General features: G+C 38.5%; 1 protein-coding gene and 1 pseudogene across 3 annotated transcripts; both read right to left on the bottom strand.

Annotated features, from left to right (window-relative positions):
- Window positions 1-12,133: 12,133 nt before the first annotated feature.
- Window positions 12,134-12,914, bottom strand: LOC124961281 (tropomyosin alpha-3 chain-like; annotated as a pseudogene).
- A 78,978-nt stretch (window positions 12,915-91,892) lies between these two features.
- On the bottom strand, window positions 91,893-230,065 carry Nrp1 (neuropilin 1). 3 transcript variants are annotated; one of them, XM_047520421.1, is made up of 17 exons: window positions 229,715-230,065; window positions 226,037-226,211; window positions 172,956-173,137; window positions 166,095-166,322; window positions 160,098-160,253; window positions 157,690-157,856; window positions 132,625-132,780; window positions 129,042-129,186; window positions 121,954-122,285; window positions 116,197-116,341; window positions 113,042-113,146; window positions 108,535-108,594; window positions 102,928-103,065; window positions 98,281-98,552; window positions 97,688-97,784; window positions 95,564-95,614; window positions 91,893-93,378 (listed from the first exon to the last, which is right to left on the bottom strand). In XM_047520421.1, exons 1-17 carry the CDS (start codon window positions 229,785-229,787, stop codon window positions 93,089-93,091), a joined length of 2,772 nt encoding a protein of 923 aa, XP_047376377.1. In that variant the 5' UTR covers window positions 229,788-230,065; the 3' UTR covers window positions 91,893-93,088. The 3 variants fall into 3 exon arrangements, with proteins under 3 accessions (XP_047376377.1, XP_047376378.1, XP_047376379.1); XM_047520422.1 differs by having other exon boundaries at window positions 113,063-113,146; XM_047520423.1 differs by lacking the exon at window positions 95,564-95,614.
- Between the last annotated feature and the right edge of the window lie 58,293 nt (window positions 230,066-288,358).

The raw sequence follows: 288,358 nt of genomic DNA, 5'->3' as shown, positions 1-288,358 counted from the left end.
GAATCTGCGGTAAGAACGTTGTCCTACTTAGAAGGAACACACCTATTTCCTGGGGACAAAGTTATACTCATCCTTAGCAATGCTTTGTTTTTAATGTCATGGGCACTGTAAATCATGCTTTTATCATCAGCTACTGAAAAGCATAGAATCTCCCTTACAACTGAACAGTTGTAAGTGAAGAATTAATTATGAAATGTCTATCGTCATAATTCTTAGTTCCATTTAGGTCACTTTCCTTGTTTTCTTTCTTCTATTCTTCATTCTTTTAATTTACCTTACCCTGTATTTTGGATTTTCTTTACATTCTTACTGAAATAAGGTAGATCATAAATACGTAACAGAAGAAAAATTACATTTCTTATAGTTGACCTCTTCTGCTCTGGAACCCCTGTGAGTGTGAAAAAACAAGCATCTCATTTAAAGGTAGTTCAGCCTCCTTTAGTAAGAAACAGTCTTTCTATGCAGATATTTGGTGTTTCAAAGTACGGAATTACTCTGAGAGCTGTTTCTCTCACTTTAATTTCTCACTCCCTCCTTCTTTCTTTCTCTCATATTTCTTCAAATATTGTCTAGGGGCAGGGAGAAGGCCCTTAGGGAGGGAGAAATAGATTTTACTTTTGTTTTAGTATGCATCTGTGTGTCTGTCTGTCTGCCTGTCTGTCTCTCTCTCTCTCTCTGTATGTGTAAAGGGCACAGAGAAAATGGGTTCAAATAGTAGTACATTAAGTTGGAACTGCCTGTGATTGAACCAGGAGGCAGTTAATTGGCAGTCTGAACTTAAAGCTCAACAAATTCTGGTCAGGTATTTTTAGACCTTATTACTTTGCCTAGGGAGCTAATATGACCTAGGTAGTTTCACCAGTGGGACAAATAGGCAGCCATCTTTATAATGCCATAGTCCACCCTGAGGAATCCCAGCATCCCTCTGGCTTTCAAATGGATCTCTATTTCCCTATCTACTTAGTTCTCATTTTCAAGTCACTCATTTGTATATCAAAGTTTAAGCACAAATATGTCCATGGAAGATGTTTCAAAAATAAAAACACATACATTAATGAGTCATACCAACAAGCTAAAAATTCCCTGAGAAAACTGACCTCAGTGGCTGGCACTCACTGCAGGCTCTTGTGTGTGAAAGTGTCAGGGTAGGTCTGGATGAGGGAGGGCTTTGTTGGTGAGGTGAGGAAGCAGCGTTCCTCCATAGCCAGATGTCAGAACTATTCATTTGAGAAAGGCATTTTGAGAAAACGAGGAAAGATGTGAAAGGAAAAGGCAAGAGATGCCAGTTTTGCTGAGGATGATGACTGATCTTGGGGCTTGCCTTTTGGATGAAATAGGAAGGTTTTTTGGCAAGAAGGTGTTTTCCCTGAGATGAAGAGAAGAGGGACTGCTGCACCTGAGAGATACGTTACTGTATGAATGCAAACTCTTGGATGCATCCGAGTTCCACCAGTTTCCTAAAGGAATGACATTAGCTTTCAATGTCAGCTGCAGTCTTCGCAGGCCTTAGGAGTGGAATTGATGTGAGGTGCTCTGCAGAAGCAGGACTGAATGCTTCTGCTCTTTTGGCAAGTTGTTTTCATCAAGTCACAGTAAGTATCATGTCTGGAGCCATCATACAAGACATTCTGTAAGGAACTTGCTCATTATTTACTGAGCATGTCAAAATGTTGGCTGCCTTCAGGGCTCTCAGGGGAACACATATTTGCCAGAATACCTCCATGATAAACACAAGCAAAATCCAAATTTACTCCTCATTTTCAGGACTTTCAGTGAGAACACATATTCTGTTTGCTCCCTCTCTTGCTAAGGCTTCTGAGTACAGAGAAAATATCACCAAAAAAAAAAAAAAAAAAAAAAAAAAAAAAAAAAAAAAAAAAACCAAAACTGCAATACTGCAATATCAGGGGATCTTAGCCAGGGTGATTGTGCATTGCACCTAAAGGTCCTAAAAAGGATCTCCTCTCTTTGTGTTTTCAGTTTGGGACTTCATCCTCCACAGATTTTACTAATAGGAAGACCAGTATCTTCCTCTTGAGATTTACTCCTGTGAAGCTGAACTGTTCAAAATCTGAGGGTTTTGGAGAGACTGCCTTTGAATCTCATTGCCACAGAGAGCTTCTGTGGAAGGCTTGGGCTCTGCAGGCTGACAGGTGAGGCTGGTCTATTTTGCAATACTGTTCTGGTGGCCCAGATCCCTATAGATGTTGTGCTAGACCTCCCATAATCTTCTCCTTTCAGAAACATGATTCTATTCTTCTCAAAGTTAGAGTAGGCCTTCCTTACACTTGGGTTCTCTAGGTTGTCATTCTTTCTGTTGAACTCACTTAGGAGCCAACTCCCAGGGATCTAACTGCTGCAGAAACACAGAATGGGAATGAATTGAGCATCTTTCCTTTGCATCCTGGACACATGATCCTCTTTTCCTTTACCAAGTAATCACCCTCAAGGCCTTATTTAGGCAAAAAAGTTCAACGCTCTGAGGAAGCAACTGTTTCAGAGACAGACATAATCACTACTTCTTGGGGCAACTTACTGAATAGTTGGGATTAGGGAGGTAGAGTGAGAAGAGAAATGGGTATAGGGTGGAGTAACCTGAGGGTCAACATGAAATGGATGGGTAGGGGAAGAGGGACTTTCAAATAGAACTGAAATGGAGTTGAGGAGAAAGTCAAAGGAAGTAGGAGGTCAAAAGAAATAGGAGAAAAATTTAGAGAATATGGGCTAACTAAAGAGAATATATGCTTTAAAAAGGAAGATTGGTCAACATTGATAAACACTACAAAGGGATTAAGACAAATAAACACCCAATGCATTTAATAGTAAGAGGTCTCTGATGGAAACTGGTGAGATTGATCTCTCAGGAGTAGTGTAAATGGAGTCAATGGGAAGAGAGGAAGTAGATACAAAGGGATGATATTCCTCAGGTTTTCTGTGGAAGAGAGAATAGAAATGAAATGATAGATGGAAAAGGACACTATGTTAAGGAGAGTTTTTGTTGCTGGTTTGTTAAAATGGGCTCATCTTTGGTGTTTTCAATGCTGATGATGAGAATCAGTTAAGTATAAATATGGTAGATGCAGGAGAGAGAAGAATCAACAACAGGGTCCTCATCTGAGAAGGGCTTTTGGGGTTGGGAATAGGGTGTGAGTTGGGGATGAGGTTTATGAAGAAGGAAGAGTGATTTTGAAGCAGGAAGGAAGGGGAAACAAATGGATGCTGTGCAGCTAAGTTTGCGCATTGGATATGTGGAAGCCAAGGAAGTTTCAACACATCAGCAGATAGGAGAAAAGGTACTGTGCTGAGAGCGAGGGCTCGGAGGAAGGTGGGCCAAGGGCCTGGGCTTCATTTATGGTACTAAGAAGGCTACTTCAGACCCAGCAGAGGCCTGTTGTTGACCTTTCTCCATCCAGTTCAAGTCTCCTCAGAATGTGAGATGGTTTATTCTGGGACTTAGCTTTAAATCCACGAGACAAATTCCAAATCTCATGTTTATTCTCTGACTCTCCCCTATCACCCACACATTTGGATTTTGGTTTTTTCTTTAGTTAGTGAATTCAGTTTAAAATCTGTTTATTAGACATATACAATAACCCGGGATTTGGGGCTACAAAAAGGAGTAAATAATTATTCTTGGGAATCTTCTCATCTGTTGACTTTATAAAATGGGTCTCAAAGGGATACTAGCCTTTTAGAATTGAATTTTAGATTATTGCTTTGAATATCTAGTCCATGATTTCTTTTAGCAAGCAAAAAAGACAATTAATTACATTTTAGAAATATTATGCTTTGCTAAGATGATAAAATTTCATCAGAATTACTTAAATGATTTTATATAATCGTATGGAACCTCCTGGCTATGTAGTAGTTTAGTTTTCAAAATGCTTTATTTTTATGTTATAATAAACCAAGCATTTATAATAAAGAGAACACTTTCAGGTCTACTATTTTAATGTATTAGCATATATCATTTAGTAAACATGGCAATAATTCTTAAAATTAATGCTTAGTACCTCACATTAACAAAGATCTAACATTTGTTTTGTACCCCAAATGTGCCAGGCACCATATGATTTTATTTAAACATTACAAAAACCCTACGATGCTGGTATTATCCCCATTCCTCAAACAACAAAGTAGAGGCTCAGGTTTTAACTAAAGCTATTTAGCCAGGGACTATCTGGAGTTCAAACTTACACTGCTGATGCTATGCTACAGCTCCTTTACTTTCTGTCGTGCAATACTTTTTTAGGAAGATATTAAAATAGCCTCTTGCATCTTTGCAGCTACCCTGTGAAGTAGGTAAGAACACCAAACGGTTGAAAGATTCATTCTGGGCAGAGGCCAAGGTAGTAATAACTCAACTCTAGGATTCTGGCTTCTAGTCTGTTTGCTCCCCCATTGTGACTCCGTACTGAATGTCACCCTCTTCCCACCAAACGTTTACCTAATAGTGACCTATGGAAGTGTCTACCGCACTCTCTAGGAAGGCTTCACGGGTCTGGTTTCAGGGAGCAAGTGAGACCCTGGGAGAATCTGGCTCACTGGCCTGTTAGGTTTTTAGCATCTGGATTCCTGCAGCATTTCTGTGCTTTCCAGGCATTAATATTCAAGCTTCCTTCGTTCCTTACAAAACAGACAGGTGAGTCAAGGGAAAAAAACAAATGAGAGATGTTTGTTAAGGACTGGGGAAATATTGACAGATTGTGGCAAATTTCAGAGTCACAGAAGTGATGAATGATCTGGAAGGACAGATTCATGAAGGGAAAATGTAAAAGCAGAAACAGCAACAATACCAGCAATAAACACAGACCAATAAGACAAACCTCAACAATGTATTTCTTGGCCAACACTGGGAGTAAATGTGGTCCTTTCTGAGGTCTAATGCCAGCATATTTGAATCCCAATATAGAAGACTAAGCTGTAAAACAAATTAATAATGAAATGATATTTAGGCTGAGCATTAGAAGAAGCTTACCTGAAAAACCTGAGGGAATAGACCAATCTTCTTATGAACTGATGTGAAAACGCAAAATGGGTTATATCCCCCCATAGGAGGCTTTTCATATCACAGCAAATTATTAACTGGTGTTCCACTACTTTGAAATGGGTAAGAATTCTGACAACAACTGAACTGAGCTGAGCTGAAAAATAGAGAAGGTCCTAGCCCTCCTCGCCTATAGTTCTTTGATTTCCTCTCCTTACGTATCCAGGGTCTTCAACCTGTCCTCTCATGGTCCCCAGGTTGAGACTGTCTCTTGGATTACTCAGTGCTCTTTTTTTAATACAAGAGTCTCTCATGTTTCCTCTAACTTTCTTTTATAATGAAAGTAACCTCATTCCCTGCTATTTTAGTAATTTATTAATTATCTAGTGTATTGGTCTGATTTCCATCACCATGATAAAATAACTAAGAAAAGAAACTTACAAGGAGGAAAGTTTTGTTTTGGCTCAAGGTTTTAGAGGTTTCAATCCGTGGTCTCTCACCCTGTTGCTTTGGGTCTCTGGTGGCAAAAGCATCAATAGAGGGAGCACATGGCAGAGGAATCTGTTCATCTCATGTGGGAAGCAAAGAGAGATAGAAAAAGGGTTCTAATATGTCTTTCAGGAGCATGCTCCCAATGATCTAACTTCTTCCCACTAGGTCCCACCTCTTAAAGATTCCACCACTTCCAGTAGCACCACAGACTGGTGACCAAGTCTTTAATATATAGGTGCTGGGGAACATTCAAGATCCAAATGGTAGTATCTAGGAATATTTTCATTCTAAATAAGAATTATTTTGTTCTGTCCCCTTAGAAAAGGCATCAAAGCCTTAAGCCAGAAAAACAGTTTGAAAAGGAAAGCTATCTTGATTTTTCTCACACTGATTTCCTAAACGCAAATCCCAGCCTCTGAGGTTCTGTTTACTTAATTAGTATCACAAACAAAATAGACTGTAGGATATTTATAATTCCCTAAGATACAAAACTTTCAATATACTCTTAAAACTGTAGGAGCAAATCTTTGTTAACAAGTAATTTATTTGCCAAACAGCTCATTTTAAATGTATGTTTCACATAATTTTCTTCCAGGAACCAGACTCATTCCAATCATTTCGTGCATTTAAAAAAATAATACTGCATTTAGAAAAAGATGCATAATTCAGTATTTTTATTAGTTCAGATATTACCCCCACATCACCATCTGTTTAAATTATGATTTGCAGTACATAGAATAAACATTACTATGGAAACAAATGTTGCATTGGGACAAAATATAAATTTGAGGAAAAGATCTCTATATGGTATACTTTTGGGTCTTTTGTGTTTTTCTATTTTTGTTTGTTGTTGTTGGTGGTGGTTTTTTGTTTGTTTGTTTTATGTTGCCCATAAACATATGTTGGTCATTATGTTGTTCAGGCTGGTCTCAAACTCATGAGCTCAAATGATCCTCCTACTCTAGCCTCTGGCATAGCTGGGACTACAGGTGTATGCCACCACACTTGGGTGGCCCTCTGGTTTTAAATAAGAGAAACCAACCTGACTTCAGTCAGAGAGGAATTGATGGAATGATGTTGAGGATGATGTTGACGAGCTCTTGTAATCCATGCAAAGATGCAGGAAGAAAATAGGTGGGAGCCAAGAGAAGCTGAGCAGCTGGAATCACAGTCTAGGCTATGCTTGGCACACGCTAGGTGGGCTGCTGCTGGATGCTGCTGCTGGCCCAGCACTGCTGACCACTGGAACCAAGCCAGAGACATTTCACCTGCCAGTCTGTGCTTCTTTGGACCACTCTGGTCACTGGTTTCAGTTTAAAATCCAACTCTCTGAGTCCAGGCCACATGCTAATACCTGTAGCTAGGAAGTAGAGAAGGGGGACATCTGCCTCTTCCAGCTCCACTAGAGGGAATGGAGCTTATCTCCCACCAAGTCCTACCTGGGAAATTCCTCAAACACAAAAAGGGGTCCTCTAAATGCTGGATATCTATTTAACTCAGCTGTCACTGTGACAATCAGCTTGATGGAGGAAAGATTTATTTTAGCTTACAGTTTTGGAGGTTTCAGTCCATGTTGGCTCATGGATTTTGGGCCTGTGGTGAGGTAGCACATAATGGTGGCGAGCACAAGGTAGAGCAAAGCTGCTCACCTCATAGCAAACAAGGAGCAAAGAGAGAGGAAGAGGCTGTATCTCATAATCCCCTTCAAGTGCCCGCTCCCAATGACTTAGGAACCCCCACTAGGTCTCACCTCTTAAAAATCCCTTTACTTCCCAAGAGTGTTAGAGGCTAGCAACCAGACCTTTAGTATATGGGCCTTTGGGGGACACTTCCAAACCATAGCAACATCCAAAAAACTTCTGCTATTGAAACACAGAGACTTAAATCAAATTCAAGTTGCAAACTCAACATCTTCAAAAGTTAAATTCCTAAGGAAGTACAACCAAATTTTGGCTTATTTTATTAACCCATGTTGCAACTTTATTATATGAAGATGAGCCTGATCATGTCCTCTTTGGATACCACTGGAACTTACTGTGCTTTCCCAAGGAGGCAATTTCATTACATACAAGGCACATATAAAATGAGACTTGTAATCAGGAAAATCACAGTCAGACTATTCTAAAGAGTAAGATTAATTCTGGCATTAAATTTTTTTCTCTGCAAAATTATACAAAATGTCAAATAATAATATACAGGATGAAGCAATGTCTAGGTTTGAAATATATCCATAGCACTTACATATATATATGCTATATATTATAATTATATATTAAACACAACGTATGATCATCTACAATACACATATTATATATATAGCAGAGTGGAGCATATAGTTTCATTTCTCCTTTTGCTTAATTTCTTCCTTTACCTCATAATTTTTCTGCTCACTTTGAAACTCATTAAATTTTAGTATAACAAGACAAGTTTTATTCCTTATTAAATAGGCAATTCACAGAGTATTATTAAGGTAAAATTTTAAATGATTTATTTGGAGTGTCTTTTTGCTACCATGTCCCATGTTTCTCTCAGCATAGTGGGGACACGGAAAGTTGACTGGAGATCATGCTGAGCTGTTATTCATTTTCATTTCCCTATTTTATTTTTGTAAGTCTATTTCATTGGCTAATTGAAGACTTTAGATACATTTAATTAAGTCACAATGAGTAGTTGGTGTAAGAACAATAGGAAGGAAAAGGGGAAGGTTGAAAAAGTTTGTAAGAAAGAGCAGAGATATAGAAGAAAGGGTAGGAAAATGGAGTGAATGAAAGAGTAGTCTCAGCAAAGTAGCTGATAAACAAAGTCAGGTGTTGAGGAAGAAAATCTTGCTTTCCAGTTCAGCTGTGCTCCACAGGAAGCTACTCTTTCATCTGGACATAACCTCTTTGCATAGGTAAAATGTCTATTAAAGATTTAGAAATAAACATGTACCTATTACTTCATTATGAGAAGGGTGTCATTCTCTCCTGTTGGGGGGGGGGGGGTCTGTACCTATAAATGTGTGTAAGGAGCAGATCTGAAGCCTGCTTTATAACAGATCTGCTTTACAGTGAAGTATGTCATCTTGAGTTCTATCCAACATCAAATTCCACAGAGCTTGAGAAGTCAATACAATGGAGAATCTGGCATCTCTAGGTGTGGCTGCATCTGCTTATGCATTTGGATTTCCTTCACATGTAAGTTGTGGGAGGTGTTGTTATGCAACACTCACCATTATGGGTTGTGAAGTCTGAGAAACTCAGGTATCAGAAAGCCACAGCCCTGCCATGTCCTAGATATGCATCCAGGAGAGAATTACCTAATCTCTTGCTACCTGCTGGGTGCTCATGCACTGTGCATGGAGAAACCATGATACTTACCTCACAAAGTTGTTAGAAAGATTATGTGAGCAAAACCTTTTAAGATGTTGCCTGGTGCTCAATTCACAATAGCTAGATTGTGGAACCAACCTAGATTCCCTTCGACAGATGAATGGATAAAGAAAATGTGGTATATATTGTATATATACACAATAGAATATTATTCAGCCATAAAAAGGAACAATATTATGGCATTTTCAGATAAATGGATGGAATTGGAGAATATCATGCTAAGTGAAATAAGCCAAGTCCCAAAAACCAAAGGTCGAACATTTTCCCTGATAAATAGAAGATGATACATAATGGGGGTGGTGGTTGGAGAGGGGGTAAGAGAAGAATGGAGGAACTTTAGATTATGTAGAGGGAAATGAGATGGGGGAGGAGTGGAGTATGAAAGATGGTGAAATGACAGACATCATTACCCTATGCACATGTATGATTACACAAATGGTATGAATCTACATCATGCACAATCATAGAAACAAAAAGGTATACCCCATTAATGTACAATGAATCAAAATGCAGTCTGTATAAATAAAAAACAATGACAAAAAAAATGCTGCCTGGCATGCAGTAATTATTGTATCAGAATATAACTCATATGCTTTATAGTTTTAGAAAAACTTTCACATATATTTCCCCATTTGATCCTCAAAGGTGTATTTAGTATTACTGTTATTTAGTTTTTACCAGTATGTTGTCACAGTATATTTAGTATTAATAGTATTATACATTTTATAAAAAAGTTATTTAGGCTCACATATGTTGAAATAATTTGTTGAAATCCCTCAGCTAGTAATGGGAAGGACTGAACTGGCATTGGCTTGGGTCACATGTGTCAATCAATTTTTAATTTTAGTCTCTTGACCTGTCTGAAAAAATCTTTCATCTTAACCCATTTATGTACAAAGGGCCTAAGATATGTCATATTTTCTCTGGTATGGTAGATTAGTTTCACTATTTTGGTATCTCAATTATGATTTCACATTTCATGTCAATTTACACTATGACTTTTGAATTAAAGCAGAGCTTTAGATCTTGTGATTCAATAATGGAGAAACTGAAGATATGATCATTTTATATTTAAAAAAATACTATGTTGATGTAAAGTGCAATAAATTGTGCACGTAGTAAGTATAACACTTAATAACTTTTGACTTAAGTGTATTCTCACAAGACTGTCAATACAGCCAAGACAAGGAACATTTTCCTCATTTCCAAAAGTTTCTTGTTGCCCCTTTCCCTCCTCTCATCCCATATCCAGGAAATGAGTTATTTGTTTCATATCACTACAGGTACATTTGTGGTTTGTGGAGTTTTATTTTAATGAATCATACACAATGTACTCTTTTCTGCCTGGTTTCTTTTGCTCAGCATAATTGTTTTCAGCTCCATCCCTATTGTCACTTGTACATTCCTTTTTATTGTTTATCCATTAGCTTATTGATGGACATTGGATCCTTTCAGTTATTACAAATAAAACTACTATGAACAGTCATCTACAAATCATTGTGTTAGGTAGGTGTATTAATGCAAGAAACTATTGAGCTGATTTTCAAAGTGGTTTCACCATTTTACATTCATGCCAGTGGTGTGTGATAGTTTTAGTTTCTTCACATTTATGATCACTTCCACTTCGTAGGTCAGGTTTTTAATATTAGCCATCCCAGTGGATGGTAGTGGCATCTCATTGTAGTTTTGATTTGTATTCATTGATGATTAGTCACAGTCCTTTCATGTACCTAAATGCTACCTGTATATCTTCTTTGGTGAGGTGTCTGTTGAAATCATTTCTTTTTTAAATTGGGTCATTTGTCTTATTGAATTACAAATATTCTTTCTATATTCTAGATCTTCTTTCTTTATTCATATTTTAATTGCTACATAATAATTGTACATATTCACAGGGCACAATGTGATATTTTAGTACATAGATAGAATACTTAAGGATCCAATTAGGATAATAGCATTTCCATCTCCTTAAATATTATCATTTCAATGTTTTGGGAAGAATCAAACTCTTATTCATTTATTATTGGAGGAACTGTTTATTTCAAAAAGTCACTCATCAATATTCAGTATTGATTAAAACAGTTGTGCTACTGGTTTCTCTTTCTCCCAACTGTCTCCAAAGAGTCCACAAAAACAAAGAATACATTTGGAGCTAATAAACTGTAGGATGTACAGCTAAGAGACCTCACAGAAACCTCACCTAAAAGTGGGAACTGGGTGGGGAAAGAAACTGAAAGATCAGCACACTGCCAGCCCAGAGGACTGAGAACTCTCACAGCCAGAAGGGGTGGTCAGGGACCCTCGACCTCAAAGAAGAAAAGCTTCAAAATAGGCTAAAATATAAAAAAATTTGTGCATAGCTATTCAAGATTTCTCCAGCACTGACTGAGACAAAGCACAGTGAGGTGATACTTTTAAAGACAGCAGCTTCAGACCCAGCAAGGGTGATGAATGAGTTTTCTACAGCTCCAGCAAAAACATAATTTTCTTTCTTTCAAGAAGGCAGGAGAGCAATTAAGCCATCTCCTCAAGATTAAGGGGTCCACAACCATTCTATGAACAGTTGGGAAGGCGGTAAGAGATGGGACAAAAATTTGGTCTCAAGGCTGAGGATATGGTATAGAGCACTTCCTTAATATGTAGGAAGCCCTGGGTTCCATTCCTAGCACCATGAAAAACAAACAAACAAGCAAAGTCAGGTCTCAGTCTCTTAATTTGGGCATTTCTGATGAAAAAAGTAAAACATAAAATAGTTGTCCAAAGATAACTTAGAACTAAAAGAAAAAAACAAACCAACCCCGAAAAGCATGGGTTTTGTTTTTTGGCTAACTCCTCTTGGAATTGCCTTTCTCGTTTGGCTGGTTCTTCATACAGAGCAGTGAGGTTTCCCACAGTGGAGCCTTTCCCTGGGCTCTGGTTGTGTCTTTTTTCCTCCTCTAGTGGAGAAGGCAATATAGATGAAGCTGAAAAGTTAACTTCCAAAAGTGGAAAAGGAGTTCGATTACAGCTTCAGAGCTGTGGGATTATTTGGAATGTTTCACTAATGGTTACCATAACAACAAAAAGTAATTACAAAATGGGAACATCACAACATGCTTTTAAAGACACTTCAGATTTTGCTCACATTCCCTTAAATGTTGTTGCCAAAGCTGCTCAACCTTTAGCCTAGCTGGAATCTCTGGAAAGAGGCAGAGATAATTTGGTGAAAAGGAGGGAAGCGATAGAGGGAGTGTTCAAAGGAGAAAGCAGCCTTCGGGTTAAAGATCAGTCCTCAGTTTCAAGGTCATCTTGAGGCTGAGGTTGACTGGTTTCTGGTGGAGTCAGGATCAGAGGAAGGAGCAGCAGCAGGGCAGAATCGGGGGCTGTACATCTCATCCGGGTCAAGCAGGGTCTGGTCCAGAGTCCTTGGAGTACTGAGATGCATTTCAGCTTATCTTCCAAATCATCAATTGTCTTTTCCAGTTTGGCTACTGATCTCTCAGCAAACTCAGCATGGGTCTTGGCCTCCTTGAATCTATCAGTAAGAATCTCCCTCTCTTCCTCTTATTTGTCTTTTTTCTGGGAATACTTTTCTTCACCAGCTCTCTGGCACTTTGGGTTCTGGTCCATCAGTTGACGTTCACCCATCTTTTGGCAACAGGACTCAGCCAGCTCAGCTTGTTCCTCTGAGCACTCCAAGTCTCCTTCAGTAAATGCTAACTTACCAGCCTCCTCCTCCCATTTCCTGTCCACTTATTGTGGGAGGTGCTTAGCTTCTTTGAACTAGACTTGTTGCATCTTTTCTTCATCTTCTAGGTTTGCACTGGCCTCCATAGCTCTCTCACTGTTATCCTGTCCCCGCAGCTTTTGCAGGGCAACGGCCAGAAGCTCCTGAGCAGGGTCCAGCTCCTCTTCAACTAGTTGGATCCTACAGTTTAAGGAGGCCACTGCAGCCTCAGCATGTCCACAGGCCTGCCTTGTGCCCTCTGCTTCCTGCTGGATGAGTTCTGCTCTCTCCTCTGCATCACTGACTGCAGAACCTGGATCTTGCACTTCTCTGCCTTGATGGTGGTGATCCCAGTCATGACACCCACCCAGCTGCTTCTGGGACTCTGGCTTCTGCTTCTCTAGTTATTTTTGAAATGTATAATAAATTGCAGTATAGTATAGTTACCCCTTCCCTTCCTAGTCGCTAGTCATTTCTATTCTACTTTCTATGTCTGTGTGAATATCTTTTTTAGCTTCCATTAGTGACTGAGAACATGGTATTTATCTTTCTATACCTGACTTATTTCACTTAATGTAGTATCTTCCACTTCCATCCATGTGGCTATAAGTGATATTATTTATTTCGTTTTTATGGCTAAATAATATTCCACTGTTGTATACATACCACATTTTTTAAAAATCAACTTATCTGTTCATGAATACCTAGATGGATTCCATTTCTCAGTTATTTTGAATAGTGATACAATAAACTTGGGAATACAGCTATCTCTTTGACTTACACTGAGTTTATTTCCTTTGGACATATACCCCATAGTGAGATGTTAGATCATAAGGTAGTTCTATTTTTAGTTTGTTGAGGAACCTATAAATTGATTTCCATAGTGGTTATACTAATTTAAATTCCTACACACAGTGTATAAATTTCCCCTTTCTCCCTGTTCTTGCCAGTATTTGTTGCTTTTATATATTTGATAATAACCATTCTACCTGTGGTGAGATATTTCATTGTGGTTTTAATTTGCATTTCTATGATGACTTGTGATTTTTGAACATTCTTTTTATATACTTTTTGGCTATTTATATGTTTTTAGATACAAATATTTTATTGGATTAGTTTTACAAGTTTTTTTCCCCATAGGTGGCTTTTCATTTTGTGACAATAATGAATAGGTATTTTCCTTCAGAGTTTTTTCACCCTTGGATACCCCTTCCTTTGTTTTGAATCTCATTGCCAACTGCTTGCCTGAAATATCACACATTGCTAAGTTTTTTGTTTGTTTGTTTTTGTACCAGGGATTAACCTCAGGGACACTTAAGCACTAAGACACATTCTCAGTCTTTTTTTGTATCTTATTTAGAGACAGGGTCTCACTGAATTGCTCAGGGCCTTGCTAACTTGCTGAGGCTGGCTTTGAACTAGTGATCTTCCTGCCTCAGCCTGCTGAGCCCCTGGGATTACAGGCATGTGCCACCTCTCCTCGCTCAGGCACATTGCTGAGTTTTGTAGCCCTCCTCTGCTCCCTACTTGGGATCTTCTTTCAGTCCTTGTTTGGTGGTCTCCTGTTTCTTTGTAACCACATCTTTGATACCTCATGTCCATTTGTAAGAACAGAGATGATTTCTGGCTGAGTGGCAACATTAGTGATGCCTTTTTGGAGTTTTGCATCCTGTTTTTTGCATGCGGTTTTGGAGTTTTGCATAGACTTCAGTGAAATAAATGCATTCTTAAGAACCCTAAGCATACTCTATCAAAATACTATCTAGGGGACAAAATGAGATACTGCTTATTTTGTTGTGTTGATGAAGAATGTAGTCAAACAACCACACACAAGAGTAAGAGTTTCTCTATAATTTTAAACATTTTATTTAAAAAATTTTATCTTTTGATTGACACATCATGTTTGTACATATTTACAAGGTATAGTGTGATATTTTGATTCATGTATATATTGCATATGTTGGGCAATGATCAACTCATGATAATTAGTGTAACCAGCACTTAAATTTTTTTTTTAGCACTTAAATTTTAATCATCATGATGAATGCATTAGAACAAATCCTTGTTCTAATGTTACTTTGATATGTATATACATATGTATGTGTATATATGTATTGCATTATTTTTATTTTATATATATATATATGTAATTCATTATTTTTATTGTATTTATCCTGCTGCATCACAGGACACCAGACCTTATTCCTCCTATCAGTTGCCTTGTACCTGTTGACCAACCTCTAGGATTTTAATGTTCAAGAAATAATCTAATCAGCTGACAACAGATTTCAGAAGACCAACAATGTCCCCTGACTCCATGATATAAACAGAGGCCCTGTTAGTGTGACCATAAAAGGTATACATGATGTTGTTAGATACAAAGTCCTACTATATTTAGTTCAGAAAACTTTCAGAAAGGGTTGACATCACCATTCAATAGTTCATGCTATTTCCCTCTAACTTGGGACTCTTCATTCATCCATTCAGAATACATATGAATTTCTATGATCTATGCACCTTCCAAGCACTCTATTTTCCTTCTGAGTTCACACAATTATTAAAGGGAAATTGTTTATAGTGGTTAAAAGTTTTAACCTGCCGGTTATTCAGTGTCAAATTTTCAGACTATGGAATCTCAAATGGTGAGAATACGTTTCAGATTGGGGTAAGTGGAATTAACTAAATCAGTTAATTCTTAGGACCATCTTTTTCCCATGTTCAGAAATTTCTTGGAGTTCACCTCGCAAGCCTGCCCTCTCACTCCTGCCCTTTTGAATGGTTAATTCCAAATGCAGCAGTTGCCTCTTCAGGATAGATTCTTGGCAATCCCCACCTCTCCTTTTTGCCTCAGCAATAGGAAAATTCCAAGGATCGACTCCTTTGTTGCCCCTGTAGCCTGTCCTGGTAATCACCACGCCTGGAAGGCACTTAGCCAGCCCGAGCAGGGACAAGTTCCTTGTTGTTTCTGAGAGGATCTCTTCTTGGGACAGTCATCTATGCTTTCCTTGAGTCATGGGCCGACATGCTGGTATTTGCCTTTCTTTTTGTACAGAGTTCAATAGTCCATTGTTCTTGCCATCTGGACGCTGCTCACTAAGAAATCATGGAACAAACAAGATTTCTATTTTTAATTTCTTAGATTTTTAAAAAGGGGCCTGGGGTATATGAAGCTCAGTGGTATAGTGTGTGTTTAGCATGTGTTACACTCTGGGATCATTCTCTAGCACTGGAAAAAAAAAGGAAAGAGAAAAGAAAGAAAAAGTAAAAAAGGCACATAATGGCATTTTTAAAAACCAGGTCTAAGTTTATTTTTTAAAACAGAAATTGTTCCTGTTGCTTCCAACCCTCCTTCCTAGATACCTATTACATGGTAGAATCAAGGGGAATTCTATCTTATCTCATTCTATAGAAATTAGCTGTTTTTTGTCACAATGTGGGCTCTGCTTTTTGTGGTGAATATTAGTTTCTAAAACAGATCTTTGTAAGAAATGAGTAACTGAATAGAGAGAGAAACCTAAATAAAAAGCTAGTGTTGGACTTCCTGAAGGGAGAAAGATTTAACATGAGAGGGTGTGAATCATAGGGAAGGCTGATAATAAAACCAGGAGTCTGCAGGAAATAGTCCTGGAAGATTTTGAAGGTAAATTCCAATTAGAGGATAAAAGAAAAAGAAACCTATTGCTAAAACAAGGTTGTGTGATGATATTTGCAGCTGGGAACATGATTAGAATGTAGAGGTGATAATAAAACACAAGTGGGGAAGGGAAACTTTAAAGAACCAAATGAATAAAGAGGTAAGGTAAAATATTTTAAATCATGTTTAATGAGCTTGAGATAGAACAAGCCAAAAAGCTGAACCGAAATGCACTGAGAAAAAAATTAAAAAGAGCTTGAATATCTTCTTCCCTATAATGAAGTGGGGGATGGAAAGGGAAAAGAGGATCTTACTCCACAAAGGGCTGCCGTCAGGGGAAGTCAAGGCACAGCATCCTGTAGCAGGGAGATGGAAGAGAATGGGGTGCTTCCCCTCTTGCCTCACCACCCCCCATTTTGTTGTAGCCGATTATACACATATAAGTGCCTCAGGTCATTTTCAGCACCAGTCAACTGACATTCTGACTCATGTCACTGTGCACTGTGCTGTAGCTGGCAGACCAGAGTGCAGATTAACATCGTGACACACTGCTGATCGATTGCCTACTCATTTAGTACTTAATCACACTTGGCAGCATATGCTACTTCATTTTCAAGGTTAACAGGTTTGGTTTCACCAGCAAGGTTGTAAGCACTGTGAGGACCAGGATTCTAGTCCATTCCTCTTTGATTTTCTCACAGTGCCCAACCAATAGCCATAAAAATAGAAAGCAGCAATAAACATAGGTAGGATGGTGAACCCTGTTCCATAGCTGTGAAGGGCTTGGAAAAGTCTTTTAAAAATGCCATCTAGCTTGGGGGCTATCTCCAGCAATTCTTCAGTCCTCAGGCTCACCCTAATGGTCTTACATGTCCAGGGGCTGAACGGGGAGAAGCCGATGCACTGTGAACTCCCATGATTGCAGATGGTAGTTGCATCTCACCAGCATTTGAGTTGTCATTATTTTTCTTTGTGATCGACTGAGAGGCTGTTTGTTCACTTCCCCATAGTTGTGTACAGTCAGTTGTGCCTCAGTGTTGATGGACTCAATGTTGCAGAGGAAGTGATAGGGGAAGGGTGTGAGTCACGGCTTGATGGGGGGGTGGTTCCCCGGAGCTGGTTATGCAACTCACATCTCTATGTCTGGACCCTTCATAGACGAGTTTTTATCACATGCAGTGTTTTGGATTCAGATACATGTTCTTTTGGAGCTAGCAGCTCTTCTTCCCTGTGACTGGGATTAGTTTTCTCTCACAGATTGGCATTTCAAGTCAGGTTTGGTTCTTTATGAGCCTTGCTCAACCTTTTCTGTTTTTTTTTTTTTTCCATTTATTTTAAACATTTTAATATGAGTGCCTCTCATGCCTTTTATAAGCTCAGTGCCTCTTCAAAGATGATGCTGGACATGCTACCATTGCTCTATGAGCCAGAGTTGATATGGATGTTACCATCTCTGTGGTTATTTTATTTATTTTTTTGTCTTTCTTGTCTTGAGTCTTACTCCTTCAGTCTTCTCAATTCTGGAGTCTTCCAACCACAGCACAACCTTGAGTGATTACTGGGTTATCAGAGAGAAAAGTAGATAGGAAGGAGGTTTGTGTTAATTTGGGCTGAACTCAGAAGGTTGGATAGGATTCAGATAGGTAGAAAGGAAGAGAATATGAAGACACTTTTTAAAGGGTCGGTTGTGAACTCAAGAGACTGTATGGTGAGAAGAATGGAAAATCGACCTGCATCTGGGCCATGGAGAAGCTGGATGCCAGGTCTAGTGTGGAGACGTTCTTGTTGTTCTAATGACTTGGTGAAGGTGTAAGCCGGGTGAGGTTATGCTTTGTGTAGGGGGCATGAAAATGAATTGGTGTGGAATTTGTTTCTTTAAATCCGACATCACACAGATAAGATGTCCACAAAATAGTCAATCTACAGGAGATTCTTTTTCTAGCTCAAATTCTGACCTGATTTGAAAAATTGGACAAGTTTTGCTGTGTTTTCATTCAAAGTCTGAAACAATGTGCATTTGAAAGCTCCAACTTTACATTTCCTCTGTGATACTAAAAGACTATTGCCCTGTTATTAATATTTGATTTATTTATACATGTGTGTGTGTGTCATAAGGTCCCTGTTGCCTGACTCTAGGTGTTTGTGGGATTCTCTCCACTTGAGCGTGAGCTAGTATCACAACTTTTGCCAAATAGAATATGGCAATAACTATAGTATGTCAGTCTAAAAGACTGTGTTTTCCATTTGGGTTGCCTTCTCTCACATTCTCACATTCTCTCTTGAATCCTCACTTTGCAGAAAACAACCTACTATGTTGTAAAGAAATTGGAAAGGACCACATGAAAAAAATTGGTATCTCCAAACAAAAGTCAGTGGGGACTTCAAGCCTGCCAGTAACCACATAAGTGAAACAGGAAGTAGGTGTTGTAGCTTGAACCTTGAGATGATGTAGTCTCAGCCAACACCTGGGCAACCTTGGGAAGCGTCTGGAGCCTGAGGCCCAACTAAGTTATGATCCACAGAAACTACGAGATAATAAATGCTTACTGTTTGAAATAGCTAAGTTTTGGGGTAATTTATTTTACATTAACAGGTAACTAACACATCCATTAATAATGTTTGTAGTATAAATATGGCATATTTATGTGATAGAATATAGGTCAGTCAGAATAATGAAATAGAACATTTAATAACATGAAAAAATATTCACAATATATTGTTATTTGATAGTAGCAGATTGTTATTACATAGTTTATATTATATGGTCTGATATGTATGTGTATGTATACATTTTGGTATTATATTCACCAATGTGTATTAAATATGGAATATGGTATTTATAGTTCAGATATTTATTATTTTACAACTTTTCTACAATGAATATATATGACCTTTAAAACCAGAGAAAGTGGGTCGGTGATATAGCTCAGTGGTGGTGGCCTGCTTGCTTAACATGCATGAGGTCCTGGGTTCAATCTCCAGCACTGCAAAACACACACACACACACACACACACACACACACACCAAAAACATCCTATGGGGAGTAAAACAACGCATCCAATCTGAACACATAGGACAGACCTTAAGCTTGCTCCTGGTACTAATATAGTTGGAGATACTAGGACATTTAGGGGTAGGTTTCTAACCAACTGAAGGCAAGCTGATGGCTAGCACCACATTAAACTCAAAATTCAACACCGCAGATGGGTAACTTGTTTATAATAAATATTCATTATTTTTTGGAATCAAAGAATTCCTTCTTCCATAGGTAACATTCATAACGTAAGAATTGTCCTTGAAGCTCTATTTACATTGGTTACTGTCCCAAGGATCAGACACTGTACTATCTGCCTGGAGAATTGGTGTGGCTGGTAAGGATAGTACTCAGATCCTAGCTGCTCAACCAATAAGATCCAGAGACTGTCTGGAAAGATTCAGTGCTTAGGTGTTCAGGAGTTGATTTTGAAAATGCTTTACAAACTTGACAGAGTCTTAACATTTTCCATACAATGCCCATACTAATTTTCTCAAAGTAGTACAACACTAGAATCCACTGTTGTAGTGGAGCTGAAATCTGTGTGACAGTTGAATACCTGTCAGGGGAAAGAGAAATGACCCCCTAGTTTGCTTCTGAGTATGGTTATAAATCGCTGTAGGAGTTCTTCAAATTTGGGGAAGTTGGCTTCTGGAAACAGATATTATGGTAATTTGGTTCAAAGAAAAAAGAAAAATCATTGAGAAATTTAGAATTTTCTTTAATTTTGCATTTGTTAAAATTAAATGTAGGTGTACTTTAGAAGTGATGGGGTCTTATCCTCATCCTTAAGGGGGGAAAAAACCCCCCAACCAAACAGTATTCTTTGTGTTTTATTTTAATTTTTCCGAAAACACTAAGCAGGGTCCCCTACAAACAGTGATAGTCTGGTAGGATAGCAGAGAACTTAGACTTTGATATCAGACAGCCTGAGAATATTCCTAAATTTACCAATCAGTAAGTCTGTGACCTTCAAGTCTTCACTTTCCCTTGTTCGTATTAAAAGCACTGCTTCACATTATGTTGGAAGGATTGATTGAGCTCATGTTCTTAGAACTGTGTTGGCTAAGAAGTGAAGGAAATGGAGACTTACAAAACCCTCAGGGGAAAGGGAGCTGAATCCGACCTGGCACAATCTCCCTTATCTGCCCCCAATCCCCTGGCCCACCGAAAGTGAGCCCACCAAAAGTAACTGAGCAACTCCTCAGATGACCTGGGCCTGCTAAACCCTATAAAACTCAGACCCATGTTATGGCCCGTCATCATTTTCCCTCTTGAAAATGTGCCTCTCTGCTGCTTCATAAAGCATCGCTGATCCGTTGAGGTCTGCTTCCATTTCTTTTTCTTTTTGTATTCTCTTTCATTTGCTTTCAAGAAGTAAGTCCTCAATAAACACTAACTACTTTGGAGACTTTGCAATACATTCTTCCAAAGAAGGTCTTAGTTTTAATGAGTAGTTTAATCAAAGAGAAGTGTTTTGTAGAAATAGAGGATTTAAGACAGTCCCAGATTGCTGAATGGTATATGATGCATTGACAGAGAAAGCCAAGTGTAATGCAGCCTTACTGGGTAGAAAGCCCAAATTCTAGAGTTTTTTGGAAATGGGAAGCAGGGCCCTTAAAGCTCATTATCATGGATCTGAGTGGTTTTTACAATTCCCAGGAAGATTCAGAGGATGGGATGACTATTAATGTACCTGACCCCAGACGACCCTGACCCAGGAAGTTCATAACAGCCTTGCAGTCGGATCAGGTCAGAAGGTCATTTTTTTTTTTTTAGAGAATAGGGAAGGCACTAATGTGGGAACTGGTTAGAAGAGCATCTGGTCATTGCTATTCTTAATTCTTCTGGAAGGGAAGAGCAGAACAATTGAATTACTTTAATGAGGGTTGCAAGTTTCAGAAGTTAAACCAACTTCTGCATCTGCAAACCCATGTAGAATACCCAGGAGGTAGAGAAGGAAGTCTGGAAGACAGACGGAAGAGAACTGACTTCTTGGCTTTATGTCCAGTCATTTTTGTCCTCTTGTACTCTTTCAAATCTTCTTTCCAGTTTCCTTCTGGGACTTTATATAAATTTGGCATTGGGATATGTCCTTACCAATGGGCCAAAGGACACCAGTTGCACCAGATACAGACTCTGTACCACATGCCTCCTAGTTATCACCTCAATTAATCTTCCCAATAACTGTGTAAGGAAGACACTTGAACCTGCATTTAAGAGATGACAAACTGGAGGCTCAGAGAGGGTAAGCTCTTGGCTTAAAGTCACATAGTTCGGGTGCTCATGGTTGAAGTTTAAATACAAGTATGCTAGAGTTCAATGCTTAGCCATGTTCCTCTATTTATTCCAGGGTCTCAGAGGACAAAAGGGAAAAAGTTTATATAAGAGGAACTTATTTGTACAGGATGTGACTAAAATTTTGTTTTATTGCCCTTATTTCTAAAGCTGGGTCAGTTCACAGAGTGTTCCAATTGCAGATAACTGGGTTCTCTGTTTCTGAATGGAGAACAATTAGAGTAGCTTCAAAACCACCTGAAATGTAAGGGACTTTAGGGATGGAACCTTGAAATGTTTTGTGGTTACTAGTCAGTGTAGTAGATAAACCAGTGGAACCCATTAGGAGGGAGAAATGAGAGTGTCCAAAATATAACTTTTGAGAGCTAGGAAGGTCTAGGAAGGCAGTATACCTAGTTCTCTTAGGGATGTAATCAATCTTTTTTTTTTTTCTTAATGAAGGCAAGTCAACTACCTTTAAAAAATATCATTGTATTTTTTATTCCTTTATTTTATTCATTTATTTTTATGTGGTGCTGAGGATCAAACCCAGTGCCTCACATACCAGACAAGCACTCTACCACTGAGTTACAACCACAGCTATCAATTTGTTCTTAACTACAACACAGTTGTATTAAGCTTACAAACATGTGCATATGTTCATATTTTTCAAAAAAATTTTCTTTGTTGTTTTTGTTAGTTCGGTTTTGTTTTGGTGCTGGGGATAGAACCCAGGGCATAGGGCATGCTAAGCACGTGCTCTATCACTGAGCCACATCCCCAATTCTGTATATGAACAGTTCAGAAGAAGTTAAATTTGCTCAACTGTAGCCAGGTGCTCCAATCTACAGATGGGCCAATTTCTGTGTGGGAACGAAACAGTTATGTAGAAATTGCTGTAATTTAGCTCACTCACTACACAGACAGAGACTGCCTATATTAAGTTAGGGGTTCAATTTTCTTCTCTATTTTATTTCTATATTTACTTTATCTCTTCCAACTATGTGTAACCAAAAGATTAGAAAGGACGAATAGAAGGGAGGAAGGAAAAAAGAAAAGAAGGAAGGAAAGTAAAACAGAAAAGAAAGATATTTTCCCTCTTCTATGTAGTGTGTTTTATCAGCATAACCTCAGTTTGAGATCCCTTGGGAAATGCACTTCAAGACAGGCAGAATGATGTCCTTCCTTCCATAACATAATTTTCTGGCTGCCAGGGGAAAAGTACATATTGTACCCCAAACAACAACCAACACTGAGCAGATAATAAGTACTCCCTAAGGGTACTTGCTTCAGCTTTCTTAAGAAAGGGTTGTTGAAACGATTTCGAAGGCACTATTAACTCTGTATTTTAAAAGAGACAAAATGAATTCCTGTGCTGACTTACTGGAACGGCTGGACTGCTTTCTGCAGAAAGGGTCTCCCTTTCTATTGGGCGCAAATGCTGTAAAAGCATGGGAACAGGCTGAGCCGGGACAGATCACATCTGGGCTAAGATTAACCTTCGTGGAAGAAGAAGTCTGCAGAGAGATTCAAATTTCTTTATTGGTCTTCCTCCCAAGATGTGCTTGTCAAGTGGAAAAATTCTGTGATCTCCCCAGCAACATGTGTGAAAACCACATGTTTTGCTGCAATACCACTATACCCAGTTCTTATCTGGAAGCTTATAAGAAATTCATGCAATTTTCATAGAAGCACCTTGATTCAATGCAGGGGTAGCCTTTCCCAATACTCAGAACACATGAATCAGCTGTGACCCAATCCCTCAAGTGGCTTCCAGACAAAAACTCAAGTTTCCCTTTATTTTATTTCTTTTTAAGAAGCACCTAGACCTACATCCTAAGGTTTTTTCAAGCCATGACCCTGAGTGGTTTTGCCTTCTCATGCCTCCCTTAATGAAAACCTTTTTGGAGGACTCATCTTGAACTGTGGCAGGCATTGCTAACACTTCTCATCAACTCTGCCAGGGACTTCTGAAAAAACAAACAAACAACAACAACAACAAAAACAAAAACCCCACAACCAGAAGTGGTTGGCACTATTTTTATCAAAGACAAATAGAAAATAATAATTTCTTTCAGGATACACATCCTCTAAGAAGAGAAAAAGAAATTTCTCATTTTGATAGAAAAAGGAAGTGTCAGTTGAGATTCTTCTTCATTTTTACATTAGTTCCTTTCCTCCAACCACAGGGGTACAGAGACTCCTACACTTGAAAGGGGTCTCTCAAGGTTGTCCAGTTCTCTCCCCATAGCTTTAATTCCAGCAGATAAGAATCTATCTAATTTCTAAACCTGCCAAGAATGGAGATTGCCCCAGCTCCCTGAGTGCCTCATTCCAGGGTTTAACAGCACTCACTGTCAGGAAATGTTTCCTGGTGCCTAACACAAGCCCCCAGTGGTGTTGGCAATTTGTGTCTATTTTCTCTTGACACATCCTTACGGAGGCAGAGTCCATCTCTTCAAAGTCGCCTGTGTGTCAAGGTCCTTCACAAACTTGGAGACTCAGAGTCAATCACTTCTCACACTTCCCATTTCCAGAGCAAAACCAGAAATTTTCTTTCTTTAACTTCTCTCTTTGCATCCTAGGTCTAACATGGTTTTGGCTTGTCTCTGAACACATCCACATTCTAGTTCTGCCTCTTTACTTCTGAAGAGAGCAGGTCTTAATGGGAAGGTTGCCTTGAGGTCCCCTAGGCTGCAATTTTCAGATTTATAGTTCAGGTCCAGAAATAGCTCAGTTAACTCAGGGTCACAGAAAAAATTTTGGACTTACTCCTAAAAATAGTACTAAGAAATATTTTTCAGTGTTGTGCACCTCTGGGAAATTAGCTAAAACTTCTCTTGCAAAATGTATTAAAAAACAACTAGAGGCCTGAATCATCTATTTTCTGGTCTATATTATGATTAGATTTTTAAAGATGAAAAATAGTTATGGTTACAATTAGTATCAAATTAAAAAATCATCAGTAGCATCATATCTTGTTCTGTTAATGTTAATATGAGAAACAAAATTTATTACTCTGAAATATTAAAATTCCACATGAAAGTGTCCCCCACGTGGATTGATGAGTTGATTCAAACTGAAGGAAGGAAATCACATTGTTGCTAAAGACTCTCCTGAAGTTCAGTGGGGCCTTCCAAGGTCTATTCCAATGAATTTTTCATTGATGACTAGTGAAAGCCCAGTGGTCACCCACCATGCACATAGCTATATTCCGGAGATGTGCTGGATCCTTTACCCAATTTTTGAAATATGTCTGCATTTTATATTCTATGAAATTTTGTTCTGCATGTACAGAACAACTGCTTGGCATTTACTTTTCATACATGAGGTATAAATTACTGCCATGCTGAAAAGACCCTTTAGGCACAAAGTCAGTTTGGGTTCTTGGTTGGACACCCCCGCTTTAGTGAGGTGTGAGACCATTCCAGATTTTTCAAGCATCTTAAATAAAGGAAATTCCAGCTGGCCATGTGAAATCCTTTGGTGGAGAAAAGGAAATGGTTCAAGCTGGTGACTTGTTCTGATACAGGGCTTGTAAATTCAGAAGAAAAAAATGAGAAGGATCATGGTTGTAAAGAAAAGTGGTAATTAAGCAATGAGTCACAGCATACTCAAAATATTCTTTTTTTGAGGAGGAAGTTAACTTATATGACAGCACTAAAGGTTGTTAGGTCCCTGTTTTGCTGTTTTTAAAGTCAATATTAGTTGCATTTTTAGAAAATTTACTTCCATGGAATAGAAACCTTAAGATGTGCTCTAATTAATTTTCATAAATGAGATCTTATGGGGCAAGGGGTTTATTGGAAAACTTATTGCTACTTACGAATTCATAAAAATGAAAGGGATTTAAGAGAGTTCTCTAAGGTCACAGATGACTCACTGGTGGGGTGATTAATTCACACCCACATGGGAGTCAGGGCACTAAACTCCTATACCTCTTCTAAAACATACGATCCAGGAGCCCTCTGTAGACCACAGGCTCATGAGACTTTTCTGATGCCTTTCGTTCTCCACTGTCATGTGGGATGTTTTCCATCCAAGAAGATAACATTATAGAATATAAGGACTGAATGAATCTTAGAGAGAGTTGATTCCAGCCTTTTTCTTTCTGAAGATAAGGTACATAAGGCCTCTGCAAGGTTATCCAAAATCAGGCATACTTGCTTAAGAGCCACACAGTAACCGCAACACAAGTCCAGTGACTCTTCCACTGTACTACCCAAAAGTTATAAAGAATACGATTTCAATGACAGTGTCACAAGAGTTAAACTCAAAGTGCACTGAGGCCAGGACAACTCTTTCCTTCTTACGCTTGACATTTCTGATTCCTATTTTGGGACTTACTTTCAAAACTTTTAAAAATATAAAACCCAGGACTTTGCACATATTCGATAAACACTCTACCACTGAACTAAATCCCTAGCCTGGGGCTTAATGTTAAAAGTGTTCATGCTTTATGTAGGTACCATGTGTTTCTTCTGGTAAACTCGAAGTAATTTTTATGGTATATTTGGAGAAAGATTTCATCTACCAGCATAAAACAATATAATAAACTTCCAGTCAACCCTTTCCCCCTGTCCCCAACAAAGGCATTCCAAACAGCACATTGTGGGCAACTGACTGCAGAGAACAAGCACCATGTGAAAAAGTAATTACTGCCTTGCCTAAGGAATGAAACCGATTCTATCAGCATGTCTAGGCTTTTGCAGATAACAAGTGAGCAAAGCCATGGCTTACTGAGAACACTGTCTTTTTTTCACCTTTTGAAAATTCATTCTTTTCTAATGATTAGGTATGGAAAAAAGTGAGTTAAGTACTGCTTGACAGTTTGCTCAATAGAAACTCAGTAGTATCACATCTCATCGTCTTCTTTGATATAGAACCGGCCATCTGTATCGACGACTTCTCTCTCTTTAATAAGTTGTAAATTGAGCAACATAATTTTTACCATGTCCAAGACTAGTCAGCCAAAAGACCATGTTCAGAAATTGGCTGACTGTATGTAATAACTTGTCTGTCGTCACTTTCTTCCATTACTGTCCTGTGGTTTGTTTTTGTAGACTTTAAGGACCTATTTGCCTAGTGATTCACTTAATTCGGATATATGCTACATGATATTCTGTGCTTGTGTTTGACCAACATGTCACATTCCACCACTGTATGGAGATGATCACCGAGCATGTAAAAGGCTCTGCTTGGGGGCTGACCAAAGCTCCTTCCGTAAGACTTCTCTTTTCAAAATTGTCAAGGCTGATCAAATCTCTTAGCTTCTGTCTATGGTGCCATTATTTCATGGCAATAGCCTAATTTTGAATGGCATGCTCAGTCTTCTTTTACTTGTGAATATATCTGAAATGAGCACTCCCTAAAATAAAAAGTCCAGCTAAAGAATGGCCTTTCCTTTTGTTTCTTCATTTAGAGCACTTCGAATTGGAATAGACAATCTTTTAAAGAGAGAGACTTTTTGCTAGTGGAAATATTATAAAGAGAATGGATTTCTATGTTAGCTGGAAGATTGGAACAGGTGCTTTCTAAAACTCCTTCTGAAGCTAAGATTTGTTGAACCTTTTCTCAAATGCTTCTCTCAATGAAGGGGAGCCAGAGGAAGCTTAAGAAATACAAATGGAAAAGATTTTGTTCTGTGATTATCATTATTAGTTTTACTCGAAAAGAAAACAAATGTTCTTTATGGGTTTTTGTTGAAAGACTCAAAAGGGATCAATGTTTTATTTTAAAACAAAAGAAGAGTAGTTTAGTTTGTTTGATGTGTGGGGAATCATATTAAAGTGGGGCAGATACTGCAGATTCCTGGGTAGCAGTAGCCTGAGACTGTTTTTATCATTTCAGTTAGGAAGCAGGTGCCACTGTATTACTAGTAAATTTAAGACAAAAGTAGAATGTGTCAGCTACACAGATCATCTCCCCATATTTTTATGAGGAAACTTGTTTTTTCTGAAGTCTGAAAAAAACAGCAAATCATTGCATCTCCTAGTTGTGGTGGTAAACAACTTGGTTGTTGATAGGTAGAGCGTATCTGTGGGCTTATAATGCAAGTCAACCATGCAGGGAGGAGGGAAAGAGAGGAAACAGTTTCATTTCCCATGAACTTTCCTGACCTGAATTAAGGTAGGAACCGAGGAAAACACCTGTAAAAATATCAGCACACAAACTTCAGAAAGACCAGCAGTTTGTGGTCTAAACACTTTCTGGTTATTATACAATGTGAGGTCAAAATCTTCAATAGTGAATTACAGCTCTAGAATTTTAGATAGTTTCTGCATATGACAATAGAAAAAGAACAATATCCACTATTTCTCACACCAATTTAATAAAGCAGCATGACATCTACCTGCCTGAATACCAAAGACATTGGCAACTTGATGGGAAGGAAAAATCCAAATATTCATTCTCACAGAATCATTATTTCATTGACTAGATTAGTATCAGATACCTTCAGTATAATTGCAGTACAAATTTGAATGTATCAAAAACTCAAAATATCAGCTCTAAGATTTACTGTGAGCAGTTATAAATACAGAGAGTAATAAAGCAATTTTGAGGAACTATTATCCTAAATTCTGTGATCCACATGAATATAAATTATGAACATTAAATAACTAAAATGATTTATGTATTTGCCTGCAATCATATAGAAAAGGGTGGGACACAAGCTTAGACATTCTAGAAAAAAACGTAAGATTTCATGACTTTCCTTTATTTATGTGATGATATGGTGCAACTATGAGCCAGTCCTCAGTGTTCTCAGTTTTCTGATCTCTAAGATGGTGGCATGGTGGCACCAAGGTCTGTCCTACCTTAATTTGGAGGCTCAGAAGGCCCAGAGGAAACCATGCTTGTGAAAGTGTTAGTCAATCATTTGCATTTTTGCATGTGGCTTGCAAGAAAGTTATGAGGAGTGAGTGAGTGAATGTTAAAGTAAATTACCAAGAATACTGGTGCTTGGAAAGCTTTTGTGTGGATAGAGCCGCCACTTTTTCTTGTGTGTCCCAACTCTCCCTAACCTCAGAGACCTGCAGAATGCCCTATGTCCATTGAGCCATGGCCAGCCCTACGGTGAGCAATCCTATCAAATACAAACATCCGGAGGGTTTCAACTCTCAAGTGTCTTACAGAAAATAGAGCCAGGAGCTCCATCTGGCACTCCATTTGCTAAATGTCCCATTGATGTCAAATACCAGGAAATGTGGCTGTTTAAAATCCCAGGGAATAAGATTTCCACTCAGCAGCTTTCTAATGGACACATACCACATTCTGTGAAGCAAAAGCCCTCTGCTGAGCGGTCTGGTCACAGGCCCTTGCTCACAAGCTCTCTGGGCCTCTGCTGTGATGTGCAAAGACGTGCAAGATGAGGAAAATGAATCTAGCCTTTGTGGCTTATTAATATGTCGAGTGCCAATAGAGGGCAGTGTTGCATATCTGCAAAAACTCACACCACAGCCTAAGACCACCGAAGCACCTTCTTCCACTCTCAGACATCAGTTTAATAATGAACAGGAGCAATTAAAGCAGCTCCCCCGTGGAACACATGGCTTCTGGTCAAAGCTCATTATTGCTTCATCACTACTTTGATATTTGCAAAGGGCTTCATAATCATTTTTAGTCATTATTCCTCCCCAGTACTTTTCTGCTATACGCCAGATCCATTAGCCTCATTTTTCAGAAGACTGAGATACAGCAAGGTTAACTGAATGGCTTTAGGTCATTCAGCCTAGAGCCAGAGTTAGAAAGAAAACATCAGAGTTCCCACATTCTATGCTGGAACCTTGAATGAAAATCATCAGCCTTTGTTTGCTGTTCATTCCTTAGGGATGATCAACTTGGGGGTTAACTAGGATTCCTGCCCCTACCATTGCTTAACTGCTATTTATCCCAGTGAAAGTTGATAAGTCATAACCAAACCAGTTAATTAGGTCCATTCTGCTGCTCAAGGAAAAAGACATGGAAAATCTGGTCAAATGGTGAAAATGATTCAAGTGCTTTGGGGTATTGGTGTTTCATCCTTCAGTGTTCCCTCTCTACTATTCGATAACTGAGAACACATTGCCAAGAGTCTGGGAGCTGTCAGATCGCTCTCTTTCACTCTTCTGCCATTGACCCCTGACTCTCACAGAATCTCATTTTGCATCCCACATTCTGAAGGCATTGAATCATTTTTTTTGTCTAAGCACATATTGGCTTCAGTGTCACCTAACTACTGAGACTGGCTGCCTCATTTGAGACCTGGTGACATGTTCTATTATATAATATGTTGGCAGATGAGGAACACTCAAATCCTTCCTGTTATGTATTGAGCGTCATCTCTAAAGTGGAGACTATTTCTTACTAAATGACACTGATAAATTGATAAATGAAACCAACTGACAATAGCCCCATAACAATGTGGTATCTCTTATTGCCAATTTATTTCTAAAACACCATTAGGCAAAAGAAGGCTTTGTGGCCCAGGAAGGGTGCCTTTGCATTTTTGGGGCACTTTAAAAAAAAATGGTACTTGGGGATTGAACTCACAGGAGTTTAAGTTATTTCCTTAGTACTTTTTTTTTTTTTTTTTTTTTTTTTTAGAAATAATCTTGCTAAGTTGCTAAGGTTGGCCTTGAACTTGCAGTCCTCCTGCCTCATCCTCCCTAGGGGCTGAGATTATAGCTGTATGCCACCATGCCTGACTCTTCACGTATTTTGGAATGACAAATTAAGATGATAAGGATTTGTGGTCAGGCCTTGATGGTAAATGTGCCCTTGTTTCTTGATGCAATGTGGTCTGGCAGAGCATAAGGGTCAGGTTCAGTTGCATAGCACATTGGGCAGCTGAAGTATCTGGTTTGGGGTTGTGAAATTCATCTAGGGTGGCATCTCTCTGTCTGGCACCTCACTCACCCACCTAGAAAAAACTGTTGGTCCCTAGATAGGCACGTGTTACTTTCGGTCTTAGTAAGCCCTGTGCCAGTCTTGGGGCAGTCGGAAAGGGTGGAGGAGAGCATGGTGTTTTGATGGCTCTGACCTTGTCTCAAGTGACACACCCAAGTCTGAAGGGTTTGTGCCCACATCCTTTCCACTGCAGCAGGGTAGCTGGTGGCGGGTCGCCTTCACAAGAACTGGTATGTGTGGTTGCTTTTGCCAGTTAGAATACGGATCTTCATATAAATGATCTTGATCTTGATATAAATGGGTTATATGCTTATTGTCCCAACTACATTGTAAATCAATCTGAGATATTCAGAGACCACTATAAAACCATTTGGTCCAAAGTTTGTTCAAGTTTTTGTGATCCAATATGGCACCTTGGTATCCAGCTGCCTTTTTCTTGGTGGGTTGTGATACTGAGGATTTAACCTATGGCCACTCTACCACTGCGTTACAACCCCAGCACTTTTTACTGTATTTTGAGACAGTGTCTCACTAATTTCTGATGCTGGCCTAGAATTTATAATCCCCTTACTTCATGCTGTGATTACAAGAATGTGCCACGTTGCCTAGCTGACACATTTTGTAACTTTTTGAGTTATCGAGTAGATGGCGTGAATGAACACTCATATTTTAGTGTGCCTCAGAATTGCCTGGGATATTGATTAAATATGGATTCTGGACCCCTCTACTGCATCAGAGATTCAAGGTGGGTTTCCATGGGCCATTCTTTATGGAACACTGTGGAGACATATAGGAGTCTGTTATTTCTTAGCAGCATGGACTTCAGTCAGTGCTCTTTCCGTTTTTTAACATCTAGTCTAGTTTTGGCCATTGACAGTTATGCTCCTGAGAATGTAGCTTAACTTTACCAAGTAGGAATAACTGCCCATCTCATTTGCTTTATACTCCCTACTGTTACTCTGTCTCTCCAGGTTCATCAAAACTCTCTCCTTCTTTGCTTTCTTTCAGGACATAGAAATATACATTGTGTTTAACTGTTTGCATTTTGTTGTTGTTGTTGTTCTGAAGTGGAGAATAAATGTGAATTCATACCAACTTCAAAGATCATTGTGCCTTAACTTGCTATCACTGCCATAGGATTAGACAAAGGTGAAACTTGTCTTGTTGATGAAGATGTTACATAGTATCCATAAATTCTGGTGCATCTTTAGGGCCTAATTACATTATTCATGCAATGGAACATGTTTGTAATTGGTGTTTAAGTACAAATGCATGCACATTTTAAGGCCAACATAGTGCTACTCAAATATACTTTATTTCTATACCACGACAGATTTTCCACAATTTTTAAAGTTGATGACAGCAGTGAGAAGAAAATTCACTGTGTAGTTTTCTGTTGTGCCTACAATCTGAGTTATTTATGTTTAAAATTACATATTTCAAAATATTTCAACACTGCCCAAATACTTCATAAAGACCCAGTATTCCTTTTCTTTAAGAAGTTCTGATTTTGTTTATTGAAAAAACAAAATTATAATCAAGGAGCATTGAAGAGAAAATAATTCACTATTCAAAAACATCAGCTGATCTTATTCTTTTCCATTTTCTTTCTGTGTTTGTCCATATACTTGCAATTCAAGGAGGTTTGTTTTCTAACGTTAGCTCAGCCATTAGTATGATCCTGAGAAAGGATTTTAACTTTAATAAGTATGAATAAGTATGTTACTCATTCATGTCATTGGGTAGTTATGGGGATCCAAAGATAATACAGGTGAAAATACTTTGCATACCATAAAGAGACTTACATGCAGAAAGGATTGTCATTTTGATCTAAAGCTCTTATTATGTGACCATGTCTTTTGTCTCTCCAAAAGCTGTTGACATCTGTTTTTAGAGAGTGACAAATACAAATAAAAGGAAGAGAGATAAAAGAATCTGCAAAGATTTCAGCGTGTTTGACCCAAAGTTGAAAAGCTAGTTACTCAATATTTTCAAATATGCAAAGTCCTCTGATAAAGTGAGAGTGGGAACCAGCTGTTATCCTTCTCTCCAGATGTAAATAAAAAAGTTATGGCTTTCAATTGAAGAGGGAATTTAAGTTATTCTAAAATCAATTTCCTGAGCATGGGGACTGCTATTAATGAGAAGGGGCTAGGTAGAATAGGCTACCCTGCTTTTGAACTTGAAGAATGTTACATTTGTCTTTTGTCACATACAGGTATAAAGTAAGCTGCTGAACTCTGTGGCTCAGGAGTCCAAACAGAGCATATGGGGAATGGCTTATCACTGTTCCACAGTGACTGGTACTTCAGTTGGGAAGACCAAAAGGCTGAGGGTCACTTACATACAGGGATTTGAATCACATGTAGGTTTCTTCACTGATGTATCAAATGCCTAAGGTCATATTGGACCTCTCTCTCTATGTGTATCATATCTAACTGCTTGAGTCTTCTACAACATGGCCATCTCAGGGTAGCTGGTGACATCTTCCATTATTACCCAGGGCCCTGAGAGTAACTATGAAAGTTGCATGGATTTTTAAACATTTATTTATAAAAGTCATAAGACTACCTTTTTTGTCTTATTTTCTAACAGATTTATTGAGGTACAATGGTCATACAAAAAAACTATACATATTAATGTAAGTGATGAGTTTGAGCCGATACGAACATCTGTGATACCTTTGTCATAGTTAAGGCTATAAACATATTTAGCATCTCCCTCATGAGATCTACCCTCTTCACAAATTTTGAAATGTACCATATCATACTATTCACTATACGGGACATGTTGTGCAACAGATCTCTAGAACTTATTCATCTAGAATAACTAAAACTTTATACCCATTTCCCCCATCTCCAATTCCTGGAAAGTGCTATCATATTCTCTGTTTCGGTGGGGTTGACTTTGTTAGATACCTCAGATAAGTGGAACCATGCAGTATTTGTCCTTCCTTGACTGACTGACTTTACTTAGCATAATATCCTCTAGGTTCAACCAAATTGTTGCAAATGGAAGAATTTCCTTCTTCTCAAAAACTGAATCATATTCCACTGTGTATATATATAACATATATATACACATATCATACTTATATAAATATACCATATTTTCTTCATTCATTTCTGTCAAGGGACCCTGGGGTTGTTTCCACACCTTAGTTATTGTGAATAATGCTAAAACGAACATTGGGAGTGCAGATATCTCTTCGAGATCCTGATTTCAATTATTTTGGATATATACCATGAAGTGGGATTACTGGATCATATGTCAGTTTAATTAAAAATTTTTTTGAAGAAACTTCATACTGTTCTCCATAGTGTCTATATGACTTTATATTCTCATAACCAGTGGACAAGTGTTCTAATTTTTCCACATACATACAAATGGCTAACAGGTATATGACAAAATGCTGATCATCATTCATTATTCAGGAAATGCAAATCAAAAGTATCATGAGATATCATCTTATACCACTTAGGGTAGCTACTATAAAAAAATAACAAGTGTTGGCCAAATGGACTGACATTTATAACTTAGTTTTGGAATCACAGAGTACCACTTCTAAAATAGAATAGAGGAAACAATTACAAATTCATCCACTGTTAAGAGAAGAGATGAAGACCTTATCTCTCAATGTAAGTTAAACGACTTGGAAGCCCATGTTTGGAAACCACCATAAAATCAAACTGTAACTCACTTATTTATTTAACCAATTGGCATTTATTAAGCTAGAAAAAGTAAGAAAAACGGCAGCATGTCTTACCTGCCTTGAAGAGTTCGTGGTAGTGATAGAGAAGTTAGCCCAGATTTAAGGTGATATCTTTGGGGAGGGATTTTGTGAAGCCCATTCAGGTTTTCTGCCACTAAGATCCTTCTTTGAAGGACTAAGAAAAAAATTCTAGTCCTTCTGAATCCAACTAACCCAGCTAGCAACAAGTAGTTTTCAATTTGTTTTTATTTCTACCCCTTGGCCTGTGTTTTCTGAATTGTGGGCACTGGGATTCCTAATCTTTGGCAGTGAGTTCCATTCTAAATGTAAACAGATGGAGAAAGTGTCAGCATGACGGAGTGTAATACATTCTATTGCAATAACATGCTGATGCTGGTTGGGCAAATGTGGCTGCATTAAACAACTGTGTTTGCTGAACCCTTTCCATAAGGGCCCAGAAGTTTCACATGGGGGAGATGCACAGCTAATGCCTCTCCCAGGGTCCACCCAGAAGAGTCTGGGCAGCACCAATTCAGTTCAGCAGACCATTAGAGCAGCAGCCTGTTTGATTATGAGCTTTCAGGGGAATGTACCAGGTTGGCCATAGTGACTTGTAATCATTTATTTCATGTTCTCCAGCTTTTGAATTTGTTTTTGCAAGGCAGGGCAGACAATATAATTAAGAAACCTCAAAACCAACCTCCTTTGCTACCACCGAAAATAACTTCATGCCTGAAATAGGTCCCATTGCCAGGTTGACCACATTTGACTCAGAATCAGTCTGCTGTTTGCTCTGCCCTTCCCCAGCCTGCCTCCCTTGGCACAGAAAAAGGCTGAATAAGCTCAGTCTACCTTCCAGCCCAGTAGCAGGGTTTTCTTTACTTTGCTTTTCTTGGTCAGGGTAGAGGAGGTAGCAATCCATTGCTGACACAGGAGGAGTGCCCACAGAATCACTTATTCAAATGTATCTCTCCTTCCATCCTGAACAAAACCATCAATTCTATTTTGATAGCTTGTGACACTGACTCTAGAAGATTCAGTAAAACTTAAATGTTTTCTGGTTCAGTGTACTGACTTAAGAATAATAATGACCATAATAATCAGCATTTATTGGACAATCAGTATGTGCCACCCACTTTGCTGATCTTTTTTCTTATAATATCTCGTGAAGTCCCTACTTAACAAGGGACAAAGAATCTGTTACTGTTATTATTCCCATATCATTGATAAGGAAACTGAGGCCTCTAGGACTTAAGCAGTTTGTGCACAGCAAGGAAATATCAGAGCCAAGATTTGAACCTAAGTCTGTCTTATTCTAAAACTCTTAAACACTGTGTGTTTATACCATGCGTGAAATGCAGGATCCTGGGAATTTGGGATGCCTATATGTTTTCAATTACATTACACTTATAATATATTTTAGTGGTGGAATCTGGAGTAGGGGGAGGAAAAAAATCTCTTTCTTAGGAAGAACCCCCAGGACACTGAGAAGATACAAATATAGAATGTAGGGGGATATTAAGCATAAGCCTATACATTAAGGATTTATTGCATACCTACTATGCATGGAGAATTATACTAGGGGTGTGGGGCCAGCCTAGTCAACCTGCAGCTCAACGTCCTTCATATGCTCTTCTTTGCTGACTTTGGGTTAATGCCAAGAAATACAGAAGGGATTTCCAAGCTGAGGCAGAGTTGCCGATCCTAAGTTCACCTTGTTCCTTGGCTTTCTGTCCACTGCATTACCCTGCCATTTCCCAGAGACATTGCCTCATCCTTGGCGCCTAGGCCTGATATTGCTTTGTCAAAAAACAAACAAACAAAAAACCCAAAACAAAACAAAAATCTAATGATAATTGCACCAACAATAATAGCTTGTATTATTAGCACCCACCAAATGCCAGGCACTGTTTTAAAGTCTTCATATATATATCTAACCTTCTTAATAATTCTGGAAGGGTTTAGAGACATGGTTAGTTCTTTAATTGGTTGAGATTGGTATCGCAGATCATTTCCAGCACTATTTTATGTCCCTAAAACAGCAAGGTGAGTTTGGAGGAATTACTGACACTGAGGTCGGGGTTCTGTATAGGACCAGCAAGGAGTGAGCAGGACAAGATGACAACCTCTAGGCAGCCTCAGGAAGAGCAATGTGGGTGTCTTCCACTCTGGAAAATCTAACCACTCATGTAGGTCAATCACACTGTGTAGAAATGACAGCACTCTGGGGATCTGCACTGAACCTCCCAGACCAGCTTCACTATCAATCACCTTGATGTAGCCCCTGAAGTCCCAGAAGACCCAAAAATGTCATTTGTGTTTGACTGTAGCATGGACACCCAGTGGAAGAAAATATGATGGAAAAGCAAGACCCCAGGGTCCAAGGAAGCAAACATCTTCAGCAAAGCAGCTCCAGAGGTTTAGAAAACCACGAGAGCCCCTCATATGAGTAGTGGGAGCTTTGCTGGTGACCCAGTGGACATAGAGCAGCTGGACTCCCTGGATGTTGTCATCCTGGGCTTGTCCCTGATGGACGGGAAGTACTTTCCTCAGAGTGAGCACTTAGTGCTGGCTGAGAGAATCGATGGGAGAGAGGGGGCTTGAAGGTGCCAGAGGAATCATAAATATTTTATACTGTCGAATCAAATGGAAAAGGCAAAGCTATTTCTTTTTCAAATGGAAGTGGCAGAGACTTCAAGATTCCATTCAAGATTAATAGGCGCACTGCCCAGTATTCAGAGCTTGGAGACAAAACAAAAAGGACCAGTTGAAGTTGTGAAGAACAGAATTGGAAGGAATTCCAGGGCCGGAGAGGGACCTTAAGTCATGAACCCCTTAAGGATGGCTGATCTGCAAATGTGTCTCCCTTTATACATTCCTGGAAAGAGTGTAAACTGGAGCATTGTTTTCAATACATTCTTATGGGTTTGGCTTGAACAATAAAATCAGAATGTACATGTGCAATCCTGGGGATGGAAGAAATATCAGGGTTGGCCTTGTTCTTCCCTTGCCATCACGCCTTGAATCATTCCAGAGTGCTGAGCATCTAGGCTATTTGCAGAGACTGACGGGGACAGATATCTCACCTCTTGCTTTGGGAATTTCTTTCATGTTTAATAGACCCTGAAGGCAAATGGAAGGTGATTTTCAAAGCCATTCCCTTTGATTGACCTAGTTCCAAAAATGGATGTCTCTACCCCTGTTTCCTGCTCATTTCTGTGGAAAGAGTATGCAGTGATGCTTCTCTACAGAGCTGAGAGCCTATTTCTCTCTTTGAGATCTGAGACATTCTTAGGAAGTCAGCTCAGAATTTATAGTCAGGGCAAGAGGTAGATCAGCCAGTTCTTTTGGAGGGGGAGTAGAAGAGAGTATAGCTGACCATTTGGGGATTTTCCCTGGCCCCAGAGAGGCTTCCAGGAAGCAGTGCCACTCTCTTCAGGCTTTTTAAGGCACAGATCTAGGTTGGTCACATCCTGTGTGGGTCCTGCCCCGGGCTGCATGAGGAATAAAAGATAAGCTCACATTTCCTGCCTGCTAGGGACACACAGTCTTTCAATTTTGGTTTCTTGCTGTCATGGCTCTCAGTTATACCCAGGTCTCTGCTGAGCTCACACTAACGCCCTGAAGGGAGTCAGGCAACCTGGGTGAACCTATGCAGATCCAGAAAGCCGGAGCATCAGTTGGATGGCTCTTGACCTCAGGAAACACATAATCTAGTTTGGTAGTGAGGAGGAGAAGTAATTAGCAAAGCAGAGCAAGACAGAATGTTTCTTCTAATCCCTTATAACCATAGCCAACCTGTGACCAGCTGCTGACACACTCATCCCTTAAGCCACCCTTAGCCAGGGTGTGAGAACTTTCTCTTTGCCATTCATCCTCATTTCTAACCACATGTCCCACTGGTCTGTCTGCAAGAGAAATGGAAGGCACTATTCTGATGCCTTAGAATGTGCTGCATTCTGGAACTTCCTGTCCCCTACGCCTCTCCACACTGCACCTGTGGGGCCCAAAGTTACTCCATTGCCCACAGCACCTCCACAGCAGTGTTTCCTCTCGGCTGTCACTGAGTGCATGTCATCCTCTGAGTAGCCCAGTTGGGCACCAGGCTTTAAGACAGCATTGTTCTTTCCTTCAAGGTCAACGAATCCAGAAAATTCTTACCATGCATCACTCCCTTGAAAACAAAACAAGACAATACCCCTCCCCCACAAACCTCAAATTCATACTCCACCCTAGCCAAAAAAATGAACCTTGAGAGTTAGGAAATTAGAGAAGCAATGTTAACTCATTCTTGGAGTGCTGCCTTAATTTTTTATTTTAAAGTAAATGGAAGATTCAGGAGTAGGAGCGTCCCCCACCAAAAAAAAAAAAAAAAAAGAACATCACCAGGTTCCCCAAGATTAACATTTCCTTTGCTTTTGTACCCCTCTGCCTTTCACTTGCCCTGCCAGCAACTCTGTGCCAGGAATCCAATGGGCATTCCCAACACCCTGATGTGTGGCACTTAATTTATGAGTTTCCATGCGCATCAGAGTGGTGATTGAGTTTGAGGTTTCTCTTGAAGCCTTGGGTCACCTTCCCAGGTGAGGTCAGCCAGGCCACACACAGGTAGCCCGGAGTGGTCAACAAACCATAGACCACTGTCAGGGACATGAATGCGTCCTGCCCTTGTGATGATTTATTTCCTCCTTCTGTCCTTTTTATGCCACCTTCCCCTTTTTTCTCCTGCTTGCTCAATGTTTCCTCCCTGGGTTTTTGGAATTAGAAGACATGTTTTTCTCTCACTCACTGTGACCCCTTGAGACTCACTGTCTTCATGTATAGAAACAGGCGGTTGGTCTATAGTTTAGGAAGATGTCACGGGGACTGATCTAGTTGAAATGATGACCACGGGCCTGCAGTCTTCTCCAGACGCTTTTGCCGGCCCACCCAGGGCATCTTTTAATAAGGTTCCCGAGGGCCTGCTGGGCTCCACAATGTCAAACTCTCATGGAAGTCAGCTCTGTTAGTCAGCAGACTCCCTTATCAGCACAAGAACCCCTCCTGGATGCTCAAAGCCACAGATTATACCAAACCCTATATATTTTTTTTTTGTCCCCTGTACATACATACATACAATGAAGTTTAATTTGTAAATTAAGCACAGTAGGAGATTACCAACCATAAATGCTAATAAAATAGAACACTTGTAATAATATATGGTACTAAAAATTATGTGAATGTGTGCTATCTCTCTTTCAAAATATCCTAATATACCTTTTCACTGATAACAAGCACTTTATAGCTTCTCTTTGGCACTTCCAAATTGCCAACATCAGTATGCCTATGCTTTGGTGCCATTATTAAGTAAAATTAGAGTTACTGGAACATAAGCAGTACAACACTGTGACAGTTAAACTGATAACTGAGAAATCTACTGAGTGACTAACAGGAGGGTAGTGCATACTGTGTAGAGATGCTGGACTAGACATTTCACATTCCAGGCAGAACCAAGCAAGACAGCACAAGATTTCATAATTTCATAATGCTACTCAGAATAGCACTCAATTTAAACCTAATATTTTTTTTTCTGGAATATTCCTTTTTCAGATTGTGGTTAATGGCAAGTAAATGAAACTGCAGTGAAATTGTGAACAAGGTGGTGGCAATGGCGGGGGCAGGGCAGGGACTGTTGCATGTTTTTTTTTCCTCTCCTGCCCGCATTTGGCACTGTGGCCACAGGAGGAAAGCAGTTGCTAACTCCATGCCAAGCTTCCAAGGCAGTGTTTCCTCTCAGGCTGTCACTGAGTGCATGTCACCCTCTGAGAGGCACATTTCTGCCAATGCAGGGTGTGACCTTGGCCAGCTCCCCCAGTGCTCTAGCATCTGAATCAAGCCAAACGGGAGCCATAAAAGGGACTGCAGAGGCCAATGAAGTCATGTCTGAAAATGTTTGTGAGATCTTTGGATTTTCAAAGCATTTTTCTTTCTAGAATGAGGCTCTCTTTTTTAAAAAAGTAAAATAAAATGCCATTTGTGGGGTGAATTTTAATACACAGTGTACAATAATCCCATCATCATGCTGTGGTTGAGCCCACAATCCTGAGGCAGGGCCAAAATGTAACAATTTAAATTATTTATCAACGTTTTTTTCTCTCATCCCCGCATGGATGTTGAAATAGTTCTCTAATACATTTTTAAAAATATGCTCTAGGTTCATGACCTCAGCTTCAGGGAATCATTACATCTCATCAGTTGACAGCGCCAGTAATCAGCTCCAAAGAGCATGTGTGCTTCAAAAGGACTGACTCAGATCAGCCTCAGAGGATTCTTCTGTGGGGTGCAGGTCTGGGTTCAAGCCAAGTTTTCCAACACTGGGCAAGGTTCAGGGATTGTTTAGGGGCTGGGATTATGGTGTGGTTCTTGCAATTAATCTCTTCCACAAAAGATACAGGAAGTTAATGTGGATTCCCTAGAAGCTGCTGAGGTTTAAGATTCTTAATTTTAGTGAGAATTTAAAATGAAAGGCCCATCAGGAACATTTGCCATCAGATATGTGACCTAATCATATCGATTTTCTTATGTCCGCAAGACTGGGATCCCTAGAAACACTGATGAATTTTCCAAATTATTCATAAGGCTTGTAAATTTGTCCCAGCTAAGAATGGGCCCTTAGAATATTGCTCCATTAGGAGGAAATATAAAGATACTGACAACCACAAGCTGAGCCTCTTCAGAGGCTGCAGGATTATAGCACATAGTAGGAATTCTTTATACTGAGCCCTCAGATCAAAAGGGCTACTAGCTTGAAGTTTACGAAATTGTCAGTAGCCAACCATTTCTTATCTATAAAAAAGGCTGTTTCATATGGTGAACTCTTCAGATGTGATTGTGATCTTTTTATTTCACAATAGAAGAAAGACCCTGTGTGGACTTTGGAATAAACTCCTATGTGTCTTCCCAGGTCCAGTCTGATTCAGAGCATCTTAAGCCTCTGTGAAGCTCCTCCTGATTTCCCACTACTCCAATCAGAGTTAGTCTCCTTTATCCTAGGGTTTTGCTGATATCTCCGTAACAATATTTATGAAACAATAGACATTTATTTCACAGCTATTTGTGTTTATGAAGACCCTTTGAGGATGCAAGCCACCATATACACTGTTGTAACTTCTAACTGCTTTTCACTTAGTAGGTGCTGTTCATTTCCTTGTGCTCTTCATTACTCCCTAAATCTAGCAAAATTGACTACAACAAGTGACTGCTCCAGAATTTGTAATGAAGCTATAGTTTTTGCTCCACGGGACTTTTTAATGGTGATAATTTTTTATACTGGGATTTGATAAACTTGTTGTCTTTTTAATCTTATGAACTCAGTAGCATTCCCATGTTGTATACAACCACATGGCCCTTGCATTGATGTGAATTCAAAGAATATATTAGATCAAAGATGACCGTTTTTCTCATCACTTTCCTCTGTTCAAACATGAATACACTACCAGTGAAACTCCACATCATGTATAACCACAAGAATAGGACCCTAATTAGAATACGTTATACTCTATGTACGTGTGATATGTCAAAATACACTCTGCTGTCACATATATCTAAAAAAACCAAATAAAACAAAAAGGAAAACAAAACAAAACAAAACACAAAGATGACCAGTTTTCTCAGTCTCACACTATACTGATCTGCAGTTCATCTTGCTGTGTCCCCCACTGAGGGTAGTGGTGTGGGGTCACATGGGGCATGGAGGGTATTCATGACCCAACCATGTTCAGCTAAACCGCATGTGTGCATGCTGGATATGGTGGGAAATTGAGGAGCCCTGAAGCATCAAATTCAACATGTGTCAAATGGAATGCATCATCACTTCATCCTCCATCCTGTTTTCCTTCTGTCAACCTGTTCCCATTCTTGTGTGTGTAGCCACAGTGAGGAGTTCTGATGTTGCTCACATACCCAAGTCAGAAGCCCTAGAGACCAAATCCACCTCCCACCCTTCACCAGCCCCCTCATCAGAATCATCATCTCACTGTTTCTCTGTTCTGTCTCCTTTCATCATTACCACCACTGCCTGGTGTTCAAGTAATTCACCTTTCTTTCCCTGGCTTGCCTACTGACTTTTCTACTTTCTCTCTTGCCTTCTTTGTTTTCTCTACCAAAATAAGTTTTAGAAACTTCACTTTTGATCACGCTAGTCCTTTGCTGAAATTCCTCCATGCAGGTCATTGTAAGCCTTCCTGACTCAGGGTGCCTTGTGTTCTAGAAACCTGACTGGCTGTTCCCCGCCTATACAGTTATAATGAACTATCTTCCCAATTCCTCTTCCTCTGTTTTTGTCTTTGCTGCTTTCTTTGAATGATAAACTCACACCTTCACATTACCTGGGCAACCCTGGATCAACTCAAGGATCACCTCCACCATTCACTCAGTTAGGCTGGGTTTGATGTCCCTCCCTGGTTCCCATAATGCCCTCAACTTACCTTTAGCAGGCTAATGGGGGATTTCAGTCCAGCAGCAACTCATCTTGGCTGATGATTCAATGTATTTCCTGTGCTACTGCCTTTGCTTTGCTTATGTGATGCTGCATGATTCGCAGATTCTTGTTCTGGGTCTATTTAATAATTTGCTTTCCTTGGATAGGACAGTGATTAATAATAAAGATCAAGCTGCAGTTCTTGATATGGTAATCCTGCACCTTGAATATTTCTGTACATGACCTGTTACCATGGGCACTAATTTATGAATGACAGAGTTCAGGCACTGTGCCTTTTAGTTAAATTTAAAAAATCTACCACCATGGTCCTTTCCTCTTGAAAGTAAAATACAAAGGGAGGGAAAAGATGACATGCTGGTCATTGAGGGCAAATCACCTGAGATTTCAGAGTGGAAATCTAGTGACCAAAGAAGGAAAGAAATAAACTCTCCAGTTGTTAGATTGACCTGGTCACTTCCTTCCTAATTAGAGGCAGTGGGTCAAAGAAGTCCTACTTGAGTTTTAAGCAAGAAAATAAAATCCCAGGCCTGGGGCTTATACCTGAAAGTTGGCAGAGGCTGTGACTCACCCTTACTCTTGCAAGCCTAGTCATTTCAAGGCACAGTCATGCCAATGCAACACCCAGTAATAGTTTCCAGTAGACAAGCATCAATAAACAAGAGATAACCAGTCATCTCTAGATTCTGCATGGAGCCTCTGCTCTGAGGCTCAGCCAGCACAAGGGCACTGGAGGTGACACAGCAGTCACCTTCATTTTCAGTGTGCACATGCCCTGTGGCTCAGCTACTGCTGAAGCTGCTTCTTGGCACTGAGCTAAACTTGGGGGCTTTTACAGAGTGTGAATTTCAGAGTTTAAAGACTATTACATAATTGAAACAACATTTTTTAAAAACCATGTAACTTGGCTCTATTGGGTGCAGCTAAAATTAGAGGGCACTATTCAAGTGAGATATAAACTATGGAAACCCTCAGAAGAATAGCAGACAGCAGAGACAGCTAGGCTCGGCCCAAACTGGCCAGTATTCTCAAAAGTTGTATCCAGAGGTGGCAGCAGCCAGGCAGGCCTTTGAAAGTCCTGGCTTAGAACTTGGCACGGCCACTGTGGAGATCGTTCATGCTGCAAATTCAGCCATTGACGCAAGGGCAGAGCCGAAAGGCAGGGGGAGTGGGTGTCTTACTGCTAATTGATTTAGTCTAAGCTCAAGTCTAGCCTTCTTTGGCAGACACAACCGTTACTATTAAGACAGACTGAAACTAATCAAAGCTATTTACGTGGATGTGCCAAGCCGTGGAGACGATGCAATTATGTGCACAGACCCATGTTGATGAGTCGTCTGTGGCAAACTCCGCTGCACAAGAGGGGGTCATGTAGTAGCAAAATGGGAGTGTTTCGAAGAGAAAGCCTGCTAATGTAAAATGAAGAGCTGACTCAGATACAACATGACAGGAGACAGGTGTGTGCTCCGGGTGCAGCCTCTCCATGGAAACTGGAGCTCAGCAGGCTAACTAAGCAATCTGCAGCTCACTCACAGCGGCTTCAACCCAAACAGACACAACCTCCTCTACCTTCCATTGAGTAATCCATCAGAATTTTACAATAAGAATGCCTGCTTCTTATTCATTCTTTTACTTGAATGATGCAGTGATATGACCAAGGAGCGGAGTGGGGCAACTGGGGAGGTGAGGTACACACAGATTAGTTAGAAGCCAGTAAGGGAGATTAGCCTATTTCTGATTTATCCTTTTTATTTTTTTGCAATGTTTACATAAAGCTTTGCATTGATAGTAATTCTAACAGAAATCCTGGAGGTGACTTTTTCTCCTGTGCTCTTTTGCAGATGGGAGAACTATATAAATAAAAGAAGCTAAGGGAGTTGCTTTAGGTTACAGAGCTAGCATAGGAAGGAGACCTACTCAACTGAAGTCCCAAGTCTCCAAACCTAGTGTCTTTCCTTAAAAAAATGTACTATCTTTCTTTTGAAAATCATGCAGATCATAAGGAGAAAAATATGCTTCCCATGATTAGTTGAGCCCTGTGTGCCTGCTACATGTCACCTCTGGTTCTCTATGTATTTGGTCAGAATGTTTGTTCTCCTGCAACCAGGGATCCCAGGGTCCTCAGGAAGAAGCTGTGAAGGGGATTTTGAGATGGATTGCCAGGTTCCTGGTCACTGGGGAGAGACTTGAATCAAGTGAGGAATGTGGCTCTATTCGATCCTGAACCAACATGGGGATGGGGGTGGGATGCACGTGCCACCAAGCAAAAAGAAGTGTACAGAACTGGGAGGAGCTAAAGTTAGGAATTCTCTTGACCTCCTCCATAGGTCAGCTCCTCAGGAGCCTGGGGAAATTCTTTGATACTATGGAGAAAAATGAGTAAAGCTCTTTTGTGGACAGCAAGATCTAACATTGCTCAGAAGCCAGAGAGTTGGGGGCAATCCATAGATGCTGAGAACAAAATTGCATTCAGCTACCCTTAGTGATGACTTGCTATGATCAGACAGAAGACATAAACACACAACAGGTGTCAGGAGCCAGGGGATGCAAACCCCCCCACACACATCCCAAGTCCACAAATCCAGTCTAATCAGGGAGATGAGTTTGTAACCCTGGACTTTGTCCACACACAACTCCCATGAAGACCTCAGGGAGAATCTCTGGGGCTGGACCTCAGGGTGCACACTGGGTTAGATCCCATGTCATCCTGATGTGTGCACTTGGGGTTGGGGAATGCTAGAAGTGCATACAGACTGTGAGGGGAGAATAAGGAGCAGCTGGCCCATGCAGAGGGCAGGAAGGAAAAGTGGGGAGAACCAGGAGAGTTAAGTGATGAATCCATTCATTCAGCATATTTTACCAGGAGTCTATCATGTGCCAGCTATTCTTCTGTGTGCTGGAACTATCGCAGTAAACAAAACAAATTAAAAAAAAAATCACTGTTCTGATGTGGGTCTTGATCTACTTGAAGAGCATCCAAACTGGTGGAGAAATGAGGGAGGGGAGGGGCCTCCTATTCTCAGAGGGAATTTGAGGAAACTGAAACTTTGCCACTTACAAAGTGGCGGACCTAAGATGCAAACACAGGCTGTCCCAACTCCACCAAGTGCTGCCATCTACACACAGAAGGCTCTCCTTTAGTTGGTCCCAAAGCCTTGTCAAGGAAACTGCGTGGATGTTGGCACTAGAAATTAATGTTGCTGTGATTGTATATATGGTCCCTCAGTCATTTTCCTTTCTTCTCCTGAGTTTCTGGGGAGACAAGGGTTACACATGCATCCGTCTTTGGTCAGCAGTTTTAGTATCAACTTCCAGGTCTATTGGATAGAGATATTCATCTACACAAATAGCATAACTCCCTTAAGGAATCCAGGACATTTTAGAAACTGCAATCAAATTTGTAAAATAAGGCAAAGCAAAGCATAACAAAACATCAGCAAAAGAGTTATTTAACCATTTTTTTGTTGTTGTTACACAAAGCTATAATTAAGAACGAGAATTTAGCAAATATACATGGCAAGGGAAGAAAGTTTATTGACATATTATTTTCAGGACAAACAATAATAGCAAACTGGGACATTTCAGGGGTTTTTATGTAGATGGTATTCCCAAACCAAGACAGAAATTCCTGTATTAACAGAAAATCACTACTCAGCTAGAGGAGTAAAGCATGGAATAAATTGTCATTTTCTTGCAACTTCTTCTTCCTTTCAATTTCATGCTCGTTACAGGAAAGAATGTACTTTGTTAAGGAAATTCATCAACAGCTTGGTTTTCAGAGGAAAATTGCTATATATATATATATATATATATTTATATATATATATATACACACACACCCATGGTTACTTTCATTTAAAGAGAAAGAAAACAAACCCCAAATGCTTGGAGTGACAACAACGGTTGGTTTTACTTCACAGCTGATATAAAATTTATCCTTTCATATGTAGAGTATGCAAAACAGTGCTGTGCATTACTTCCTTTTTAGTGAATGGGCAAGTCCAGGACTCTCCTCTGAACACTGCACTCGGCTTGACCTCCCAGCTCCCATGATCTTGATCTTGACCTCCACTTCAGTATAGCATCCCATGGTCCCAACCTGGATCTTGCCATCATCCACAATGTATTCTGCAGCCCATATTTTAACCTCCTTAGCCTCTTGATTCTTCTTCCTCTTCCTCCCAAGACTGTTTCTCTGCATATTCAGCAGAAGCTCCAGTCTTTGGACTCCTCATTTCTTCCCCAACCTGTCCCCTTTCCCCCACATCCTTGTTCAGCAGAGCCATTCTTCAACTGCCACTCAAACTCTCTCTCTCCTTGCACTGCTGTTTCCTGTCCTTAGATACATTTTCCTTCACTCGCTTCTTCACCGATCTGAATGCTCTTCAAGGAGATCAGGATCCATCATCTTCATAAAAACAGGGATTTTAAAATCTTATTTGTTCACTGTCACAGTCCTGGCACACAGGAGACCCTTGAGGCTCACTAAACATCTGAATGAATGAATGAATGAATCAGTTACGTAACTCTCCTGGTTCTCCCCACTCTTCCCTCCTTCCCTCTGCATGGGCCAGCTGCTCCTTATTCTCCCCTCACAGTCTGTATGCACTTCTAGCATTCCCCAACCCCAAGTGCACACATCAGGATGACATGGGATCTAACCCAGTGTGCACCCTGAGGTCCAGCCCAAGAGATTCTCCTTGACGTCTTCATGAGAGTCATGTGTGGGCAAAGCCCAGGGTTACAAGCTCATCTCCCTGATTAGACTGAACTTGTGGACATGAAACATGAGTGTGGGAGTTCACATCCCCTGGCTCCTGACAACTATTGTGTAAGTGTTTTCTGAATCAAGTGCAGGAATGACTCCAGCATTTTGAACAGGTCATATACTCTGTGTGTGAGTGTGTATATCTGAGGAATAAGCTATTAGAACTCTCAGTCCTTCATTTCCTTTGTCACTCCAAGACTCTAGTAGCTTTTCTATGGGAAAGCATAGTAGTCAGTATGTGGAAGGTCACATCTGAAATCCCACTGGACTTGAAGTCCTAATATGATCCCATAGCTGTGTGCCTGGGCCCTGAGCAATACTGGGCCTAAAGCATAGCGCAAGCCATCACTGATTCATTTTCCTCTTCATGTTGGTTTGCTAAAGAACCTGGACTGTTCAAGAATCTTTGTTCACGTGCTTTTCACAGATGCTGTTAATCTGCTCAGCAATGCAGTCATAGTAAAAGGGCCAGCAGCTGTAGGGAGATTGCAGCCCTGGAGGGGTACTACCTAAAACCACCACCTTATCCCCACATATTATGTTAGGCCACCTGGACCACTGAAAGTGGGTAATGGTTTTACTTAGTCCTAAGGATGTAGAGAAGCCACAGTGCCAGGCCTGGTTCCCTGCTTAAAAAAAAAAAAAGGTCTTGTCAACAGGGGCTGATCCTTCAGAGGGAGCTTCAAGGACAAGGATGGGTGAAAAGAGGTTTCACACATCGACAAAGCCTTTACAATCCCCAGTACTATTAGGAACTAGTGAAAGATGAAGGAAGCTGAAAATGAGAAACTGGTTTTTGGCACTTCTGAGTCTCCCCAGCTGAGCACAGTCACCCAAAGCCTTTATCACTTCTCCAAGGTTAGCAGAGTGTTGGAGCCAACAGGGAGGGAGGGAGCTGCTGATGGAGGAGTAGAAGAGGGGAAGGAAGGGAAGAGAGCTAAGCAGAAGGAAGGGGCTGGGAGGGGACTGACAAAACCCAGGCAAGTCTGCTCCCAGGGGCTGAGGCTCTGGAAAACAAATTTGGAAACATTATCCCACAAGATCTCCATTGAAGACATTAAGCTCAGAGGCCCAAAGGGACCCATTGAAGAGAGGAGGCCAGAGCCAGGGATCTCAGAGGCTCAGCCTGTTTTAGTGAAATCAAAACAGTGTGAGCCAAACAGCTCATGAAGAGATAAGGGATTAGACCCAGCTCAAAACCATGTAAAGATGAGGGAATCTCTAACATTCTTGAGTTCCCCATAGAAAAGGGGCTTGTTCAACTCAAGAATGAACTGTAAAAAGCTGGATTCTACTCTGGGGTCTCTGATGAAGCATAAAAATCGAAAAAACAAAAAAAATTCTCCCACAGGTCATTTGGGGGAAATGACATGTGATCCCATTCCAGGGTTGGTAACGAAGAGCAGAGCCCATAGACCCATCTTTGTGGAATGGCAGGGAATTATGAGTTCAGAGGATTTGGAATCCACTGACGAGAGGAGTTCTTATTAAAATTCAAAAAGTAAACATGAACCAGGGACATTTTTATTGTTGTTGTCCCTTTGTGGTAAAGCATTTGCATCTTGGATTGGATTCCAATTGTTCCATGGGAAACTGTCATTCAGTCTTAAAAATAAAATAATTTTTCTCTCTAATTAAGCAAAGAAGACTTTAGGCAGTTATGAGTAGTAGAGGTGAGGGATGCCACCGGTAAGGAAGTGTGGTAGATGTGGGATAGGTCCCTTGGTGTTAGGGGGATGCATGGGTCAGGTATCAGGTCATAGGCACTGATATTTATGCTGAACATATTTTATGCTGAACACTCAAAACTTCACTTCCTGGAACCCAGCAGTTCACACCAAGATTCCCCATTCAGGGCATCATGAACAAAATCTGAGCTCTGCAGAAGGATTTCTCCAATTATTCCAGATGTATTTCAGGTCTAGGAAGTGAATTTTAATACTAGGCAGAGGGTAAGGCCTTTGGGACCTCTTAGAATTCTGAAATGCTAAAAGAGACCCCCTGAAACTCATCATCCACCTCCCTCAGCACTGATGCATATTTATATTTAGAAAGGAGCAAGTGTTCTCTGCATTTGTGTTCCCAGTGTTAGGAATGAGCCTATAGGATGTTATATTATTATTGGGGGAATTTGGTGCCCTATGACCCTTCAGAACCAGGAAAGTTGGAAGGTACTTGTCAATGAAGAACTCAAGAAATGATCACTAGGCTTAGATCATTAGCCCTGGGATATAGTGGTCAAGGGAAGATGCTGCCCTGAACCTCTAATCCTTTTAGCTCTCTGTCAGCAGAACCCATAGGAGTCAGAGATCTGGTCCCTTTAAACTGGTTATGGAATGGCCACATTGTCAATAAGGTCTACTCCAAAAGGTCCATGAGGTTTCAGTTTTACCCCACAAGGTTGCCCCTGGAATGAAGCTTGGAAATTCAGTTTGGTGACTGATGCTGGTTTTCTCCCTTTCCTCTTGTCCTAGACTAATGCTGCCATGTCATTGAAGTGTTGAGGAGGGATAACAATGGTGAATTCTGATCTTCTTTGTGCTTACACAGAATATTCAAAGTTTCTAAGTATTGTCCTTCTGATTATACTTATCTATTGATGTGAAGATAACAAAACAGAAAATCAAGTTTGTGACAACTGTTAGTGTTACTCAAGACAACTTAGAAATTAAACAAAAGGATTTGAAAATTGGGAACAAATTAGAAAAAAAAATCAGCTGAGCAATTCTAGATGCTGTGAGAATACAAATGTTAATTTTTAATGGTTTCATGCATAGGAATGTATTTCTAGCTGTTGAACAGCTTGATTGATGGAAGACTTGTCATGGTGTGGCAATTGGGATACTTGTCACCTGCCATTCTGTGGTCCAGCTATCCCTAGGGTCTCAGGGAAGGAGAGTATATGGAGAAGGCATCCCCAGTTCTTAAAATGCCTCAGATTGGAAGTGACGCAGATCATTTCCACTCATATGAATATTCTGGTTCCTTATTGATGCTTAAAAAATCACCTCAAATGTAGTGGCTTACAAAAATAACAACATTTGTTTTGCTCATGGATTTACAATCTGGCAGGCTTAGTAGAGACGGCTTACTTCAGTTCCATGTGGTATCTCATGGGCCAGTTCTTTGGCTAGGGATTGCAGTTGTTGGACAGTTCAGCTCTCCATGTCAGAGGTTAGGGTTGCTGGTGTGTCAGCTGTGACTGTACATAGAACATCTATACTTGGATTTTCCATGAGGCTGTTGGGTTGCCACATGACATAGTGGCTAGGGTCCCAGGATGACTATCCCAAGAAGAAAGGTTGGAAGTTATATCCCAACTTGGGCTGATGAGCACCACAAACCCACCCAGATTAAAGGGAGAGAATATAGACTTACCTGGTTGTCTTGAGCTGATTTACTGTGCAGCAGTATCTGTGGTGAGAACTAATCAAATGAGGAGAACTAGATGCAAGATAAGGTAGAATATATAGCCCGAGCTGGACTATGACTTCAAAGTGACAATGATGGTAGGAAAGACTATTTGGTTGTAACTAATGACCTCTGCCACATGCAGTAAGGAGCTTTTACATTTAATGAATGGGACCCTTGTAATGCTCACTGGTCAAATGGAGACATCTGCAAAGACATTTTGTAGGGTGTTGGCAGAGAAAGCAGCACCATGCTGTGAGCGCTTGAGTGTCTGCTTGACGGAAAATGGGACCATGTGGTTCCCAGATGGCATCCCAACACTCTTCACATTTAACACATTCCAGTGGATCCTGGCCAGGCCAAACAGGCCTTGGGTTCAGTGTGACAGCTTCAGAAACATAGCAAGGTGGACACTGGATCACAGGTTCTGCCCTCACCAGCTATATTACCTCTGCATATCCTCAGGCTCTCTCATCCTTTGAGCTTCTCTGACTTCTGTGAAAGGAAAGCATTGCCATGGTGAAAGTTAACAGATTTAACAAATTTAATGAACATCTACTATGTGCTAGACACTGTGCTGAGCTCTGGAGGAATACTGAACTAGACCAACAGAAGGGCAAGGCTATCACATGGCAGGATTTGTGCCTGGTTTTACCTACAGCTCAGCATGACTATGCTGCAGTGCATACAGACAAGGTGAACGAGGAACAAAGAGCATAGGGACTCCCAAAGCATGCTGGTGGCTGCGTCAATTAACCTAATTAAACTGCCTAACTGGTTAACTACATGCTCCCCATGTCAGACATGTAAATCAGTGATGGAAGATGAAATGATAGGGATATTCTTGCCGTATACTTATCCAGGGGCAATTAATCATAACAGCCTGGAATGGCATTTGTGTCTTGGAATATGGAGGCAGCTGAAGGAATTATGTATGTACTGCTGCAACTAATTTGCATTTAATTGTAATCGGCATTCACTTAGGGTCCTGGCAGCTGAGCTGCACTGTGTGTCAGCCAGACACTTCAGCAGATCATGAAGTTACCCCGTGAGTGTTTCAGGGACGCTGACTGCATTTGTAACAAGTGGCATTTGGCATACAAGAAGTGTCTTTCCTCAGAAAAGAGACAAACCATGAAAGAAATGTCAAAATCAGGAATGGAGAAAATCGCTGGGTGCCTTTGGCAAGATTTCTCCCCACCCACCCTTGAAAAAAAAAATTCCCAGACCCTCTTTTATCCTTCCTTTCAGCTGTAGCAGTAGAACTAAAGCATGTTTTTCTAAATTGGCAGAGAATGAGTGGTATTTGAACAAAGAACACATCAAATGTGGGACAACTTCATAGGAAGAGCTTAACAGAAAGAATAAAGAATATAGAAGCCCCAACCCTTGCTGGTTTTGATGGCTGTCAAAGGAGAAGACTTCATTGGTCATTTGGGGAGATTAATCCTTGTTTTTTAAGAAGTTGGAAGCCACCCTTTAGGATACACCTCATTCGAGTACATAAGTTGTGACCACTGAATGAAAAGACTTAAAACATATTCAGGGCTTCTGCATTCATTTGCAGCTTATTCCTTTGGAAGTGCTTACCTTGGGTGGCTCTAGACACAAGCTGCTACAATGTTAATCAAAACATGCTTGGAATTCCTCTGAATAGACTAAGGCATATTTTTTTGAGTACCTTAGTTCTAAAATAATTTAACATCCAATCTGGAGAATAAGGTAGATATGTAAGCTGAATCTAATATAAATGTGCCCATGTGTTTGCTTTTGTAATCACAAAGGAAGTGTGCCATAATGCAATCAGAATGGTTTTCTTATGTGCATTTTAAACTGACTCAGAAGTCATTTCTTAGAATGCTGTTCAATTGTTAGAAAAACATTGGCATTGTTGGAAGATGTCTGTGACTGTTATGATGTCCCCCAAAACTCATGTGTGGGACAATGCAAGAAGGCTTAGAGGTGAAATGCTTGGGTTATGACAGCCTTAATCCAACCAGCAAATTAATCCCCTGACAGGGATTAACTGAGTAGTAACTGAAGGTAGGTATGGTGTGCCTGGAAGAGGTGAGTAAGTGGGGGCCTTTGGGGTATATATTTTTTTATCTGGAAAGTGGAATCTCTCTGCTTCCTGGAAAAGTCCTGAGATGTTTTCTTTTACCACACTTTTCTGCCATGATGTTCTGCCTCACCTCTTCGGCCATGATGTTCTATCTGACCTCAAACCCTGAGGAATGGAGCCAGCTCTCTATGGACTGAGGCCCCTGAAACTATTGGCCCCAAAATAAACCTTTCCTCCTCTATTGTTCTTGTCAGGTCTTTTAGTAACAGCAGTGAAAAGACTGACTAAAACAGTGACCTAACGCTTGTTTTTATGGTCATGGAATTGTTTCTTTATATGTCTTCATTAACAACCCTGGTAAACACTTGTTCCCAAAACATCCTTTGAAAAATGTTAGACTGCAGTAACCACAGTGAAAGAGACATGCAGGAACACTAAGGAAGATAGTAGGGACTTTTGGTAAGACGCATACACTGACCTCATATATCTCTTTTTTCCATCCCAATGGGCCAGCCTAGGAATAAAGATGAAACAAATTCTCAAAGGCAGTAGAAGACAATGGTAGGCAAGGAATTACAAAAATTTCCCAGGAAATGAGAAGCCTGTGGACATCAAAATGATTTAGGAAAATGGAGGGAACTAAACCTAGATATCTGAGAAGAGAGAGTATGAAGGGTGAGCAAATTTACCCCTTGATATCCAGGGAGGCTCAGAACCTGAAGGTCCAAGATATGACTTTGAAACATGTTTTTAGATGAGGTGCTAAATAAGGAAGCCAGTGGAAAAATCTACCTGAAGAAAGGATAGGTTTCCAGGTGAGATTTCTTCATGCTCCTTTCTTATCAGGAACTAGAATTCCATTTGTCAGGAGAATTGAACCTGAAATGGCTATTATGAAAAACAAAAGAAAACAAATTAAACAAAAACCAGAAAATTAAAAATACTGGTGAGAATGCAAGAGTTGCAATGCTTTGCAACCCCTGTGCATTTCTGGTGGGAATGCCAAACAGTGCAGTCACTGTGGAAAACATGATGGCAGTTCTTGCAAAAAATTAAATGTGGAATAAATATATGATCTAGAAACTCCACTTCTGGGTATATACCATTGTGTTAGTCAGCTTTTCATCTCTGTGGCCAAAACACCTGACAAGAACAATTTAGAGGAGGAAAAGTTTTTTTTGAGTTCATGGTTTCAGAGGGTCAATTCATGGTTAGCCAACTCCAGTGCTCTGGGCCCAAGGAGGAGAACATCATAGTGGAAGGGTGTGACAGAGGAAAGCAGCTCAGCTCATGGCAGCTGGGAAGGGGAGAGAGAGAGAGAGAGAGAGAGAGAGAGAGAGAGAGAGAGAGAGAGAGAGAGAGAGAGAGAGAGAGATAGCCGACCTAAGACAAAGTAAGAACAAGAATTAAGGGATGAAATATAATCCCCAAAGTCATGCCCCCAGAGATCTACTTCCTCCAGTCATACCGCTCCATAGTTTCCACCCAGTAATCCATTCAGGTTACTAATCTATCAAATGGATTAATCCACTGATTAGGCTACAGTTTTTGTAATCTAATCATTTCACCCCTGAACATTCCTGCATTAACTAACATGAGCTTTTGGGGGACACTCACATCCAAATCATGACATCCTGCCTTTGACCCCCAAAATATTATGTCTATCTCAAAATGCAATATTCATTTAGGACATCTCAAAGAGTCCCTATAATCTTAACAGTTCCACCATTGTACAAAAGTCCAAGTTCAAATTCTCCTCCAGGACTCAAGGTAAAGTCTTGACTGTGAGTCCTAATAAAAATCAAAACAAGTCACATATGTCCAATATATAATGGCACAGGATAAACATTCCCATTACAAAGGATTAGGGAAATAGAAAGAAGGGATGGGACCAAAACAAGACAAAAACCCAGCTAGACAAATAAGACATGTAGCTCCATGTCCAACATCTGGAGGTAAGGTAGTGAGATATGATCTCCAAGGGACTCAAGCAGCCCCACCCCTTTGGCCTTGCTAATTGCAACCCACATGGCCTCTCTCTTAGACTAGGTATGTTTGTAACTAGCATCTTTCCTCATCAGAAATTCCATATTACTTGCATTTTTTAGTCCCTGGGATCTCCATTCCAGCTTCAGCTTTGTTGTCTCAGTTTCACGCAGTGCCCTTTTAGTCACAACCTGCAGGGATTACACTTTGTCTGGTCTCCCAGGCTTCCTGTGAAATCTCAGTGGAAACCTCAGTGATTCCTTAATTCCAGCATCCTGAATTCCTGCAGAATAAGTACCATGTGGATGATACCAAGCTTAAGAAGTAGCTGAAGCTCCTTGGACAATGTCTAAAGTGTCTTCTGTGTGCCTGGGAAGCTAAGTGTGATGGTTTGACATATTTGACTCCATGGAAATGTTATGGGCCAGACTATATGCTCAATGACTAAACAGACTCCATTTTACCTTGGACTCCATGTTATATAGGAAATACTTCTCCCATGGGAACATCCTGCCTCTGTACCCATCAATCAGTTGCTTAGCATGATATGTTTGGCAACACAAAATGGCAATTCTTATATAATGAAAAATCGTTCTTTTTGATGCTTATTTTTCTTCAACAATAAACTCCATAAGTTTACAGGAGTTTATACCATAAGTCACTACATCAATCATAAGTGTCTGTTGCTGTGATTCAAAACTACAAACTAACATCATGAGATCTAACATAATTAGCAGAAGGGGGAAGTGGGTCAAAATGACCTTACTTAGGTACAAATTAAAGAATGGTTACTAACATCTAGATAACATCTAGATAATCACTGTTGACATGTACTTTTGTACAATGGTGGAACTGTTAAGATTATAGGGACTCTTTGAGATGTCCTAAATGAATATTGCATTTTGAGATAGACATAATATTTTGGGGGTCAAAGGCAGGATGTCATGATTTGGATGTGAGTGTCCCCCAAAAGCTCATGTTAGTTAATGCAGGAATGTTCAGGGGTGAAATGATTAGATTACAAAAACTGTAGCCTAATCAGTGGATTAACCATTTGATAGATTAGTAACCTGAATGGATTACTGGGTGGAAACTATGGAGCGGTATGACTGGAGGAAGTAGATCTCTGGGGGCATGACTTTGGGGATTATATTTCATCCCTTAATTCTTGTTCTTACTTTGTCTTAGGCCGCCTAAGTGATGTCAACAGTGATTATCTAGATGTTAGTAACCATTCTTTAATTTGTACCTAAGTAAGGTCATTTTGACCCACTTCCCCCTTCTGCTAATTATGTTAGATCTCATGATGTTAGTTTGTAGTTTTGAATCACAGCAACAGACACTTATGATTGATGTAGTGACTTATGGTATAAACTCCTGTAAACTTATGGTCAAGGGCTGTTCTCCCAATAGCCATTTTTTGGGTATTGTGTGAGACAGTCATTCAGTTAGCTAATAAAGACTCTCAAATTTGGACTTCTCAGTGGTGATCAGTCTGTTCTTAAGTTGCATCCTATAACACTAAGAACTATGAAATGAATCCTGGAGAAAACTTCATAGGCCTCCCTCTATGATCAGTGTGCCTCAAGTTCCTTTAAACAAGTTTTAACTTTTATACATTTGAACCTGCAAAGGGTGAGGTCTTGCTGATTCCTGAGATGACTTCAAGGTATCTTTCCTGTTGTTTAATGTGCACAGTACTTAGCTTCTTTTCAGTAGCAGTGATCTCCTCAGCAACTACATCTTCCACAGTCCCAATTTTACATATGCTTATTCTTCCACCAAACTAGAAATTTTTCAAATCTTAACTCTGATTTTTTGCTCTAGATTCTCACAGTAAAACTGGTTAAAAGCCACCAGCCACACCCATGCCACTACACTACCTGAATTCTGTACTGTCTTGAAATTTCCTCTACCAGATTAATTACTTCATTGATTTTGAATTCAACCTCATACAAAGTCTCAGGACATGGGTATCATGTAAAAAAGTTTTTGTTTTTTGTTTTTTTTTGCTAGAATATAACACGGTTGACCTCTAGTCCAGATCACAATAGAGTTCTTTTTGTCCCCTGAAACCTCATTATCATATAGTATTTACTGACCACATTCTTATTGACATTTTGGTATTCTGAGTTCTCATGAGAATAACCCATGAAACTTGGCTTACACATTTCAAAGTTTCTCCAGTCTGAATCTCCATGCTTTTCCAAACTCCACATGTAAACCAGCTCCAAAGACTTCTGAATCACATTGTCATTTGAGTTACAGTAAAGACCTCACTCATGGTACTAATTTTTGTGTTAGTCTGGTTTTTTTTTTTTTTTTTTTTGTCACTGTGACAAAAAGCCAGACAAGAACAATTTAAAGGAGAAAATGTTTATTTGGGACTCATGATTTTAGAGGTTTAGTCCATGGTGAGCCAACTCCAGTGATATGGGCTTAAGGTGAAGCAGAACATCATGGTGGAAGGGTATAGCAGAGGAATGCTGCTCAGTTCATGGAAGCCAGGAAGGGAAGGGAGGGAAAAGAGAGAAAAAGGAGTGGTGGTGACAAGGAATGAAGTACAATCGTCAAAGTAATGCCCTTAGGGACCTACGTCCTTCCACCATTTCTCATCTGCCTATAGTTACCATGCAATAATCCATGCAAATCATTAAGTATCAAATGGATTAATCTGCTGATTAGGTTACAACTTCATAATCTAGCCATACAGTCATTCCATCTTTGAACATTTCTGAATTAACTAGCATGAGCTTTGGGGGATATCTCATATCCAAACTGTAACAATGCTACAAAATTAGAAGCAGAGACTTGAACAGGTATTATACAACAATATTTATGGCAGCATTATTCACAATAGCCAAAAGGTAGAAATAACTCATATGTCCATTGATGGATGAATGGACAAATAAAATGTGCTATAATGCATCCTGTGAAATATGAAGTTTGGATACATGCTACATGTATGAACCTTGAAAACATTATGCTAGATGAAATAAGCCAGACCCAAAGAAATATTGTATGATTTTGTTGATATGACGTACCTAGTGTAGTCAAGTTTACAGAGACAGAAAGTAGAATGGTGGTTTACATGAGCAGGGAAAAGGAGAAATGAAGAATTATTGTTTAATGGGCACAAAGTTTCAGTAGACTATTGATGAAAAAGTTTGGGAATAGTCGGGAATGGTGATTGTACAACATTGAAGATGTACTTAATATCATTGAATTATACACTTAAAACTATCAAAAGGACAAAGTTTATGTTATGTGTATTTCACCAACTCTTCAAAAAAAGAAGTGGGAAAGGAAAATAATGAGAGAACAAGAAAGCAACTAAATGGATTAAAAGTAGAACACCACTCTTCCAACATTCCATTAGAAAAACTGGAGAAGAAGGAAATATCTCAGATTCGGGGGAGATGATAAAAAGGACAAATGGAGAATAGGAAATGAAGAAGTATAAAGCTTTAGATTCATGATGAAGTTCAAGATTTGACCAACAGGAGTTCCAGAAACAAAAAGTTCAAGTTCTGACCAACAGGAGTTCCCAAAAGGAAAAATAAGAAGATAGAGAACCAGACTGTATAGAATTATCAAAGGATTGATACAAGAAAATTTCCCAGAGTTGAAGGACAAAAGTGTACACATTGAAAGGGTCCATGACATGCTCAGAACAATATACCAAAGGTTGAGGAAAGGCCCACACATGGGCATAACATCATGAGACTTGTGATAACAAAATGACCCTAAAAGGTTCCAAAAAATCAGGTCACATATAAAGGATTGAGAATGAGAATAGCATTGGATTTCTCAATATCAGTACCATAAGCCAGGAGAAAATGGACCAATGTCTTCAACATGCCAAAGGGAAATGATTTCCACTTAAAATTCTATCCTCACAAACGATCAATAAGAATATGCTGGTAATCTTGTTGCAGCCTGCATTGAATTCATGTAGGATTATTGGTTCCCTAAGGTCCTGCTCTGTAGGCAGTCAGAATAAGAAAGAATCTCTGCTATCAAAACCTTGTTTAAAAGCATTTTCAGTTTGTTCTTTAGTACAGATCTTGGGGAGGCCTTCTCATAGCAGAGAAGGAATTCAGTCTACTAGCTCAACTTCCTTTTGCCATTACCCTGTTTGTGAGCCCTTGCATCCTAGATTCTGTGACCTCTTGATTCTTGATTTCCTCTCTCATTTGGCAGGTTCACATTTCACAACAGTTTTAGGGAAATTGAAATATCTACATACCTGCGTATCAGCAAATGTCTTCATTCTGCACTCAAGTGTGACAGTAAATAATCTAAGACATAGAGAGGAACCTATAGATACTCCTTTCTTTTCCTTTGCTGATTAAAAATTACTCTACAAGAATATTTTGTGGCCTGACACCCCCCATCTCACTAGTCGATGTGTGGTGAGATCCTACTCATTACAGGGAACATCCCTGAAGTCTGGAAGTGATGGGAGGGGCAGACTTTCAGGGAGTCTGATCAGGTGAAGGCCGTGGTGTGGGTTCTACAGTTCTTCCTGCCTCAGGTTGTTCATAACCTTTGGGAGTGGTTGCGGCAGCAGCAGTAGGTGGAGATGCAGCAGGTGGCCTGAGCACCAGGCTCTGAGGTGAGCTGTCGGTTGAGAGCCTGGGAGATAAAGAGTGAATGGGGGAGTGGGGACGGCAAAAACTGGGGTGGTACATCAGGTATATTTCTCTTCCTATTCCCAACCAGATGCACCCTCTGAGAGGTAACCACTATGCACAGCTTTGCTTGTAAACATCTGTGACTCTGATGATTGCTCAAAGAAGCATATGCCATCTTTTTTTCTTTTTTGGTTTAAACACAGTCCAACAAAATCTCTCTCAGTGAAGGACAAACAGCCTTGATAGATGGGTTTATTGGAAGAGTATAAATACCTTGAATGCCTTTTTTTTGTTTACCTCTTGTTTTAGTCATTTTTTTTTTTTTTTTTTTTTTGCTGCTGTGACTTAAAGGATCTGACCAGCACAATTATAGAGGAGGAAAGGTTTATTTGAGGGCTCATGGTTTCAGAGGTCTTAGTCCACAGAAGGCAGGCTCCATTCCTTGGGGTTTGAGGTGAGGCAGGACATCATGGTGGAAGTGCATGGCAGAGGGAAGCAGGTGGCATCATCAGGAAGTGGAGAGAGAGAGTCAGTCTCCACTCTCCCCATACAAAATATATACCCCAAAGCCATGCCCCATTCCAATCTCCTCCAGCCACACCCTACCACTTCAATTAATCATATCAGGGATTAATTAACTGATTGGATTAAGACTCTTACAACCCAATCATTTCTCCTCTGAACCTTCCTGCATTGTCTCACATGTGAGCTTTTGGAGGACATCTCACATCCAAACCATAACCCCTCTGTACCTGGCAGTTGGTAAAATTTAGTTGAATGGAAAAGTGAATGACTGTTGAGCATCAAAACATTCCCATCACTGCAAAAAACAAACATAAAACAAACAACAACAACAACAACAAATTCTCATGAATTTATTAGATCAGGAGACCATACAGAAAAAAAGATACATCTCACCATGTCAATCAGTCATTCTTCAAACTTTCACATCCACAAGCATTATGCAGGGGAACTTGTGAAAACCGCACATCCCAGTTTCCCATGCTAAGTTTCCAATTCAGTTGATTTGGGGTGGAGATAAGAATTTGCATTTTTAAAGAAACTATCTCAGGTGTTTCTGGTGCAGGTGGCTGTGTTTCACATTAAGAGGAACGCTGCTGGCAGGTCTGGTGACTTGTGGCAAGTTACCTGATGGATCTGAACAGTAGCAAATGGCCATGTTTTATGTTTACTTGTAGCAAGGGCCACACCTAGGGGTTCACAGCTGCAGATACCACACCTTCCTTCCTTAGTTGTACCATTTTGAAGTGGAACTTTCTACAGAAAAAGGAACTTGATCACTACAGTAACAAACAACCTATAAACATGTAGAGCGAGTTATCCAAACAGTATTGGCTGAGAAGGGCCAAAGTCCCATTTCACTCCCAAATAGCCCTCATTTCCTAGAATTTCACTCCAAAAGCATTTGCTAGGCACAAACTTTGTGCCTGGTTCTGGAGACAAAAGATGTTTAAGTCAGGAAAGTTTTAGAATCTTAGTGTCTGTCTGTACCTCCTTTAGGTAAAAGGTAGCCCTGGTGTCTGTGGATCCAGCAGTGAGATCAGTGAGGCTGAAGCAAGCGACAGGGAGTAGATAAAGGTGGGTAGAAGGTAACAACCTGCAAAAATCACTTTTGTTCATGACATCAGTGAAACTGTGCTGAGAAACCATGTTTTTAAAAAGACCCAATGTAGTGGAAAGCTTTCTGTTTGATTTGATTCCATGGGAATTAATATCCCACGTTTGCCTGGAGGATCTGAGACTCCTGGGTCAATCTGACATAGGGAAGTGGCCTTGGTTTCCAAACCAGGCGATAAGGGGTTTGTACACAGCATTCCACAGTTGGCTTAAACATTGCAGTTTCCAAGGAAACAGAACCCTGAGTCCATTCCTTAGACCTGCTAGTAATCAGACCATGATGTTTCTAACAGTATCTAAAAAATAAAAATAAAAAAAGAAATAGGCTTCTGATGGGACATGATCAAGGCCACATAAACAGCCCGTCCCCCAAGGCCATACCACAGCTTCAAAATGATGGGCAACCTTTGTCCTTTTGAGTGATTACTGCTTTCTTACCTAATGGCAAGTTCTTTCCCAATGACTCCCTCAGCTCCATTTCAGTCTTCCTCCACTAGAATAATGATTACCATGTACCCAATTCTTCAGCTGCCTCTGCTTAATGGCAGCATCCCTGATCTCTCTTAAAAATCATTCTGCACAAGCCCAAATTCTGTAACGACTCCCCCAACTCTCTCTCAGTGAGATGTCCCACAATACCTGTGGTGCCATCACCCTTGGTGTAGCAAGTTAATAAATCTAATCATGGGGGACACAAATGGCTAAATGGGGTCCTTCCCCTTCTGGTTAAAGTTTTACAGTTAAATCTTTGAAAGGATTAATAGTAAAAGACCCTGGTTTATAGTATCTGCCAGTGTCTGTGGTGGAAATACTCCCATTCTGTTTGACTTCAAGCTTCTAGCATGACTTCACTGAACACCGAGCTGGAAATAGATGCACACAATCAACTTTTGGAAGTTGACTTGAGTTGGCTGCAACACATCACTGCCCTTTCCTTAGTCATCTTCCTCAAATAAGAACATTTTTTTTCATTGATTTTTTTTCCAGAATTTTCTTTTTCCACGGAGTAGTTCATGATTTTTTTTTCATCCTGAATTTGTGCAAAGAATTGGGTAACTAGCTGATTTATAAGCAAGTTCTGTGGAATGTGATGACAGAGAGAGAAACTTTCACAGAGACACTTCATATGAAAACTGTCAAATGGCAAACAGCCCAGAGTTTCAGAGACCAATAAATGCCCATAGTTAATGTCACTTACTTCATGGGAAGTGGCTTCATGACTGGGCAGAGGCCTCATGGCTTCATCCTAGAGAAGAGAAACACCCTCTCTCAGATATCAACACCAGCAAATCTTGCTTTGGTCTGGACTTAATCTATAAAGCCTTCAGAAAGACCTAACTTTTCTATTTTATAAAGAAAATTATCTTTGTAGGAATACTCCTGAAGTAATTATAGATAATGGTCCAGGATCTGGCAGCTACAAGTTCAGACTCTTGGCTGAGAAATGAATTCCCTATCTGCTACTACAAGACCTCATTATGTGCTGTGCTCACGCATTGATAATGAAAAGACTTAAAATGTGTTTGATAGCAAAGACTCTCCTTCCTTAGCCTGACTAGCCTTTAGAGTAGGGCCCTAGGGAACGGACAACTGAACTCAATGCAAATTTCAAACGAGATTACCAGTGGCTTCTTATCATCCCCTTGGAACTTTGGGAATGTGGAAACTGTGAAAGACAACAGACAGCATGAAAACACCATAGTTAAAGGTGTGTGTGTGTGTGTGTGTGTGTGTGTGTGTGTGTGTATGGTGGGGGTTTTTCAGTTTGATGGAGAAAGAGAAAATGGCTTAGGGAAGTCTAAGATGGTTGCTCTTATTTTTCTATAAAGGCTTAAGCTCCTTTGACAAGAATATAAGGAAAATGAATTTCACTTTGAGTATTCTAATCAACAAGTATATGTACTTTATTTCTTGTGCTGTAGAGACTAAAATGAAACCCACTGTCTACTGAGGGAGACAGGTCTGAGAGCAAGTCATTTGCTTTTTGATGCAGACTTAATCCTTAGACATTTTACCCAAAACTGAATATCCTGGGTTCTCTTAGCACTTGGCTTGGGGGCCATGTTTAAAGCAGTGAAAGCACTGGCTAGAGATTGGAGCCTGGGTGTTAGGAGATGCCAGGATGTTCATCCCCATTTCTCTCTGTTTCAGTTGGTGGCCCAGAGGTCTTAGCTTGCATGGACAAGATCTGGCTAGGGAGCTTGACTTTTAGACTCTAAATTATCTTTGGTCTTCCAAACCTGTGACAGCTTCCCACGTCTAACTAAAATCTGAAATATTCCATTGTCACTTTTTGGCTTATCAATACTTTCATCAAGTCTCTCAATACTTTGGTAATTAGCTTGTTGCATTAAATTCCTCCTGTTGAAGTAGATGGAGAGGACTTTATTTTATTGGCTATAGGTTAACTAATATAGAAAGTAAACAAATAGTTACAAAGTTAATGTGATACTGCTGTAAACAGAGTTTGTCCCTAGCCCTCTGTGTACATAGATGGCAGCTCTCTCTCTCTCAATTATGGGGACATGGAAGTCCCACATGGAATGGAAATTTGGGTGGGAAATTCCAAGGCAATCAACTAAGGAGGGAGAACCAGAGGAGAGAAAGTACTCTAGGCATTTGACAAAAGTATAGCACTTTGACAGAATATGGAGTTTCAGGCAAGAGTCAAATACTCAAGAAAACATTGACTAATAGGTCAAGCACAAAACAAGTACATTCCTCAGGGCTGATATTCAGATTCTGGTTTCTTTGATGGCAGATGTCACTTACAACTGCCACAGAAGCCCCAGGTTCCTCAGGACATAGAGGACTGGAGGAGACACCTGGTAATAACTGGAAAAATTAAGACTGTGTCCTTTACCAAGGGAAGTCATTGTTTGTATTATCAGCTTCCACTGGGGAAACTTTAAACCATGTATTTACATATGATACCTGTTACCTAAGGTCTCTAAACTGCAAGATTCTCTATTGTTGAAAATCAGACAGTCACATTCTGGAGATTCACTTATTGTTTGCCTCCTTTCTTCTGGGAGTGGTGGTGATTGGAGAATTCTGGAGTCACTGATAAACCAACTAGAACCAGGGTGTGGAAATCACCCAGAGAATAACAGTTTAATCTTTTTCTTTGAAAGAATATTATTTATTTTAAAAATTTAATTAACACATAGTAATCATACATATTTTGGGGTTAGGTACAGGGTGACATTTGAATACATGTACACAATATGCAATTATCAGATCAAAGTAATTGGCATCTCTGTCACCTCAGACATTCATAATTTCTTTGTGTTGAGAACATTGAAAAATCCTCTCTCCTAGCTAGTTAATAATTTTCTTTTGATATGTTACAAATGGTATATAAAACTTAAACGTTACTCCCTTCCTAAAATACATACATTTACAAAGCAATGGTGTCTGCTAGGGTGTCACAGCTTCCAGTTCGGGAAATGGGAGTTGAAGAGTGCTTCAATACCTTTCCGATTAAAGCAGAGTGACTTACTTGTCTTCATGGATTGTATTTACACCTCTGTGTTTTAGTGCATCTTTGTTTAGCAGCACAGACTGGCACATTTTCAAGGATATTTCCTATCCACTTACCACTCAATGCTTCCACATTAACCTGTGGGACAGCTGAATAGAGAACTCAGTTACTTGCTCTAGCATCTCCAATAGACTTATTAAGACCAGGAATGGAAGCCTGGGTTCTATGTTTGGCAGAGGCACTTCCTGCCATTCCATGGTCCTTGTGGGAAAGCTGCTCTTGGGCAAGTTTATGAGCTCCAGAACTTCAGAGCCAACATTCCATTACAAACACTGCCTGGTGGGTCCTGGTGACATTTATCTCTTAAGCTACATTTAGGGGACAAGATTCAAGGAGAGATGTTCAACCCATGACAATGCCTATAGGGCTTTTATTTATTTTTTTCACTGCCAACTGCTTGACCCTAGAGAGAAATGCCCTTCTGACCCCTACTGGTTAAGATGGGGCATAAGCCAGGTAGAGAATTCTTTGAGAGCTGATGTCAGAGCACTCTCCAATCATGATTGGATAAGAAGGTTAAACACGGGGAACATTGACTCAATACTGATTAAACAGGCTGGAAAGACAAAAACAAATAATCAGCCCGTATGTAGCAATAATGGGACAACAAAGCAAATATTAAGGCAGAGACTTGCTATCAATATTTAACTAGAGGATTAATGTACAGAGGATGCACTTTGGAGAATATAAAGGTGACCAGAGAGGCGGAAATGGCTCAATTAGGATACACGGGAACAGTCGGGGAGGATAAAAGCTTGGGTCTGTATCGTGGAGCCTAGAATTATGAACACACAACAGAGGGAATCATGATAATTAAGCAAGGAGATGATGATGAGCGATAATGTCAAACTCATTAGCACAGACAAAAAGAAAGGGATGGGGAGCAAGTGGTAATTCTGATCAAGAAGCTTGCTTGACAGTCTTCTACATCTGAATCCTTCATATCAATATTGCTCTAAGGCATTTTAATTATTGATCCTTTATTTGTTCAATTAGGCCAAAGGGTCTCAAGGATCACTTCCTCACCTTCTGGGACCATGTTTCCAATCAGAAATGATGGAAATGATGTTCTTGTCGTTCATTGATACAGTCACATATACTTCTTAGTCTCTTACTATCTAACCTTCTCTCAGAATGGGGATGATATCAAAGTACTGCAAACAAACAAATTTTCTAGGGACAAATAGGTTTGGGGGATTCTAAATTCACATGTACTTCAGCATATCCAAGCAACTTTAGAGTGATTCTTCAAGAAAGACGCAGTGGTATATAGCATTTCTCAAAAGCATTAGTCTATAGAATGTGTTTAATAGAAATACTTTAAATAACCAAGATTCCTTAGAAGACTCTTGATAAAGTTTAGTAAATTTCAGTTCCTGGGTTTCTTCTGCAATAGTTTGCCCATCCTTGCTTTGTGTTCAGGAGGAGATGGCTGCCAGTTGGTTTTCTGAGAATCTTTGTATGATGAAAAATCCCTGCAGGATCATCTAGAGACTCAATCCTCCCATGTGGTAAGTGACTACACACTCCTGAGTCTTCTCTAATAGCTGTGATCCCTCTGGTGCATTTTTATCCTGACATATTAGAACAGTATGCAGACACATTGGCACTGAATAAATAAAAATCATTATTCCCCAACAGGAAATGACAGAGTTTCAACCCCATTGGGAATGTGTTATATTCTGTCACTATTTTTTGAAGAGCTAATGAAACGTGAACCAAGATTCCAGCAACTTCAACAATCACATCTGTGTGATTTAATATTGCAAGATCCCTAGTTTTCCTTCTGGTCCCCACTGAAATCTTGTTCCCCACTTGATTCTGTGTCTCATTTATAACTCCTCCTTGAGCTGTGCAGAAACAGCAAAGATTAGTCTTTGAAACAGGGTTTAGTGAAAAAGGGGGTTTAAACAAGTGGGAGTGAATTTCAGGGGTCAGGTTTCTCTGGAAGGAGCTGTTCTTCTTTCCTGCCTGGGCCGCTGTGTCTGGGTGAACTTGATCAGGTGGTTACCATCTTTCTGCTTTCTCTCTCCAAAAGGGATCATAGCACCACACCAGGTTGCTAGAAAATGAGTTTGAAAAGTAAGTTGAAGCCACAAGAATTGAGGTCATAAAATAATTGAAAACTGACAGCCACAAACATTAATAGGGTTCGTTTTTTTTTTTTAGCTTAGCACATTGATTTTTTTTAAAAAAAATGTTCTTTTTAGATATACGTAACAGTAGAGTGTATTTTGACGTATTATACATACATGGAGTATAACTTATTCTAATTAGGATACTATTCCTTGTGGTTGTACACGATGTGGAGTTTCACGGGTCCTATATTCATACATGAATGCAGGAAAGTTATGTCCAGTTCATTCTACTGTCTTTCCTATTCCCATCCCCTCCCTTCCCTTCCTTCCTCTTTGTCTAATCCAATGGACTTCTATTCTTCCCTCCCAAACCCTTATTATGTGTCAGCATCCACATATCAGAGAAGACCATTAAACCTTTGGATTTTGGGGATTGGCTTATTTCACTTAGCACGATAGTCTCTAGTTCCATCCATTTATCTGCAAATGCCATAATTTCATTCTTCTTCATGGCTGAGTAATATTCCATTGTGTGTGTGTGTGTGTGTGTGTGTGTGTGTATATATATATATATATATATATATATATATATATATATATATACCACATTTTTCTTTATCCATTCATCTGTTGAAAGGCCTCTGGGTTGGTTCCACAGCTTAGCACATTGATTCTTTCCCTAATGGTAAGAGACATGAGCACAGGTCAAATCCTTTTACAATAAACTGTAGGGCAATGCACCTTTTCAGATGAAAATTAATGGATAGCATGGCTACGAGTCAAGCTGAGTCAAGTTATACTGAGATTCAAACAGGCGACAGTCTGATCATGGTTATGGGGAGAGGGTTCTCCGCTGTTTCCTTTATATTTTCCTTGTGTCTGAGTAGTTGTTTGCTTGACCCTAGCTTGAGAGCAGGGGTCAGGGAGGCTTGAGAAGGAGGCTTCCCTGCTAGGGAGAACAGAAACAGGTAAAAATTCATTCAGGGAAAAGACAGAAGAAGCTAATAAAGGATATCAGCTGAAGACCTGAGACCTTGTCTTGCCTTAAATAAGCATGAAGCAAGGACAAGAGAAAGAAAGCTGAATTGCTGAGTACCAACAATTAGGAGTTTTTAGTTTGGGGCCTGGAAGGTCAAGAATAGGTGTAACAGCCTCCAGTCTGGCTGGGTAGGAGAGGTATACACCATCATCTCAGACTCAGACTCCTTTTCTCTGATCCTGTCTGTTACACATACTTGCCTGGCCACCTTTGTCACATTCCCTCAGTGTGGGCCTCAGTTTCATACTTTGCAAGTAGTGATGATAATGATACCTAATTCATTAACATAGGATTAAGTGAGGTATGTGCAGGCAGGAAGTGATTAAAATGGTAGCAGGCACATGGCAAGTTCTTAAAAATCAACTACATTATCAATAATTAATAAATATCAACAATTATCAGGGGTTTGAATTGGGAAGGAGGAAAGTGTGAAAAATGCAAGAGAAAATCATCTAAGTGTCTTCTCAGCAAACTAGCATCAGTGTTATATGAAGCTTGATTTTTTTTTTTTTTTTTTTTGAGGGGAGAAACCCACTGAGATGTCCCCAGTGTTGGAAGTGGCTGTTTATGGATGTTTAACGCATGTGTCATATTCAATTCTATTTTAGGTCACTTGAAAATGTGCAGCTTTGAATAGCTCCTTGGTCAGCTCCCTACAAACCCATTCCCCAACATACATACTTTACTACGTAACTTGAAGTAACTGCTGTAAGCAATAACCCGTGTGCACAGTTGCATGGGGGAAAAGGTACCGTGTTCCCTATTTTGGTTGATATTGCCTATACAGCAAGGTGTGGTGTGATGTGGCAAGAATAAATCAGACTGGGACACGAAGCTCCAGAGGAATTCAGTAGAAGTGACATTGAATCGTAGGGAGAAGAATCTCAGGAAAAAGCAGGGAAGAAGAGGGGTGGATGATGCTGGGAATTCCACTGTATGTGGGATGGGGGTTCTTGGAGCTTTTGTTAATGTGATACCCAAGGAGGGAAGACCCCTTACAGGTGAAGATGTGGCTGTTCCAAGTCCTAGTTTCTTCCTGGGAACTGTGTTTCTATCTTTCAGCCCGTCCCGAGGCTGGGTTTCCTCATTGGCTACCTTACTGCGTGGGAACGCTGACCTCTTGGTCCACTTGCTCTTTCAAATACTCCTTGTTCTCTGATCTCCTGGTCACATGGTCCACACACTGCCAGCACTGACCCCTGCTCCTCAATTCATTTTGTCACATCGATGCCCTCCTGAGTGCTACGCCCACGTACTCACTGCGGCTAGACCTTACTTTCTTTGGGTTATTCATTCACACAGTTTTTGAGGACCTACCATGTGCCAGGTGCTGGGGACGCAGTGAAGAACACAAAGATGGAATCACTGCTCTCATGACTTAGTGGGGGAGGTGGAAATGAACAGTTACTCAGATGAATGTATAATTGAAACTAACCAGTACAATGTGGGTCAAGAACAGGGACTTCAAAAAAGAATAATAGAGGACCAAATTTAGATAGGGGATCAGGGAAGGCCTCTAGAAGAACATGATATTTAAATTGGGACCTGAGGCAACTAGGTAAACAGAACATGCTGAAGAGAGCTTTCTGAGAAAAGGAAGCACACATAGTGCTTTCTGAGGCCTGAATTGTTTGACTAAGAGAAATAAGCCAAGCACAGACAAATGTTGCATAGGCAGAACCTAGGAAAGCTGATTTCCTAGAGTTGAGAGTAGCGTAGTGGTTCCAGAGGTGGGAAGGATAGGACAGGGGGAGGAATGGGGAGGCTGGTCAGCTGTTAGGGGCTGGGGGTGTAGCTCAGTGGTAGAGCACACACAGCAGGTTGTGGGTTCAATCCACAACACAAGAAAAAGAAGGAGGAGAGGGCAAGAAAAAAGGAAGTTACAGTTAGGTAGGAGGAATAAATTCTGGTATTCTATGGCACACCTGGGTGATTGAAGCTAACAATAGCATAGAGTATGTTTCTAAAAAGGAGTTTGAATGTGCTCACTATAAAAAAATGACAAATATTTAAGGTGATGGAGTTAAGCTCATTTCCCTGGATTGATGATACATGATATATACATGTATCAAAATATCATATTGTACCCCATAAATATGTACAAATTTATGTAAAATGTGACAATCAAAAATAAATTTTATATATATAAAGAAAGATCAATGTAGCTGGATCTCAGTGAGCAAGAGGTAAGAATGACAGGAGATGAAACTAAAGAGATGGGAAATCTCTATTATTGTATTGATATAGCTATATCATTGTGTCTATAAGAACTCAAGTCATGCAGAACTTATTGACCATATCCTCTGTTTACCCTTGCCTGGGCAACAAACTACCTCAAAACCCAAACTTAGTGGTGTAACACAAGAATGACACGTTCTTGACTGGATCTTCTGCTGCATTTGGAGCTGTCGAGATCATTTGTGGGGCTTCTTTTATCTGAGAGATCAGCTGGGTCTGTCATGTCCTAGGTGGTCTCTTGTATTCCTGGGTCCTGTCTACATAGCTTCTTACCATTCATTAGTCTTTCTGGAGATTCTAGTGCTAATAAGGCTGCTATTTTTCAGTCAAATTGATAAGTCAAGGTGAAAATGAAATATTATTTTATTGTGATCTCAAATTCAGTATGTCCAAAATTGACCTCTTTTTTCTCTTGCTCCAAATTAACTAACTACTAACTCTATGTGTGCCCCTATCAAACTACTACTGAATTAATCCTTCTAATCAATCTAAGTGATTTTTCTGCCCAAATTTCAAATGTATCTTCATTGGAATAGATAAAAGCAAATTAAGGAGTAAAGAATGTGTTCAAGATCAGCTCATTTAACTCTGTTCTTATATTGAGGAAGAGTTTTGGAACCTGGAAAGATTATGTGACTGGCCCCACATAAAACACACAGAAGAGTCAGAATAGAATTCATTGTGCAACTTTTTAAGTGTTTTAGGCATATTTCTGGTTTATTCTTCACAACCAATCTTTGATTTATATAGTATTATTTTCATTCTTATAATGAGTTAGCTGAGGCTCAATAAAGTTAAGTAATTTGAACTTTACATAGTGAGTGAACAATGATATTGGTATTTTCTTCTATTGTTGCTTATGTTTCAAATTTTCCTCATCTTGTCACTCATATTTCCATATAAATCTACAAGTCTCTTAAGGGCATGATCTGGATCTTATGTACATTTTTTCTATGATGTAAAACCTTTTGCGGATTTCTGATTAATGAATATGTATGGGAGAATGGATGGAAGGAAGGAAAGAAGGAATGAGGAGGGAAAAAGAGAAAAGAGGAATTCAATAAATAGGTCTCCAGAGGCAATGCCTTTGTCCTCTCCACTATACTGAACAGCATCTGGAATATTACTGATCACAACAAATGCAAATTATAGGCCTACATTGAATTATCTCAATGAATTTCTGTTCTCATTCTCCTTTTATATGCGGAAGTATGAACATACTGATTTAAAATAGTCTGGGTTCGTTTACAAGTGACCATGAGTTATGAAGAGTTAATGCAAAGTTTAATACAGAAATTTGTCTTCATGCTCAGATGGAAGTGAATGAACTTGAAAATAAGATTTGTGCAATGCAGATCATTCAGGAGACCTAAAGCTAACTAGGTAGGGAAATTGACTGAATTTGTTCAAGGGTTGCTTATACAAATATTAGAATTTTGCAGTGTTTTATCTCATCTAACATCATTTATTTATTCCAGAAGTTAAATGGAATCACTTGAATTTCTTTGAGAGGTATAGAACTCTAGTCTATTTAAATAATAGATCATTGGACTTGTACCTCTTTTCTCTTACGGTGTGTTCCCAACTTATTGCTAAGAATGGGTTGGAGGGACTTAATGGCAGCGTTTGACTTGTGCTTTGCACAGCATGCTCTCTGGAACTCAGAGTAAGGGCCTGAAGTGCCTGTGACAGATGACAGATCAGCTGATCAGCATTAGGAGGTACACGTACCTTCTGATTCCCTAACAAGACTACAGATGTCAATCTGTGGATTTTTATTTCATAAACATTTGCTCCGTCTCCCTGTCCCCTGGGACTGAGAAATGGCTTCCCACGAAAGCAGGCACATTACATGTTGGCATAGCCCTGTGCTGGAGCTATTCCTCAGATGGCTTCAGCTAACTTCAAAGGAAATTCAGTGTTACGGGAAAATTGGACTTAATAATAATAATATTAACATTTCCTTTTAAAAAGTTCGTTTTCCAAGGTGCTTATCTGCAAAGTGCTTTGCATATTATGTATTCCCATAAGTAAAAAGTGTGTAAGTGCAGAAACTTACAAGGAGGAGTTAGAAACCAGAATGTTTTTGTGGGCTACCATTGGCAGATGAAAGGATAAATAATGATATTTTCAGGATGATGTTGGAAGCCCAAAATTCTGTCAGGAATTTGATAACAGAGATGAGGTAATGGGGAGTGAGGTTGGCTGACTGGTGCCCTTTTTAACCTGGAAAGAGTCTACAGGGGCACCAGCTATAGGTTTTCAAGTGTATACTGATGGAGAACTGGTGTCATGTTTCTGGACTCTCAGTAGAGGAAGACAGGGCTGAGCCTGACCTACTGACTTAAACACTTCTTTCCAGAGTGGGTTGCTTCAAGGTAGTTTCTAAAACAGAGAGGCTATTGAAGTTTTGGGTGTTTTTGCACTGGGGCATTTTTATAAGCAGTTGTTGCCTTCTTGTGATGGACATAGGTCAATAGCTTTAGTTGGCCAAAGATAATCATCTAGACTTCACTTCATACCTTAAATTCTGTGGGTTAATCTATTTTCCAATCATTTATTCTCCATCCATATGTCATCTCACTGAGTTTTCTTTGTGCCAGGCCATTCATATACTGTTACTTACCATGTGATTCCACCATGGACTGACAACTTACTGATTCGAAAAAAGTCATCTTTCTAGTGTGACCCATTTCCGAAATGAATAGCTCAGTAATTTGGCTTTGATTGTCATGCATCCTTCCGTTCGGTGAAATCTCTTCCTTTTCTTTTCATTTTGTCCTATTATCCAGGTTCCCTTGCTCCAACATGCCTCTGCTTTCTTCCCTTTCCAGAATATCATATCAAGCCAAAGTTCCACACTAATCTTTGTGGGTAGAACCAGGATAATGAGATGAACCAATGCCGCCAATGTTCTGAGTAGCTAATGCCTTATCTTAATAATGCAGATGCTTCAAGAGGAGAGCTGACATGTGGAATTTAAATTTATTTTAAAAGTTTAAAATATTTTAAAAATAAAGTTGATTTATTTAGAAAGTAATAAATATTTGCTTAAATTTTAGTTTAAAACTCTCTTATTTTAAAATTTCTCATGCCTCTAGGCACGAGGAATTTTAGGCAGACTGGGAAACCTATACCAGTGGATTTCAATACCATGGGAATATATAGAACCCAGAGACCTATCTTCCATATCCAGTACAGGGGAATTTCAATCCTGTCATTCCATGCTCCCTAAATCTTTTTCCTTTCCTCACTCATTGTGAGATATTTAACATTGATCTTTCAATGGATTTATGTTTTTATGAAGTTGACTTCAGCTGCTTGTCATCAAGAAAAAATGCTAGAGGCAAGGAATTACAAAGCTAGTGGCTGCCTGGTTTAAAATGAAGGGGAAAGCAAAAATATGTAGTGAAACAAGCACACACAAAACTATTCAATCAATTTCCTTGACACATCTGTTTTTTCCATCAGTTTGATAACAGTTTCTTGTGTTACTCTGAAATTTTTTAAAGTACAGAAAAACACACGTAAAAAAATCCCATCAATATATCTATTATTAAAGCAGTTGAAGTATAATATAGATTGAAAATGGATGGATAAATTATTTTTATGTAAGTGGGATTACATTATAGAGGCATTTTTAATAAAAAACAATTTTACTTAATGATAATAAGAAAACTACTGGCGATCCAAGATGGCGGCCTAGAGGGAGACTGCACCTCCGGTCGCTCCACAACCCAGGAGTTAAGAAGGGGAGGCATTGAGAGACTCGGACTGAAGTGGAGCCACGGGTGAGTCTGCCCACTGGGTAAAGCTCGGCCCGGGTGGCAGGCCCAGATAGAGGTGGCTTATCGGAGCCGGGCAGGGCAGCTAGAGTCATCCACAGGCAGTCCTGCGCACTCCGGCGGTGGGCCCCGCCCACACAGCCAGCTTCTCCAGGTTCTCGGAACGGAACTGGCCCCCTAGTGAGAGCCTGTCTGAACAGAGCACGCTCCGAGTCCCGGAGCCCCTGCAGTGCAGTGTACTCCTGCAAAGAACCAGCGGAGAGCCTCGATCTGCAGTCAGCCTCAGGGATAAGAGCAGAGCAGCCGGAGACCTCTTCAGGCGGCTCTGCCCACTCCGGCTGCGGGCTCTCTTCACGGGGCGATCCAAGATGGCGGCCTAGAGGGAGACTGCACCTCCGGTCGCTCCACAACCCAGGAGTTAAGAAGGGGAGGCATTGAGAGACTCGGACTGAAGTGGAGCCATGGGTGAGTCTGCCCACTGGGTAAAGCTCGGCCCGGGTGGCAGGCCCAGATAGAGGTGGCTTATCGGAGCCGGGCAGGGCAGCTAGAGTCATCCACAGGCAGTCCTGCGCACTCCGGCGGTGGGCCCCGCCCACACAGCCAGCTTCTCCAGGTTCTCGGAACGGAACTGGCCCCCTAGTGAGAGCCTGTCTGAACAGAGCACGCTCCGAGTCCCGGAGCCCCTGCAGTGCAGTGTACTCCTGCAAAGAACCAGCGGAGAGCCTCGATCTGCAGTCAGCCTCAGGGATAAGGGCAGAGTAGCCGGAGACCTCTTCAGGCGGCTCTGCCCACTCCGGCTGCGGGCTCTCTTCACGGGGCGATCCAAGATGGCGGCCTAGAGGGAGACTGCACCTCCGGTCGCTCCACAACCCAGGAGTTAAGAAGGGGAGGCATTGAGAGACTCGGACTGAAGTGGAGCCACGGGTGAGTCTGCCCACTGGGTAAAGCTCGGCCCGGGTGGCAGGCCCAGATAGAGGTGGCTTATCGGAGCCGGGCAGGGCAGCTAGAGTCATCCACAGGCAGTCCTGCGCACTCCGGCAGTGGGCCCCGCCCACACAGCCAGCTTCTCCAGGTTCTCGGAACGGAACTGGCCCGCTAGTGAGAGCCTGTCGGAACAGAGCACGCTCCGAGTCCCGGAGCCCCTGCAGTGCAGTGTACTCCTGCAAAGAACCAGCGGAGAGCCTCGATCTGCAGTCAGCCTCAGGGATAAGGGCAGGGCAGCCGGAGACCTCTTCAGGCGGCTCTGCCCACTCCGGCTGCGGGCTCTCTTCACGGGGCGATCCAAGATGGCGGCCTAGAGGGAGACTGCACCTCCGGTCGCTCCACAACCCAGGAGTTAAGAAGGGGAGGCATTGAGAGACTCGGACTGAAGTGGAGCCACGGGTGAGTCTGCCCACTGGGTAAAGCTCAGCCCGGGTGGCAGGCCCAGATAGAGGTGGCTTAGCAGAGCCGGGCAGGGCAGCTTGAGTCTTCCCAAGGTAGTCTTCCACACTCCGGCAGTGGGCTCTTCCCACACGGCCAGCTACACGGTGCAGGCCCACAGTGAGAGCATTTCCGCACAGAGCCAGTTCCAAAACGTGGAACCAGTAGGGGGCTAGGGGCAGTATTCTTCGAATGAGCTGCTTTATCAGATTCCTCCAAGACATCAGGCTACTGAAGGCTGGGAGGTGATACACTGGAAATCTACTGGGACACTATAAGCCAATAGTGGAAAACTGCAACATCTCAGGGTCCCACTGACAACTGACCATTATGAGAAAACAAGGGAAGAAAATGTCCCAAACAAACCTAGATACTACATCAATAAAACCCAATGACAGCACAGCAGAAGAAATGTCAGAAAGGGAGTTCAGAATGTACGTAATTAAAACGATCAGGGAAGCTAATGAGGAGATGAAAGAGCAAATGCAGGCATTGAAGGAGGAGATGAAAGAGCAAATGCAGGCATTAAATGATCGCACCAATCAACAGTTAAAAGACCAAATACGGGAAGCAAGAGATCATTTCAATAAAGAGTTAGAGATACTGAAAAAAAACCAAACTGAAATCCTTGAAATGAAGGAAACAATAAACCAAGTTAAAAACTCCATAGAAAGCATAACCAATAGGATAGAACACCTGGAAGACAGAACCTCAGACATTGAAGACAAAATATTTAACCTTGAAAACAAAGTGGAACAAACAGAGAAGATGGTAAGAAATCATGAACAGAATCTCCAAGAACTATGGGATATCATGAAAAGGCCAAATTTGAGAATTATTGGGATTGAGGAAGGCTTAGAGAAACAAACCAAAGGAATGAACAATCTATTCAATGAAATAATAACAGAAAATTTCCCAAATCTGAAGAACGAAATGGAAAACCAAGTACAAGAGGCTTATAGAACTCCAAACATACAAAATTACAACAGACCCACACCAAGGCACATTATTATGAAAATACCTAACATACAAAATAAAGACAGAATTTTAAAGGCCGCGAGAGAAAAGAATCAAATTACATTCAGAGGGAAACCAATAAGAATATCAGCAGATTTTTCAATCCAGACCCTAAAAGCTAGAAGGGCCTGGAACAACATATACCAAGCCCTGAAAGAAAATGGATGCCAACCAAGAATCTTATACCCAGCAAAACTTACCTTCAAATTTGACGATGAAATAAGATCCTTCCATGATAAACAAAAGCTAAAGGAATTTACAAAAAGAAAGCCAGCATTACAGAACATTCTCAGCAAAATATTCCATGAGGAAGAGATGAAAAACAACGATGCAAATCAGCAACAGGAGGCGCTAGCCTAAAGGAATAGCCAAATAAAGGAGAAACCAAATCATGTCAAAAACAAATATGAGTCAATTGACTGGGAATACAAATCATATCACAATAATAACCCTGAATGTTAATGGCCTGAATTCATCAATCAAAAGACACAGACTGGCAGATTGGATTAAAAAGAAAAATCCAACAATATGCTGCCTGCAAGAGACACATCTCATAGAAAAAGACACCCATAGACTAAAGGTGAAAGGATGGGGAAAAACATACCATGCACACGGACACAGCAAAAAAGCTGGAGTATCCATCCTCATCTCAGATAATGTGGACTTCAAACCAAAACTAGTCAGAAGGGATAAAGAAGGACATTACATGCTGCTTAAGGGAAGCATAAATCAGCAAGACATAACAATCATAAATATCTATGCCCCGAACATTGGCTCATCCACGTACGTCAAACAAATCCTTCTCAATTCCAGAAATCAAATAGACCACAACACAATAATACTAGGCGATTTTAACACACCTCTCTCATCACTGGATAGATCGTCCAAACAAAAATTGAATAAAGAAACTATAGATCTCAACAACACAATCAGCAATTTAGACTTAACGGACATATATAGAATATACCATCCAACAAAGAATGAATACACTTTCTTCTCAGCAGCACATGGATCCTTCTCTAAAATAGACCATATTTTATGCCACAAAGCTACTGTTAGTAAATACAAGAAGATAGAGATACTACCTTGTACTCTATCAGATCATAATGGATTGAAATTAGAAATAAATGACAGAATAAAAAACAGAAACTTCTCCAATACCTGGAGACTAAATAATACACTATTATATGATGAATGGATAACAGAAGACATCAGGAGGGAAATAAAAAAATTCTTAGAAGTAAACGAGAACAAAGACACATCATATCAAAATCTCTGGGACACTATGAAAGCAGTACTTAGAGGAAGATTTATTTCATGGGGTGCATTCAAAAAAAGAAGTAGAAATCAACAAATAAACGAGTTAACACTACAGCTCAAAGCACTAGAAAAAGAAGAGCAGACCAATACCAAAAGTAGTAGAAGACAGGAAATAGTTAAAATCAGAGCCGAAATCAACGAAATCGAAACAAAAGAAACAATCGGAAAAATTAATAAAATAAATAGTTGGTTCTTTGAAAAAATAAATAAAATTGATAAACCCTTAGCCACACTAACAAAGAGAAAGAGGGAGAAAACTCAAATTACTAAAATTCGGAATGAACAAAGAAACATCACAACAGACACGAGTGAAATACAAAACATAATTAGAAGCTATTTCGAAAATCTATACTCCAACAAAACAGAAAACCTTGAAGACATCAACAGGTTTCTAGAGACATATGAACTACCTAAACTGAACGAGGAGGACATACACAACTTAAATAAACCAATTTCAAGCAATGAAATAGAAGAGGTCATCAAAAGCCTACCAACAAAGAAAAGTCCAGGACCAGATGGGTTCTCAGCCGAGTTCTATAAAACCTTTAAAGAAGAGCTCATTCCAATACTCCTCAAACTATTCCATGAGATAGAAGAGGAGGGAACCCTACCAAACTCGTTCTATGAAGCCAATATCACCCTGATACCTAAACCAGACAGAGACACATCAAGGAAAGAAAATTTCAGACCAATATCCTTAATGAACATCGATGCAAAAATTCTCAACAAAATTTTAGCAAATCGCATACAAATATATATTAAAAAGATAGTGCACCACGATCAAGTGGGTTTTATCCCAGGGATGCAAGGTTGGTTCAACATTCGGAAATCAATAAATGTCATTCACCATATCAACAGACTTAAAGTTAAGAATCACATGATTATTTCAATAGATGCAGAAAAAGCATTTGATAAAATACAGCATCCCTTCATGCTCAAAACACTAGAAAAAATTGGGGTAATGGGAACATTCCTAAACATTATAAAGGCCATCTACGCTAAGCCCATGGCTAATATCATTCTAAATGGTGAAAAACTGAAAGCGTTCCCCCTAAAAACTGGAACAAGGCAGGGATGCCCTCTTTCACCGCTTCTATTCAACATCGTCCTTGAGACTCTAGCCAGAGCAATTAGACAAACCAAAGAAATTAAAGGGATACGAATAGGAAAAGAAGAACTCAAACTATCCCTGTTCGCTGATGACATGATTATATATTTAGAGGAACCTGGAAATTCCACCAGAAAACTTTTAGAACTCATAAGTGAATTCAGTAAAGTAGCAGGTTACAAGATCAATGCTCATAAATCCAATGCATTTTTATACATAAGTGATGAATCTTCAGAAAGAGAAATTAGGAAAACTACTCCATTCACAATAGCATCGAAAAAAATAAAATACTTGGGAATCAATCTCACAAAAGAGGTGAAAGACCTCTACAATGAGAACTACAGAACACTAAAGAAAGAAATTCAAGAAAACCTTAGAAGATGGAAAGATCTCCCATGTTCCTGGATAGGCAGAATTAATATCGTCAAAATGGCTATACTACCTAAAGTTCTATACAGATTCAATGCAATTCCAATTAAAATCCCAATGATGTACCTCGCAGAAATAGAGCAAGCAATTATGAAATTCATCTGGAAGAATAAAAAACCTAGAATAGCTAAAGCAATCCTCAGTAGCAAGAGCGAAGCAGGGGGTATTGCAATACCAGATCTTCAACTCTACTACAAAGCAATAGTAACAAAAACAGCATGGTATTGGTACCAAAATAGACAGGTAGATCAATGGTACAGAATAGAGGACATGGACACAAACCCAAATAAATACAATTTTCTCATACTAGACAAAGGTTCCAACAATATGCAATGGAGAAAAGATAGCCTCTTCAACAAATGGTGCTGGGAAAACTGGAAAACTATATGCAATAGAATGAAACTAAACCCCTATCTCTCTCCCTACACAAAACTCAACTCAAAATGGATCAAGGACCTCGGAATCAGACCAGAGACCCTGCATCTTATAGAAGAAAAAGTAGGTCCAAATCTTCAACTTGTTGGCTCAGGATCAGATTTCCTTAACAGGACTCCCATAGCACAAGAAATAAAAGCAAGAATAAACAACTGGGATAGATTCAAACTAAAAAGCTTTCTCTCAGCAAAGGAAACTATCAGAAATGTGAAGAGAGAGCCTACAGAGTGGGAGAATATCTTTGCCAACCATACCTCAGATAGAGCGCTAATTTCCAGAATCTATAAAGAACTCAAAAAACTCTACACGAAGAATACAAATAATCCAATCAACAAATGGGCTAAGGAAATGAACAGACACTTCACAGAAGAAGATGTACAAGTAATCACCAGATATATGAAAAAATGTTCAACATCCCTAGTAATAAGGGAAATGCAAATCAAAACTACCCTAAGATTTCATCTCACCCCAATTAGAATGGCGATTATCAAGAATACAAGCAACAATAGGTGTTGGCGAGGATGTGGTGAAAAAGGAACACTCATACATTGCTGGTGGGGTTGCAAATTAGTGCAACCACTCTGGAAAGCAGTGTGGAGATTCCTCAGAAAGCTTGGAATGGAAACACCATTTGACCCAGCTATCCCACTCCTTGGCCTATACCCAAAGGACTTAAAATCAGCATACTACAGAGATACAGCCACATCAATGTTCATTGCTGCTCAATTCACCATAGCCAGATTGTGGAACCAACCTAGATGCCCTTCAGTTGATGAATGGATAAAGAAACTGTGGCATATTTATACAATGGAATATTACTCCGCAATGAAGAATGATAAAATTATGGCATTTGTAGGCAAATGGTCGAAATTGGAGAATATCATGCTAAGTGAGATAAGCCAATCTCAAAAAACTAAAGGACGAATGATCTCGCTGATAAGCGGATGAGGACATATAATGGGGGGTGGGAGGGGCTAGCATTAGGTTTAGGGTTAGGTTTAGAGTTAGGCTAAGGAGAGCAGTAAGAATGAAGGAAAGAAGGACTGTGTAGAGGGAAAAGAGGGGTGGGAGGGGTGGGAGGGGTGGGAGGAGTGGGGGGGAGGGGAAAAATATAATAAACATCATTACCCTATGTAAACGTAAAAAAAATAAAATAAAAAAAAATTAAAAAAAAAAAAAAAAAAAAAATAAGAAAACTACTAAAGTAAGATGAAGGAAATGTTGAACTTCAAAAATTTTTCTTTACTATTGACAGTATTAGTTACTAAAAGATCACTTTATGTCCAACAAAGGAGATTAGGAAAAATTTTTGTGTTCAAATTTTTAAGGAGAAACAGGTGTTCTAATTAAAAATAATACAGACTAAGTCCCTGCTCTGTAGTAAGAGGACATCAAAAGAAGAGGACATCAGCACTCTCACTTTCTCTCACCTCATTTTCCTCACATCTGATAAATATATTTAGACATACTATTATTTTTTCATTAGTTAAACTTCTCACGTTCACGTTGTGTAATGCAAATTTGGTTCTCTGGGAGCTTAGTATTCATCCTTTTATCATATGCTTCATTCTTGGCTTCCTTATTTTCAGTTCATCTCTGAATCATTTGAATTTGATCATCAAGTAGTTCTTTCAAGAGTAGTTCTTGAGTATTGTACCTCATGATTTTTTTCCTTACTTTTTAATAATGTCTGCCTGATTTCTTTGTTTTTTTAATAACATCCTAGGTTGGCAGAGTTTTCTTGGTATCAGATTCTATTTCCCTTGGAACTTTATAGATTTGATTCCACTGTTTTGAATGGCATCATTTTGGGGAATATTCAGGTTAGGCTGACTTTTTCCCCCCCTCTTCTTAATAATTTGCCTTAATTGCTTGGACGCCTGAAACATTCTTTAGTACTCTAGTGAGTTTAGTAGCCTAACTCACATATAGCTCAGTGCTGAATACTTTCCTGAAACACAGTATTTTTTTCAATCATTAGATTCAGTATAATATTTGTCTTAAGGAAATTTTCTTGCATTACATCTCTCAATATGTCTTCTTTCCTTAGATGAATTCTTTAATTCAAAGACAAATAGTATCTTTATGTTATGTCAATTTGCTTTTTTTTACATTAGTGTTGGACTGGGGAGATAGCTCAGTTGGTAGAGTGCTTGCCTTGCAAGCACAAGACTCTGGGTTCAATCCCCGGCATCGCCAAAAAAAAAAAGTCAAGCTCATTTACATTAGTGTTAATAAAAAATGCTTTAATATCTTTTTCTTCATTATCTTCATTGTTATAATTATCTCAAGCCTTTCCTCTTATATCAGTAATTCTATTTTCAATCCTATTTTGCTTGCTCTTAAGGTTGTTCATTAAAACTAATAGTAATAATGTTATTCTGTTTCTCAAGTTTATCTTATCTGTAAGCCACATTTTGTCATATCCTGTTATTTTACTGTCTAATTATAAGTTTTAGTTTATTATATTCATACTTTCTATACATCAAGTATTTGTGAGTAAATCTCATTTGTTTCTTGATTTATGTCTTCTTCTTGATTATGTTATTTGTATTTCTCCCAATATTTTTGTCTTTGCTATTACTTGTTTGCCTGTAGCCAAGATACTTTTTAAAATTTGTTTATGCTTGGATATACAGGAGTTATTCTTGACTCTTTTCCCTCTGTATTTGATTTATAGTGTATGAAATGAGAAACAAAGGTCATCTTAGTTTGTGTGCAGTCTTTGTTAAACTATCTCAATTCTCTTCTTCTAGAATTTTGTTAAATGCCCTAAATTAGATATCTAAATGGGTATTAGATGTGATATGGGTTTGGACACAAAGGACAAAACAACAGTGACTTATAGGACATAGAAGTTTATATTTCCTGTATTAGAGTGTCTGCACATCAACACAGGTCGACAGCACAGAGGGTGGCAGCTTCTTGGTGTCAAAGACCCCTGATTCCTCTGTCTGGTTGCTTATCAAGCTTTCTATGCATTAGAGTCATGTTCAGTTTCTAGCAATTGCACACCAGTCAGTGCAAAGGGAAAATGATAAGAAAGGGCAAGATCTATTTTGTTTTGTCTTTTAAAGACTTGAACCTGAATTCCAAGCACCGCTTCTATCAAATGACGGCTAGAACACAGTGATGTAGTCTCAGTTAGTAACTTGGGGACTTGGAATTGTAGACTTTAGTCTGGGAAGTAGTGTGTGCAGGTGAAATTTGGGGGATTCAATCATTGAATAGATTGGAGAGCCAGACAGCTATACCTCACCAGGTTTCCCTTAACCTAACTGTGGGGTGTAGCTCTTTTCCAGGGTAGGGGAAATCTTGAGCTCAAATTGGGCTTCAGATTAGAGTCTCCCATTCAGAGAGCTTTATGGGGACTTCCTGCCATCTCATCAGTTTTCCCAGTCATTTTTCATATCTCGATCGGAAAAGGAATGAGGGCATGCTTTTGTTTAGTGTGACTCAATGAGAGGTTTCTTTGACCCACTGGTATGTGTCCGGCTAAGGGGTAGAATCCGATTACAACTAGGCTGTGCTGCACCTCCCTGCTTGCCCTGCACCCTTCTGTTCCTTTGGTTTTAGATTTTGAAGTTTAATGAAGTAGATTGTAGCCATTATCTTTTTTGGTTCTTTTTTGGTGATTATTTTTGCTGTTCTAATCACAATTTTATAATTATCAGGAGAGAGAAAATGTGTGATGTAGCGTTTTTTTAAAATTATTGTTTCTCCTTTTATCTTTTGCCATTTGTAACCCCCCTTTCACCATTTCAAGTCTCTCTCTTGTCTTAATTTTCTCCCTTGCACTTATGTGGAAGAGTTTTAATTCGGTATTTTAACTTGAAATTTTCATGGTCTGTTTCACCCATTTTCTATGAGTATTTTCTTAATTTTTCCATTCAGCTGTTGAACTTTATTTCTTAGTTCTATGAAAAATTGATTTTATTATTTATTGTTATTATTAGTAGTGATAGTATTTTGTGGTGCTGGAGTTGCCAGGGTCTCTAGCATGATAGTCGAATGCACTCCTGATGAGCTACACTCTCCAGCCCCACAATTTTATTATTTTGAAAATATCATTTTTGTCAATAAAATAAAATCTTGGAAGGAAAAATGTTGGTTCATGCTTCATCCATCTTTTGAAATCAGAAGCAAAATCAAAGCTCAGTGTTTGGAGACCTTTCAGGAATCCTGTAACCACTCAGCAAGAGGTCTGCTTCCCTGAATGATCCTGAGGGTGACCTAGCTGTGTTCCACATATCTGCCCCTAAAGTTGGCATCCCAGAGTGTTAACTTTATGTGTCATTTCCTCCAAGATATACAGAAAGCTCATTTTTCTGTAGTTGTTGGGAGACAGACTGCAATGAGGCCACAGTGATCTTGTACTTGGTAAGTCCTGTGTGGTAAGGATGTTGCTCATGGATAGAGATAGGAAAGGAGGATTTTAGGCAGGAGGATTGCTTGCCTGTGTGGGAGAGACAAGAATTAGCAGAGGTGTCATCCTGTCATAGGAAATTCCAGAACAAGCAGGGCATGAAAGACATTTTTTAAGAACAAACCCCCATCAATTTAACCTCTAAGTTCTTGTTCCAGAAAAAGAATTTTCTGGTAGGTTAAACCTGCCTCCCAAATTTGTCTCCTGATTTCCCATTTCCATTGAGGAGCTCTTATTTTGACTGCTCGCCATGAGTTCCTTTATTCAGTAAATATTTATTTAGCAACTACCAGGTGCCAACAGCACCATTTATTCTATATTCTGGATACTGCATTGAATACTTCAGTGAACTAAACAGATGCAAATCACTGGCTCATGGAATTTGCATTCTATTAATGTAGATCATAAAAAGTAAGTATATAGTATACTAAGAGATGACAAGCTTTTTTGTGTGTATTTTTTTGGGAGTACTAGGAATAGAATTGAGGGGCACTTGACCACTGAGTCACATTCCCAGACTCCAAGATGACAAGTTTTAAGAAAACAAATAAAACAAGGAGTGGACAGAGATAGGGCTGTGGATATTACCTGACATTTAAAATTATGTTTTGGCAAATATATGGCCAAACATCTTTCTCCTGTCTCCCACTTGAATAACTGAGATGAATGGAGACTTTAAAAATTACTAAGTATTATTAAAATTACCAAATACGAAATGACTCAATATCATGGGAAGTTCAAGTAGAAATAGAAAAGCATATATGAGAAGGGTAAAAAGTGTAAAAGTTTGCTTCCAAGATTCAGAGCCTGCCCCATTTCATATACTGACTTCTAGGGTAACATGTCTCTGAATCAAAAGTGCTAAAGTAATCCCACAGACCCTTAGCCTGGGTTCCTCACTTCTTGTCTCCTGACCTGCTTGCAGATGGAGGATGTCCTCTCACGATCCAACATTCAGGAGTCTCATCTTTGAAGAACCATGGCATCTCATTTGACATCTCATTTGACTGTTTCCCCTAAATTATGACTGGTTTCCAATCTGAGAGGTGTGTTACTTCCCCACATGACAGGCATAGCAAATAATCTCATCTACCTTCCCCAGAAGAAGTGTGACTTTGCCTTTGCAAGTTGTGGCAGAGACACTCACCTCTCAGAATATATAGGTGCTCCTCACTTTTCTCAGAGCCCTTGAAATTTGATAGGATCCGTGTCAACTTCAGGCTGCAGGATCTAAGCGATGCATCTAGGGGATGATTAGTAACCTTATCCTCTCCCTTGCACAGAGACCAGAAACCACATGATCTGGTTGGTAGAACAGCAAGAAGTTATCTGTTTGGGTCCTTAAATCACTGCTTGAACTGGAAATTCCTGCAGTGCTACTGGACCCACATTAGAATTTGTGTGAGAAAAAAAATTACATCTTTGATTTTCACCTTTGTTGAGAATCTTTGTGGGTTTATATTTTACTCCAGTTGTAATAGCAATCATTAAGAATACAAATAACAATAAATGCTGGTGAGGATGTGGGAAAAAAAGAAATTCTTATACAGTTTAGGTAGGATTGTAAATTAGTACAACCACTATGGAAATCAGTAGGGAAGCTCCTCAAAAATCTAAAACTGGAACTACCATATGATCCAGATGAACCACTGCTTGGTATTTATACAAAAGAATTAAAGACAGCATGTTGGATTTATAGGCATTCTCATGTTTTTAGCAGCACAATTCACTATAGCCAAATTATGAAATCAGTATAGGTGTCTGTCAACAAATGAATGGATAAAGAAAATGTGGTCTGTATAGAACAATGGAATTTTATTCATCTATAAAGAACAAAATTATGTTATTTGCAGAAAAACAGTTGGAACTGGGTATCATCATGTTAAGAGATTTAAACCAGGCTCAGAAAAATAAGTGTCACATGTTTTCTTTCATAAGTGAAAGTTATAGGGAACATAGGGAGACCATTAGGATGGAAAAAGGAGATCAGATGAAGGGAGAGGGAGGGCAAGGGGATTAAAATAGATCAAATTATGTTGTATGCATGTATAAATATGCCACGATGAAATCCATTTGGTATAATTAATATGCATCAATGATGAAATTTAAAAATACACTTTTATGGGTTAATCCACTAATATTTGGGGGTTTATTTCCTCCATCCTAATCTAATTAATATCAATTCAAGTGAGATCAAAGTACAAAATATTCCAAAGCATTCCTGCGATTGATCTGTGAAAAGAAGACTATTCTTGCACACTACTGTGGCAGCATGGAGGAGCTGTTAGGATGATCAGCTTTTTGTAGTAGACAGACCTGGGTTTGAATCTTGGAAATGACCCTTTTTAACAGGTTATGTGACAGTAGTTTCATTTCTTAGCCTCTCCAAACCTCAGTTTTTGTTTCCTCAAACCATAAGGTAGCTCTAAGGATTCATTGAGGCACCTAGTAAAATCTGGTATGCAGTAAGGTTTGTAAAATGCCTAATGGTCATGATGTGTTGAGGAGTTAAGAAATACATGCAGAATAGGTTCAACAATGTACTTGCTGATTAGTTGAGATGCACATATCTAATGTAGTGGTTCTGTGAATTCACATATTAATGTAGGAATCAGAGAAGAGGCCAAACTGGTGCCACTCCATGAACCTCTCCAATCACAAATCTCTAATACATAAAGGAAATTAATGATTTGTCATTTATAACTATAGGTAGAGACTCGCTTATCTGAAATGCTCGGGGCTAGAAGTGTTTCAGATTTCAAAGTTTTTCATATTTTGGAATACTAAACTTTGGATCTGGAATGCCCCCCAATGGACCATATGTGGAAGACTTGATCCCCAGCTATTAGGAGGTGGTGGAACCCTTAGGAGGTAGGGCATAGTGTAAAGGGAATATTAAGTCAGCCCTTTCTGTCCTTCTCTTAGCTTCCTGGCTGCCATGAGGTGAACAGCCCTCTTTCATCACATCCTTCCTCCATGATGCACTGTACTGTCATAGGCCCAAGGCAACAGGGCCAAGTGACCATGGACAGAACACTCTGAAATTGCCAGCCAAAATAAACCTTTCCTTCTTTTAAGTTGATTTGTCTTGGATATTTGTTACAGTGATAGAAAGCTGATTAATATGAATACCTTGGTGATGGGACTGAAATATAAACACAAAGTTCATTTATGTTTCACATACACCTTATACACAGAGCCTGAAGGTAGTATTTTTATGGCTCCTGTGTTTTGACTGTGACCCATCACCTGAGGTGTGGCTTCAACTTGAAACCTCATGTTGGCACTGAAAATTTTTTGTATTCTAAAGCATTATATATTTTTGTATTAAGGATGCTTAACCTGTAATAGGAATTTGGGTGACTTAAATATAGAGGAAATTAAAAGTTAACCTGAGAAAAATTATCTATAAGACTCTCAAAGTTAGATTCTTTTAACAGGAGCATGTGAATCACATCAGAAGAATTGCACAAGATCTGAGGATAATGATTTGAGTCTGCTTTAAATATATCCTCAAAGTCAAGACACAATTTAATCAACGTTGAAAAATGTTGGAAGTTGGCAGAATTAGAGCAATGACAGATCTAATAGGGGTTTCCTGACAGGATTACATCAAGATCATTAGCCCTGACAGCATCACATCTCTTAAAGATGATGATGGGGCCTTGGAGAAAGGGCATGGAATTGGCTCATGTCAAAAAAAAAAACGGTAGGTGGGGATGCCCAACCACTGATCAGAGCCTTACAAGATACAGAACCTACTCTCTGTCCTCCTGAGTCACTGTCTCATGCAAGATGCCAAAGGTAGGATTCAGTGGCACCATCACAGGACAGTGTGTCCATTTCGGATCCAACATTCTGCCAGAGCAAGCTATATCTCATCTGTGATAATAAAACAGTAACAAGATTAGGTTTCTTGCTATGAATATTATCCACCTGTTGAGTTTCTACATCAAAATAGGTACCACTGCATTAAGATGCAGAGGTGACACACTCTCCATGTAAAGTTGCTATTTAACCACAAAGTTCTATTTGATCCTTTCTCACTTATTTGCATGGACCCAAAGGAAGGAGATGACAAATCCGGAAGTAGGGATCAGGATTTGGGTCTTCATACAATGGTAAACTATGTGGTATTGAGCCTTCTTCTTTGCACTAGGAGGATTTGGCTCATCACAAATTGGTGTTTGCCTTCATTCCCAACCACACTATGATGACTAACAAAGGGTTGTCTCTGCTTCTAGAACTCTTCAGGATTTTTAATCTAGTAAAATACTGCATCAATATCTCTTTCCTCTCAGAAAAGTCCAAGTTCAAGCCCCTCACAAACCATTAGGCAGACTGATCACAATGCTTCTGGGTTAAGTAAGATTTAAAATTTACTAGTTTTACTTTCTGTTTTCTACATTGCTCTTTGTTCAGACTCTCCCAAAAAGTTCTTTGTGAAGCCTGCAGAGACATCTCCCTTTTCTCTGAATGTTCAGAAACCACCACCAGAAGCAACATGCACCTTGTTCAGTGTAGCAGCAGACTGTGTGGGGATTTCTGACATCTGAGTGTGAATGCAGGCCACCTGGTGACCTCATTAAACTTGGATTTGGTCATTGCACAATATACATGTGTCAAAATATCACATTGGACTCCATAAATGTGTACAATTATTATGCGTCCATCAAAAATAAAAATAAAAGGGAAAAATGGACTCAGTCTAGGGTACTGCCTGAGATTCTGCCTCTCTAACGGACTTCTAGGTGCTGCTGCTGCTGCCTCATGGGACACACTTTGAGTAGCAGGGCCCTGGTGAACACCTTGCAAGCTACTGCCAGGCCATGAATTGGTGGGAGAAATGGAAGGGGAGATGAGATCAAATACATCCTGGATTCATCACCTAGACTCTCTTTAGATTCTTCACTTATAAGGTGGAATCAATAAAATTATAAAATTTATATCACAGAGATGCTGTGTAATTAGCTAATGCTCTCGAAAAACAAGGACAATGCCATCACCCTAGAAAATTCCAGTACTCCTACCCTAAAATGATAGGGTCAGTTCATAGGGTTTTTATTGCTGACTGAGAAGTTACGTATATGTGATAATGTGATGTCCTCTTCTATATTGTCTTGAAGTGTTTCAAAACAGGCAGTTATCATGGTTCTCACGTGCTTCTGGATGCTAAGTTTCATGCAATGTAAGGGTCCCTTCATTCCAATTTTTCAACCCCCAAGTTGCAATTCTGCTTAAGATCCCTTGGTGGATATAGTTTAGGGAAAAGAACTACTTCTTGGCAGAAAAGATTTTTAATGCAACATATACAGTTATAATTTCCATTGGGATGTTGAAACATTACAGAATGGAATAATTAAGGCATGACTATTTGATTTGCACAAAGATGCAGTGCAATTCAGTCCCAGTAGCAATGAGTTATCAGGAAAGACAGGAGACAGGACAATAAATAATTTTCATGTTTTAAGTTAAATGTACAAATCCTCATAGTGTGAACAATTCCTGAGTTTGAGAAGTATTATACAGTGACTTACCTTGTTAAACCTAAGAAAAGCTTGGCTTAGCAGTTAACTAGGGATAAGGAATGAAAAGCATCCATGTTTAAACTCAGACAATGAAACAGAGAATATTAGTTCATGGTCCTCAGCATTTTTCAGAAAGTATGCCTGGATTAATTTTTATAGATTCCTTGAAGGTCATTATGTTTTCTGGAAATATCTATGAATGTAAGTAAGATTTAAGTTCAGTGAAGTGATGACCTTGCTTTATCTCTATCCTTGACTTTTCTCAAAGCAAAAAGACCTAAAAATCTTCTCAATAGGGAATATTTTCTATTCTTGGTTAAATCTTAGGAGATGCCAGAAGTGTCCAGAGAAAAGTAGAAAGTGGAGGAATTACTGATTCAGTAGGAGGAGCAGTTCAGAGCAGTCTACTCCCCATGGAGTCCCTGTGTTTTCTGGACTGTTTTTCTGCAACCAGAGGAGGGTAGAGAAAGAATTATTGGTCTGTGGAAAGTAGGGTTTGGGCTGGGCCAATTTTGCTGTAACAAATTTCCTAAAGGGTCCTACTCCACCTGCTCTGGATCAACATTTCTGCTGTCTTTGTTTTTGTTATTATTTTTCAGCTTATTTTGGTCCCAGATGGATTAGACATTTTCTCAAGAATTACCAAGTAGCCAATTGTAATGATAGTCTCAATTTTTCCCTTTACCTAAATTCAGCACAGGTGCATGCATAAACAGAATTATCATTTATATTCTATAAGACCAAAACTTACCAGCAGTTATTTGGGAATGTCATAAAACAAACGTTACCAAGTGGAATATAAAGCATTGGACACACAGTGTGGGAGTGAAAATTTCCACTTAGAAGGCCAAATTCTGAATCCCTTGCCTTCACAGGGTCCAATTTGGTTTCATATTCTACTTTCAGGAAATGTCTTCTTAATCTTTGCTCATTATGAGGATACTTTAGAAAGGGAACTTAAAAAGATCTTCAAAGTTATTGGATGGTGGGATGACACCAACTTCTTTAACAAGAACAGAGCTAATATAATAAAAGCCATCAGGTTTGGGATATTTTATGAAAATGTTTAATTCAACTGTTTCTTTGGAATGTAGTAGTCATAGTTTGGAATTTAAGTTACAGTTCAGTTTTATGTGGTTTTTATGCTACTCAGAGTCTTAGAATACAAATGTCATTTAAAGTTAAGGCTTTGCTGTTCATTTTGAAACAACAATTTACAAGTGTCATATTGTCATAGAAAATAAAAATTTCTGTAAAAAAAATTTGCACAAAATTTTATGATGGTACAAAACATGAAGCAATAATATACCAGTAAAATGAAAACATTTTACTACAGAAAGTTTTATAGATCTCAATAAAGAAAAAATATGTTATTTTACACCTTTAAAAATTACGAAACAATCTAAAACAATATAAACTGAACATTTTGTAACACTGCCTTTACAAATTAATAACTTTATAAACATATAATTTTTAAATATATTTATCAGTGCAAGATACTTTAAAATTTAAAGTTGCAGTATCATTTTTCCTTGGCTAAGGACAACTTTTAAGTCTGTTGCCTTAAAACACAAAATCAAGTCTTACTTAATGCTTTTCTCCTGGTATGATTATAACAACTGAATGAATGCCTCTGGGAACAAAACGCTATTCTTCTTTCTCCATGATCGATACTTTCCTGGAACCAAAAGGCATTCTCAATCCCATTAAACCAAGATGAATGGGACTCTGGCGTCCATGATGCAAATGTGACTCCCAACAAATGTATTTGAATGAGCCCTGCAGTAATGCAGGAAAGGAAAAAGATCTAAAAATTCTTACCCACAACATGGTGTGACAAAAACACACCAAAACAACCGAAGCGTCTTTCCGTTCATTAACATGCTGCCTGTGAGATATTTATTTCTTTGTGTTCTTAGGGACTTAGATCTTGCCAGCCCCAGGCAGGCTTTTTCTTTATGAGCTGCTGGAAGTTTCTAGAAGCATTCATTCAAGTCTATTTTTTTTAGAGTTGCCGATTGGGTTTTTTTCAAACATTTTTTTTGATTGTAGGTTTTCCCCACCCCCCTTATCTTAAAATACTCTGCCCCTGGGCATCAAGATTTATAGTTTCTTTCTTAAATTAACTTCTCCTTTCCACTTCCCTTGACTGACTCACTATCAAAACACGAAGGTTCACATGGATCATTTTTGCATATTCGGATGTAAAAATTTCATGTTTTTTTTAGATATTTGGAAGATTTTATTTCGGTCCTTCCTTTGGCTCTCATTTGAAAGCCAATTAGTATTACTTCTTCCCTCAACTTATTACTCTTTTCCATTAAACACAAACACTTCTATCAAACCTCATTCTGATCAGAATAGACAGACAAATGGCTTAAGGAAAAAGGATACTGTCACTTTAACCAGTTAACGAGAAAACCAAAGTTAGACTTTGGAGGGCAAAGTTAGGAATTTCCCTTATTTATTTATTTTTAAACATAAAGTCTAGTAAAACTGTTTGCCATTACCAGCAGGTTAAAGCTGCAAGTTTCTTTTCTGGATAATGGCAAATGCTTAAATTCTAGGAGAGAAAAAAAGACAGAGGAGAAAAAGAGCAAAGAGTTTACATTTGAAAATACATTCCATATGAAAGAACAATAAGAGAGAATATTGCAGCTTTATACAAAAGGGTCAAGAGACATGAAATTGAACTACAGACAAAGCAGAACAATTAAGCCACGTTGCCAAATCTTCAGAGCCCTTGCCTTCCCGGGGGGCTGACGTCTCACACTAAAATATACTTTCTTCTTGGTCAGTGGGCCACCAGGTTTGATTAAAGAGTAGGGCTTTCACCAGTGAGAAACAGAGTGGGTCGTTAATGTAACACAATGAACCAGTACAAACAGAAAGGCACTTGAGAGGACATAGACTAGCCAGTGCCAAGGATTTTTGTTGCAGTTGTCAGCAGTACACTCAGTTGCCAGCAGTGTTTGGTGATGGCACGGTTTCCTGTATGGAATTCACGAGCACGAGACTTAGTACAACACTGGAAAACATCAAGAAAATTTGACGGTATTGCTTCGTAAACAGAGCTGACACACTATATTGGTACTGAGGCTACAGTACTTTCAAAAGAAAACATCCTAATCCTTCTTTGCCTATGCACGACGTGGGCAATTATACACAAGAACAACTTCAGGAGTCCACCGGAATGCGGTTATGCTAATATATTCTGGACACTGGGGTACAGGTAGCATGTCCGTCAAAAGGGCCCCACTGAATACACTTGGTGCCAGCATCTTGGATTTTGCACAGTTTCCAAAAAGAATCCATCAAAGGAAGAGGAGAGAGAGAAGGGAGAAGGGGGAGTGGAAATGAATCATTAAGTCAATCATACTTGGTCTCAACACCAGCATCTGATTATTCAAATTAAACCAACAGAAGAAAGCTGACTGTACATGATTCCGATCGTTAACACAGCTCACTTGTTCATGTCTGTCGGCCATACTCATTGAAGCTCCTGAGAAAAGCCTGGCTCAGTGTCATCAACGCACTTCCCAGCCTGTACAGTGAAAGCAGATCAACAGTTCCCCAGCACGCTCAAAGTAAGTCTTTCCCTTCGATTCTCTGACTTGTCTTTTCACCTCCGTCCGCCTTCATGCCTCTGAATAAGTACTCTGTGTATTCAGTTTGTCTTTTTTCAACTTCACACCGTCCACGAGTTCAAAGTTATAGTTCTCCAGGGCTGACAAGTTTCTTTCTGACATCCCATTGTGCCAACAAGCACAGTACAGCACGACCCCACAGACAGCCCCCAAGAGGACCCCCAGGGCACTCATGGCTATGATGGTGATGAGGATGGGATCCAAGGTCTTCAGCACATTGCCCGGCTTCCTGGAGATGTTCTTGTCTCCTTCTCCCTCGTGTTCGTATCCTGGGGTGCTGCCTGTGGATAAAACAAAATTGGCTTCATGAGCACTGTGGATGGACCAGATGAGAGCAGACAGAAAAATCCAGAAAAAGAAATGAGTAAATTCCAGGCTTCAGTTTTGCCTGTCACCTTTGACTGGTTTTGGGGAGTGAGGTGTGGGAGGTGAGGGTGCTGGAATTTAGGCAGAGAGCTTAGCAACGTGGAAACAGCTATTCCTGTATCAATAGTGAGGTTTATGTTCTAATCTAATTCAGATTTCATGCAGTGGCCATTTACACTACATTGTAATATATGTTTATCATCCCAGGCCATTCAACTTTGCAAAATACACAGTCACATATTTGTTTAGTATCTGGGGGTGGGGGTGGGGTGGGGGGTTAAACATTTCCTGTGCATGTGCCTGACCACAAACCAGGCACAAGGATACCTTCAGCACTTTCTAGGGCCATTCCTGAGTTAGGCTCAGTTTACCCACGTGCTTATGCTCCCACCTGGGAAATTGGCAAATCAAACAAGTTTTCCTCAAGTCTATGGTAGTTTCACTGAAGAAAAACAGATCTTTCAGAACAAGAATGCTTATATAAAAGGGTTTTGTGGTTCAAATCGAGAAACTGTGTCTGTGTCATGCTGAATTGAAGACATTTAATAATCAGCATCTCCACAACCCTGGTAGGTTCGCTGGAGACCGTCACACCACTCTGCAGCGGAGTCACTGGGGACATGTTTTCTTTAGAGTGGAACAGGAGAAATTATTAACATGGGAGCTTTGAGCCTAATTACCTGCTACTAGAACAGGACTAAAATGTTAATGTGCAACATGCGTGGTGTTTACTTAATGATGTTCTCATCAACAAAGATTCCAATCAACGAAAACTAAAAATATGAGATGCAAGTCCCTAACCAGGGGAAAACAAGCCTTGGGGGCATATTAATATTCTCTCCCTTGATGAAATATTGTTTTGAAACAACATCTAATAAAGTTTACATCTCTGTGTGGACTTGGTAATGTGTTAATATTTTCAACAGCATAGAGTCATGTTTATTTGTCTCAAGTCCACGTCTGGCTATCTAGGACCATGTTTCTAATGGCAACAGCTGGTGATGAACGCTGATGTTCTGGGTGCAGTGCTGCCTGTAGCAGCTGTGAGTAATGTTGGGGCAAGTGTTCAACAACCCACAGTGCCAGCCAGGCGGTGCAGAAACTTCTGGGAATACAATAACAACAGGCAAAGCCTAACTCTGATCAAATGTCTTGTGTTTGATCACAAAGCAGTGGTAAATGAAACACATTTTAGAGTTAATAAGACTAAAGTCCAAGGCTACCATCTAATTAGCTGCATCACTTAAGTTCTAGTCTCATCTATAAAATGCAGATAAACACACTCAGTGAAGTTACTGTGAGGTTTAAATTGGATAATGTATGTGAAGTGCTTGGAACATAGTGGTTCTTCAATAAATCCTTATCAACACTGCCATCATCATCATCAAACCAGGTTCCAGTATAGAAATATGGGAAAAGATGGATCAAAGACTTCAGATTATCCTAGAAACTGGGTTCCAAGGTCTTTATTTGTTTATTTATTTTTTGGTACCAGAGATTGAACTCAGGCGGACTTAACCACTGAGCCACATCCCCAGCCCTTTTATCTTTTATTTTGAGACAGGGTCTCGCTAAGTTGCTTAGGGCCTTGCTAAATTGCTGAGGTTGTCTTTGAACTTGCAATCCTCTTGCCTCAGCCTGCTGAGCTGCTAGGATTATAGGTATGTGCAGCTGCATCTCACCATGACTGTAGACTCTAAAGGATTTTACCTGTATATGAACTAAACACAAAAATTTGAGTTGGTTTCAAATTATTGTATGAAAATAGTCTTCACTAGTTTTCTGTCTTCATGATTATAAAATGACAGCATTTCACTTGATTTTCTTTCAATAATAAAGCTCAGGCAGGCAAAGGCCAGAGTGAGCAGCACTTATATAAGCCAAGCTCTCATGGAGGCTCTCAAAGTCCTATGGGCAGCTTAAGAAAGGGCACTCTGTGACAGCGATCCAATCTGCCATCTCAGTGCCTCAGGCATACATCTTCATTTTACTTGAACTGCTTTGATATGTTAGTGTATTATAGTTCCAGAAAAGTTTCTTCACAGACAAAATGAAAGCCATAGGAAGTTTAAAAATAATTTGTCCACAAAACATACTTACCCGTTTCATCAATTTTAATTTCTGTGTTCTTTTTATCCAGGTCTGTTGGTTCTGATAAGTCAAACAAAATTGAAAAGATACTTGAACTGCCAACAAAATAGAATACACACAAACAGCACAGACCCACAAAATTGCACATGGGCACACACCTCTGCTAGGCTTCCTATGGAGTTTTTAGTACAATCCAAATCTACCAAATAACACTCTTGAGCAATACAGAGTCATGTGAAATGACTGTGAAGTTGGGGACATAGGGTGTATCACCCTCTTTGAAATCCTGTCAACGTGGCTGTCATTAGAGTGTGTTGTTTTAGAAGAGAAGGTTGGAGAGACATGGTTTGGGCATCTGGAATGTGAGAAAATCTGGTTCTGGGGAAGAACCGTGGGGTCCTGTAGTTTGTAGATGACTGCTTCCTAAGTTTGGTGTGTGTTAGTTTGGCTTCACAAATAGCAAAATACTGTATCATGTGTATTATCAAAAATATATAAAATAAAATAGAATTCTCTGGAAGAAGTGGAGTCCCACTATCTTTCATTGTCCTGAATATAGGGGAGGTTAGAGTTTTGAGCATTTTGTTCATTGCTATAGAATACTGTCTAGAATTCAGAATACTGTCTAGCACATAATAGGGGCTTTAGTAAAGTTTTGTTGTATGATTGAATGAATGATTAATAAATAGTTGATACTGTAATATCACCTGTGGCTAGATGTTCAAGAATATGTGTTTGAAGAATAATTATATAATTGTCTTTGACATGTAAATAAAGTGCTCCAATGGAACTCTTTCACTTTCTGAGAATAACAGCTGCTGGTACCTACAGCTAAGTAGATAAATCACATGAAAAGAAAAAGGCTCACAGAATTGTCCTAATCTACACTAACTGTAGCATATATATATTGGCATATAGTATGTGGTCAGGTAAAGCTTGGTGAGCTGAACTGACTGTGTTTCTTTGTTTTAGTTTGTGGAATTTGCTCTCAAATCCCTAAAACATCACCATCATCGCTCTCAACTTGGAATGGGAAAACAATGATATTACATGCACTGTATATTTACGTGAAATATAAATTTTAATTGCAGTAGACTTGGACATGGATGATTTGTAAAACTGTTGCATCTGAAATAGTATGCTGTAGAATTTTTGCAAAGATTTTCTAGGGCATATGGCATTAAATAGATTTCCTTACATACAATGAAAAACAGACTTTTATTCACTCTTCTTTTTTTTTTCCAATTTCTTCAATTGACCCTATCAAATTATTGCTACTTTAGGGATTACACATATTCAATATATTGTATAATAAAAGCTTTGTAGTTGCTGAAATGACCAAAAATCCATTACAGTCAACAGGCCTCCTTTGTCTTAAATTTGCCCAATAGGCTTATTCCATTTTCTTATAATTAACGTCCTATTATATAATGATATATAACAAAAGTTTAAGTGTAGCAAATGGAGCTTAAGACTAATTACTGTGCTATTACATAGCCATTAGTGATGCTATTTGTAATTATATATCAAGAACTAGGGAATATGAATTGGTTTTCTGTGTCAGATTTTTATGCATATAGTACCAGACCCATGAAGACCAACACTGAGATAGTAGGCAGTCCCTGAATTGCATTTATCCTTCAAGTCATTTCAACTTTCTTTAAAGAGTCAGAAACATCTTATTTACAAAAAAGCAAAGAACATTGGTTTCTATGATTCATTAACAACATAATCTTAATTAAATTCACTGTGATCAAAATTTTCAAAAGCCTGCTGTTTTGTTTATACACTCAGATATTTGGAATTATCCAGATGTCTGAGCTTTCCACTTTTCATCAAAATGTTTGGGTATGCCATATATAGTTTGTAAGCTGAGTCTTTCTGCTGTGATAAAATCTTTGGAATCCACATTATTGATCAAATTTTGGAGGCACCAGTCAGACATTCTAAATGAACCAGGTTAGGTGAGGGGGTAGCTTATGGGAGAATGGCCCAAATTTAAACCCATTGCACCAGAATATGCTTTTCATATGATATGCCTACAGACAACACCGAAATTTTGGTTCTAAATGAGCAAGACAAAGACTATCAATGGCAAGTGCTTCATTGTTTCTACATCAAATCCATACTTACTTGCACAGTCCTCTTGTGAAATGTGGTTATTAATGCTAATGTCATCCACTGCAATCCCGCCGAGGTTTCCTTTTCCGATTTCACCCTCAAAAATCACCTAACAAAATGAGATCATTTTCACAGCATTTGAATGCTCATCCCAAATAGCAGTGTTTACAAATGCTTGTTCAGCTGAAGCAATGGCACATAAATTAAATTCATGAGATTTCGCATAAGCACACACTTTGCTCATCAATCCATATCAACTGCCTGGTGATGGCAGGAAACTTCTCCTTACATTCTCTTTCTATAATACGAACTTTAAAATGAGGGAAAAACAACAAATAAAAGGAATGATATCTTGCAACCACTCAGAAATAGATAACAAAGAAGCCTTTCCCCTTCTTTCTCAGCAAATTGCTTCTCTTCCTGCAATCTAGGAGACTGTGAAATGTACTACGGAGATGATTATCCCTGCAGCAATAGCTCAGGTTTGGGAAACACATAAAATTATTTTTTGGAAGAATTCCTGCATCTCATTTGCATAACCTTCCAAATATTATCCCAGCTTTCTGAACCTACTGCCCTCTCCAGCCTAGGAAAGGGGGTCATACCTGATAGAGTTTCAGAGACTTGTGGAGCAAGACACGTCCTTCCTTCCAGTGGTCTCCTTGGTGCCCGATGGCCGTCCAGACTAGTTGATCATACTCCTCTGGCTTCTGGTAACGCAGTTTGACCCTCAGGGTGCCCACATGGGAACCAGACATGTGATACCAGAAGGTCATGCAGTGGGCAGAGTTCTGGGAATAGACCACGGGGCTCACCAGGCGGGCCACTTTGCCCTTTTGATGTTCATCAGCTTGGGAATAGATGAAGTTGCCATCTCCTGCTGTGACAAAGAACTGTGTTAGGGAGTGTGGCTGAAGTGTGTGCTCCTTTGTTTCTTTCCTTTCCAGATCCACCAATCAACATTTCTCTTCTGAGCTGAGCATGAAGAACCCAGATATTCAGTAGAAAGGAAATGCCCAGGAAGGGTACAGGGTTCCTGTTCTAAACTTCTGCATGTTGACATTCGATTGGGGGAAGGCTGAAAAGCCATACTGATTTGAATACTACCTGTCTGGAATACATTGTCAGATAGACACAGGTATGATGCAAGTTGACCTTGGTACCATTGCAGGCAGATTGGAAGCACATTGTACCCAGACTGCATAAAAAATGTCTTACTAAGAAAATCTATTTTGATGTGACATTAAGATCACTTCAGCAGCAACCAGGTGGACACAGACATTAAATGGAGTTGTTTGGATGTCTTCATATTCATCATCTGAGCAGCAGGACTTCCGGTTGGTTGATGGTGCTTTGGTCACAATTGTTGCTTGATGATAATAAAACTGTGGTTTTTGCAAATAATCTAGCAATTCTTTTTGTTTATTCTTTTTAAACTTGATTTTATCTTAGTTTATGTTAATGTGTCTATGAATTCCTTAAACACACTCTGAGAGCCTGATCGTCAACTCTGAGTCCAGCTTCTCTTTGATGTACTTCGTTCAAGGAGAAGCAAGGTTGCATTTTTGAGGCTCATTAGAATGTGCCATTTTGGCAACGTCGACACTTGCAGAGTGGTGAGGACTGACTCTTGGCTTTGCTGTTAATTACCCCCAGTGGGAACATTTCCTCCTGCCACCACCTGGTCTAAACACACAACTCATGTTTCACTGTTTGCTCTGCAAATAGAAACCACCGACTCTTATGCCTCACCTGATGTAAGTGTGAATGTGATGCTCTACCTTGGTGGACAGCAGGATGTTTTGTTTGCTGCCCAGGAGGCTTATGTGTTTGCAAGGTACTTATTCACTGTGCATATGTGGGCACATCCTTGTGTCTGATGGCCTGTATCAACAGTGTCTGGGTGGAAGTGGAGGGTAGTGGACAGCTTTCTTTACCTGGTTGCCTGAATAAGATCCCCACCCTGCCTCCCAACACTCTGATTAAAACTAAATGGATGAAAGAAGGGTGTAAAAAAGTCAAAACTCTAGCAGTATGTATGATACTACAGTGTATCTCTCTCACTCTGTCCTTGTGAAGTTTCCCCTGTGTTCAAGCAGATTCATTTATTTCTGGGATTTGTTTTGCCCCACTATTTTACCAAACCACGGTCACCTTCCTATATGATAGTGCTGTGACAGATTGGTCCACCCAGATGGATAGGGAAAAAATACACCCACCCTGCCTCTGCTCCCCTAACCTATGGAAAAAGACTGAAGCTGGCAATGCTCCAGAGAAGAAACACATTTATTAAGCCCATTTATGAGCTTCTTTTCTGATGTTTATTTAGGCTAGTTGGAGAACAGGTGGTAGAAAGAGGGAGAGAGCTGGTCATTGGTGGAGAGAGGAAGGCTGTCTGAAAGTGCCTCACAGCTCTGCTCTACTGCCATTGAGGTCTTTTTAAAATGTCACTCCTCTGCTTAAAATTCCTCAGTGGCTCTCTCCTGCCTTCTGCCCATTCAAACTTCGTCACAGCACTTGCTCTGCCACAGATCTAACTGCTGCACATGAAGCATCTGTCCAAGCCACTCCAACTTGTAACTCATTACAATAGGCCTAGCCTAGCCAGTCTTAAGACAGGACCTCTTCCTCTGACCCCTTTCACATTATCTTCTACCATGGTTGCTCATCTCTGCTACTGGACACCTTCACTCAGCTGCACTGTAATGGTTCCTCTCATGCAACCAGACTGTGAGCTCCTCAAGGGTAGGAATGCCTTTCTGTATACAACAGTCCCTCAGAATCAGCAGTGGGGTACGAGGACTCAAGTCCCTTGTACAAAATGGTGCAGTGCAATCTGCCTTCTTCATCCATGAGTTTCACATTCATAGATTCAACTAACCTCAGATAAAAAATATTTGAAAAGAAAACTGCATCGTAATTGAACTGGTATAGACTCCCCTGCCCCTTGTCATTGTTTCCTAAACAGTATGGGATAAAAATTATTCACATAGAATTCACTTTATGGTAGGTATTATAAGTAACTCAGAGATGATCTAAAGTATACAGGAGGATATTGTTAGGTTTTGTGCAAATACTATATGTCATTTTATGTAAAGGACTTGAACATCCATAGATTTTGATACCTATGGGGGTCCTGGAACCAATTCCATGTGAATATGGAGGGATCTAGGACTATATTTGCATATAATCTACACACAGCCCAACACAGATTCTGCCATGTAAAAGAATTACCCATAAAGCATTTGTTCAATGAATGAGGCAAAGAGGCTAGACTTCAGGCACCTTCTATAAAGAAGTACATAGTTTTATTCTTATAATATCAAACATAAAAGAACAAGTGGAATTCCTTTAAATACAAAATTGGACATTTTAACTAAATAGTAGTGGTAGTAATAATAATACTAATACCCTTACAGTCTGATTTGCAAAGTTCCAAATAGTATTATTAAAAATTGCTATATCCTACTCAACGTCCATTGTGAGTGCATGTGAGCTATTTGTACGGCTCTTTTTATCTAGATTTTTTTTTCTTGTTAACAAGTTCCTGCCTTTCAGACATCAGGCTCACCCATCTCTCTCAGACAATTGTATTTCTCATGCTGTGGGAGGCTCTTTCTAGTCAGGGCAGACCTGGCACAACAGCCAAGTAAATCTGGGTGGCTGGGAGAACAAAGGAGCCAAATCCTTCTGAATCACACTTCTCAGTTGTCAATCTAAGACAAGCCCTCCTTCTCTGATACTCCAACACATAAAGCGCTGATATTTTCCCTTTCAGGGGTTTTATCACAGCTCTGGGTCGGGAACTCTGTCTTCATTTTCTCAATTAGCACTTTACTTTTGCAAGCCTTTTAGCTTTTGTCTCTGGCTAACATAGCTTTTAACCTCCTTTGAATGTCAGATCCTACTGAGCCATTTTGCTTCACTTTGCATCAATTTTTCCACCATTACTGCCTTCATTTCAGCTAATTGCATTTAGTTAATTTGATGCCATTTATATGTACAGTGCCATTTACAGTCAAAGTATTTTAAGTTTTCTAAAACTGCTTGTCTTAAGATTCAATGGAAAGTGTCTCAGAATTGAAGGAGTCCAATTTTATCCAATTTCCTTGTCATTCTCATTAGGCAAGGAGGTAGCCGTGGTGGAAGGAGGCCTATTCAACCTACTTAATGGTTATGTTCACTGAGAAAAAAGTGAACAACGAAATGGGAAAGGCATGGAGAGTCCTCTGCCCAGTCATCAGCCCACAGACCCAGCCATCCACAGCACCAGTCTGGGGAGAACTTAATGAGATTTCTCAGCATCACCAAATACCCCTCTGGGAGACCTTATGGGAAGTCAAAACTTGAGTAAGCAGTCTTCTGAACCACTGAGTGGAGTAGGAGTTTTGGGTTGAGTGTTGTGAGTGCATTTATGTAAGAGTGGTTGTGTGTGTGACCAAGAAAAGTGTGAGACTTTTTGGCAGGACCCTACTGGTTCTTTATATGGTACCTCAAAGTTGGGTGATGAAATGATTAGGAGGGAAACAGGATGGGGGTGGAAAAAAAGAGTTCACTGGAGCAGCTGCCAGCTCTCTTTGCTTTCTAATTCCTTCCTCACCAATTAATCTTAGGAGAAAAACATGGCAGGAGGTGGGATGGATTGCGAGTTGGGATGTAGTGAAGTTCCTACGTGGCAGGAGGAAATGGGCTAGACTTAAAAGTCTTCCCCAAAAGAATAAGAATCTCACCCACTTGATAAGCATTGGGCTTACTTCTTGTTTCTTTAGTTGTAAAATCAACGAGAACACATAATGCCTTGACATAAAGTAATCCAGAGTTGGGGATGACAGAGATAAATAATCCAGAGTCAGGGATGATAGAGATAAAATAAGATTCTTGTGATTATTGTTGAAGTAGAGTTATGCTCATATAGTGTTCACTATTTCATTTTCCGCTGTTGAATATGTTTAAAATTGTTTCAGGAAAAAGTTTGGAAAAAGTATAACATGAGAATGAATTCATTCATCCTTGGTCAGTTCGTTGCTCTTAAAGGAGGTCAATCATTGGCCAAATTCAGTCATATTCCCTCTATTTGCCCAAAGCTCATCTCTACTAGAGAATGACACCTTGTTTATTCAGAAAATGAGCAAATTATTATAGTATTTTCTATTGTCCCTAAATTCACAAGTAACAGAAACCCTCCCCAGTTGTACCTTCTCATATCAAAAAGGATTTGCCACACCCTTAGGCCACAGTGCCCTCCCCTTTACCTGTATGATCCTGAATGGGTCCTGTTTTGCTGGTGAGGACACTCCATTTGAGTTGCACGTGATTATCATGTTCCCAGTGACAGAATGTCTTGTGAGAGCCCCAGCCAAACTCACAGTTAAAACCATATGTTGAAAACTCTTCAGTGGGTGGGAAAGAAAAATAGAGAGAAGCAGAGAAAGACAAATTTAATCATTCAGGGTCAGAAAGACCTTTAATATGGTCACAAACAGCATGATTTTTATAACTTTATGTCAGTTCAAAAATTCTGTGAAAGCCACAAAATCCAGGATTACCAAGAAACCAATTGATGTATGGAGATGTCAAAATGTTTGCAAAATCACATTTAGTATTACTATTATTTTGTATCCAGCTTTAAAAAGATTATGGACTGCCTGTCAAATTGGGTTTACATAAAACTTCCAGGAAGGCTACTTTCCAAGGCACGTATATTACATTTGCAGAGTTCTTCTTATTTCCACAATATTTAACATGAAAGATACCCTCTTCTTGAGGATGAGTCATATAAATTGATATCCATCAATGAAAGGAATGTTATTAGAGATTGACTCCAAAGTCTCAAAAACCTAAAGATGAGGGTTGAATGAATACCTCATTCTGGGGTTTTCTCTGTTCTTACCCCACCAGCTGATGTTTCAGGTCTTTAGTGTCAGTCAGGGTAGAAATCTTTGTAGCATTTTCTTAAGATTATATTTTTTCCCTAGCTTTCCATCGGGTCAATTAATTTAAGAATAAGTTTCTGCTTTTTTAGTGAATTTCTAAATTTGCATATAAATTGTTCGTTCCACTTAAAACCCCAATGCAAGGTCATACAAAGCCAAAGCACATTAAAATAGCCACCGATTTTAATTTTTTAATCTTCAAAATGCTTCCTTTGGAAGCTGAAAAGAAAGCATGAATAGATTCAGAGGAATGATTCAACTCATGGGTTCTACAAGGTGCTGATTATGGTTGTGTGCTAAAACTCATAGCCTTATTTTTTTTACTCTACCTCTTTTTTGAAAGGAGCTAGACATTTTAAAAATGGAAAACATGAAATCATTGATACTTGATATTTGTTTTGGTAAAAAGTAAGCTAGCAATAAGAATAATTCTAAAGATGAAATTCTCCTGCTTCTGTCTGTCCCACACCGCCCCGCAGATGAAGAGAAAATATACAAAAGGGATGTTTTCTCCAAGGAAGGAGGCCCTTTGTGTCTCCTTGAGTTCAGGCAAGCCACAAGATGGCAGCATTGAAACGAATAGAAAGACGAGGGCGTCTAGCCAATTGAACTTAAGCCTCAAAAGAACTGCTATGTACAATAATGGAAATCTGGTATTAGTGCTGCCTTAGGGTCAGGCTGAGACCAGATCTCATTTTGAGCTTTTCTTTAACTTGCCCAAGTGTTTAACACAAGGTTTCTTGCTTTCCCCTGTGTCTGATCTCCACTGCCCCTTCCACCGCTTTAACAATGGCCAGAGGAATTTTAATGGAAAGATTCATTGAATAGATAAGAATGATTTACTCCACATTTTTCAAGGCTAATGTCAAAGTTTGGAAGGAACTCACTATATGAATAGTCAAAACTGAGCAGGATGAATTCTCCCAATAATAATGTGACCTCCCAAAGGGTGGACAGGGCCAGTTTGGAAAAGTGAAGCAAGTCATGAGATGTATTTAATGTGAGCATGTTCAGTTAGTGCAAAATGGCTGTGTTTTGCAGCTATAGTGTCATTGGAGAGGTGTATTTCATGTCGAGTCTACCATAACCATGAACAGGACTTTTTAAAAATATTTTTTAGCAATTTTCTTCTTTAATTTTTTTTTTTACTCTTGTCAGTTTTGTCTTTTTAATTTGTCTTTTATTTATACAGACTGCATTTTGATTCATTGTACACAAATGGGGTACAACTTTTTGTTTCTATGGTTGTGCACAATGCAGATTCATACCATTCAAGTGATCATACATGTACATAATAGGGTGATGAGATTACGTAGAGGGAAATGAGAGGGGAGGGGGTGGGGCATGAAACAGTACTTCTTAAGGGATGAGAAACTCTCCTCCAAATTGACCACAGTTTGGTGCTACAAGATTGAATTATGCAGAAGAAATAGTCACCTAAACAGTGAACCCATGGTTGAGCAACTTTGGATGTCAACATTCATGCCCCTGGAATGTACTGTTGCATAATCTCAAGTTAGAAAATGTTAATAATGGAAAATGTTACTGTGAGTGTGGTTTGAATTCTTCTCCTGAAATGTATTTTACAACACACATACACACAGGAGGCCAGAAAATCATTATAGCATGCACATTTCTGATTTTATCTGTCCTGTTAATAAATTAAATTTATAGTATAGTTCAGAGAACCACATCATCCATTATTTTGACTATTAATATTCTAATGACATGAAGTAGATGAACTTGGATATTCTTGTAATGATCAGAGAAGGGGACAGCTTTGCTGGAAAGATGTTTCTGGCATTTCTCATCACTACAGTGAAGGGCATTCCACCTTTACCTTCCAAAGGCCTTTCCGATCCTGTGAATTTTACTAGGGGAACTGCTCTGACTTTTTCTACTTTGCTGGTCTTATGTCTTCTTGCCTTGCTCATATAACTGATGAACATCTTGTTTATTAAAAAGAAATGCTATTAAATCAATGCATTTTGGGGGAGAAGGCTTTGGAGTATGTAGCTCAATGCTGACAATTCAGGCCAGAATAGAAAGGCAATTAAACACACAAAACACCCATAAACATTTATAGGTAGGAAAAAGAAAGCCAGAAAGGGAGAAAGAGAAAAGGCCAGAAGGAGAAAGAAAAGGGCAGAGGAAGGACAAGAATAAAGGCAAATGGACAAAGGAAATAAATATATAGGACCATTGACCTTTAAGTTTTCAAAATATTACCCAGGCCCTATAACCGCACACAATTCTCATTAAATTCAATGGGAATAATCTGGTTAAATCCCTTCTTGACTCTTAAAAATAGCAGGAAACAATATTCTGAACTTAAAACAAATTTATAGCCTCTGTAAGCACCAGCTGCGCTTGTTGAACCTATCTTGCCGGCAGATGAATCATTAGCACCATATATGCACAAGGATTTAATTTTTAAATCTGGTATTCAAAGCCTCTATTGAGTATGTTCACTGCTTGCACATAGACTGGTCTTTCAGCCCAAATAAGTACAGGTGCCAAGGCCCATGTAATCATAAGTTACAAACACACGGGGGGCTTCAGGGATGTCTGAAGAACTCTGATGGGAAGAGCCTTCCCCAGAGAGAGCAGGATTAAAAATGCAGGTTCTCATCATTTTCTGGAGGAACATTAATAGGTTTTTATGCATCTGACCAGTACCCAGATGGTATATGCATATTGTGTACCCACTGAATTTATTTTATTGATAAGAATCCTCAAAATGAATCTTAAGACTTAATCTGAGTCTATAATGGCTCCAGCAAAATTGAATTATGATGAAAGTTTAGCAGTCTGATCTGCAGCTGCTTGTGAAGATGTCTGAAGAATCTGAAGCCTGCAGAGCAGTGTGAATCAAGGTATTGGTTAGAGGAGCCCAGTCATTGGATGAATACCCCAGAGTTAGCCAGCGGCAGAGGGGACCCCAATGCAAAACCTGCTTAGGTCCTTGTGAGGTTTTCTAAGAACACGCTTACCAGAAGATGACTATCCTCCAAAGAGGATTGAACAGTCCATTACCCACCAAGGAAGACTTGGAGACAAGATTCATAACACAGACAACATAAAAACAGGAAGCCAAGTCCTTCTGTAAAGGACTGCGGGTTGACTGAAATTCCAACCTTTTCCAACCACCCTATCAGCAAGTGGCATGGTTTGAACTATCTTGTTCAAATGGTAGTAGCAATGGGTCTCACTGGTTTGTGCTGCCCTCTGACCACAGCAGACCCCATATGAGGGGTCCACCTGGCCCCCTCAGTGAAGCCATCCCATGAATGACCTTGAGGTCATGCATAAATCAAGTGGGTTACCCAAATCATTCCTGCTCTGATAATGGAGATCTTCCACATTTAGAGAGAATTTCCAGTTTCAGAATTCGATTTACTTTTCCATTTTCTCCACAGCTGTTGCTCACTTTCATTTTTAAAAACGATCCCTACCGTTTTTAACAGTTAAGAAGAGAGATGAGATAAAACAAATGAGTTGGCAACTTCATAGTGGCTTTAATTACTTCTCTGGGAAGAGAAGAAACTATAACAACAACTAAAATGTGTGTGACATTATCAGAACTCCATTTATTCACCTCACTCCTCTTCCTGATTGCAGAGGGTCATACCTAGAGAGGCACCTGGCAGTCACTATCACTTCTCCACAGCAAACCATGCTGAGGGCAGAGAACCCTCTAAAGGTAGGAAGCCAGGAAGAAGCAGTACTTCCCTCCACTTCCTCTATCAGGGGTGGCTGCGCAAGCCCCAAAAGCCACATTTTATAATTTGGAAAGACCTGGGTAAGACTATGAATTTTCAGAATTTAGGTGCTTATTCTTCTGTTAAACCTTTTAGTGTCTGGGGAAGTGTGAACTGTGTGGCAAGAGGAATTTTGTCAACCTGAGCATACCAAGGGAAATCTGGGATTAAGTTCAACGGAAAAAGAAGTTTGTTTTGCAGTTGAATCAGGCCAAGAGTGACAGCGTCCTTTAAGGAAGCATACTAATTAGAGCGGCCCTTTCTACTTTCTGCCTCGCTGGGGAGTGTCGTACTGTTGAGGAAACATTAATACACACCACACGCCCCATTAATAAATGACTGTGGAGGCCAAGGCTGACTGAGCTTCAATAAAGGAAATGGAAGAAGCTGGAAAACTGACCTGTTCACCTTACTCTAATGATTAACTTTAAAGTATTTAAAACCTCTGATTGCTTATACCGACTGTTTCCCTTCGTGAGTGCCTGTGGGGAAGAATGTCACAGAATACTAACAAAAAAACAAAAGAGACTGCGAGGGAGGCCACGGAGGCACTGTGGCACCGGGGTTGGCCTCTGATAAACAGCACCACCAGGGCTTTAAAACTCACTAGCCCTCTCTATTAATAAAAGGATGAGGGGACTGTTCCCGAGGGTGCTCCTCTCCCCATGAAAGATCGTAAACCGCGGTTTCCTGAGCCCCGTTGCGTGGCACGCCCACTGCAAACGCTGTTGTATGACTGCCAACTCCGTGGCCAGCAGAACTGACAAACTTTGCGCGTCTCGGTTTTGCAGAATTGTGATGAAAATAAATAGTCAGGCTGCTGCTTGTGAGAGTTCTTTCTCCTGTAAGTTTGCAAACACAGTCCATGTCCTAGATGTGCTGTGTTTAAACAAAGTATGTTACTCAGTTCCTTCGGTTGAGAGCTGGGATTGTCACCATTTGGCAATTACTGATGGAGAAGGAAATCTCACTCCCTGCTGCATATACATGTGGATGAAAGGAAAGCAATATTTATGGCTCATGCTTGGAGACCAGATGCTGCGTGGCATCTCTCCTTCTAGGACTTTCAGGGAAACCAAAACCACAAAGCACAGTGATGCACTATTTTGGGGGGACACTGGAAGGGGCACCCGGAATCTACCACACTTTATCTTTTATTTGGTACCTGATTGTATTGTGCTGTCTATGACTGTAGGCTTTTCTGTGGTCAACACGGTGGTACCACCTGAAAAACAAAAGCAATAACATTCAAAAATAAGAAAATGCAAGATAATTTCCAGCTATGTATGGTTACATCAATCAGAGGTAAACATTTTCTACCTTCTTTAAGGTAACAGTTCCAGCTGTAACAATTATTTCACGAAATTTTGCCCACCATAATCAAATGCAAATAGATTACTTTTCACCTAACACATTTGTGTTTTAAAATATTATGCTAAATCAGTAAATAAACATTATTTAGATTTATGGTGTACAACATGATGTTTATATATATATATATATATATATATATATATATATACACACACACACACACACATTGTAGTAAAAGCTAAATCAAGTTAATTAACATATGCATTACCTCACATGCCTATTTTTTGAGGTGAGAACGCATAAAATCTATTCTCTTAGCAAATTTCAAGTATGCAATATATTCTAAATTATTATAATGTCATAAAGCGTGAGTTTAAGACTTTGTTTCAATGACATGCACTGAATCCCAGACTAAGTGCAACAAACAATTGCAACAGTGAAAGGCAAGAACTCCAAATATCCTCAATGACTTGAGTATTAAACTTGACCTAGACCTCTAAGTTTCAAATGGTTTCCAAGGTTTCAGATGTGTGCCTTTAGGGGTGTTGCGAGGCTAGTCTCCACAATCTATTTAGAACCCAGAGGTTTAAAGTGGATGGTAGTTGTTTCTCTTCCCCCACCCCTTTCTCTTTCTCTCTTTTTTTCTTTGCTGCTGTAGCTGTTTATTTTTCTCAAGGACAAATATTCCACCCAGTATGTGGTTTGGAGAAACGGCAGGAGGCAGTGAGAAAAGGAGAAGGGGATATGTGTTTCTTCATAATCTCAAGGAACTGGAAGCTTGAACAAATAGTACCCAGAGCATTGTAAACTCTTAATGAGTTTGGATTTCTTTGGAATTCCTGGTCAGGTGACAGGCTACCACCTTATGGAGACTTAGCCATATCTCTGCCTCTAATGTGTCTCAGCTCTCCCATTTTCCACACACCATCAAACTTCTGTTATAAAGTAGTGTTCTTAAACTTGTTCAACCTTAAGAATGACCTTGATTGCTTGTTGCCATTGCAGTTTCCTCTCCACCCATCCTTTCCAGACATAAGTAGGAATCAGACTCTCTAGGGGTAAGCCCTAGAAGTTTGTCTATTTCAAAGATTCTCAGATGGGTCTTATAATCCATTAAATTTGGGAAATGGTTGTTTGCTTTTGATCACTTAGGTGCTTAAGAAGGTTGTTTTTCCTTAAGTGTATCTGCCATGCAGATTATGGTTGGAGGAAATCTATCTATTATTCCAAAAGATAAAGTACTGGGCCAAATCAGGGTAAGAGAATGGGGACGGGCCAAAGACCTATGGGAAATTTCAGAGACAGTTTTAAGGTGCTGTAAGTACGAATCTTCCAATAGTATTAGATTTGTGATGATCTTTATTCAGGCCACGTTTATCCTGCAGATCCCACAGATCAGAAATCACATTATATGCAGATATCATGAATTGCAGAGATGTAAAATTTGTGCTCTTGGAATGGTCTAAGATTTCTAAGTTAATCAATTGCAGCACCAAATTCTCTCAGTAAAGATACTGCATCAATGGTCACATGTGTGTGTGGCCTCAGTAAGGCAGGCACTAGGAAAAAAGAGTTATATATATTATGGGTTAAGAAGGTGAGTCTATAATGGCAGAATTGGAGAGAGGCCAGAACACATTAGCATTCTGTTCCCAGTGGTCTTAGAGGAGAAAGATTCAAGGTGAAAATTCACTTTTTATGTCCGATATGCATTATCAATTTTGCTATAGGTTGGGAGCCAAATTCCACTGATGGGTACACAGCTCCAATGTGAAATTTGGCCTCCTGGTGCCTTTGAAGCCAACTGTATTATCTAATGACTTCAAAGGCATTTGCAAATGAGTAACTTCAGGGGTGAATTTTCACCTTAGTGAGCAAGCATGGTAAAACAAATGCTCTCTTCATTTCTACATACTGGGTCAGTTCACCCAAAATTCAGTGTTGTTAATAAGTAATGAGCATTTTTTCCAGAGTATTTCTCCCTCTTTACACAAATAGGTCACCCTAGGAGCAGAAATTAAATAGACACCATCTGTGTTAAGAAACTGAACACCATCAAAGAAAGCATTGGTCCCAATTTCCTCATACCTATCAGGGTTAAAGTGAGAATGCTCTTGGTTTGGTTTTATTACAGGGAACATCCAAAGTTTATAGCCCTGATAATTAGCAAAAGGGATGCGGAATGACATGTGAGCAGAAAAGGCGCAGTTTTAGATGTAAAAAGGTGCTTGGGTTAGGCGATGATTTTGCTCCTTGCAAGCAATTTCATAGGCACACAACCTTTTCAAAAAAGAATAGCACATAGTTTCATAAAGCAAAATATATTTTTAAAAATGGAAAAACTGACCTTGATGTAAGAAATGAATATGAAGCATGAGAATATCTTTTAAAATCACTTCTTGATGAGGATGTGGGTGGGTATTATCAGCACTATCAGAGGTTCTTAATGTATGCATGTATACAATTGCATACATGCGTTTATAGAATTGTTGTTGAAACAAATATACTGACATGAGAAAACTCTGCCCCCCTCTATGGCAAAATGTAAAAAGAAATTAGGATTAATTTTTTCTCTCTCTACTCATGAAACAATCTTAAACATTGTAGGTAAAGCAAAACCTTGTACTTTTAAAGGGTTGTCAGTGTTTCCACTATAAATGACCCATTTTCTGTGGTTTGTGAGTCCCCGCCATACACAATTTGCTCCAGGCTAACATACTTGCCCTATTTCATTCAAAGACTTCAGCTTCAATTGATTCAGTCATGAACTAATGCAAAAAATGAGAAGGTTGTTTGTTCTGATACAAGGACTAAATCTAAGGCTTTGTTTCTAATCAATATTAACGGACCACTTTAGGGTTTATGAAGGAAAGAACCCCTCCACAAGAGGACAATTGAAAAGGGTATATCGTGATACTGGGATCATTCCTTTTTATGAGAAATTTCACTACGGATGTGTGATAGGGTCTTCATAATCCTGAGGTTTGTGGCAGTGTTTACAGGCAACCCTGGGAAGTTTCCACAGGAACTGGCTCATGGAATGGTACCGTTTTTTATATTAGCCATAGGGTTTTCAACTTGAACTTGACATCTTACATAGAAAATGCCTCTGCATTAATTAATTTTCATGGCTTGTGGTTACTTATATATAAGATTTACATTCAAAAGCTCATAGCGATGTAATGCTTATTGGTTATGTGAATGTAAGTGATAATCCTTGAAATCTGGGGAGCAATGGCTTCAGGAGATGGGATTAAAATTTAAACCCAGTTCATAGGACACTAAATTTATGGGTTAGATTTTTTTAACCCTTTATTCCATTATAGGGTACAGAGTCCTCTCACTCCTGAGAGAAGAGTTTCTGTAAGTAATTGGAAATGATGAGACATTCCCGAAATTTTGCATTATTGTATTAGCCAGTAGTCTTGTTCTTTTTATAAAGTTACATGGTAACAACTTCAGTTTTGACTGTGTAAATTAATTATGTTGGCTATCTGAGTTCTTTTTGGGCAAAAATATAGACTTGCATTGAAAGGCTCAAGCTTAATCTAGCACGGAGTCAGAGGCTCTATGAAACTGCAGTTTTGACCCAGGTAGCAGTAAAGGTCCCATGATACCTTTTGCAACAATTGAGTGCAAATTCTAGCTCCCTGGCCAATTTCCAAACCCTGTTTCTCCACTTGCCTAGTATTTCCTCAGTCATTCCAAGTGAAAGAGAAGGTCACTTTCTAGCTTTTAGGGTTGTAGTGGATTGGGGGTAATACTAGATTAATTATGAGGCATTTGGCACAGACCATCTCTGAAATATTTGCCTAGTGGGTGGTGATGTGAAATAACAATTAATTCTGCCTTTGTAAATTTTCATGTAAAATGATTTACAGAATCCTAACTTAAAAGCTGCACTTCAAATCTGTCTAATTGAATCAATCAGTTAGAGAAAGGCTCCACTCAAAAATTTTTTGTCCTTATTAGGAAAAGAAAATGAACATTTTGAAGTGTCTAGTTATGAATGGGTGGTGTGTGATGTTATGGCAGGAGGGAGTGCTGAAGATGAGTATCCATTTAGCACATTCAGTCTTGGAGAAATTCTTATTTAATTCAGATAATCCTAGCCTTTGGCTCTGAAAAGGGCTATACCTGTTGTTTCAAATGGCTGTGGTTGTTAACAGTTTGGTTACTTGGAACTGTGTGGAAATGAGGATGCTGTGGTCAGGCTGCCTCTACTCCTAGGGAAGTCTTGCCATCACCCTCATGCCCACCACCATGAGGTGTTTGGAGAACACACACAGACATTAGCCCGGCTCAACCACAATATGAACTGAAATGGCACAGCAATGGGATGAGGATGGTTTCTGCACCTGTGAGCTGGAAGTCATCACCTGTTCCACTGTGGCAGTTGGCCTGGTCATCATCACATTCATCCACTGGGTTGCCATTGGGAGTGGTTGGTCCAGCTGTAGGTGCTGAAACGAGATTCAAGGATTACTGTCTCACACCTCTGAAATGTATTCTCAAGGCTTGGGCTGTTGAATCTGCTAAAGCTTTTGCAGAAAACTTCAATCTGCAGTAAGAAGGCCCAGGACATGCTTTGTCTCTCTTTCAGGAGGCTAAATGCACTTTGATTTTGGAGAATGCACTGGAGTTGCTTGATATTTGATTCATACCTGCTGAGTGGAGCTGGCTGCCTTAGCATTTTATGTATTGTTAGCTATATAAACATCCTCTTTCAGAAAAGCTCTTGAATTCTCACTGGCCTGGAGTGGAGAACTTTTATGATAGAGATTTTGCTTGAACTGTTTTCATTTTATTTTCAAGGTGCTAGAGAATTCACTAGTCATTAATTCTTTTGTATCCTTAGGATTGACCAAGTTTGTTAAGTTTATGATTTTTCCTCAAAAGGGAGCATCAATATTCACACTTAGAATCACATTGTTCTTTTTTAAGAGAGTTATTCCATTTCTAAGTAGCTTCTCGACCTGTGAGCCCTCTTGCCAGAGCAGGTGTGTGAGAGGAGATGTCTCAGATATCCTGAGGTCATGTTACCTGGACTCCCAAGGGACTGCATTCCACTGTTGGCAGGTATTCCCATATCTTTGAATTTGTAGTTGAAAGGTAGCCAACATTAATCAAAGACTGCTTTTGAAGTCCTTTAAATTTAGTTCAGTCTACTTTTTTTTTTCAGCCTGTTACTCATTTTTGCAATCTGTTTAATATTTTACAGTTTTCAGCATTGCATTTCACTTTATGAGACTTGAGATAAGGTACAGTTCCCTTGATGTTTGAAAACCACATAAGATGCTGAGAGTTGGGGGCCTCTTCTCTTACAGCTTCTGGCCACTAGAAAGGTGCCAGTAACTGCTGCTTTCTCAGTAAAAATTTGACCTTGTTTGTTTTTGTGCTTAAGTACCGAGCAGAGTTACCACAAATGCAAAAACATAGCTAAGTTTCAACTTCTTCAGCTTCCCAAATACATACACTAATGATAACTCAGAAACCGTCATGTACAGATAACATACATGCCATTTAGACATGCAATGCAGACTTTGTAAAATGCACAGACATGAATCCTGGGCTCTATTGCCACAACTGAATCAGCAGAACCCTTTCTGGAAATCCACATAATTGTTTTCCCTAAGCTGTCCTTGATAATATGTTACTTTGAGTATTTTAAACTATCTATTCATTTTACTGCTTTTTGTGCATTCCTAATGCTATTTAAAAAAAAGAAGTTCCATGTTGAAAGTGATTCAGGATAGCACCTAGATTCAATTGCAAAATGTAGGAAGAGAATGATTTTCGTGACCCAATTTTCCTACTTGAAAATATTTTACCTTCTGTGGTTCTCTGTTTTGTCAATGTAAGTGTAACTCAAAATAGGATGGACACTCATGGAAGACTGGATCCTACCTCATCTTCTCTCTGCATCCCATAGAACAAGATGCAAAGTAGATATTTAATAAGTTTAAGGGGTACGAATTATAGTTCCTTTCACCATTTGTGTTAAAAAACTTTCCCCAGATGTTGGTTTCTCATATGAATTGAGGAGACTTCCTCGTTTTTGTGAGTACTTGGAAACATCTGCAGGCAAATCCCTTCATCAACGATTTCTAGTTCACTCACTACTGAGTTGACACTGGCAAACTGCCACAAGGCTCAGGGTTTTCAACCATCCATTCATTCCACCTCCTAAATCAGTGTTGCCTTCCAGAATCCAGGCTAAAAACCCACCTGGTAGCACCAGCTTCCCTTTTCCAGATGAACACATTTCTCATATACTGAATGAATGTGTCTATACTAAGGTCTATTTGTCCATCTCTTTTTTCTCTTGGTATCTTTGCCAAAGCCTTGGCACATGGTCATTCTTTGTTTACACTGATAATGATTGGATAAATCAGAGGTCTGGGACATGGCTACAGATAAAGAAACAGTCACCCAGTAGAAGAGTGGGAGATAATAACCTACCTTTAAATAAACACATAGAAAAGTAGCTATTTAATTATTTAGTAGCATAGTGAATGATAGCTTAAGATCCTGTAGTGCAGAAGAAAAGTTTCATGGCATTTAATGTGCTCAGGAATGTAATTACATTTGGTTAGCTCAAAACACAAATAATTTTGAAACCCAAACAAGGTGATATTAAAGAGCACCCTTTGAAACAACTATGAGCATATGCTCAATTGATTAACATCTGGGTACCAACAATAGTCATTCTTCGAGCTAACCTGGAGAAAAACCTCTATGGGGATAGGCAAGCCGGTGTAAGGTTACTCATTTATGCCCAAATCTAAGGCAGATGGGAATTCTAATGCACAAAAGCAGTAAATGATATAATAACCAACTCAAAACATCTATCCATTCATTATATGTTAAAAGAGAGTGCAGGCCTGAGGTCAGTATATGCACTGGATTTGTCCTTGCAGCAGACTAAGAAATTCATCAAAGATAAGTTTTGATATCTTACTTGTCAAATGCTGCTTCCTGCTAGTGTGTGACAGTAGTCAATATCACAGACAGAAACTTAGATCTGATAAAGACCTCTAAACAATATTAAAAAGTCAAAGGACTTGGTGGGTTAAGGAAAGGGGAAATGGAAGAGAAACCGCTTAATGGGTAAAATGTTTACTTTGTAGTAATGGAAATGTTTTGGAATCTGAAAGACATGGTAGTTTTACAATTAACTTACGAAGGTTATAAGTGTCATGGGGTTGCTCACTTTAAAATGGTGAATTTTATGTTATGCAAATTTCACCTCAAAAATTATTTTTATAAAGTCAGGAGATACAATTCTATAGAATCTGAGGAGAGCTAAGTAACATAAAATGAGGATTCTGGAGGTACTGCTTAGTGGTATGTGCTAGAATGTTGGGCCTCATTGACTGACAGGCAAGGAGATGGAGGATCACCTGGGAGAAAAGGTGGCAGTTTTGCAACTGTACCATCAGAGGCAGAAATGCATGAAGAAGGAAATTTAAAAAAGGAGAAAACTAGGAGAGACTCTGAAGATTGTAATTACCTTCCACTTCACAGCCCAGTAGCTCCATTCTTAGCCCTAGTCCACCATGAGTGGCTCTCTCGGGATAGATTCTGATGAATCGTGTGGAAAGAGGTGGAAAAGTCCGTAGCTCAGGTGTGTCATAGTTGTTGTTGCCCTCAAAAGACTGTGAAGCATAAACAACCAGGTATTAAAAAAAAAAAATAAGACCTCCCTTTTTGTTGTTTTTTACCCTCTGTTGGAGAGTGAAAAACTTTTCCTCTATGTTTTGAGGGTTCAGTAACTGAGTCTATGAAATAAACTAACAGTAGAAAGATTGAGAAAAGATGTATAAATTTATTACATGTACAGAGGTAAAACATGCTAGAAAAGTGACCATCTTTCTCAGTAAGATCTAGAAGTTTATATATCCTCTCCATAGGTGTGAGAGGAGTAGTGTAGGAAACTTAGGGGTAAGTAAATGACTCTTGGGAAAGATTAATGGGTTCTTGGAAGAATAGCTGATAATATGTCTGTCTGGGTGAGGTATTAACCTCTGTTTTCTTATGTAATCGACCTTAATCTTCTCTGGTGAATGAAATTCCGGGGACAGGATTCATGGCAGTTGAGTTCCTTTGGCGGATATCTCTCTAGGCAGATAGGGGAAGTACAGAGAAATTCCTTCCTTGCATTTTCTGTGCCCCAAGTCCCCTTATTTTGAAGTCCAAAGGGGTATATTTGGGGGTGGCATTTCTGAACTCTTTCACCTCCTTTAGTACTCTTCATAGAGCAGAGAAATAGGTCTCGTTCCACCACTTTGAAAATGGTGGACATTTCTTTCATAAATGAGAAAGGAAAAAACAAACCTTCTCTAATAAGTGACAGATGTCATTTCCCAGGAACCTCATAGTACATACTGAGGCACTGAGGTTACAACAGAAACTGAGCATTTAATCAGACATATTTCTGAATGATATGCTGACATGCCTTGGAGAGGTGACACTTTTATCATTTTCTTGAGGTGGAGGAAGATAACTCAGGAAGAGAACTAGCTATTTTCAGTCTGTAACAGATAACCACATTTTAAAGAAATATTACAGTTATATTCACTTAAATGAGAGGATCCTAGTTTTGGTAAAACTTCATTCTCTGGAAGAAGAAGAATTAAATTCTTGAAGTAGGAGATATTTTCTTTTTCGAGTGTTGGGGACAGAACCCAGGGACTTGTCACATGTCAGGTACTCCCTCTACCACTGAGATATACCCCTAGTATAGAGATAGTCAATTTATGGAGTGCAACGGCTGCTTATTAAGAACATGGATTATTTCAATCCACTGAAATTCTTAAGCACCACCTGTTGGAGTCATATATAGATAAAAGACCTCATCCTAGGAAAGTAACAAGGGTCCTGACAACTCAGGAATGCTCTGATTCCTGGTTGAATTGCGGTATGCATTGGCACCTCTTTTGAAAAGCATGCATGCCTAGCATGATGTCGCTGTGACCTTTTTCAGGAGCTAGGCCACCATTGCCAGTGCTATTGCTGGGTTAATATATTTCCCTTGTTACAACAATAGGAAGGTCAAAATCACTGGGTGGAAACATAAGAAACTGGAGTGAAGATTAGGCCCAGTTTCTTTTTCAAGAAATGAAGAAACCTCCAAAAAGCCTTTGCTTCCCTAAATCACTCTTGATTCTGTCGAAAATGGAAGAAGGGGAGAAAGATTAGAGAAATAAAATTCTTATTGTGATGTTTATTGGTGTAATGCACTAAGTGCTTAAAAATTATTAACCTACTTAATCCTCAAAACAACTCCAGGAGGTAAATTCTATTACTGTTCATCTTTCACAGATGAGGAAACTGACCACAAAGTGAGCAAGGAATTTGCCCCAGCCATATAAACAGTAAGTGGCAAAGGTAAGATTCAAACCCAGTCAATCTTAATTGGGATTAAGATGCCCCTGCTCTTAGAAATCACATTGTCTAGACTTGTTTATTTATTTATTTATCTATTTATTTTTTAAAGAGAGTATCTTGCTATGTTGCCCAGGCTGGTCTTGAACTTATGGACTCAAGTGATTCTCAGCTCAGCTTCCCATGTAGCTGGGATTATAGGCACAGGTCACCACAGTTGACTTTTTTTTTTTTTTTAGATTCTAATGTAATGTCAATTTTATTGGTATAATTTTTAGATTACATATTATAGTTAATCTATAAGGAGCTACTAATTTGTTAGCTCAGTTGAAGGATCAAAGATGACTATTCCGAGATATTTAAAGGCTATTAATATATTCCTCCCTTTTAAATTACATATACAATGTGTGGTACTGGATTTTTTTCATTTATTTCAACCACAGCAACATATCAGGAAAAATTAAAAAAAAACTGATGTTTTAGTCTGCATTTTAATAGTTGAGAACACTGAGGTCCCAAAAAAATGCCCATGCCTAAGGAAAGAGTTTCATTAATTTGTACTTCGCTGATGCAAATTGGCTACTAGAACTGGTAGCTCAGATAGAGTGGTTGGCCAGCCAGACCATGCCAGGCATGAGTGGGAACCAGGCCCAATAGTTGGTCAATACATCACAGAGCTGTCAAGGATGTGATCTTTTAGTGGTGGAAATGCTATGACAAGAGAGTGGAAGCATGTATGAGGTGACAGACGGGATGGCCTGTAACGTGACCAGGGTGTTTCTGAGTTCTAGAAGTAAACAGATTGGTCTTTTCCAACTCAGAAAACCCAGTAGGAATCTGAAAATGCTAACATAGAGCTGCCTCTCACAATTAGTTTTCTTCTTCCTTTTTTTTTTTTTTTTTTTTTTTGAAGAGTGAATTCACTATCAGGGTCCTGCACTCCTGATACAACTGCAATTGCTGCCAGTAATTGAAAATCTGACATATATTTTGTTAGACCCAATTATGTTGTTGTCAGTAAGATACTAATTGTAATGAAAATACCATTGCACACGTGCAAATTCTGTCTAAGTTAAGATAGCTCCAAAGATCACAGGAGAAAAGCATTGGTATCTCTGGAATCCCAGGCTCCTCTCTTAATTTTAACTTGAGCATGGAATTGACACACTGTAAATATATTATAAAAGCTGTCAGTAGTGTGCTGAGAAGAATATTCACAACTCAAACCCATATGGACCTGGACTAATTTTGATAGCAGAAACTTGCTTATGAATTACCATTGTGTTCTGCAACTAATTATATTTTAGAAGACAAGGGCTTCGTTTGGCTCTATCTGTTCCTGAAAGGTCTAGTTAATTGAAAGGCTCAATATATTCTCCATCATGCACTGTTTGTGGGTAGGAGTAAGGAGAGGGCAAGAGGGTATACCTATCAAAGCACTGTTTCATTTCATGAAACAGTGCTCATTTTACTTTTACATAAAAGGTACTTGGCATCCCAAGCAGGTAGCCTTCATTTGTACGATAAAATATGTTTTAAATATCTTTATATAATTAAAACTATGTGCTGCTCTAAAATTGAAGGTTCTATCAGTTTCCTTTTTCATCTTAAGAGATTTTATTTGAAGGACATGTTAGGAACCATGGGTTAGTCTCTACATAAACAATTTACAAGCTTTCATGGTTTTAAATATCATAGGAAGATGATAATGATGGATATTTTAGGAATAAAACCCAACACATTCAACCAATCTTGAGTTGAGCATTTTGTTAAAGTTGAAACACATGCGTGGGTTTCTTGTGGAATTCTATACTCAGTTTACTACAATAGAGTGATAGCTTTAGGCTCAATTGCAGACGTGTGGATTAGATAACAAAGAAGGGAAGCATATGATGTATCCTATCAAAAGCATATGGTGATTTGTTTTCTGTCTCTCTCAGAACTCTAGTGTTGAAGAACGTGTCACAACAGCACACTCTGCCATTGACAGCAGCCCCAGGAAGTTGCTGATCTGCAGCATATTCACACTCTCTGATGAAATCACAAAGCTCCCTGCTCTTCAGAAAAGACCAGCTTATAAGAATCTCCAGTTCTGATGTTTATTTTACTTTTTCAGTCACCAGGATGAGAGAGGTGGACATAAAGGGTAAAGTGAATGGACACAAAAAAGAGGGTAGCCTCACAAAGGTAAATATAACACTGAAAATTTTTAAAAACCACAAGTTAACCCAGGGAGAGATGAGGGAGAATTTCTTACACTTCTGAGAGTATCAGCTCTGTCGGTGGCCAGCTGCTCAGATGCTGACCTGCAGTCTGTGGGGGGACAGGGAGGTCTTCTCAGAGCCCCCACATCTGGAGGGAGTGGGAGCTAACAGCACTAGTTGGGGTTATATTTCCTGCCGGCAATGCCTGTGGCCTGAATCACTATACTAAGCCATATTCCCACACTTGCTTGGAGTGGAAGCAGGGATAAAGCAAGGATAACATTCCCTCCAATAAGCTAAATTTTCTTCTTTCACGAAGGTCCTGGGTAAAGCAGGGATGGAAAGACTGAGGCCAAAAGGCCAATTGTGTTGGTGTGAGAAGTATCATCAGCTGAATGCAATTCTCATATTGAATCCAGAAACCAAATTACTGATTGTCTGTGGGTTGATCCTTGTTTTAATCCTAAACCCATTTCCTGGCCACCCTGCAAACTCCTGGGGATCTTTCCAAGTTGATGTTGTGTACTCAGAAAATGCAAATGTAACCATCAGCCTAAGTAAAAGTTGATTACTTAGGCATATCTGTTCAGTTAAAGCATTAGGCCACTTTTTTTTTGAATATTGGAATATTTTTATCTTGAGATTCCCTTCTGTTTTCACTGGATTATCAAGAGTAAACTGCATTTTAAAAGGTTCCAAGTGCATAAAAATATATGCTTAAGCATTATTTGCAGCAGCTCAAAGATGGAAGCAACCCATGTGTCCATCCACTGATCAATGGATAAACTAAATTGATTTACACGTCCAATGGAATATTATTTAGCTTTCAAAAGGAATGAAATTCTGACACATGCTGCAGCATGGGTAGAAGCTGGGGGACAGAGTGCTAAGTGAAATAAGCCAGTCACAAAGGGACAAATACTGCATGATTCTAATATGATAATCTAGGCTCCTAGAGTAGTCAAATTCATAAAGACAGAAAGTAGGATGGTGCTTGCCAATAATTGCAATAATTGCAGGAAATGGGGGAGTTGTTATTTAGTGGGTGCAGAATTTCAATTTTGCAAGATGAGCAAGTTCTAGAGACTGACTCACAACAATATGAGTTTATTTGACACTATTGAACTGTATGCTTAAAAAGATTAAGATGGTAAATTTTATATTATGTGTGTTTTATCACAACTGAAAATGTAAAAATAGCGACTGGGTGTGCAGTTTAGTGGTAGACTGCTTGCTTAGCTTGCCCAAAGCCCTGAGTTTGACCCCCAGCACTGTAAAAATAAATTAATAATTACAAAACCGAACACTTCATTCAGGGGTCGATGAGAGAAGAGGAAAAGACACCCAATAGACAAAATGGAGTCTCTAGAGGGGATGTGAGTTTGCATGGGATGGCTGTTGTCAGCTCCCACTCCACTCCTATCCTCTCCCATCTTTGTTGAGCTGAGATCTTCCCGGCAAAGAGGGAAAGGGAAGTTTTTTTTTTTTTTTTTTTCTTTTCCATCTTTACCTCAGACATCACTTTCATCCCTATAGTCTCGTTTTCCCTAGAATTGGGGTCCTAACTGACAAAATTAAAATGTGCCCTTCTTCAGGAAAATGCCAGAGGTCCTTGATTTAAATCAGGGGTGTGAGGAAGTACTTGCACCCTGGGAGCTGCTCCCTCCGCTGGACCTCACCTTGGGCTTGCGCTTGCTGTCGTCCATGATCATTTTCCAGTCAGAGCCGTTGTTGCTGTACCCGATCTTGAACTTCCTCATGAACACCTTGTTCTCTCGGTGCTTCCCACCCTGAATGATGATGCCCCTCACGATCTTCTCCTCCCCCAGGTCCACCTGCAACCACTCATTGGTATACGAGTGGGGTGCAGGTGGCAGTGCCCAACCAGAGCGACTGGTTACCAGGCGGATGTTTTCAGGCATCCAGTTTCGCTCCCCTTGATTGGATGCTGTAATCTGGGAGTCAGAGATGAGTCCAGACACCATGCCCAGCATGCCAGAGCAAGGATAATCTAGGAGGTAGGAGGAAACAGAGAATGTAAAATTATTTTCTGGGAAAATATTTTCTAGAAAGAAAATGCAGGCATTTGAATAAAGACAGTGTTATACAAATTCATATAATTTCAGCCTTTGAATTGTTTTACATTAAACCACAGCCTTCCCTCCTTTAAACCTTTCTCCTACTTTTTTAGAATTTCCCCTTCTACATTCATATCCCAGTAAAGAAAAATTTTAGTAAGACACATACTCCCTCCCCTTGCTTATTTTTAGTTCTGCTACATTTATTGAGAAATTCTTGAGGGTTCAGTCCCCTTAGTATTCAGAAGTTATTCCCAGATCAAGGACAGGTGCTACCCAAAAGAAATTCCACGTTTACCATCAGTTGGAGATACGTAAAGAAGTAAAACCAATGTTGAGAAAGTTGCTAAAACAAAGAGAAGAAGCTGATAAGAAGGTGAAGACACAGAGTTTGACTGAGCTTACAGGGAGAAGAGGGGAGCTCTGGGGAGGAGGCATTTGGGATGAGTGTTGAAGGATAGTAATCCTCTTCCCCCTGGTCATCCCTATTTTTAATTGTGTTGGGAACTTTCCACATGAAAGTTTCCTTGTCATCTCAAATATGCCATGTGCAGACTAAACCAGTCCTTTCCTTTGACACCGAATCCCTTTAACCGAATCCTGAGTTTTAATTGGTGGCATCACCAATTACCTAGTTCCTGCCTGGTCATCTTGTCTTTTCCTATTTTCCATTTCGGTTTTGCTGTCAAATCCTCTCAAGATTTCATTAACAAAACAAAACAAAACAAAACAAAACGAGGTTGCCTCTTGCAGTTTTCAATTCTTTGGGCGTCACCCTGCTCTGAGTACCCATAGCTAGGGGGCTAAAGGATAGAGTGGTTGGCCTCCTACACCCAAGTTCTACATCTAGACTACACTAACTTCTAAATATAAAATTTCACGAGATGTTGATTTTGCCATGTCATTTTCTTGCCCCCAAATCTCCTGCTATCCACTAGAATAAACCCGGCACAAAAGGACAAGTTCTGCATAATTCCAACTGATAGGGGGTTTCTAGAATAGTCATATTCATAGAGACAGCAAGTAGAATGACCATTGAAAGGACTTGGGTGGAGAGAGAAAATGGGAGTCAGTGTTTAATGGGTAGAATTTTAATTTAGGATGATTAAAAAGTTCTGAAAATGGGTAGCGGTGATAGCTGTGCAATAATACCATTGTACTTACTGCAGCTGAGCTGCACATTTAAAAATGGTTAAAGTGGTAAACTGTATGTCATATATTTTACCATGATAATAAAGAGAGATCTTTAAAATATATTCCATGGCTCTCCATTATTTCTAGGAAAATATAAAAAAAATCTCTATCTGGGTTTCAAGACCCTCATTTTGGTTTTACCTCATTTTATCTATTTTTATCCAATTACTAACAACATATTCCAGTTAATTCTCTTCTCATGTACCACAGATACAATCCCATCACTGCCTTTGCTCAGAGTGTTCCTCTCCTCCTCTTGACAGAGGTTATATTCTGCCCAGACCTTAAAATCCAGCTTAGACTTATCATGGAAATTTCTCAAGATACTCTAGTCTTCATTCTGAGGCTTCTCTCCTCAGAAAAACGGTGGCAGGTGTGGAAAGTAGCACAGAACCTAGCACGGAACTGTATTTGTTTATCTACAGCAAGACTTTAAGGTCCTCAAAGGTAACAAACAACATCATAGACCCTGTCACATCTTCTACAGAAACTCAAGTGACTTTTGAGCATAGAGCATCAGTTATTGATTAATTGATTGGTGGCTTAATAACCAAGTGTCCAATGCTTCAGTTATTCTCCTTTTAAAATCATACATCTCAATCAAGGACCTGCCTAGGGATGATAATCTATTTTTCTTTGAAACAACTCAATTCCCCATGCTACAGTAAAAATTTAGTCTAAAAATAAAACCATCCTAAGCAAGAGGCATGCTTCTAATGAAATTAAACTACACTCATGTTATCAGCTGACCCTTAAGAATTAATTACTCAGATACTTTCCACATGAGTTGGACAGTTCAGATCAAGCCAATTCTTCAGTGCCTGCTTGTCTAGGAATTATGCATGTAATTTTCAACCAGGCATGCTAGCTAGGCCTTCTACCTCACATTCTTACAAGGCCGCTCCTCATTTACCCCTTTTTCTTGAGCCAATTGAGATGAAGTATTTCCTGTCCTTAGGGAAAGCTTTCTTTCATTCATTCTCTCCACTAAGAATTCCCCCATTATTTTGCCATTTCCACTATCTGATCTGCATAAAAATAATGACTCATTTTCGAATGCCACATCATTTATTCAACATTTTGAATCTCTGCAACTGGTCATGGTTTTCCTTTTCTGGGATTCTTCACAATGTTGATGATCGTATTCAGTTCTTTAAATTGCTGCTTTTTGCCTCCTCAGATTTTAATTTCTTTGAGGGCATGAATCAAGTCTTTTTTTTTTTTCCTTTGACTCTTTGTGCCCTGATTTATACAATGTTGTCCTCAGCAAATATTTGTTGAATGAATCGACTTATTAATACAATAAAAGACAGCTGTCATTTTCTCAAGTACCCTTTCCTATAATTCGGCCACAGTATTTGCTCCAGGCTGGGATCTGGAAACCAAGAAAAAAACTCCATAGGGATTAAAAAAAGATTTACAAAAGCTATGTTACTGAGGGACTATGAAACTATAGTGTTAAAAATAGAAGTCACATATTTTGGCCACTGTGGTCACACCTGCCTGATTCAAAACCAGCTCTTATAAAGTCAATGTTCAGTTGGTAATGGGGACCAGATGTTACCATTTGGACAAAAACATAATTAACTTGACTATTGTAAGGAGAGCAGAACCTTCACCAGATCAATGCCCTTTCTCTAATGCTGAGTGGGCTTGGCAGAGTTTATATCTCCACAAACCTAGTTCTACTGAGCCACCTTCAGCTAACATAACATTCATAGTGCAAAATTGACCTGTCATTTCTTCCTTATGTCCACCTCATCCAAAACAACCATGAAGGGCCACCTTAATTTGCCTTTGACCACAAACTATGTAACTTACTTTTAATAATTAGGAGAAAAATTATGTTAACTATTCATTCAAGGCTTGACTGAAATGATAGTTTCAAACCGCATCCTTCCATACAGGCTGGTTCAGATGTAGTTGAGCGTAAGTATACAAACCCTTTGGAAGTACTGTTGCTAGATTTAGCAAACAAATAACAAAAGAAGAAATAGAATGCCCAGCTAAATTAGAATTTCATAGAAATAATGATTTTTTTTAAGTTTATCTTATGCAATATTGAGGATATACTTATACCAAAAATTCATTACTTATCTGCACTGAACACACCCCATTTTACCCAGCAACCCTGCTGGGAAAGCTCAAAATCAATCCTGGATGAAAGGGAGAAATGAATTTTATAGTAGGGGATTGAGGTGGATATATGCAGTGATTTTTTTTTACAGTAAGATCTCTGTACTTAGCTTTAATGGAAAAACTGAGACATCTTGGTAAATCAAATATCCATTTAACCAGTTTTCAAAGACTGAGAAAGTAATAACTGCATTTGATGGGAGGCCCTAAATGATAATAAGTTACTCTTTCCTCAGTGACACAGGAAGTGTCTCTGGGAGCTGTGACATTTGAGATGGTCATTGTGAATTTAGATTGACTTCAAAGCACAGGAATATGTGCTGAAGCTTCGGTTAACAGACTTCTGATTAACAAGCACAAGAGAACAAAAGTTTAGGGTGTGTTCTCATATATAAAGCAGTGACCCTCCAACATTATCTTCATCAATTTCCTCCTTTGCCAAAATGATGAAGCCCACATTGTCCAAATAATGATACTGTTCCTTTATTAATCACCTATAAATCAGGATGGTTTGCTCCAATCTCATTTTCTTTGCCTATCTACGTGGTGACACATCATTTTATTACTCTGGATTTTCCAAGGATTACTATATCTCTAAAAAATAATTTCTGGATCCAAATATTAGATTAAAAGTTGGGGATCCTAAGGCTTTGGATGTCAAGTGATGTGTTCACAGAGTAATTTTTAACATAGTAGTTTTTTTTTTTTTTTAATCCAGACTGTTAGGATCTGCCTACTCCATAGGACAGGGTAAAAATTTGAGGCCACTTACTTGTTAGAAGGCATGGATAGAACTGCATATTCATTAAAAAATAACCATAGAGTGCTTATTGTGTTACAGGTACACAGGACACAATGGAAAATATGATAAACAAGGCCCTGCTCTCATGGATCTTCTACTCTAGCAGGGATATTTCAGTTCTCTCTTTCATTAATCTCCATGCTGAGGGGACCAGGGCCTCAGCAAGAAGAAAATTCTCTGTTCTGGTAACTAAGAGGAAAACATGGAGACCATCTTATTAGAAGGTCTCTATCCTGGATCTTATTCTAGTTTCAATTCATGGAATACCACATCCTGCTTTAAATTATAGGGTACCATTTAGTGAGTGCTCTCTCTAAGCCAGGTATATTGCAAATATGCTTTCATTTAATTCTCATTACAGCTACATTAAAGATAATCTTATAGACCAGAAAATGGACATCAGAGAAACAAGATGTCTTGCCCATGGTCAGACATTTGCTAAGTGGACAATCCTGAGTCAAGCCTAGATATGATTATATACCATGTGATCATCACTATAACATTCTGACCTCTCAAAAAACCTTTCCAGATCAGTTATTTTGAGATTATAGCTATCTTACTAGAGAGAAAATATTTAAATTACACTAGGGATCATGTTTAAGAGACTATGAGCCTAAATGCAGTACTTTATTTGCAAAACAAAATTAGCTATTTACAATAATTATAAAATAGACTATGTTTAGACATATTAGAATATCTATTTTAGACATCTACTTTTAAATAAAAAGGTCGTTTAACCATAAAATCCAATAAATTATTTGCCTTCTTTGCTCACATTCCTAGGATTTCCTCTTGGGAAAGTCTTGATGAAAATTAGAAAGGACAATTTGGGTTCAAATAAATATTTTATATAACAAAAAGAATGTGACATAAATCTTTAAAAGGTTGGAAATTCATAGTTCAGACCAACATACTGGAGTCTTTATGAAGTTTACTTCATTTATTAACTACAATGATATAAGGTTGGAGAAATGGGCCAGAAATTTCTACCCAGACCTCAAGTGGCCTTGAGCCTACAAATTTATGGGTAGTCTCTCAAATTTGTAATGCTCTGAAATGATGTAGAACTTTCTGACATTTAACTGCTGATTAAAAATAAAGCCAAGGTTATGTCTAATTTTCAGTGTTCTTTTTTTCCCCAAACCCCTCTCCACCCAATTCCTGCTTCCAAGGTCTTGAACTTTCTAATTCTTAGATCCTAAGACAATAAACAAGTCTGCCTCTGAGATGGAAATAAATAAAAATTTGGTATTTAGTCAGATGTGGTTTTTACTCTGCAAAATGTACTCTACTTTCCAAAATGAGTAAATGTAGTTTCACCCCCTTTATTAGCTCATCTTCAAATTGCTTGTACTTTCATGGAAAGTTCTCCAGGTGACTTTTTTTTTCCTTCAAAAGTTAGTAATTTTCTTCTCTAAAAAGAATCATATTAAGAGAATAAATATAAAAATGAAATAAAAAGTTAAATACTCTAAATATGTACACTCACATAATATTAAAAGATAATTCACAGAAGTTTGGAAGTTATTCTGTTTTAATTACTTTTAAGTGGATCATTTACTGATCTGTTTTTAAACTTTGAAGCTTACTATGAAGATTACATTTGTATTGGTTTTTGGATTGCCATTGCTTTTTTAATGAAAGCTTTGTAATGTATTTACTTAAGCAGTAAGGAATTCCAACATGACTGTTATCTACATCAAAATACAGAATAATTGTACAATGAGATCAATGGACAAACCCTTGCAGCACTGATGGAAACACAGAGAGAATCCCAGTCAGACCACTCTGTCCTGACCTGACCCACTTCTTTGCATCACTTGATCTCTTGCACTTCACCTTCTTCATCTCTCAGATGGGAATAATCCACCTATTTATTCCACATTTAACAGGTACTCTTAAGGTCATATTGATATTTGAAGAAAAAAAATCAAAATAAAAACCAAAATATTTATGAGTTGATATCCAATTTTAGTATCTTAGTGTATTTGTTCAACAAAAAAATAAGAGAACTGTCTGGATAGTTAATGATTACATGGAGAAATTATCATCAGTTATATTCCTTAATTGAGGCTTATCAGTATCAATTAAATTCCTAGGCCATCTCTAGGTTTCAAAATTAAAAAGCTAAAGTCAGTGGAGAACATTTCCTGGAACAGTTATTTGCTATAGATCTACTAAGTACCCATTGATGAGGGGCACACCTAGGACGCAGAAATGAAAGGCAAGCAGCTTGTCTTCATGGAGCACACGGCCTAGTGAAAAAGGTACCAGTAAACAAATCTCTGCCATATGCCAGGCTGTGCTAAATGCTTCATGTCTATTATCACAAGTAGCCTGCATGGTGTTCAAGTTCTGCAACTAGTTTTCAAGTGAGATTACTTAGGCTCTGAAATATAATGATATTGTCCTAAGAAACAGAATAGTGAATAGTAAGGATCCAAAGTGTATGCTCTTAACTACTAAATAAAAGTGACCACCTTAATACCAAATTATTCTCCTTGCATGTAAAGGTTTGCACCTATCAAAACCAGGCAATCTTCAAGCTGGAGCTTACCTGTTATCTTGCAGCCATATACTTCAAATCTCATAGATATGCCAGTTTCCCAAGTCATGGGTTTGATTCGGACAAATCGAGTTATCAGTGGTTTGGGGAAAACTCCAAGGGCAACATCTGTGGGGTTGGTGTTTCCCTGAAAGATCTATATGGGAGAAGAAAGTGTCCTTTATCACAGAAATTTTATATTCAGAACAAATAAAAAAATGTTTTCACAAATGCCTGTAAAAATTATTTACAATTTCAGCATTATCTATCAAGTTGAAGTGGTGCTAATAACTTGTCATGTTATTTTTCCAAATCATGGTAATCAGAAAGAATCATGTCAAACATAAAATGTTTTTCAAATTATCTATTCAATTTTTGGAGAGGCTACAGCCTCTAAAAGTACTTATAAGGATGATATTTATTAAAAGACACATGCTTTTATCTTAAAAAGTGGGAAATTATTAACTTTGTCAGAGGACTGCTGAATACTGCAGACAGTTTGTGGGACCCTCTCACTATGTTCCTTTCCCAGGGATTCCCCAGAAAGAATGCTTTTTGAGTTCAATGTAGAGCATGGCTTTGGAAGTTCTAGGTTATATAAGTCAGGTACCATTCTCCTTTTTGACTCTGTTCCTTGATGAAAGAGTTTACCCCAAACATGAATTAATGACTTTAATTCTTTTGGATTTTTGGTAAAATTAAGTTTTAGTGGCCAAAGTCAAAACTGAGTTACAAATGCTTTTTTAACTAAAAGTCAGCCTTTTCGGGGTTTCTACTTCTAGTTTTGAAAATGAATCATTTTAGGTGGGTACAGTGGTGCATGCCTATAGTCCCTGTGACTCAGAAGGCTGCAGCAGGAGGATCAAAAGTTCAAAGCCAGCCTCATCAACTTAGCCAGGCCCTAAGCAACTTAGCAAGACCCTCTCTCAAGACAAAAATATAAAAAGGGCTGGGGGTGAGGCTCAGTTGTTAAGTGCACCTGCGTTTAATCTTTGGTACAAAAGAAGAAGGAGGAGGAGAAGGAAGTAGAGAAAGAGGAGGAGGAGGATGGGAAAGAGTCATTTTAGTCTAAGAAAGATGAGTTACGTGACTGCAGATGTAAAGAGTATCAGGCAAGAACCAATTTCCCGCACGTATCATTGGGTCTTTCTGCCTGGCCATGAGGCTGTGACAGCATTTTCCAAAAGATCTCTGAGGAATGAGACTATTTGCCTCATGGAACATTTTGGAACTGGACTGGTCTTGGGCATAAATGAAAGTCTCCAATTCCTGGGATTTTAATGTTAGTGCTGTGCTTTGTGTAGGGTAGCGCTGTGCTCCTCTGCACAACCTCTGTGGCATCACTAGAGCATTACTGGGCCCACCACAGGTGTGCACATGCACTCAAGTTTTCCAGATAAGTATGTGGAGAAGAACCATGATCTCTCAAAGTTTGTTCTTCCCCACCAGGAGAAAGAGCTTGCAAAAGTTGGGCTGGTGTTTTTGCCTCATTTTAGTTTAAGGGGCTTGCCTAACCGAAGGTAGTCAAATGTGTTACCGAGTTGGTTGTTTGCATGAGCCTCTCCAGAGACAATTTAACCTCAGAATTTATCCTAGCCTGCGATGGCCTTTAGATTTCTGTCCTATTGCAGAAATCTACTCTGGAAAAAGTATGTTTGGGAGTATTTCTGTGGGACAGAATATAATGGGTAGCTGCTGGAAGGGGAAGAGCTCCCAAAGTTGCTGTTCTCCTTACAAGGTCAATGAGCCCCCTGCCAGAGAGACCAGAAGTTGGTTGGAGGTGCTGAGTGAACACCAAGGGGGTTCACATTTTGCTCACACTGAGGGAGTTTCACGTGGCTTGAGGCAAACCCCATAAGCACACACATTCTGTGCAGCTGGGAGAGGCCTGCCGGACTTGTTACTGGGCGAAAGCCGATCTTGATGAGGTGCAGCCAATGCTCCGTGAGAACATAAGAAAGGTTGTAGAAGGCTTGGACTGAAAAGCCCCAAAGTACAGAAAAAAGGAAAGGTAGCAATAATTTGAGTCCAGTTGGATGTTTTTGTTTCATTTAGATTCAATCAAACTACTCAGCCAGGCGGCAAGTCTACATCTCTGCTGAATCCCTCCTTCTTTCTGTTTCCAACCCTAGAAGCCCTGCTGTGTGCCAGGGTATTCCTAGTATGAGCCATGTGCACTTTGAGACATCCCCTCTGAGTCTGGGTGGACTCTCTGACACCCCCTTCAGAACCACACAACCAGTGGACAGTGGCTGAAGAGAACAACAAGGAGAAATGGACCTTATTTTATTTTATTTATTTATATTTTTAGGGCCTATAGCTGTAAGGTCAGTTCTTAACCCCTCTCTCTGGGTTCTTTATGTTTGTAAGTGTGTTCTTAGCATTAGTGGGATTTTGTTTGTTTATAACTAAAGCACATCTTCAAAAATCTACTCTAAAATAAGAAGTTGAAATTTGGGGCCAAAATTGACTTGCTTAATCTCCATATGTATTGACTGAGAGGGGTTTTCTTCCCCAGATGGAGAACTGGTTCCACGTCCTGCAGGGCTAGACAGGCCTTGACTTTGTCTGTCCACAGAGGCTTCCTCCCACAGAGCAGCTGTCCACCAATATCTGCTCCCATCTTGTCTGCCCAAGTGAGAGTGGGGGATTCTGCAGCTAATCAAGGGAATTACTGGTTTTTCTCGAACTTCAAACTCCAGAGGCTTTTCTCAGTTCCAGACCCAGAAGGAGAAACTCAAGGCCGTGAATACTCAAAAGTGAGATAAGGACATCTTAATTGGCCTCTTTCCAAGACCATAATTGCAAGTTACCTGGATCTTGCTGCTATCCCTAATATAAATTTTTGTTTTTTGTTTTTGTATTTTACTCAGCCTCCAGGGTAAGCTTTTAATTTGGGAGAAACAGCGAATATGAATTCTCAAAAATCTTTTGATTAGTAAATCAGAGCAAGTATAACTTCAAATAAACAGGCAGACCGAGAAAAACAGACCTCGGTTACAAATGAATGAATGCAGAGAGCCAGAAGACACAGGGTGGTCTATGTTGCCTCCTTGGTTGAAAGCAGGAAGAGGGTAGTATGTCATTTGTGTGATGTGAGGGAACACAGTGAATACCTTTAGTTCTATCTCTTCTTACAAGATGCAGCCAAATGTACTTGTAAATTAGTTTGTGAACCATAAATGTAGATGAAAAGGTGGTTTCTAAAACCTGCTCATTACAGAGAGAAAGAATGAACCTAACCTGCCAAGGAGAGGGAAGAAAGAACAACAATAAAACTCTTAAGATTCTAAGAGGACAGTGTTTACCCTATGCATTGTCTGTGTTCCCGTGGGAGGTTTAAAACGATTCTTGAGACTGTCACTTAATTTGCCTGGTATTGACTTTTCTTGGAAACATCTGTATAATTTCCTCTTGGCTTCTGGATCGGGGAACTTGAGACCCCTTGGTCAGATTTAAACCTCTAATTGCGCTTTTCATTTTAAATCAATTCAAAAATAAACCAGGCCAGACAGAAAGCTCCCAAACAAACAAGTAAAAATTGATCATCCATTTAAGAGACTGAATTGCTTGAGGGGGTGGCAGCCAAACTTACAACAGGTTTATTTCCTTCTTTTATGGTGATCCAGTCTTCCCCGTTGGAACTAATGTCTATTCTGTAAGTCTTGACGTAATATTTCTTCTTCGTTTCCTTTGAAATGGCACCTTGTGTGCCGACAGCAGTGACAAAGCGCAGGAGGCCCAAGTCCACCTACAAGAAAATGGTAAACTGTGGTCAGTGGGCCATCCCTGCACCACCATAACCCAGAGCATCTTTTGCTGGGGCTGCACATGGTAGTTTTTATCTACCAGGGACCAACAGTGCCTTATTCCATCTGGCCCCAAGTTCCCATTCCATTCCTTCTACAGAAAGGAAAAGACAGCAGTTGCCTGGGCTGTTTTCTATTGTTAGGAGAAAGAAGAAACCTGTCACTTCTACAACCAAGATGGCTTGAGGCAAAGGAGAAAACTGGGTTTAATATCATGTCATTATATATTTTAAGACATTAAATACTTTCCAAATAGCACACTAATAATGTCATTTTACAAATAGTAAGTCAAGACCAGATAAACACCCACAATGACCACTGGAGAGGCCTGCACTAGAATTCACATTTAATAGGATCAAAGTTCTCATCCTTTTTTAGGATCCTCTCTCTTTCCAATAAAATGCGGACTGAAACAATACTGATCTGAAGGCACTAGGAGTGTTTTGGTTTGAGAACAGGCCACAGACTTAGAATCTGGAATGGAGTGGAGAGGAAGGAGGCACAGCAAGAATTTTTGTTTCATCTTTAAATTCCTTCCTTCCCCTATCTTCCTGTTGTTGTGCTTCATTCAGCTCGACTCAAGAGGCAGGCAAACTCCAAGGCATCATCTGAGAAGAAATAATATCTCTGTTCAACAACTGCCAGGACTTGTGAGCATCTACCAGGAAGTTTCCAGTGGAGAAGCTCCTCAACACAACAGCCTCACCTTCATCTCTCACTGACTGAGCTCGTAACCCTGCATGGTGGGCCATTTAGATGGCATCACAGGGATGACAAGTTTTTCTCTGTCACATACTCCTACCTTGATGTGCTGCCTTTCCACAGGCCCCAAACCAACTGACTGATCAATCATGAAACTTCTAAAACTTTGAGTCGAAATAAACCTTTTATCTTTATAAGTTGATTATCCCCATTATTTGTCGTAGTAACAGAAAGCTAATTAACACAAGTGGAAGACCCCTTTCAAGTCTGACTTCAAATAATTCTCTTTTTTTTTGGATGCCTTACAGATATTTCCAGTAAAGTCAAATAGTTCTTCTTTCTCTAACTTTCCTTATTTCCATCATTAATAGCTAAATATAACCTTTTCTTTTCTTTTCGTGGTGCTAGGGATTGAACACAGGACTTCATGCCTGCTATGCAAGGATGATACAATGGAGGCACATCTGTGGCTCATAAATATAATCTTAAAATAAAAGTCACTACTAGTTTCTATATGTTAGAAATATTTTCATGCCCTTTTATTAGCACATGTGATTGTTCCTATAAAATTGTTTCCCTTCATCTATTATCTGGGCAGGATTTAATAGAAAGAAACAAAATGTGTTTAAATAAATGAAATACAAATATATGGCAAAGGTTTTCTAAAGGGCACAGAAAGTAATTACACAGTACAACTGATTAGCACTGATAAAATATTTCAATAGTATATTTATCATTAAGAGGCAATAAGAATGCTGTTTTCCTTGAAAACAGCAACAAAAACAAAGCAAAACTAAACGAAACCCCTAAACCCATCCCCAATTTCTGAATCTTGCTTTCTCCTTGCTACTTGACAACCCAATTTCCAGAAAACAATATTTCAATTAACCCTCCAGTGCCTACAGGCCATGAACACCTAAAGAATTTCCATATCATGCACAGCCTGCCTCCTGAAGAATGACTATTGTCTTTCATGAATTGCTTTTTTCCTGAAGGCCCCTGGAGTAGTTAAATCAAGGAGTTACCAATGTACTTCAAAAGTGAACCAAGAGTTACATTCAGGAAGCAAATTAAGTTACACAATTGTACAATAGTAGATTTCCTCTGGAAAGAACGGGGATGCCATCCAGTGCAAAACAATCTTTTATTTCGTCTCCCTGATTTTAAAGATGTGAATTCTATGCTTTGCATGCTTTTACCAGGTTTAAGAGAAAAAGATTCACAATTTCACTAGAATTAGTATTTTAGGATGATAATGGTAGATAGTATAAATTTTGATTCAACAAATAAATATTTACCCAATACAATTTTATCAAAGGCACAACTTATTTACTAAAATTTGCATTTTTTTTTCAGAAATGAACCCTGGTAACCTGAATGAACGTTCAAAATTTCCCCATCCCCATTTTGTACAAATTTAGAAAAGAAGAGGTGATCAATGACAGTCACACTTAGCAAACATACATATAAAAGAGTTAAATTTGAATTTCAGATTTTAAAAAAACAAAATTTAATTATGTCCTTGCAATATTTGAAACACAATTATACTAATAACTGATTCGTTGCCCCGAATTCAAATTTAACTAAGTGCTCTGAATGTTATCTGACCACCTTAATCTCAGTATATTCCAGACAAATAGGTACTTTTAAGTTGTTGCAAAAACTCTGATTTCATAATTTGCAATCTGAAAGTTAATGGACACTCTAGACATGGCTGTGTCGAACAATTTCAATTGTTTTCAAATGCTCTCAGAACACTTAGTGCTTTTCTGACTGTCCATAGAGTCATGCCCAATGCCACATCCACTTTCAAGCTGAAGGGTCCTTAAAATCTTGAAGTCCAAGGGAGCATGAAGCAGAGCTATTTAAATAAACTCTTCCTGTCAAACTTACAGATGGCTCTTCAGTTTGGAAAAGATTAAATGCCCAGGAGTGCATAACTCAGCTTGAGTTGATTTGAAATAACTCTAGGACTTCATTCCCTGGTTGTCCTTTTCCTATTTTTATAATTTTTTTTTTTTGAGTGCGATTTAGCAAGTAGGTAAGAAAGAAGCTATTTGGTGGTCAATTAGAAGAATCCTAAGCATAAGAAAGAGCTAACTGTAGATAAAAGGAGCAAGGGACAGGAATTAACTAGTATTCAATTCAGGATAATGCCCAATGTCCCAGCTACAAAGGTTCCCCCAAACATGTGCATGAATCATTTAAAAAAAAGAGAAGATATTTTCTTTTCTCAACAGCAATGAAATGCATTAGCAACATTGCCTTGTAATTGCATAAAGTTTCCTGCTGTGCTTTAAAACTCTGCAGATTCTCTTATTTGCCACACTGGGACACTTGAAATTTCATTTCATTTTTCTTCCTAGCATTACTGCCACTGGGTTTAGGAAAGATGGATGACAACCTCATAAAATGATTAGGGCTGGGACCAAAACCAATGCAATTAAAATCGGACGGTACCCAAAACTCTAACAAGACACAGCCTCCCGAGCACTGTGTAGTCTCACTTGAGAACCCAGTCCTTTCTTTCCAAGTGCCTTTGGGGGAATGGCATCCCACATCCACCCTTAAGTGCCTGAGCAAGTTTGGGAGGGGACAGAGCCCGGCTCAGTCAGGGGAACCAGAAGGACTTAATGCCTGAAGGTTTGTATCAGAAGGGTTTCAGAGTAGGCCACTCCAAAATTTGCCACTTTGGTGTAAAGATTATTTTGAACTGAAGGTAATTGAGAATTAACAGATACAAGAAAATTTCCCTTCCCTCCCTTTTTCTGCTAAAAGCAGGACATTCATTTCCCCTTGTGAAGATGGCATGAATTTCCCCTCTCTCCTGTACCAGGAGAAAGCACATGACCCTATCACTTCAGACTGAAAGAACTGAGAAGCATTTGCAAGAACAAAACTTACTAAAAAATAACTTTCATTTTCTTTTAGTTCCCTTCATATGTATACTAGTCACTTTTCCACAGTTTATCAGCCCTGGAAGCCCAAATCCCCTCTCTTTTGTCAAGTCATTTATCTGTGGTTTATCTGCCTTTGTTGTAATGGTAATCTGACTGCTTTTTGGGGTGTTTACCTCTTTTCTACAAAGTCCTGTTAACATAAATTTAAAATATTAATGGAATTTGTATGTTTTATTTCTGATTAATCTTTCTTTTGTCATTTTGCTAATCCCAGGTAGCTACCTAGCAGCCTGAGCAGGTACTCTGGTCTTCTTGAAGTCAAAATGATCAGTAGTATGAAAACCATTCAAAATCAACCACTGGTCCATCCTCTTGGTGGCTCAGCTCTGAATTATGAATTACATACATGGGTACATATGTGAAATATATGTGAACATTTGCATGTATTATCATTATAAAAATGAAGACCAATCACCTCTATTCTTGATAACCTTCCCTTTTGTTTAATTTTCTGCATATATTTCTGTGCCAAAAACATTCTTCTACATTACCACTTTAAACTGTGTCATGGTATTCCATTACATGGTTGACATAGCATGGTCTACTTAGTCTAGTGAGGTACTGAATTTTACTCAATTAGATTGACTTTCACTCAGTGGACACGAGTGCTTCTCTGCTCAGTTCTGTAATAGACAGTTAAGATATAAAGAAGAGTAATAGTGTGAAAATCAAATCCATGATTATAGTATGGGGTGATACAAATAAAGTGCTGACATGGCCCAGAGGAAAAACGAAACAATTCATCAGAGAATTGGAGGTAGAGGGAATGGAGACATTTCACAGTTGAATTTTATGTCTAAGATGCATATTGAAGGATAAACAATAGGAGCTTACAAGTGGAAACAAAGAAAAAGAATGTCCCAGAGGAAAAAAGGAGCAGAGAAGTGCAGAGGGAAGCAGGAAGGAGTGAATGAATGAAATAATGGATGCTAAGCAACCTACCATGCTTCCCTGACTAGTAGATGTGTCAAAAAAATGTATTGACCTTGAAAGAGCATGTGCGTGGTCGTCTTGATGTCATAGTGATCATCAGTCCTGAAAACCATTAAAAGTAACCACTGACCATTCTCCTGGTGGTTTAGCCATTTGAATTATGATGAATTCTCACCAGCCTCACATTCTGGTAGAAGTGACTAGTGACTTAAGAAAAGCAGCTGGAAACCCAAAGATACTACCCTAAAGCACTCTACATAATGCCACCCCTCTGTGTTTTGGAGCATTCATGGTACTAAACAATACTTCCTTTCTTTCCATAAAAATCCAGACACACAATAACCATAATTAAGTAACCTGCTTTCTCTAAACTCAATCTGCTCTTCTCCACTCACCATTTTCTGATTTTGAAAGAATATCGTTATTTCCCAGCTGTTTCATTTTTAATTAGAAGATGGCTGCGATTTCATATCTGAGTTTGATAACTTCTAATTATTTTTAATTAGAAGATGGCTGTGGTTTCATGTCTGAGTTCCATAACTTCTGTTTAACATAAAGGGTGGTGGTGAGGGGGTGTGGAGACAGAAGTGGGGACACATGGAACCAAACATCAAGTGCATTTCTTCAAATTGTTGAGTGTCTGTGTGTGTGACCCATATAAACATCTGGTTCTTATCTGATGGTATGTAGATTATCTTGCAGAAGTTGATCAAACTCCTTTGGAGTTCCAGTGGTGGCTTTCTGAGTTAGCTTAAACAGCACCATCAGCAGAAGTGACCCATGTGACACCTGTTTCCAAAGTCAATATAAAATTGTAAGCTGATGTAGATTGTCCACCCACATCTTACTTTCACTGTGTTCTGCACACAAAGAGAAGGCACTGTCATAAGACACAGAAGAGGACATCCTAAGCTCTTCATTGTGGGTGGGAAGAAGGGCCCTTGTAGAAGACAGTTATCCTTGTCTACTTCCAGGGGCAGGAAGTGGTGGCGTAGCAGGTCCTACGCATTGAGGAGCTTCCATGCCTCTGGATCCTGACCATGCCCCTGACTTGCTCTTTGTTCTAAGATGTCTACAGGAACAGTCCACACATGCTTTATGGCTGTGGTATTGTCTAAGTAATGGCAGGAAGCACATTCCCCAGATAAAGAGAAATGAGGAAGAGCACACATTTTACTGAGAATCACTTGGGGACAAAGCAGCAGGTTTTAGCATTGCATAGTAAATCATGCAACAAATCTTTGCAAACTGCTGGTTAAACAGCAGCATGCAGCCTTCGAGCCATGAAATGAATATCATTGCTTCCTATAATAATACATAACCAGCTATTGGTAATGTCATAATGTGGGAAGCCTCATTTCTAAAATGAAAATCTGTCTTGCTCAATAAAATACTGCCCATTGAGCTAGCATTGGCAAGGGAGCATTTACCCACTTTTAACACTCCCTAGGCAGGTCAATACAAGAACCTGAAAAAATAAAGGACAAAAAACTGAGTTCTGATTAAAAATAGGAAAATATTTTTTTTTTGGGGGGGGGACTATGTTGAATTTTCTTTAGAGCATCTTTGATGACTCAAAGAGCTGTTTAATTCATCACTTGACACTACAAGCTAAAGAAAATATTTTTTAGCAGTTGTCTCATTTCCTTAGATAAAACAAATGTTTTTTGACAGAGTCTGAGCCTGTGAGCATCAGTGCTATTCTAGCCTGTGTGGACTGACTTCATAAGCACCTGACATTTGTGTTTCTAAAATTTAGGATCTTGGACTTAACAGTTACAAATCAGAATATAATCACTATATAGTTAGTAACATAATTTTCTTTCTCTTTATGTATTTTGTCATTATTATTGTGTTACATTGAAAATGTTGATAACTAGATTACTCTTATTAATAGAAAATGCATAGGTAGACCTTTATGTTATGCATTTTATTAAGGGCTAAATTTATAAGCGTTCTCCCTTTCAATTCTCAAATCAATCATACAAGACAGGCTTTATGGAAAAATAAATTGAGGAACAAAGTGATATGTGAACCTTGTCCAGAGTCACATAACTTATCAGTGACTGAGCTGGGACTTGTCTCCCAGGTCAAATCAGTGGCCCAGTGCAGTGAGCCACTGCATCCATGGGTTCCCCAATCCATATTTTAAAACCATAATAACTAGAAAGACAATTTAGAATTTCTTAGTCAATAATCATGAAATCCAATAGCAGTAGCTCTTCATTTTGGAAATATTTACTTTTTGGAAAGTAAATGTTTTGTACAATCATAGGATGTATGAAATCATTTGCGACTACTTTGTTTTTCAGTTTGAAATGTATACCAGCTACTGGAAAGTACAACTTTGCAAATGATTATGTTTGAAAAAAAGATGATGGTTATGAATCATTTTTAGCAAAGCTATAAAGAAACATTCAAAAATTCTAGTAAAGAATAAAAAAAACCCCAAGTATGCAAAGAGTGCAATGATGGGAAAATCTCATCAATTTTATTTTCTCATCTTAATTATCTGAATCAAATCCTTTTTTCCATAGTTAAATTAAAAGAAAGTATTTTCCCAGGTGGAAATAGACTGTTGGTTGCTAGAAAACCCTTTGCTGATAGTGAAACAATTTTAAGTGAATGGAGAGATGAATTTTCCTACCAGAAGATTTGAACCAGCCAGTTAGAATAACATTAGATAAGGCTATGATGGCCCAGAGGCGCGGGAAAGGCTGGCTTCCCTGATTGCCACTGCACTTACAGAAAAAGAACAACAAGAAAAGGAACAAGAAAAATGAAGTCCCCCAACAAGGGCCGACCTTTGCTTGTTTTGTCAGATAAAAGGAGATAATGCTCCTGTGGGCTCCCGTGGCATCTGGATTCATGGCACATTCTTCTATTTTCATGTTAATTTCTTTTGCATAAATCAGAAGCAACTAATTAAAAAAGAAATATTTAATTCTGACATGTTCTTTGAACTGGAGTTCCATCTGGTTCTATTTGAATAGTGAAATCTGCTGTTGTTATTAAAATTGTAAGGAAACAAGAGGGTCTCCATGCAGCAGGTTAATATTCTAGCATCTCAGCCAGAGATATTTCCAGAATCCAGCTACAGAAATCACTCCAATATGGAAGCCATCAAGATCAAATGAGGAGGAGAATGCTGTTCTAGGGTGGAGACTCCACCACTGGTCTATGTTTCCTCAGTTTGATGGATGTGGAATTAAAGCTTCAAATGACCTTTGGTTGAGAGCAAGGCATACATCATGACAACTTAGCAGAAATTGCTTATTTTATAAACACATTTAAGATAAATATGGAGAGGCAGCATAACATATTCTATGCAAAACCTAAGGAATTTTCTTCCATATTTTTAGCACAGATATAATTGTATTCAGAAAAACTAGACAAATATTCCATTGTAATCCTCTCTTACTTGATAAACCATTTAACTCTGGACACCAGGACACAAATACATTCTGATAACAAAGGAGGAGAAAATGAAATAGCATTGAGGCTTTTATAGACTCTGGGATACAAGTAATCAGCATTTAAGGCAACTTGAAACTCATGTGCAGAGATAAAAAGAAAGGCTGATTAAGTCTCAATGCTTAAGAAAAGATTGTTTTAAACAATTTCACGCCTGCTCTTTGAATCTTTTCTCCTTTAAAATGAAGTAATTTATTTCAATGGCATGCTAACTTGCAGATGGTACCTCAGAAACCTTTAACAGCTTGTTCAAGAAGATGACATTTAAATGGTCCCCTCTTCCAACTAAGACTCTCAGGAGTTCTGGCTGGACAGTAAAAGATTCAGAGACAATACTTTCAATGAACATTTTGTTTTGAATGTTTATTTGTAAGTTACATTTCATTTCAAACCTGAGTCCAATCCTTTGATCTGGAATGAGGACAAGTACAACAGATCAAATGTAATCCCTAAGAAATTAGCTAATAATTTAACTTAAAAGCTCCATAATAAAAATGGCCTGACTGTATAGTTATGTAGAACTAAGAAGTTCTAGTGTGCACAGTAGGGTGATTATATGCAAGGATAATGTAGTGTATATTTCAAAAAGCCAAAAGAAAGAATTTTGAATGTTTTTACCTCCCAAATGATAAACATTTGAGGAGATAGGTTAGTTAACCCTGATCTAAACATTACACAATATACATATGTATAATCTTACATTTTTATACATCCTTTAAAAAAATACATCTAAATTTTAAAAAATGTCAAACTAGATTTTTCTTTTTATTCTTTTGGAACCAGGAATTGAAATCAGAGGTGCTTAACTGCATCCCCAGGCCTTTAAAATATTTTTTTACTCTGAGACAGGGTCATAGGGCTGGGGATATAGCTCAGTTGGTAGAGTGCCTGCCTAGCATGCACAAGGTCAGGGGTTCGATTCCCCAGCACCACCAACAACAAACAAGTAAAAAGAGACAGGGTCACACTAAGTTGCTTAAGGCCTCACTAAGTTGTTGATACTGGCTTTGAACTTATGATCCTCCTGCTTCAATTTCTTGAGCTACTGGAATTACAGGCACACACCATCACACCTGCCTGAAATTTCTTAGCAGCAAGTATGTTTTAGATTGAAAACAATTGTAACCAGTCTCAGATCTACAGAAGGGGCAGGCAAATTTCCCAGTCAAGTGCCTCATGGGGAGGGTACAGCATATACTCCTACCAGTTGTATTTACTTGGTAAAGAGGTAGTGAGCACCTATTGCATGGAGGTCATGGCTGATAAATCCTCTAATGCCCTATGGTTCCACACTATTTTTGTATATATGTAACCCTCCCTAGCAGAAGACCTACGTGTTAGGCACTACATTGGACAGGTGGGCATGAGCAAGCTTATAGGTCAAGAGCTATTGGTGTAGTAGTTGACTGTAAGAAGGCAGCTCTAGATATTCTGGAACACTGAGCAGATTGTATACACACGTATCTAGCTCCTGATGTTTGTTCCTGCCAAAACAAAAAGGGTACAGAAATGGAAGAATGGAAAAAGGCTGGCCTGGATGACAACCACTTCATAACTCTCCAGTAGAATTTATTCTGCCTGCACATCATTTTGGTAGGACTGTATTATGTAGCTAAAATAGTGATCATTATTATTGTTGCTGCCATTATTATTAAAAACATCTTTGGGACACTATGTGCCACTATGTGGCAGGTATTGTACTAAGTGCTAAATTTCTATACATCATCTCCTTCAATTCTCATACCAGTCACACGAGGCAGGTTTTGTAGATGAGGAGACTGAGACACAGAGCAAGCATGACCCTTGCTAATAAACTAGGTAGTCAGGCACATGCTTGCACAGCTGTGTCCTAGGGCCCCGTCATAGTACTTCAGACATCATATAGGCTCAAAATAAAGTGTAAAATTAAATGGAAGGTGATCAAGTGTCCAGATAAAAACATTTAATCCATTAAATTCAGTCCACTTTTATGAATGCCAGGCTTTGGGAGCACATAGGCCTATAAAGCAATAATGTTATTATCAGACTGAAAGTAAAAAGTGCCAGCCTCGTGAACAATGGGATTCAGGAGAAGGGAAAGTTACTTGTGGAAAAGCGATAGAAAGGGATTCATGGAAAAAAAGTCACTTGAACTGTTTGAACTGGAACTCATTGGATGGGGTAAGACTTTGGCTGAGCAAGTAGCCAGGGCTGATGAGCTAAAGGCAGAAGGAATGGGGAAGAAATCCCACCCAATTGCCTACATTTGAAAATATTTGATAAGATGAATGTTTCCCTTCTATCTCATATCTCTTGGTAAGATTCTTTTAGAGAATAAGGATAAGTAACCTTCTCTTCCCTCCCCACCACCGTATGCACACACACACACATACATCCTCCTCTGTTTGGACCTTCACACAATCCAGCAGTCTAGACCATGAAGTGTTAGGCTAGTGACAGACAATGGAATCTTAATTGTAATTAAACTCATGATCCTGCACTGCACTGCTGAGGTAATTCTCCTGAAATGTGTACTCTTACTGCCTCTGGGAATCCAGGCATTCCTGGGAATGAGACTAGCGTCAGTCTGCATGAGTCAGAGAGAATACTCACTCGCACCTCAGGGCACTCTGCAGTCCTAGCCTATGTTCATGCCTATGTTGAAAATAAAAATAAATAAATAAATAAAATGAAATGAAAAAAGAAAAAAAAAAAAAAAAAAGAAAAAAGAAAGAAAGGAGTTCAATGAAATAGCATAAGAACTGTGTGAGGTTTTCTTCAGGGATGCTCACCGCCATCAAAATCACACAGTTGGCTCCTCAAACATCCAAGAAGAGGTGCAGAGTTGGGAACATGAGCTTATAATGATAGATATTTGTGTTCTGAATACCCATTCCATTGTGGAGGGAAGGTAATGATTGGCAATTATTCATTTATAACACAAATAAGTGCTAGGTGCTTGGGTGAAAAGAAGAGAAGGTTATAAGTTTCTTATCCTCTAGTCAAGAAAGGAAAAAGTCAAATAAAAAAATAAACCCCTATATAAAGTGCATAGATTGCATTGAAACTACTCTGTACTTTCTGGTACTGGTACTACAGGGAGACGATGTGGGTGATAGAAGCAGCTTGTGGTCGCTGAAAAGCACAGGCCCTAGAAGTAGCTCTGTGGCTTTGACATTAAGGAGTGACCTGGATAGTGTTAAGCAAGTTAATTAGCCAATTCAAGCTTTAGTTTCCTCCTCTCTCCAACAGAAAACCAATTCCTGGCCCATTTAGGTTATTTGTTATGGTTATTATGAAGATCACAATGACGCATATATACACACATTAACCATGAGAATGTGACGTAATATTTTTTCCCCTTCAGTCATTTGGGTAATTGGAGTTGAGTGTGTGTGTGTGTGTGTGTGTGTGTGTGTGTGTGTGTGTGTACTCGCACAAGAAAAGCTTTGCCCGAAATGCCTAGATTATAATTCCTTTGAAGAAGGGACAGAGTTTTCTGCACTTTATATTCACCTATCCCCACATATCCTTAATCCTTAGCAGATGCTCCATAAATGTTTGTTGAATTTAAATTCAATGCTGTGTTAAGTCCAGCACTGCTGGCAAGATCTAAAACTCCTTTCTTCCAAACAAAAGCCAACTGCCTGTCATTAAAGTCAACATTAAAGTGTTTGGGCAACTAACTTGCACTCTTAAACCAAGAATGTGATTATTCTTATCCTGGTATTTCTTACTGCAAATATTATAACTAGCCATAAAATTTCCAGTCCTTTTGAAAGGGCCACTACTTAAAACTAGAGTCTCATTGAGTTTCATTGGCCAGGTCCGCCCTGTGTCAAATATTCCTTTTTTATTTATTTCTCAAGTGAACTCTCATTAACTTAGTAAATGTCTCTCCTGGAAATTACCCCACAGGGCAGCAGGTATTAAATAATTTTTCACTTTATCCATCATAGTCTCAAAGACCTAAGTCCAACTTCTTCTCCAACTTCCTATTTCAGAGCTAAGCTAGTGGCAAGCATGACGTCCACAGGATGGTTATGTGCAAGATGTTTATGTGTCTGGGAATTTACTTCTTCCATACCCTTCCTGCCTGTAACTTTGTTTTTGACAGTGCTGGGAATTGAACCTAAGGGCCTGGCAAGTGCTGGGCAAGTGTTCTACCACTGAACCACATTGCTAGGGCCCTGCTTCCTGTATTTTTTTTTTAAAAAAAATCAGCATTATAATCTCATTGCTTCACTGTAGGTCTCCATGGCTTCACCCCAGTCACCTATAATCTTTATAAGAAGTTGGAACTATAGCTTTGTGTGGCTAAGAAGTGCAGATTTCAGACCCTAAAAGATTTTTGTATTTCTTTGTCTCCTGGTCTCACAGAAGCAGCCCACCAGCAAGGATCCTGGCAGAAGCACAGGTGGCTCTGTGGTTGGGCAAAGCAAGTTGACACCTTTCTCAGGTGCAGTTACGGTCACACAGACATCATTCTGTGTCTTGACAATTTAAAGTGATTTTCAAACCTAAGACACCAAGAAAATATTAAATAGTATGCTTAGGTAAGGTATCTTTCTACTCTACCCATAAAGTTTTATCTGCATTGTTGGGATGATTCCTAAATGACTCAAGATAAACATACATTTGTATCTAGCATCTGTCTACTTTAGCACAGACAAATGACTTGTTGATTATTCATTTTCAGTAAGTCATGCCTTTAATTCTTCTCCTCCTTCTTCCTAAAAACTTGGTTTTGAAAATAAACACAAGGGTGGATTTCTGGAAACTAAAGACTTGCAGATGGGGGTGATGGTCTAAATCAGTCACTTGGCCTATAAACTTTGACAGTATCCTTGTACACCAGTTTTCCATGTATTTCTCAGTAATCTAGGTGGGCCTCTCATGGTAATGAGAGTTTCATGTGCTGATGGAAAATCTGGAAGTGCAGGTGTCCAAGAAAACTCCTTTACTTGGCATTAAGAATCCTGCAAGGAGCTGATGGGATTACTGAGATTAAAGCTGGCCACCCGCCTAAGGTTATAAGGAATGCTACCCTAGAGACAAAAAGAAGAGAAAGAACAGGCTGCCTAGGTATAGCTGGTTGTCAGAAATTGTATGTAAATAGTCAGTCTCTGAAGGGATGCCATTCATTCCTGAGAATAGATGAAAAGAGCTTCACAATTAATATTTGGTCAATTGTGTTTTCCCTGTTGGAAGCTTACTATGCATTTGGTACTGCACACTGATTCTTTTTCGAAAAATCATTTATAAATGGAATGGGGAAAATCTTGGGGGGAATGCATTTTCAAAAAATTAGAATTCATGATTAGTGATCTAGACTTTTGAACTGAATGAAGGTCGGAATAAAGCAGGAGGAAGACAATCCAGGTAGGAGCTCCATGAATGGAGGCACAATACGGAAACAAGGAAGAGGGAAGTGATAAGGAAGGAGCTGCGATTTTCTCATTCCACCCAGAAGACAGAGAAATAGAATGATGTCACTTTGTGCTCTGAAGACCAGGTGTCCCCTTTGCCATCCAAATATTAGCAGTCAGTGGACGGAACTACAAATTGTTTTCATGTTCTGAAAAAAAAATTCCATTTTGCTAATTTCATGCATTGCAGCCAGGGTCACACAATGGGAGAATGCATCTGCGTGACAACTTTCAAACCACGGGAGCATAAGCACAGATGTCACATTCAGCACAGCCTGTCATTGCTCCCCTCACCCGGCCTGAAGCCCATCACACAATGGAAGCGGTAACTTGCATTTATTCACTGGAACCATCCTTAATACATGGTTGGATGCATCTAATTCAACCACATACTTGGCAGGGACAGGGGTGAAAAGTCTGTTGGGGAACAAGGCCATGCTGTTGTATACATGTAATCAGGTGGGCTAGGAGGGATCTTGTTGGCAGAAAAAAGAGAGCTAAGGCACATATTGGAAAATGCTTCCAAAGGCATTCTTTCCATACAACTTTGCAAGTTTTCAGAACAGCAAGAATCCTATTACATTGCCATTGTGCTTTGAGATACAAAGTTAAGAATTAAAGCACATGACTTTGTATGATGGTAATACAATTGCCAGGATTTAAAAAGAAATGGTATGAGCTGATTCTTAATCTGTTTGAATTACCTTTGATAAAAAGATTTTAATTGAGATGAATCTTATATGAGAAACACATATTCTAAACTAGACATTCTACAGAACAATAAGTGAACAGATGTTCATATAGTCTCTTCTGGAAAATCAGCAACATTCTCCCACCAAAGGAACTGGATCACTGTATTATAGACATTGATACTGAATTTCTCCATATAGAGGTGGAAGCCCAAATCACCTCTGCCTGTTCCCTTTTCCTTGTTGTTCTACTTCCTGGAAGTCTCAGGGAAAGTCAAAATTGAGGTCAGACAAGAGGATTCCCATGTTTGTCTTAGTAAGTGACATTCATCTATTTATTAGTGATTGATTTTAGAAGACATATCATATTAAAGGCACAAAAGTGTTGACTGATTTTTTTCTGCGGTAAATATTTGTTAAATAAATGAATTTTTTCACTTTGGCATTGAAGTTTTCCAAATAAACAACAATATCCTTATAAATACATACAAAAAGGAATGGTATAATATGTGTGCTTAAAATGTTGATGATTGAGAATATGGATTTTTTAAAACAGTATTAAAAATATTCAATAAGATTTGGCACACTACATCTTCATTTTGTTAAGATTGGGAACTTAAAATATTATTTTCTGTTCTCATAAGTTCTGTGTGCCTCCTGAAATATCAAAAATAAATGCCATCAGGATTTCAGATTTCATATGATTTTCTAACTTCTTTTCATTATCACGAGTATTTCCCACTGGAAATTTGATATTTCATTTCCAGATCTTCAGACTTAAGGCTCTGTCAAATTTCTTGCTCCTGTAGCTATTAACCTGTGCACCTACTTGGGTCTTGGTCCTTCTCTCTTTTCTATGATGGGATCTACAGGCATCAACATTAGCCCTTAGTAAACATATAGAGTCTAGAAGCCTAAGACAACCGTAATGACTTTCTTCAGACACTGGATCCCTGGTGCTGCTTTTTTCCCTTCATGTTTCGGAGTAGTGTTAAAGGTTTATAAAATCCTCAGAATTGAACGTGATATTTGTCATTTTAAGGAAGGAAAAAAGTCTGGATATTGGCAGGACTTTAAGGTGTGAACCATCTGTCATGGTGGGTAAGCCCCTGCCTTACGGATATTTCCTTCAAAGATTGGAGAGACATGAAAGATGAACTGTCTGGGCTTCTTATCTCCCTTAGTGGGTTGCACTTCCCTACAAGCTAGCACAAAAGAACCAAGGAAAACAGGCCCCACTAAGTGAAGTTTCGATGTATAATTCTCAGATAAGCTGCATGGTGAAGCCAACCCAAACAATTATTTGATCTAAGGGGGAAAAAAAAAGGAAAGAAAAACCTACTTAATGGAAAAAAATCTGCTGTGTGCTGCCTCATACCATTATCAATAGTATTTAAAATGAATTTCAGCTATGCTCCATATATTTATATTTTATCTTAGGCAAGCTCAGGGCACTAGCTGATAGAGTACATTTATTTTTAATAGAATCAGGGAATCTTAAATGCTCCAAAGAACCCGAGAAGCTGTCTCATCCAATCACCCACCCCTGGAAGAATTTCATCGATAGCTCTCTAGTCTTGCTAAAAGAATAAAATAGGGTTTTGTTGTTGTTGTTGTTGTTAGATCCATAAAATGTAGTTAGAAGTTTAAAGCATTAAAATTGTGAGAAAAATAAAAGTGTGGTAGAATTAAGACTTCATTCTCCTGAAGGGAGGCAATTAAGAGAATGCCATCAATGCATTTTTAACCCCTTGAGGCAAAGAGAGCTGAGAAGAAAATGCACCAGTCACTTGCACAAGTACATATGTGATTATTCTGAGTCATAACATGTGCAATTAGTTTCCAATGCTTACTCTGTTCAATAGTTGGAAATGTAAAAGCATAATGTATTTTATTACTATTGGGATTTATAGAGCATTTTAAAATTTAATCTACTTTCCTCTCCTTATTTGAACCTAGAATTGAGTGAGATTAGATGGTTGAGGGAGGGAAGAAGGTGGAGAAAGGAAATTGTGTGTGTGTGTTTGTGTGTGTGTGTGTGTGTGTGTGTGTGTGACTGTCTCATTTTCAAGTCAGCATCCCAACATGCTATTTTGATGTGGATCAAAATTGCCATTCTCATGTGGAGATTTCAAATCTTGCATTAAATGACAGTTATAAGAGAGCACAGAATCTCTGTCCACACCCAAGTTTCGAAATTTCCAGGGTGCACACCTTTCACTGCTGGAAAAGTTTGCTGTGGATAATCCAGAAGTTTTAAACTATGTGTTTTGCCAATTCTGAAGAACACTTTTTTTTTTCTTTTTTTTTTTGCTCTGGGATTTTCAAACTGCAGTATGAAAGTTATTTAAAGCTTAGGAGTGGGTGTGTTACATTACACGCTGCATAAACGTAGCCATTGCTCCTAAATGTGAACATTAATGCACTCTGTAAAAGGTACAATTATTACCACGGGGACAGAAATCAACAAACCCCACCAAAGGAATTTCTTAAAACTGCTATCATAAAATCTGTGCATGTTATGGATTTCATTAACATTTTACTCCCTGAGGATTCCCAATTGTATAATAACAGAAGTTCTTTAAATTTTAAATACCACAGACAGGAATAGCCTTTCACCCAAAACAGATGTGAAACCGTCAACCTTGCCTTCTTATTGGTCCACAGATATGAAACTGGTTGGTAATTGATGGCTCTTAATGTGTTGTTCTTTAGGTTATAGAAATGGAAACTTAATATTATTTTTCCCATAAAAAGATAAGTTAATAAGCAATAGAGATGCTTTTCAACCACAGTGTTTTTGCTTTTGATTACATTTGAAATTAAGAAACAATAATACACCTTTGATTTACATACTGCATCAAAACTAAAATAGAAAGACAAAGGCTGGTGACCCTCAACGGTCATGTGTAAGGAGTTGATTTCAGTCTTATTTTGCCTTCTTGTCAATGATGACTTGCAATTTTATATTTGTGTTTCCTTTTTTTAATCCCATCCTTATCTCTGCTGATTGCAAAGTTGTCTAAAATAACATCTGTATTTATTTAACTAAAAACAGCTCATTTTTAAAAGTTAAAAATAGTGAAGCCTAAGATAAATAAGCAGGGAGGTTTATGATACGATTTTCCTGCATAAGGTAAACAAATACATCTGTATTTTTGGAAAACAAAAGAACTATGGTTCTCTTCAAATAATAGCTACAAGTGGTTGGAAAGTAACCACTACTGCCAAGAAAAAAAAAAAAAAAAGAAATCAGCAAGTTACTTTTTTCATTCAAAAGACTGAGTGATTATATTAAAAATGACTTCATTAGGAATTAGACCATCTTCTATAGCAGTGGTTTTCAATTGGGGATGACATAAATGTCTGGAAACATTTTTGATAGTTCTAACTAGGGTGTGTATGAGCTTGGGTATTGCTAATATGCTGTTTTAGTTAAGACACTCATCTGAAAGGTGCATAATTTGCTTTAAAAAAATTCCCTAGGTGAGTCTTTGGTTATCTTATCCTGATTCTGCATTGGCTTCCACTGGGAAGAGGCCAGGGATGCTGCCCAGTATCCTACAATACCCAGGACAGTTCCTACACCTAAGACTTATCCAATCCAGAATGTGAACAATGTCCAGACCAAGAAACTATTTCAGATATAGTCTAATTGTTTAAATGGTAGCTTCTCTAGGACTCTTCTATTTAATAGACATCATCTGCCAATCAGCAACTTAGTAGGGAGAGGTTGGGATTTAAACCTACTTACTGGTCTTCAGGATTCTACCCTTAAAAGGAACCCAAATCCACTTCCCACATTTTGTTAACAATTGAGTGAGAACAAAAATTTTAAGATTCTAGCCCAGGTTCTGTCATTAATTTGCTATGTGGTCTTGCAAATCACTTAACCTCTGAACCTATGCAAACTAAGGGATTTAGACAAAGATGTTTGCATCCACTTTCAGTCTTGCAGTTAAAGTTGAGATCTCCTAGGGGAAAAATAATTCTCTCCTAGAATATAATTATGGATGTTGATTACAAATAGACATTGGCATAAACTAACGAGAAACCCAAACTAAGGAAAATGAAATGCTCATGCTACAAAGATAATTTTTTTAAATGCAATTCTATCTAAAGAGTTGTGGTTCATTCAATATTGTTTTCAACTGTTAAACATTTTCTTTAGGATGTGTTGACATGAAATATTAATTAGTAAAATCATTTGACTGCTTTTTAAAACTGAATTAGGTGATCCATTTGACCCAAATGGTTAACATCATTTTAATAATTTCTACATGACAAAACAATTGGTTAAAAATATCCAAATAATTACTTGTCACATGTGCTTCTGGTTTCCCCAAATCATATTCTCCTTAAAAACATTAAAAACTCCCAAAACTCTAAATTTAATCTGTCCCTATATATTTCCTCTAAATGACTTTATGTACTGTGAAAAGTCAATGTCCCAGAGACAGCATTATTAGGAAAAGTGCCTCAGGAGGTGTGAGATTTGGGAGCACATACTTCCTGGGTGGAAACATAGGTAACAGAGATGTGATGTTTTAAGGGGTAGGATATAAAGCATCTATTCTATGGAGGAAGTAAAAGTCAATTCAGAATCAGGATAAGACAACCAAAGACTCATCTAGGGACATTTTATTAAAGCAAATTATGCACCTTTCAGAGGAGTGTCTTAACTAAAACAGCATATTAGCATGTTAATATTTGTTGCCATTAACACACGCGCATGCACACACACACACACACACACACACACAGCACACCTGGAAACACATTCAATTGAACAGCTGTATTTTTCCAAAATTTGCCAACATTATATATTACATGCATCATTCCACATTTGGGTAAACCAGGGAGCTATTTTTGTCAGTTCTCTAGTTACAGATTTATAAAGTATCATTTTATTGTAATTTCAGCAATTTACTAATGATCTGAATGAGTTAATGCATCCCCTAAAGTGTCTGGTTTATAAACACAGAGTGTTTACAATCAGGATAACCTGGCTCTGTATATTTTCTGGATTAGTCAATTTAGCAGATGGAACTGATTTTGAATATAGCATTACAGGTTATAAACCTGCTAGAAACTGGAAATTTTGTAAAAAATGAAAAAAAAAAAGTTTCATAGGAGATGACTATTCCACACTAAACACATAAGTATCAGAGAGCAAAAGGTTTGTCCAGAAAGTCTAGGAGGACATAAAATATTGCATGAAACTCATTAAAATAAATGACATTGTATGCCTTTAAGATGAATTACTTCCATTTCTACTTTCAATTTGTGGAGGCTAAAGATTCAAAACAAGGGTTTTAAGTAAAAACAAAACAAAAATCTCTTCTAATCAAATAAGAAAGCATTCACTTTTCCCACCTAAAATATGATTAAAAGGCATAATATAATGATATTATTGGTCAGAGGAACTATTTCCAAAGATTCATAAGTTATTTTATTCCCTTTGTTGGTTAAAGGAGGTCTATCTGGTTCCATTTTAGCTCATGAAATCAGGTCTAGGTTTTAAATTATCTTTGGCTTTCAGTCTCAATGAGTTGTAACTGAGTTGTAACAAATCAAGGTTGGAATTGTGACAGAGCCACTTTGGAGGTTGCTGGTAGCAACAATACATGGCTCTGGATGGGGATGGGGGAACAGATTGATGATAAAGTTTGTTGGAGTCCTTGGCCACACAAAGGAACCTGGGAAATGAGGGCAGGAACCTATTTGAGTCAGTCTCCTTTGTGATGCATAAGCTCTCACTTGGCTTTGTCATCTTTCCCTGAACAGTTGGCACGAGGGTGTCAGCCCAGCATACCTCAGTCACAAGAGCATGAGGTGAAAACTCTGTTAGAGTGGCCAAAGAGCCAGGTGAGCATCAGCCACACCTGGTCTGTGTCAGATCCAAACACAAGTGGTGATTCACCAGCTCTCTGTGGTCTGGACTTCTCATTCCCTGCCCACTAACTTGCTTCACAAGCATGAGGAAGGAAGTCCATGTCAACTGTGTAAGACTGAGATATTTCCCACAAGGTATATCTTTTCCTGAAGTTGGGATTTCGGTGAACCATTGTAACCTCTCTGGACTTCAGCAGTCTTACATGAACAGGGACAGAAGAATCATCTGCCTTATCTCTCCTTCTAAAGCCAAGATGAGATGTGTATGAAAAGGTGCCTTTACAGAGGAACGTGCTATAGATATGTTAGATTATATTGTTAGAACATGTCTCACAATTTTAAAATCCCTAAGGCACCCAAAAGTCTACTTGGATTTGACCAGCTTCACTTGATGCATCTATAAGGATGGCATTTACTTTTTTGGACATTATCATTGCAAGGGAGTGAACATGATTGTGTATGCATTGCTGTGGGTATGTTTTAATTCATTTTAGTGTATCTGCCTCCCTACTACATTAGGGGATTTTGATATTGTGTCTTCTTTCAAAGGTCCTTCAGGGAGCAAGTATGGAAGACTTGAGTGTTATCTGAGAAATACATATCAGACAATAGAAAAGCATGGAAACAAGTTTCCTCAGAAGGTTAGCTCTAGCTAGTCTCTTCTGGAACTTTCCTTCTCACACCTCAGAATGAACATCTGTTCTAGAAAATGCAATGCAGAGAAGGTACTTTTGCTTTAGGGGTTTGCACATATATTCTTGCAGTTACAGACTATTTTCCTGGAGGTTTCCTTCTTCTGTGTGAATAATCCATAATAGGGCTGATTTACCAAACCAAACAGGATGTGGTTGAGAAGCCAACTGTTTTGTGCTCCTCTGAAATAAGTGGAGGCATAAATAATCTAGTACAAAATTTTTTCCACAAAAGACAATACCCTCAAATTTGGAAAGGAGTGGAGATGCAGTCTGAGTTGGTTTGTCAAATCTATTTCTAAAGCACTGGAGGGTGTGGTAATCCATTAGTCCCTGGTGCCATTTTGATTTCTCTGGATCAACAAAGGCCACATCCCACTCAGGCATTGTGTGTCTTGATTTTTTTTGTCTCCTGGCATTTTAATCAGGGAAAAGTCACAGTTGTTTAGAGGAAAGCACTCCCAAGAGCTTTAATTAAACCTGGAAGAATAAATCTGTTTACAGTGTGGTGAACACTATCATTAATAAAACATTGGAATAATTAACGAATTAAATTCTGCTTTGTGTGTGAATGGCTACATTTAGGATCTATGAGGATATGTTTCCTGAACAGATAGAGTATGCTATGTATTAGGTTTTAGAGAAGAAAAAGAAAAGAGTCTGCATTTTTTCTGAGATTCATAGTATCATAGACTGCTAGAACTTGGAGTGAAGGTCACATTATCTTTATTTTATAGGAAAAGAAACTCAGTTTCAGTGAATGTAATGGTATGGACTCCAATGATGCATTTAAGAAGAAATTTTATTGCATGATGGATGCACTGAGACTCTGAATCCTTGATTGTTTAACTAGAAACAAAGGTATAGAGAAAAATAAAAGTTTAAAAAGAATAAATTAATAATATAAACAGCTCTAAGACACAGATGGAATACTCTGGGGAAAAAATGAACAAATTTTAGAGTGTGATCAACTGTTCATTGACGATCAAGAGTTTTGTAGCCACTCGGGACATAAGGTGGCCTTCTAAGCAGGATGTGGCCATGTGTAAACCTTCAGATTGGGACTTCCCTTCAGGTCCCTTCTTACTGAAAGCCTGGCTCCTCAACTTGTTTTTAGGCTTCCTGGCAGACAACAGATCTCACAGGAAGCACAAATGTGGACATTCAGATCTACAGCTAATGAGGCATTGTTTTTCTATGTCACTCAGTAATTTCCTAGAGAAAACAATGGGAACCAAAGACTGTTCCTGTCTTGAAGGAAAGTCAACTTCCAACGTTACCTTATTAATTTAACACATGCAAGTATTTGTCCTTATTGTTGCTACAGCAACATGTTTTGTGGGATATATTTCATGCAAAATGGGAAAAGGCTGGAAAAGAAAACAAATGTCATCTGCATACTTCTGTGCATAAAAATAGAAATGCATGTGTGCTAACATTCCTGTGATTAGAGGTCTGTGCCTCTTGCCCTCAGTCTAAATTATACTGTACTTGTTGGTTAATTTCTAAAACATCTATGCAATGCAAACAACAAGCCAACCACTTCCAAGGAGCTTCAGAAAAACTGGAAACACATGAAATTATTCATAATTAGGTGATTGGTGGATGATAACAGTTCCTGTCATGTACACAGACACAACAAGCATGTAAATGAAGCCACTGAGCCCCGAAGGGAAATAAAGATAATTTTACTACAAGGTGAAACAGAAGCTAAGCTTTTGTGACAGTCATGCCTCAAAATGACTGAGGAGCAAGATCCCTGCCTTCTAGATTTAGAAACAGTCAGCACCCAACCCATCTCAGTGTGAACCTTCCCAGCTCAAGGAAAAGTGTAGAGTATATTCGAAGATATACTTGAATTCGTAAGAGTGGTTACAAATGATAAAGATACTGCACAATGTCATTAAAGAAACAGGTGTTGGAATCCAACAGATTTTATTTCCAATGCTGTCATCATCCGTGACCTTGACCTTTCAATAATTTCTCTGAACCTCAGTGTCTTCATTTTTACTAGGGGGATAATTACATTCCCTACCCAGCATTGCGGTTATGATTAAATAAAAAAAAATGTCAAGTATGTAGCACACGTCAGGCCACATAATAAGCTCTCAATAAATGGTAAGTGATCTGTGAATGGTACAATTGCCCTTCGAGCTGTTCATCAAGCATTCCCCACTCTGTTCCCTCCAGCGCATGTCAAACTGTGCCTCCTGCTTCCCTTTTGGTTAAGTATGGCTGAGTAATGTGCTCTGGCAATGATATATGGAAGGGCTCTGGGAAGGAAACACAGCATGATTGTCCACACCTTCTTTCTCCTTCTGCCTTGGTGGCAGCAGCATTTCAGAGGATGGCATCTCCCTCAAGCCTGGGTGCCAAAGTGAGAAGATGTGGAGCAGACCTCCAGCTGGTCCAGTGCTGGAATAGCATGAGCAAGAAGTAAATCTTCATTTTGGAGGAACTTGGGTTATACCTCACTTCTCCTGATCATGCTATTCCATGAACAGGAAGCGTTGGATGAATTGAGATATTTTTTTCTTCTGCAGCAATCTCAAATTGTGCCTAACTCTGAAGAATGATGTAAAATCCTCTCCTCTTGACAAATGCTTTGTGAGAGTCCATTTAGTCTCCAGGTTTCTATAGGCATAGAATTGCCTTGCACAGAAGAATTGCTAGAGTTGCAATTTCAGAACTCTTGCAAGACCACTGGCCCTACATTATTGAGTGCTTTCAGCATTACCAAGAATAGGACTACATTACCATGCAAACATGCTTAGCTCTGCAAAATGTAAACTTTCCTCTAGAGGCACATCTGTCAATCATACTGAACTGCTTGTTGGTTTGGAGATGTGGGAAAACAAGTTACCAAGAGCTATTTTGACAGAGGCAAATTCATTTCATTTCTGGCTAATCTAGAGCTAGATTCAGTAATCCCAAGGCAAAAGTCTCATCTTTTCTCACCCTCTACACATTGCTCAGTGTTATCATTTAGAGGTTAGCATGAGTTCAGTCTCTCGTAATAGGCTATTTCACTTTAAGTGTATGTTAAACTAATATTGACCTTTCCAAAGTAAAACAAAATCTGGTATTTGTGTTCAAAAGACTGAAATAGCAATAGATGTGGAAAGGAGAGGATAAATCATCTTGTTTTTTTTCTTGCTTAGAAACTCTCTCTGAGAATTAGTCATTTTTATATATCTGGCAATGAGTGTAAGACAGGCTCTGGCTACTCTCCTGGATAGGAAACCTGGATCCCTTAGCAAATACCATTTTGTATAATTTGAAGTTTAACACAAAGATCCAGATATGGATGTTTCATTTGACAGTGGGTGAAAAATTCAAGAGTGCATATGTCGGGCCTTGGTAGGAATGTCCAGATGTCAAATCTGGGCAAGATCAGGTATTGGGGATGAGAATAGGGTATGGTGGACTGCTAGCAAACAGTGACAATGGATGGGGAGGGAGAAGATGAGGAGGGATCAGTGGGGTATATAGTTGTGGCAGGGAAGGTCATGTCAGAACAAAGTAAGAAGAAGCAACATCATGAATGAGGTCACCAATTGTACATCCTACACATTTTACACACTTCTATATATTCTATACATTTTATAAGTAATTGACAGAGATTTGAGCCCTCAATTAAACCCCTTCCTGGGTGTGTGCTCCATAGACCTATAAGAAAAATGCACCCCAACCCTATCTGAACAAGCAGAAAACCTGACACTTGAAAACAGCAATTTCACGCACAGTTACAAGTAGAATTCATATATTTCATCATGGGAATCAGAATATGTCAAAATAGGAAACATGTAGAAAGCATATATTTGTTGGAAAAAAATCAGATCTTTTAGTTTGTTATCAGCCAACTGTATTGAAATTCTGTGAAGAGCAGCAAGTGAGGATCTGAGAAGGTAAGTGGATTTTCAGGGAATTCTGAGCCTGCCCTCCTAGCTGTGTTGTGAGGGATCATTCTGCAGGGTTCCTTCCCCATCTCTTCTCATCTGAGAGTACTTTGCCTGACATTGCTTTTTCAACAGCTATTCAAGGCAACTGGAACCATTCTCTACCCTAGCTAGCCATGTCAGGTCTTTGCTTCCATACCTGTATCCACTCTCTGTAGGAATCTTCCCCAGGAGTCCACCCATTCTCAGGATAGTTCAGGCGGGAGCGCTCTGCAGACCAGTTGGTACTATACTGGGAAGATGCTGTGATTTGGTCAGAATGGATCTCTCCTGATTCCATGCCCAGAGCTTCCATACATTTGAAATCTGGAGGGAAAATGTGACCCAAAGTCAAAGTCATCAAAACATAAGGGATCAAAGATGCAATTTTTTTTTTTTTTTTTTTGTGGTGCTAGGGATGGAACCCAGGGCCTTGTGCTTACAAAGCAAGCACTCTACCAACTGAGCTATCTCCCCAGCCCAAAGATGCAATTTTCTTTGGAATCTGGTAAACTAAAAAGTTCATTCACTCAGAGTCTTCCAAAAAGATAGTGGCAAGGAACTTAATGAAACACAGCATTGATACATGCATTTTCATGGCATTATTTAAAAATAAGGCCATGAATATCATCACAGTGATTAATGATTTTCTCAAGTAGGTCTAGGTTAGGTTGACAAGAATAATATTTGAAAGACATTAGGAAAGGGTGGAGATTCTGATTTATTTCCGAAGTTGAATGTGTATGTGTGTGTGCATCTGTCATACAAGTACACATCAAAAATTCTATTTAAATAAAATTTTGGTTTGGATTATTTTCTCTAATATCTTAAAAAACTGAAAAAAGACTCTGTGTCTATTTTGAATTCATATGCAGTAGACAGTGGATTGGAACGCTCTGTCTTTCAGGCTCCCTGCAGTTGGCACCCAGGTCACTTCTCCCTGACTCCCTTTGTTCTCATGCCCCTTAATCCTGGAATGGGCATCATTAGTGACATTCTTAGTTATTTTATTAAAATGTGAAAGTATATATTAGGGCTAAACTACAGTATCATAAGACCCAAGAAGCATCACAGTTTTATAGCATAAAACTAATGACCACAAATCATCAAAATGTGTATTCCATTAGACCTAGCATATTTAATTATATTGGTAAGAAACTAATCAATTTTAGAAAAATGTCAATTCAAAAATGAAAAAAAGCTTTAGGATTTAAATGGAAGTTTCTCAACCATCCAGAAAAATTCCAATTTCATAGTTTGGATTTTTAGACTCCCAAAGATTCATGTATTAAAGGCTTGGTTCCCAGGGAGGCACTATTGGGAAGTGGTAGGACCTTTAAGAGGTGGGGCCTGGTGGTCTTTAGGTCATTTTGGGTGTGCCTTCACAGGGATTGCAGGACCCTGAACTCTTTTCTACTCTCTTGCTTCCTGCCCCTGAGGTGAGTGGCTTTGCTCTACCACGCACTCCTGCCATGATGTGTCACTACAGGCCCCAGAGGAAAGTGGTCAATGGGGCATGGATTGCAACCTCCAAAACTCTTTATAATCTCTTTATAATTACAGTCTTTTTATAATTTGATTCTCTCAGGTATTTGTTATAGTAATGAAAATGTGACTAGTATACTAATCGAGGTTTCATGTTTTCTCAATTTTCTAACTTAACAGATAAGGGTTTTTTTCCCCCACTGGTCTCATACTCACAGATTAGGTTCACTATTTGTAATATAAACATTATTTACTGGCACAAAATAGGCTAAGGTTAATTCATCAGTCAAATATAAGATTTTCAAATGTTATTGGTCATTTTATTTTCAAGTAAGATCTGGTGGAGAAGACACTAGCATCTTTTGAGACAGGTCTCCAAATATCCCATGTCTTCTCACTAAATGATTTGGTGACCAGAACTGATGACATATGAAAATGTAACTTTGTTCTTCCAATTTTTTTCTCCGACTCTTAAAAGAGGTGGAAACCACATAAAATTTGAGAAAGGGTTGAGTTAGTTGAGTTTAATAGGATATAAAAATATGTTACTTTCTATTTTTGATGGCAAGGCATTAACAAAATTTAAAATGTGTTTCTTTTACATGAATATCCCCTTTTACTCAGGTAAGAAAGAAAATATAATGGCTTCCCTCAGGGTCCTCCACAATCAACCACCATGCACTATTCATTCTGTGTGACTGTTCCACTGATCAACTATCTCCGATTTATCCTTATCATCTGGGAGCCAAGCCTTTCCTTTGATGATTCTTAGTCTATTATGCATTTGAGGGTGCCGGGGAGGTGGTCTGGCCATATTTCATTGTTTTGAGGTACTTCTGCCATTTCCCACTTCTTACCATAATTTCAGAGGCTCATCCACAATTTTATGGAGATAGCACACCAAATAGGTTTTCCTATTGATATTCACACACACACACAATAAAAAAATTTTAAAGAGAAAAACAAACACTTAGCACCCCAGTTCACAAAACATCGCTTTCACGTTTCATGTGGCCGCAGGTGTGTGAAGACGAATAACAGGGAATATTTACCACAGGGCTTTGCAAGATGAATAATACTGACCTTCTGAGACACTGCTCTGCAAGACACTGTAGTTTGCTGAGAAGCCTTCTTTTGCTATTGCACTGTCGGTATAAAAAACCATAGATAGAATGCCCGATGAGGAACGAATCCGACCTGGTGTTTTCTGTCCACAGTAACGCCCAATGTGAGGGCCAACTGGAAACACAGAAATATAGAGAATGTCAAAGTGTCTTTTCTTCTACAGCAGATGTAAAAATAACCATTTACAAACATGGGTCTCAGCAGAATCCAGAAGTCTATTCTAACCCAAAGCAAGTCTTCCCTAGTTAATTGGTTTGCAGCAAACATATTGGATCAGGTTTGCAGAGAGGATTTTAAAGTGTACTCGGAAGGGCAGTAACAGGCATAACCACATTCCCCAGTGAGCAGGATCATTTTCAAGAACAGAATCGAAATGCTTGCTTTGATTGCAAAGAATGAGATTTGGGCCGTCAAGTGGCACCTTGGCATTCATCTCTAGGGCCAAGTTGTACAAACAGTCCACTGAGTGACTCCAGCTAGCTGAGTTCTCTTGGATTTGCCTGTCCTCACTTCTCTGTCCTTGGAGGCAATCCTGTAAAAGACCTATGTCCTGAAAAGCAGAGCAGTATCAGAAGTCTGCTCTAAGACTATGGAACCCCAGTTTCCTTCTTCATTCCATCTTTCAGCCCTGGAGTCTAAATATAATCCACATCACAGACATAGGTGAAAGACAAGAGATCATATTCTACTCAGGACTACATTTGAAGATTAAAATATAATTGCCATGATTTAAAATTTAAAAAACTATAGATGGCAATGATCTCTACATAATAGTAAGTTATAATCAAAATGAACAGAAACTGAGTTTTTCTGACTTTGTTTTATTTTCTCTTCCAAGCCTAAGAGAGGTGACTACATTGTACTGTCTGGTGGCCAAGAAATGACCCACAGCAGTCATTTGACTATGCACAACAGAAGAAAAAGTGTACCTGAGGCAATGGACAATCCAGAACATTGACAAAGGTATATTAAAGTCAAATTGTTAGTTGACTTAAGCTGGTCACGCCTTTGTTAAAGTGCTTTAGACAAACCTTGGCAATGAGTAATTGTATGTTTCCTCATGAATAATGCAGAAGTCCCTTGCACTTTGAAAATCTTTCCATTTCCCCACCTAGATCACCAGCAACACACACACACACACACACACACACACACACACAAAGGAAAAAAAAACATAAAAACTTTCTAATTTTTTTTTTTTTTTTTTGTAATCGCACATATGGTAAAAACACACCAGATGGTTTGGACTTAGAAGAACAATCTGGTATGGACTGTTTTCCCCTCCCAGAAATACATGGTTCTGTGCATTTCAACTAAGAATTATTGCTTCATTTAAGGAAGCACAGTAGGTGGATATTTCCCTGGGGGAACAGGACTTCAAGGGGTCATGGTGTTCCAAGGCCTGTGTATGCAACTTGAATGCACAGGACAGCTGATGAGAGGTGGGAAATGTTTCAAGTGTGATCACAAAAGCAAACCCCAAGAAAACTGATCTTCCTGCAGTCCAAAGTACCAACTGAATCCCTAATAGTCAGCTAATCCTGAACACCTTCCTTTTTGGAATGTGTAGATCATTTGCTGATAGTTTTGCAGCTTAGCCAGTTCTCTTAAAATAAGCAAACAAACAAACAGACAAACAAGGGCAAAAACAAAAGTAAACTAAACTGAAGAGGCTCCTATCTTTGAGTTCCTACAAAATAGTTACATTGAATTCCTGAGAGTGCCTCTATGCATTCAAAGTAATTGATATGTCTGTTCTCTCTACTATAATCCTCTCTCTCTGGTAACCAAGTGTATGCAGATTGTTTTACCAGGAAGAAAGCAAGGAGGGTCCCCCAATGAGGGGGACTTATACAGATTCTGTAAGGGTCATGACATTGTCATGGATAATCACTTTGCATTATGGGAAGAGAAATTGGTTAAATCTACCCAGTTCATAGAAGAAAGTATCTCAAAAGATAAAACTTACTATCTTTTGCTTCTTTTCAGGTTAATCTTGGCCTCAAATTCTTCTACAAATGCTAATTCTTTGCTAGATTTGGTTCAATCCAGATGTGGTCCTACCAGTAATTCATTATATAGATTTCTTCCCTGAGGACTTCCATGTTGCTCATACCATATCCAGGAAAACATCCTGCTAGAGCCACAAACTCAGGTCTTTCCTTCCCTCAAAAAGAATCCCACTTCTCATCTGTAATTATAAATGGGATCTTAGAGTCCATTCATCTTCCTTCACGTTTTCCCCTCATTTAAATTCCATTAGCGTGGTTTCATAATCTTTTTCTTTAGTTTGTGGGCAAACTTTTACAACTCTAATCCTCAGGGTCGTTCTCTGATCACCACAGACACTGACCTTCTCAAGAATATGGCAAGGGAGGCTGTGAACATCCCATGGAAGCTCTGGCAGCTGATCCTCCCCCTCTGCTATCACCCCATTCCTTTGGGGAGGGTGGAAGGGGGAGTCTCTTTGAAAGAGGAAACAGAAGAGAACTTGTCTAATGCAGACTCATAATTTAGAGAGTCTCCATGACTCACTGGTTTATAATGTTTAAGACATGCTGGGTAAATCTGCCTTCTGTCCTTTAGAACATTGCCCCCGGACAGCAGCATGCAACTCTCTTTAGGAGCCCTCAAGATAAGAGAGTGAAAGGCTTTTGCCATGATAATACAAAGAGGTATTGAATTTTCCTGAACAACAGCGAGACCTTAGCCTAGCAAGCTAATGCAATATTGATCTGAACCAGAGTGGGTGAAGTACTCTTATCCGGCTCGTGTGTGCTCATTTGTGTATTTACATGAAGGCAGCTATTGGATTTCCTCTTTGTTACCAGGGACCTAAAGGCCAAGCACATGAGTGAAAACTCTCACAAACCACAGTATAATTCAAAAATTGAATTATTGAAGAATTTAGGCAGACAAGATGTGCGAAGCTGTAAGGATCATACATTGTCAGGTAAAAAATTTCGAGTATTGGTCATGTTTAAAAGATACACTGGCAACAGGGGATGGCGATAGCATGCTGTTTTTGTTTGTTTATTTTGTTTTCCCAATAATTTCTGCAATAATTACAACCCTACCTCAGAACCAAGACAATTTGGTTTTCTACTACTTCCTTATGAGGGAAAAAGAAAAGATTGACTATGAATGAAGTCATGCTTTTAAATGAAATATTTTGAATAAATTAAAAGTGAATCATTTCGAAGGTATAAGATAGGCCATCTACACCTTACTTAAACTAATAAATCTTTTGAAGGAAAATATCTAGATTACTAACAATAAATTTTGCAACTTACCTACCTCTAATAGCACATTCATGTCTATTCCTGTGGTTTAGAAGGTTAATTTAAATGTAAAAATTAATAAGAAACAGAACTCTTTTTCTTTCTTTTATGAGACTTATTCCTGATATGGTTGATCATTTGGAGAGGTAGGTAGCAATGACAGTTCCATTCTTTGTCCCAGTTTAGGTGGAGAGTTGACTACATCTGCTCCTAAGTGCTGTGAGCTACCAAGCCCTGTGAGCTAAGCATTCATCTCTTGCCTCACCATCAGCACAGGCTCCTTTGCAATGTCCACCAGGGCAGCATGTCTGGCTATTGGCTCAAATCATAAGTTAACTTCCACCAATGCCTTTGGGGTGGTTACTTGAGAATCCATAGAGTTTCAAAGAGAGTGATAGATGAAGATGTGTGATTGACAACATGCATGCCTTGAATTTTGAGTTTTGGAGTAAACTGTTTTTCTTCAAAGCCAATTTGAATCAATGAATAGCTTTCAATTACTTAGTCATTTAATTCAATGTTTATGATAAAGTGCAACATAAAATCACTTGGTGGTTAAAAGCCTTCAGCGCCTTCTGGTTGTTGTTTTTGGAAAAGATATCAAAGACTAAAAGCAATTTTGTTGGCAAAGGAAGTGTATGTGTTGAACTACTATGAAAAAAATGTTTCTAGTGCCACTGACAAAAATTGAGGGAGGACAGTTTCTCATTTTGCCTAAAAAAGAGCTGTTACATGAGGTTAGCTGGATGGGGCCAGGTAAACTGTAACAAAGATACCTACATTTCTTCATAGTCCAAAGCCAGTTTTCTCTGGGAATAAGTGAAACATATCATAGTTCAAAACTTGGGTGAATTGCAAAGCTGAAAATGCTTATTGTTAATTGTTCTTTGCTTCAACTCAGTGATTTTCTAGAGTCAGAAAATTACTACTTTGGAAAACCCTTGACACTAATAACAATGTGCTTCTTTCTGAAAATATTCTGAATAAGTTGGTTGATTGGACCTTCTCCTCAGATGTCAATTTAAATGAAAGTTCCAGAAAGGAAGGCTGCAAATTTGGGTTATGAACAAATAAACCCATTATTAAATGTCCCAACTGTTGATACAACACTATTATAACATTGTTTTCCTAATTATTGTATTGAATACTTGGAAATCAGTCAGAACCGTGTTTAGGAAAAATTTCATTACTTAATGAAGTAATTTCTGAGATCATCATAAACCTGTTTATAGGTGAAAGATCAAAGAAGATATTAAACTAAGGTGAACTCACCCATTTACTCCAATGACAATATAAGGCTTCTCTAAAATCAGTTTTTCTCTAATGCAATTTACTGATAAAATTACTTACAGTTGTAACGTTATTTCAAAGACTAAGGCAATCTCCTTCACATTCTACTTGTTCTTCATTTATAATTTATTCTAACAATCTTCCTTTCAACCTGAGAATAAACTCCAGCTCTGTTTTATAGATGGTTATACATCTCTAGCTGCATGACCACTAAGAACTTCCAAGTTGTCCTTCCTATCTGTGTAGTGTGTGTACTCTGGAGAAATCTTAATATTAAACCAGACTAAACACAAGAAAAGCAAGGCAGCTGCAAAACATTATTTGATACTATCTCCCTCTGTTCAGAATTTGGGTATGTACTTTTGCCATTCACCCTTCCGATTCCCTGGGATTGAATGGAAAAAACTTTCATTAGATATCCACATGGATAGTTTCCCCATCTCCTTCAAATTTTTGCTCAAAGGTTACTTTATTGATATGGTTTAATCTGACCACACTATTTAAAATTTTAACCTTTACTCACCCCTCCCCTAACTCCTCATCCTTTCATTCTACTCTGTTCTTCCCTCCTTTACTTCCCTGTGTATCCCTCCCTTCCTCTGGTCTTCCTCCCATGCATATAATCGGTGCCCTATTTATTGTCTGACTCCATCTGGAGGAACATGAATTCCATAAGGACAGCCACCTTTGATTGTTTTGCTTATCAAGTCACTAGAACAATGCCTAATACATAAGAGGTATTTAATAAATACTTTTTTAGAGGTAGGAATTAATTCAGATAATAGGAGTGAAGAATGTAAATGATGTATTGAAGTGACTTAAATTGCTAAACATGAAAATTCCTTAAGTAGCAAATTAGGAATCTAAATTAATTAGGAATTAATTAATCAGGAATCTAATTATCTAAATTAGGAATGCCCAAATAATCTCATTCTCTTCTTAAATGTCTAAAAATAATTTAAAAGTATTTAAACTGTTTGATTCTTAAGTCTGACTTTTAAAACAAGTGCTCTCCTAAGATCCCATCCTCTGACAGTTTATAAATTAATGACCAGTAGGTAGATCAGTGAAATGAGTAAAATGATTTAATCAGGAAAAGTATGTATTGGTTCTAAAGACCTTGCATAATCCTCTACAGCCTCAGCTTCCTTATCTATAAAATGAAGTATTTGGACAGATAATTACTAAGGTCTTCCTGAGCTCAAATACTTCAACTCTGGTTCAGCTGAGAGTTGCCATTTTGCTTTATTTTCCCTTGTCCTTTTGAGCTATTATTAAAAAAAATAAAAGATGCATGTATCATGACACTTGTCAAAGAATCTCCATACCCTTCCCCCAGGTCCTTCCTCTTCAGGGAATGCTTCCTACTTATCTTAGCTCTTACCATCAGGGAATCCATCCCAGATTTCTAGTCGGTCATAGCGACAGAACATCCCCCCTGGAGGATTTGAGTCAGGCTCCAGGTCAAAGCTTTCAAATTCCAGGATAATCTCGGACATCTTTGGTGCAAAGATAATATAAGTGCATTCAAGGCTGTTTGGATATTTTTCAGGGAATCCAGGGGACTTTATCACTCCGCTAGGTGTTGTGTAGTTCTGGGAACATTCAGGACCTATGAATAAATGAAAAAAAAAAAAAAAAAAAAAAAAGAGGAGAGTGAAAATCCCACTTAAATAACTTTATTGAGAAATAACCTGGGCAAAGACAGAATATTTTTCTAATGAAAGCCCACCATTATAATCACTCTCCTAATCATGCATTACTCAGCCTTTTCATATTAGTGATAGGTATGGCAAGTCAAATTCAGATTTATTGTGTTCTCTTTAGTTTTCCATTTATGTGGAGCAATTTAAAGCCTTCTGCTGTTGCAGGAGAAAAAAATGACAAATATAAAATCATGTGGGAACAATGAATGAGTAAGCTGCAGAAATCTCGACAGAGCCCTAGAGAAATAATTATAGCCCCTTCAAGCTTAAATCTTTAAATCTTGAGGCTGACAGCCCTTTATTGGTGAAATAGAACATTTACAAAGGCAAGGGAGAGAATTCTGCAGAGGGAGTTTGGGTTTCAGATTCCTACACCAGTGACTCAGTAACTCTGCCAGATGTGACCTATGCCTCTTTGACAAACTAAATGTGAAAGGTAATTCGTACATGTACCCAGGGCGAGTGACTCATTCTGAGTGGTGTTGACACAGGTGTGCTGGTAACGTGTGGCTGTTAGTGAGGGCACGATAAACTGTGATTACAGGCCATGATGCTGGAAGTCAGTCACCTGATATCAATGTCGACATCCTAACCTTCCCCAAAGTATCAGCTACAGTACAGTATACCATTCTAAAATTGCTTGTTAATGGATGTGTGTGTATAATGTGTGTGTGTGTGTGTGTGTGTACATAAATTTATATAATGTATAATTTTAATGACCGTTCAGTATTATTAAGACTTCACCAATTATAGTGATTTGTAATTGAAAATGATCAACAGCATTCATGCATAGTACAGGTTGACCTTATGACTGTATGAATGAGCCCAATTTCAATTCATGATATCTAGCACTGAATAGGTTGTAACTGACTATAGCACCAAAAAACCACGTATCTACACTGACTTGAGCATATCCGCTATGACTTTTATTACCATCACCACTAACATGATTTTCAAATCACTAAAGACTCTGTGAATCATAGATGACTTGACCCTTTTGAATCTCAGGATTAAGGCTTGGTGTATTTGATTCAACAATTTTTTTTTTCTCCTGAACCATTGTCTCACTGTGGCTTACAGGTGGAAGCGGTGGGCCCCTGCAATGGCGTGCAAGGATTCAACTCCAAGTAAGGTGGTTTATCAAGATTGCTCTTAACTAAATATCCTCTCTAGGTGACTAGCAACCAGTGGTAACTTACTAGGCATAAATACAGATTAAATTTAACTAGCAGATCTCTACTTTCAGCGGCTCAAGTCAGTAAGCTGAATCCTCATCTCGGCGCATCCGGCAGTGTACTGAGAAAACTCTCCTTGCATACATATGAGCTACCCGTGGCACTGGAGAGGCAGAAGAATAGTATTTGCTATATGGGTGCAGTAAGCCTAGCATGCAGAGGTCTGACTTGTTCAAAATAGCTCCCAAACATTCTTGACCCATGCTTCACCATGATGGCCTCAAATGCTTATCTGTTTGATTCTGGTTAAAAAGTTATTAACATGTTGTATTTTACCAGGCCAGTTCTAGGTAAAGGTTTAAAATCCATTTCTAAATTACTCTGGGGCTCCTGAGATAACAGTGACTTTGGCAGTTTCAGTCACTATTCTTACCATTAATTCACAAAGAATAGCTATCAGTTGATCCATCTATCCATCCATACGCACGTACATGTACCTATCTAGCTATCTATAGATAAAATGTTGGGAACACCTTAGAATTTTACTTTCAAGATATAGTATCAGTGACCCTGGACACCTCCATCCTCCTCTCTGGGGAAAATGTGTTGGCTTGGTCTTGTAAGGCAAAGCAGACAGCAAGGTTGAATGCAATTGTTAATATTCCCTCCTCAAAAAGATAAACTCATCCATGTGGGATTAAGACTTAATAAGGAAAAAAAAAGTGACAGAAACTACAAGCATACTTTCAAAACTAAGTGAAACCACATTTCCACTGGGGCCTTGTCACATCACACACCGTTGGAAGCTATCCCAGGTTTTCCAATTATCTAGACCTAGTGTGGTGAAATTTCTTGGGGTAATGGAAAAGAACCAGGTTGGGTGCCAGATCTGAGTTCCAGCCCTGCCTTTACCATTAACATGCTGTGCAGCCTCAGACAGCCTCTTAACCTTTCTGGTTCCCAAATTCTGTGCATAATATGAGTCAGGTTTTGGATTTGAAAAAAAATGTCTCTTCTAACTTAAAGATTCTGACGTTTTACATTTTCTCCATTGCACATCAAAATTGGTTTCAATATTTTAATATTTATCTTAGTCACTGTTGCATCACTTGTCACAGATGAACAAGTACTTCCTCCAAAAAGGACAGTGGTGGGAATGGGTTCAGGAATTCTGTAGTGAGGACCCAAATGTGAGGCCAGCAGCCTTGTGTGCCCAGGAGCAAGTGAGCTACAGAGGTGACAGCTGCTCATGTGTACATCTGAAGACAGTAGACACCATGCTTTTGATGTTATTTGTAAGATTGAGAGCACTTGTGTAGTTACAAGTTGTAAATGATGATGGGGGCAGAAAATAATATTAGTTTGAAATTATTATTAAATATATAGACTCCTTTTTTGTTGTTGTTATTGTTTTTTGTTATCAGGGATTGAACCCAGGAGCACAACCACTTAGCCACATCCCCAGCCCTTTTTATTTTTATTTTGAGACAGGATCTCACCAAGTTGCTTAGGGCCTTGCTGAATTGCTGAAGCTGGCCTCTGACCATGATCCTCCTGCTTCAGCCTCCTTAGCCACTGGAATTACAGGCGTGCGCCACCAGAACCAGGTTAAATACTGGTTAAATAATTGCATAATGTGTAGCAAGTGGCCAATCCTGCTTTCAGCAAATGGCACCCATTCTCCATGCTGAGACCCGCAGAAACTGCTACAGCCTCTTCCAGCCTCACACCCTGGATGACACAATACAGAGGGAAGGACAGGGATAGAGTGACAGGCAGGGTGGCTGAGGTATCCTAGACAAATTTCTTTAGGCGAATGGGGATAACTGTAAGACTGGTGACCCAAGCTTTCAACATGTGGGAAACCAGATGGAAAGGGAATCTGGCACTTCTGAGGAAGAATCAGGGTGGTCTAAGATGACCCCAGAGGAATGGTAAGAGGTGGGGACTGGCTTTGCGGACTGTCAGGGAAAGATGGGCCTCTAGGGACTCAGAAATGGCCTAAATCTCTTTTAGAACTATAATCTTTTGAAAAATTCAGGGTCATCTGGTAAAAGATTAATTTCCTGGTTGCATTAAATCATGACTCGTATAATTTGTGTGTTTTGAGAAAACTCGAAATGGCTACACCCTGAAAGAAGAGCTATATTTTCAAAAGAACAGAGATTTATAGTTTCTATAATATTATTAAATGGCTTTGGAAGTAAAAATATTCATGACCTGCACATATATGCATAAACATATTTTTTAATCATTTGTATGTTGTATGTAATAATTTGTGAGGGGAAAGAATGTGTTTTTTTGCACTGTTCCAGTAGTAGCCATTTAGTTGGGAAGTAAAACACATGAAATGAAATAATTTGAAAATATTAAGGAGAAACCTGTTAGTGAGTGGAATGTGTGTGTGTGTGTGTGTGTGTGTGTGTGTGTGTGTTTGTGTGTATACTATACTTGTACACATACAAAAAATATTCCACATCCTGTACATAGTATACATATACAGATGACAACTTTAGTGTATGTATTTAAAAAAATCAAATAAGTTACAAAGAGATTTCTGAGAAAAATGCACCTAGAGTCAAATTCTTGAGAAGGTAAAGATTATACTGGAGAGAACAAGGGCTCTGCCTTTTGAAGGCATTATCTTTATCCATAATCACTGTACAGTATTGCCTAGCAAACACATCGTCGGTGGCAGGCATCTGGCAGGTTATGTGTTTTCCATGTTTTCATCTGATTTTCACAACGAGTCTGGGTATAGTTTCCATGTTTTATTTGTTTGTTTGTTTTGGTTTTTGGGTTTAATTTTTTTTTCAGGTGAGGAAACTGAGGCTCTGTGCATTCACAATAGCCAGGCAAAATTCAGATTTACCTTCTGTTCTGTTAGGTCTACCCAGCGCCTTGTCCTGCAGCAGGAAGATAGGCTGCAGGTCTGGGAAAACTGCAGGTGGACAAGTCCAAGTACAGGTGTAGGTGGCATCCAACCTCAAGAACTGAGAGTTAACCCAAAAGGCGTGGAGACTCATTATAGGTGTTCTAAGTACTGCACTTGAGGTCTGTTTGACAAGTTGTGTAGAGCATTAAGTAACATGGGAGAACCAAAATATGTGCCTATTTGGTTAAAGGCAGTGGGCCATAAAGGAAGTTGTGACTTGTTGAGACCTTTGGATGAAGAGTAAGAACTAAAAGTCATGCTGGATGTAGAGAGTCTAGAAGAAAAACAACAGAAGTCTTTAAGTCCCAAGGATGCTGTTAGATAGCAGAACAGTGAAATTATGGTGCATCTGAGACTAAAGAGTGTAGGAAACTGAGTTCAACTGGAATCTAAATGATGAATTCTTTTTTTTTTATTGAATACTTTTTTAGTTGTGAATGGACACAATACCTTTAATTTATTTATTTTTACGTGGTGCTGAGGATTGAACCCAGTGCCTCATACATGCGAGATAAGTACTCTACCTCTGAGCCACAACCCCAGCTCCTAAATGAAGAATTTTTTTTAAAGAAATTTGTTTATTTTCTTCTGTTTTAAAATTTTTATTTATTTTTTAAAAATTTTATTTTTACAGGCTGCATTTTGATTCTTGATGAGCAAAATAAAAAAAAAGCAGAGTCATTAGGAGTTTCTGGAAATAGTGATATTTCTTCAAATTTCAGTGATATCTGTTGTGACAGATCTTTTATTCTTTTGACCATCTTCATGAGAAAAACTGAAGACTAAACCTATTCTTAGCCTTTTTCTGAAACTTTTTGTCTTTGTTAATGCTCCAGGCAAGTAAGCAAGAGGATGTAGATGTGCATGTGTATATACATATACATACACATGTAATATGATTCATATAATAAATCAAACAGCTTTCAACACAAGAAAATATGTACATCTGCTGATGCTGATGTCATATGTACACTATCATTTGTACTAATGGTATTTATTCTACACAAATTTCTGAAGAAAGTTCTCTCTATATGGGGCAGAAACAGATACCATAGAAATTTAACACAGTTATACCAGTATTCCCCCAAACTTCCAGTGACTCTACTTTTCATTATTCTCAGTTGACACTCACCCAGAGAACCTAAGATTTTCAAAATGGTGTGGCTAAATTTTTTTTCTATTAAACCAACTTTCAATTATACTTTAGCACTTTCTATTATACTTCAGGACAATATAGTCGAAATCTGGGCCTCTATCCCTGGATTGCCAAAACATTAATACTAACTTCAAAATGCAAGGAACAGAAAAGGCTAGATTTAACATATAAGAGGAGTCTATAGTGACTTCCAAATAAAGTTACCTTGTCTATTTATTGACATGTTATAATTGGATCTGAGTGTCCTCCAAAGGTCCATATGACAAAGGTTTAGTCCTCAGTTTGGCACTATTGGAATAAGGTGGAAACATTAAGAGGTGGGACCTAGTGAGGGGTCTTCCAGTCACTGGGGGATTATGGAATGCTAGCCCTTCCTCTCTCTTTTCATGTCCCAGCCATGAGGTGAACAGTTGTTTCTGCCTTGCACTGCCCCACCAGGATGTGCTGCCTCACCACAGACCCAAAAGCAATGGGGTCACTTGATCACAGACCAAAATTTTGAAAACTGCAAGCTAAAATAAATCTCTTTTTAAGTTGATTTCAGGTATTTTGTTACAGTAACAAGAAGGCTAACTAATACATGACTGATATGTGTATTTAATGCCTCATGTCTGGGAGCCTATGAATAGTCAGATTGTATCCCAACCCAATAGACACCATTGCAACAGAGGATAGGTAAGTGCTTGTATTAGAGATGGTAACTGATATTTCATTCCTGGGGGAAATGCCACTGAAAACATGACAATTTTGTTTTCCATAAGAAGTTCTTCACCCAACTATCCTCCTGTTAGTAGAAAGCCTCTTCCCCCAACTCCCATCCAAGTAGTGATGGAAACTATAAGACTGGTGGGCAGTTTTGCTTTTCCTGAGAACTACCAGTGTTGAATTTTGCAATAAAATAAAGGGAACAGGATGTACGTGGCTTTAAGATAAGAGGGAATAACACATTTTTCACACATTAAAAAATCAAACTCTAAGAGTAAAAAACGATGCTCTTTAAAGAATTTTATGGAGTATATTCCTTATAAACATTGGTGAATACATCAGAATCATGCAATTTTGATTCTTAAAATGCTTCTGTTCAATTTTAAATAAACTTTCTCTATACAATGGGTAACTTTATTTGATGTATTTTTCAACATGTTGTAAGGAGAAATTATATTCCTTAGGAAAGAATAACAGTATTGCCTCCATCTTTCTTTTGACTTTGTCTTTTGTAAATCAATGTTAAATTATCTTTTAAATTATCATACTTGTTCTGTCAGTTACTCACCTCTCTTGAAAATTTCATAACGTATGGAAAATCCTGCACCATGAGTCTCATAGTCAGAGACAAATTTGATAAAAAGAAACGGCCCTGAAGACACCACAGGAGAAGGGGCAATCTTTCCACAAAACTTTCCCCATAAACGTCCATTTTCATTTTCTCCATCAATGACTTCCACATAGTCATACCTAGCACAAAAACAAGGAAGGAGACATTAGGTTGGCAAGAAATGCTCTTTTAATTTCAATAATTCAGAAAGTTACATTGTGTAGCACAGTCTGGCAAGAGAAAAAGTGCTTTCTGCATTCACCACTGCTTTACATGGAGGGAAAAATATCTAGCAAAATGAAATAATTAAAATGGACTACATCATGTCTGTATACATCATCTGGCAACACAGAACTATTAAGAATAATGGTGTCCATTATACTTGCAGACAATGTCAGTTAAAGTAACCAATTAACAAGAAAAAGAAAAATCTCATGAGCACAATTCTCTATTATTAAATTGTGTTCTTTTGTCTATGGTGGTGGGGTGTCAATACATAATGCTATGCATTCTTTTCAAACTGTGAAGTTCTTTTATGAATTCAAAATGTCTCCTTAGCTGGAGCTCTCCATGAACAATACTTTGATTTCTGTGAGCGACCCTCTAAACATATGGCCACAGAATAATAAACAGATTCTTTACTATTTAACTCAATTCTGTCAAACTCCAGACTTCTTAGAAAAAACTCTCTCAGTGGTCACATTCAATGGTTCAAACACAGATTATCTTCCCTAAACTATGCAAGGATCATAGAATATAATTTATTCATAAAAAATGTATTCAAAAATGGAAAGTCACATTGTCTATACTCACCAGTCTGAATGATTCAAGAAATAATATTTGAAAAAGAAATATGACACACTTGAAATAACCAAAGTGATATGCTTGAAAAAAAGCTGGTTTAATAATGATACACTGAAGAGACAAGTGATAAAGTGACAATAAAATATTATTCTAAAGATTACACTGAGATAACTGATATGCTTGCAATTTATTTATCTTTAAAAAGTAGAAACCATCACTAGAAACCTTGAGGGAAATAAGGAGATCTTTATTTATTTGGTATTATATATTTCTTAGTCTCTTGCTCTTTTCTTTCTTTTTATTTGCCAAGTCACATAGGAGTCAGAGGATCTGATTTGTTTCCATTTTCCTCCTAGAACTAACATGAACACATTACAATCCATTCACTTCGAACCTTTATTTTATTTCTGTATTTCCCTAGGTTCAAAAATCCTGGTATATATTAATTTCAGGTATGGCTAAAATATGGCAGTCACATCAACTTTATCTAGCAATTTAAAAGAAATCAAAGTGGGGAGAAATCTTCACGATGACCGATGTCATCCTTAACAATCCCTTTTAAACTGCCCAGGACACATTACTTACGTTTACATAAAGTCTCAGGAGACAACTGCAAAGATGATATCACTGTTTAGAGTGGACAGCTTAAGGCTTTCTAAATTAAAAATGACATTACCTCATCAGTTAAAATTGTGTGCCAGCTTTGTGTATATCAAGAAGAAAATAAAGCTGACATTGATGGAACTAAGCATTAACATATGTGAATTATTGTCTAAACTGCATTTCCTCTATTACATCTGATATTTCCAGTAGTAATCACTTGGCCTGCTAACATGGCTGTCCCTTTGCAAAACTATGGAACTACACAGAGGAATTGTTCCTTTCTCAATACTTAGATGTTTTGCATTTAAAAGAAGACAAAGGAAGAGAGGGAGGAAGAGGAGGAGGAGGAGGAAGAAGAAAGCTTTATGGTCAAAATCTTAACCAGTTTTTACAGTCAACTGGGGGCAGCTGGAAAGAACACTGTCTCTGTATTCATTAAAGCCCCCAAGTTGGCATTTATAGAGTAATTCCTTTTATCTCTACTGCTTCATTGACAAGACAGGTCTGCATGCTCTGCCCCACGCTTTCTTATAATCTAACTGTGATTTGAACTGTTGACTGTGTTTGGTCTGGCAACTGTGCATCCAGCTTTGCAATATAGGCTTTTTACTTGAATCTTGACATGGTCTGAATACTAAGTGGCCAAATCCTGGTGCATGTTGCCTTGCAGGCACAAATAAGAGAGGTGGGTCAGGCATTCTGAAGAACTAAGAGCATTTCTCTCTCTCAGGTATTAGCAAGCACTGCTAACGTAGTGCCAATGAAATGTAAGAGGGAAAAAAGCGAGTATTTTAATTCACATATCCTCCTCTGATAGTAAATACTAGGCTCTCCTCTTGGCAACAGTAAAAACTATTTTTAAAAGTGAAGGGGGATTAGAATCCCTTTCCAGCACAAGATAAGTCATTGCATAGTTAGGTGCCAATTTTAGGAAATTGAATTATTCAGGGATGCTATAGTTACATTTGTAAACTGGAAGTCTGCTATCATTTTAGCACTTCCCTTCAAAGTACCATCCAACCAGACCCCAAAGAGTATCACGAATAGTAGTTCTTGTAAATATGCAGGAGGGTGTACTACGCACAAGTTGCAAAGTATAGTATTGCCAAAGAAGTTAAGGAAGCAGCTTGCATCTCCCTCTGGAGTTGATACCAGTTCCACTCCACAAGTTTCTCACTGGCAAACACAGTGCCAGGAATGCAGCTGGTGTGCCAGCATCCTTCCCCAGAGACTAAACGTGTCACCACAGCAACGCAACCAGCCTGCATTGGCCTGAGGCCCAGGATACTGAGTTTGCAAATTTTGATCCCCCAGCCGGCTGCACATTGCTCTGTTGCTGCTGCCAGTGTGGCAAACACCGCATTGCTTGTGATGTTAAGATCCCCAGCGGCGGCGACAACAGAGGCCTGCAAAGGTGAAAGTGAAGGCACCTGTCTGACTCACTGGAAACAGCAGTGTTCTAGTTGCTGGAGAAGAACTGGGAATTGCATCCAAGGAATCTAATTCATAAAAGCTAGAGGAGATCTTATAAAGTCTAAGAGTCCTCCTTCCATTTGGGTCCCTGCTCTGGAAAAAGAATGCTCCAGGTGACAAAGGTGCCTGCCTGGGTCCAAAGAGTATCACCATTCTAGGCAGGGGTCTCTACTGCTCCCTGCTCATAGTACAGATGGAGCCCATCCAAGGAAAGACACTCCACACTGATCATGGGAAATAAATATAATGTGGATATTTAAAACGCTCAGAAGGCAACCAACCCCTCTTCCCTTAGACATCCTCCCAATCCTTAAGTCTTCTACGTTCAAGCTTTTCTACTGTGTAGCAGCAATGGCAAAACAGGTGCACATTTTTTATAAAGTAATTCAACCTTTTTGCAATTAAAAGATACCTTTCCATGATGTCTATGTTAAGGTGAAACACCCAGGTGGCTCTTCCCACGAGTGGCCTGGCTTTAGAGTCCATGCTCCCAAAGCCACAGGCCTTTTGCTTACGTTGCTTCTCTACCCACAGAGTGCCCAGGTGTTGGTGCTGAACCATTTTAAATCCTAATAGTAATCCCAAGTTAGGTTTCCCATAAGAATGATCAAAGAATAAAGGTTTCCTTCTAAGAATTCTTCAAAGGATTACCCAGAGATTATTTTTTTTCCAAACTTTCCTTTTGGAAAGTTTGAATTATGGTTTTAGGAAAATGGCCAAGTAGGGAAAATAGTGATGGGAAAATGGAAATGTATTTAGTCACTAAAGAGCCATTTCGAACACTTTATAGGTATGTGGTGCTGAATAGATGAATGGTGTACTTTACTTAAGTCGGGTTTCTCTTGTGAGTACAAATGACCCCTGACTCTCTTGGTGGAGAGAATGAAATGTTAAGAAAGCTAATCCTCCACAGGGTGTTGTCGGAGACAGTGAGCTACTGTACCAAGCCCCTCAAGGCTTCTGGACATTCTCAAGTGATTAGGAAGGGGGTTTTTAGGTGGTAGTGTCTTTTTAATCTTCTTCCAAGGGGATTCACCCCCATTGACACATGAACATTCATAATGGAGAAATTTGATAGCTGACATCATACACCAGAGTGAGAAATTATGTTGGCTAACATAATTTTCACCTGCAAAAACGTGTTTCTGTGGTTCTTTGGTTTATTTTGCACAAAGCATTTAATAGCGAGCCCAACTAAACGCCTGTAAACAATTGCTGCACTGCTAAGAATTGTCTTAGATTTTACCCAGAGTATTAGAAAGAGGATTTGAAAATAAAAATACATAATGATGGATGTAGGAGGAATTAATTTGTCTTTGAGCAATTTTATATGAGATTTATCCCCCAACAGTTCTGCTTTGCTTGCAATGCTCTAATAAAGATATATGAAGAACATAATGATGGTTTACTTAGTAAAAGTACATTTTAGAAATCTACTCTAATAATCAAGAATAATATCAAATTTTATATACAATCACAATATGGAATAATATGTAGACATTAAAAAGCATGTCCAACAAAAGTTTTTCTTTTTAACATAGGAAAAATGTTTATATTATAGGTAAAAAATAGAATATAAGCCCCTATATACAGTATAGTCTCGATTCTTATTGATATGCAGAAAAAGAACTCGAAGAAAAAGCTGTAATAAATGATGATCGCCAGGTAGTGACATTATGTTCCTATTTTATTTCTGTATTTTTCAAAACTTTTACAATGGACAAGTGTTTCTTCATAATCAGATAAAAGTTATTTTGAAAAGCACTAACTACCAATATATAAAGTGATAAATCAATATCTGTTTGCCTTGCTAACAATTTTGTATTTCTTGGTCAGAAAATTCTATCTTTGTGATATTTTATATGAGAGTAAATCAAAGACTTTGCCTTTTTTTAAACCACTGGATCAATGACACTCTGTGTGATGTATTTTTCTTATGTTCCAGAAAGTTAAAATGAATTGGATTTGATCTCATACTTTCTGAAAGGCTGGAAATAATAATTGACATTCTACAGTATTTTCTGTGTTACAAAATTTTCTCACATGTATTAGCTAATTTAGTCTTGACAGGGATCCCAGGAAGGTAGTTGGCAGGTAGTATCATTCCAGAAGGAGCCTAGAGTTGGGGAGCTGACCTGAGGGAGACACATACAGGAAGGAATTTGAATCCTTTTCACATTGTCTACTTTGGAGCAAACTTGACTCCGATATGCACTATTTTTTTCATTTGTTCTAATTAGTTCTATATAACAGTAGAGTGCATTTTGACACATCATACATAAATGGAGTATAACTTCTCATTCTTCTGGTTGTACACAATGTGGAGTTACACCAGTCATGTAATCATATATGCACACAGGGTAATAATGTCTGATTCATTCCACTGTCCTTCTCAACCCCATGACCCCTCCCCTCCCTTCACTCCCCTCTGTCTAATTCAAAATCCCTCTATTCTTCCCTAGGGCTCCTCCGCTGATTGTGAATTAGTATCAAATATCAGAGAAAATATTCAGCCTTTGGTTCTTTGGGATTGGCTTATTTTGCTTAACATGATATTCTCTGGCTCCATACAATATGCACTCTTGTTACTACATTTCTTATATGTTTTGTGGAATTTAAAAAAAAATATTAGTTACTAACAATTGCTAATTTGTTGTCTTTTGTTCAGTTGGTTATTTTGCTAGAAGAGTACCCCCATTAAATAATACTTCACTGTCTTTTCTTTATTCTTAAAATTTTCTAAACAAACCTCTTTGTGTTAGCTATTCAGTACTGTAACAAATACCTGAGATAATCAACTTATAAAGAGAAAAGGTTTATTTTGGTTCACAGTTTTAGAGGTTTCAGTACATGGATGGTTGACCCTTTGCTTTTAGGCCTGTGGCCAGGCAACATATCATGGCAGTAATGCATGGTACAGCAAAGTTGCTCACCTCAAGAACAGGAAGCAAAAGAGAGGGAGAGGAAAGGGCTAATGTCCCGCTACTACCCCTTAAGGGCACACCCCCAATAACCTGAAGACCTCCCACTATGCTCCACCTTTTAAAGGTTCTGCTACCTCCCAACAGCACCACACTGGGGACCAAGCCATCATCAAATAGACCTTTGGGATACACTGAAGATGTGAATTACAGCAATCCTGGTGTGTACAAAGGTGTGCATGCATGTGCATGAGAGAGAAAAAAGAAGAGGCAGAAACTGAGGTCTCTTGCCCTCCAGGGAGACACTGGAGTTGAAAGTTTCAGTGAAATTGATGGTAGTCATTGAATGAGCTTCCTGCCACAGCTGTCCTGGTCCTCTTGCTCAGGCTGGATATTCAGGGACCACATGTTACCTGGGCAATAGAGATGAAACCAGGGTAGGGGCCAGAGGAGAGCTGAATGGCAGCTATGATTTAGCTTTCTTCCTACTGCCTGCTGCCTAACCCTAAACACAGGCTGTCCCAGCACGGGCAGAGCAGAGGTGAGCCTGCACCACACTGACCAACCCCCTATCTGCAATAATAAATAAGTGGGAAGGGCTGAACCCTCTGACCAGCAGCAGGGCAGAAGTCAGCCAGGCTGGCAAAGCCCCAGATGTGGAGCACAGGGGGCCTGCACTTGAGGGCCCTGACTGTGATTTCCTAGACCTTCTCCAGAGAAAGAGAGGCTTGGGGTGTCACTTGGCTGCTCTCCTCTCAGCTTCTAGCCTGTGGCTACATTTCTATGAAAACCATTCTAAATCTGTACAAATTTGAACATTATGTTATTTACAGAATCCAGTCTCATTTATTATATTGTCATAGTGTGTTTTAAAGTTTGTTTCTATATTTAGAAAGTAATTTTCCTCCTTTAAAGTCAGGCATTTTCTCATGTATTATGTTCATTTCTCTCTCGTATACTTTTATGTTTCTATATACACTGTGTATTATTATCTGAATTGTGGGATACTAATCTCTGATTTGGGGCTCATTTTTGCTTATGACACTCATTTTTTCTTATTTCTTTTCTATTGGTACTTTAAATACATACCCACAAATCTAAATTTTCAACGATTGCATTATTATCTCTATACCGGTTATGTGTTTATGCATATTTATTTGAAGTAATTTGCTATGTATATTTTTTTCCTGTTGGGGTAACTACTTATCACACATTGATAACCTCATTCATTTCAGTAGGATAATGATTATTTTAGTAGCATTTCCACTTTTGTACCACTAACTTCCTAGCACTCTAATCACCCAAACTCAGGTTCCATCCATGAGTAGCCTGAGGGACTAAAGGCTTGTGTTATTGTCCAAAATAAACACAAATTCCTAAGTTCAGGGATGATCTGCTGGACTGTCCAACTCAAGTCACTGGGCTGTGAAGCACACAGAGTTGAAAAGAACAGGGGACTTTGCATCCATCAGTGACTGCTGGATACACCTAAGCCAAATCTCACCTCCAATGAGCTTCACTGATTGTAAAAGGGATGCTAACCCCTCACTTGTCTTGAAACATTAAAAAAGGTTTTCAGAAATTTTAAGTTATTTTGTAATGTCATTGTCCTTATTAAAGGACCACATAGTGTTACTCTTGAGCTTGTCCAAAATCTTCCAGATAATTTTCCTCCAAGAAATTCCAACACCATATAGTCCACCTAATATTGTTCTCACACTATGGGCCCTCTGAGGAAGTTTAGGAAAGATTTCCACATGTATCATACTCATATGACTAGTTCTGTAATAATCAAAACACAGTGAAGCTCACAAAGCTAATTTCACACACTAAAAATTTAATCTTTAAGCTTTGTAATGCCTCAGGGTCATAATGACTATCTATAATTTCATTGCAGCTACAGAAAACTGATGATTAATAGTTTAGATAGGAACACATCAGGTACATGAGTTTACAGTCTCAGGAAATAAGCTCTTACAAAATTGAAGAAAGAAAATATTAAAGAAAAAAGTTTTACAGGAATAAAATTAAAAGAGATATTGTGTGAGGGCTACTATGGGTCATAACCTGTCAAGAAGGAAAGAAATTGAGACAATAAGCATCTAGCAGGTAATAGACTATTATTTTCTATTGTGGAGGGACAAATTATCACCAGCTTAGTGGCTTACAGCAACCCACAATTATGAGCTGACAGTTCTATGACAGAAGTCTGGTATGGCACAACTGGATCTCTGCTCAGGGTGTCACAGGGCTGGCTGCATCTCACTGGAGCTTGGTGTCCTCATCAAGCTCTCTCTGTTGAAACAGAATTCATTTTCTGGCAGTTGTAGGGCTTCAGTATCCATCTCCTTGCTGGTTGCCAATGGGAACTGCTCTCAGATCCTAGGTACTACTTGTGATCCTTGCATGTGGGCTCACCATCTTCAAAGTCAGTGATAGAAACACATTAAACTTCCCATGGCATTTAAAATTCTTCAGGAAAAGCTTAGTCCCTTTTCAGGGTTACCTGATTAAGTCCTGTTGACCCAGGACAATTTCCCACTCTTGAGGTCCACTGAGTTGGTTCTTAATTAAACCTACAGGATCCCTTTGTAGATTGAATTAATTAATTAATACCTAATATCTAACTTAATTAGTAGTAATTAATACCTAGATTAGTAATTAATACCTAGATTTAGTATCTGACTGAATAACTGGGAGAAGCTATGTGTACACCAGGGAAAGGGGATCAGGGGCTGCAGATCTTACTTAGAGTTTTGCCTACCAAGTAGAACAAGCTCTAGTAGAAACATGGGGACAGGACATTGTGACTGGTATCTGAGGCGGGGGTGATCATCTGGATAGAGCAGAGAGCAGTAGGGTCCAGGGTAAGGCTAAAGGCAGAAGTGGAAAGGGAAGTGATGGTGGAGGTCATTTCAATGTTCTCATGTCATACAGGCTGTTGGTTTGGGATCCCCGAACCTACAGGAATCACTCACAGTAAAAGGGAAAGCAGGTTCCTTAATTGACCCAGACTTTCCCTGATTGAAGTAAAACCAGAAATTCCAAAAATTGTCCAAGACACATGTCTAGAAACTAAAAAGTGATAATAACAATTCAAAAACAGGTATAAAAAAAATTCAAAGCATGTGGTGCAAAATAATGATCAAACTATATAATTTTAATAGGGAATATTTGGAACTTTAGTTTATTGTTTCTAAGGAATTTGACTTCATAATTATAACTTATTGACAAGAAAGATTTAAAAAAAAAAAAAACCCTTCACATGGGAAACTAGTTCTCTGATCCGATTCAGATTATAAAACCCAAAGATACATTTTAAGTGGAAGGGAAAGAACGTTTCCCTTAAAACAACTGTGCTCCAGAAGTGATGGAGTCTTCCAGTGTCGACCATGTAAGGTTCAGTATTTATAGAAAATTCACATGCCTTTAATTACAATAAATTCAGTTCCCAAGGAAAACTGTACCATCTGGAAGATATTAACATCATTTACAACTTGTTCACCTCCCTGTTTCATAGAAAATTTTTATTTCTTGCCAATTTTCCACTGTTCTCCAGGAAAAAAAGAAACAAAGTTTTCATGGGTTGCCTGCAGTTGGGTTTATATGTTGGCTAAAGTCATCAAGAAAGGACAGTGGGGCATTTTGGACATTTTTACTTCTTATTTACTTTAAGTCTTGAATTTTTTTTTTTTTCTATAAAGAATATTCTCTTCTGTCTGCTACTTTCTGTTCAACCTTCCAAAGTGGTTTTTTTTTTTTTTTTTTTTTTTTTTTTTTTAAGGTAACTGAATCTCTTTTAACTTCGTCCATGAAGGGACAAATGGAGCAGTATGAACTGAATTCTGGTTCCCATTCTGAAGTTCAGGAGCCATTCCTGCACCTTTCATTAAAGCAAAGTTTTCTCTACCAAGAATTGTCACTTCAAGAGTTTGGATCTGGAATTTCCCCCAGAGGCCTAGTTGTAAAAGTTTGGTACCCAGCCTGGTGATATCGGGTGGTAGGCCCTTTAAGAGGTGTGGCCTAGTGGGAGGTCTTTAGTTATTGAGAGGTGTGACCTTGAAGGGCATAGTGGAACCCTGGACACTTCTTCCTTTCTTTCACTTCCTACCATGAGGTGAATAGTTTTGCTTCACCACACACTCCCTCCCATGATGTGTTGCCTCTCAATAGGCTCAAAGCAACAGTGCCCATCAATCATGGGCTGAAATCTTTGTAACTGTGAGACAATATAAACCTTTTTTCTTTATAAGTTTATTATCTTTGTTATTTGTTATAGTTACAGAAAACTGATTAACAGTCACCATTTCTAACATCCCACAAAATTCAAAGGCAACAATGAGGCAAGAAAATAACACTTGCCTGAAATCAGGAGGTCAAATTAGTGAAACTGCCTGAATGTGATATGAGTCAATTTGTCCTCACACTCTGCCACTGAATATTAGAGAGCCCTGACCAAGTCACTTATCTAACCCTTCTAAGTTGCTAATCTGTGAAATGGGAAAAATGATAATTAACTTGCAGAATCATAGAGAAAATAAAATAATATATGCAATAACCTTTGTAGGGATTTAAAATTCCCTTTCCAAGTGAGGTTGGAATATGGAGAGAAGGAGAGACAAATACACAGAACACTAAATGGAGCAGATGTTTGTTTTCTAAAATGTATACCATCCTACCCTGTTCAAAACAGGCCACAGTGTAGTTAGTCTAGGAAATTTAGCTATTGTTATCTCCATGGATATCTGTCAATTCTAGATGACTAACTCTTTGAAGATGACCTTAACTTGGTATTCTGAAAAATATTGCTTGGAATGATAGTGGTCTTGCCTCAATATTACTGCCAAATCAATTACAGCCACATTCAGTAATGGAGTTTAAGAAAGCAATTTATATATACACAGTATGCTGGTTTTTAAAATTTTTTTTAAAAAATCACTAAATCTGTTAAGTGTTTCCATTCACGAACCTGACTGATTTAATGATCTGCAGTTGCACTAGTGCTATTAGCGTGCAGGACTGAATTTGCTCACAAAGCCCCTTAATTGGTATGGGTGGAAACACCAGGGTGCGACTTCCAGTTCTGGAAAGGCAGGGACTCTGGCTTACAGCATCACGGAATCATAATCCTCAAATTTTCTTTCTAATTCTTTGGAAAGAAGAAATAAAGCAATAATTCTGTTCCAGGCTATAGGACCTAATGTGCTAATTTTAAGAGCTTTAAAAAAAATCCTTCTGATTAATTAGTAATTATTCAGTGGGGATCTAGGTAGTTTGCTAATCAGAGCTGCAGGAACTAAAGTTGGCAAATACTTGTTTTCTTAGGGCTTTTTTCCTCCCCCCTATAATTACCACAGAACCTTTTCAGCACCAAGTAGGTGAGATTATTCATTCTGCTGTGGGGAAGTTCCTTACCTTGAAACACCAGTTATCTTTCCTATAAAAGTGGAAAGCAGGAACTGCTGAAGAAAAATAGGTCTACTGACACAGATTAGATGCCTCTTCTTTCAGTGACACCAGTATTAAAAAAATAAATAAATAAGAAAGGTTGGGCAGTGAGCACCGAGTCAAGTCAAAACTGTGTCTTTCTGTTCTGCAGATCCTTCAGGTTTACTTAAAGTACAGGCCACTGAGTTAACCACAACCAAGGAGCAGGGATCTTTTAGATATGGGCCTAATGTATTTATGATGCTAGAATGAAATGCACATGAGCAAAATAGATCATGTCATAGAGAGATGTTCTTTTTCTTTAATCTCTAATGTTTATTGAAAGCAGCATACTGTTTGCTGTAAATCATCTTTAGAGTTTCATGCATTCATGCTTACATTATTTTTTTCTTTTTCATTTTTACCTTATTTGAAATTCTATGCAGTCAAAAGGTGGGTGTATCCAATAGACGAAGGGGCCACTAGTAGTCTAATTGCCACCCAGGCAAATATTCTTCATATGCCCCAAGTAATCTATGCTCAAAATTAATTCAAAATGTGGTGAATGATTTATATAATGAGAAATAACTCCATGGACAGGTAAACTTCAAATGTCAACTAAAGTCTTTTTTTCTCCATATGCAGACTAGTGAAAGACAAAATAGAGAATCATGGGTTATCAGTTAACTACTAGGTTATGTGATGTTTTCCTTTTCATTGACTTCAGATTGAGTACTTAATTGGTGTGCAAGTCTTTAACTCTTTCTGTCTCAGGAGCAAGCTCATAGAAGAAAGAATTTTAATGACCTAGGTGGCCTCATGATTTATATGGAACTTAAGGAGTAATTGTGTGTTTAGAAGCAAGGCAAGCAGTGGCCATAAACCTTACTGGTAGCCTCCAAACCGTGGCACCTTCCTGGCTAAGTTTAACCATATGACTACATACCAGGCCAGCTTATTGAAATGGGCTCTATGATCAGAGCATGGATTCAACTCGACCATGAGAACACAGACCTCCTATCCTACTATCTAAAGCACTCATCAGTCCCAAGATCTTTATGGCAAGATTACTAGAAGAAAAAGGGAAGAGGTTGCTGAGGCAGGAGGATCACAAGTTCAAGGCCAGCCTTAGCAACTTGGTGAGATCCTGTCTCAAAATAAAATAAAACAAACAAACAAACAAACAAAAAGAGTTGGGGAGGTAGCTCAGTGGTAGCACACCCCTGAGTTCAATCTCCAGTACCTCAAATAAATAATTAAAAATAAACAAGGGAAAAGAGAATATGGTCACGTTAACTAAAATAAAATGTATCATAAATGAGTATTTCCAAATGCATTCTTCTGGGAAGCACAACGTAAGTTAGAAGAAAGTATAAAAACCTTCCTCCATCATACTGAAGGCTCAGCTATTAAAAACAAGACAGGCTAACAGAGAGGGAATGCTGTGCTTCAAAAACTTCCCTTTGACCAAAAAACTTTACTTTGACCAAATGTTCCATAATGAAAGGGGAAGTATTTTTTAAATTATTTTGATTTTTATTGAAACCGTAATATGTAAAATGATTTAACCTTTCCTTCTACTTAATGAATTGGTTTCTTAGAACTCTTTTAATATAGAGGGCTAAAAAATTTATTAAGAGAATTGATAATGTTGATAAAAATCACAGGGGATTTCCTCACAGAAATAGGAATAAGCTGGCTTTTTGGCATTTTAGGTCTTGAATTATTTAGGGGCAAATGAACCCTTACCTACAAATATACAGGATACCAGATCTTTTGGGAATCCCTTCAGTGGAAAATTATTAAAAAGATCACAGGTTCTTGGAATTGTCATATTACTTTTAAAAATAGGCCTTATTTCAGATTTTTCATTAACGTTGATTGCCTTTTCCTTTAATTATGGAAAACAATCTAGATCATATTATTATTTTAGACACTTCCTAATCAGTTGTATTTATTCCTTTTTTAAAGTTGGAAGTAGAAATAATACAAAATTAGATTTTCTAAATTATGTTCCCCAGAATACCAGTCTTATGAAATGCTTCAAGGAAAAAAAATTTGTTTCCCAAAATAATTTGGGAAATGCTGCATATAATATTCCTTTCACAAATATTCAGTTTATATCAGCATATTAAAGACTCTAAAAAGTCCCACGGTTATGAAATTTTGATTCGATTTAGTTTAACTCAACATATGTCAATCCCATCGATCACGAGATTCTTTTATTATGTAATACCCATGGAATTAGTGTGCATCATAAAGCACTTTCTATGTGCTATTTTGAAAAGTCACTTATTTTTCACTAGCACAGATGAGAAGAAATAAAAAAATAATTTAAAGAGGGAATCGACTTAGTAAATGTTGACATAAATTTGAGATGAATTTAGGAACCTAATTCCTTCTCCTATTTGGCCTTAAATGTTAGGAATTTAATTTGAATCAGTGCTTTCAGAAACTATTTTAGCAACTGTTTCTGGCTAAACAAACATGATGCTGATACCTAAGACTGCCTGTACTTGGTCAAATGGCTCAATCGCGACTGACAAATGCAGTTTGCAAGGCTTCCTCTCATTTGTCTCTCTCAGGCAGGAATTAAAGAATGTCTTGGTTATACCACTTAGAGTCAAGATGACAACTGTGAAGAGAACTAAGCAACATTTCACACTGGGAAGATATAATAGAACGATATTGTGGGTTTTTTTCTTTTTAATATTTTTTTAAAATGTTGATGGACCTTTATTTTAGTCATTTATTTATATATGGTGCTGAGAATTGAACCCAGTGCCTCACACATGCTAGGCAAGTGCTCTACCACTGAGCCACAACCCCAGCCCTGATACTGTGTTTTGTAGATGAGAAAATGGAAGCCCAAAAGACTTTAAGGGACTGAAACAATATTTCAAATCCAGTTACTAGAAAAACCAGCACTATCCACTGTTCAGATGAAAGATCAACTGCTACAGCTCATTTTTAGGAGATAATGTAAAGAATTCTTTGTGGTCATTGGGACCCACTTCTAATTTGAGATTACTATCAAGGGATTGCTCAGTCTTGCTCAGAAACCTACAGGAAGTGGAAATGGCCCTGAGTCCAGACAGGGAATCATCCCCTTTGATGCCCTGGTTACAATTCCAAGTCTTCTTTATTTTCCTTGGATCTATCTGTTCCTTCAGTAAACATTTCTTCAGTGTTTAGTGAAGTTTCCACTCATCCATCCTAGGACCACCTATAATTCCTCTTCCATCTGATAGCCCTTCAGCTATCAGCATCTAAATTTTTACTTCCCCATGCATTATAAGTCTCTTTTTTTGGTATTTTGCTAAGAGAAGAAAATTTAAATCATTAATTAGACTGACACCTAAAAAACAGGTACAAACATGGATAAGTAAAGTTGCTTTATCCAAACATGGATAAGTATAGTTGCTCTAAGGTTGCCAAAGTATCAATATTTAACCAAGACAGGGATGGAGGGCACTTTAAAAAAGAGCAAAAGTTATTTCAAATGCTCTTTAATAATCTGTGTTGAGAATTTGCCAGGAAGAGCAGCTAGATGGTTGGAATTCTGTTCTGCTATGTGTTCTAAACACTTCTATGCCTTCTTTCTCCCTCCATTCCTATACCTTCCAGCCTCTGCCCTTCTTGTTTTGGAACTAAGTGATCCAGAGGTTGAGTCTCCTCAGGGGAATGAAGATATGCCTATCACCCTTTGGAGCAAGGACCCAAGAAATGGAGAGAGGTATAGGGTAAAAGCAAAGCTTTGGGTCCAGGTCTTCCCTAGATGGATCCAGGAGGCAGAGGGTCACAGAAGTGCCTGGGTGACAATTTTAACATGAACATTTTTTATTTCTATTGTGAGGTTTGTCTTTTTGATGCCAAAGAAAGAATTTAACTTATCTTGCTGACTTTTTCTTTTACAAAATAGGCATGGTAGCCAAGAACTTCAAATTCTGGACAGAGAACATTTTTATTTTTGTAACTTTAATTTGTAAGTTGAATTTTTCTCTTGCTGTCTCCCTCCTCATGCTACTATACAATCCCACGTCAAGTCCTATAGTCCCTTTAACATTTCTTTCTGTGTGTAATATAGTAAGATTATTGCTGAACTGTAAAAATCTCATTGATACAGGATACTTCTTTAAATGACTCAGATTATAATAATCCTCCTTCCCAGACATAGGAAAAATACCCATTTTCACTAATTAAATGCACACATAGCCTTCATAATTTTTTAAATCTTAAAATAGGCTTTTGTAGATTTATAAGTCATATGGCCTTCATATCAATTACTTACCAAAGAATTCCCCTAATTATTCACGGATGAATATACACTCAGAAACAGGTTAATAGTTTAAATACTACAGAAGCAAAAGTCATGTTGGATTTGGCAGTCATTAAAAATAATAACTTCAACTTCATGTTTTTCTAATTTTTCTTCTTTAACATCCAATATCTTCAGAAAAATAACTTTCTCCCTAATGTGTGACAGACATGTTAAATACAGGCTGTGCAAATCTTGGAACAGTAATAATATTGATCTCTTCTGTGGAAATTCTCCAGACGAATGGAAGAAGACCATTAGCAAAAGCTTCGATTTTTACTCCCTTTATGGTTTGCAATTAAAGAGGAAAATATTCCTAGCATGTGTGATTATATACATGATTTTTTGTGAAAAAAATAGTAATATCTTACATTTATGTAGCAGTGTCTTCTGAAAAGCCGAAAGAGTTTTATGCTTGAAGAGAGTGGACAGGTAGTGTCCTGTTATATTGAGAATGTCTTCATTGCAGCTGTGTCCACACTGCTACTAGAACAGCGAGTTGATTTTGTAAAACCATTGGTTCCACAGGCAATCTTTACTGGATTGACTAAATTAACTCCTGAATTTTTCATCCAGAGTTTTCCACAGGTGCCTGGACTAGAATGAATGGCCTGAGTAATGGCAAAGCTGACTCCTCATCTTTGGGTCTGTATGTCCCTGTCAGTGCCTAGGAAGTGAGTCAACCGCATAGATGCTACAAAGCAGGTAAAAGAAATAGAAGTTGTGCTAATGGAAGATGATTTTAGGACAGTTCTCTAGCAACTGTCTACGGTGGTCTCCTAAGCATCCTCTGCTCATTCACAATTGCAGAATTGTTTGAATGTGGGTGTAAGCTAAGCTTTCTGGGTTGCTTACAACACAGAGCATTTCCTTCTTATTTTAGTTCAGACTTTAACAAAATAGAATTTAAATTTAACATGAACTTTGATGATAGTATTATTAAAAAGATAAAATATAGTTCCTGGTAGATACATGAAACAGTAAAGAAAATTAGAAAGGGCAATTTAGAGTTTAGGTATTAGTCACAGGATTTTAATTTTAAAGCACAAATAAAAGTGATCCTCTGGGAAGTTATGAGAGTTCCTGTCCCTAGTCCTTGACCAGTTACCATCTTATCATCCTAGAGAGAGAATTAGTACTTCTGAGGGGCAGAGGCAACTGTCTTTATGTCCCTCAACTAAGGATAACTGCACAGATTTTTTTTCTGACATCTCTTTTCTAGAAATTTCTCTTTCTTCTGCTGATTCAAATTCTGTTCTTTCAAAGCTCAACTGAAGATTCATTTGTTCTGTGAAGTTTCTCTTCTACTCAATCGCTTCTAACTCTGCCTCCAGTTGAACTGGTGAAGCTCTCAGACAGTACAAACTGAGCAATTACAGTCATGCACCACGAGTAATATTTCATTCAACAGGATTCACAAACGATGGCAGATCCAAAAGATTCTACTGCTTGACACTAGTGCCATAGCATCTTAGTGTGTCAGCGTACACTGTGTGGTATTCACACAAAAACAAAAATCACCTAATCATGCATTTCTCAGAACATGTCTGATCATTAAGCAACTCAGAACTGTTTAAATTTGCCAAATATTGCATTGGAATTATTTTTTAGGTATTACCATGCCTTACTTATTGTCCTAACAAAATTTACATTTCTAGTAGGTAGGCTCTCTCTTCTCTCCATTTAACTTGTATTTTTCTGAGAATCAAAAATAATAGTTTCCCTGGAAATGAGTTTATGCTTATGGAAAAAAATGAATCTACAAGAAAAAACTGGAACAGATATCTCATAACCTTGGGAGTCAAACTATTTTATATTAATACTTTAAAAACATTTAAGCCAAATCTTCTAAATTGTTTAGTAAGTAGTTCTGGAACAGAACCCTTTGTAGCTTCAGAAATTTTTTTTTTCTTCTAGAAATCATGTAAAGCACTTTTGGGAAAAGTCTAGGCACACTGTGTATGCTGCTTTTGTTGCAATTACATTAAACCTTATTAAAATAGCCATCATGACAACAACATCTCGTCAGAAGAGCACACCAAATACTTAGGGGCATAGTCTCAGCTAGACGTCTTGGGATTTAGGTACTGAAAGCCTATTAGTGATAATAAGTATTACGTCTATAAATCCCTAGATGCTTATGTCAATCCTATCTGTTTCAGTTTCCACAGGTGGAATGATAGTTCTAATGAGGTCTGTGTCCTCAAGATTTCTGCTTAGAAAATAAAATGTTTAGATCTCAACTTTTCTGTTCATTCCTGTAGGATTATAGATAAGGGTGACACTTACACATAATTGGATGTTGAAGAACTGCAAATCATTATCTTTTATAGAAATTTGATCCACATTGGAGTATCAATCCAACAGACATTAGTGTGTGTTAGAAACACATACAAATGGTACATTTTGCCTAATGAAGCTGTTAATTATTTTCCCCTTAATGTGTGCTGTTTGCATTATCACTCTCCTCTACTTCCTCCAATTAGGCAAAAAGCATCATATGGTTTCCTTTGCTTTATCTTTATCCTTATCTTCTGAGTGTGCTACATGTAATTCATTCTCTTTTTTAGCACATGAAAATAAAAATAAACTCTCATTTGTACTTAAGGTCACTATCTACAGAGACCAATGTTTTAGACTACTTGTTCCATCATTTAATTTCAAATTCTTATCCACAAATGCTTTTTACTTCTTTGCAAAATCCAAAGCTTAAGAATAGTGCATACTGCTCTACTAATCTTTGTCTTAGAGATGTGAATTACAGGTTTCATTCTTTCATTTCTCCTTTTTTAGTATTTAACTTCCATTAAATGGGATATAAATCCAGTAGTTATTTTGCAACCCAGGAATATATAATGTCTATGTGGGATATGTCTCTATCTATGTATATTTGTGCATGACTGGGCATTAATACAAAATATTATAACCTTATTTGTCAAAAGAAGGTTAATTCACAAAATAAAAAGATTCCAAAATGTGCTCGTTTGCACAAAATGTTGCCATTTGGAGTTCATTTTGTGCCTCTATTAAGATTTTCTTGTCCATACAGGCCACCAAGGCATAAGGTGATGACCGACCTTGGTTAATCCAAACCACAGGACTGACAAGTGATTAATTCCAGCCGTCAGATGATTAGCTGTAGTCCTCTGATCACAACCCTGCTTGTCAGTAACTCACACCTAAACTCTTTCAGGAACAGTAAGGAAACTTGTGCACACCATTTTTAAAGACAAACTGTGCAATTGTGATGGATCCTGTATTCTGTGCTCAGCTTCTCACAGGAGTCCAATTTCCAGTTTTTGTTAAATTAGTTTCATATCAGTCAATACTTGTTTAAAAACATGTCATAAGTCTCTGTGGCTTGTGCATGCTTCAATTACCTCTGATTATTACATCAAGATTCACAAACAAGATACCAGAGTCACTCCTATTTACTGGAAAACGCTATTGAAACAAACCGAAATTCAATTTTAGAACAGATTGCAATAACCCGTCAAAACATCCAAGTGGAGAGGAAGTTGGCCTCGAGGTGTGCCGGGCCATTGTTAAATGCAAGACGGCATCTCACCTAATAATTTAAACATGGTCTTGTGGCCTGACATTTTTAATGCTTTCTTGATTTCTTTCTTTTGGCTCTGTGTGTTCTTTGCCACTGTAGGGTGCAGTGCATAGCAGGTTATGGATTAAATACCAAGCCTCATTCTGCCAATAGCACTTGTAGGAGGGGAAAATAACTGGGTACTTTTATAAATAGTCCCGCTGTAGGTGTCCACAGAAAGCAACCTTTATTCAGGGCTTTTAAAAGCTGACTGCATTTTAGATGCAAACCAATCCATAAAACTACCAAGTTCGAATTTTCAGCTATTATCTGGGCAGCAAGTCTCAGGCACCTGGGTAGGCTGATTTGACATTTTTGTCAGCACAAATTAGGATCCAGGTTTAACTAGTGCAATCTGGTCCTAACAATTAATTTAACCTGCACAAACCTCATGCTATTCAGCCCATGGTTCATATTTACTTTGTGACTCACTGCATTTGGATTAATCTAGAGGGTCAAGAATTTTATGCTTGAGGCAGCTCTGACTCTGAAGAACAGAAACAAACACATATTTCTCCCATCATTTGCTGCCTTGGGGCAAGAAAAAAGAAAGCCACTATATTTGGAAACAAGACTTTTCCAGACAACTACATATAAGCAACCATAGTTCCATACTAAAACAGAAATGTGCTGTGGAAATCTAGACTGCAGTTAAGAAATTAGTAGGCACACATAAGGTGGATACAAATACAAAATTATCACAAATAAAACACATAAACTCAAGAGATGGTGAAATTGTATATAATAAATACTTAAAGCACAGATTAAGTGTTTTCTGGAAGCAGAGAATCATTTAAATGAGAAAACATTTAGAAGAGTCATAGGTTTTGAAATTAACTAAGGTTCAATATACTTATTTTTAAATATGGAAACAGGCCTAGAGAGGTCAAGTGACCCAAGAATTAGTTTGAATGTCAAAAGATCCAGACTATCTAACTCCCCTAACCAAATACTTTCCCATGGACTTCCCAAACATGTTTTCCCATACTTATGTTAGAAATGCAAAAATTTTATGTTAATTTACTTACTTTTCAGTTTTAACTGAAGAACAGAATTTGACAATGTCAAACTCCCGATTGCGGGCCTTTTTGTCTTTCTGATCTATTCTGAACACTAAAAAAAGTGATTTTTAAAATCTTTGCTAAATTAAACACACTCTTCAAGGGTTTCTGATGGACTTGGCTCAAGTAAAGGTAGCGAAGAAATTAAGGTTTTTTTTCGTGTGGGAGCTCCTGTTTGACCTTGACACTGGCACTGACAGGCAAGAGAGAGGATCCTGAGCACTTTGGTGGGACTCATAGCATCAGGAGGCCTGAAAGGTCCGTGAGAGTTCATTTGTACATCTTAATCCAGTTCAGGCAGATGAGCAGACTGTGTCTGTTTTGTTTCTAAAATCCGCCAAAGAAAGAAATTCCAGAGCCTCCCTGGTAACATTCCTGTATTCCATACCCCTATTTTCAAGAAGAGTTTAGAAGACAGTTCCAATCTTGTTTCAGTTTGAGACCATTTCCTGTTTCTTTCCATTTGTCCAAAAGCAAGTATGCACATGTATTAACAGCATAATCTATTTTTCCCCAGAATATTTAGATTACCTATTTCTCTCAGACAAAGTAAGAAATGTTTATTGCATATTAACTTCAACACAATAATCCAGCAGGGACTTTTTCCAGGCTTTTTCTTCCTTGAAATGTTAGGTCCCATAGACATAATTGGTAATGTTTTTAAGACGTATCTTGGTATCCAGGGCAGAAGAAAACAGAAACAGGATGCTTACTGAGGATCATACTATTTGCACTATTACATCTTTATAATAGGAACAGTCCTTGGCTTTCTTTTCAAGAATTCAAAGCATACAATTAATTCCATAGTACTAGAAAAAGAAAACTATCAAGAACCAAAATCACAGAGGGGAATTGGAAAGGCATCTTCTCTGAGGCCTAAATGTTACCAATAAAGAAGCAGAACCCCTGGTGAGTTCTGTGGACAACCAACAGCCCACAGCAAAGTCAGTACAGAATCCTGGAATCTCTGTTCTAAATTCTGAGCTTAAATTAAAACATGTTCACTCAATATTCAGCAAGGAAGGGAGAAAACCGAAAACATGTTATCTCTGAAGGAAGAATGCTTGCATCTGATAAAAGCACACTTACATGCTCATAACCCACATGCTCTTAAAACATAGCTTTATCTGCATAATAAAGATGTGGCACTCTGGCACAGAGAGACAAATACGCCATGATCTTACTCATGTGAAATCTAAAAGAGTTGTTCTCAGGGCTGGAAGTATCTCAGTGGTAGAGCTCTTGTGTTTAAGCCTCAGATTTCCATCCTCAGAACAAAACACTGACCTCACAGACATTTAGAGTAGAGTGGGGGAGACCATGGAGAGTGGGGGAGGGAAGGATCAAGAAAGATAGGTCAGTGGGTACTAAGTTATAGTTAAGAAGGGGTAAGAAGTTCTGGTGTGCTGTAGATAAATCTATAGTAGAGTGACTATAGATAATAATTACTGTATATTTTATGAAACTAGAAGAAAGGGTTTTGAATGTTCTCACTATAAAAAGAAATGATAAATGAGGACATAAATATGTTTAACCTGATTTAAACACTACACAGTGTATACTAATATCAAAATATTACATTGATGTGTATGATTTTATCTTTCTGTTTATCTGTTAAAAATAAATTCAAATGAATTAGTTAATAATTAATTAAACAAAAGATGTGGCACTATTACTACACTGTGGACTTATAACTTTTTTTTTTTGTCCAGGAGGAGGGTACTTAACCACTGAGCCACATTCCCAGCCTTATTTTGTATCTTATCTAGAGACAGGGTCTCACTGAGTTGCTTAGCACCTCACTGTTGCTGAGGCTGGCTTTGAGCTCACCATCCTCCTGTCTCAGCCTCCTGAGCTGCTGGGATTACAGGTATGCACCATTGCACCTGGCTAGACTTAAAATGTTTGCATAGCTGTGTGAATGAATAAATTTCACTTCTCCATACCTAATGTGCATTCTTTTGTCCCTTTTTATTTTATTTTATTTTATTGGTCAATCATAGTTTCAATAATCTTTTTCCTTCAGAATTCACTGTAGAATGACCCAAGGAAGTCACTGAGAGCAATTAAATATGCTCTTTATTTCATGTTACCACCAAACAATGCCATGAGAGAGCAAGTTCATCTAAGTAGAACTTGGGGGTTTGCATCTCAGTTAAAAATTAATGCATTTTCTTCAAAATAAGACAGTGATCCCCTATTGATTTTTATGTGCACATACAGTTTTATGCAGTGGAAGTTCCCACAGACCTCAAATGCTTTAGTGAGTGTTGGAGCTGGGATGAGCCTTTATGATGTAAGAATGTTGTAAGTCTAGTGTGACATTTGGCTTCCTACTAACTTTCATCGTTCTTCGTCAGGGAGTTGGTATTTTTACAGAATAATGTTCAGCAAAGCCTATGTCTAATCACTGTACTGAGAGATACAAAGGGGCCAGAAGAGTAAGTATTTGAATGTTAATGAGGAAGAAAATAACTAGTATGCCATTTTTGTAAAATCCTGATAGGTTCACCCTGCATAAATGAACCTGGGAGAGAACCGATCTTCATTTTGTATCTGAACAGCAACAACAGCATTAAACAAGTACCATTTACTCAGAACCATCACTACCAATCTGCAAAGCTGCCAGGTTCATGGCCCAGATGTAGCAAATAGCTGTGATGACATCACCGTGGCCAAGAAATAAGGAGAGCAGAGATCTAAATTAGACTCTGCCACTGTAACAAGTGGATAATGCTGGCACTCATTCTAACTCTCTGGGCCTTTGTTTCCTCATCTGCAACCTGAGAGGACTTCCCTAGAAGATCTCTAAGGTTGTTTCCACTAACAGCACATCATGATTCAAAAAGTCACACTGAGCTCTGGTTTCCCCATGGCTGTTCCTCATAGCCCAGGGCTTTTGACAGGCCCTGATACCATCTATGTCAACTTGGGGCAGTGGATCTCAGGCCAGGCATTCATTAAGTGGTCAGTGGTTATCAAAACATTAAAAAATTTTGGCTTTTATCTTGATGATTCTATTTAAAACCAACAATGTAAATACATTGTGGACACCCTAGATAAGTTCCATATAGAGAGCACTGCCCTGTCTTTTTGTAGCCACACATGTATTTGTGTTTAGGACAACAACTGCCAAGTGAAGGTCATAGGAAAACATGAATTTGATGAGGAATGGTTTCCCAGTTGTTATAACGGAACAAAGTGGTGGGAGAGGTGAGTCATCACAGGAGTAATAGAAAACTGCACTCAGAAGAATCAGCATCCCGGCTATTGATACCATGTTCAAGTATTTGGGGAAATACTTGATAAGCAGCAGTTCATTAGTAGTGAAGAAGTTTTCATGAAAATATTTTTTCTGATATTATATTTTGGAGATATGCCATTATATTGACCCATTGATGGCAAAAACTCATTAAACAATAGTAATCTAAAAATCCAGCAAAGACAATGATAGTTGCTAAAAAGGTTATCCATTCTGCTAAAACTCAAGGGAATAAAGTTACCCAATAACAGGAATTTTGTTTCTACAAAATGCCATCATTCAGCTTATCAAATTGGTGTTATCTATTTGGGATTGGTGTTTATGTTGGGATTAATATGTAAATATGTTTTGCTTTATTTGTTTTATGAGAATACTAAAATAAGGCATAAGTGAATTTCTTTGTGTACACATAATAAGTAAGATTGTAAAAAAAAATGATTTTCATCATTACAGGTCCTTGGAAATGTTTTCCTTTAAAAGAGCACCATATAGTCCTTAAATATGAGAAGCCCTTTCTTTTCTTTTGCTCTATCCTCAGGCCCATCAGTGAGGAAAGAACCAGCAGCAAGACAGGAAATGTCTGTTTGAATCCAGGTTGCCTCCTGGTCCACTGACCTTGCTAACAAGTTTGATTGTTCTGGAACTCTGTGGTATCCTTTGCTTTGAGTTACTTTAAGTGGACTTATGATAAATGACCCATTTCATCTTAATCCTGCTCCTGGAATCCTGCTCCTGGAATCTCAGAATTGACTTGTTCTTTGATGAGAAAAAGGACAAGATGTTTCTGGATCCTCACAGGAGGTCTGGGTGCAGACAGAGCACTGGAAAAGTGGATCCTGAGCAATAACTGCCCTGGTAGAGAAATGAGGGGCCCTTTCTGTTCTTAGAATTTGAGGGGTTGAAAGGGAACAGATAATTGACAGCTATGTGCTAAGGGTCTTATACACAGGTTGGTTTAAGGAGTCAGTGAATTCACTGGAAGGCACTGGGCCACCAAATCCAGACAGGATTAGCACTTTAGTCTTAATAATCCAATTTAAACAAAAAATATTTCATTTAGTACTTTAAATAATTACAAATTGATTATAAATCACAAGTTGGAAGCCAACACAAGCTCTAACACAAACAAAATACTAAACACTAATTCTCCTCTTGATGCAAAATAATTTATGGTATGGACCACATGCTTGATTATAAACACCAGCACATTTCTGAGGGGTATATTTCATTCATAACCTATGAGTCAAATGGCTTTCTCTAAGGATGTTCCAAGAAGCCATTTACTAGGAATTTCTCAATTTCTTTAGATCAAATATGAGGATTCCAGAACTTTGCTGGGCCTCTGCAAATTTTGCTCTGTACTATAGGTGTTATGTGGTCAAAGTACACCTAGATCCAAGGAAACTGCTTTTCCTTCAAACCCTTTAGGGCTAAAAGGTAGGATTTACTGCCACCCCCTTCATGATTTGCTGGGATCCTGCAGTCAGATGGGACATTTTCCTCAGAGCCCTAAGAAATCAGACTCTGAGATGCGATTTGAAGTAAAAAAAAATTCCTTGGAATTATATTATCCTTTGAAAATGAGTGTCACATCTTCTGTTGATAATACATTCATCAGCTATAGTTCACAGTCAAAATTCAGTTATCCTGTTAATCTTGCTCATTTTAGCAAGCAGGAACACCCACTTGTATGAAGCCAACCAGGTTTTCAAGATTTTGAGATCCTTTGGGAATATTTTACCAGTTGGTGAAATAGAACTTATACCAAAGCATGATATATTTCAGCACTAGTCCCAAGAACAACTTGTGAAAGTCACATTAAACTTATATCTACCCTGAGTGACTAGGAACTCTCTGTGGGGCAATCAGAGATGCAGGTGGACCTATATAGTCTCTGCTTCACAGGGACTTAGTGCCCAGGCTGACTAGAGTCTCATGGATACAAAGGATAGGCTGTACACACAGTTGGGTCCCACCCCTCCATGCAGCTTCCGTCTCATTCTTCAGATGCTCCACCAGGAGAAATGCCTCATGAATTTTCCTCCTTGAAGCTGAAGGACCCATTTAATGTCCTAACTGCATATAATGCTTGAATTCCCCAAATCTCCAGGTGCTGTTCACTTACTCTCTGAAAAGAATCACAATAGTTTCAGTTATGTAGACAGGGACTGTCATTTTCATTTTGCTGGCCGGGCACCATTCTGAAGTGGGATGGTTTGGGTGTCACAAGGACCTGCCTTTAAGCTCTTTTTCTGCCATATCAAGTTCTGCATTCTCAGGCAGATCTTTAATCTTTTTATTCTTTGCTTCCTTTCTTGCAAAATGAGATGATCATATCTTGCAGCAAGCTTGTGAGTATTAAAGATTATATTTATAAACATCCCACTAGACACACTGTAGACACCACATGAATTGTAGCTCTTATTTATTCTTGGTCTAGGCTGGAAATCTGCCAGAATGTAAATTCTATATTCTTCCCACAAATCAAAATACTCTCCCCTACCACAAATATTACTTCTACTACCAGGTGTTCATTGAGCACTTATTTGTGCCAGAAAGTTTACTAGACATTTTTGCTGCACAGTCTCATTTTTACATTCCAATAACCCCACAATTGGGCACTATTTTTAGCTCCACTTCATAGTTGAGAGAAATGAAGTTACATTGTCCAAGGTCACAGAGCTTGGATCTTGTCTAACCCAAACTTGAGACTCTGAAAAACATGTCATACTTTTTTCTAAAGTATGTCCCACCTCTCTCCACAAAATAGTACACAACATCCCTTCCGAACTACCTTTCCTTTCTCAGCGTCAGCTCTCAAGCAGGGTTCCATGATTCCTGCAGACTAGGTGCAATACACTAGTCAATGGAATCAGATACATGGAAATAGGGGGTCTCAATCTGTTCTGCTCACCAGAATTGCCTCTGATCTTTGCCTAAGCACCATCCCAGGATTTCAATCCAAGATATCTGAGGAAGAGCCAGTTGTAAGCATTTTATTTAAATTCCTATAAGCAATTGATTGAGAGGTTTAGGTTTTTTGAGAATCATGGATAGACCCTGGTTGTCTTGAGAGAAGATGTAGAATCTTAGGAGAATCTCTGGGCCATCCCATTCTCCACAGATGAACTCTAGGTTATTAAATATTCTGTACTTCTCACAAATAGAAGGCTATTGCTCATGTTATAGGGATACAGCCACATCAATGTTTACAGTAGCACTATTCACAATAGCCAGGCTACAGAACCAACCAAGGAGTCCTTCAATAGATGAATGGATAAAGAAAATGTGGTCTAAAAACACAATGGAATATTACTCAGTCATAAAGAGGAATGAAATTATGGTACTTGCTGGTAAATGGATGGAACTAAAGAACATCATGCTAAGTGAAATAACCTAAACTCAGAAAGCCAAGGGTCAAATGTTTTCTCTGATTTGCAGAAGCTGGTCCAAAACAAGAGGGAAAAAGAGATAGAAATAGAAAGAGAGAAAAGGAAAAGGGGTGGATTCCATCAAAATAGAAGAAAGGTCAGTAGACTAGATGAAGGGGTCTGAGGGAGAGGGAGAAGGAATGGGATAAGAGAAGAACATCAGAATGAATCTTACCTAACTTTCCTATGTACATGTATGAATGTACCACAGTGAGTCTGACCATAGTGTACATCTATAAGACACTATTAAAAAAAGTCCTAGAAGCAAATAGCAGAAAGATCAGTAAAGGGAAGGGAAGAGGAGGAGGGAGGAGGGAGGGAAAGGGAAAACACTGGGGACTCAATTAGAACAAATTATATTCCCTGCTTTTACATTTATGTCAAGTGAATCCTAATGTTATGTATGACTTAAAAGAACGAATAAAAAATGTTCTTTAAAAAAAGAGAGAAGGCTATTGCTCTAGTTTGGATTTGGAATATCCCTGGCGGCTCCAGTTTGGTGTTATTGGGAGGTGGTGGGACCTTTAAGAGGTGGGGCTTAGTGGGAAGTCTTCAGGTCACTGGGAAAGTGTCCTTGAAGGGGCTTATGGGACCTCAGCCTCTTCCTCTCTTCTTGTCTCTCTGGCCCTGAGGCGAACAGTTTAGCTTCCTCCATGATGTGCTGCCTCTCATCAGACCCAAAGTCACAGGACCAACTCACCCACCTGGGACTGAAATCTCCAAAACTGTGAGCCTAAACAAACCTATTCTCTTTGGAGTTGTTTGTGACAGTGATAGAAAGCTGACTAGCACATGCAGCCAACAAGAGGCTGCAATGGCCAGCTTTTGAACCGAGCTCCACGTGGCCTCTCATGCTGTGCCATTCTCTCTCCCACATGAGCTGAGCAAAGTCCAACACAGGACGTGGTTTGTACGAGAAAGAACATGAATGTTTTATTATTTGGATAGAAAAGAGGGTCCCCACCATTCTTACTTGAGGTAATGCCTGTGGCTGAGACAAGCAAGGTTGTCAGAGATATGTGTGTGGGGAGCACTAAATTTGGAGAGTTTGAAGCTTTTTTTGTTTAGCTCCTCTGACCTAAGAGTTCACTCAGGATTTTCTCTTCAGTCTGATGTTTAGCGGGTAGGTGGAACAAGGCTGACCTTTGGAGTGGGATTTTCATAAAATAAATAAACTGGATGACAGCGTATAAAAGTTACAAACCTCTTAGAATGCCATATGTGAGCGACTTGTAAACAGTCCATAAATATCACCTGCTGGGTGGAAGTCAAGGAGGCTGATGTGGAATTCTGTACGAGCACGTTTTCAGCAACACTGAACCATCTGGTAATGACAATTTATCCTCTAGTTGGCACAGGACTACAATTATAAAGCATGCTACTACTGACTTCTGTTTGGAAACAGATGAGCAGGGCTCACACTGTAATGTGGATATAAAGCTGGTGGGTGTGGCTCAGCCATTCACATAAGCCTGGGTGAGGTCAGGAGAGGGATTAAGAAATTAGAGAATGGGCCTGGGGATGTGATTCAGTGGTAGAACACATGTTTGGCATGCATGATGCTCTGGGTCCAACCCCCAGAACCAAAAATAAAGGAGAGGGTGTTTTGCAGAGATCTCCATTCCACAAGTGAGATATGAACAGCAGCCCCTACACGCTGCACACACACACCCTAAATTTTTGAAGTTAAAAAAAAAATGTGTTCCTTTCATAACAATGCCTAATTTATGAGCACTTAAAACAAGCAAACAAAAACGATTCAGAAACATCTGTGTCATTCTTGGGAACTAAGTAGAGAAAAGGCATACTAAAGAATGACTTTATCCTTTACCCCTTTTATTTTCAATTTTCTAACTACTAGTTCTAAAACACTTAATCCTACAAAGGATAATGAGGTTATTCCCAGGTTTTATTTCCTGTGGAGAAAAGAGAGAGGGGGAGGGGGAAGAGGGAGAAGGGAAGGAAATTTTGATTGCTTTTCTTCCAAATAGACTTAGCACAAAAACTCTGTACAGAAAAAAATATTTCAGATTTCTCAAAATGGATACTAATGTGATATGGGAAACTGAAGGAGAAAAAGTGGACTAATGGCTTTATTGTAGCAACACGTACAAAAACTAGACATATTTTAATGTCATTATCTTCTCCCCACCCAACACAAACCTTCCAATTATACTTTTAATCAAGAATTCCTTCTAACATGGTTACTTCCTGTCCTTCTGGGTTCCTATGATATGCAGTTTCCATCCTGACTTCATCCTGTTTGGCCTCTTTGCATAAAAGCTAAGGAGCCTGGCCCACAGCCTGCCAGGGCTTTTCAAAGCCAGCAGTCTGTAAACAGGAAAGATTTCCTCTGAGGTTGTGGGCCCCTCCTTGATCAAAAGATGGCTCTTGGATAAGGACTTCCCCCATTGCCAGCCCCTAGCACTTTCTAGGTCAGATTCTCTTGGAGGACAGGTCACCAGGTATTCGTGGCAGAGGTGCTCAGCATCTTGCCAGGAGTCTGAGGGCCACATAGAAATTGTAGGAATAAGTTGGACTTTGTTAATGAGGAGGTAGGACTGGAGAAACACAAAGATCGCCTCTGAGCCATGGCCCAAGCAGAGGTCCCCTCCTTGTTAACAATCATGGAAGGTAAGTGGATTAGACTTCAGTTCAGAGTCTGAGAGGGGAACAGGAGAGCTACATGAGGTTCTTTGGTGACTTTGAGGACAACAGGGTTTGAAAATAAGAATAATGACCCTTGACAAAAGGAGTGGTTTTATCCCCATGGTTAGTGAGTAACCTCTTTTGAGAAAAAGGAGCATAGTCAATGATTTATTAGTTGGAGACATCATCCATGTAAAAGTACTGGTTATGTCTGTTTTCGGGGTCAGTTTTCTTATGATAGAGTTACAGCTCATACTTTTTAAAGTTGGGTACTTATTCGTCCAAGGCAGCTAATATTCTTCATATGATTTCATTAGAACTATCAAATTCAGGGAAAATCTGTCCCTTGACAGCCACAATATTTTGCATTCTTTTCCGGTTAGTCACACCTGTCTGAGAACCTGAGTTTGCAAGAGTGAAGCAAGCAGAAGCCTTCACAGCTTATCTTTTATCTTCTTTCTAAACTACACAAATAGATCAAAGTGTTGCAAAACAAACAAAATTTAAAAAGACTTTTCCTGTACAGATATTCTCATCCTGGGAACTCATCCTCCTTTTGGATTACCTGATAAGAAAATGGGGTGCTTCGATTTTTTTTTTTTTTTTTCCAGTGCTAGGGAATAAACTCAGAGCATGGTGCATGCTCGGCAAGCACTCTATCACTGAGCTATATCCCCAGTCCCAAATTCATACCTCACTTAGTATTTGGGGTACCAGTCAGCAGGCACTTAAAAGACCATCTTCTTCTATTGGCTATCTTATTATTGGAATAAACTCCACCTTCTAAAGTAGATAGAATATTTTAAAATTCCATGGATTACAATATAGGTCTTTGTCTTTTCCCTTCCACACTCCATACGTACTAACAGGTCAGTAAGAGTTTCATGATTAAACTCTACCTTAGTTCATTTCCAATTGACATTTATCAGGGTCTTAATTCATTTTAAAAGGAAAACGAAACGATGAGGTCAACATTTGATATTATGAATGGATGTTAAATTTTTGTGTTTCTAAGTCACAGATTGGTGATTAATGAGAGCAAAATAAAATGTTAAAATATGTATGGCACACACAACCAGGTTGGGTACCAATTTAGAAGATATTTTATTTACACTTCCATTATAGTAGTTACCACCATAAACTGTGAATTATCTGTTCACTAGTCTGTCTTCCCATACTGCAACCTCCTCAGGGACAATAAATCAGGCATCATTCTTCTTTCTATGCCCAGTATCCACTGTGGCACTGGTGCATAATATAAACTCAAAAAATTTGTTTTCCAAATAATATTAAATATACTGGCATGATGATAAGAAAGAAAAAATATACAGATTCTAATTGTCCTAAATCTTGAAAGTCTGTGTTTCCTTCAAGATATAAATGGGGGATTCAAATCACATGAGGGAGCAAGTATTTCCTGTGAGGTACTTAGCTGTCCTTCGGAAATAACTAAATGTAATTTGATTAACACATAAAAGCCAAGGAGTTGAAAATAACTGAAACACATTATAATAATTAGTTTAGGAGTTGACCCAAGACATGTTCTCATTAAAATTCTTCCTATTTTTTGGTCTCAGTTCCCTCCTCTTGTACTGATTTACTTTTCTTTATTTGAGTGGAACTCCCAACCCTAGAAGTAAATATCATCATTGCAAAAGAAAATGGAAAAAGCTAAGGAGACAGCGGAGAAGAAAACAAACACCAGAAGAGAATCTGGGAAACATTTTGCCTTCTATGGGTCCTCTCTCAGTCATCTGTGACCTGCTCTACAAGATCCTGTTGGCTGGGAGGTTCGCTTGTTTGATTGACTGCCAGTTATTACCTCACTGGTCCTTTATATCTTTAGTACCCAGGGGCACTAGAATGCCAGGGCACAATGATTGTCCCCTAGCAGGTATCCCAATAACATTATCCAATTCAAACTTAGCCTGAGATAAGCTTTGTCTTTCATTATGTACCCTGGGGAATGAAATGAAAATTATTCCATCTAAACCAATGGCCATGAGGTTGACACTCAATAATCTACTTGTCCCCATTTATTTATGGATCCAATTCCATCTAGGTCTAAGTCTTTACAGCAATGTGTGGCACTCTGCTTAGATGGCATCTGGCCACCACTTGAAAGCTTCTGATAGAAGAGAGCTCATTGCTTTTTGAGGCAGTCCATTCACAGAGTAGAAATAGAGTAGAAAACCACATGCCTTGAATGTACGCAATGAAACCCCAAAAAGCAAAAGCATCTGTACAACCAACCTGACCTAAAGTAATATAAACACTCAAATCCGTGTTTTTGTCTTTGAAAGAATGATTTATGATTTGCTGCAGAACAATGTGCTCCATGATGGTGTGCTCTGGAAGGCACCCTGTACTACTACAGTGGGCCAGCCCACAGCATGCAGGAAGGACAGTGCAAATCCATGAAGTAGGGTGATAGGCTGTAACTCGGTCCTGAAGGTTCACTGTCATATATTTAGATGGAGAACAAGTATTATAATGAGTGAACTGCATTTGTACAAACATGTATCATCTACTGAAAACCATTTTTTAAAATTTTCTGCCCCTCTCAAGTGGAAATAGCTTGACATTGAACCTGGACATCCCAGGGAAATAATGTTTTATGAAAGTTGGAAGGTTTGTCATGGTATATTAGGACTATAATTTCTACTCTTTGGTCCCTGCTCTACCCTATGGATGACACAGAGTAAGTTATAAACTCCCTGGATGACTAGTTACAAAAGAGGTACATGCATCCCACAGTTCCAAATCATGAATATGCACTACCTGGAAAAAACAAGCAGAAAGAGAAATGTGGTTGAAGAGGAAGTGTGATTGGGAAGGAGATCAGTGTCCTGGGGATCCTGAGAACCAACTTCTCACTACAGATCCACTCTCTGGGCAAGTCCCTCACTGTCCAAACTTGCTTCTTCATCCTCCAAATGCAGAGATCGGAGTACAAATTTGGAGCTATCTTCTCTGCTAGCTACCAAATAGTATGTGTGTTTATAAAATTCTGTACATTTAAAAAATGTGTATGATGCCTAAAAACTAATGATGATGGTAACACAATTTGAGGTCTTTTAGTAACAAAATATTTCTAACCAAAATTTTTAACTCCAGCTGTGTATGCGTCTGTGCGTGTGCACGTGGGCATGCACGCACATGTGTGTGTGAAGGCAAGTTGTTGTTTATATTAATTTGCAAAGGTTAAATTCATCTTTTCCCAACTCTTTGTTGCTTGCTTGGGATAGTCCGCCAACACACTTCTATTATTGGCAGAAAGCTGTCTACATCCAGTTCACATTGTTTGTCCAACATAAATAAATCAGGCAGGAACAGTTAAGCATAAAAATCACTGCTGGACTCAAATACAGTATTTACCAAGGCAGCTGCCTTTGCATTCTGGGGTCAGAAGGGTGTGTGTGTGTGTGTGTGTGTGTGTGTGTGTGTGTGTGTTTGTGTATGTCTATTCAGCCAATAGTCATTGAAAGCAATTTTCCTCACCCTATATTTTGATATAAAGATTGTGAATTCCATGTTCTTTTGGAAGCAACAAGAAAACAAGGAGGGGGGGCAAGCAACCCCTAAATCACTAAAATAATATGGTAAAACATATTTCATGCCTGTGGTTAGGTTACACATTTCCTTGACAGATAAGTGCCAATTATTGACAATATGGTGAGCATTGTTTAGGAAACTATAACTTGTTTTTTTAATTTCTTTTGTGTTTCACATGTTTGTTAAAGGTAGTCAATGAGTTTTAGCTGTTCTACAAAGGGTCACCTAAGGAAAAGCAATTGTACGCTTAACATCTGGGAAAAATAGTTCCTGTTGGGAAGGTTACATGAGAACAAAGTTCTTTCTCAGAATTTTTTTTTTTTCCCCTTCCAGCTTCTAACTTTGTGTTCTTAGGAACTGTGTGGAGATTCTGGGATTAGTGAGTGACTGAGGCTTTGACTGAATCAATATTAGGTGAGATTAGTTTGCATACATGGATGCAGCCAATTTTGCAGGAGTTGGAGTGAATTTCTCAAAGCACAGAAGAAAAGACTGGGGGCAGAGCTACAGCTGCCTGCCAGAGGCAAACAGAAGCCTGACTTTATAGACTTCTCCATACTCTACATATGTTGGAACAACAGGCTGATTCATAGCTTCCTTGCTCAGTTTCCAAATCGCTTTGCAACAAAAGCAGATTTCCTCCTGTCCCTACACTATAACTGGGATTCAGACTTCCACAAGCTCAAATTTTTACAAAGGGAACATTGCAACACGGGTTCCCAATTCTCAGCAGCCACAAATTCAGATGTTTCCACAAAACAGCAGAAATTTCGATTAAGATAGAGATCAACAAACTAAAGCCAGCAAACCAAACCTGACTGCCTGTTGTTTGTAAATAAAGTTTTACTGGAACACAACCATGTTCATTTATGTGCCTCTTGTTTGTGGCTATTCTTATCCTTTAATGGTGGAGTTGAGCACCTGAGGGAGAGATTATCTTGCCAGCAAAGCCTACAGTATTTAGAGCTTCACTCATTTCACAAAGTGTACTAATTCCTTCTTTAAAAATATCAGTTTATATCATTAAAATTTTACTGCTTTCTTTGAAAACATAGATGCAGTTTTAACATATACCTTACCAACCTCTCCTACCCCCAGGAGTTGCCTGCTAAAGCAAGCTAGTAATATGCATCTGTCCTATTCTTTGGCCCTCACCATACTTCAAGAAAATTCTTCTAAAGAAATTCCAAAACACATAATGACTGCTACATACAGATGTTCATTCCATCATTGACAATTATTTGTACTTTAGAATAATTGAAAACATTTCAATTATCGTAAGAAGTTTGAATAAAAATAACAGTTTTGAAAAGACAATGCGATTTATAAAAGACATGTTTGAAAAATACTTAAGAGTCTAATATAATGCTTATAATGTAATTTTAAGAGACAATGGTAGGGTAAAAGCTGTCTACTAAGGGAATTATCTCAGTCTTTTAAATATATGCAAAATTCAAAGAAAACAGACTGTAGTATCAAAATATACATAGTTGTGTTTGAGTGGTAGGATTGTGGGTGAGTTCTTTTCTTAAAGCTTTCAAATATTGGTATAAAGGAAAAATGCAAAATAGTTCCATCACACATGTGCAACCTTGGTGTGTGTATGTGTCTCCATAAAATGATTATGGTGCAAAATAAGGAATTTGCAAAAGCAAAGAGAAAATTTTTATTTAGAATTTCAAAAACAGTAACTTTTCAAATGTTTATACACTTTGAACTTTAAAAAGTGATTTCATAGAATATGTACTTTAGACTTTGTTTAAAACAAAGAAACTAATTGTCATTATACTGAGTTAACAATCGATTTTAAAGTTTATTTCTGATAACTCCATGTTCAAGAAAAAGAAATGCATTTTTATTTAACTTACAAAAATATTTATCCCAAATGATTGTTTTTCTTACCATTCTTTGGTGTGCCTATTTCCAAAAGAGGTCACTTCTACATATGAATTAGAGAGGGTAGATTTGAGTCGCTTATGCTATGATTTTCCTGCAAGTTCATGGCAGGCATTGCAACCCATTAGGACCCTCCTTTCTAAGCAATTCTCTCAAACATACTACAAATGGCCACTGCTAGAAAATTAAACGTACCATGTAATAGGAAATGTATTTGCTAACCTAGATATGACTATGTAATAGTCTTGGTAAGTGGATTCTAGTTTTCCTCCTCTCAAGAATAAAGGGTTAAATATATACATTGTTTTTCTTTGTAGTACTGGGATAGAACCCAGGGTCTTGCACATGCTAAGCAAGTAGTCTGCCATTGAGCGGTATCCCATCCCTTTTTATTTTTTATTTTGAGGCAGGGTCTTATTAAATTGCTGAGGTTGGCCTCTAAATTGTGATCCCCCTATCTTTGCCTCCTGAGTAGCTGGGATTACAAGTGTATACCACCATGCCCAGCTCTGTGAAACACATTTTAACTTGCCCATATTGCTTTGAAAATAGTAAAATGTTCTAAGGATAGTTCTTTCAAATACAAAGTAAAAAGAAGGGCTTACTGTCATGGTCTATGTTTCTCCACATGCATTCAATCCCTGATGCTTTGTGTTAGGACGTGTTTTTCCAAGAGCTGAGTGAAACTACCTTCTCAAGAGTCCCATGAGCCCAGGTCCTGAATCTACCATGCCCACCGTTTATTTTACAATCTGATATAGGGAGCCCTTCTCCCTTTTGGAAATGCTCATCTTAGCCAGTCACTCCTCTGACTCTGTCACCTCTCTCTTAACTCCTTACCCTTCTTCTTTCAACATGCCTCCCAAGAAGGAAACTTTTTCTGAAGGCCCTCATTTCTTTCATTTCTCTGCTCTTACCATTCTAAGAAATGCTGTCCATTTTTTCTACTTCAGCCATGAAGTAGGCCCCAAACCTCTACAGCCAACTGTGTCCAGTTTTCCATTGCTCAAGTTTCTCTTTGGACATTTCTAAAATGCCCCAAAGCACCTCAAAATGACTGAAGTGGGACTTGCTTGTCTTGCTTTTTTACTATTTATGTGACTGGCAAAATTGTTCTTTCAGACCCAAAGATAAGACATCCATATAGCCATTAACATCCTAGTCTCCATGTCTCCTCATATTTTATCACTGGGTCACGTCTACCATGTCTCCTTGAGATGTTTCTTTCTTTTTGGTTCTACTGTTGCTATCCACCTTTAGAGAGTGGCTGGGGATCTTAAGTGGGAGAAAATGAAGACAGAATGGGAAAATAAAGCATCCTACACTTTCTTTGGTTATTAATATTTATTGCATAATTATTATTCTTGGGATATGAGGAAGAAAAGGTTTCCTCAGTTCCTTTTAACCTTTTGGTATGATTTATGCCACTAGAAAGTCAGTGACATGGCTGCCAAGACCATAAACCAACACTAAAAATTGACAGTTGACTGTTCAGTACCCCACTAGGATATGAGGGCTGAGGGTTAACTGGGACTTGCAATTATAGGCAAAGAAGACAAGAACTGAAGTTAGACCTTTTCAGTGAGTGTCAGATACAGAGAATAAGCATATGCTAGTCCAACATTCAGGGTTTGGGGATAGGTATGAACTTGGGAAACCAAAGTAGCCTGACGGAGGGGCTAGAACCCCAGCAGAGGGTTACACATAGAGAGTACCAGCAACCAGGAGCCAACTGGATGCCCTGCCAATGATTGCCTCATTTTTAATGTATCTTGTTTAGATCAAAATCCAGTTCCCAAGAGGGCCTGACTCGGCACCTACAGGTAAAGATAATGAGGATCAGCAAGCTGGAAGGGCATGGAGGAAGCCCAGAGGAGAGATCCTGAAGTAATAGATTTCTTTTGTTTATCGTGCTATTTCTAGAATAGAAAGACCAGGAGGGCAAGGAATGATGTTTGTTTTGTTCACTGCTCTGTCATGAAAGTGGTGATTAGTGCATCCTTGGTGGTCAATAAATACTCGTTAAACTAACAAATGAATGAATGAGATAGGAGGCAGCAGCTGAAGTTTTCAGAGAAAGAATTTTGGTGACCCAAGCAGCAACATTTGGGGAGATACCTGAATCTCCTCCAACTTCCAAGTTCATGCGTTCTGAATTTATTGCTACACGTATTTTTTCTAGGTATATGCTGTGATGAATGTTTAACAGTGAACTCATGTTCACCATCAATCTCAGGGTTTGTATAATATTCAGTACATAAAGCAATCCCTAAAACAACATTGATAAGAAACATGGATAGTTTAAATCTCAAGGTTAGTCTCAGGAAAGATGTAATAACAAAAATAATGTGGGTTGACAGTTCAAATTCTTTTTTTATCCTGGTGTTTGGAAATACTAGACATTTTCCAATTAATGCTGGGAATAACCCAAATAACTTTAGATGTTAGTCCACAGTTGATCATTTGCTTTAAAGAAAACATGGCTCAGGAGAACCAAATAGAGAGAAGTACAATTAATATGTTCATTCATTTCACATCCTGTTTACTTTAGTATCTTATAGGACTTGTGTTTACGGTTTTTTTTTTCAATCAAGTTTCCCATCTGTAATAGAATGATTAATAGGACATTTTAATCTTGTTTGGTAACACATCTGTGTTCAATTGTTCAGGAGTGCCTAGTCAGATGTGCTAAGGATAGGCTTAGAAGGACATCAAGTTTTAAACGCATCTCTATCCTTGTTTAGCCTTTGTCAAGTTGCTTTATCTTTATACATTTTAGTTATTTCATTTCAAAATGGGTCTGGAACAAATAAACAATTTCCCAAGGAAGTATGAATTAACCAGTGGTTATAAAGAGCTTGGAAATGATGATGTGCTATCAATGCTAAGTCAAATTATGAAATTGCACCTTTGCAAAAATGCTATTGTGGGAATAAATGAATCCGAACATTGTATTTACAGTGTGATTTGCCTCTGAAATAGAATATTCATAATGGGACTCTGCAGGCGACAACAAAGTGCCATCTTATCTCCTGTTGATAGACCACAATTTCAGAAAATTATTTTTACAATGGCATCTGAATAAGCTCCTTAATTTGAGGCTGTTTTACAAAATAGATACAAGGCTTATTACATGGTGTACGCTGCCTTGGAGACATAAAGAGTGAGGTGGGATTCATTAACAAAATCCCTGTTGTCATTCCTTTGTATTTTTTTCAGTGTAATTTCTATTCTTTACAATCTAATTTTAATGTTTTGTGGCACAAAAAGATAAAGTAAAAGCTACTTTTGTGTTAGTGATCAAATCTGAGTTTAGGTTAATACTCAGGTTATCAACTTGTGTATTGTATTAAATTACACCTCAAATTTGGCTTGCAGCTTATCTTGTTTCAAGACCAAACCACTCATTCCTACATAGAATTTCCAAACCGAAAATGTTATATTCCACAAGAGCAGAACAAGTATGTCTGAGGGCCACATTCTCTGTTCTTCGAATATCTGATTTGGTATAACGTACCTGTTTATTTATAAGATTAAGGTCTTGGTGAAAAAGTGGACATTGCCTTTAAATAGATTTTGATGAAACAGCATGTACAATATCCAATATAATTCAGAGGTAGAAAACTGACATAAAATATACATCCAGGTGTGCTGGGTGCCTTGGTGCACACATACAAGCCCAATGACTTAGGAGGCTGAGGCCAGAGGACTGCAAGTTCAAGGACAGCTTCAGCTATGCAACTTAGCAAGATACTGTCTTAATATAAAAAATAAAGACCGAGGATGTAGCTTAGTGGTAAAGCACCTTTGGGTTCAATCCTTAGTGAAAAAATAAAAGTGTCCAGGTGAAATGAGAATAGAAAGGGGGCGGGAGGACTGGAGAAAGGTGGGCTGATGGCTACTAAGAGCTGGATAGGAGTAAGAAGTCCTGGCAAGCTACTGCACAGGAGGGTGACTCTTCAGTTCCACGATTATGCATCCCATATTTCAAAAAGCTAGAAGAAAGAATTCTGAATGTGTTCACACAAGGAAAGGGTAAATGTTTGAAGAGAAAGATATGTTTACCATGATTTGAAGATTATACAATATATACATGTATCAAAACATCACATGATGCCCCATTAATATGTGCAGACTTTTTTGTTTTTATGTATAAGTTTAAAAGTAAAGAGTTTAAGAAAAAAGAAGAGAATAGGGAGGGGTAGAGGGAGAGGTAGAAAAGTCAGGGATAAAGTAGTAGATCCAGGGAAAAAGAAAGAAAAGCAGGGTGTGTGCACGTGGCAGTGTGGTTGGGGGGGCGGGGTTGGGGGGGGAGGGTGGGGCTTAACAAAGACTAAAATAGACCCAAGGATCAATGCCAGGCTAAACTGCCAAAACAGACATCTTTGGAATATGATTTATGGCAACAGGATTCTCTTGGAGAAATAGAACCTCCTATGTAAGAGCCAAGAGGAGTTAACAGAACAGAGCCCATTTCTCTCGTTTCACAGATAAGAATACATAGCAGGAAAGATGAAATACACAAGACACACAGCTCACAGAGGCCGAGTGAATTCCAGAACTTAGGGTCATAATGGGTATCCACAGCATCATCATAGGCCACACCATGAACCAAGCAGGGTTCTCAAGAGAACTATGAACGTGGTCAACAGAGAAATGGTACAAAGCAGAATAAGCTGAGGGTCTGGTTAGACCATGCATCTGCCACTGCCCCAGCTAATCTTTTATCTCCATGGAAACAGAAGAGTTTAGCACTGAGTCATTCTGTTCTGGGGTTGTGGACAAACAAGGGGTAAGAGAATGAGGCAGCACTATTCTTCTTTTTTTTTTTTTTTTTTTTTTTTTTTTTGAGTATAACAGAAACATTTGGAAATACTCTGGAAAACTAAGCGTGATGGAAAGGCATGGGAGAGTCAATAAGAAAGATCAAAATGCCACTATAGTGACGGGGTTACTTGCTTTTATAGGTGTGATCACGCATCTGCCAATTCTTCACCTCTTCTTCCTGGGCTGACACCATCCGCGGTACCACATGGCCTTATGACATGGTGCTGCCGTGGGAGAAGTGTGAGCCAGGTGGGCAGATGAACCCCATTGCTGATCACTAAAACACTCCACCACAGCCACCCTGGCAAGCTAAGTCACCACTTCTCTGGGTAGCATCTTTCCCCAGGACATGGATCTTGGTGTTTTCCTGGTGGTATGAATTGACATGTTTACACCTTTCTGCAAGAAATACAGCCCAGGCCACCTTCTCTAACGGAGTTCACTTTGTACATCTTCCCTGGCAAGCCTGCTCCACAGTTCACATGTGCATTTGCTGAGGTTGCCAGCTGGAACGGAAGAAGGCTCTCTCAATTTTATTTGTGTTAAATTTATGTAAAGGTGGTTTGGATGTGAGCCCAGATATGAATATACAATAGACCAAGTTTACAGAATTGTGACACAAAGTTCCAGGAGTTGTGGGGATGTCAAAAAATGCTCAGCGATCAGGATATGTGCCTGCAATGTCGATATACTTTATCCCTTTAACTCCAAAACAGATTATGGAGATGAGTGTGAGACAGAAAGAAAAGCTTTCAGTCAAGCACCCCCTCTGCATATTTTTGGAAATTTAGCTAGTTACTCATAGATAGAAATTCAGGCTTTTGGAAATAGAGGTTTTTAAAGGAAAAATAAGTCTCATTCTCCTACCCAAGAAAATGAAGGGTTTACCACATCAATGTGAACTGTAATTGTGCATGTTTATCATCTAAGTTAAACCTTTATCCAAAGAGATCTGACTTGATCATCCCATGCTAGATGAACAAGCTGGAAAAGACTTGGTGGACATCAGTTGGTCAATTCAATTTGTCAAATATTATCTGAGCAGCTACTACAGCAAAGCACTATGATATGCCCCAAGATTGGTAGACTGCTATATCCATCCCTGTTTGTAGTATCATAATGTAGTTGGGTGAACATTAGAAGAATATCAGTGATTAAAACACAATACAGAAAATCAAGGAAAAAACATCACATAAATGCAATCCTTAAAAGTTGTAGGAAGACAGAACACATTTAATTTTCAGGTAGTCATCAAAAATGATTTTATGAAGAGAGCATTATTTCAGATGGAACTAAGATGGTGTACAATATTTTGACGGGGAGACACAGGTGTGTGGTCCTTCATATGATATTACTCACCTGTGTCTCCCTGCCAAAACACTGCACACCATCCTAGTTCCATTCCATGCTATTGGACAAGGGCATATACTCTTGAAACACCTGTGAAGAAAACGATCTAAGCCTTGGGAAAGCAGGTGAGTCTGAAGGTCTATAGGATGACTGTTTTGGCTAGAAAGTACAGGCAAACCACAGGAAATAAGGCCAGAGAGACAGATGGGAGTTACTTTGGGGAAGGCTGAGAAGCACAGGCTGAAGGAAGACATAGTGGGGGCTCTGCATGTTTCTAAGCACAGAATGAGAAGGAAGAAAGCCCTTTGAGGAGACGGTGCAATAGCACCAGAGGTAGGCTAAAAAGTATTAGAATTCAGATGGTTGCAGAAGAAATGTCACAGAAAAGGCACGAGAAAGATTGCAGATATGTAATTTAAAGACCTTTAAACTAACTAGATTGGGGAAACAAATAAGAATCAGGAGATGTTCTAGAGTTCCAAGTTCAGATAAGTAGGAAATGAAGGGAATCAATAAGAGAAAAAGCAAAAGCAAAAGAGAAAAACATTTGCAAGGGAAGGTGCAGAGTGTGATTTTTCAGTTGTAGAAGTGATTGTTCATTTAGGTAGTCCACATCATTCAGAAATTGTTTGGAAACTTGAATTCAACAATCAGGTCAGATATGGGACTCACCAGAAATTTCAGGTGTTAATTTGAGCCAAGAGACTAAGATCAAAAAGGTTATTCATGGAGGAGAGATTTGCAAAGGCAAAACCTTAGCAAAAGCCTGTATTTTAGGGTTGGAGGAGAAGCAGAAGCAAGAGAAGCTGTCAAAGAGATGGGGAGAAGGCTGAGCTGATGCAGAGTCGTAAGATGTAGGAGAGAAGCAGTTCTGATACATGGTGAACAGTCAACTGTGCAGAGTTGCACAAACGCTGAAGAAGTGAGGACCAAGTTATGGCAAAATGTTTGGAGCGGCAGAAAAGTAAATAAGGAAGACATGTGAATGAGTAGTTTCAGTCCAGTGGAGAGACACGAGCTAATGCTGAAGAGAGAGGAGATGGTGGAGCTCCAGATCACAGTCCCACTTTGGATACTCTTGGCAGTGACAGAAAAGAGAGATGAAATACTTGTTTGCAGGGTTAACAAGGCCAAAAGAGGATTTCTTTTCGGCAAGAACAGGAAAGCCCTACAGAATCCATTTGACCCATGGAGGCCCACAGTGGTTCCCCTAAAAGGAAAGCAAATCCCTTCTTTGGGATATCCCAGACACACCTATAGTCATCAAATGAAAAAGGAGCTCAGAGTACTTTTGAAGGCTGCGGATATCATTGATTATTCATAAGGGTGAAATGAGGAGAAGGAACTAAAATAGTAATCTGTTCTCTGTCACCATTCCAAGGTCCTTCCTGCAAACGTGCTCGTCACCACTGGAAATTCCCCTGTCACTGTTAGGAAGTCTAGCATACCCAGAAATGGGAGAAAGAGATGGAAAGGCTAGAAGACCTGGGGTTTCAAGAAGAAGAGGGGAGGAATAGAATGTGATGGACCATCAGTTTAAAAATACTTATTTCCCCAGTTGCCTTTCCTGATAAATGGATGCTATAAAATCCACGTGCTTCCTCTTTCTTGGAAACAAACATAATGATGCTGTTTGGTTAAACTGCTTAGGAAGACTGACCTGTTTGTAGTTACCACCATGCAATTGGCTTCTGCTTTGCTGTTTAAGCACAGGCTGGTTTATTCTCTGAGTATACTGAACATATTTGCAAACCCATGGGAAAAGAATGACTTTTTTAAAAAAAAAAAAAGCCATTCATGCTATTATCATCAAGTCTGTGACACTGAGATAGCATCTTCCATGAGATTTTCCAGAACCTACACCCATCCAGATTTTTAGAAGATGGTGATTATAACACAGTCAACTTATTGCAAGGAAATCCAGAAATTCTTGTTGTTTGAACACACGCTGAGCATTAGATGCTATCTTTACTGGGGGCATGCACGGTACTTTTGGAAATATTTGTGTCTACTCCTGAGGATGCAGATGTTATTGTTTACAGTCTGAACTTATTTTAAGGAACAGACCCTGCGGATGCACTTCCTGTGATACCTACGCTTTGTTTCACCTTATTTGTCCTGTATTCATAAGACAATTCCACCTACAGCATCTCACCAACACTGAATTATTGAGATAGGCAGAGGAAGAAAAGCAGTACTGCTTCCAAGAGAGAAGGGGAAAAGGCTAATAAAAGCTGCATGCAGGTAGTGTTGCTCTGCCAGACCTTGAAGTAGGCAACCTGGTCTTTGTTTCACCTTCCCAAGTTGCACTTGTTGACAGTCTCAGAGTGGCAGCATTAACTGTGCCATAATTATGCCACTCATATAATTGTGACCTAGTCCATATGACCTATCTTCTGTCTCACAGATGGGAATGAATGGCAAAGGTGCAATTATAACTCTTGTCCCTAATTTTCACTAGAACACTTTTTCCTAGGGAGCTGCAAACACAGTCCCCTGATAATCAGGAATTCCCAGCTCACGTTAATGAACCAGCACACACATCAGGTAAGATGCTAGGACAGTAGGAAAGACAGGTGTGCCTTGGAGGACTGAACCAATACATCCTAATCATTAATCAGCACTGTTCCCAGCTGCGTGGACAAAGAAATTGGCTTTGGAATAAGAGGTAAGGAAGATGCAGAACATTTTCCTGGGGAGGGGGGAGAGAAAATTCTAATCAGTGTTTTCAAAAACACAAAAACAAAAACAAAAAATACCCCTCAACCTTCTCTCAGCCTACTAGTGAAAAATACAATTATGAGCTACCCCCTGTGGAAGGGAAGAAGCTGCTAGGGATTGATGTGGTCAGATTTTCTGGATGCAGAAATGCAGCTACTGCCTTTAGATCCAGAGAGTAGCCTCTATAAGTCCTTCCTGAAAGACTGTCATTCAGCCTTTGAGCAGTTACCAAAATTGCCCCTTTGACCTTTTCTGTGGAACTTTGCTGGTCCCTTCTTCATATTGCCTACTGTGAACCACAGACTCTGCTCAGTGAAATATGTGGGTTTTTTCACTCCTACTCTTCACATATCGGGTTTCCATTTCAGTAAAAGTGCCAGTTGTTTAGTTGAGTTACACTAGTGCAAAGCATTCTGTTGGACTGTGGAGGGTGGAGATATAAGGAAGATATAGCTACTGCCTTTGTGGAGTTCTACCAATGAGGAAAAAATGCTTACCTGTATAGTTAGAATCAAGAACCTCCAGAGATGGGTATTAGACCAGATGTGCAAACGGAGTGCTATGGGGGAGGGGGGATGTCAGACTGTCAAATTAATTGGTATTTGCCATTTTTACGGGCTGTCATTTTTCCAAAAGACTGGTTCAATCTATAAATTTAAATTTTTCTTTATTTTAATGATCTTTTATATAACAACATTTAACGAATAAGTTAAATGGATAGATAAGTATGAACCAAGATAATAAAGAAAAAAGGGTAATGGCAGCTGCCTATAATCCCAGCTATGCAGGAGGCTGAGGCAGTAGGATTGTGACCTCAGCCTGGGTAACTTAGACCCTTTCTCAAAATAAACTCTTAAAAAGGACTGGGAATATAGCCCCATGGTAGAGCACTTGCCTAGACTGAGTGAGATCTTGTGTTCAATTTCCAGTACTGAAAAAAAAAAGGTAAAATAGCAATCTAATCTATCCATCTAAAAACAACATAATTCCTTACAAGACCAAGTGAGCTTAAGTGCTACCAAGTTTGTGGAACTATGCAGGGCCCTTTTATCTTTATCTTAGCATCAAAAGTATATTCTTTATGTTGGGGAAATTTTCATGCTTGAAAAATGTTTACATTTATTTTCTTCAGACTAAAACTTTTGCTCACATCTTATTTTTTTTTCCTTGTTATTTCCCTGATAGCTTGCATCCTGCATCATAGCTGCCTTGCACATAGCATCCATTGGTCGGAGAATCAAACAAGGACTTGGAATTGTGACTATATTGGCCTTTGCCATCACTGGCTGTTCTAAAGAAATTCAAGAACTTGAATAATGAGACATTTAGCATCCTCTTTCAGGCTGGGACTGGAAGCTGTCTTGGTGACATGCCAGTCTATCACAGAAGCTATAAGTAATCACCTCCAACCTGTCTCAGCTGCTTGTACAAAGTATCTACCCAGATAAAAACAAAATACTTCACAGCATCTGTTTTTCCTCAAAAAACACTCCTCCACTTCTCATAGGAACCCAGCGCCTGAGCGAGCATTCCCACTTAACCCTTACAGAACTGCAGTATCAAAATTTTGGGAATTGGGGAGTCTTTCTTTCCTGAGATTAGGAAAATGAGCAGTACTTGGAAGGCAACACACTTTACTTCTGGACCTGGGACTAAGTGCTGGATACAGCTGGCATCTCAAATGTCCTTTTAACCAACTGTATAAATCCAATCCATGTGCAGCCTGGTTGTCAGGCTTCAAATAGTGTGTTTATATGTGCTTTGTGTTTTCAAGTTCCATCAACCAAAGGGACCAGAATTTAGATATTTCTCACATGGGATTTCCATTTCTAAGTTAATGCAAGTTTTGATTGAGTGAAAAATCACCAATTGGTTGGGAAATTTTGGACACCATTTACACAAGTGCTTACTTAACATGAACCAAAAGTTGAATAATTAAGTTCTCCCTCCGAAGTGACTGGTTTATGTTTAAACTTTCATGTGAGATAGCTCATGGAGGAAGATGGTTATTAGAAAAAATAAGTCAGCAACATTTCATGAAAATTCTCTCATTTCAAAAGGCACATTCCAAGTGTGCCTTTGGCCACAAAGGTAGAAAGCTATAGAAGCTAAGAATTTGGGCATTTAACTTTTTCAAACCTCAGGACTGTCACCACTAAAATAGGTATGACAGGAAGATTAAGTGACATCATGTGCCTGTACTTAGCACCATGATGGGCACACACTGATGACCCATCAACATCATTCAACATCATTCCTTTCCAAACATTTTACGATTCTTTAAATTAAAAGAGAATAAAACCACATAGACTAAAGATAATACAGTAATTCATACTCAGGCTTTAAGAGGAGGGAAAACATGTTATAAGTCAAAAGTTCTCCCCAGTGAACTTGAACCTCTTTAAGTAACTGAGTGGACAGAAGCCGGAAGATGGTTTGTCTTCCATTTACCTGTCTGCAGAATTTAGCAGAGTTCTGAATGAATGCACTCCATTTTCTAAACTATCTGCAAAGACTCTGAATTATTTCAACCATAAGACAGTAGTTATTAACCTAGATATTAGACATGGGCTAATCAAACAGAGTAGCAGAACAAACCTTTCTTTGAGGCACTATGTACTGCCAAATCACTGACTCTTACAATTAGGATTGATTACAAACAACCAATTAAGGGACATTTGGAACCTGATCTGAACACTGATTTTGTCTCTTTTTGGGCTTAATTATCAGGCTTGATGGATACTACAAGTGCAATTAGTTAAGTTTAGTTTTTGGCCGCCTCTACATACACATATGAGTTTGTGTGTGTGTTTCTTACTGAAGCATGTTATCATGCACATGAGTATCAAGTTTTATGCTGGAAAGAAAGGAACTGAGAATATGCATGTCAGCTGAAGGCATATGTCTCACTTGGATCAATTCTTAAGTGCCTGTGCCCCAAAGAGAAGTCTGGTTGGAAATGTCATACACATGTTGATTCAATTTGATAAAATCTCAACTAACCTTCTCTTTTTCAGCTTCTCAAAAAGGTTGCTTCTTTTAATGACAAAACTACCTGTCATACTCAAAATTTATTGTGATCAAATATAAGTATGTAGACTAAATAATAATAGAAAAAATTAGTTTATTAAACACATAGAGTTATGTTCAAATTAAATCAGTGCTAATGAGAAAAAAATATCCAAAGGATGAAAGTAGATAATTATCTGTTTGAGTAATAACCAAGGATGCTATAGGTGGTAATGACATTGGCCAGCATTTATTCTATAAGGGTTTATTCTTACCCACCCAATACTCGTTCAAATGAATTGAGCTTGGTAGTGGAACCCTTAGATTGCCCACACAGGGAAGTCTCCCACAATAAAACCAGGAATGAAAAGATAAGGGAAAGTGTAAGAAAAGCGTTTTCAGAATTTGCCTTGCATATAAAGCATATAAAACTTTTTGTCTACTTAAACATAACTGTGGTGTATAAAACAAAGACAAGGGTATTTCTACAGTAGCCACTGGAAAGAAATAAAAAATGCTTCAATAGGACTCTGCTCTCTTATCAGAAGGGGAACAGTATATATTTTTCTCTCTCTACTTCAAAAAAATGTCACAGTGTCTATTCAGAGCAGAGCTCACAGAGACTCCTAAGACTATGGTTGAGTTTTGTCCAGTTTTGAAATTCATACAAATGGAATCACACAAGTTAGGACTGCACTGAAGGGCAAAGGTTAGTGACTAAAGTAGACTCCAGGGGTTTTCTGGAAGATGGAAAAGGCTGCTTCTGGATTAGTCGCATGCATTTGCTCATCTTTCAAGACTTCATATCAGCTTGTACACTTAGGTTGTATATTTTTCTAGGTACATTATACTTTAAAGTATACGCACTTCTTATTTTACATAGAAAATGAAGAACTATTTTTCTTAGATGACTCAATGTTTTCCATGAAACAAAGAATTTTTAAAAAATTTCTAAGTGATGCTCTAAAATATAAGACTAGAATGAGACACTTGCCTTTGACACAAAAGCCAAAAACCTTAATAATCAAGATAAACAGTGTTTTAATGCAATGTTTAAAAAATAAAATTAGCACAAAAACCCCATGCTGAACAAAAGAAGGGGAAAAGAGTGTCAAATTACAAAATATTACTCAAGAAACAATAAATGAACTGTATAGTCCCCAAATAACCAACTAAATGACTGTGTGACTATTATAAAATGGAATTTGCAGGAATAAAATCAGATTTGAGAAACTAATGGCTGATTAATTTTCATTCAGTGACTTTATATTACATGAAAATGAAGATTAGTAGTGTTTTAATGTTTGTGATAATTTAGGCAATTTGAAAAGTAGCATTAAGAAACAATGTGTGACTTATTTCAATAAAATTCCAAAACTTCATTATCATCTCTACTTAATTATGATTTCTCTGTGATTAGACCTCATTTGAAGTTATAAGAGTGAAACCTTCCTTTGAATGCACTGAATTAGGAAAAAAACATCTATTATTGGTTACATAAAGATGAGATAAATAGTAAATTATGGAAAGAAAAGCATCTACCCTATGTTATGGAATAACAGTGTCAAATCACAGTGAAGTCAGGATCTTGTCAGTAAAATAAATCCACTATCAGGTTTTCTCTCCTCAACATTACCTTTTTAGACTTCCTTTCCCCAGCCTTTTTTTTTTTTTAAGCTTCACATTCATTCATTCATTTTCTTAATGTTTTTAACCCAATGTCTGTGAAATTTTTATTGCTCCCCAGATGATGACATCTGATCTGAATGTAACCACACACCTCTTTGCTCAGCAGTATTTGTCACAAACCATTATAAATTATCATGCTGATAGTTTGCATTGCTGGGAAACCGGAAAAGTTTCATAAATTCTAACTACTGTATCAATGACATTCTTGTTTATTATACAGATATAAAGTTTTATGAGATTCAAGATGTCTGCCTTTACCACTGAAGAAAACTTTAGTGAAGTAAGATCTAACTAGTTCCATGTAAATACTGGAAACCATTTACAACATACAATGAACACTTCTTTCTGAGAACACTTAGCTGTTCAGTTTTTTCTTTTCAACTTATCATAGTACTTTCACACTTCAGGAGTATGCAGGATTTAGCTTATACAAAAAAGAGAAATCATCCATTTCTTCAACATCTTGTACTTTCTGAACATTCTCTAGTGTTTTCTCATACATCAACAAAACAATATCTAGATAGAAATCCTAGCCCTAGATTAGTCCTATGGACAGATGCTCTGTTGTTGTACTGATCTATTGACTAACAGCACACCTTGCTCAATAAAATAATTGAAGGGGTCATATTGCCATGGTTTTGATGTTTATTTATGATGAGCCTGATTAAGTGGTGGCATCAACACCAACTGCATTTTCAAACTATCCTAGATAATTCACACATTTATTTTCCCTGAGGAAGTTTCCTGCCTCTATAACCACCATGAAAATTTAACACTCATTTTGAACAGGAGGGTTTATAGTTTACTTATGAACTGGGTTGGTCTTAACACTATTCACATGAAAAACTCTAATTATATACTATGTTGTTGAAGCCATGAAACGATGGGTTTTTCATAACTATAAACAAAACAATAAAATTTTAAATAAAACGATTTTTCTGCCAAAACTATTCAGCTGGTCTATTTAATAATGTCATCCATCCTACACCCTGGGAAAGAAAATCACTTATTTGGATCTCAAGGATGTTTCTCAATAAGCAAATGTGCTAAGAAATTGATTTCTTGAGTTTTCTCACAGTGAGAGCTGACTGAACAAATACTGAGAATTTCAAGAGAAAAAGAAGAGTGTATTCTATGGCAATCATCCCATTAATGGATCAATATATTCAGTTTGACATATGCTTAGTTTCACATTTTCAAATGTTCTAACAAAAACCAAGTTGTTAAAGACATCATAGTAATTATGAAAACTTATTTGGTGGACAGCTTTTAACTTTCCAAAGGACTTTCAAATCTGTGATTTCATTATATCCTACCAGCAACCTAGTGACATCAGTACAGTAAGTACTTTCTGCTGCTAATAGACATACACTGTAGCTGCAACAGGGTAAAATATTAAATATCTCAAATAAGATAAACTGTTTGTTCTTAATATAGGTGTGATAACTAAATCTTACCAGCACTCTTAATGTGATACACTGAATCAAGTTTTGTGTCACTTCACATCTATTTTTGTAAATCACCTAATACACACTACAAACAAATTCCAAATCAAAACCAACAAAACCCCCCAACAAAACAGCAGGGAAAATCAAAAGCTATGTTTTTGGGCACCTAAAATAAACACTGGACTCTCAAAACTTGTTATTTAAAGAGCTTTTGGATTTCCCATTTTTCCATAGAATTTTAATCACCTGTAGATTTTAAAACTGTTATACTTCTCACAGCCTTACAAAAGGAGGTAAGTAGGGGGCCACATTTGAAGAATCTCAACTGCAGCCTCAATAATGACCAGGAGTCATTATTGGATCCGCCTGGAAAGACAAGTGAAGGCAATGCCTAAAGTCAGTCTTTCTATATCCTTTTGGAATTTTTCTTGATTAAAAAGATCAGGTAGCAAAACTTCAAAATACGGCACAAAGTATTTTCCATGAGCATAAACTCTATTGACTTCATTGGACTAAATGTATCAGTCTTTCGCCCCTGGTCAGGAGATGGCAGCTTCACAGGAACAGAGCCTCAGTTACGGTAAGTAAGAAACCACCTTCCTCCACAGCAAGCAAACAAATAAAACCTCACAAAAAACAAAACACCAAGCAAACCTCACCATCATATGATTGTTACAGAAACAATCTTCTTAGCTTTGTTACTTTCTCTAATATTTTGCTGATATCATTAAAATTGTCTATCTATAAATTACCATCATCCTTATGTTATCTTTAAAAACAAAAAACAAAAACAGTGCTCTTCTACCCTATCCCACCCCATTCTATGACAAATCATGATTTATGGTTTACTGTGGGCCAAACACTGTTGTAAGCACTTTACATAATTAATTCATGCAACTGGCTTGCCGTCCGTAACTTCTACTCCAGTTATGTGCTGGACCTGGTCTGCACAAGCTCATGAGAAACCAGTTGTGAACGTCTCTTCTTAAGTGTGTGCATGATGACATCACATGGGGAAGAACCAGGTGTTAAACATTTACCAGCACACCATTGCTGATAACCAGTGATGATTCTAAATTCTTTATTCTAGTACATATATACATGGCCATAATTTCTTGATCAGGAATGAGTAAACATGAGTTACTGAAATCTAGTAGCACCTTATTTTTTCTGTTTTACCAAAGTTTTCTTAAAACTATGTTTTACCAGAGTTAAAGTTAATGGGAGTTACAGTTAACTCCTATAGCAGTTAAAGCATTGAAAAAAAGCAAAAATTAATTAATTAAAATGGAAGACAAGTCTCCAGGTTGTCTATGTGGTTGACAAAGGAGTGTAGCTCAGTGGCAGAGTGCTTTCCTAACATGTGTGTGAGGCTCTGGGTTCAATCTCCAGCAACACACACACACGCATGCACGCACGCACGCACACCCGCACAATTAGTGAAAAACAAAAAGAAAATACAATGGATTCCTGTTTCCTAGTAGTCACTGGAATACTCTATTAATGGCAATTTCCACACAAAGTTAAAAAATCAACACCATGCCCTGAAGCATTTCTGAATCACAGAATAAAGATTAAATTGGAATCAGCATAATTTTATCACATTGCGATATATGCTGATTATTTAGAAACCTATCATCAGTCTATGCATGTATACTGATTCTCTAGGCACTAAAATGTTGAGTTAACTGGATGACCTAATTTCCCTGACCACAGAGAGTTAGTTTACTCCATCAACTCAACAGGTTGCTGGATGCTTCCTACAGGTGGGAATGTTTTCACATTATTCTGTTCTTTTCTAAAGAAAACTATGTGCAGATAGAATATCTTTAATAACAAACATGCCTCCATAAAAATGTTTATGTTCAATGGAAGTAGTAACCTATAGACATTGATATAGGATTGGATCAAACTGAACCATTTTAAAACTTGCAAAAACAAGTCCCTGAGGAATACTTTAGAATTGAAATTTAAGATTATTTTCTTTTTATAAAACTGCTCATATATATGTATATATATATATATATATACACATATACAAATACATATATATACATATATACATATATATATAAATTCATAAGATTGATATGCAGGTTCAAGTCTCTGGGGACCACACCATGTTTAGTGTAGCAGAATGGAATTACGTGGACAGGATGGACAGTTGGTGTGCTGAACATCAAGAGAGATTAGCAAACGTGAATCTAAGTGGACTGACAAATGCAACGTAAAAACATAATTTCAATACTGTGGAAAGCAACACCAAAACACTTGATTTTCAAGTAAGGTAAGAAAATAATTTGGGTTTCTCTATAGAAAAATGTATTCATAGTAGCAAAATATGACAGAGTGATGTAACTTAACAATAGAAGAAGAGAGCCAAACTAAGGCAGATAGATGGAAAATAGGTATATTTGGGTTTTCATTGGATTGACTGTAACTTATTTGCTAGCACTTCTCATGGAAGTCTTCCAGTCATTAGTCTACCATTTTAAAAACCTCATCTTATACTCATCTATATACTTTAACTCCTATGACAATTTGCTTTTCTCCGTGTTAAACTCAATAATATAATTCTTACATCATATTATGTGCCACAAAATTGTTTTAAAAATATCCAACCCCACCATATGTGTATAATGTGTCCTGGTGACCCATGATATATAATAAAACTGTGAGAAAAAGTTTGGCTTTTTAGTTCTCCAAGTCCTTTCCAGAAAGAAGAGTCACTCATTCACATTTCTTAAAAAATTTCCAAAACCAAAAGTGTTAACAGTAAATAGTATCGGAGATTAGACATTTAAATATCATCTTCCTATTTTTAGGAAATCAGAAACTTAATTTAGTTTCTATACCATAGACAAATGATCTGTCCTAGATTGGAATCCCTCCTGGATCCATTTATATCTTACACTTCACTGCACAAGATTTCCCCCGTGGACAGGCAAGACCACTAGATGGTGCTGTGGTGCCCTGTTCAAACACGTTTTCACTCACTTGCAATCTCTGTCCTCCAAATCGAAGTGAGGGTTGAAGTTGATCATAATTCTCTGATATGGGTCCGGTGCCTGAATCAGCCATTCACATTTTTCACTCGGGTGATAAGAATGAGGATAACCGGGAGATGTAAGGTACCCGGGACTTTCAATTTTTATAGTGCCGCCACATTTATCTGTAATAAATATAACATTTTAGTACAGCTCTCCCTGACAATCAGCTAGGTATTTTAGTTTTATGTATATATATATATTACCAGTTAGTAAACATTCCATAACTTTTTAAGAGGGACTCCAAGAGGTCTCCACAAGTCCTCAGGTGGCCCTGAGAGCAACACTCTACTAAAGAACACTCTTTGATCTCTAGGAGGTTGGCTCAGACAGAAAGCAGATTGAGATTTGAGAAGACTGTCCACCCCCAAAGTTCCTGCCCAAGAAAAAGGTCTTCTAGCATTAAAAACATTAAATCCCCTCAATTGATGTTAACATGGTCCCCTGGGAGCTTCTGCTAGACTTAATTATCCCCCAAGAAGTGTAATCACATTAAGTAGCAAGTTCTAAGTGGAAGGTGACTAAAAGAAGCTGTTCGACCCCTTGTGTCTCTTTTTGATGATAAGCCTGGTCTATGTCATTGATCAGTGGGGATTGTCCTCCAAGACTTTGATTGGCTTAAAGCCAAACTCTTTTTTGTTGTTGTTTTATCTGCCCATAAATCTAAGTGATTTTGAGTTATCTCTGCTCCTGAGATCCAAATCAACAGAGAACAAAGTATAGTTGGTGAAGCAGAAATAATACTGCTTTACTTCTCCAAGTTGCTCAGGCTCCGAGGCCAGATTAAAGCAATGGGGCAGAAAGAAAAATAAATAGCCACTGCAGCATTAATTCTAATTACCTAAATGTTGGAGGGGGAAAAAAATCCCACCACACTGATGTCTGTGTACCACGTATAGTGAGCCACATTCTCACATTCTGGAAAAGGTGAGCTAACTGGTTTTGAGCCCTCATTTTTAAAAACCCAAATGCTGAAGTGATTCACACAAATAAACCAGTCTCTGGGTTGGTTTATTGTTCGGCATAGATCCCTATTGTCACTATTTATGATGAATTTCATACTGGAGAGCCTCAGCCTGGAATGCTGCCACATTTATTGATGCTTAATTTTAAGCAATAAAAATTTGGTGCATAAACTATGTAAGAGGAACAGGTATGAAAGCAGTGAAATATATAAGCCTATCAATCACAAATATTCAGTAATGGTATATATAGATTTTAATATTGCATCTAATAGATTCCCTGTGGAAAGAGAATGGCATTCTTTGCTCTCAGCATGAATTTATAAATCTACAGAATTTTATTACAGGAAAACCAGGTCAAATGGAAATGAAAGATGAAGTGCACATCAAAAATGCATAAAGCTACATGCATTACAGAAGTCATTTCCCATAAATTAAAAAGAAGACAATATAAATTATATTTTTTCTTCATTTGCTAGATGTGTCTGACTTTGTTTCTTAGATTGGGGATGGTCTTATACTGGTTTCCTTTGCATTGGTTTTTAAAAGCTTTATGTTTTCCAAGAAGAAATGATGTTGCAACTGGCATTCAGAATCTCAGCTAATGATCATACTGGACTCTGTTATGTGATTCTACTGAGACTCATGCATTATTTTAAATGTGCAGAAAACTTGGAAAGTGAACCTGTCTCATTAAGTCTCCTCCAGCTCTGTACAAACATCATGGCAGTGTCTGGCATGTGTTAGAAGAGTGACATAAAACAGCACTGCTTCTAGTCACTCGACAGAGTCACTTCAGAAGACATTTAGGTGGACTTGGTACCACACCAGAGCTCTTTAATCTGTGACTTCTGAGAAAGTGACAGTGTAATAAGATAATGTGGACTGCTAGACTCCCTGGCTCTGTTAAATCTCTCTAACAGTTGATTAAGAAAGAGCAATTTCTAATGACTCTAGACCATTAGTCCTAAATAAGGTTAATGAATTAATTTAGCAGTCACTGGTACTCAGAGGAGGTGGACATGGCTTTAGGAGGACTGCTAACTTACTGAGGCATTTACTGACTCTGGTCACTTCAAGCAGAGCAACATGGCTTTAGCTAGTCAAACTCAGTGACTGAAGCCCAGATTCTCGGCATTCCCCAGATTTCTGCTAAGGAAATTAAGAAATGTGTGTGTGTGTGTGTGTGTGTGTGTGTGTGTGTATGTGTGTGTGTGGAGTTCAGAACCTAAAATCTTAAAGCTCTTTGAACTAGCTTTCAAATCCATCATGTGAACTACCCCCACTATGAATTTAATCTCAAAAGTTGTAAAGGACATAGGGTGAATTACTGTAATTTTAAAAGTCTAACCATTGAGCTCTTTCAGTTGGAAGAGAATGTTGTTTTATTCCCTCCAGATCATACAAAGACGCCATGAATGCAGGTTCATTAATAAATCGAACTTCACATTCACAATTTTTGAGTGTTTGCTTCCCTGCCAGATTACACAAAGATGCCTCCAATTTAGATTCATTAATAAATTGAGCTTCATCCACTTTCACAATTTTTTTTTTTTTTTTTTTTTTTTTTTTTTTTTTTTTTTTTTTGCTTATCTGTTAGAACATTGCTTGGTACCTGTGGGGGCAGGGGGAATCTATTACTTAAATCACAAAACCTCAAGGAAAAAGCACATTAGAGAGATTAACTTCCATCATAAAGACGTGATTTAAATTCTTCTTGCTATGAGCCTCTCCACTTGCAGTCTCTTATTAAAACAATATACCATAGTAAGTAGTGGATGTTCTTTGCTTCTAATTACTTTGATTGAAATCTAAGCCAGACAAAAGTAAATATTTGATCATTAGTTAATAATAATTGCTGAAGATTTACTGTAAAGATATTTCATGCTCTCGCTCTCACCTACTTTACAGTGTAAATCCAACGTGCTTACAACCAGATCATATTTTAAAACACATTATATAGGTTTCATGGCACTGCTTATACCTTAGTACAGTCTTTCATTTACTTAACAGTGAGTAGTTTTAAAGGCTAAGTGAAAGCTGCAACTAGGTTAGAGATTTTCATATACACTGGTGACTTTACTGTATATATCAGATTCCTTTATTGACACTATGTAACTTTCATTCATACTCCAGACGGATCAGGGACGATTTACAAAGGCGGGGGAGTTCCAGCAACAGACAAGACAAACCGCTATCTCTTGCAGTCGCCCACCAGAGGAAACAGTTTAGGGAAGCTGAAAGAACCAGGAAGTTCTCCGGGAAAAGTGTTCATTAACTTTCAACAGCCATCAGATTTTTGAAAGGAGTCTCATTTAATTGCCTTTGGGAGGAAACATTATTAAGATAATTGGTGTGCTGATCTGGGAAGGTAGGCAGCTCTGCCTACCTCCAACTCTGCAGGAAAAACCCCACAGTCAAACAACCAAGTTCAGGAAGGAGCCAGAGGACTTGAAATCCTCCTGCCCTAAACCGACTGATCTTATTTCTTATATTTTTCCGCCCAGATAAAAGTTTCCTACACCCGGGAGGTGGTTATTACTGGACCTCACAGCGGCTCTGCGTGAGTCGCGTAGCTGAGGCGGGAAGCCTAACCCAGGCGGGTCCCGGGCAGCTGGGAAGCCCGGGGCACCGCGCTGTCACACGCGCCTCCGCCTGTCACTTACCGTTGCGAAAAGCGCCGGCCAGGGCGAGGGCGAGGGCAAGCGCTGCGCAGAGGAGCGGCAGCCCCCTCTCCATCCTCCCTTCGCCGGATCCCCAGGCAAACGCGGGAGAATGAGAACGTGCAGGGGAAAACACAGCAAAGAGGGGAATCTAAACAATCCGAGGCGCTCCAACTGCTCCTAGAGCCGTAAAATCCTCAGTCCGTCTTGGGGAAAGGAAAGCCGCGAGGCAATGCCTTGATTCGAGAGAAACGCGTCTCTTTTTGTGTCTCAAGTCGCCTGCATCCTGTCATTTAGCTCCGGTTTCCTCTCCCTTTTCCCACACTTGTTCCTCTTCCAGGAGCCACTGCCCGGGCCATGTCTCAAAAAAAAAAAAAAAAAAAAAGGAGATGGGAGGGGGAGGAAGGAGGGAGGTAGGGCGACGCACACCAAAGCCAATTTCCAGAAAGAAAAAAAAAAAAAAAAAAAATCCGGTTTGTTTCTGGACCGGTTGGAGCCGAGGAGCTGGCGCCCAGGGGAGGTCCGGGTTGTCTGCGGGAAGGAGAGGAGCAAGCAATGAAAAGATGAGCGGGAGACAGAGGAGTTTCACCAACTGCACCCCCGCCTCCCCCACTCCTCCGTCCTCCCCCTCCCTTCTGGAGCCCTTCCCTCGCTTCCTCCCTCCCCTCTCCCCGCACAGGCTCGCCAGTAATTGCCTGACAGGAGACTGGGAGGAACAAGTTTCTCTTGGTGTGCTTTCCCTGTCCGTCTGTCTGTCTCTCTGGAGGCCCTACAGGGAGCTCCACGGGAAGAAAGGCTCTAGGAGTCTGCGCCCAGGGCATGAGGATGTGTGTGTTTCAGTAAGGGGCATCGAGATCGATGCCAGGCTCAGGGTCCGGCTGGCCTACCTCGGCGTACTTGCTCTGGAACCCCGGGGGGAGAGCCGGGCAGCTCTGGGAGGCGAGGATCTTGCGGCGGTGGAGAGAGGAGTGCCCGGGAGGTGGCGGCTGCTTCTTGAAACTCTAAATCCCGGCCGGTGGCCACCGCGGTGAGGAACTTGGTGCCAACCCCCTGTCACTCCCCACCGTGCCACCCTGAGACCTGTGGTAGAGAGCAGCCCGCGCCCCTGGCCACTTCAGGTCAGGATTGTAGAGCCAAAAGGAGAAAACAGGTTAGATCGAGAGATGCACCACTGAGCCGAACGAGCGGAGGCAGTGTCTCTGCCACGTAAAGCCATGTTGGACCGCCCTGGCGGGCGAAGCCGGGTTTCAGCTTCACTCTGCCTCCCTGCCCCGCACCGGAGCGCGCGGCTGGGTGTCAATAGCGCCCGGGTGCCCTCCGAACGCTGCGGGCTTCATTGTTCCCCGAGATTTGCTGCTCTCTCCTCTGGGTCAGAGGGAACCCGAGAGGGTGGGAGGTGGTGGGCCTCCTAGCTAGGGGGCAGCCGCCGACAGACACTGTCCGGCTTTGCTTGTTTCAGAGCCCAGAGCTCCAGGGAATTGTAAATTAGGAATCCAGTGGCCCGTTTCTGTGCATCCCAAGGGAGGGAGAAGAGTGGAGGAGAGAGGTGATCTTTGCAGGGCCCTCACAGTGCCTGCTCCGAGTTGGCCCCCAAAACTCTTGCCTACCCCCACCTCCCAGGGTCGCGCGTCCTCACTGCTACTGGAAGCCCCCCAGTTCCATCCCCGAGGGCTTTCCGGGAACTGCTGCAGGAGGCGTATGCGGATATGAATAGCAAGGACAATTTAGGGAACAAACAGGTTGTGGCCACCGATCAGGCACTAACAGGGCTAAATGCCCACGGACACACTCCGAAAGAGTTCTTGGGGGAGGTGGAAAGGTCATAAGCCTTCTGGGAAATGGCGTTTATGTACACACCGCTAAAGCAGAGCCTGGATCCTACCTGATGCAAAGAGCTGGCAAAGGAGATTTAGGAATGTTGGCAAGGAGACTGGTCAAAGGTTTTGGCGGAAGAACTAGGGTCAGACAGGGAGAAAGGACGCCCGAGGCGCACAGGCCTCTGGCCAGGGCTCGGCACTCGCCGGTCGCGACTGGGCGTGGTGACTTGTGCCCTTCAAGGTGCAGGAGGGTTCCGGGCGGCGCCGAGTTGCACTCTCCGAGTCCGCACTCGCCGCTCTCCTGCTCCGGGTCGAGCCTTCTTTCTCTAGTGCGGAGTCCCTGAGGCCCTGCAGCCAAGCTGCAAAGCTGGAGACTCAGCCCTCTGGGCTCCACGAGCCTGCCCTGCCCCCGAGCGCCTCCTTTCCTTCGGCACTTTCCTCCTCTAATGCTCTTTCACTCTTTCCCAGGCGCGGGTGGCGAGGGCACACAGAAAGCCCGGGGGTCAAATGCCCGGGGAGAGCGGAAGGGGTTGTAGCGGGGCCGAAGGCAGCCCCCGGCTGGGGCAGGCGGGCTGGTTGGAAGCAAGGCAGGGACGCCAGCCGCGCCCAGCACATACCCAGGGGAGCGAGCCGTTGGAGTAAAGCCCCGGCGCCTGGTTACGACCCGCACGCATAACCGCCTGGAGGCTGTCCTCCGTAACCCGGCGCAGCCCCGCCAGTTCCAGCTGCTCTGGGCAAGCGGCACCATCACATTTAGGGTGACCCCGAGCGACCTAAGTCCTGGACTCAGAGGAACAGGCGCCTATCAGGACCTGGCAGGTTGACAGTTAAGGGGGAGCCGGGCGGAAGCAGCGGCCCGGGCGTCCTGGAGTCGCAGATACTTGTTATCTTTCTAGCGGCTACGAGCTCGCGCCCGACGCGCTCGCTCCGGGGAGCCAGTTTCTACCGTGTGCCTGAATGGGGTGAGCTAGGGGGCACAAGCGGGAGACTTGAGTTGCGCTGTTTTTAGAAAACTGCCTCCAATCTCTCTTCCCTTTTCCCTGCTGAGTATGCATTTCCCAGCCTAGACCTGCCAGGCCAACAAATACATCCACTGATCGCAGCACCCCGGGAGGAACAGTCGCGTCGCCCCCACCATACCCCGACCTCGCCCCTCCGGCTTCCTCCCGCGGTTCCCAAGAAGGGCTGGCTGCTCCAGCGGGTCAACTCTCAGAAAATGCCTTTCTGACTCCCGCTGAGCACTTTTGCCAGTCTTTCTGCAACCAACTAATAAGACATACACTATGTGCACTTGGAGAGATATATTTAAGTTCTTCCTCTGATATTCTGGTCTAAGGTTATCTGCGGCTTTCCTAGACGCCTTGGTTTCCACACACAGTTCTGGGTACTGGAGCCCTACCACACTGATTGATAATTGCTGCCTGGTGCATTGGTACAGAGCAAATTGTCCTTACTAACAACATCTTTCATTTGCTGATGGATTCCAGTAAGTGGTGAACAGGGTCAATTTTAGATTTCCCCAATTCCCCAGCAAGGGAGAGAGCCCGACTTTACATAAGAATAAGTGATAGACAAAGGAAGAATTTGGCAGTATTCCTAAATTGAATTTATTTTGGTCTCGTGAACACATCACTTCTTTTTAATACCACACTTCCCTATATTAAATAGGACCCAGTTTCACTGAAGGGAAGATTCATCTATCGCTCTCCCAGAGGGCCAGCAGAGGCCCTTAGTGGTCAATACCTAGCCTCGTTGAGTGGGGTTCCCAGGCTGCTGCAGAAGTGAGGCCCATCTGAGGAAGGCAGGAACAGTGACCCATTATAAGAATGGGCTGGATGGTAAATGCGCCCTTTCTTTCATCAGGTTCTCATCAATTTGTCAGAAATAAGATGAGATCCATTGCTCCCAGAAGGCCATTTGAGCAACTAACTTCCTCAAAGTACTTTAGATTGATGCAATATGGAGATTCATGTTGCTTACCCAAAACTGTATCAAGTATAGTCAAGTTTTGGTTTGTTTTAAAAATGAAACTCATCAATGCCCAAAACAATACAGCAACATATTTTTAATAGGAGCTAACCAACATTTGAAATGTAAGTAAAAGGAAGTGAAACTAGGAAAAGGTAAAAATGAAGTGTAATTATTATTTAAAATAATTCTTTTAAGAGTGGCCCTTCTGCCTTTCTTCCTCTATAGTACAAAAGGTGTCTTTTAGGGCCTCACAGCTATCTCCTTAATTTTTATAAGCAGAGAAAGAAGAAAATAAACATGAATCTTTTGTTTCTGATTCTTCATTTTTAGGCTTTTAAAACTTACCTTCAAAAGTCTTCAAACATTGGACAAAAAAATGCCATCTGATATTTTAAAACAAATGTGAAGTTCTTGTAATACAATGTATTCAATAACAAACAAGAGGAAGGAAGACAACTAAATTTTGTATCATGTTGGTGGGTTCAAAATGTTGGTGGCAGAAGTTAAGGCTAGGTTTTTAAAACAGTATACTATTTGTCTGAAAGAATTATCCTAGATTATTCTGCTTTTATTGACTTACTAAATTAAGAAGACTAAAATAAAAATAACAGAAACAGCAAACCAATAAAAATATCATTAGAGAGAACATACTAAGGTTTTCTAAAGGACTATCTTTTTGTAGAATGATCTTCAAATGTAAGTTGAGCATTAAAAAAAGAGAAGTGGCTACTTTCTTAAAATGTATTTGTAGTTTTATATAAATTGAGAACTAAACTTTTAAGGAATCTTGAAAGAAGTCAATAAAATAATTTAAAAATATCAAATGAAATCTTCAAAATCACAACTAAGAACTGTTTAATTTATTCTAAAATAACTTAATTTTATTGTACTTTTATTAGATGAGTCTGACTATTGTGTAGAGAGTGGGTTATGAGTGGAGCAAGGGAAGAAGTGAGGAGACTGGTTATGAAGTAGCAACAGTGGAATCTAAATAAGAGCTTGAATAAGGACTATGGAAGTGCAGATTGGAAAAGGATGCATACTACATGCATTTAGGAAATATAAATAACAGGATAGAGATGGATAGATGAATGAAAGGGTGTTGTCAAAGATGACCCTTAAGATTCAAACTTTTGTAATTAGATATGTAGTGATAGATTTCACATAGACAAGGCATAATGGAAGAAGGTTTTAGAAGGGTTTGCAAGGGAGAATTTCCAAATGGAAGTAGTGGACAAGAATTGAGTACTGTGCTACTCAGCTTTCCATCCTTGTGATAAAATACTCGAAACAATCAACTTAGAGGGAAGAAAAGTTTATTTAGGCTGATGGTTTAAGTCCATGGTCAGTAGGCCACATTGCTTTGGTGGCACAGATATCATAGAGCATGGTACTCAGGGTACAACTAAGCAGAAAGAGAGAAAATATTGGAGTTCCAATATCTTCTTTAAGGGTTCACCTAACTTCCTCCTACTGGTCCTCACCCGTAGGTTCTACTACCTGCCAGTAGTGCCACAGGCTGGTGACCAAGCCTTTAGCAAATGGACCTGTGGAGGATATTTAAGATCTAAACCATAGCAAATAACATTGAGAGTTCTGGCTGGATGAGGACTAAAATGCAATTGTACTTAATGGTGTGACAGGTTACTGAGAGCTGACTTTAGCAAGAGTGAGGGAGGAGCAGGATTAGAGGCCACATTGGAATGCAATAAGGAATCAGTGGAAGGCAAAGATAAAAACAATGCATGAAGAAAATTTGCTCTGGGAGCTTCTACTGAAGGGGAGAAAAGAGACAATAGTTTTGGAAAGAAGAAAATGTGAAGGGAGGTTAATTTTTGCTTGTTTTTAAGATGGGGTCCTTTTAACATTCTTAAACATTGATGGAGAGAGTCCAGTAAAAGGAAGTGTTGAGTTTAAAGCATAATAAAGATAATCAGCGTGTAAATAACCTGAGAAGGCAAGAGAGGATGCAATCTCAAACCCAGATGAATGAATACGAAAAGATACAAGCAGCTTTCTGTTAGAGCAACAGGAAAGGAGGAGCTGATGGGTATACATTCCAAGTAGGTTTGTTAGTTTAGTTGGGGCCAATTTCTCTGTACTATTCCATTTTCTCAGTTAAGTACATCATGTGATGAAAGTAAGGATAGAGGAAAGGTGCTGAAGGACTCCAGTGAGCAGTGAAGATTGACATGGAAGACCAAGCTCGCTACAGAAGTTATTGTCAATGCGTTTATAATTTTCTAAGTTTAAAATTGAGGTAGTAGCACATTTTGTGTAGAACATATCTTACTAGAAAAGTTGGCTGGATTTTCATAGATTTCACAAAAATCTGCTTAACTCATAATGAAGCAGTAATAATAATATTAATGCTATTATTTCAGCTTTAATGCCTCAAATTACAGGTTTAATACTTTTGTTTTTTAGACAAGGAATTTTTCTAACAATTATTTACAACAAATTAATGAATATATCAATTGATGTATAGGGAAAGTGTCCCCCTAATAACTCTTTGCAATGAAAATGTCTTTCTTTTTCCATTCTTTTCCTTGTTCTTTATCTTCCCAGCAATAATCAAAGGAGAATTAAAATTTTTCTTTATAACCTATATCAGACATCCATACACTAATTTTGTTTGGATAATTGATACAAAATATGACTAAAGTACTTTCTAGTCTAGATTCAACATCATTATTGCACACATTTTCATGGGTACTTGTGACTTTTTAAAATTGTTTCATGATTTCTGGCCTTAATAGTTCAGTCTAATGATTTGGTTAGGTTTTCAGTGGGCATTCTTTTTTATAAAACTTTTTTACTTCAATTTGTTACGTTAAGCCATCAATTATCAGAGTGTTTTCCTCCTGTGTAAGAGGTGATAAATTAATGTTTGTTGGTTGATTTTCATCCACAAAATATATTGTTTCAATGGACCTGTTCTAATGCCATACAAAAGTTTATATGATATGAGGAAAGTGTTAACCTTCATCTCTGTAACCAAAATACCTCACAAGAACAACTCAGAGAAGAAGAGGCTTAGTTTGGCTCACAGTTTCAGGGGTTCACACCAAGATAACCTGCTCCATTGTTCTGGGCCCAAAGTGAGGGAGAATACCATGGCCAAGGATGTGGCAGAGTAGTGCTGTCCACTCATTGTGACCAGGAAGGAGGTGGTGAGAGGGCAGCAAGAGACACAAGATAAAATCTCCAAGGTCACACCTGTAGTGACGAACCACCTCCAACTTCACTCACCTGCCTAGAGTTACTACCCAATATAATAGTCCTTTCAAATTATTCATCCATCAAATGGACTAATCCACTGATTAAGTTACAGATCTCATAATATAATCATTTCACCTCTGAATGTTTCTGTATTAATACAGGAGCCTTCGAGAGGGGACACCTTATGTCTAAAACTTAACATTTCACCCAGCTTTAAAAAGTTCATGACCGTCACACAGTGCAAAATACATTTAGGCCATCTCCAGGAATTCCCACAGCCTTAACAGTTCCTGCATTGCCCAAAAGTCCAGGTCCAAAGTGTCATGTGAGACTCAGGCAAATTCTTGGCTGTGAGACTCGACAAAAGTTAGTTACATATATCTGAATTTTAATAGCACAGAGTAAATGTTTCCATTCGAAAAGTGAAAAATAGGGGTATAGAAAGAGAGGATGGTACCAAAACAAAACTGAAAACCAACTGGACAAACAAGTCCTATATCTCCTGGAGCACATGGTGGTAAGACGTAATCTCCATAGGCCTTGCTGTTGGAGCACTCATGGCCTCTCTCTTGGCCTCTCTCCAGAGTCAGCAGCTTTCCTCAGCAGATAATCCACATTATTGGCATCTCTTAATTCTTGGGGTCTCCATTCTAGCTTCTGTTTCACCTTTACAAATTCATGCATCAAACTGTCAGGGGCAGCCTGCAGGGATTTTGACCCTTATTACCCTTTGTCTGGCCTACCATTTCTTCCTTTTAAATCTTGGTGGAAGGTTCCATGACCCAGTTCCAACATCTTGCATTCCTGCAGAACCAGCACCATGTGAATGACACCAAGTTCTGCCACCAGCTTGAGTAGTGACTGGGCCTCCTGAGAGTATGACTGCAGTGACCTCGGAATGTCTGGGTGACTAAGCATAGTGGAACAACTTCCTAAGACACCCCCACCCATGACAGCATGGTGCTCCCATAGTCTCTTCTCAAAGAATTACTTTTACACCATTGAGCCTGCAACGTAGTGATCTTGCCAATTCCTGAGATCCCTTCAGGTGTCTTTCCTATTGTCTCTGTGAAAAGTACTTATCATCTCTTTAGTGACTGTAGTTATTTCAACAACCACAACTTCTTTGGCCCCAGTTGTACTTGTATTTTTTTTTTTTTTTCCACACTTCAAGTTTTTAAATCCTTCTCATTTGGTTTTTGCTCCTGGTTCTAAGAGTTAACCTGGTTAAAAGTTGATAACAATATCCATGTCACTGAATAAATGCTGTGCTGCCTTGAAATTTCCTCTGTTAGATTAATTAGTCCATCATCTTTAAATTTTGCCTTGCACAAAATCTCATATAGATAAACTGTTTGCTGGAATATAACACAAGTGGTGCCTAGTCTAATTCTCCCTTCCCCTCTGAAACTTCATCAGGACAGTCTTTACTATCTGCACTCCTATTGGCATTCTGGTGTTCTGAACTCCCACCAGAATCATCTGTTAAGCTCTGCTCACAGCATTCTAAGACTTTTCTGCCCTACATCTCCAAACTTTTCCAAACTCCTCCCACAAACTAGTTCCAAAGGCTTCTGAACCACATAGTAAGGTTAGCCACAGCAACAACCTCACTTCTTGGTACCAATTTCTATGTTAGTCAGTGTTTTAATCAGTCCTTTTATCACCGTGACCTAAAGACCTGACAAGAACAATGTAGAGGAGGAAAGTGTATTTTGGCTTACAGTTTCAGAGATTTAGTCCATAGCTGGCCTGCTCAGTTGCTCCAGGCCCACGCTGAGGCAGAACATTATGGAAGAAGGGTATGACAGAGAAGTGCTCCTCTGCTCATGGAAGCAGAGGGTGCAGGGAGGAACAAGGTGAACAATGGAGATGATCCCCAGGGCACACACCCAGTGAGCAACCTCCTCCATCTACACTCCACCTGCCTAGAGTTATTCCCTAGTATAGTAGTCCTTTCAAATTATTAATCCATCACATGGATTAATCCACTGATTAGGTTAAAGTTTTCATAATCTGATCTTTTCACCTCGGAACAATTCTGTGATAACACAGGAGCTTTGGGGTGAACACTTCATATCCAAACTATAACTAGGAAGTCATGCATAACAGAACAGGAATTTTATATTTTAAGAAGTTTATTTTTGGAATTTTTTATAATTTAGGGAGGCTTCAGCCTGTTAGTACAACAGGTTAACTTTTGGCAGGCACATTTTCCTCTTGCTTAAATGATATAAACAGTAGAGCAGGGATGATACATAGCAATGTAGACAGCAAGGAAAAATGTTTGGTAAGAAAAGAAAAATACTCATGAACATTCTCTTCTTGATTTTTTCCAGTATAAATTTTACTTGCAGGCACTGAAATGAAAAGAAATGTAAAAGTTGAGGTATCAAAGTTGTATTGTGACAGATGATAAAGCAAAATATATCAGTTTGCATTTTTAAATGCACAATCAAAAAACAAGCACATATTGGGATTTTTTAAATTATAATTTGCATTCCTAGAGTTCAAAACAGACCTGGAGTTTACCATCCTCTGAAGTTATTATTTCTCCCCCTCATGCCACAGGTGGGAGAACTGAAGCATACTGAGAGTTCAAATGCAAAAATTCTGTGATGGAATAAAATGTGAGAAATGTATGTTTTGAATTTGTGCCTGTATCTTAAAGTAGGTGAAATTAAAACTTTATAATAAAATAAAGCTAAATAACACAATTGATTGTCTTGAAAATTCATAGGAATTTCCATTAGTTTGTATTTTATGAGGTCAGATGGCATCCTTAAATTCATATGGTGATTTTTGTCTAACCTGTTGTGCAAAATCACATTCTCCACTGTAGTTTGTTTTTCTGAAAATTTAAACCCCTTTGTGATTTCACAGATTTAGTAATTATGTTGAGGCATGGACTAGATGTAGCCAAACATACTCAAATTTAAATCACACTCAAATTTACTCAAACATACCCAAATTTAATGTTGTCTGCCAAAGCAAACTCCTGTCTCATTGATTTCCAAGACTCTTAGGACCTTCATTTGAGAATGTCCGCTTTTGGTTTCAAAATACTTATTCACCTTCAGTATATCAAATCTCATTTTATGTATTTGATATTTGTTCTGACCATGTCAAGTGAATACCTATTATTATGCAAATATATGGCAGCAATTTTCACATTTAAGAGGAAGTGTCTTATAAATTCCTCATACATGAGTGAGTGGTGTCAGGGTTTGTTGGTTGTACATCAGGAAGCACAACCTGGATTAGCTTAAACTGTAAAGTGATTTAATGGTCATGACTGGGAAACCAAGGAATAGATATGGCTTCATGCATAGCTGGAGCCAAAGGTTCAATTAATGCCAATCAGCACAATGTCATCCATGTTTTCTTCCGACCTGGTTTCCTTCTCAAGGAAGTGCTCTCCAGGCTGTGTCAAAGGTGATAATGACAGCTCCATGCTTAAGTGATCCTTCAAGGTCATCATCACAGAGAAAGGATTAGAGGGACAAGGTGATTTCTTCCCTAGAATATGTAATTATCTTTAATAAAATTCTGATTTACTCCACTTGAATGATGGATTTTGTGCCTGTTCCTGGACCAATTGTTCAGAAAGATAGGTTCTCTTATCAGCCACCTGGATGTGGGCATGAGAATGCACAGTAGACAGAATGCAGAGAGGCAACCAAGAGAAAAAGAAAATCTGGATTTTGTTACCTGAAGAAATGGGAAAAGATGCCAGACATTGCAGTCTACAATTCAACAGCCCCTCTATTATCACTAGTTTTTCTCAAATGAGAATATATGAAGCTTTTGGTTCTTAGTTTTTATTATGGTTGGCATTCATAGGTTGTGTTTGGTTTTGCTATGTTTTTAGTGTTTTTTTAAAACTAAAAAATCCAGATAGTATGAACCTATGGCATTTCTGTAAAATCTAAGGCAATTATTTCATTCAGGGTCAGTGGTCAGTAAAATTATAAAGTAGGCAACAGTTCATTTTTTAAATTTCATTTTCTTTTTGGCGTATAGTTCTCATTATTATTTTCTCCCCTCTGTCCCCTCACAATGGCCTTTGAAGAAATTTATCACTGGAAGAGTGCAATACTTAACCCATTTTAGGTGCCAATATCAGTAAAATGGGGAAGGTTTTTAGAGGATAGGAAATTTCTAGAAATTTTTTATAAGGACTCTGTATTGAGGAACATTATAAATACTCATGTTGGAGTATACCATTGGACTCAGAAATTTTAAACTATCTTTGAAGGGAAAATGAGGCCCGAGGAGATTTCCATGCAGTGATGGCTTAAGAATCATTTGTAAAACAGTAAGTTTTCTTCAACAAGTGTTTTAAGGGGATCATAATTTGTGGACTCCCAATGTGAAGTTCACCAAACAGCAGAAATTGATTGTAAAAGTAAATACTTAGAATGAGGTGTTTTTCTGCACATCAACTGAGATATGTTTTCTTGAGGCATGTTAACTATTGAAACAAAAGAATTACTTGACTATATTGAGATATATTTGAAATAGGCCCACACACATCTGTGACATAGTTTATTCTTTTGCAAATGTAACCTTTTTTGAAAATTTAAAATGTATGCTTCAATGGGGATGGGAACATTATCAAGGAGTCTTGGGTATGAAAGTGTATAGCAGAAAGCACAACCTACTTTCAGAGCTCTGTGCTGGGAGTCCAGTTCCCACCTTACTACAACTCTGAGAAGGTTGTTTTTCTATATTTCCTCTAATTTGGTCTTTAGGTATCTCCTGGAGGGTGTCTAGCCCTGCCCTGGTAGGGTTCCAGGGGAGGTGGTTCTCGATATTTAGATATTCTTTTCACTGGATATTTATTTATCTAGGTAAACACCTAGTGTCTAAATATCTGGCCCCTAAGCATGAATTTCTTTCATAGAAAACTGGTTTATCCTGGCAGATGCTCTTATGGTTATTGTCTGTTCTATGTTCAGTTTATTCCTACCAAGAATAGCCACACTCTGGGAGGACTCTGACTAAGGAGAATGTTAGGTTCAGGAATGACAATCAGGTGAGACACAGAGGAGGTAACTCAATAAAGCTCAGAAAATAACAGAAGCATTTTATTACTCATAGGTCCCAGAGGGAAGAGAGCAGCATGCCTCATAAGACAACTGGGAAGGGGAAAACTGTCAAGGATACACATGCATGCTCCACTGGTAGGTGGGGAACGAGAGGAAGAGAGGCCTGCATGCTACAGCCTTTATTGGAGTCCAGAGCCTTATCCAAGTAGGTTTCCTGAAAGGTGTTTCTTCTAGTGGGTTTAGAGCAGGCAGGCATGAGTTCCATGTAGTACCACAGTGACTGACAGAGGGTTACTGTGGCATATCTGTGCAGTCTATTTGGGATGAGGGAATCTGTAGGGTAATCTAGTAACTGACATTTAACTGTTCTATGGGAAGGTGATCACTAGGAGGTGGATGTATAAGGTAGATCTCTGGATCAACCACCTTGAAGAACAGGGAGAAAGTAGAGGACTAGAAATTGAGTTAAAGGTGACTAAGCCCTGCTTCTGGTATGAGAAATCCAACTTACATTCAAAGTGGATGTTGAAGCAACATAAAACTATAAATTCGCAACTTGCTTCATTTTGTTGGGCTTCCAGTGCTTTCATCTGTAAAAGACAGGTGTTGAATTAAGTGATCTTTCGGAACATTTGCAGATGCAAAACTGAATGATTCCACTGTTTTTTGAGCAGCTAATAAAAAATACCATTATCATGGGCTTGCCAACCATCCAATTTTGTGGAGACCCTGAATGTGTGGAGTACGGTACCAGGATGTACATGGGGTAGCTCTCACTGACATTGACCCTCTCTGATATTTGGAATCTTCTAAGTATATTTTCTTTCTGAATTGTCTGTTTTCTAACACAGACCATGAAGCTCTGAAGTGTACATTGAGACCATGTCCAATATACTGAGAGTTGACATTATGTCAAAAAACATGATAACAAAATAAAGCACGGTCAGAGGAATGACAGAGAATGACCAAGACCAAAAAAGGAAAAAGAATCTATAGAAAACATGCAGACAACCTTCACCAAAACTCTTCCCTGCCTGGTTAATTTTAAGTATAAGGCAAGGAATATAGGTATTCCTATTCATCTGGGAGCAGGAGCATTTATTTCATGAAGGGTCTTTGGAAATTAACTAAATCGCAACTATAAAGGAAAAGATTTATTGAAAAGATTTGGGTGAAAGTACGCCCATTCCTCTTTGTTTCTCTTATCATTTGCTTTTGTGCTACTGGGAACATCCTGCCTCTCTGGATACTGTTGTCAGTGAAAATAGAATGTGCCATGATCTAGGTTTCTTTCTGCTCCTTCATTCCCAGGTCTAATCAGAAGGGCAGGAACAGAACACTGTTGGTGCTAGATCAAGCAGAAAACAAAGAATAACACACTTCAGTGACTGCTCTCATTTTATGTTATCTCTAGTTTTGGTAGGAGAGGTATATTATTTTTTCAAAATATTTTTCAGACCAATCTTGAACTTAATTGCCAACTTGCCCATGAGATTGTAAGCTCTACATAAAGAGTACCATGTTTTTTGATAGAGAAGGCTTTTGGGCAATTTTTGATTCTTCATAGAATGGATGGGTTCATACTGATTAAGCTGTGGCCACAGCAAACATTCTCAATATTATGAAATCCAGCAGGTGGATCTTGTTGCTAACATAAAAATATTCCTCAGCCACATGCTGTTTCAACACACAAGGGGGGAGTCAGAGTGGAACTTCTTCATCTATCTAACAAAAGATATATTTGCTGCAATTTTGACAACCAGATCAGTTTGTAGAAGCTGTCTTTAGAAAAACAACATAAAATAAAGTTTTATAAAGACTCCCAAACATTCCACCTTTTCCTCCTGAGGCTATAATGACTATTCTGGTTTTAAGATCCTTTTTCTTATTCTTTCTGAGTTTTCCTATTTCATGCTCCCTGGGAGTATCTCTGTAAAATAAGCCTGTAGAAAATGGGTAATGAGGAAATCGTTGCCTTAATTGAAGGTCACATCTACAAAGGTCTAGGTAGGTGTACTTTGGCTGATGGAAAAATCTCCCAGAGTGATATCCTGCTGCCCTAAAATAGAGACTCAACTGTAATTTGTTAAAACCATGTTGGCCCTTGGTTGGCATCTATCGCATCTTTCTTAATCTTATGACCAGGTAATTTCCATTACTGATGACTCCCCACATTTGAAAGGGGACAGAAAGAGCCCCCAAGGGTTTCTATAATTAGGCACAAACATTTTGTAGTATTAAGTCAAAGTCACACAGCTTCCAAATCTTTTGGTGTTGAGTTCACATGTTCTATACAATTGTGACCTTTAGTATGTCCCTTTCAATTCCAGCCAGATTAGTACTGAGACAAGGCCTTGTTATTTTTTTTCCTTCTCCCCACACGCAATGTTTTTCTTTTTAAAAAGAAGAACGATGAGAGGGTTTTGTTTGTTTGTTTGCTTGCTTTTCTTTTCTATTTGTTGTCAACATGTGGTTTTGACAATAGTTTTAGCCCAAAGCAAAGAGGACATTCTCAATACAAAAGATACTATACTTTCAAAAACTCAATTTCTGAAGCCATTGGAGGATTCTGGGATCAACTTACTGAAACATAAGCATGTTATAGGGGTTCCCAGGACATCATTATTTGCTAGTAGTTTCACCTAACAGCCTTCTTAATTTCCTTTCCTTTTTTTCTTCTTTCTTTTTTGGTCAATAGGGTTTCTCTTTCTTTAATAAGACTATTAAATATACGTTCTCAATATTTTAGTTTTTCTTCTTTCCAAGTCGAATATTTTCAATTCTATAATTTCAGCTTCTGCTGCTTGTTTTGGTAGATTATTATTATGCATGGTCCTTTGCCTAGGAATTTAGATATTGGTTCCAGTATCAGTTGGTTGGAACTCTACATGGTTCCCCACAGCAATGACATCACAAAGGATAGGTCATATAGGACAGTCCACCAAGACACTTTAGACTCATACATAGTTGAGCTTTGATTATTAGAAGCTCTGAGCTGTGAGATCCCTTATGACCTTGACTCTAGTTATTTTTGAGAGGGGTAAGGAAGGCAAGTCAACCAGTTGCTGATAGGGATAGGTTTTGAAAATTTTGTCTTTGGCAACTGGCTTGCTTTCATGGGATTACAAGGAGGAATATTCTCAATAGTCAGGCTCTGAAGTGGTAGCTAGACTGGGGTCTTAACAGTGTGCATAGCTCCTGACAGGAGTGACCCTAACAACTGAGGTCATTGATTGGAAGAGGGTCATAGGCAATGGGTGTCTTCAGTGGGGCTGGGATGGTTTGGGGGACTAGAGAGGGCAGCTGGTTAAGTAGCAATTGATTCTAATTTATACATGGCTTATTTAGAAGTTAAGACCTATCTTATTCAGTGAGAGCAAATTTATGACTCTAAAATCAGCCACATTTTGTATTACTGGATCATTTGATACTTTCAAAGACATGAGGTACTCTAATCATTTTTTTCCCTAGAAACAAGGGCACATATTTCTCTTTTCTTCAAATCATATCTTTGTATTTTTTGCTACTGGATGAAAATGGTTATGTACAACAAACTCCTTTTAAATTGTCAAGAGTAGATTTGGAGGGCTATTATCATTATCCTATATGCTTCCTTTCAGGATTCAAAAATATTTTTTGCACTTTCACTTAGCCTTAAAAAATAGAACAATGCATTCAAGTATAAAGTCAATTGCTAAGTGACCCATGTAGTTTTTGCTTGAAAATTATTTTATTGTGATATTTATAATATCAAATAGTCATTGTTTGGAGGCAAAATAATCATTTCAAAGTATTCTTAACACTCTAGGAGATATTTAGGAACTATTACCCGCAATCCTGCTGTAAATTTTCAGTTGTGTTATTACTGACAATTGTTTAGTGAAATCTTTATGATTGCTTCTCTTGTCTTGTCTTTGAACAGTATAGTCTAGAAATATTTAGACAGCTTGCTGTTATGACTTCTGTATCCTTGAGGCCATCAGAAAGCTAGCTCCTTTACCAAACACCAACTTGATATTTCTTATATCCAGGATGGAGTTCAGAAGACCTGGGTGACATGATCAATAAGCCATTTTGAGAATTGCTCAGAACTTTATTTTATCTTTCTTTCTTTCTTTTTTTTAAACAACCTTTAAAATCAGAAATCCTGGCATAGCACTCTCCAACTGTGCCACAGAAGGACATAAGGATGTTGGTGCTTTTTCCTGTCTATTTTTGTCCTCTACCAAATCACAGCCCTAGAAGGGAGCTTTAGAAGTCATCAATCTGTTCCTTTGCCTTCATGCTCAACATCACAGAGGAAAGATAATCGACCCTGTTCTAAAAGGCTTGCCGGTGGAAAGTATTTCAAAATTAGCCAACAAATATTCTGCTTACTATGTACATGGGACAACATTGAAAGAACATGAAAAACTACATGGCATCATCAACATCTCCAGGAATCTTACATTTAGTTTGAAAAGAATAGATACACAAATGCTTCCAAAGCCACCACCAAAAGTTCCTAAATCTGGAGATCTTGATGGACTAACTTCTTGACCATTGAAAAAATGCACTCTTTACATTCCTGCCATTTAATTTTATCACTTATCACAGGAAAATTCTAATTGCTAAATTCCTCCCAGTTCTAAATTCTAAAGTCTATAATGCATGATTGTTAGGTCTGCAGAGGCTAAATGACTATTTTAGAAATAGCCTGGATAAAAAATTTGGCTTTACCAATTACAACAGTGTGACCTCAAGCAAATTACTTAAATGTTTTTCGCTTTTAATTTCATATGTGTAAAATGGCAAAACAAAATGATTATCTACCTCTTGTGTTGGGATAGTTACATGCTGAATTTTCAGAAGGGCACCTGATATAAGATAAGTACATATCACCTTCATGGTATCTGTCCAACAGTCATTCCCATATTTGACTTTACCTTGAAAGTCTCCATTCCCCTGCTCCTCCTGCTTGCTCTTTTCCAGGTGAAACCTTACCATTTGTGTAATTAATGACATAACTGTTCAACTATTGTTCACAGGATTTCATATCTGACTCAGTCTTCCTCATTGCTTTTTAATGTTACCCTTACTTCAAATTGAAAAAGTGACTCAACTATTATGTTCTAAATAGTCCCAAGTTCATGAGATGTTCCAACCAAAACGGTGAATAAAGACACCCCTACCCCTAAAAGATTTTGTTATGTGAAAGACACATCAACAACTTTCTTATTTACTAAGTGTGAAGAGGCAAATGTGGATCGCCACACATTTGAGAAAAACCTGCTGTTGAAAGAGAAACAGCAGAAAGGAAGAATGATCCCCAAGAAAAAGAGATATTTCAAGGAGTGAAAGAGAACCTATAATGGATACACTCAGAGACACTTGAGAAGATACTGTAACTCAGGATGGGGACGTGCACAAGAGGGGAAGTGACATGATCTGAGTATCAAAGGTCACTGAAGTCATATAATAGGTGGTTATTTTATCAGTAGTGTTATTCCAAAGTTCAAGTTTGTTCTGAAATTTAACTTCTAATTTTGTGAAATTCTTCAGTTGGCCCATGACTGTAACCATCATTCCATCTCCTATGTGTGTTCTTTCAGGAAACCATGGTCATTGGTGAAGTCCTAGTGTTACACATTAATTTTACTGGAACATCTCCAGTTTCATTTCTTACTGGAATGCTGTGTGTGTCAGTGGGTGTGCGCCTGCACATCTGTGTAGAAACACAATATCATGGTTCTGTTCTGCTTTAGAAATTCCTATCTCTTTATGAACACACTATGGCATATAGGATCAAATGATTTTGGAATCTGAGAACTGTAAAAATGATCTCAACTTATTGATAAGAAAACTGATATACAGAGATGTTTCCAAAGGTCATTCAGGAGTCTAACTTAGGTCTATAGGCTTATACTAACCATGAATAGGACTAGAAGAGCAGACGTACTTTTAGTAGGAAAGGGCCTTCAATGTAATTGACATGGCAGACTTCGTTTGCTTCCATTTGTAGGTTATAGGGAATTTTGTCAAATGTCAGTATGCTATTAGAAGCATAAATGCTTAGGGTTTGTTTGATGACAGTGAGCAGATAAGAGAAATATTCCTAGAAGAGAATATGAGACTGTAACTTGCATAAGAAGGGTCATTAATGTCAAAAAAAGAATTTTATACTTTGTCCTATAAGCAATGAGGAGTAACCTAGGGTATTTTTCAGTAAGAAAGTAGCATGTATGGTAGAGTTTCAGGAAAATATATCTCATGTCATTAAATGGGATTGATTGTGTTATAAAATAGGAGACACAGAAAGGCTAACTGGTGCCTTTAGAATTGTCTAGAATGAGAGAGACTAATATTCTCTTCAGGAATTGTTTTTCTATTTGGAACCAATACATAATAAGACATACGGAAAAAAAAATTCAAAAAGACATTTTGCCTTGTTTTTTAAGTGACTATAAAAGGAATATAGTGGGTTTTATTTTTTCCCCTAAATATGTTTTGACCTTCTTTCTGCTTAAAGCACAGCTGGTCTTTTCTGGCTTCCCAGACATTCTTTTTCCTAGTTCTTTTTCCAACTGTATTATTGATATCACCTCTTTCTCTCTCTCTTTTTCATTTTCATGCTATGTTCCATACTGATCCCTGTCATTCCACCCTTAGTCCTCTTTCCTTCCCTCTCTAAACTCTCCTGGTTGAAACTGGTCATTTCCTGGGCTTCAGCTTTCACCTACTCTTGCTGATTCTTCAGTTCATCATGATCTCTCGATTGAACTTCTGATTCATATTTTTATCTCAATGGACCACAGTTCATTCAAATCCAAATGGTCTCAAATAATCTTACTTCACTCTTAATCCACTTGTCCTAACTTTTCTCCTGGGTGTCTTCATGTTGGTTATAATTTCCATCAAAACTGTAACCAAAGCTGAAACCATGGTGGTGTCTGTGGATTTTCATCTTCTTCTCTGTTTCCCCTCCTGTCCTTTATTTGTTACACCCCATTGTACTACTTTCTAAAATACTAAATCTCCTGGAACATCATTAGTGGTTTCTCTCTGTATATAGGATAAACTCCACACCCACTGTAGGAGAAATACATTCTTAATAGCCTGGTCTTGTATTCTTTCTAGAACCATCCTGTGATAGACACCCTGAGCCTCCTCTTCTTTTCTCCATGCCTCTGTTACTTGTTCACAGGTCAACTTCTTCATTCTTCAAAGACCAGCTACTCTAACAACTCTCCTGCAAAGTCTTCCCAGACCACTGGCTGGGCTTAGTCCCCCTACTCTGCTCCCTGGTATTTTGTTAATTCTCCTTAATCGGTGTTCTGATGATGGATATGGTTTCTGCTTCCTTTATAAACTTGCAGAATTCTTGAGAAAATAAGCCTTATCTTATTGTCTGTACATCTTAGAACCCAGCAAGGTACTATATACAAGTTTGTTACCTTGAATAAAGAAATAAGGTAAAAGACTGGGTGTGATCGTGCTTATCTATAATAACAAATACTTGGGAGACTGGGGCAGAGGATCACAAATCTGAGTTCAGCCTGAGAAAATCAGAATGCTCCTGTCTCAAGGTAAAAAAAAAAAAAAAAAAAAAAAAAAAAAACAACAACAACAACAAAAAAAACGTGTTTTTAAAGCACTTGCCTAGCAAGTGCAAAGCCCCGGGTTTAATCCCCACTAGAAAAAAATAAAGAAAGAAAAAGAAAGAAAAGAAACAAGAAAAATAAGGATATTTTATTTCTGATAGTATTATCTTAATTATTGGAAGACCTTGGGGGAGAACTGATTTATAATGAGCATCTACTTTGTGCCATCTACTACTAAATGTGGTTTATATACTCTTTCATTTGATCCTTGCAGGGATTTTATAAGATTAGTATTATTATCCCCACTTACATATGAATAAAATGAAGTTCAGAGAATTTGAGTCACTGGCACACTAATTAATAGATTCCAGGTCTTGGAACTCAATGAACACTAGGACAAGGACTCAAATTAACTTGATGTTACCCTACAGCCATACACATATTTAATGAGAAAAGAATGTAAAGTGGTTTGAGTTTTATGGAAAAGCTATATAAATATGTAATGCCATTCTCCCATTTCAAAACCTGTTCAATAGCATTGCTTTTGCAAACAAACTAAATTCCAATTCCTTAGGCTTGAATTTAAGAACCTCAAAACTGGGCAGTGCTTGGCATTTCTGTTCTTTCCTCCCATTACTTCTACCTAAATGTTGTGTACAGTTGCACTCCACTCTGGACACCCCTGTCTATCTTTGCTTATTCTCTTGTCAGGAATATAATTGCAATGTTAACTAACTTATTTAGGCTTATCATAATTAAGTGTATGGTTTCCTTAAGCTTTTCAAAAAATTGTCATTATTTTTTTTTGTACGAGGGATTAAACTGAGAGGTACTTAACCACTGAGCCACATACTCAAGCCTTTTAAAATTCTTTAGATACAGGGTCTCATTAAGTTGCTTAGGGACTCACTAAGTTGCTGAGACTGGCTTTGAACTTGTGAGCCTCCTGCCTTAACCTCTCAAGTTGCTGGTATTACAGTCATATGCTACTGTGTCTGGCAAAAAATAAAATTTTCGAAATACAGTTTTTGTTTTGTTTTGGTGCTGAGGATTTAACCCAAGACCTCATACATGCTAAATACTTATTCAACAACAGAGGTATGCCCCAACCTGGAAAATTAAATTCTTTTTTTTTTAAGTTTTTTTTCTTTTAAATTATTTTATTTGGTAAATTATAATTACATATGATAGTGGAATTTATTATGCCCTATTTGTGAAAAATTAAGCTGTAAATGAGCCATCATTGCAAACTCTGGCTCTTCGGTGACTCAAGAGTTTATTATTATTGTTGTTGTTATAATTTTTACTGTCATTATTATTATTGTTATTTTACAGTGCTAGGACGAATCCAGGTCCTCACACATGCCAGGCAGGTGTTCTACCACTGAGCTTCATCTTCATCCCCAGAATCTTAAGCTAAAAAAATTCTCCAAGAAAAATATATTCATTTCAGTAAATTAAAAAGAAGGTTGAAATCTCATCAACTCCTTGGAAACATTGCCCAGACTTAAGTATACAGAGAGTTAGTTTTTCTGGTGTTATTTCTTTCTTTCTTTTTAAGCAGCCCATCCTAAGGAATTACTCCAAACAAATTTGCCACATTCATTAACTTCCTAATCTAAAGTTTCACTCAACTGATTCTTCTATTTACCCCTCAGTTCCCTTGCCCAGTGTAGTTAGTGATAGCTCTGGTCTTGCCAAAATATCAGACTTGTTCCATTTATCTGCCTGCTGGATAGAGTCCAGGATTAGCCACAACTTTGTTTAATCCAGTTTTCAGTCAATCTGTGGCCCAGCATGTATAGTACAGTAATTTCAGACCTGCACAATAGAGTATAATGTTATTTCCCAGCACATTCAACTGTTTATTATTATTATTATTACAATTCACTAACTTAGGGCAGTGGGTGGTGGGAGAGAGCATCTCTAAGATGATTGAGGCACAGCTGTTGGGTTGATCCTCCTTAAAAATGTAAACCAGAGGATTGGGACTGACCTCAGGACCACTCCAGAGCTGCCATTCTCTGTGAGAAGATCCTCTATCCCTTCCCACCTCAGTGAATCTACAGTTTTTCACATATTTTTCAAAAGGTTAAGTTTTTCACAAGTTGTGTGTAAAAGTTAGAAGTGGGTTTTTATTCCTCTGGATGAGCCATGATAAACATGTGTGACATTCAGAGAAAGAGCACATGAAAATTATGCCTATTGTTTGAACATTATGGGTCTCTTCCTTAGGGAGTGTGTGAAATCTCTTAAAGGAGAAAAAGAGTAAAGAAGGGAAAATTTAAAAACAAAAATCAAATGAGTCAGAGTTAAGAGAGTTGTCACATTCATGATCTGTCTACACTCCCAACATTCAAATCTCTCCCACACATGTATTTATTTATTCATTTGTTTATATATCTATGGACCACTTATTTAGTAGCTAAGCCTGACCAGATCTGAACACATTTGGCAGAGCAACTGACCTGATTTGTTGTGAGTCTATTACTGGTCTTTATTTATCCTACTTAGTGTGAAAATGCTTGATGTTGCTATAGGAATACTAATTTGTTTGATTAGAAGGCAGTACCCTGAATCTCACCAGAGTGTTATGTAATAAAAGGCATATGCGCCATATTTTTTTTGTGAAATGTAAAAGGTTCTGACTAGTGAATACATTTGGCCACATGAACTTTGAAGCTGCTTATATCCTAAAATGTAAGAGAAGTGATCTAACTCTAGTATTCCACACCAGCAATTCTTAAATGTTATCAAGATTTTAAATCTACTGATTCTCTTCCTTCTTTCCTCATCCTCCCTGTTATGGTTTGGATATGAAGTGTCCCTCTGAAAACTCCTCTTGGTGCAGGACTATTCAGAAGTGAAATGATCTGTAACTTACTCAGTTTACCCTAGTTTGAATGGACTAATTGGGTGGTAACTGTAGACAAATGGTTGAAGGAGGTGGGGGTCACTAGGGGCATGCCCTGAAAAGATTCATCTTCAGTGTGACCCCTTCCTCCTTCTCTTTATCTCTGCTTCCTGACCTCACCATGAGCTGAGCAGTTTTCCTCCTCTGCTGCCTTCACCCATGATGAAGTCAGTCATCTAAGGACTAAACCTCTGAAACTGTGAGCCCCAAAGAAAACTTTCCTCCCTCAAGTTACTCTTGTCAGGTGTTTTGGTCACAGTGATGAAAAAGCCAGCTAAGACATGCCTTAATTTCATAGCCCATCATCACATTCACTTCATTTTTTGCCCCCACCCTTCTTTTCACTTGCCTGGCACATATCTCCATCCCCATTCCAACCAACTATCCATCTATCCCATGCTTTCGCAAAACTTCTGAATATATTTTGAGAAACATCGCATAATTGTGCTGATTGGTTTCACTTAAATTAATAACCACAGTTTTTACTGGACATTGTTATGCTTTCCTACTTTACTTCCCTGTTTTTTTTTTTGCAAATTTATATGACTATGGTATATCTTCTTGCTCTCTTCCTGTCTTGTTTATATTTAAGTACACAACTTGCTCAACTTATTCAATTCATACCTCACTGAAAACAACAAAAGTAGGAAGTGAAAATGGTTAATTCATCTTCCATGAAATTTACCAATCTAACTGCATCTGTACCCACATAGTGTTCTTTACCTCCAATTTTAATAGAATTACCTTTCTTCCTATCTAAAGCCATCCCTGTAATTCTATCACTTCCTCTGACCTTCTCAAGGACTTCAGTCCTACAGTTATTCTGCCTCTCTGCCCCACCCACATCATCCATTTACACCTGCACTGAAGCATGCCATGGTAGTTCCCATATCCTCTTCACCTCCCAACCTCCTTCCCTGGTTTTTGGCACACACAATTTAGAACAGAACTTGTCATCATCTCTTCCTCCACATACTTTCCTCATCCCAGTCACCATCCTGCCACTGACATTGCTCTTGTCTGTCAGCAGCTTTGCTCGGCCATGCCCCTCCATCATGGTGTGCTCGCTCATCACAGACCCAGAAGCAGTAGAGTCAGCTAACAATGACCTGAAACCTCTCAAACCATGAGCCCAAATAAATCTATTCTTTAAGTTGATTTTCTCAGGTGTTTAGTTATAGCAATGGGCAGTGAACACAACCCCAAATGTACTTAGAGTAATTCCTCTCATTGCCTTTGCAAAAGACTCTGGTAATCCAGGCCCTGTCTCTCTGTCGCCCATTTCTACCATCCTGTACATATATACATACTCTCTCTGGCTATCCCCCAGTAATTCTCCCTGATTCCTCTTCTTCATATTCCCCAAGCTCATCGCCATAGCAGGGCATTGGAATGTGCTTCTTAACTTTGCTTTTAATTTTCTGTCTTACATTTCTACAGGGCTGATTCATTTTATCATTCAGTTTTCAATTTAAAAACCACTGTTTCATTCATTCTGTGTCATGTCCCTCTGTGAGACAGAAGTTAACATCCTCATTAGTGCTTCAACTTCATTCATATTCAGTTAAAAGGAAGTTTTGGTTTTCTCTTAAATCTGACTGAAGTCCATTCATTCCTCTTCAGTTTTCCACTGCCTTAACCCTAAATTCAGAGGCTTTCCACTTTTGCCTGGACTAGAGAAGTAGCCTATCATTCACCTCCCGCCTTTATACTTGTTCCTTTCCAGTCTGTACTCATCCAATAAAACAGCAGCCTTACTTAGACAACTTCAGTGGTTTCTCATTATTTTTAGGGTAGATTTGAGAATCCTTAATAGTATCTCCAAGTCCCTGAATCATGTGACCCCAGTGTTTCTCTTTAGCTGCACTTAAGTGATCTTTCAATTTCTTAAATATTTCACAACATTTTACAACTAAACATGTGCTTTTTTTCTGAACTTGCAAGTTTACTCTCTTTCCTCTACTTAAACTCCTGCCTGTCCTTCAAGTTTTAGCTTAGAAATCATTTTCTAAAAATATTTTCCTGACACTCTCCCCTGCTCTTCCTGGCACCAAAACTGAATTTGCCTCTTCTACCACACAGTTTCATAGTATACTGTGCTTCTTATACATAGTACATATTGGTATTGTGTTTAATTCATTCATCTTTAATGTCATCTCCCTTTTGGACTATATTCCTGCAGATATAGCATCATGGTAAATGACTCTGGGGCCAGATTTCCTTGGCTCCAAATCCTAGTTTCTTTTCTTTCTTTTTTTTTCCCCCTTTTTTTTAAAATTTATTTTTATTGTATGCAAATGGGATACATATTGTTTCTCTGTTTGTACATGAAGTAAAGGCATACCATTTGTGTAGTCATATATTTACATAGCGTAATAGTGTTTGATTCATTCTGTTATTTTTTCCTTCCCCCTACCCCTTCCACCCCTCTTTTCCCTCTATACAGTCCCTCTTTCCTCCATTCTTGCCTCCCTCCCACCCCCCACTATCTTTTCTTTCTTAAGTATGTGAATTTGAGTGATGATTTAGACTTTCTCAATTCAAAATAATGGTAAGTATGATACCTGCCTTATAGAATTGTTTAGAGTTTAAATGAGTAAGTCAATATAAAACACTTAGTATAGCACTTGGCAGATAATAAATACTCAATAAATCATCACGATTGTCATTAATATTATGAGGGCTGGAATTAGGTCTGCTTTCATTCATCATGGCACATCCAATAAGTATTTGTTGAATATGTAAATAATATTTTTCATAAGTCAATTAAAACTAGAAGCAACCTTGTTAAATGTATAGCTGTACTCTGGGCTCTTTGGGAGAATCTAGAAATTAATAAAATACAGTTTTCATAATCAAGGAGTTTCCAATTCAGCAAGTGAAAGTGAAATATGCAAATGAATCTCCTTAAAGAGAAAATCTGCAGTTTGTACATGTCTGTGCTCTGGGCATTATCCTTGGAGTCCACCCTATAGCATGTGCTCCATGTATGCACACTAAGCAATCATCAACCTAGCTATCTTGCAGCAGAGAAAATGGGGAGTTCTAGAGAGAATAAAGGGTCAGATAGACGAAGTGGCATTGAATTTTCGCCTTGAAGAACAGGTAGGATTTTAACAGGTAGAACTCAGAGTATGGAGTGAGGATTGGCAAAAGGAAGGAAAAATTGAAGTCCTGGAGCTTGGAAAATGAATGGAGAACACAGTTTAGAATAGTGGTACTGTTCTCTGAGTGTGGTTCTGGGACCACCAACATCAGAAACTCCTGAGAATTGTTAGAAATGCAGCTTGTTGGGCCCTTCCCCAGATCCAGTGATTCAGAGAATTCAGGAGTGTGGCCCAGCAACCTATTTCAACAATCCCTTCGGTTGATTTCAAGGCTGGCTCAAGTCCATTTCTCTAGGACACTGTGTTCTCACCAGTGATCTGTGAACACCTACAGTCACAAAAGATATCCCAGGGGAGCAACAACAGAACAATTCAAGAGTCCCCCACCTCATCCCAATAAGCAAGTGCAACAGTGATGGACATCAGATTAAGCACAACTGTTACTTGGACAAACTTCACTGGCTTCGACCTTCATATAGATGTTCATTGATTTTTTTTGGCCACATATTGGGGCTAAAACGAGGGACTTTGTTTTAACACAGAATGTAAGAGACAGTGATGTTAGAATATAAATTATTGAGAAGTAAATGATACAAAAATTTCTGGAAATTTAGTTCAAGATAATTTTCATCAGCTCCCACAACTCAGATATCAAAATTCTTATAAAGCTCATCAAGATATCTGAGGTGCTTAAAAAATAAGCAGAAGAAAAGATAAAAATATAGCACTAATCCTATCTTATTTGGCTTTCATCTAATAAAAATATGTTATTTGGAAAGTGCTTGCAAAATAACAACCTAAAAATCTCTTTCATATCATCATTAGAACTTAACGATTATAAAAATGAATCAGTTGATTTTTAAACTTCAAAACGCAAGAATTCTAAATATTAGCTACTCAAGTTGCCAAGTCCTTATGAAGTCACATGCAATTTAATTTTAATCTACATTTTAATATACATCAGCTCCCAAATCACATACAGTATCATTTTGAAATTTATTACTAAACCATCCCTTTTCTTACATAATTAAAGTAAATCAAACAGTACGTGTCACATAATAAATGAGAAAAAGCTAAACCTTTTAATACATAGAATGGATATTATAGAAGATAATATTCAATAAATTTTATAATATGATATTTAATAATATGCTGATCTAAACTTTTAAAAAACCCTTTTTAGTTTAAATTAATTTTTTTCATACCATGAAAAATCTTAGGGGAACTTGTTTGCAGGATAAAATTATAGAAAGTGACAAGAGGCTAGAAATGCTGGACTTGAACCCAGAGTCTATGGGACTAGGAGCTGGGGGGAAATAGAGAGGTGTGATCTGGATGAAAAGGTGATGATAAGAACAAGTTCAGGAGATCTTTGCCTTGTGGGAAGATTTCTTATGTTTTATTTTTACAGACTACATTTTGATTCATTGTACACAAATGGAGTACACCTTTTCGTTTCTATGGTTGTATACAATGGAGATTCATACAATTTGTGTAATAATACATATACATAGGGTAATGATGTCTGTCTCATTCCACCATCTTTCATACTCCTGCACCCTCACCCCTCTCATTTCCCTCTACATAATCTAAAGTTCCTCCATTCTTCTCTTACTCCTGCCCTCTACCCCCATTCTGTATCATCATCCACTATCAGGGAAAATATTCAGTCTTTGGTTTTTTGGGCTTGCCTTATGTCACTTAGCATGATATTCTCCAATTTCATGCATTTACCTGCAAATGCCATAATTTTATTCTTCTTTATAGCTGAATAATATTCCCTTTCTATATATACCACAGTTTTGTTATCCATTCATCTATTGAAGGGCATCTATGTTGGTTCCATAATCTAGCTATTGTGAATTGAGCTGCTATAAACATTGATAATTTTAAGTCCTTTGAATATAAACCAAGGAGTGGGATAACTGGGTCAAAAGGTGGGTCCATTCCAAGTTTTCTGAGGAATCTCCATACTGCTTTCCAGAGTGGCTGCACCAATCTGCTACTCCACCAGCAATGTACAAGTGTGCCTTTCCCCCCACATCCATGCTAACACCTATTATTGCTTGTGTTCTTAATAATAACAATTTTAATTGGAGTAAGATGGAATCTTAGAGTTGTTTTAATTTGCATTTCTCTAATTACTAGAGATGCTGAACACTTTTTTATATATTTGTTAATCACCTATATATTTTCTTCTGTGAAGTTTCTGTCCAGTTCCTTGGCCCATTTATTGATTGGGTTCTTTGTATATTTGGTGTAAAGCTTTGTAAGTTCTTTATAAATTTTGGACATTAGTGCTCTATCTGAATTGTGAGTGGAAAAGATTTTTTCCCACTCTGTAGGCTCTCTTTTCACATTACTGATTGTATCCTTTGCTCAGAAAAAGCTTTTTAATTTGAATCCATCCCATTTATTGATTCTTGCTTTGATTTTCTGCACTTTGGGAGTCTTGTTAAGGAAGTCTGGTCCTAAGCCAACATAATGAAGATTTGGGCCTACTTTTTATTCTATTTGGTGCAGGTTCTGTGCTCTAATTCCTAGGTCCTTGATTCATTTTGAGTTGAGTTTTGTGCAGGGTGAGAAATAAAGGTTTAATTTCATTTTACTACATGGTCCCAGAACCATTTGTTGAACAGGCTATCTTTTCTCCACTGTATGTTTTTGGCTCCTTTGCCTAGTATGAGGTAACTGTATTTATGTGGGTTTGTCTCTGTGTCTTCTATTCTTCTGTACCATTGGTCTACCTGTCTATTTTGGTGCCAATACCATGCTGTTTTTGTTACTGTTGCTTTGCAGTACAGTCAAAGGTCTGGTATTGTGATACCTCCTGCTTCACTCTTCCTGCTCAGGATTGCTTTGGCTATTCAAGGTCTCTTACTCTTCCAGATGAATTTTATGATTGCTTGCTCTATCTCTATGAGGAACATCATTGGAATTTTAATTGGAATTGCATTGAATCTGTATAGTGCCTTTGGTAGTATGGCCTTTTTGACAACATTAATTCTGCCTATGCAAGAACATGGGAGATCTTTCCATCTCCTAAGGTTTTCATTAATTTCTTTCTTTAGTGTTCTGCAGTTTTCATTGTAGAGGTCTTTCACCTCTTTTGTTAGATTAATTCCAAGTATTTTATTTTATTTTTTTGAGGCTATTGTGAATGGAGTAGATTTCCTAATTTCTCTTTCAGAGAGGATTCATCACTTATGAATAGAAATGCATTAGATTTATGAGTGTTGATCTTATATCCGGCTACTTTGCTGAATTCGTTTATTGTTTCTAGAAGTTTTCTGGGGGAGTGTTTTGTATCCTCTAAATATAGAATCATGTCATCAGCAAATAGTGATAGCTTAAGTTCTTCTTTTCCTATTTTTATCCCTTCAATTTCTTTGGTCTTTCTGATTACTCTGGCTAGTGTTTCAAGGACAATGTTGAAAAGAAGTGGTGAAAGAGGGCATCCCTGCCTTGTTCCAGTTTTTAGAGGGAATGTTTTCAGTTTTCTTCCATTTAGAATGATGTTGGCCATTGGCTTAGCATAGATAGCCTTTACAATGTTGAGGTATGTTCCTACTATCCCTATTTTTTCTAGTGTTTTGAGTATGAAGGGATGCTGTATTTTATCAAACATTTTTTCAGCATCTATTAATATAATCATATGATTCTTTAAGTCTATTGATGTAATGAATTATGTTTATTGATTTCCAGATATTGAATCAACTTTGCATCCCTGGGATAAACCCACTTGATCATGGTGCACTATCTTTTTAATATGTTTTTGTATGCAATTTGCAGGAATTTTGTTAAGGATTTTTATGTCTATGTTCATCAGGGATGTTGTTCTAAAGTTTTCTTTCCTTGTTGCATCTTGTCTGGTTTTGGTGTCAGAGTGACAGTAACTTCATAGAATGAGTTTGGAAGGGTTCCCTCCTTTTCTATTTCATGGAATACGTTGTTCAGTATTGGTATTAATTCTTCTTTAAAGTCTTCTAAAACTCAGCTAAGAAATCATCTGGTCCTGGGCTTTTCTTGGTTGGTAGTCTTTTGATGGCTTTTTCTATTTTGGTGCTTGAAATTGATCTGTTTGAATTGTGTATGTCTTCCTGATTCAGTTTGGGAGGATCATATGTCTCTAAAAATTTGTCAATATCTTCAATATATTTTTGGAGTTAGATTTTCAATGTAGCTTCTAATTATGTTATATTTCAATGGTGTGTGTCATGATCTTTCCTTTTTCATCATGAATTCTAGTAATTTGAGTTTTCTTTCTCCTCTTTGTTAGTGTGGCTAAGGGTTTATCAATTTTGTTTACTTTTTCAAAGATCCAACTTTTTGTTTTGTCAATTTTTAAAATTGTTTCTCTTGTTTCAACTTCATTGATTTCATCTCTGATTTTAATTATTTCCTATATTCTACTACTTTTGGTGTGGATCTCTTCTTCCTTTTCTGAGGTTTTGAGATGCAATGTGAGGTCATTTAGTTGTTGACTTTTTATTATTTTAATATATGAGCTCAATGAAAGGAACTTTCCTCTTCATACTGCTTTCAGAGTGTCCCAGAGATTTTGATATGTTGTGTCTTTGTTCTTGTTTACCTCTAAGAATTTTTTAATTTCCTCCCTGATGTCTTCTGTTATCATTGCATCATTCAATAGCATATTATAGTCTCCATGTATTGGAGTAGTTTTTGTTTTTAATTTTATCATTGATTTCTAATTGAATTCCATTATGATCTGATCGAATACAAGGTAGTATCTCTATTTTTTTGTATTTACTAATAGCTTCTTTGTGGCATAGCATATGGTCTATTTTGGAGAATGATCCATGAGCTAATGAGAAGAAACTATATTTGCTTGAGGATGTATGAAATACTCTATATATGTCCATTAAGTCTAAATCATTGATTATATTATTTAATTCTATAGTTTCTTTGTTCAGGTTTGTTTGGAGGATCTATTCAGTGGTAAGAACAGTGTGCTAAAGTCACCCAGTATTATTGAGATGTGATCTGTTTTGTTTTTGGAATTGAGAGGATTTCTTTGACATCCATGGATGAGACACTGTTTGGGGCATAAATATTTACAATCGTTATGTCTTGCTGGTTTATGTTTCCCTAAGCAATATGAAATGTACTTATTTATCCCTTCTGATCAACTTAGGTTTGAAGTACACTTTATCTGATATGAGGATGGAGACCACTGCTTTTTTACTGAGTCCATGTGCATGATATGTTTTTCCCAATTCTTTTTTCTATGAAGACAGCATATTGCTGGGTCTTACTTTTTAAACCAATCTGCCAGTCTATGTCTCTTGATTAATGAGTTTAGGCCATTAACATTTAGGGTTTTATTGAGATATGATTTGTATTCATAGTCATTTTGAATTTTTTAAAATTATTTTTATTGTAAAAAAATGGGATACATCTTGTTTCTGTGTACATGAAGTAGAGGCATACCATTTGTGTAATCATACATTTACATAGGTTAATAGTTTTTGATTCATTCTGTTATTTTTTCCCTTCTCCCCGCCCCTCCCACTCCTCTTTTTCCTCTATACAGTCCTTCCTTCCTCCATTCTTGGTCCCCTCCCACTCCCATTATGTGTCATCATCCTCTTATCAGCGAAATCATTCGTCCATTGGTTTTTTGAGATTGGCTTATCTCACTTAGCATGATATTCTCCAATTTCATCCATTTGCCTGCAAATGTCATATTTTCATTATTCTTTATGGCCGAGTAATATTCCATTGTGTATATATACCACAGTTTCTTTATCCATTCATCAACTGAAGGACATTTAGGTTGGTTACACAATCTGGATATTTTGAATTGAGCAGCTATGAACATTGATGTGGCTAAATCTCTGTAGTATGCTGATTTTAAGTCCTTTGGGTATAGGCCAAGGAGTGGGATAGCTGGGTCAAATGGTGGTTCCATTCCAAGTTTCATAAGGAATCTCCACACTGCTTTCCAGAGTGGTTGCACTAATTTGGAGCCCCACCAGCAATGTATGAGTGTACCTTTTTCCCCATATCCTCGCCAACACCTATTGTTGCTTGTATTATTGATAATTGCCATTCTAATTGGGGTGAGTGGAAACTTAGAGTAGTTTTGATTTGCATTTCTCTTATTACTAAAGATTTTGAGCATTTTTTCATATATCTGTTGATTGCTTGTAGATCTTCTTCTGTGAAGTATCTGTTCATTTCCTTAGCCTGTTTGTTGATTGGGTTATTTGTATTTTTGGTGTAGAGTTTTTTGAGTTTTTTATAGATTCTGGAAATTAGTGTTCTATCTGAAGTATGAGTGGCAAAGATTTTCTCCCACTCTGTATGTTCTCTCTTCACATTGCTGATAGTTTCCTTTGCTGAGAGAAAGTTTTTTAGTTTGAATCTATCCTGGTTATTGATTCTTGCTTTTATTTCTTGTGCTATGGGAGTCTTGTTAAGGAAATCTGATCCTAAGCCAACAAGTTGAAGATTTGGACCTACTTTTTCTTCTATAAGATGCAGGGTCTCTGGTCTGATTTCAAGGTCCTTGATCCATTTTGAGTTGAGTTTTGTGCAGGGTGACATATAGGGGTTTAGTTTCATTCTGCTGCATATGAATTTTCAGTTTACCCAGCACCATTTGTTGAAGAGGCTATCTTTTCTCCATTGCATATTTTTGGAACCTTTGTCTAGTATGAGAAAATTGTATTTATTTGGGTTTGTGTCCGTGTCCTCTATTCTGTACCATTGATCTAACTGTTTATTTTGGTACCAATACTATGCCATTTTTGTTACTATTGCTTTGTAGTATAGTTGAAGTTCTGGTATTGCGATACCCCCTGCTTCACTCTTCCTGCTGAGGATTGCTTTAACCATTCTGGGTCTCTTATTCTTCCAGATGAATTTCATGATTGCTTGCTCTGTTTCTGTGAGGTATGTCATTGGGATTTTAATTGGAATTGCATTCAATCTGTATAGCACTTTTAATAGTATGGCCATTTTGACAATATCAATTCTGCCTTTCCAAGTACATGGGAGATCTTTCCATCTTCTAAGGTTTTCTTTAATTTCTTTCTTTAGTGTTCTGTAGTTCTCATTGTAGAGGTTTTCACCTCTTTTGTGAGATTGATTCCCAAGTATTTTATTTTTGGGGGGGCTATTCTGAATGGGGTAATTTTCCTAACTTTTCTTTCTGAAGATTCATCTCTTATGTATAAAAATGCATTGGATTTATGAGCATTGATCTTATATCCTGCTACTTTACTGAATTCACTTATGAGTTCTAAAAGTTTTCTGGTGGAATTTCCAGGTTCCTTTAAGTATATAATCATGTCATCAGCAAATAGGAATAGTTTGAGTTCTTCTTTTCCTATTCATATCCCTTTAATTTCTTTGGTCTGTCTAATTGCTCTGGTTAGAGATTGAAGGACAATGTTGAATAGAAGTGGTGAAAGAGGGCATTCCTGCCTTGTTCCAGTGTTTAGGGGGAATGCTTTCAGTTTTTCACCATTTAGAATGATATTAGCCATGGGCTTAGCACAGATGGCTTTTTACATGGCTTTTAAGGAATGTTCCCACTATCCCTATTTTTTCTAGTGTTTTGAGCATGAAGGGATGCTGTACTTTATCAAATGCTTTTTCTGCATCTATCGAAATAATCATGTGATTCTTGACTTTAAGTTTGTTGATATGGTGAATTCATTTATTGATTTCTGGATGTTGAACCAACCTTGCATCCCTGGGATAAAACCCACTTGATCATGGTGTACTATCTTTTTAATATATTTTTAAATGCAATTTTTGTATGCAATTTGCTAAAATTTTGTTGAGAATTTTTGCATCAATGTTCATTAAGGATATTGGTCTGAAATTTTCTTTCCTCTATGTGTCTCTGTCTGGTTTAGGTATCAGGGTAATATTGGCTTCATAGAATGAGTTTGGGAGGGTTCCCTCCTCTTCTATTTCATGTAATACTTTGAGAAGTATTGGAATGAGCTTTTCCTTAAGGGTTTTGTAGAACTCGGCTGAGAACCCATCTGGTCCCGGACTTTTCTTTGTTGGTAGGCTTTTGATGACTTCTTCTATTTCATTACTTGAAATTGATCTATTTAAATTGTGTATGTCCTCCTGGTTCAGTTTAGGCAATTCATATGTCTCTAGAAAGCTGTTGATGTCTTCGAGATTTTCTATTTTGTTGGAGTATAGATTTTCAAAATAGCTTCTAATTATGTTTTGTATTTGACTTGTGTCTGTCGTGATATTTCCTTGTTCATTCCAAATTTTAGTAATTTAAGTTTTCTCTCTTCTACTCTTTGTTAGTGTGGCAAAGGGTTTATCAATTTTGTTTATTTTTTCAAAGAACCAACTATTTGTCAATTTTTTTGATTGTTTCTTTTGTTTTAATTTCGTTGATTTCTGTTCTGATTTTACTATTTCCTGTCTTCTACTACTTTTGGTGTTGCTCTGTTCTTCTTTTTCTAGGACTTTAAGCTGTACTGTTAGGTCATTTATTTGTTGATTTTTTCTTCTTTTATTGAATGTGCTCCATGAAATAAATTTTCCTCTAAGTATTGCTTTCATAGTGTCCCAGAGATTTTGATATGATGTATCTTTGTTCTCATTTATCTCTAAGAATTTTTTTATTTCCCTCCTGATGTCTTCTATTATCCATTCATCATACAATAGCATATTATTTAATCTCCAGGTGTTGGAGTAGGTTCTGTTTTTTATTCTGTCATTTATTTCTAATTTCAATCCATTATGATCTGATAGAATACAAGATAGTATCTCTATCTTCTTGTATTTGCTAACATTAGCATTGTGGCATAGAATATGGTCTATTTTAGAGAAGGATCCATGTGCTGCTGAGAAGCAAGTGTATTTGCTCTTTGTTGGATGGTTTATTCTATATATGTCCGTTAAGACTAAATTATTGATTGTGTTATTGAGATCTATGGTTTCTTTGTTCAATTTTTGTTTGGAAGATCTGTCCAGTGGTGAGACAGGTGTGTTAAAATCACCTAGTATTATTGTGTTGTGGTCTATTCGATTCCTGGAATTGAGAAGGATTTGTTTGACGTACATGGATGAGCCACTGTTTGGGGCACAGATATTTATTATTGTTATATCTTGCTGATTTATGCTTCCCTTAAGCAGTATGAAATGTCCTTCTTTATCCCTTCTGACTAACTTTGACTTGAAGTCCATATTATCTGATGTGAGGCTTTTCTGCTGAGTCCATGTGCATGGTATTTTTTTTCCCATCCTTTCACCTTTAGTCTGTGGGTATCTCTTTTTATGAGATGAGTCTCTTGCAGGCAGCATATTGTTGGTTCTTTCATTTTAATCCAATCTGTCAGTCTATGTCTTTTGATTGATGAGTTCAGGCCATTAACATTCAGGGTTATTATTGAGATATGATTTGTATTCCCCATCATTTGGCTTATTTTTGTTTTTTGACACAACTTGGTTTCTCCTTTATTTGTTATTCCTTTAGGGTAGTTCCTCCCTTTGCTTATTCACATCGTTGTATTTCATCTCTTCCTCATGGAATGCAGAGAATGTTTTGCAGAGAATGTTCTGTAATGCCGGCTTTCTTTTTGTAAATTCTTTTAGCTTTTGTTTATCATGGAAGGATTTTATTTTGTCGTCAAATCTGAAGGTAAGTTTTGCTGGGTATAAGATTCTTGGTTGGCATCCATTTTCTTTCAGGGCTTGAAAAATGTTGTTCCAGGTCCTTCTAGCTTTTAGGGTCTGGGTTGAAAATCTGCTGATATCCGTATTGTTTTCCCCCTGAATGTAATTTGATTCTTTTCTCTCTCAGCCTTTAAAATTCTGTCTTTATTTTATATGTTAGGTATTTTCATTATAATGTACCTTGGCGTGGGTCTATTGTAATTTTGTATATTTGGAGTCCTATAAGCCTCTTGTACTTGATTTTCCATTTCATTCTTCAGATATGGGAAATTTTCTGATATTATTTCATTGAATAGATTGTTCATTCCTTTGGTTTGTTTCTCTAAGCCTTCCTCAATTCCAATAATTCTTAAATTTGGCCTTCTCATGATATCCCGTAATTCTTATAGATTCTGTTCATGATTTCATACCATCTTCTCTGTTTGTTCAACTTTGTTTTCAAGGTTAAATATTTTGTCTTCAATATCTGAGGTTCTGTCTTCCAGGTGTTCTATCCTATTGGTTATGCTTTCTAGGGAGTTTTTAATTTGGTTTATTGTTTCCTTCATTTCAAGGATTTCTGTCTTTTTTTTCAGTATCTCTAAGTCTTTTTTGAAATAATCTTTTGTTTCCCCCATTTGCTCTTTTAATTGTTGAGTGGCCTGCATTTGCTCTTTCATCTCATCGTTTGCTTCTCTGATCATTTTAATTATGTACATTCTGAACTCCCTTTCTGACATTTCTTCTGCCATGCTGTCATTGGATTTTATTGATGTAGCATCTAGTTTTGTTTGGAACATTTTCTTCCCTTGTTTTCTCATATTGGTCAGATATCTACCCCTGTGGTAGTGAAACTCTATTGACTTATAGTGTCCCTGTAGATTTCCAATAACTCGCCTCCTAGCCTTCAGTAGCCTGAAGTCTTGGAGGAACTTGATAATGCAGTGCTCCACAAGGAAGCTGCCCCTCTAGGGGTGGTGGCCTTCAGGTGGGGTATATTTCCTGCTGGTGGGAAGAGGCGCCTCTACTTGTTGACTGATTACCAGTCAAAAGGGGGTCTAGACTGCAGGTTGGGGCAAGTCTGATCTGGGTATGTGTCTCTGGTTCTACTGCCTTGGTGGGAAAGCCTTGCCCGATGGGGAAGACTCACCTGGTGGGGATGTCTCGCTGGGCAGCTCTCCTCCAAGAAGTTCCCTTCAGTCCAGAACTACCACCTGGTCTGGGAAGCCCTCCTCTGCAATGTTCCCTGGGGCCTGGAACTACCGCCTGGTCTGGGGGACCTGGCCCTGCAAGGGACTCTCTCTGAGCAGCCATCCTCTATGGTGTCCCCTGGGAACTGGACCTACTTCCCAGGCCTGGGATCTTTGCTCTGCACCAAAGTCTCTTGCTGGATGGTCCTCCTCTACAATGCTTCTGGTTGTCTGGGTTCATGGCTCCAGCGGGAGTGTCTCACTGGGCAACTCTACTCCACAAAGTTCCCTGCATTCCAGGACTATTGACCCATCCAGGGAGCCTCACCCAGTGGGAGAGACTCACCCGACTGCTCTGAGTTGGTCTTGAGTCTCTCAATACCTCCTCTTCTTGAATCTTAAGTCCTTTCAAAGGGCCTCCAATCTCCTATAGGTGTCTCAAGAAGGGAGCTGCCCTTCCGATGATGATGGCCACGCCCTCAGGAATAATTCAAAATGCCTGCACCAGCCTATAAAGGAGCTGGGGAGCCCCAGTGATGGTGCGCTGAGTCAGCACAGAGGCAAGTGTGGTGTTCCTCAGCAGTAGAGGGGCAGGCAGGCAGGCTCAGTGATGGCATTTGACCTCAGCTTGGGGGTCAGGTGGGCCCTTATTTTTGATTTTTAGCTTGTCTTGGTTTCTCCTTTGATTGGCTTTTCCTTTGGGGTAGTTCCTCCCTTTGCTGACTTGTATTGTTGTTTTTCACTTCCTCCTCATGAAGTATTTTGCTGAGAATGTTTTGTAGTGCAGGCTTTCTATTTGTAAAGTCTTTTAACTTTTGTTTATCATGGGAAGATGTTATTTTATCATCCTATCTGAAGGTACATTTTGCTGAGTATAAGATTCTTTGTTGGCATCCATGTTCTTTCAGAGCTTGAAATATATTGTTCTAGATCCTTCTTGCTTTTAGGGTCTGGGCTGAGAAATCTACTGATATCTGCATTGATTTCCCCTTATATGTAATCTGACATTTTTCTCTCGCAGCCTTTAAAATCCTATCTTTATTTAGTATATTAGGCATTTTCATTATAATGTGCCTTGGTGTGGATCTGTTTTAATTTTGTGCGTTTGGTGTTCTGTAAGCCTCTTGTATTTGATTTTTCCATTGTGTACCTCAGATTTGGGAAACTTTCTGATATTATTTCATTGAACAGATTGTTCAATCCTTTGGTTTGTATTTCTGTGCCTTCCTTAATCCCAATAACTTGTAAATTTCATCTTTACATGATATCCCGGAATTCTTGGAGGTTCCATTCATGATTCCTTACCATCTTCTCTGTTTGATCAACTTTATTTTCAAGATTAAATATTTTATTTTCATGGTCTGAAGTTTTGTCTTCCACAAGATCTATTCTCTAGGTGATGCTTTCTATTGAGTTTTTAATTTGGTTTATTGTTTCTTTCACTTCATTATTTCTGTTTGGTATTTTTCACAATCTCTATCTCTTTATTGAGATGATCTTTTGCTTCCTGCATGTGCTTTTTGTTTATTGGAGTGATCATGCATTGCCTGCATTTGCTTTCTTATCTCATCCTTCGCTTCACGGATCATTTTAATTATGTACATTCTAAACTCTTTTTCTGTCATTTCTACTGCCATTCTGTCATTGGATTCTATCAAAATAGCATCTTGGTTTGTTAGGGACACTTTCTTCCCCTGTTTTCTCATATTATATCTGTATATTCTCCTCTAGCGGTGAAGATCTGAGTTATTGCATCTCCCTCCCTGTAGGCTTATTGTGACCCTGCATGTTTCCAATACCTCTCCTTTGAGAGGGAGATAAATACAAATACAAACAATATGCAGTCCTAAAACAGATATCCCTTATGAAGATGTTAACAGTATTGTAATAACAGATAGGATGAACTTGATTATTATCTGTAGTATAGCCAATAGGCTCGCAATGAGCTCTGCAATTTCTAACAGTGGACAAAGAGGATGGGAGGAAGTGTAGGATTAACTGTTAATGGGATAAGAAGTGTGTGTATAGAGGTAGTAGATCAAGGGAAGAGTGAGTGCGGAATCAGAAGAAGTTGGTTGTTAGCATGAGAAAAGAGGGAAAAAGACTCCGAGGAAACAGGTAAATAAAAGTAAAATAGAGTGAGGGAAAAAAGAAATAAAAATTAAAAAATAAAAAAATCTACATTACAACAGTCATCCAGTATTCAAATCTCCCAGTCTTCAGTCTTCTGATGCAAGCAATGTACCTGTCAAAGAGCTTCCAGACTCCTGCAGGCATCTCAGGACAGGAGCCACCCCACCCAAAGATGGCAGCCCTTCCCCTTAAGGGTAATTCAAGATATCCATACCAGCCTCCAAACATGTTGGGGAACCACAGTGCCGGCACCAAATTCACACCAGGGGAGGGGGTGGGTGCTGGCGGTTCAGGATCTGGAAGCGGCAGGCCAAGATTTTTTTTTTTTTTTATTGTAAACAAATGGGATACATGTTGTATCTCTGTTTGTACATGGAGTCAAGGCATACCATTTGTGTAATCATAAATTTACATAGGGTAATGTTGTTTGATACATTCTGTTATTTTTTCCCTTCGCCCCCACCCCTCCCACCCCTCCCACCCCTCTTTTCCCTCTATACAGTCCTTCCTTCCTCCATTCTTGCCCCCCTCCCTAACCCTAACTCTAACCCTAACACTAACCCCTCCCACCCCCCATTATGTGTCATCATCCACTTATTAGTGATATCATTTGTCCTTTGATTTTGTGAGATTGGCTTATCTTACTTAGCATGATATTCTCCAATTTCATCCATTTGCATGCAAATGCCATAATTTTATCATTCTTCATGGCTGAGTAATATTCCATTGTATATATATATACCATGGTTTCTTTATCCATTCATCAATTGAAGGACATCTAGGTTGGTTCCACAATCTGGCTATTGTGAACTGAGCAGGATGAACATTGATGTGGCTGTATCTCTGTAATATGCTGATTTTAAGTCCTTTGGGTATAGGCCAAGGAGTGGGATAGCTGGGTCAAATGGTGTTTCCATTCCAAGTTTTCTAAGGAGTCTCCACACTGCTTTCCAGAGTGGCTGCACTAATTTGCAGCCCCACTAGCAATGTATGAGTGTACCTTTCTCCCCACATCCTCGCCAACACCTGTTGTTGCTTGTATTCTTGATAATCGCCATTCTAATTGGGGTGAGATGGAATCTTAGGGTGGTTTTGATTTGCATTTCTCTTATTACTAAATATGTTGAACATTTTCCCATATGTTTGTTGATTGCTTGTAGATCTTCTTCTGTGAAGTGTCTGTTCATTTCCTTAGCCCATTTGTCGATTGGATTATTTGCATTCTTGGTGTAGAGTTTTTTGAGTTCTTTATAGATTCTGGAGATTAGTGCTCTATCTGAAGGATGATTGGCAAGGATTTTCTCCCACTCTGTAGGCTCTTTCTTCACATTGCTAATAGTTTCCTTTGCTGAGAGAAAGCTTTTTAGTTTGAATCTATCCCAGTTATTGATTCTTGCTTTTATTTCTTGTGCTATGGGAGTCCTGTTGAGGAAGTCTGGTTCTAAGCCGACATGTTGAAGCACTGGACCTACTTTTTCTTCTATAAGATGCAAGGTCTCTGGTCTGATTCCGAGGTCCTTAATCCATTTTGAGTTTAGTTTTGTGCATGGTGACAGATATGGGTTTAATTTCATTCTGTTGCATATGGATTTCCAATTCTCCCAGCACCATTTGTTGAAGAGGCTATCTTTTCTCCATTGCATATTTTTGGCCCCTTTGTCTAGTATGAGAAAATTGTATTTATTTGGGTTTGTGTCCGTGTCCTCTATTCTGTACCATTGATCCACCTTTCTATTTTGGTACCAATACCATGCCGTTTTTGTTACTATTGCTTTGTAGTATAGTTGAAGATCTGGTATTGTGATACCCCCTGCTTCACTCTTTCTGCCAAGGATTGCTTTAGCTATTCTGGGTTTTTTATTCTTCCAGATGAATTTCATAATTGCTTGCTCTATTTCTGTAAGGTACATCATTGGGATTTTAATTGGAATTGCATTGAATCTGTATAGCACTTTTAATAGTATGGCCATTTTGACAATATTAATTCTTCCTATCCAAGAACATGGGAGATCTTTCCATGTTCTAAGGTTTTCTTTAATTTCTTTCTTTAGTGTTCTGTAGTTCTCATTGTAGAGCTCTTTCACCTCTTTTGTGAGATTGATTCCCAAGTATTTTATTTTTTTTGAAGCTATTGTGAATGGGGTAGTTTTCCTAATTTCTCTTTCTGAAGATTCATCACTTATGTATAAAAATGCCTTAGATTTATGTGCTTTGATCTTATATCCCACTACTTTACTGAATTCACTTATGAGATCTAAAAGTTTTCTGGTAGAATTTCCTGGTTCCTGTAAGTATATAATCATATCATCAGCAAATAGGGATAGTTTGAGTACTTCTTTTCCTATTTGTATCCCTTTAATTTCTTTGGTCTGTCTAATTGCTCTGGCTAGAGTTTCAAGGACGATATTGAAAAGAAGTGGTGAAAGAGGGCATCCCTGCCTTGTTCCAGTTTTTAGGGGGAATGCTTTCAGTTTTTCACCATTTAGAATGATATTAGCCATGGGCTTAGCATAGATGGCCTTTACAATGTTAAGGAATGTTTCCACTATCCCTATTTTTTTTAGTGTTTTGAGCATGAAGGGGTGCTGTATTTTATCAAATGCTTTTTCTGTATCTATTGAAATAATCATGTGATTCTTGATTATAAGTCTATTGATATGGTGAATTACATTTATTGATTTCCTGATGTTGAACCAACTTTGCATCCCTGGGCTGAAACCCACTTGATCATGGTGCACTATCTTTTTAATATGTTTTTGTATGCAATTTGCTAAAATTTTGTTGAGAATTTTTGCGTTGATGTTCGTTTTCTTTCCTCGATGTGTCTCTGTCTGGTTTAGGTATCAGGGTAATATTGGCTTCATAGAATGAGTTTGGGAGGGTTCCCTCCTCTTCTATTTCATGTAATACTTTGAGAAGTATTGGAATGAGCTCTTCTTTAAAGGTTTTGTAGAACTCGGCTGAGAACCCATCTGGTCCTGGACTTTTCTTTGTTGGTAGGCTTTTGATGACTTCTTCTATTTCATTACTTGAAATTGGTCTATTAAAATTGTGTATGTCCTCCTGGTTCAGTTTAGGCAATTCATATGTCTCTAGAAAGCTGTTGATGTCTTCGAAATTTTCTATTTTATTGGAGTATAGATTTTCAAAATAGCTTCTAATTATGTTTTGTATTTCAGTCGTGTCTGTTGTGATATTTCCTTGTTCATTCCAAATTTTAGTGATTTGGGTTCTCTCGTCTTCTCTTTGTTAGTGTGGCTAAGGGTTTATCAATTTTGTTTATTTTTTCGAAGAACCAACTATTTATTTTGTCAATTTTTTGTATTGTTTCTTTTGTTTCAATTTCGTTGATTTCAGCTCTCAGTTTAACTATTTCCTGTCTTCTACTACTTTTGGTGCTGTTCTGTTCTTCTTTTTCTAGGGCTTTGAGCTGTAGTGTTAGGTCGTTTATTTGTTGAGTTTTACTTCTTTTATTGAATGTGCTCCATGAAATAAATCTTCCTCTAAGTACTGCTTTCATAGTGTCCCAGAGATTTTGATATGATGTTTCTTTATTCTCATTTACCTCTAAGAATTTTTTAATTTCCTTCCTAATATCTTCTGTTATCCATTCATCATATAATAGCATATTGTTTAATCTCCAGGTGTTGGAGTAGTTTCTGTTTTTTACTCTTTCATTTATTTCTAACTTCAATTCATTATGATCTGATAGAATACAAGGTAGTGTCTCTATCTTCTTGGGTTTGCTAACATTAGCTTTGTGGCATAATATATGGTCTATTTTAGAGAAGGATCCTTGTGCTGCTGAGAAGAAAGTGTATTCGCTCTTGGTTGGATGGTATATTCTATAAATGTCTGTTAAGTCTAAATTCTTGATTGTGTTATTGAGATCTATGGTTTCTTTGTTCAATTTTTGTTTGGAAGATCTGTCCAGTGGTGAGAGAGGCATGTTAAAATCACCTAGTATTATTGTGTTATGGTCTATTTGGTTTCTAAAATTGAGAAGGATTTGTTTGACATACATGGATGAGCCACTGTTTGGGGCATAGATGTTTATGATTGTTATATCTTGCTGATTTATGCTTCCCTTAAGCAGTATGAAATGTCCTTCTTTATCCCTTCTGACTAACTTTGGCTTGAAGTCCGCATTATCTGAAATGAGGATGGATACTCCAGCTTTTTTGCTGAGTCCATGTGCAGGGTATGTTTTTCCCCATCCTTTCACCTTTAGTCTATGGGTATCTCATTCTATGAGGTGAGTCTCCTGCAGGCAACATATTGTTGGATCTTTCTTTTTAATCCAATCTGCCAGTCTATGTCTTTTGATTGATGAATTCAGGCTATTTACATTCAGGGTTATTATTGAGATATGATTTGTATTCCCAGTCATTTGGTTCATTTTTAAAATTTTATTTATTTATTTATTTATTTTTTGACACACCTTGGTTCCTCCTTTATTTGACAGTTCCTTTAGGATAATTCCTCCCTTTGCTGATTTGCTTCTTTGTTTTGTATCTCTTCCTCATGGAATATTTTGCTGAGAATGTTCTGTAATGCTGGCTTTCTTTTTGTAGATTCTTTTAGCTTTTGTTTATCATGGAATGATTTTATTTCATCGTCAAATTTGAAGGTAAGTTTTGCTGGGTATAAGATTCTTGGTTGGCATCCATTTTCTTTCAGAGCTTGAAAAATGTTGTTCCAGGCCCTTCTAGCTTTTAGGGTCTGGGTTGAAAAATCTGCTGATATCCGTATTGTTTTCCCCCTGAATGTAATTTGGTTCTTTTCTCTCACAGTCTTTAAAATTCTGTCTTTATTTTGTATGTTAGGTATTTTCAGTATAATGTGCCTTGGTGTGGGTCTGTTGTAATTTTGTGTATTTGGAGTCCTAAAAGCCTCTTGAACTTGATTTTCCATTTCATTCTTCAAATTTGGGAAATTTTCTGATATTATTTCATTGAATAGATTGTTCATTCCTTTGGTTTGTTTCTCTAAGCCTTCCTCAATCCCAATAATTCTCAAATTTGGCCTTTTCATGATATCCCATAGTTCTTGTAGATTCTGTTCATGATTTCTTACCATCTTCTCTGTTTGTTCAACTTTGTTTTCGAGGTTAAATATTTTGTCTTCAATTTCTGAGGTTCTGTCTTCCAGGTGTTCTATCCTATTGGTTGTGCTTTCTATGGAGTTCTTAATTTGGTTTATTGTTTCCTTCATTTCAAGGATTTCTGTTTGGTTTTTTTTAATATATCTAACTCTTTATTGAAATGATCTTTTGTTTCCTGTATTTGCTCTTTTAACTGTCGATTGGTGCTATCATTCAATGCCTGCATTTGCTCTTTCATGTCATCCTTCAATGCCTGCATTTCCTCTTTCATATCATCATTCAATGCCTGCATTTGCTCTTTCATGTCATCATTCAATGCCTGCATTTGCTCTTTCATCTCATCATTCAATGCCTGCATGTGCTCTTTCATCTCATCGTTTGCTTCCTGATCATTTTAATTATGTACATTCTGAACTCCCTTTCTGTCATTTCTTCTGCCATGCTGTCGTTGGATTTTTTTGATGTAACATCTAGATTTGTTTGGGGCATTTTCTTCCCTTGTTTTCTCATATTGTTCAGGAATCAGTGGGTCATTAAGATATTGCAGATTTCCTCTATTGACTTATAATGTCTCTGAAGATTGCTAGTATATCCCCTCTTATCCTTCAGTAGCCTGCAGTCTTGGAGGAAGTTGATAATGCAGTGCTCAACAAGGAAGCTGCCTCTCTGGTTGGTGACCCTCAGGTGGGGTATATTCCCTGATAGGGGCAGAGGTGCCTCCACTTGTTGACCAATGGTTATCCAAAGGGGAACTAGGCTGCGGGCTGAGGCAAGGCCTGTTTGAGCCTGTGTCTCTGGTTTTACCATCCTTGTGGGAAAACCTCACCCTGCAGGGAAGATTCAGCCAGTGGGGAGGTCTCGCTGGTCAGTCCCCCTCCTAGAGGTTCCCCTCAATCTACAACTACCTCCTGGGCTGGGCTGCCTTCCTCTGCAATGTTCCCAGGGGCCCGGACCTACCTCCTGGGCCTGGGAGCCTCACCCTTCGCAGACGAGTCTCCTTAGGCTTCTTCTCCTCAGAGAATCTGCCTGCAGTCCTGGAAACTTCGCTTCACCCCTATGTGTGTCTCTGTGCAGCTCTTCCACCAAGAAGCCGGTCCTGGGACCCTGTTCTGCACCTAATCGCCTGGCTATGTGGCCCCTCCTCTGAGCCGCCACCTGGAGCCCCGTACAATAGCACCGAGACCCAGAGACCCACCACATACCTCTTCCTCTGGACAGCCGCCCGGTGTTCCGACGCAGTCACTAGGAGTCCAAGCAACTCACTTCGCGTCTCCTCTTCCCGCCAATCGCCCGTAGCCCTAGGCAGTCACTCCGAGTCCAAGTGACCTGCCCTGTTCCTCCTCCTCCTCGGGGTAGCCCCCCAGGTGTTCAGGAGCGGTCGCTCAGAGACCAAGCGACCCACCACGCTCCTCCTCCAGGCAGGCCACTGGCGTTCAGGAGCGGTCGCTTTGAGTCCAAACAGCTCGCCACGCAGCTCCTCCTCTGGCAGCCGCCCGGAGCCCCAGTGGTTGCTCCGAGTCCAAGCGCTGTGCTGAGCTGCCTCCTCTATGATGTTCCCAGTGGTCCGTGTTTACCGCTCCAGTTGGGAGAGGGGCGTCTCGCCGCGCAACTCTACTTCACAAAGTTCCCTGCGTTCCGGGGCTACCGCCCCATCTGGGACGCCTCCCCAACAGGAGAGACTCACCCGGTGGCTTTGAGTTGGTCCCAAGTCTCTCACTATCTCCTCTTTTGAATCCTGCATCCTGGAGCAACATGAAATGCAGTCGCCCTCTAGTCCACCATCTTGAAAAACCCAAGGTTTTTAAATATACTTTTAATTAACATTTATTAATTGTACATGTCAATGGGGTTCAGTGTGATATTCCAACATATGTGTACAACATGGACTGAATCATTCAGGGTAGTTAGTATTTCCGTCCTTTTATCATTTATGTTCGGATGTTTCAAATTCCTCTCTTCTAGATCTTTATAAAATCTAGAATAAAATATATTATAGTTATAAAATTTAGAATAAGTTTTTGTGAACTGCAGTCATTCCACTGTGCTCCAGAATACTAGAACTTATTTATTTTATGTGACTATGTTTTGATATATTATCCAGCCTTCCTTTATCACCCTCTAGCAATCACTATTCTACATTCAGGTTAACTTTATTTTTCTGTAGGAGAAAGAACATGTGTGTCTCTATGTGCCTTACTTATTTCACTTAACATTATATCCTTCATTTCCATCCTTTTATTGCAAATGATAGGATTTCTTTTTTTCTTCTTGGCAGAAGTATATTCCACTGTTTATATCTACCACATTTTCCTTGTCCATTCATCCATTGATGAGAAACTAGGTTGATTCCCTATCTTAGAAATTGTGAGTACTGCTACAATAACCATGGAAATACAGGTATCTCTTCAGTATGCTGATTTATCTCCTCTGGATATATACCCAGACATGGGATACCTAGATCATGTAGTGGATCTATTTTTAGATCTCTATAGTGATTGTACTGATTTACATTCTGTTGGAAGTTTTGAGACAATAATCACAAGTGGAAGATTTAGTTTAGAATGAAAAATCTTTTTTTCTTTTGAAACAAGGGGAAAGGTACAGCTTTGAAATGTCTTTTAAATACTGTGCATACAAAAAGTCAGAATGTTCATTAAGTCCTCTGAGTCCCTGTCTCAAGGATGCTAGAATGATGGGTTTATTTAGTGGAAGCCACTTGTGTACTGATTCCATCACCTCTCTTCTCCTCTAGGACCTTGTTCATGAGTTATTGCTCCTCTGCTGTGTGTTTCATCTATTTTTTTTTCCATTTACCTTCCACTAGCATGTGGATGAAAATACTTTTTAAACCTGATTTATCTGCTCATGCTGCCTTAACAAAATACCAGAGGCTGGGTGACTTAACACAAGAGAAATTAATTTTCTCACAGTCCTGGAGGCAAAAAATCCAAGAACAAAATATATCAGAGCTGGTCTCTGGTGAGGCCTCTCTTCCTGGCTTGTAGGCTGACATGTTCTCACTGTGTCTTCTTGTGACCCCTTCCTCCATGCACAGTGTAAAAGAGATCTCTGGTGTCTCTTCCACTTCTTATGAGAACAGCAGACTTATCAGGCTAGGACTGTGTCCTTATGGTCTCATTTAACCTTCATTTCTTCCCTAAAGGCCCTACTGCCAAATACAGTCATATTTTAGGGTTAGAGTTTTAACACATGATTGGGGAGAGGCACAATTCAGACCATAACAAAACCCTTCCATCTCAAATGTTTCTACCTATTTTCCTCCATATTCCCACAATGGCTACATATTTTAGAAGAGTAGCTAAAGCATTCCTACATTGTAGTTTGGACTACTCTAACAAATGCCATGGTCTGGGTAGCTTAAATAACAAATATTTACTTCTTATAGTTTTTAGGATGCTGGAGTTCTGAGATGAGAGTGCCAGAATGATTGGTTCTTATCAAAGTCCCTCCTTCTGGTTTAAAAACAGACATCTTCTCATAGACTTACATGGCCAAGGGTAGAGAGAAAGCAAATTCTCTCCTATCTCTTTGTATGTGGTTAGGAATTCCATCAGAAGGATTCTACTCTCATGACCTAATCACCTCTCAAAGGATTCATCTCCAAATACAGATTGTATATCCTTTCTCTGAAATGCTTAAGACTAGCCAAGTGTTTTGGATTTCAGATTTTTTTTTTTCTGACTTAGGAACATTTGCATATATGTAATGAGATATTTTGGGATGAGACCCAGGTCTAAACACAAAATTTATTTGTTTAGGATACACTTCATACACATACTCTGAAGGTAATTTTATATTTTTAGGTATTTTGACTGTGACCTGTCACATGAGGTCAGGTTTGGAATTTTCCACATCATGGCAGTGCTCAAAAAGTTTCAGTTTGGAGTATTTCAGATTTCAGACTTTGGGATTAGGGATGCTCAAACTAAACCATCATATTAGGGACTAGGGCTTTAACAAATGAATTGTGGCAGGGGGGGTTGGTGGCATGGAATTCAAACATTCAGTCCATGGCAGCATGCTAACCTGTTTACCATCTCTTCTCTTCTTTCCTTGTTTTTTGGTACCAGGGAATGAACCCAGGGACCCTTAACCACTCAGGCTACATCCCCAGTCCTCTTTATTTTTTATTTTGAGACAGGATCTTCCTAAGTTGCTGAGGCTGGATCATGGTACTCCTGCCTCAGCCTTGCAAGTTGCTGGAATTACAGTTGTGTACCACCACACCTGGCTACTATGCTTTATTTTCCATTTCTTTGGTAGAAGAGTTCTTTTGTATATTGATCACCACCCTCTTATACCACCTGAAGGCCAGAGATCAAGATAAGACTTGATTTAAAAGATAAGACTTTTTTTCTATTCTATAGATGGAATTCCAACATTATTATTGAGATTAAATTTTGTTTAAATACATCCAGTTTCTGGCCATTAAAGAACGTTTAATGAGCTCATTTGTAAATTATCTGTTTTCCACCTTTGTTACTTTTCTTAACATTTATTTAAGATTGGAAAGCCAGATAGTCCATATTTTTGTGTTGACTCCATGGACCCTTGTTGGATATATGGAGTTAAAGGAAGCAACAAGCCAGAGTGTAAGTCTTCAAGTCTCATCTTTATTTTAGGAAGTCAGACATCAATAATATAACTTTTTACATGAGGCGTATGTAAATATACTAGATTAAATTCCTTTTTATGTATATTTATTTAGATTATTGACAGGATTTGTACCAGTCTGTATACAAAGAAACTTTACTAAGTTGTACTTTAAGGAAAGGGAAAACTTTCAGGAATTTTAAAGATTCTCAATAAGAGAAATTAAATACAAAATGCTATGCATAATGGAAAATAAAGGTTTATGCAAAAGAAACATAAAGGTATATATATTCACATACAGATACATTACATTTAAAATTGTATGTTAATATTATATATAACATATGTTATATTTTTGCATATTAAATACTGAGGATACTATTTTAAAATACACTAGTTTTTTCATATGAAGCTAAGTTAGAATGGGAATTAAGGTGGGGCTTCTGCTATTTACTTTTCATGTGTCTGTTTTATTCACATAATTTTAATATGAAACATGGTTTTGTTGAGAGGAGTGAGGAAGAAGAGAAGAAGAGGAAGAAAGGAATAATAAGAAACTGAAGGGGAAGAAGAGGAAGAGGCAGAAGAGAAAGAAAATGACAAAAACCAGGATGAAGATGGAGGAGGAAGGGAAGAAAGAAGGAAAGTTTACAGTACCCATGTGTCTGTATATCTGCGTATTTTCTCTTTTGACTTGACAAAGTATGCCTATTATGGAATTACTTAAAAGGTCATTTGGTAAAGTGAAAAAAATGACTTGGAAAAAAATAATCCTAAGGGGAAATTGTTTTGAACAACTAAATCATAACAATCATAATTTAAACCACTTTGCAATTAGTCTTTTTGTGAACATCTACAATTCAAAATGATTTTTCCAAAAATGAATCTTGGCAACCAATTAATGCTTGGTCCAGTCTAATTTATTTGATTTTCTTCAGGGCAGAGAAAGCTGAAGACAATTCCTAGGAAGGATCACCATTTAAAATATTCACATGTAATAATATTTTTGAAAAGCATATTACATGGCTTTTTATTACAAATTAAAACGCTGTACCTACTTTTTTTCTCATCTGAAATGCACTGCCATAACTTTTAAGTAGTCTTACATTATTATGCTCAAGTAAAACCTGCATGATGAAGGTTATTATTTCCATTTATTAAAAAAGAACCTAATAAACCTTTTTCAGTAATTATTGCTAACTTTATTTAGAAATGAAACATCACCATCTGTATTCTAATGATTATATTTATAACAAACTTATTTTTACATTAAATGCAAAAACATCCATTTTATTTAAATACCTAGTTTATTTATGCAAATAAAGCACTAGGGATGAAATTGCAATAATACTGGTTATTAGTGATGTATACTAAACCAAATTCTTCTCTGTGTCTCCCTTCTCTTTTTCTTCTGTATATATGTAGTGATTATAAAGATAAGAAACAGATTTCATGTACAGCTAATAGAATGTCTTAATAAGAGGAGATAAGCTTCTGTGAGTATATACAAATATGTATGGTATTTTAGGTTTACTCTTTTTGAAGTATCTGTCACACAGAATATTCTTTATATTCTTTAATATGAATTCACTTATAAGTCAAAATCAAGACAAAAAAATTTTAAATTATATACACCTTTGTTATTTATTTCATTTAGACACTTTGAGAAAGATGACTGGAGTGAAACAAAAGGAGAGAGAAACTGATTCATTGCTCACATTGATATATAATTTAAAAATCAACAATTGCTAGTTATTTCTCAAATGGTACCTGTGATTCAGAGATTTATAATAAGACTTTTATAACCATGAATATGTCACAATTGGAAGCAGAGTATTAACCACTCTGAATTGCATTGCCCCTGTCTCCCAAGGGAACTTATGATTAGAGACAAAAATAAAACAAATGCAAAACAAAAAAAAATCCTACAGCTATACTAGCAAAATATGGAAAACAATGGAAAGATCTGTTGGTTTTTCCCATCTTCTCTCTTCAGTGTCTGTCTCGTTCTTATTTCTTTGGTTATGAGGGAGAAGAAAAAATGTAGGAAAGTCAAAAGAGAAGAAAGACAGGAGTTGGACAAAGTGAAAGTAGAGGTTTTTAGTTGACATTCCACATGTGCTGTAGGAAGAACGCGCAGCTTGTTGCCTTTCTCCTCCTGCCCCCAACCCACCCCCCTGCATATCTGCCTGCTGGGGACCTCTGCAGAGCAGAAGACTGAGTATTCATATTGTACATGAAATCTGAGTGAGAGCCTTCAGATATTTGTGATCTTGGGGAAGATATTAGCTTCTCTGAGACTATTTTCTCTTTTCTAAAATGGGAAAACTGAAGATGTTACAAAGAGCTTTGGAGGAGCAACAGAAATAACATACATATACAGCATTATAAACATATTCTGCCCCTTCTCCTAAGCCTAAACATGCATGACCTCATTTATTCTTCAAAAATCAGTTTAAAAAAAAAAAAAGCAAAATTACACATTTTTCTGGCTACCCCAGTGAAAATTGAAAATCTAAAAGAAAATTTAAATAATATATAACACTCAAAATAGCCACTAATGGTTTTGGTATACTCTTTTTTTAGAGTTTTTCTTAAATGAATATACATGCATATATTTTTATCCCAAAACACAGTTGTATATGTCATTCTGCAACTTGCTTCTTAAATGTGACAGTATAATTCACATATCTTTTGATGTCAATACATATAGATTAATCTTGCTATTTTTAATGACTGCACACTTATGTGGTCATATTAAAATTTATTATAACTCATCTTCTTTAAGGATATTTATATAGTTTTCCTTTTTTGGCTAATGCAAGTAATGCTTTAGTGAATGTTTTTGCATACATATTATCTCAATTTTTCTAAAGGATAAATTCCTAAAGTAGAATGACTTTGTGAAAGGTATGCTCCATTTAAAATTTTGATAGAGAAAAAAATCATCTTGCCCTTGAAAAGATTATAATACTTGCAATACTTTTCATTTCAGTTTTCTAAGCTAGAAACTTAGGGATCATCAGCAAACTTGTCCCTTTCATTTCCTAGCTTCCTTCCAAACCGTCTCCTTATTCTGTAATTATGTCATCGAAGTGGTCTCCTAAATCTGTCCTACCAACTTCATCCTCTTTGTCTATTTCTCTTAGCTCATATCACATGGGAGAAACTTTCAGAAGTTCTCCAAAGTCTGTTCTTCTTGACTTTCTGGGCACTTCAAGCAGTATATCATTTCCAAGCTTTATGTTATCAGCCTGGCCATGCCAATGGAATGAGAGTAGGAATGGACATGTCCCTTCAGGGCCTGGCCCCCAACAACCTACCTCTCCTGTCTTCTACACTCACACATCATCTGTTAGCTGAATGTCCCTAGGGACGGTGCCTGTGGAATAATGGAGTGGCTAATGGCAGAGTTTGTGTTGAAGGACAGCTGCCAACAGTCCTGACTGACTGCCTGGAGCAAAGCCCCATGTTGTTGAGAGTTTTGATACATTTGGGTCTGTTGGTAACAACAGTTAGCCTGCAGGAGGAGATGCAGAGAGATCTTTCCATGTTCCATTTCCACTATTATAGCAGCCTTCTTGATGGCCTCCCTGCTACTTACTTGTTCAGGGATTCTGTTGCCAAAATGATCCTCCTTTGAGTCACACTGACAAATAATTCCGTACTTAAAAGAATTTGGAGGACTATTCCCTATGGACTCAAATCCAGACTCCTTGGTTTGTAATGTAAGAGCCTTTATAACATGGCCACAGCCTTCTATGAGCTTCCAAGACCTCATGTCTTGACATCTATTCTAGCCCCAGTGTGTGGTGTACATTCCTATGAGTAGTAGTATTCAAGGAGTATTTGCAGAATAAATCAATGCATGGTGTTTGTTTCACAGACAAATACAACACAGCATCTAGGAAGCAGTTCCATTTGAAAAAGTTTCTATTGTTTCATAGAACTAGCCATTTGTGCTTAACAATTGGTAAAAATATTGATTTTTACAGTTTGCTTCTTGCAGTGGAATAAGATGGCATGTTTTTGGCTTTACGGATTTAAGCTCATAAGATTCTAAGTTTAAAAGAGCCTGAGGCTCACGTAGTACACATTTTTCCTCTTTCAGGCAAAACAAAAACAAAAATAAAAACTATTCCCCAATTCCCCCCCAAACTAAAACAAATCAACCAAATAAGCAAAAATTACTGCAACTCAGGGAACTGAATAAACTTTATCCAAGTCACCCATCAATGGGACAGCCCCCCAAGAACAGCCCACAAGCAGGCTATACCGAGTTCACAGCTCTGCCTTCTGTGACACCAGGTTTTCCCAAAAGGGGATGACCATAGGACACTAAGACACATGATTTCTTCTATCTATTCCCTATATCGATTCAACTCATTTCTAGGCTCAACTGAAGTCCTACATCATATTAAAGTTTTACATCATATTCTGTTTGGTTTCCCCAATCTTAGTCTAATTGGAAGAAGTAGAGCCAGCCTTCTGTGAAAGGGATGGGATGTTAGATCTGGCCTCTCAATCTGTCATCAGGAGAATTTATTGAGCTCTTATACATATAGGCCTTCTTCATTCATCAGGGCCTGAGGCTGCTCGTGCAGAGGGAAGGCATTTTTCTAATGTGGTGGGAGGACTGGCAGGTTTATAACTATAATTATGCCCTACAGAAAATAACTGCTACTTAAAAGGTGCATTGTTCTTTGTACACTGGTCTAGCGATGGTACGTTTAGAAATCAATAATGCAATGAGCCAAGCATTCAGCTCATGAGTCCCACACTCCCAATGGTTTGGATTCACCAGGAAGACAGGCTGGACACCATAATGGTTTGAGAGATGGTAATCACTGTGTGACTTTCCAGATGCCCTGCACTCATTCTGGTCTGGTTTACTTTTGCAGGTGCCTTTCCTGCTCCCATGGGCACTTGTCCAGTGCAGCTCACTCCATGAAGTGAATAGTTTTCTAACCACACACTTGTTGCAGTGGTGTATTGACCATATATTTGCATCTGCACACTTTGAAGTTATAAACCCACTGGCAGAGTCCCTGACAGACAACAGAGTGTAGTGTAAATGGTTTGACCTAAATCAGATTTTTCAAAATCCCAGTTACAAGTGATTCCTAGAAGTGAACTTCCATTTTCTAAAAGGTCTAATAATGAGAGAAAAAACAATCTCTGAAATGTCATCTTTGTTGTTCTTGTTTTAATAAGGCATTTTTTTAAAACAAAATGTTCCAGAGCAAGTTTGCTTGGGCTTAGCAGCATGTTTGTGAAATATGGAGTTGTTCATTCATTCATATAGTCATTCACTTGATAAGTTTTTACCAAGAACCCACTCAAGACCCTCGAATGTACATCCAATGCAAGAATCTAAGAGGTGGGATTTCAGCAATGACAAAAACCCTACCCTCATGAAGTTTACATTCCAATGGAGAAATGATAATTAAAAAAAATATATTATGCCATGGGAACAGTATTGCTTATATTTTGGTATTTTAAAAAACCACCCCAAACTGAGTGTTTTAAAACAACAGGGGTTTATTATTTTCCACAGTTCTGTGGATGAGTTGAGTGACTTTCAACTACAATTGCTGGGGTTCACACCTGTAGTTTCTTTGAACTAGAAGGTCAACTGATGGCGTGGCTCGACAGGGATAGCTGAGAGGGCTGAGCTCCTCTGTTGACATGGTCTTTTATCTCTGGGTGGTCTTAGGGTTCCCTGGGAACAAGGATAAATGAGCAAGTTCTTATTGAGTTTCTATGTGCATATTTGTTGATGCCCCCATGGATTAGAGAAAGTCACAGCAATGCTTAGAGACAATGTACAAGGGAACTCTGTACAGGGATGGATATGAGGAGGCATGATTCATGGCAGATCATTAGAGAAACAACTTAGCATATTGGTGGTAGGAGGTACTAAAAAAAGGAAGAATGAGGGAGTGGATAATGGGCAGTAATGGGGTAGTTATTTCAGATAAGGAGGTCAGGACAAGTCTCCTTGAAAAAGATGGCATTCGAACAGAGAGCAGTGAAGTAGGGAAAGGGACCACATGGGTATCCACAAAGAGTGTTCCTGTCGAGGGATGTGCATGAAAAGGCCCTGAGTGGGAAAGGGGTTAGTGTGGTTGGAGGGCAGTAAGCAAAAGAAGAGTCTTGATGTAGTTGATGAGATAAACCATGTAGGCCCTGGCAGACCACAGTGAGGATTTCACAAGTGTTCTATGATGGCTTTGCTCTGGGGAGGGACAGGATTTGATTGATGCTTTAAAAGGATCACTTTGGCTGCTGTGTAGAAGGTAAACCTTGTAAGAACAGAAGTGGGAACCAGAAAATTAAAAGAGAGAGAGAGAGAGAGAGAGAGAGAGAGAGAGAGAGAGAGAGAGAGAGAGAAAGTGAGGGGGGTTTGGAAAAAAAATAACATTGCAGATGGACAGAATCAAACTCAGGGATGCTTTCAAACCAGGAAAGGTCCTGGTAATGGATTAAATGTAGGTTGTTAGAGAAAGAATGGCAAGATGAATGCCTTCTAGGTCATTGTTCTGACCACCTGGCTGAGTTATGTTTCCATTATGAGATAGATGACATTGGTTGAGTTAGGGTAGAAAGCAATAAAGAGAAAATATTTTGGAAATAAAATCAACCACCTTGTCTCACAGAATGCTAAAGCTGAACTTAGAAGCAGCAGATGTAACTTCATCATTTTATAGATGAGGTAACTGGGACCTGGAAACACGAAGGAATTTCTTTTTTTAAAAGACCATACAGGAAATTGAAATTGCAGCAGATTTGGTTCTAGAAACCCTGGCTTGTTTGTTTTTTCCTCCGGTGTCTCAGGGCAAAGATGTTCTCAGTATCAAGCTGCCATCTTAGGTTTGATGAAATCGCTTCTGGAATGGTATTAAAGTTGCCTTTAAAGGTTTGTTTCCACCATTACTCTCCTGTTTGAGAATTGAAAAGTATTGTGTATCTATTCTCTTTTCACAGAAGAGTAGTTTGAAAGAGAGATTATCAAGAATGATCTGTTATTTCAAAAAGAAAACAGAGGTTTGGGGACAGTAGATGTCAATGAATCACTTTAGTTTTATCCTACAGAGGAAATTAACAGTTGCCAGATACTTAAACATTTCTTAGTAAGTTAGTATGATACTTTGACTTTAATTCTTTTTTTTTTTTGTTTTAGTCTATGGAGAATCATATTCAATAAACACTTAAGAAAGCAAGAAAGGAGAACCAGGAATTGTCATAGGGGCTTGTAGGAGGAAGAGCTTCCATGAAAATGTAGCTCTAGGGACCTCAGTGTCTTTAAGAGGATTTCATCATTGTGGAACTCTGTCCCTAATAAAAGGAAGATCTATGAGCCTAACCTATGTAAACTTCAACAAAATTAGGCTATTCTGTGTATTTCGGTTGCCTTTTTGAAACTTGAAAACATTTTTACTTTGCATTGACAAAAATTAATTTCTTTACATATATATTTATATACACACATATATTCTATTTGTTGTTTTTGATATACATGACAGTGTATTTTTATGTATTATACATACATGGAGTACAACTCATTCCAGTTAGGATCCCATTCTTGTGGTTGAACATGATGTGGAGTTTCACTGGTTGTGTAGTCATATATGAACACAGAAAATTTATTCTGATTTATTCTACTGTCTTTCCTCTTCCTATCCTCCTCCCATCCCTCCATTCCCCTTTGTCCAACCCAATGAACTTCTATTCTTCTATGAAGTTTGCTGAAGAAGTTTTTGTATCCACATTGTTCACCTCACCTCCATGTTATTGAATGCACAGCCCATATTTTTATGTTAAGAGATACTCAAAGTTGAGCCTTCAGAGAAATAGAGGAAGTAAAAGAAATCAGGGTCCAAATGAACTTAAATCAAAGAGCTGGGATTAAAAGGCACCTTGTTAAGGCAACAGGAGGCAGGTTATTATGAATGTATGGATGGACTCCCCAGTGAAACAGCCAGTGCTTCTGTGCTCAGTTCTCTCCTCACCCCCCATCTTCTCCCCATTGCACCTATCACCCTGAGTTGTTGAAGAGAGAAACTTATGATAATTATCTTTATTAGGCATTTACTACATACCATGTTTGGAGCTAAGTGCATTATAAGCATTATCTCATTATTATTCTGTCCCCAGAATCCACATATATCTGACTATAATGTTCCTAGAAGTTGGAACCCTGTTATTTTTCTGATAAATTACTATCTGATCTTAATTAAGCAAGTCAATAAATTTCTTATGCCTCACTTTTATAATTTATAATATGTTGGATTTATTTTTGTATATGCCCTCCAAATTTTCTCTGTTAAAATATGTCTTATAAATAATTCCATGTTTGGATCTAAATAAGGAGAAAAAGACATTAAGAAAAAGATAATAGTTGGAAATAGAGAATGTTGGGGTGAAGAAGTGAGAAAAACAACAAAATAATTACAGAAGTTCAAGTTTCTGAAAAAATCAAGGAAAAGAGAAATCTCATTTTCAAATATTCCTTTTATGACTTTGAATAGCAAGATTTCTTCATGTGCTTCATAGTTCGAATTTGAATTTATTTTACTTGTTTTTGTTAAGGTTACCTTATCCTGTCCTTTGGAGGCAAGCATATACTCTCTCTTGGAAATCGGTTTAAGAAATATGAGTAGTATATAGCTTTTTACATAGGCAGATTCATCAAGAATAATGGGAGAATATCGAAGGAAGAGTAAGCTTTAGCTTCTAGTACAGAATCATCAATATCCTGGGCACTTCCAAATAGAGCATTCTCAGGAAAATTCATTAATCAATTATGGATGTTACTTCCCAAGTCCTTTCCAACTTCAGTTTTTATGGTTCTATGGGATTCTTTTTTTAAGTATTTAAAGGATTTTGGGAGGGGTGGGGAACTTTGTCATAGATTCTATTTCCATTCTGTCAATTTTACTTCATATGAAAATAATTTCAATCCAAATTTTAAAAAGATTTACTTGTATCTTCCTTGGTGTTACCTTATGGATAGAAAGACAATTTCTAACACTAACGTTTAAAAGTTGCACTATATTGTTAATGTTCAAGTTTATGATGTCAGTTTTTCACTTACCTCATCTGTGATACACTTGTTATTTCATCTATATTCTGCATAGTAAAAAAGGGCAGAATGATAGTCATAAGGGTCTAAATTGGTTGTTTCAGTTACTGTTGATAATGATGTAGTCCTTCAGTGACCTCGCTTTGCTACATTATGTGCTAAGAGAGGCACTAATGCTGCTGGGCTCAAGATGAGAAGCAGTAGTGGGCAGGTAGGTGGGATGGGTGTGTATCCTGAGGTTCTTGCTTCTGAGACACAATCTTAACATCTCTCTAGTCAGACCTAGGTACCAATTCCTTGTTTAATAGGAATATGTAGGTGTGCAGTATAGACAAATATCCAGCATTGTTATCAATACAGGCCATTCTTATAGATTCCTTTCCATCTAGATCGTCTCTCCAGACCATAGTCAAGTCTTGGCCCAGGAATGTGAATTGACTCCCCGACATTTATTTTTTTCTTTTGTGCTAAGTTTCATTCTCAAAAGTCATTTTGTCATTCTCCTTAACATCACTCCCTTTCTACAAACTCCAGCTTAGATTTTTGTCTTTTTCCTTCATCTCCCCAGTTCCTCTATGCAAAACTGTTTATTCTTTCACTGGGAGGACAGGAGACTTTTCCTCTTTCTTGGACATCATGGGATTATAGACTGTAAACTCCTAGAGGGTAGTGATTATTGGTTATCCATCATTTTATCTTCACTTTGCTTGAACACTGACAACTATTTCTTTCATAAATAGAGTACACACAACCAAGACAGCTCAAAGGAATTCAACATGTAAACGGTCTTTACAAAAACTAGATTTCCCAATATTTCCAGTGTAGTAGATGGTATCATTCTGTTCTTTTCCTTTTCTTCAAATAATTGCAATCACCTTTACAAGCCTTATACCTTCTTATGTTAGAGATTTGTGAAATTTTCTATTGTTTGTGTGTGTGTGTGTGTGTGTGTGTGTGTGTGTCTGTTTCATGGTGACAATCCCAGTGTCTGGCACATCCTAGGCATCCAGTGTAAATTTCTTAAAATGAGCATGATTCTTCAAGTCAAGTTCTACTTTGCAGAAGAACTGAGTCTTAGTGAATTAAACTTTTATGTTCTAACAAGTCCTTCATATAAACCAGTTGGGAAAACACCTATAATTTATGCTTCACAGACCTTCTGTCTACATTCTAAAATTTTATTTGCAGTGCCTATACTG

This window comes from Sciurus carolinensis, chromosome 12 (assembly GCF_902686445.1).
Source record: "Sciurus carolinensis chromosome 12, mSciCar1.2, whole genome shotgun sequence".
In the NCBI taxonomy this organism is placed as follows: domain Eukaryota; kingdom Metazoa; phylum Chordata; class Mammalia; order Rodentia; family Sciuridae; genus Sciurus; species Sciurus carolinensis.
Note: the sequence above shows the minus strand (reverse complement) of the source record. Positions and strands in the feature narration are given on the sequence as shown.

Bases quoted from the DNA above. Each gene is read 5' to 3' on its own strand.
- Nrp1 (XM_047520421.1), bottom strand. From the start codon at position 229,787: ATGGAGAGGGGGCTGCCGCTCCTCTGCGCAGCGCTTGCCCTCGCCCTC. The intron at 166,323-172,955 runs GTGAGTAACTGA...ATTTATTCATAG, and splicing joins TTATGAAATTTTCAAGAGAG to GTCCTGAATGTTCCCAGAAC. The intron at 113,147-116,196 runs GTAATTACAATC...ATCTCGTTTCAG, and splicing joins ACTGGGCTGTGAAGTGGAAG to CACCTACAGCTGGACCAACC.